The sequence below is a fragment of the Chiroxiphia lanceolata genome, chromosome 12 (genome assembly GCF_009829145.1).
Source record: "Chiroxiphia lanceolata isolate bChiLan1 chromosome 12, bChiLan1.pri, whole genome shotgun sequence".
In the NCBI taxonomy this organism is placed as follows: domain Eukaryota; kingdom Metazoa; phylum Chordata; class Aves; order Passeriformes; family Pipridae; genus Chiroxiphia; species Chiroxiphia lanceolata.
In genome coordinates this window covers 12,458,829-12,731,480 of record NC_045648.1, presented here as the reverse complement: position 1 = coordinate 12,731,480, position 272,652 = coordinate 12,458,829, and the positions used below count along the sequence as shown (strand labels likewise).

Here is a 272,652-nt window from a genome sequence, read left to right as displayed (position 1 = left end):
AGACACCAAAGAGTAGGTTTGAGACACAGTGGCCTCCTCTGAGCTGCTGTGGGAACTCAGGGAAGGTCTGTGGTTACATCTGAACAGAGCCGACCTGTGCTTAGCATCCTGCTGCACGGGGTTTTAACCATGGACAGAAACCTGAATCATCAAAAATGTTCACAGACCAGAAATACTACTGTGTACTGAAGTGTTGAAGAATTTCATATCTGTGAGTTTAATCAAATCAGCACAGCCTGGCATCGTGGACACCAAACTGTCTCAAGGTAAACTGCATTTCTCCACGGCAGCCCACGGACAGGCAGCAATGTCAGAGATTGGTGCTGCATTAACCCTGTAGACCAGGTTTCCTCTTGGGAAGTCACATCCCAGGACTCATCCAGGCCTAGGCAACAACACACCATAGGTGGGACTTGAAGGGAAAACCAAGAGATTAAAAAAAAAGCTCTTGTTGCAGAGTGAGTGATGGGGAACCCGTGTTGTTTTCCCAGCTGCACTCTGAATTGGCAGCGTGGCTGTAGCATCTTTCTTAGGCACTATTCCAGCAAAACACTTGAGTATGTGCTTAATTAAATCATGTGAGAAGTTTAAAGGGCTTGAAAGCATGCAGATAAATGCTTTGCTGGGGACTTAATATTAATGCCTCAGTTTCCCTTCTCCAACACAAAAAAGAAATATTTACTTCCCATACAGAGTGCTGACAAGCTTAATTCAATCTTATTTGTAAAGTGCCTTGAGGGCCTTAGGGAAAAGGTGTTATAAAAATCAGAATATTATTCTACACTCCCTAGCAAGACAGCACTTAGCTTTATATATTGTCCTGCTGGTGATGCATCTCCCTCTGGCTGACAGCAGGAGCAATTAATGTATATAAACCAAAAGAGGCTGTTTAGGAGGCTTGTGGTCCATGTAATCTGCTAACACCTGATGACGATTCCAAATCTGAAAAGGTGGAAAAGTCAGAGGTTTTAAGGCATTTTAGTGCAAAAACATGTGTGTGATTTCAGAGCAATGATAGGAAAAGGGTTGTTTCTCCAGTAACGTATTTTTTATTCCTCATTCTTTTTTATGGCCTTTACTGGTCACTTTTCAGTTTTTCTGGTCTTCTGTAAGTTAGCAAACTGTACTCTGACACTGCTCTCTTATTTCAGATTTTCTTCATTGGATTGGGAAGAATCTGGATCTGACTTCAGAGGCAGCCAGAGTTAACTGGAGACAAGGGAACTGCTGCTGAGGAGAGACCATCAAGCAAAGCCAGAACGGGAGAGGTTAGGGTAGGGTGGATTTTTTTTTAAACCCTCTAATTGTTATTCTGCATTTAAACATGTTGAAAGTACTGTTTGGGACAGAGTATTGCAGGCAACACACATTTTCCTTAAGGTTCAGTGATATTACTATAGCTAACCACCAATATTTCATATGTTTTTAATCTCTGCATTGAAATTTCATGCATTGAAATACAAGTATACTGCACTGTCTGCAAAAAGAGACACTCACAAACTCCCCCCCCCATAAAAACAAATGACTGAAAACATAAAGTTCTTCACAGGTAGTTGCTGTGAATCCTTGTTCCCTGCCTATATTTCTGAATGTTGTATTCTGACTACATTTAATGGTTTTTTCCTATTTCTATCTTCTTTCAAAGAAAAATGATACTTAAACTACTACAAGGGAGACATCGAGAATCATAGATCCTCCTTTGGCATTTTTTATGTTTACTGTGTGTTTAATTCGTTGTAAAATTCTTACAATGAAAATGAGTTTTAAGAAATTTCTAGAGTACATGACAAGGCAATAATACCAAGTCATGAATGAGTGATTTTTTTTTTAATTTTATTTTTTAAGTATGACCACTGACAACTTTCTCTGTTTGTGTATGTGTTTCTGCTCTGCCTTTCCACGATACAACCTCTTTATGGAAATACTATTTCCTCTTCTATGCCTTCTGCAAGTGGCACACAATGGAGTCTCATTACTCAACAGAAACTCTATGTGCCATGAAAAATAAATAATTAAACTCAAGCTATTTCACTAGGTAAATACTGCCTTTCTCACCCCTGTACATAAAGCAGCCAGTGTTCCACACCTGGCACTGATCTCTTCTGGGAGTTCAGCCTCCTCAAAGTCCTCTGGCATGAAACCACAACGTGCTGACACAGTGTGTGTCACTCCTGGGACTGTCCTGGGGCAAAGGGCAGGGAGTCAGTTGGGATGTGGGTGCCCACCACCTGCTCTGGCTGCTGGGCTGGAGACAAAGGTGGAGGAAGTTTACGACAAAACTACATGTGTGTACATGTAAATGTCCTCAGGGACCCTCCTAGAGCTGTAGCTTCTGTATGTGCTAGGCAGGTGTTCAATCATGTTTTTCCTCTAGCTCAACAACGATTGGCTTTAGGATAGCTGGCATGGTGCATGGCCTGGGAGTTTCACACAAATATTCTAGAAGGATGAAATGCTGTTAAGCTTCCACTGAAAGAGAGAAGAAATGCATTCCTGCCCACCTGGGATTCTCCAGCTCCACAGTTCTGAGGTCAATGCTGGCAGTGCTGCACTGGCAATTCCTAGCAACCGTGGGTAAGAACAGAATTTGGGGGGCCAGTGAGGACCACCACTGTCTGATCAGAGCTGATCACTCCTGCTTTTGTATTTAGATTCAGCAGCTTCTTCTCATCTGTAACTTAGTGTGTTTTCCCCTTGTTTTCTTCATCTCTGGTTTGCTCATTTTTCTCCCTCTAACTATACTACTGAAAATATATCTTCCCTAACCATGAAGAAGTGTGAGGGAATCTTAGGGTTTTTTCTTCAACATATGCTGTAGCTTCTCCACATGACGTGGCAGCTCAAGTGCTGTATTTTATAGATAAATTTCAAGTTACTGCTTTGCTAGATAACATGTATGTAAAGAACTGATTAGCACCCAAGTATTTTGGTGTTTGAGTAATGATGCAAATCAGGCCGACACCTCGATTTGGATGTAACTTCTAGATCACTCCATCAGCAGTTTCAAATGAAAGCTGATAGAGGGGCAGGGTATATGTCAATTAGGTTGTGGGGTTCTGACTTGTGTAACAAGTGCAGGCTTAATCTCTGCTAATGCCTGACAAGTGTTGTCGAGACTGTTATACAACCACCTGGAACTGCTGCCAGGTAAAGCTTTTGGGTGCCTATTGTGTAGCTGAAGTCTGTTATCAGAAGGGGAAGTCCCCCAGCACCAGATAGAGCCAGCTCCCCTCAGCACTCGAATTCGGCAGAGGCAGGTGACAACCAGTGAGTGTGTGGCACAGTGTGAGTGGTGCTGGTGTGGGTTCACAGGTGCCTTGGTAGCACCCTCTGTGCCTGAGCTACCACAGTGTCTGTGCCAGCCCAGCTCTTTCTGCCCTGCATGACTGGATGTGCTTTGGCAATGGACAGCTGTCACCAGGGCAAGTTTCCATTGCTACAGGGACCTGTGTTCCAGATTTTTAAACATAAGGGAGGTGAATCCAGAAGGCTGATAAGAAAGCAGTGATGAAGATTCAGTGCTACAGAGCCACAGAGGACACAGAGAAAAGCAACTTCATGTGGTTTATGGCAGGAAGGTACCTGCTGTAAGTTAGAGCAGCCCTAAAGATGCTGTGGTCTGTAGCAGTCTCCCAAGGCAGACCAGAGCCCAGGAGCTCTGCGAATGGATCCTCTTCCCAGAATCCCCACTCAGTCTCTTTCACAAACAACATATTTATGTATTTAGAGTGGGGCTATGTTTACAAGTCTTATGATGTTTCTTTCATTTGCCGAGGAAAATTATGAAGTGCTAAATGCGCAGAGTGCTTGACTTGGTGAAACAAAGCTGAAGAATGACTTTAAATGGACCACATATTCCCCACTGGAGCTTTGTTGCTGATAGCTGATGGCAGTTTGCTACTGGCTCTAGACAGTGGAATAAGCAGTCTCAGTGATAGCAAACAAACAAGGAAAAAACCTTCCCCTTCCTTAAAACTGGATCAAGGAAATGGACCCTTAGCATGATGGGTTGTGACTAGGGCCCTGTTTTTGAAACATGATCCATGTGTGCAAATCCCACACAGATCAGATGTCAAAACTGCAGTGTTCTTTGACATTTCAGTTGAGAAGAAGGACAAATGTGTTCTGTACTCATATTTTCTTTTTTTTTTTTTTAAGCAGAAACAATTAAATTAACTTTGAAACAAGGCTTTGATTGCTATCTCTCTGACATCAGCTTTACATTGATGTAATTCTATAGACTGGTGGGATCACTGCTGATTTGCACTGGTGTAAGCAGAACAATTGGGCTCTGTGTTTTCCAGGCAGTGAAGCTGCTTATGTTTTGTGTAAAGAAAGAAACTCAGTTAAACAACTTTAAGGGAAATAAATTAACCAAGAAATTTAGAAGAAGCCAAAAGCAATATAAGCACATATACAGCTACAATATTCCAGCTGTATTGCTACTTTGAAAAAAAATGCCTAGCCCAATTAAGAGAAGAGTGACTGCCATAAATATGTATACTTATCTCTCTAATTTTCAAGTTTTAGTTAACATGCAAAGGTGAGCAATTTAATAACTTTCTGCAATTTTGTTTATTTTTTAGTATACATACAGTACTTTATTGTCTTTGAGATCCTTGAACGAATGTAAGCTTCCCTTTCTACTCAATTAATGTTACACAACACGAGAATAAATCAACTGTAAGGATTAAAATTATAATTGATCTAGTGTGAAAGTAGCAAAGAAAGTACTATCCAACATAGCCTGAGTTGAAAACCTAGCTCCTTCTGTAGGAAGGGGAGTTGACCTTTGTGTATGGGCCAAGGATTTCACCACTGATGACATTTGGCAGGCATGGAGATAGACATATTTTATTTATTTATTTATTTATTTATTTATTACACAGTGAAGTACAATCAGGCCTTTCAGTATTCAGCTTTAATGCTAATTTATTTTTGCTGTAATTGTTATCATGCTCTCACTTTCAGAGGATGCCAAACTCCTGAAAAGAGCAATTGTTTTGATTTAGGTACAGTAAAGCTTACAAACACAATGCTTGGGGTGAGAGATATAGGCTTGGCCTGCATCAAGTGAATTTTGGTGTATGAAGAGAGTGGAGCTGGGCCCAGGATGGATATAACCAACCTTGCCAACAAGTGAGGTGAGCCACAGCATTATTCACCGTAGCCATCTGATTACAGGACAGCAGCTAATGAGTGGAATATTAGGGAACACTTTTTATCTAAAAGAAAAGAAGGAAAATAACCCCACAAAAATTTGGAACAAGTTAAACCTGAATATGGGTAAATTTCATATTTCTGTATTGAAAAAAATCAGTCCTGAGGACTATGTGCAGCCCATTACATCTAGTCTTTACTATTAACAAGTAGTATATGCCACTAAATGGCCATGAACATATTAGAAAGACTATGGCTAATAACTATGCAATTAAAATTTTCAGAACAAGGCCATGGCAGTTTTGCAATAGCTCTGGCATTTACCTATTAAGCCCCAACTCACTGACTACTTTAGTAAATGATACACAACTTCTCTTGTAAACCTGGCATGGGGTTACATTAAATATTGACCTGTATTTAACAACGTGCTACTTTCCTGCCCTACTCTCGTAAGCCTAGTAGGAGTTGTGGCCTTAATTCAGCTTGGGTGGAGCTGTAGGCTGGACTTGTTGTTCCAGCAAGGTAATTGCTTCTCTACATAAATGAATTATCCTTTTCATTTATAGGGCCCATGGAAAGTTGTGTGCAACTTCAATGAGCTCCTCAGTGTAGCTGTAGCAATTCTTTACTATGTTGTGAACATGGTCACTGTGTTGGTTTTGTCCCAGGGGCAGCAGCTGTGCTTGCAGGGTAAGCTGTACGACGAGCTGGCCCTTTGCAGGGGTGCTGGCTCTGCTCACCGCTGGTCTCTTCCACGAAATGGGTACTAACGTGATAGAAGATGAGCATTCCTGAAAATGGAGAGTCCAAAGGCCTTCCTGACAGGCTGAATGGGATGGGAAGTCTGCAGAGAGCCATGTAGAAAAACCTGGCAAACTGTGGTTGTGGTACCAGCTCCAGATGAGCAGCCAGTAGCAGTGGAGGCGCTTGAGGGCAAAGGCTGTGGACGTGAGTCCTGCTGTAGATGATGAGGGAGCTGCCCAAGCAGGAGAGGCTGGCTGGGATGTGCCACCAACTTGTTGATACAGTGCTAAACCACGACCCAGCTGCTGCAGCAGGACAGGGAAAGTAAACAGGGCTGGCGGAGGCATCAGAAGTTGAACTTTGTGAACTCCTACTAGATGGAGTTACACCAGCAATTAATTTGGTGCAATTACTGGCACAGAACTGCATTGGAAATTATTGCAAGATAGATCAAGTCATTAGCAATAGGAAAAAACAGCATTGCAAAACTCCAAACACCTCCTTCCAAGTGTTATGCACTCACTTTCCACTGAAATTAATGGAAATGACACAAACGGGGTGCCTGAATTCCTGATGAATCGCTGCATTGAGTAATTAGCTTCTGGATGTAGCTGCTCAAAAGTAAAGAGTGATGATCTAGACTGGAAACAGTTCTCATACTTCTATTTCCCCAAACCTTCTGCTGTTGGCGTCATCTTGCTGTTTCTCTTGGCAAACATACATCTCCAGCTTCTGGTCAGGGGACGTCAGGGCTTGCCGTTGCTAGAAAAACTTCAACTTTAGTATGGAAACCTATATATTTTCTGATTAATGTTTTCATCCAGCTTAGCCCTGGGTAAACATTGTGTAACATTAGCATTCATCGGTGAACTTGCACAATCCCCTTGAAAAAACATCCCCCCAAAAAATCCCCCAAACCTGCTTTCAGTCTAGAATGAATATTACAGCCACAGAAAAGATCTTCTATGTAAAAGAGAACAGTTTCCCTCTCTTTCAGAAATTAACGATCTATTCACAAGTCAATCACTTACTTTTCAGTGCATTATTGCCTGATTAGTCAAGTGCTGATGCAATTAAACTTAATGATCTTACTAAGTCTTCTTAGATTGACGTTTTAAAAGGATGGGTAGTAAGTATTTTTGTAAAGCAGAACTTTTCTTTGTTTTTATCATCATACTTCTATATTTCCATTGCCACCGGTCACCACTTCAGACGAGATCACATTATTGTCTTTGGGAGCTGGTATCTAATTGCACACCACAGATCAGCTACTTAAGAAGAATGTAAAGTTTATAAAATATCAGTTTAGGAGTTGCTCCAAATAGAGAAGAGATTAAGCAAGTGTACTTTTCCCAAGGTGAATTATAGACATGCAGGAAGGGTATAATTTCTGTCGGCAAGAAGGCCTCATTTCTAGACCTTAGTGTCTGGAAGAGCTGCAGGAGAGATTCCATCCTGACAGGCGTTAAGCTCCTGTTGCTGCTGCCAGAAGAGTAAAGAAGGTACAAGGTCTCCCATGTGACATGGGAAACTTGAGGAGCAGCACAGGACATGGACCGGGTTGCTTCCAACTAAAGGAATCTTCTGTATATAAACAAGGTTTAGTAGCAAAGTGTTGAGTCCAGGAAATTATTTCTGGTGAGGAGGATAAGCTTTCCTTTCGAGAGAAGTGCAATTACTTCTCTATTGTTCTCCTAGTTCCTTCCCAACCTAACTTGGCTGTGTCTCCAGTGAGAAAGTACTACTTGGAAAATAAAGGACTTTGCAAGAACACAGAGAGGAAAAAAAAACCAACCCAAGATGTCATTTGACTAATTTCAAAAAGTGAATTTAGGCAGCAAGAACATGATAATAGCTATATTACTTTGAAAGGGACAGTTAGTAGTGAAATTAAGCAATGGAGGATTTTGGTGGGAGCTGCATGGAAAGAAAAACCTCTGTAAGTTAGAAAACAACAGCGTCTAACAGTAGAGCCCTTGTTGGTTTACACCTTCCATGTTTGTTTACTCTCTTCAAAACATTTAGCACTATGTCCAAGATTTGTGTATTTCTTAGAAAGAAAACTAAAATGTTGCTGTTCCTTCTCTGTCACAGGTTCTGATTTTCCAGTGATGGGACAGGCTCCCTGTAGAAGTAACTCCATTGACTTAATTGACCCATTTGCACCAGGGAGAGCTGATGTAGCAAGATGAGAATTAAGCCCACAGGCCAAAATTTTCAAAAAAAAGTATCTAAAATTAGGTGCCTAATTCCATAATTGGAAACCTGAGTAGAAGCGGACTGGTTTTTAAAAACACTCTGAGCTGACAAATTCTGCTGCAGTCAGTTGGAGATGAGTCTTCCTTTGAAAATCAGGCTGTGCCTGGATGTTGTTATGGACATGTTGGACATTGTGGGTTGAAGGTTTTAATTTCCCATCCCAATGCATAACTGGATCAGCATGTACCCAGTGCACAGAGCTTTCATCATGTAGTACTCTAGAATATGAACGTGTCCCATCTTGACAGACATTCTGGTATGAATCAGTGTTTGGGGACTCAAAACAAAAAGATTAGATGAATACCCTTTCCTCTTTTTGATCCCGAGGCAAGCCACAAATGTAAAAGAGGCCTAAGAGCTGTTCCAAACGAAAGTTTTGTGGAGGAACCTCTGCTTGGGCTGGTGATGAATACAGAACAAAACCTGCTCTAAAGCACCCACCAACAAGGTCTTCCTGCCTCCAAGAACTGCCTGAAACAAAGGAAGCTGAGGAGCTCTGGAAGCACTGCTTTAATGCCACTGGTATATCTCTGCATGACATAATGAGGCATATCACCTGAAAATTCTAAGGATGGGAAATGCAGTTTCACCATCTTCTAAGTATTTTTAAATCTTACTGCATTGATGCTATTCAAATACTTAAATCAAGCTGTTTACAGGTATCTTGAAAAAGAATTATGATGAACTCTCTTCCATTCAACTAGATCCACTTATCTATATATATTGCTGAATTAAAAACCAAACTCAGAATGGCTATAACGCCTAAACCTAAACTTTTTAGAACATATTGATGTTTTAATTACATTTGATGTTAAATTCTCTCAGTTTCTGTAACAGCTTGTAGGAGTTTATTAGTTCTTGTGGACTAATAAATTCCTATAAGCACATAATTCATTTCTTTCCAAAGTGGTTACTGCTGGTGACAATTAAATGATAGTTGATTCTTCATAGGTGGTTTTTTTTAGCACACTTCAAATTTGTTCCACTGCATACTGTACCTTCCAGTCTATTTCTGATTGTCTTCATTCTTTTGCAATAATATTCTCCCAAGTGTGGTAGCTTTATATCACAGAGGTGGCAGCCATGTCAAAAGCAGTTGTGCCACATCACTTAACAGGCAGTAATTGTCTCCAGGAATCACAGGAATCTTGATCTGCTGCATCAGACATTATTTCTTTGACAGCTAAAGCTGAAAAGGCACTTGTGATGTAACCTAAAATAGACTCTGTTCCAGGTTGCAGGGGCTGTGCCAAAAGTGTAAACTGCTGAAGAAAATACAGCCATACATTTATTTTGATTTTTTTTTAAACTTCATTTCTATACGAACAAGGTTTACATGACTACACTGTGCCATGCTGCCCCAAGTGAGGATTTTTTAAAATCCAATGGCCAGTTTCAGACAAGCACGTTTCAGACATGGTCACTGTTCAGAAGGGAAATAAGGGTCTGACACATTTCAGGAAAAGGACGTAGGGTGGCCCTGTTAAAGTTTCCACCAAAAAAGAGGCTGCCACCAAAACTCATGTGCTGTATGTGCAAGAGCCACTTTGCTTGGATGCTGCAGGCTAAGCTCTCACCTGTCTAGACACTGAAGTTAATCAACCATGGGACAGAAATTGATAAGAAACCTGTTTTTGTCTCTGCTTGTGCTCCCAGAAGTGTGTGTTGGTCTAGACTTGGCAGTGGGAGGGCAGTTAAAGTTCTGTTTGTGTTTCTAAGCTAATCCTGCTTTTGTGTGATGCGTGATGCAGCTATGTGCTTTTCAGATGTTTTAAGTTGATATTAAACTTCCGAGGTCAAAAATGCATTTCAGTAGTGTCATTGTTCTAACAAGATTTCCAAGTATGTGTGAGCAAATTCCCATGGCTGAAGCCACTCATCCCATATTTTCTCTGTGTATTCATGCAGTGCTCATCATTTTTTTGGTGACTAGGAGTCCAAGGCCATTTTAAGCTATTTTACGCAAACTAAGTCCACAAATTTGTTTGGGATGTTTATGTTTATTTTGCATTTATTATTGTACATGAATTACTGTATAATTAGATATTTTTTGTAATTTAAAATTTTATATTCTGCTTTTTTTTAGGTCAGTTATATGCCTATGTGATCAAAAGAGAAACAGTCCTTCATCTGAAGTGAAGCAGAACCTGAAGGACATATCTCAGACATACCCATGGATCTCTGGTTCCAGGAATGCTCCAACTCAAGGGGGGAAGTTGAATCCAAAATTTCCTACATGGTCAGTGGAGTAGGACTGCATGCCAGGCCTGGCTTTCTCTTTTATATCCCTTAGAACTTTTTAAATGATAACTGGTTTTCAGGATGGCATCTAATTTTCTAATGGCTTAAACTCCTAAAAACTATGAGGTAATGGGAAGCTAGTTGGCTCATTAATTAAGAAAACACTATGGAAAAAGCACTTTGAGAGAGCATTTTCTTGGAAGTTGAGTCTATTTGCGTCTGGTGAGCTGTTTTTTATAAAGTGCTAAAGTGAGAATAAACCTTTTAAAACTATTAAAAAATACTACGTGAAGCATAACAGCTAAATAGCTACAGTTGTAAGCTAAACAGTAGAAAGGCAGATTTGGTTTTGGCTGTAAAACCAATATTAGAACAAAGTACAAACTAATTTGCAGTGTCTTGCAGCAACAATTAGTGTCCTAAAGGATGTGACTTTTCATTAGGATGACTAGAAGGATCTGACAGGTGGCTGAATCATGCCCACTGTAGTTACGCTGAACTCCATATGCATGCGCCCACAGTATTTATTGCTCAGTCAAATTCTTCCTTTTATAATTCTGGATTGCCACATTTGCAATTACATTGCATCCGGCAGAGAGCTCTGAGATCTGTAATTACCAAACACGTTTACAGCAGTCACACAGCAACAGAAGTGACACTCATGTACTTAGGGGTGTAAAATCAAAGCACCGCGTGTGATACCCTCCTACCTGCCTATGACTGAACTGAGAGGTGTTTACTGCACAGTTTATTCTGTGAAGCACCCTCCCAGTGTAATGATATACAACTGATAAATGAGACGGGGAAATAGGTGCAGTTCAGACAAGCCGAACGGCGTAGAATTGAGTTGTTGTGGAATTTTACAATCTTTGCAATAGCTTTCAGTGGCTGCTCAGCTAGCTGTGAGAAAGAGAGTGGCTACACAGAGCCTATATGTATCCACATCTGCAGGGACCCTGGTACACAGGGGAGGATGGGGAGTTGATTAGCCCATGCACAGGGGGCAGAAGATACATGTATTTATAAATAACCCTGTTGTAGGGAGTGAGTGCCTCCCATAGGGCTCAAGGCTATAAGATGGGGATGTTTGTAAACAACAATCACAGCGGAGGGAATTGCCAGTGTAACAACCGGAGGTGTGGCAGTGTCTGTGTCCCGACTAGGGGACCACATTAAAGCACGAGACGCCTTGATCATCTGTCTTTCTGACCGAGTCCAAATTCAAGTAACAGGGCTGGCCGCGCCACAGTCTCCAGGTGAGCCGTGAACGCTCCAGCTCTTTGGCAGTACAACTTCCAGTCTCAGGTAGTTCCTTCTGCTGTCTAGAGGTCACTGTAGCCGGCCTGTGTCTGGGCCCTTGCTGAAATAGGGATCCCCATCAGCACGGCAGCTTGCTCGTGGTGCATCAGCAGTGCTCCTGCTGCGGTGGAGGGGCGCGGGGCACCGACGGTGGGGGAGATCCGCACCCAGCAGCCCCGGCCCTGCCCTGCTTTGCCAGGCAGCCGCGCAGGCCTGACGTTTCGGTGAAACCTGAATTTCTGCCGGATTAAGGCGGTTGTGTAACTGCAGCCCAGCTGACTCCATTGTTCCTCCGCACAGTTTAGTTATTAGTGTGAAGTGAGCGCCGAGCACGGCGCTGCCGGGCAGGGCGGGCAGGGGCTGCCCCGGGGCCAGGGACGCTCACAGCCCCTCTCCCCGGTCCGGCAGCGGGTGTGAGCGGGCGGGGCACCGGCCTCCCGCGCGGGTCGGGCACTTCACACCTGGAATCGCCGATTTACACGCGCATATAAACCCCTGCGGCCATGGGCGCGGGCTCCCGCGGGCACACGGAAGGCCAGCGTGGCAGGACACACAGTGTAGCTGTGCGGGGCGGAGAGCGGGAGCCGGGCAGCGGCTGACGGCGGTGCCGGACAGGTGAGGAGCTGGGTGAGTGAGGGGCGCTCCCCTCCACGGGGCGCGACTGCCAAAGCACTTGGCGGGGGGGCGCGTTATGGGGGACGGGAGGAGGCCGTTTGGGTGAACCGACAGACCCAGCAGCGCCTTCTGAGCGCAGGGCACGGGCCGATCCCGGGCCGGGCCGAGCCGTGGCGGGGCCGCGCTCCGTTGCCGTGACAACGGCGCTGCCCGGCGGGCGCGGGGCATTGGCCGCCGTGGGCACGTGTGGCGGGCGGGGGCCGGGCGGGCCCGCCCCGGGGCGGGATGAGCGCGGCGCGGGGCGGGCGCGCAGCGGGGTCCGTGTTACCCCTTTTCGGCGGCCGGGCCGGGCGGGTGGCCTCGGTCGAGCAGCCCAGCAGCCGAGCCCAGCCCAGCCCAGCCCAGCCCAGTCCAGTCCAGTCCAGTCCAGTCCAGTCCAGTCGTGCTTTGCCCGCTGGCGGGCTGTGATGTGTGTGCCCCGCGCGGTGGGAGGCGGAGAGTGCCTGGCGGAAAGGAGGGGAGTTAGTCAGCGAAGAGGAGGAGGAGGCGGAGGCAGAGGCAGGGCCGGAGGCAGAGCCATGGAGAGCGGCTTTGGGCGGGCGGGGCGGGCTGTCTGACCGGGGCGCAGCGCGGGGGCACGGCCCGGCAGCCCGGGCGGCAGCGGCGGGGCCGGGGATGGAAGAGCCGCGCCGCCCCCCGCCAGCCCACGGCCCGTGACGGGGCGGGGGCCGCGGCCCCGACGGGGCGGGCGGGGGGCCGCTCGCTGCCTTCCTCGGGGCGGGCGGGCGGGGAGGGAGGGGACTCCGGCAGGGGCTGCCGTCGCCCGGGGCCGCGGTGACTCAGAGCCGGCGCGGCCGGGGGTGAGCCGAGGTCTGTTGTGGGATTTTTTCCCCGGCAGGTTATAAATAGCCCCGCGCGGCGCCGTGTCACGGAAGGACACCCTGGCCGGGCGCGGGCAGAGGCCGCCGGCGCGCAGCCTCCCCCGGCCGGGCGGGCCCAGCTGCCGTGGCGGGGCCGCCTCCCGCCCGCTGTCCCCCCTCCCGCAGCACAATTCACACCGCCGGCCCGGGCAGCCACAGCCCGGCCCCGCGGGGACACGGCACCCCGGCCCTGCCAGACCTCGCCGAGGCAGCAGGGAAGATGAAGCCGGAACGAGGTAAACGGCTTATCAGTATATTTCTTTTTTTGTTTGTTTTTGTCTCTAGGATTAGAAGTAGCCGGGTGTTTTGTTTCGGTGTTATCGCTCTGTTTCCTTATCCCCCTACCCTGTCGTTTTGAGGGCTGGGAAAGAATCCAGGCACTCGGGCTCAACTCGGGAAATGCCAGTGGGAGTGGGATGCGGAAGGTGCCCCTGGAAGGGGGTTACAGCCCCATGTCCTGCCTGCCCTTCGGTTTTCCATTGTCTTGGCTGGTTGGAAGGGAGACAAGCGCCGTAGCGAACTGCTTTAGCTGTGGGAATGCTGCAGTTTGTGTGTCAGACACAGCCGGCTCGTTAGCACAGACCCGCAGTGCTGAGCCGAGAGTCGGTCAAAGGCAAATCGGGCATCGACAGACAATGCCAGCAGATGTACAGAAATGTCCAAATATAGCCGAAAAACACCCTGAAAATAACCATAACTTATATCTGTCTTGTTTTATAAACTGACAGTGCTTCCCCCCCTCCCCAATTTTAATGGAGATATATCATAACAGGCATGGTGAAATATAAATTTTTCACGATCATTTGGTTACATCACATCTGGATTACTGACATCTGGTTTTACAGAAAAATAAAGTCGACAGTCTGCGTATATGTTTATAATACTTGAGCTCTTTTGCCGTATAGCAACAGCTGCTGATGCCCCTAGAGTTGGAAATATGTCATGACTTCTATTTTGATCCACAGGAACAGTGATTATTGATTCCTCTTAGTTAGAGCAAGACTGGTTTTTTAAGCAAATCTTATGAGTGCTCATCGTACTGTTAATTAAAAACAATGATCCGTCTTTCTGAAAGTTTTGATGATTCTATTGTTTACCTAGTTGCTTTCAATTTAAAACCACATTCTATTTGTGTTAGAATCAGTTTGGTGTTTTGAGAAACACTTTAATATAGCTCAGATATCTGTGTATGAAATACTAACACTTACATGACATACACATGTTAATTAGGTTTGTTAATGACATGTTTGCTAATAGCGACACCACATAAATGACCACGCTTAGGTGGATTTCTTGTCAGTATATGCTGCAAGGGTTATATGGTGTGATGATAGCACAGATAGTACAGAAATGATCATAAATTAATGGAATTTAAGTCCTAGGGATTTGAAATGGGCTTTCCTCATTGCTTTCCTTCTTGTTTCTCAACTGCTTAAACCTTCACACGATCGATTGCAGCAAGGATGGTTGTTTTTAGAACCTCTTTAGATTTTAATACTAGACCCTAAAATTTGAAAACTGTTTACTGTCAAGGTTAAATTAGATTTCAAAATAGACGGGTAAAAACCCAAGTTCAGTATTTACAGCTTTAAAACTGTCTGCTCTAGCATTCAGAACATCTCTATGACCTTTGTCTATTCCTTTCTTTAATTTTTAGGCTGAAGTTAGAACACTGAAGACATTTTTAGTTGGTGTATGATAAGTGATCAGATGCCTTTTTTTAACCAGTCTGGTGCAGAGGGAACCAAATTTGCACAGAAAGCAAGTTATTAGGTTGCCGGGGTATTTTGTTTGTGGTTTCCCCTCCTCCCCCCAGCTGGCAGTTAATAAATTGTGATTCTTATCCATTCAAAAATGTTTACTACGAGCTAGGTAAAATCCTTCAGAAGTAATGTCTTGAAATCCTTTTAAGATAATTACCAAAAATCTTGAAAGGGTATCTCCAACCATTTCAGTAGATCCCTTTAGCTTAACTGTGGGCTAATGTAACAGAGCAATCCCATGCACAAAGGGGGTTGTGAAAGTGCTGCCTAAATGCCACATGCGGCCCACAGAGGCTCTTAGGAGGCACGAATCATGGAAATGTTTACATGTGCTGATTTCTGCATAGCAGCTGTACCACAGGATACAAGCAGTCAAGTGTGCAGTCACCTGCTTCCAATCGTCGCAAATTAACAGCAAAGGACAGAGGAGAAGCAGAGCACTCAGTTTGTCACTCCTCTGCAGATCCTCAAAATCCCCAGAAGAGTGTAAATTCACAGACTAAGTGAAGCATAAAGAAACAGACTTAAAAAGACTTAGTGATGTTTTGGGGTTTGTCATTCTTATAAATAATTATATCAGAATCAATTTGGAGCAGAGGGATGCAGCTCGTGTTGTTAGAATTAAGCTCAGCCCTACACTTTAGGTTGTAATTCCCAGGCATGTTGGGAGAGGTATGGTTTAGCCTTTGTCATACCACCAATAAGATTCTTCTTATCCCCAGCAAAGATGGGTGGTTCAAGAGAAGAAAGAGGAGATCTAAATGTGCAACCACTTTTATCAGTGGGAAGTGTTATAGAATGTTTAAATTTGAGGAGGTGAGAGGGATGAGGAGAAATGAAGAAAACATGGGAATTTGGCCCTAAGGTACTTACCTGCCTTTGTAGTAAGGAAAGTTTGAAAATTGGAGATACAAACAGGCAATATGTGAGAGCAGTACGGAGGAGATGCAATGTGGAGTTCTGCATAGCAAACCTGTGGAGCAGTTTTGCAGGTGAGGAAGAGCAGGAAGTGGGGTTTGAAAGTGCAGGTAAAAATGAGGACTTATTCCTTTGGCATTCAAAGGCACGGGGCATTCCCAGGATGTATCTCATGAGCATCACTCAGATCTTACCCATCAGGTGAGGTGTGAGTATGGACAGACAGTCATGAGCACATTCCCATAACTACCTCTGTACTGTGTCTAGGGAGTGCAGTAACTAAAATGCTGCCATGCAGCTGCTTGGCTTTACCTTTCCTGTGCTGCCATTCTTAAAGCAAAGTATTGAAGCATCTTAAAATACAGTGGTCCCATTACTTCAGTTGAGGCTTCACTGGTGCCAGGGAGAAGCGTGATTTATCTCCCTTTCTTACATGCAGCGTTTTTGGAGTGACATTTCAGTTTTGGGGGGTTTTTTTGTCTTTCTGCAGTAACAACATATCAGGTTACCTGGCTTTGATCCATGGTATTGCCACGATTTAGTTTCTGCAGTACAGCTGCCTAGTCAGCTGCTTCACACTGCATATTTGGACTGCTGTTTTCTTTCTCAAGTACGGAGCTTTGCTCTTGCTTCTATTGAACTTCGTTCCGATGACTTCTGATCGCTTCACCAGTTTATTGAGTTTGGAAGACAGAACTAGACTTCGTAGCAGAGGGCTTGCAAACTCTTCCAGCTCGGCTTTGTTCATAAACTGTATAAACACACTGTTTCACCATCAGAGTTAATGAAAACATTGCATAATGTCAGGGTGATAGCTTGCTGCCAAACTCAGAAGGCTTGTTATGTACTCTTAGAGTACACTTGGTGCACAACTGGAAAAAATCTTGTGGTTTAAATGGATCTACAGTATAGTCATATTTTACTGTGGGAATGTTACAAGACATCAAAAGTCCTACTATAGTCTAAATAGCTCAAAGTTACTGCTCCTTCCTCCTCCCTCCCCCTCACTGCATGAATGATCAGTTAAAGGAGGAAGACAGGCTTGTTTGTCTTTAAATGCATTCTGGCTGGGTTTTATCACCTTATTCTAGTCTTTTCTTACTTTTTTATTACTTTGCTTTGTTTATTCCTTATTGTGTGTCCTCTGTATAGAGACTATTTTGTTTTCACTTACAATTTAAGCAAAAAGCAGTTGTCTCTTATTTTTTGAAGCATTAATTCCCTCCTTGTGATTATCCTAATTTACAGAAATGGCCTTCTGTCTACAAGAGAGGAACAATCAATCTGAAGATTGCTTCTTCTCCTTCCTTCTTTGCAAGTCAAACTCCAATATGTGCCTCTGGGTCTGTTTGTAGTAACTGGGTTAAGGGACTTTCTTCCACATTACTTGGTGATTTGGTATGGAAAAAGCTAACTCTTGTTTCAGCAAAAGTCTGTTTACTACCTCCTGTTGGAAACATAGCTGAAGGACTCCTGGGTGTATCTATGGGGAAAGGTGGAGGAAAGATTAATGGAGATGAACAGTTAATGGAATGCTTTTCTTCAGGTTCTTAGGAGGAGGGATGAGGAAGCATGAGTTTGAGGGAAAATGAGTTGAACCAATGTGTTCAGCTGGGGAGTTGGTTGTTAAGTTAGGAGATCTAGATAAGGCCCTTGTTTTTAAAAACAAGAGTTAGTTTTATGCTCTATATTAATTGTGGAAGATTTTGTGGAAAACTTTTTAGCAAAGATAATGTGCTACAGAGTATGCAGATTAGGAAGTGAAAATATATATTGAAAAAGAATGAATGTTATTTTAGTGTCCTGTATTGCACTGTGATACAGACACTTTAATTTTATAGTATCTTCTCAGTGAAATGTCACAAAGCACTTAAACTTTTCCACGGTGGAATGGTGTAGCCAGTAAACAAAGTAATAAACTGGAAATGAGCTGCTTCCTGCTTAGTGGAGTTGTCACTCCAAAAGTGTTTGGGCAATGCTTCGGGCTTGGTTGCCACAGGTAAGTGCAGGTTGGGTGCTAATGAGCTGGAGGTGACGCTGCTGCCTGGCCCGGGGGGAGCTGTGTGGGCAAACCCGCTCTGCACGTGCGGGAAGGGGCGTGAGGGGAGGGAGGCTCCCTCTGACAGGCAGGAAGGGCTGGGGGGCTCTGCTTTTCCTATGTGGATTACTTGCAAATAAACCCATCTTATTCTCCGAAAGAAAGGAAAGCTGAAACTATTTAGGATGAAAAAACCCAACCAGCCCAACCAAACGGACAGGTGGTCAGGATATCGCGCTCGGATTCCATTTTTAAGGTGTGAAGCCATCGAGCTCTAATCTTTGGAGAGAGCAGATTTGCCCTGATAACATATAATATATAGATGCAGTGTATGAGTGAACAGGAACATAAGCCTTTTTTTTTTAATTGAGGGTGGAGTCTTGATGCTTTCAATACAACTCTGTCCTTGCACCCAAGAAACAGCAATACAAACTCTTTTATTAAAGTTGTACCTCAAAAATTTCACTCAGAAAAATTCTTAGTTTTTAAGTGCTTAACTTTTAAAAAAGTTAGGCACCCCCCCCAAAAAAATATCAAAGTATATTAATTTGTAGAATGGAAAATTCCAAGTTTCAGTTTGAAACGCCTGCTTATGTTAGTTTTCTGACCTGTTCTGCAACTTGTGCCTCGCTATTGACATCAAGGCAAGACCTCCTGTTGTAGAAGTATTTCTTGGGTTGGAAGGGTGCTTTCATCGCTGTTCAACAGTGAGAGTTCTTCATGGCATACCTGTTTTTCAGAGAGGACCACACTGGTAACAACTTGGCCGTTTTCTTTTTGTTTGCCTGATGTTGTCCATACTTGCCTTCAGAGGGGCTCTTGTTGCTACAACAGACGCTACTGGAGTGGCATTTAGGTGGATATTTTGGGGCTTGTGGGTATGCCAAGCCCATAGGCCTGAGCTGTATAAACTGACCCTTCTGACCATATTCTTTACTTGCTGAAGTGAGAGACTTTGGCGTGCCAGCTCAGATCCCTGGACCGAAGTGTATTAGATTGGACTTTATTGTTAAGGGCAATGTTGCAACTATTATTGGATCTGAGGTCTACCAGCTCCTAAATGTTTTTAAAAATAAGCTAACATTTATAAATACACATTCTCATGAGACAAGAGTTTGTTGCCAAATGAAATTCTGCTTATTAAAATTAGAAATCTCCTGTGAAAACAGAGTAACTGACGAGAACAAACCAGCTATATGACATTTGTTAAAAGAACTTGCTCTGTCTGCCTCACTGTTTACAATATGTTTCCTTGTTATTTTGACAAACTTCTACTAATAGCAGCTGTTTACAGGCGGTGAAATAGCCATAGCCCTTTATCTTCTCAGCAACAAGTTGAGGATAACAGTCCAGCAGTTACTGTATTCTTTTGGTCAGTAAGGTCTTGCAGTTTAACTGTAAATATAGATGTAATTTGTATCTCCATTCTGACATGATACTTGATAAACCAAGTTTTTTAGATTTTTCACTGTCCCACATCATTGTCTTTCAAGGAGATAGTAAATTGTTCAGTCTTTGCAGGTCATTTATATTTAATGTTTAGGCAGAAGCCAGTTTTTAAGTTAAAATTGTTTTAGAAGTGCATGTACAATTGCATGGTTACCTTTGTACTACCTAGTACTGAAACTCCGTGTATAAGTAGGCAATTAAGGATGAATGCAAATACAGAAGAGTACCTCTTGGACCTGCATAGGTAGTTAGACTTTGGAAGGCTTCACTTGCATTACATATTCCTTTTTCTGACTGTAGCTACAGGCACGTGGCCATGTGAGCTATTCTTGCTCTCCATGCATAACTGTACTGGGATTGGAAGAGAGATTTTTTTTTGTAAAGGCTACTTGTAAATAGTATAGTTGAGTTGTAAATCATGAAAATTCTCCAGCTTTTCTTAACAATTCAGAATTCTTCTGACCAAATCAAATCTAACTCACTTGTATTAATACATTTTCTTCCTTGTTAAATGGGCCTAACTAGTTCTTTTGGCTAGTGATTTTTAATGCTAGCTTTGGGACCAGAGCTATTTAAAGTTGCTATCTGGGATACTATTACTACATTACCTTAACTCAAAATGCAGAGATGTAATAGGATAGTATGAGGATGTTCTTGGGGATAATTTGGAGGGGAGAGCTGAGTGTGAATCAATGGAGGCAGCTGAACACACCGGGAAGGAAGCACTCCATGACATGAAATACTAAGGATACTTTCATGTCTGTGCTGATTGTAAGAATCCTTGTAATGAATAAAGGTAAACAAAGTAGTCTTACTGAGAAATCTTCTGAACAACTTTGTTTAAGAGCACTAAGGAGAGTTTTTCTCCCCTCATATAGATTTGTTTTGGTTTGACCACTTTTCTTTTTGTGGCCAGGCATGCAATCTCTCTCTGTCCAGGTATGTGTACCCAGTAACTGTGGGGCACTTAGACTTCCCTCTTAGCAATGATCAATGCATTTCCCAAAACTGTTGCTTCTCCTAGGGAAAAAAAAAAGTTGATTTTTCTTCTGAGGTATAAAAAAAGAGAATGTATGTGAAATAAGGACTCTCTGGTTGCCTATGAACCATGTCATCTGTTTTACATTACACAAGTTAGTGATTTTTTTTTTTTTTTCCATTAAGATCCCTGGGAACCAGGTTGGTAAGTAAGTCCATTTTGGATTGTGAACTACTTTAGTCAGTCCATAAGCAGGTGACTGCTTGTGCTAGTTTAACCTCTTAAAGGTGCTTGCTATGTATGGAGGGATTCCTTTTGCCCACTGATGAGCCTTCAGGATTTCTGGGGGCATATTTCACACTTCTCTGTGCTCCAACAAATTAGGCTTCTTTCTCAGGGTGCTGTGCTAGTATCATCTTGTTGTTGGGTGTAATGGGAGAGGGAAGGGCAGAAAGAGAGAATTTTGGTAGAGTTGAAGATGGCAAGTATTATCCCGTATCCTCAGTACAGTCAGTACCTCAGTGGGAGGTGGTAGGGTGGTAGCTGGTTTCTTCTGAGGGACAAGGGAAGGAGCAGGAGAGGTGCAGGAAGAGCTGCTGTGGTCAGCACGCTCTTTTTTCAGAGCGATGGGAAGCCCTTCTCCCCTGCCAGGTATTGTTCTCCTTGATTCCCTGCCAGGGCAGCAGCCCAGAATACAAGTGAAACAAACCATGGCTCAAACTCACACGTCCAGGCGGGCCAGCAAGTTTGATAGAAGGCTTTGTTTGCAGACTTGGGGGGCAGAGAGGGTGTGTAAGAGCAATATCTGTGTAAATGTCTATGGTGACTACTTACTGAAGGCATAACTTCTCTGTTAGCAGAGAGTGAAGTTTTGGTATGTTGGGCTAATGCTTTTTTTTCCGTGCAGTTTTCTTGAAAGCCACAAGTATTGGTGCATTTCCTTCTCATGTTAGATCTTAATCTTTAAAACACAGCCCAGTAAGACTCCTATTTACTTGCTCTTTTTTCATTTGAGCTTTTAATTTTGATTAAGTAGTTGTGTCTGAGAGTAGGGGGAAGAGAATAGGTACATTAAGAAGAGAACAACTTTGGTAAATATTACAGTGATGTGGAGTTAAAGAGGAGGAGTTTTGTACTGGTAGGAACTGAACAGGGACAAAATTGTCAAGATCAGCATGGACTAGGAATGTACAGGTAGGTCAAAGAGAGGGATATCAACACGGAAGCTGCTGAAAGGTAAATCCTTTTTTCTCTGCTGTAAAATTCTTTAAAAATAGGTCTTCAGGCATATTTTCTATGCAAGTTTTCCCCACTTCAGTTGCATTTTACTGAAAAGTATGATTTTGTTTTTTTTTTTATTTTGTGGGGGAAGCAGTGTCTTCCTTTTGAAGCAGGTGCTGTTTGAATGGCCAAAGAAATTTTGTTTACTCTGGAGGAGCCATGAGAAACAAAGTATCTGGAGGGCTAGAATTGGAGGGGAGAGCTGGGTGATACTACCCTAACTGTACTAACAGCAATACTCACAGTGTAACTGCTTACACCAGGATGGCTCAGGCAAGGTGTGGAGGACCCCTTTAGGAGTCTGCACGCTGTTAAAAAGTGAAGGAATGAAACCACGTTTATGGGCGTGAAATGGGAGGAATAGTTGGTAATACTAGAAAAGTTTGAAGGCAAAGATGAATATCAAACTCCTAGAATACACACCTGCCTCACCTTACATTGAGGGGTTAAGTTCACTTAGCTTAAGACAGCAATAACTGGCTGTTATTGTACTGCTTTTGGATGTTTCCTATTATAGCCTCACTGAATTAACAAGTTTCTATGAGAAAGTGTTTTGGATCCACTAGCAGAAGAGTGAAGTGATGATGCTTGATGTGCATTGTATGTTCTTTCATCCCATCTTCATGTTGAGAATATGTAATGGCATTTTATAAATGTTTTAGGACACTTTTTATAAGCTGCTGTTATTCATTCTTGGTTTAGTTTCTACTATGAAATTTTGAGCAGCTTTATGATATGCACTGATTTTTTAAAATTTTTTGTTTGTTTTAAAATCATAGTGGAACTATTAGCATCTGATGCTTTCAGCTTCCCTAGGTGTGCTGTGTAGTTCTACTTGCTCAAGAAATCTTGAGTTTAAACATCAGTAAAAGGAAAATAGACATAAATTAAGAATGTGAGTGGTATATCTAATCATCTCTTTAATATGCAACCATCAAGAACTGACTTCAGCTTTGTTCTGAGCAGTTGAGCATCTGTGGGTCTGCAGTGGGAGAAGAGGAATAGGCTGTCTACATGAGACCTCTTGCTGGTTTTGTGTTCTGCAAATTAATAACTCAAATGTTTGTTTCATGGAAGGGATGTGTTAGTAAAAGTGTATTTTTATTTTTAGCTTGTCTCTACAACTAGGCTGTGTAAGCATAAGGTGCCTTGAAGTCACTTAGGCTTTGCTCCTTAGGGGTCACGTGTACACCTTGCTTTTCCTGCACAAGACAGGGCTGGAATCTGAAAGAGAGTGTTTTTATGAACTGGCTTGTTACTGGACATCCTGTGCTTTGGTGTGGCCCTCCAAAGGCTGAAATTGGGTGTTTTTTGTAATGTAGGCATGATGCCAATTATGTCTACTGGCAAGTGCTGCTGAATCAATGTGTAGTTCAGTTGATACCGAGATGAAACTCATTTGGCTCTGATTTCCTGCTTTGTGAGATGTGTAGGACTGCTTACTTCCAAAGTTTGTCTTGGGATAAAATCCATTGTTATGAAGATATCATCTTTTTTATTTTTAGAAGTGTTATCCTGTTTGTGGCAGAAGGTGGGTCAAAAGACAATCTGTTTATCTTAATCATTTCTCATCGTTTTGCACAGTATTAAAACTGCAAATAGTACTTTAAGTGCAGCGACTTTATGATGATGAAATCTGCAGCTTAGGATAAAGTCCTGTGTATATCTCTATGTGCTACTGTGTTCTCTTATGTTCAGTCACGTTAAGTACCTTGTGCCTCTGAAATTTGTGGAAGAGTAAGAGATCCAGCTGATAAATGAGTAGCCTGCTTCGAGATGGAGCTTTTTGGTGGAATTTCTAATATTGCACTTTCTAAATTTAGCGTTTTATTAGGCCAGATGCATTCATTTCTGGGGTGTTCTCCCACAGGCACAGAGCTCAGCTCTGTGTACCTATGGCTGATTTAGGACTTAAAAGCTGGAGTGTCAACATGCTGTCCTACTTTTACCGTATTTGAAGAATATCTGGTGTGAAAAGGATCTTTGCAGTTGCACTCCAGTAGCCCAATGTGGGGAGACTGTTCTGGAGCAGTATAGTGTGTAGGTATGCCTGTCATCTAGAGGCAGCTGCTCATCACTAAAGCATTGTTAGTTGGCCTGTAAAAACAACTGGTGGTTCCTGAATGCTGTCTCTGCTGGTCCCTGTGGGAATTGACTCGGGTGTTGTTGCTTCTGCCTCTTGTTAGCAAAACTTTGAAACATACTGTTTTTATCAGCATGGTAAATATTCCTCTTGCCCCTCCCATTCCTCCTGTAGATATTCAATAACTGTTTCATAGAAGATCGTCTGAATACTTTTCTCAAGAATCTAGGTAGTTGCTTGTATAAGAAAACTTAAAATCGCTTTTTCAGACAACTGTGTAAAGTCCGGTGTTTTTGTAGAAGTAAATGTTCCATGAAAGAAAAATACTTGGAAAGCAAACTGAGATAAAATATACAGGAAGCTTGAATGTCAGTGACTAATGAAACGGTATGTTTTGCATGTAACTTTCTGTAAGGAAGTATCTGTATCTGCGATCTCTAAATGGGCCAACTATTAAAAGGTATCCGACCTTCCTCGGATAAAATTTCTACTTAGAAATCTTGTATAGACTATGTTTTCTTGTAACCACTGCTAAATGATACTGTTGTATAAAATGTGAGTGGGGAAAAGTCATTCTGTGAAGTGGCATGTTTTCCTTGCTCTGGAATGGGTTAGTGAGTGGTACTGGATTTTGAATGTGGTTGTGAAGTCTGGTTTGATCTGGACTTCTCATAGTTTCATGGTATCTAATTATAGAACAAGAGTTTTAGTGTTGTTTTGTGATGAGGTTAGGCTTGAGAGTAAGATAGGTTTTTTTTGTGATGATTCTGTTAATATGGTGAATGTCATCTGACTCGAGTACTTGTAAATAGGTAAGAACTGGATGAAATTGTTTAATGTGGACAACATGTTTAGACTGCAACTAGAATAGTACATGCTGTTTTGAGACTGCTCTTGTGAAACAACCTCATAAATTAGTCCTCAAATTACCCATTAAAAATACTGAAGTAAGAACTACGGTAGTGCAAGGAAAGCTGGGGATGGGATCTCCTCGGCACTATGTGTGCCGCGAGGGTCAGAGGAATGAAGCAGCCGAGCCACTCCCGAGTGGGCTGAGCAGTGGAAAAAAGCGCAGTGGGAAGTTAGCTGTGGCTGGCTGGCAGGAGGGCGGGCTGCCGGCTTTTTCCACTCCAGATGTAAATATTCATCACCTCACACACACACACACAGAGCAGCTCGGGCTGGCTCCTGGGAGCGGTGCTGTGCGGGAACATTCCGTGCACGGTGCCAGGCGCACGGACCCCCGGCAGCTGCCCTGCGTGGGAGCGCTCCGGCGGTGCGGGGTGACCCGTCCCGCGGTCCCTGCGGGCCGAGCCCCCGCCGCTCACCTGCCCGGCCGTGCGGGCGGGGCCGGGCCGGGCCGAGGGGCCGGCGCTCGCCCGGCGGGGCCAATCGGCGGCCGGGCCTGTTGCTATGCGCGCCCCTACTCTGCCTCCTTTGTGGAGGATGCCGTGGGCACCCTCCCACCCGCGCCGGCGCTGCGGGGCTCGCTGCGGGAGCGCCGGGCCGCGCCGACAAGGTGTGTACGGCGGGGAGCCCCGAGGGGTCCCCGCGCAGAGGTGTCACCGACCCCGGGGCCAGGGGCTGTGCGGGGAGGGGCGGGGGGAGGCTGGAGGGCCGATGGCACCGGCCCGGACAGGCTTTCCCGAGCGTGGAACAAGTTCAAGCTGTGTGACTAAAGAGTAATCGGCAGCTGTTGGTGGTGGTTGTCTGTGGAAGGTGGTTTAAAACCCACCCTGTGCTAAAAGTTGGCCTCTCCGGTTAAGTCTGTAAACAGTTCCTTTAGAAACCCAAACCAGACATTCTCCCTTTCCTTCCGTGTACTGAGCCTGTGAAAGGCTGGATTTCTGTGAGTTGTGGGGTTTGTTTTCTTGATCTTTTTTTTTTTTTCTTTTAACCTCTTTTTAGAGAAAGGTGATGGACAGCCTAAAAATTAAATCGGTTTATTCACTACATCGTTAGGGCAAGAGTATTAAATGTCCTGGAACAGGAGGGGAGGACTTCTAAGCCCTAGAAGTGAGACGTGTAGTTAAGTGTCAGATGTGCTAACAGTTGTAGTTAGTGTAGCCATATGTAACTGTTTGACTCTTCATTGTTATGGAGAAAAAACATCACCACTCCCCCCTCCCAAAAACACCCTGAAGCTTAACTGAGTTTCTTCTGTGCCTTGTTATGTAGGTCAAGTTTCTCTCTCCTCTTTTTTATTTTTTTTTTCCTCCAACAGGAGGAAACTATTACAGTATTTTGATTTCTGCTAGAAACAATGCATGAAACATTATCAGCTCTTTGCCACTACTTGTTTGTCTCGTGGCAAATGAAGCTGATGCAAATATGTCAGCTTTGGGGGCAATAAAAATATGTATTTTTAATTAGCAGCTTACTGGTTGTTCAACTATATGGCATGTTTAAAGCTAATTAAATAGCATACTGAACTCAATGCAGAATTGAACATTATCCATTACTTCTTATGCAAACTTGTTATCTAAAAATGTGAATGTTGCTTGGAAGTACTTGCATGTATTTTCATCTCGTGTATAGACCTTGTTGATAGTTCTCTGAAAAGCACCAGAGCTCTAGTTTTAAGTGAGCCTGCTGACATGAGATGTCCACCTCCTGACACAGAAGGAGGAATGATTCCACTAGTGTACTCTTGTATTTTGTGTGGGAAAATTGGCCTTGAGTCACTGAAGCATTGCTTTATAAAGTAGTAAGGAATTTTTGAGAGGACAAAGTGAAATTTCATACTTGAATATATTAAATTTTAAATATGTGAATCTGCCACTTTGCTATGTGGAAAATTACCATGTATTAGGAAAGAGGGGGGCAAACTAAATTCTTGGCTGAAATTCTATTAGGCCTTTCAATTTTGACCCTATCTCATGTTTTCTTCTTTGGAGTACCAGAAGACTACTAAGGCTTAATAACATGACTTATAATGTGGAAACTTGTAAATAGCTGCATTGTGCTGTGTGACACAGTTAAATTCTAAAAACTATCAAAAATGTTCTTTTGTCTTATGCATTCAAAATTCCATTGTACGCTCTGGTGTCCATTTTAAAATGTGCAGTCTTTTACACAGCTTGAGAGTTGTAATGTCCCCATTTATCCTCTCAAATAAAATTTAAAAACAATTTTACAGACCCGGCCACTCTCCCAGAATTTTTTCGAATGGGAAGCATATATTGTCTCTTTTGTAACTTTTTTACTTTTGCAGGTTACTGTTTAACCGCTTAAGGGCAGGCATTGTAGGTGAAGGTTAATAGCACTGGAAAAATTACCTGAGGAGCTTCATGCTGCTCCACCGTCGGCAGTTTCACCTCTCAGAGCTCCTTGCATTTCTCATGAAGAAGTACAGCCTCTCTCCCTTGGGTCTGCTAAGCTTATGACTTTCCCTCCACCCCACCCTCTAATAGTCTGGACTACAAATACTGAAACAAACCTACTGGAGCTGGAGGTAGCCTCACTAGCTAGGAGGAGGATTTTGGGTGGTCAAACATGTTCTGACAAAGTTCCACAAGATAAATTACCCACCACTTAGATGACAATGAATGGTTGGTAACATCAAAGTTTTGGGAGATCAAGTAGCACAAAGAGAAGACGAATACAAAAGGAAACTGCAGTAGAAGAGGTCAGATGTTATGAAAATAGTTTGCTCTGGGCTTTTTGTTTTGTCTTTTTCTGTATTTCAGATAAAATAATGGAATTCTTAATCTACATTCCTCACCTGAGGACACTTCCTAACAAGTCCTGTGCTTTTTTTCCTGTATGCTTTTTTGATTACCCTGATAGTTAGTTCTGTTCTTGCAGCAGTGCTGCAGAAGTTTCCAGCTTGTAGGTGTGATTTCTAACTAACATAATGTTGTAATAAAGTTACAGAAGTATCAGCTCCTACTTAATCTGCATACTATAATGTTTAATGTGTTGTCCATTAAAATAAAACTATTGAATTCTTGAGTGTTTCTATCTCTTCTCCTTGTGAATTCTCTTTAAAAGCTTTATTATTATCACTGCATTTCCACTCTTTGGTTTGTTTCTCGTTTTCTTGTTTTTCAGTTACTCCATAGGAAAAAAAAAATTGCAGCTCAGTGGCATTAGTAGGTGCCTCGTATGTAGGTAGAAAATGTGCTTAACAGTTCGTCCCCATGACTGTATTTATCTTGGGCTTAGGTATGCCATCAGTGTTCACATAGCTTCTTGGAATTGGACCAAGTCTCTCGAGTTGACATGGTCTGATAGCCAGAAAGATGCCCTGGATATAATTCACCAAGCCTTCACAAGAGAAGTTGAGTATCTGTAATGGACAATTTCCCTGAATGTGCTGAAAGGAAAACCTTTTCAGGCACTTCTAGATTGTTCAGTTGAATCATTCTCATTGGACCCAGAAGTAATGACACTGTGTTCTTGTTCTGGGTCTCTAAACCATTGCATTATATCAGATCTATCCTATGTATGTGGTTGTGTCTATCAAATCTCTCATCTCTGTAGCCTGAGAAGGCATCTTGGCCAGTGCTGTCTCTGCACCGTGTCACGCTGCACTGAAATTGCTAGTGCATATAACAGGCTGCTGGTCTGCTTGTCATCTGAATGAAAGACCAGCCTGGAAAATCCTGTCTCGTTATTTGGATGTGTGAATTAGTCTTCTGATGCTCTGCAACTCTCTTTTCATATTCCCACATAAGTATTTTTCAAATTTTTCTTCCACTTTGTAAGTTTTGAGGATCTGAGTTTTACTGGCTGTACCTGTGAACAGAGTGCTCTTAGCATATGTCAGGGTGTTAAGTGACTGAAACAAGGACTTCCTGCTGAAGGCCTCTTGCTCCTAATAGTACCTTTTTTTTTTTTTTTGGTGAAGTAGTTTTAGGAACAGTAAAAGCAATAGTTACATCGTTACCCTTTTGTCATTGTAAGCCTCTCACTTTCTTCTGAGGGTGTGATGTGAGGAGCAACAAGACTGGCCTGCTTTCCTAGGACTAGATTCAGAAAGAGCCAGTATATTGTTTTAGGTCATGCAGATTTGAATGAAGATACTGAAGTCAAGATAAGGTAAAATATTTTTAACTCCAAAATTCTAAGCTCGGAAATGTACAACCAAGTTTTTGTTTTCTTAGTGTATACAGCTAGTAGATAAATATATTTCAGATTCCCTCAGAGGATAAAAGGCAATATTTACTTGATAGCAACACAGTTGAGTCTGCTGTTTATCCTTTGAAATAAAATTGCAAACCTGTTTTCTTTTGTCATATCAAGCAGATGGGATAAAGAAGATTGAGAGATGCTGTGGAACTTGGGAATATCATGTGTAGTGGAGTATGCTTAAATAGGAGGGATATAGCCTGTCTTGGAATTCAGCCACATCATCTACTGTCTGATGAAATTCTTTTCAAATTGATGTCTAACAATAAAGCTGCTGCTTCTGGAGGTTGGTGTCTGCCTAAGTGTATGCTTTTTCCTTGGTGAGAAAGGAGAATATTGGCCAAGTTGAAGTAATAGTGGTCATCCTACCTGAAAGATAACTGAGCCCTCAGATGAATTTCCACGTTAATTAGGAGATTTACAAAAGGGTTGAAGGTGGGGAGACTTAAATAGCAAGCACCAGTGCTAACAAGCAAGACTGTTGTTAAATAGTTAATAACAGATGGCTGAACTTCTGATGCAAATGATGAGACAGAACAAGAGAAGTTCTCTACATCCTGACCCAGGGACTCCTCACTGCTGCCATGGTAACTAACACTTTTTTCTCTTCGGTTTTAGCAAAGTTTATGAAACTGAAGATAACTTGTTGGTTTTATGACTTTAAAATAAATTTTAAAAGGCAAAGCAAACCAGCTGCTGAAGGAGAAAAAGTAAACTAAGAGAAAGTGGATATGAATTCCTAGAGGCCTTGCGTATTTTAGTTCCTATAACTTCTTTCTAAAAGATGTTTGGAGTACTGTATACTTTAAAATGCTTGGCAGTTAAAGCATTAGTTTAAATACAAAAGTTTATAGTCTGAGCAGATCTCTCTGAATCCTTTTCATTTAACTTATAACATTCATTTACCTCGAATAGCATTGCAAGGGGGAAAGAGAGGAGGAGGTAGGAAGCTCTGTGCATTTGACCTGGGTATGGTACAGAGAGGTGAGGAAGGGCCTGTAGCTGGTGGGGTGGATCTGGCTTTTCATCTGACTTGCATGTGCAGGCAGGCATTTGTCCTCCTTGTGGAAGTTAAGAAATGTCACTGTAGGACTGTAGAAGCCTGTAGCAGCGGCCACAGAGGGGCTTGAAGCTGCTGCTAGACAGGGTAGGACCTTCTCTGCCCCTTTGGCTCAGCTGTTAAAGAATGGGTGAGTATTCTGGAGATCTGTTGCTACAGCCCTGCTTTTCTGTGCCCTTTTTGCTGAGGTGCTTACCTTTGGCTGTGTGAGCAGGATGCTAGAAGGACCCCAAGTGCTCTCTTTCTTGTTTTTATAGCAAAGATACTCTTCAGGTTCTGTACCTGCTGCAGTTAAATTCAATCTGAAGTGTCAATATCTCTTTTTAGAGTAGGGCACCTGAAGGATTCTTGGTATAGACTAAACTTCATGGCACCAAAACTATGGGAGGGCAGGTTTTGATCTAGAAAGTCATGAACAAGACCCGTGTATGTTACTGAATACAGATCACTTCTCATAAAGCATAAACAGCCCTTTGTGAGTCTGTTTTATCAAAGCTGTTAAGAACTTGTAGTTTCCCCAGCTTTTGCTGTGTTTGTCAGGTGCCTCTCTGCTTGTGGTCTTGCACTACACCAGTGGCTTCTTTACAGAATTAAGGAAGTATTTCAAGATGTGTACCAAGCCACTATATTCTCAAACTGTGTTTTCCAAGTGTATCATATTGCTGTGTTAGACGGATCAAGGACTTCTTCAGCCTCCAGGTGTGTAACTCAGCCATAATGGCACTTAAAGAGAAGGGAAGCAAATTCCTGAAGATTATTATTCGTTATCTGTGATACAAATTAAGAGTCACGCTTGGGTATCATGTTTTACTGGGTATTATACAAGCATGGAACAAAAGACTGCCCTCACCTCAGACCTTATGCAAGTATCAAATGTAAAATCAATGGCTTCCAACAGAGGGCTGTGAGGAAACAAAGGGATAATACTGATGAGACAGATAAACTGTGCTCCCAGCATACAGGCTAACAAGCCTTTATCACCATAACCCAGAAGCTGGAAAGTAGAGTCATTTTAATCAAGTGTTCTTCCCCACTGCAGGACAATACAGGGGGAGTAAATGCTAGTGATTGAAGTAATCAGAGGCCAGTTTACTGCAGTAGTGAGTGGGTGACAACAGGAGTGGTGATAAGCCATGGAGGATCTTGAAAACTTGAAAAAAAAAAAAAAGAGTAAAAGAGACAAAAAAGACAACAGGAAAATAGGGTTTCCTGTTAGACACCGGCCAGACGTACCTTCCTTATGAGGCTGGATGGTTGTGAGGCCCTAACTGGTCTGTGTCTTTTTCACACTGGTTTTTGGTGACGAATTCCATGAGAAATCCTGTGGGCTCTGCTGGCACTTCCCAAGCAGGCAGATAAGGCACTGCCATCTGTTAGCCAAAGCCCGGGTGGCATTCACGTGGGCTGTGCCCGGCCCAGAGGTCCCCACTGGCAGGGCTTGTTTCCAGCTTTATCACAGCTTGGAATTTGTCTCTGAGGAAAATCTTTGGATTTCAGACAGTGTTTTTCCATAGTCAAGAGGAAAACCAACTCACGCTGAAAGCAATTCTCTAGGTGCTATTTCCTAGGGATCCAGCCCAGCAAGAAGGGTGGTAGTGAACCCAGTTTGCCTGTTTTTCTGGGGATAAAGAGGGCAGGTTGCTTGTTGTCTGGATTCCTGTGCCAGATTCTGATCCTTTCAAGATCAACCACTAATTCAGATGGTAAGAATAAAATGTTCTGTGCTAAAAATTTCTCAGATGTGTTTTTAATTAGTTCTTGAAGATAAGTGATTGCAAAAAACCAGCTGTTTACAGTAATAGCCAATGTAGTCATATACTTCTAAATGGAAATTTAAAATTTCTTTGACTGTACTCTTCTATGTTTACTGCTTTGTTATCTCTCAAGAAAAGATTGTCTTCCTCCAACAAAATTATGCATTCTTGTCACTTGTCAGTAACAACATTTATTTTCTTTATTGATTTCTAGTAGAAAATCTCTATATAATGTTTTTGGTAATGAGAGGGTTGACAAAATAAGTAGGAGTGGCATCTGTATGGATTCTGGAATGTTTGTGAGGGTCTTTTTTTTTTTTTACCTGATGCTTAACTTGAGCATTTACAATAATTTATTAAATCTATTAAACCTGACAAGTGGGCAAATCCTTAATGTTGCCTGCACTATACTAGTAGCTGATGTAGCAGATAGTGACTTTTTGGCATATCTGAGCTGAAGTCAGCTTGGAGCAATTTTCCCTGAAATAAAGTAATTCTGACGTCTTCTGATTGAAGTTTCACTGAATATTTACTTTGGACATTATTACTTTTTCTGCTGGTCCAAGATTCAGCTTTTTTTTTCTGCCCCCGATGTGTACTTTTAATTAAATATATATTTGCAAATTATCAAGGAGGAAGTAAAGTTAGGTTTTATTTGTTTATCTGTCTTTGCTTATGTGAGTTGTTTTTGTACAGATACAAAAGAGGCTGGGGAGGGCCTTGAGCTTTGACTGGGTAAAAACTGTTGTTCTTCATACGCTGCTCGTGTACTCTATTTTTAGTGCAGTGTTTTGTTTTTCCTAATAATTTATTGCCTTGTCTCTTGACTCACAGGTCACCTGATTTTAGAGCACACGAACGTAGGGGTTTGGATCCTTTACTGTTCTATGAACTGATAGTTTATCTTGAGGAGCAGGATGCTGCTGCTGCTGGTGAGATTGGGTTGGAGGTGATCGTGGAGGGGTGAGCCCTGTCCCCTTGGTTCTCTGGAAAGTATGTTCTAAGAATACGCAGTACAGGGTGTTACAAAACACACGTGCAGCCAATAAACTTGGAGGGGAGGCCGGGGATAGTGGGTGACTCGAGGTCAGCGCTGTGCAGGGAGACTTTTGCCTGCTGGCCTCACCGTGCCTGCCCTCGCTCCGTGCCAGCAGCAGCGCAGTCAGCCGTGAACTCACTTTTTCCTCTTGAAGGGAGAATTGTTTTGAACAGATACGTTGTGAATACACGTTATTATTCTTGCTCTTGTTAATTTTGGCACTTTGCACGAGTGTCTTGCATCTCGGATTGTCATGAACTTGTTTTGTTCTGTGAGGTGCCTGGTGGCTGGATGTTTCTGGTAGCCTTCAAAGCTGCAAAGCAAGCCTGGCAGGATGGTTGAATCAAGGGGAGAGGGAAAGCAGACATTTGAATTTTGTAAGCAAGCAAGTATGCTGTTTGAAATTTCAGTGTTCAAGTGGGCCCAGTTTTTAAAAAGGTGCTTTCCAAGATACATGTATGAGTTTCATTAGTCTGATTGTTTCGGGGTTTTTTAAAATCTTAAAGTAAATCTGAACTGTAATAAGATAAATGTCACTCAGCTAGATCCTGTCAATTCTTCAAATTGCATGAAAACAAAGAGGAACAAAACCTGCATGCAATACATCAAGGTATTCAGTACTTGCACAGATGAAATAGGTCTAGACATGTAAAATGACTATTTTGATGATTTAGATTGAACTAAAAGTTCATTACTGCCCAGGCAGTTTCATATTTTTTTGTTCCTGGCCCATGAGGTCTTTTCAGCCCTGTGGAAAACTGCACAGACTGTCATCTTCTATAGAATTTAAAAATAAAGCAAATTAACCTTCATTTATCTGGATCAGGGCCATTGGCTGACCTGAGTAACAGTGCTGGCATTCATTCACAGCTTTATAGTTTTTACAGGCTCCTCTAAGACAACAGAATATTTGAAATTGAGTGTCCTTGAGGGAGAGGGGTTGCTTTTTGGGTGGGTGCAGGGCTTATTGCCTCACTGGTGAGTTGCTGATAGCATCTTTTTTGCACTCTTACCAAATTTGTAATGCAAGTAACAAACCCAAAACTTTTTTAAAACATGCCATGTAGATGATGATGTAAAATTCTTGCCTGTGAAGAAGTGACATACTAATCATGCATGGGAGAGGCCTCGGTTGTTTGTCTGGGTTGTTTTTATAGCCTTTCACCAAAAATTGGATTTGGTCATAGATGTTGGGGTTCCTTTTCCAAAAACATTTAGACTTCTACCCACCCCTATCCCACAATGTTCTCTGGTTTACTGTTGTTTGGTTGGGGTTTTGTTTGGGTTTTTCATTTGTTTGTTTGTTGGGTTTTTTTGTGTATGTATGGGGTTTTTTTGTTTTGGTTTGGGTTTTTTGTGGGTTTTTTTGTAACCACAGTAAAACTGAGAAATTGCAATATCTATTAAAAATAGATACTGATAGGTATCTTTGAAGAGATTTTCAATATACAAGAGCTTCCTCAGTAGTATGGTTATCAAAAACCATTGGGCACCTGACCATAGTGGGAAGATGAGAATGTTTGGCTACTGCTTTTGAAAGTTTTTGGAGTGTGTGGAAGGCCGAGCATTTTGGCACTTATAAAACCTCACTTGCCTTGACAACAATAGTGTTGAGGGCTGAGTGCTTAGTGAAAGGTTTCCATAATGGGTGATCCAGTAAGAAAACGTGGTACTTTTTTTAGGGGGTTTCCTTGACTCCAGTGGCTGTGGCATCCCTGCTGATTCCACCCAAAAATGAGTCAGTACTCTCACATAGCGCTTTTCAAATTCTCTCTGGTTTATTTTCCAAGAAGTCCATCTATGGTCTGAAGCAGAGAGCACATGATGTAACAGTTACTTTTCTTGCAGCAGTCTTATGGAAGAAGAATTCCAGTTTGTGCCTGGTGGTTCTAAACCAGAGTGGAACCTGTGCACACACAGTGCAGTGGCCTTTCCCAGTGAGTTTTTTGTGCTCCCACTGGAGTTTTGTCAGGCCCTTAATGACTCTTCCAAAATCATTTGCTGAAAATCCTTTTGACAGCTGAAGTCTACTTCACATTCCTCCTCAGAAGTGTTATTTTATCAGTATTAATGGAAAAATAAGCACAAGAACACTTGAAAGTATATTGTCAAAGTTTCTAAGCACAATAAATATTTAAGGGGAGGAGATAAAGCATGAAATACCCCAAAGAGAAAAATTCTTGGTGTTAGTGCAGAAATTTTAGAAACCAGCATTTTTGGCCCATGTAACCCTACATCCCTATGAATGCTCTTCCCAAAGGTACTTGTGTCTGCTGTGAAAATGATAAGCTACAGAGGGGTAAACTGAGTAATACTTTAGCAAAAATCTGGTCAGCAAAAGATGAAAACATATTGTGTTTTAAGTAGAGGGCTGCTGTCATAAGCATTGAAATACCTACTGTAGGATTTTTAAATAGGTCTTTGTTGTTTTCTAGTAACATCTGAAAGCGATTTATTATCACAAATTACTGCTTTCCATCTTTAAACCAATCTTTGTGTAAAATATTACAGAAGTCTGCAAATAGTTGAATCTTTGTCAAGCTGGATTGTTAAACAAATTAAAGTGGAAACTTATGTCTGTCATCCTGAATTGTATTGTGTTTAGGGCCTCAAATAAAATTTCTGGCACACACTTTTATTTATATATTATAAAAATGCTATCGCAGCTGGAATTTAATGCAGAGCTGCCATCAACCTGTTTAATGGGAGGGATGCCTTGGCTTCCAAATAGAGTTATACTTCCTAATTCAGTGCTGCAACTGTCATATGGATGATATGCCTTCAGAAAGAGATGAGGCTTAACTAAATATCTGTGCTTTTTCAATGTAAATTCATGTTTGGTTTCCTCTGAAAAGAAAGCAGCAGCTTTGGAGCCACTGCAGTATGATATTTAGAGCAAACGTGAAGTTTAGTGGGTTGATGAAAGCCTTCAGGCTGTGTGTCTTAGCCATGTAGTTGCTGCTAAGCTTGTTCTTGAGTTAATGAGTAGCCATAGTGAAGATGGTCATCATTCTCATCTCCAAAGTTCCTTTGGCTGGGGAAACCTTTATGAAAGTCATAAGGAAGGAAAGTCAGTGAAGGAAGTATGGAAAAAACATAAACATATACATCTAGAAGATTCATATTGGAAAATCTCTATTTTAATATAAATGTTGTTAGCAGTTTTCCCAGAAAACACATTAGGAAGAAATGTTCACATATTCTGTAAGCTCAGGTGTGCTCTGTTTTCTGTTCCAGGGTGGCACCTGGCTCCTTCAGCCCCCCAAACCGAGCTTCTCGGATGTGGTTTCACACTGTGGTGCCAGTGCCTGTGAAGCTGCCCTAGGGCTGAGCTCCACCTTGCCCTTGCTCCCTCCTGTGAACTAGGGTGGGATTTAAAACAGGAGCATTTCAGTAATTTGTTTGCAATATAATTCTGCAAAATTTATATCAGCATATTTACAAGGGTGATAAATCATTGCATTGGTGGTGAGTGAAGGCTAAATATAAATCCTTTATTCCCTTCCAATTACAGCCGAGTGTCTGTTCTATACTGAGAGCCACATACTAATTCAAAAAAAGATGTTTTCTCTAATTATTTTCTTTTGGAAATTAACAGAAATACCTGAAAAATAGTTTTGAGTAGCAGAATTAGAAATCCTATTGCTTTGTTGGGATTTAATTTTTTTTTTTTTTTTGGTTCAGGTAGGTTTATCAAGTCAGGCAGTTTGTTCAAACACAGTCTAATTTAGGCAGAGGCATCAGCTAAGTAAGGGAAAATGTAAAAAGCTAGAGAAGAATGAATGCAAATTAATTGGTCTGCTCCTGATAGGCATCTTTGTTTCATTATGGTGCAACTTCAGATTTTTTTGTGTAGTCACATTTAACGTAATCACAATGTAGGAAACTGTAATATAAAGGAAAACAGAAAATTGGTTAAATAAGGGCATTAGCTGAGCCAAGTCCTCTTTGCTTTCAGGGCCTGTCCAGTTGTAGCACGTTGGTACAAATACAACCTTTAGTTTAGGGATCAGCAAAAACCAAATGTTCTGTTCCCCTAACAGAACATTTCTATTCTATATTTCTATTCTATTTAAATATTTCTGTTCTATTTAAAATGCTAAAGATTGCAGCACTGATAATCTTACAACTTTATACCAACATTTCAGCACTTATATACCCATGTCAGGATAAAGTGGGACAGCTGTATTTTAGAATATACATGTTCTCTTCTGACTTTTGGTGACCGGAGGTATGAAATAAGCCTCAGAGTTCATGTTTTCAGGTATTGCTTTCCTTGTACTAAATACAGATGTTGAAATTGTAATGATTGACCTACTTCACAATTTGTGATTCTTACATACTACTTTTCTTTGTCCAGTTAGGAGAAAATAAAACCAGTTTCCCTGATGAAAATGCAAATATTGGATTTAGAATCTGGTTTAATGCCCACAAATCAAAAGAAGCACGTTAAACTGTTGTTGCTTAGGTAAAAATAGAAAGCTACAGTTGGAAGAAGAGAAGTGACTCAGTAAGCAGTATGGTGATGGCAAAATAGGATGTCAGCCAAAACGCAGGAAGCAAGATGGGAACACCCAGATCAGTTTAACAATCTGCCTTTTACACTCTCGAGAGAGCGGTAGTTTCTGAGGTGACTGCAGGGAACTTAGGCTTGAAATGAACATAACTGGATTTAATTATTAAGCTGTTTGAACTTGGATGAGTTTTAGTAAACTGTGAATTGTACTTTTGCTTTCTCCCAGCCCATTTTTAAGACCAGTCTCTCTTTATTTACAGTAAAGCTGCCTCGAGATTAGCTCTGGATGCTGTGAGAGGCGTCCAGCAGGAACGTGCTGGATAGGAAGCGATACACACGTACCAGGGGAGTTACTGCAGCACTGCTCCCTGGAGTGCAGCTGATGGCACTGATTGATTTTTACTGCTCTGGAACTCTGGAGTAACTTCATCAGCTGCCACGTAGCTGTGTCTCGATTTTTAAAACTCCCCCCTGACTTATAAGATGGTGTGCTTTGTTTTGTTTTTCTAGTTATAAACTGGCATAACGGCACAAAAGTGGGTGAATTTCTTCCTGTTCTACATGAAACTATGTAGGTCCAGCAACTTTTTATAGCTTATACTGTTATTTTCTTTGAATAGCAGGTATGCATCTGTTCTAATACAAATTCCTATGCTGCCGTTTTCTGCCTACAGCTGAAATGCTTCAATAATCACGTAGTGGTTCAGTTTGGTACCCTGGAAAAAGTAAGGAGACAGTAACAGTAAGATGAAGTACTGTGCTACTCTCCTCATGTTTTCACAATGACTGTCCCTAAGCTCAAAGATCTTGAGCCATAGGAATATGAGACAGATGTCAATGTGGGTAAAAAAAAATATCTGTATAGGATTTTTCCTAAGTTAAGGTGAGTAACCAGTTCATTACATTTGAATTCATTGCTTGAGTTTAAGTAGCTAATAGCTTGTTTCTTGAAACAAGTAGGCCATCTCATGACTTTAACTCTTGATAGCTTAAATTAAACCTAAACTGTTAATATTGCAAAGCTTTTGAAGCGTGTGACTTCAGATATAATTATGGGTTTATAATATGCAGACACAACATGACTGCTCATTTAGAGAATCATGAATTTGGGGGATTCAAGGGCAACTTTCTTTTGAAGTGAAGCACAACATGGAATTAGTTAACCAAAGCATCCGTAGGTGTTTCTAATTCCAGAAGAGAAGCTGTTAGTCAAACGTTTACATTGTGTTTCATTTCCTTTACAGTAGTTTCTTGAATCCCTGCCTTACTCTTAAAATGTGGAACTACCTTTAACCTATTTCTTGGAATAGGAAGATACTAAAACTTGTTCAGAATTGACTGTTTTGGGAGAAGAGCTTCTGCTGTAACTTTTTCAGTGCAGAGCAGTGCCTTTGCTAGGTTGTGATGGGTTCTGGATGCTGACGGTGCAGCCCCTTTTTCTCCAGTGTACCTGACTCTCCTGCCATGGGACTCTCAGACTGAAGTGTCTCCTTATGGACTGCCTGTACTACAAGTACAAAAAATAAGATCCAAGTACCTAAGCTGTGCTTCTAGTCTCTCAAAAAGGAACCAGAGAGCAGATGTAGGCAACCGTGCCACAGAGCTCACTGGACAGCCTGGGTAGAGCAGGAGCAGGGCTTGCATCAGCTAGGAATCCCAACAGCCTACACTGCACTCCATATTTTGTTTTGCTTACTAGGTTTCAACTTCCTAAGAAGTGAAATAGAAATGTGATTACTTTGAATTGGTGGCCTTCAAAATTTATTATGGGTACCTAAAGTCTTTTAGAAAAGGTCTGGACTGTTACAGAACATATTCAAAGGAAATTATTAGTTGTTTCATGAACTCTTGAAGAAATTAACCCTCAGCTGGGGAAGGTGAGGAGTAATGGATACTTCGAGTTGAACTAATTTGCCTTTCTTTGAAGAAAGGCACTTTACAAAAATGAGCTCTTTTTCTGAGGAGAGGACGAGCTTGGTAGGCAGTTGTGGTGAGCAGTGCAGTATGAAAGGTGCTGGGACAATAAAATAAGAAAGACTGCAGTTGTATCACTGCCTGGTCATGATGGGAGGGTGGCACAGGGCAGGGGAGGCTCTGCTGGGGCCATTCAGTGCCTTGCTGTCCCCAGGCAGGACAAGGCAGCAGCTTCCAAATGTGTCTTCTGATGGCACCTGGAGCACAATGGGTTACATGATACCAAATGTCTTTGTTTCCTGCCTAAGCCTAGAGAACAGATTAAATGCTTTTCTAATACACGTATTTCAGGAAAACATTTTCTGTAATTACTACAGAAAATGCTGTAATAGGAAAGGGAAGGGAGTTGGTCTGCACTAGTGTGACCTAGTTGGGAAAGGAGTCAGCTGGGCATAAATGGATTAACTGAAGTTTTAGGAGAGTCCTTGGGTTACAGTTAAGTGGATTTGTGAATCCCTCCTACCACATAACTAACTTTAATTGATGTTTCAGGATGTGAGTCAATTTAATTTTTGTTGGGGGGAAAGGGTGGGAGTGAATTGTGAGTATTCTTTATTCCAGTGCTTATGTACCTGTGTGTAGTGGATGGGGGAGGACAGGGATTGAAGACTCTCTTTGACATCTCTGGTTAAATGGACTTCTCTGTTTGTCCAGAAGGTGTAGAAAATCAGTCTTTGTTGAGGTTGGTATGTGAAGAGGCAAAAGAAGACAAAAGGATGTGCCTTCAGGTTTCAGTTCTCCAGTGTTCTACACTTTGATCTGTGTATAGTAGCTTCAGTCTAAATTTATAGTTTCCTCCTTTTTCCTCCTAGAGTACTCTGACATCTACTGCTATCTCTTGTGACCACCTGGTCAATAAACTTTAGTTTCAATGTATTGATTAAAGGGCTATAGAGCATTATTACTTTAATTCCTATGTACTTGTGACTAGTAACTGGATTTTTTTTCTATTTTAAGGAGAATAAACCCCAGACACTGCTGGGATGCATATTTTATGCTATATACTTGTATGTTCCATTGCTAGAGATAAAGCAGAATAACTCATATTTTATAGTCAGGTTATAGGATTGAGGTTATTCTATATACAATATATGATGTGTCTTAGGGCTGATTCAGACACAAAACCAAACAGTTGCAGCACACACAGAATAAGACTTTTTTTAACTGAACACTGAGTTTGCTGTTTCTATAAATGTCTTTCCACCCTTGTCCTCAATTACATCAACTTGCATCATCTCTGTCTGTTGTATAGGAACAATTACCAGGCTTCTCAATAGTCACAAGATTTTTTATTTATGAAACCTCTTAGAAGTTGCTAAATGATGTAGAGATGTAGTGGAGTTAAAAAAAACCTATGCCACATCAAGTTTATAGGAGAATATATTTCCTCAATATCTACTGCTGTTTGTGCTTTCTTTTTTTTTTTTTTTTTTTAAAGTTTAGGTCAAATAACTGGTCTGTTACATTGCTGGCATGATTTTAAAGCACTGACCCTGTCTTTATAATACTGTTATGAAAACAGTAGCTTTCCTAGTTCAGATAAACTTGCTGTTTATCACCCTTTAAAGTGATGCAGTTTTTATTTTGAAACAATGTGGTGTTTTTGTAACTGCAGCCAATATAAATATATAAATGTCTGTCTACTTGGGTCTTCTGTCCTTAAGGCAAGAAACTGGGTGCTTCTGGAATAATAGGTCTGATACAGGAACAGAGGCAGTATTTGCAAATTGAACTTAGAAGCAAGTTTTATCTGTTTCCATAAAGTAATATTGTGTATGTAATCTGAATCTGGAGCGATGATCATTTCAGATTTATGTACTCTGCTCTATTCACTAGATCTTACTTATTTAGTATTCCCTGGAACTTGCATTTGGACATGCTTAAACTGTCTATGGCTTGTTGTACCAACTTGTGATATGTATCTGTGAAGACACTGAGCACTTCAAGTGTGCAATATAAGCTTTGGTATCAGATGGTTTTTAATGCAAAAAAAGGGGTGGTTTTTTTACCTAAATCTAACCTGCTCAGCACAAGCACTCAGGCCATAGGATTTATCTATCAATTTGTGCCAAGTCCAGAAGATTTTGATAAGATATGAATCATCTTTTTAAAAAGAGAGCTAAATAATAGAAGGTCTACTGCTTCACATAGTAAACTGCTGTTAATTAAAGGGCATGTTTATTTCACTATTATTTGCCATTTAAAATTCTTCAGTGTAAATTTTCAGGTATTACATCTTACTGTGCACATGCAGATCTTGATCGTGTTCTATGCTTTTTTCTTAAAAACTGTAGATGGTTTTACATATTTTAACTAGAAAGAACACTTCTTGCATATTTTTTTAAGGATGAATTAGCTTTGTTTAGTCTGCTAGGCATGAGACAATTCTTGTTTAATTTGAACACTTTCTAGATTTGAACACTTCCTAGATTTTATTGAACACTTTCTAGATTTTTGGAACTTCTGTGTCAGAGTAGGGAAAATACTCCAGTAGTGATCCTTCCTGCTGTGGCTTTCTTGAAATTACCATGACCTTTGGACATAAAAAGATCATCTTAGCAGCAAGATAATGCTTCAATTACTGTTTCTTTGTCTGTTGTATATCCAAATCCTTTTCAGAGTCTTCCCAAATTCCTTTTTCCTATTCTCAGGTATGACTTGCCTATTGTTCACCAGACTTTCAACTGGAAAAAAAAAAATGGCCGGTGCCTAATTTTGTAGGGGACTCATATCACTGCCTAAGTGTTGTCATCTCTGTTATTTACCATTCCTTTAATCTTTCATGCACCCTTTATTAGTCATTTTCTGCCACCCATCAGGGGAAAGGCCATTTTAACTTATGTCAGATGAATTAATGTGTTGTTCACGTGCCTTATGGGGTCCTCCAGGATAATTCATCTGTCCCTTGGCTTTTCTCCTGCCTGAGGGCAGGTGGTGTCCAGATGAATTGTCCTGGAAGCACCCTGTTCTTCAGCACCTGGCACCTTTTCATGGATGTGTGGGTGCAGATGTGGCACGTGCAGTGTGGGTCAGGAGTGCCCTACCCTTGGCTGTGTCTCGTTACAGACTGTCCCTGCCACCCAGAGCAGCTCTGCAAGTGTATTCCTGGAGAAAGGAGGGGAAAAAAAGAGTCGGTAAAGATGAGGGCTCCTGTGCAATGAACAGAGTTCCTTGGCAGTGGGCTGATTTCTCTTATTTACCTTAAGTAGATCCCTCAAAATAGGCTGTAAGCCCTGGGGTCCATGGTGTACAAGCCTGGGCTAGGTAAATATGTACATGCAAAATCTGGTTTTACACACTTTACGATTTGCATATGCAGATAATTGCACATTTAATTGGAGCTTTTGTTTCATGCATCCATTCTCGTATTGATCTCTCAAGTCTGCCTTGCAATGTTTGCCAAATGCTCTGCTGTTAGGGAACCAAGACAAAAAACACTTCTGAAAGGTATTTTGTGCATGCCAATTGAAACATGAATAGAAATTAACTCTGTCCCTGTGGCAGTTTTGTTTTGGTGGATGATATAGGACATTTAAGCTAAAGTTGTGAAGATGTCATGTGCTTTTATTCCCCTAGAGCATAAAAATAAAGGTAAAGAATTGCTGGCAGCCTTTCCTCCACCTGCTTTTCTTTGCTGCTCTTAAAATAGACTTTGAAGTTAATGTATTTTAGCTTTCTTGGAAAAGAGTTTTCTGTAACCTCTTCAGTAATTAAATAATTTTGAAGCTTGAAGTGTTTCAAAGCAGAGAGGAGAACGACATGATCTGGTTGTACTTAAATCTTCTTGAATGATGTCTGACATCCTCGTGATGAGGGAGGAGGAGGAGAAGGGTGCTCTACGAAACACCCTTCACACATAAAATGGTGCATCCTAACTGCAGGAACTGAGTGTGCCAGGGTTCTTCATGAAGAGCATTGCCAGCTGCTGTTTTGTCTACAGAGACTTGTTGAGTTTTAATTCTTTGCACAAGTTTACACTGACCATGGTACAAAACAATGAATACCCCTGTATGTTTCTTGGGAACATTTCCTGTGTGTTAATGGTAACTAAAAATGGACCTCTGAAGTAAGCCTTGCTCTCAGCAGGAGGGACTCACAATAAAAATCTTAAAGAACACTGTGTCCCACTTTTTCTCTAATAGAAGTAAATATTTCTTTTTTTTTGTTCTTAAATTTTTAATCTATTTTATTATATATTGTGCCTTCTCTTTCCATCTGTCACACGATACTAACAATGGCAATTCATACTCTCATCCCACTAGAGCCCAGGAAACCTTTTGTCTTCTAGAGAAGCTGTGGAAACACAAACGGTTGTTTCTCAGCTCTGCTGAAATGTGGTGCATTGACCAGTTACATGAAGCTTTCTTTAGAGTATTTCGAACTTTGCTTGTAGTGACAACGTTATGAGATGAAGAAAGTTGTTTTGTGGTGGTAGAGCAGGGGGTGGTGGGCTTTATGGGGAGTGAAGCCAGTCTGATAAAAAGATCCATTTCCCTCTCTTTCATTTTAAGTGTAAATTGAAACAAACTGCAGGGTCGGCCAACAGCTGAAAGCTTGTTATACAGCAGATGTCATTAATTTTTGTCTTTTTGAAATGGCAGATACTTTGGATGAATACTTTGAGTATGAAGCTGAGGAGTTCCTGGTATCCTTGGCCCTGTTGATCACGGAAGGTCGGACACCAGAGTATTCCATCAAGGGCAGGACAGAGGGCTTTCACTGCCCCCCGGCACAGTCGAGTCAGCCACCAACAACTAAGCATGAATGCAGCGACAAACTGGCCCAGGTATGGTGGGACCCATTTCAAGTGTCCCGGTGTGCATCCTTGATTAAAGTCAGCCAGAACCCCAGAGTGCACTCACAGCTAAGCATGAGCAACAACTGCTTTCTGTCAGTCCCGCATTTAAAGGAGTATGTAATTCAGTGTCCTACTAATAATAGATCTGTCCTGAAAATGAGAGATCATTAAGCCTTTTATCCTTGAACATGAAATTCTGCACGACTACCTGAACGCAGTACCTATTTGAGTCTTTATTATGCAAATGGCAAGTGCTATACTTAGCATTCTTGGTCTGGGGTTTCTTTGGAGAAAATGTAGGCTGACTTGCCTAACTTTTTGCTTTTCTAGGTGTTCTTGAAAAGTTAGTGATCCAAAAAAACACAAGCACATCAAATCTAGCCAGTTTGTTTGGGAGTAAGGTTGGAGCATCCCATCTCTCAAATAAAAGTTCTTAAGTCCTGTGGGAATTTGAGTTCCCACTTCATGCAGAAGTTAGCCTGCTCCAAGACTCAGAATTTATAAAGATACTGCCTGAGTGTGTCTATCCAAGAAGATGCCTTGTGGAGAGAAAGCTGCAAGGTAGCAAAGTGTAGTGGTTGGGGAAATGTATTTTTATGAGCTTTTTTTAATTTTCTGCAGAAGTTGCTCAAATGGCAGCCGTGAAGGATTTGTTAATTATTTTTCATTTAATAGCTCTGGCATCCTATCTCTGATTTGGTGGAGCCTGATTTACACAATTCAACCCTTACCCTTTTCTAGGACTTTGGAATATGCTTTTAAATTAGATTTAAATCTGGCTAGTATTTTTATGGCTTGTGTATGTTGACATTTTTCTTTCCCTCAGTGTCGTCAGGCCAGGCGAACCAGATCAGAGGTTATGCTACTGTGGAAGAACAATATTCCAATCATGGTAGAAGTGATGCTACTTCCAGACTGTTGCTATAGTGATGAAGGGCCCACCACCGAGGGGAATGATTTAAATGATCCTGCAATCAAACAAGATGCATTGCTCTTAGAAAGGTGGATTTTGGAGCCAGTTCCTCGACAGTAAGTTGGATATTAGGATTAGCTGATAGTTGCAAGAATCTTGTCATGTTTAAGTTTTTAAAGTAATGGGTTAGTAGTTTTGAACTGGCCCTTTGCCATGAGGACTGATGTAAGAAAACCACTGTTTACTAGTGAAATCTAAGCACTTCAGTTTTAGTCTTCCTGTGCTCAGACTTTCTGCAGTGCACATTGTGCAGTGCAGAGTATGAAAAGCTCCTAGCTGAAAACTGTCCTTTTAATACATTTAACTTTTGTTATGTTAAGCGGTGTAAATTCTAATGTGGATAAAAACAAATCAGGCTCTGAAGTCTTCCAAACTTCATTGTTTTGCTTGATTCAGCTGTGTCTCGTTTTCCGACCGAAGATCTGACAGTGTTCTAGTTCTGATAGTTCTCTGAATATTCTGACCAATGTCCACGTATTTCTCCTTAAATGTCTTAGGAGTGGAGATCGATTTATTGAGGAGAAAACCCTTTTGCTGGCAGTTCGCTCCTTTGTTTTCTTCTCTCAGCTGAGCGCGTGGCTGAGTGTTTCACATGGTGCTGTTCCCCGAAACATCCTGTACAGGTATGCCTAGAACGGAAAAAACTCATTTGTTGTTTGCAGATTGTTGCAGCTTGTCTCAAAATCATTCTTCTCTCCTGTTTTCCTGTTTGTTTTTAGAAGGTGCCATGTTGTTGGGCTGGTACTTTGGCAGCTTTATAGGATTCATAAACCTTGGAAGTACAGCAGTTGCTGATGTCTCTAGTGCTTTTTCTTGGACATATGTGTTGTGAAGTAGATAATTAAAGACTCTTCATTTAGCAATTTCTGTATTGTTTCAGGGTGAGCGCTGCAGATGTGGACTTGCAATGGACGTTCTCCCAGACACCCACTGAGCATGTCTTTCCTGTTCCTAATGTTTCTCACAACGTGGCCTTGAGAGTCAGCGTCCAGTCCTTGCCCAGACAATCGAACTACCCAGTTTTGACCTGCAGTATTCACACCAACCTCAGCTTTTATGAAAAGCGAATGCAGGAGCGCAAGTTACATCAGCACAGCGACTCCAGTGCTGCACAGCAAGGCAGTACGTCCAGTCCGCAGTGTTTCCGTGGGAAACAGACGTGGACAAGGACATCTGAAGGCCTACTTAACGGAAAAAAGATGCCTGAATTTACTACGTCTATCAGAAATTTAAAACTTTATCCATCTACCAGACTTGGATCTGACTTCGGGGCATCGCAGTCTAAAGTTCAGTGCTATAATGCTACAGCAGACAGTAAGACACAATCTCATGAAACACCGGTCAGAACTTTGAAATCCCTTTCTCTAGTTGATTCCCGTGTTTCAAATAGTCATTGCTCTCATCAGCCCACAGGAGAAACCAATCCTCTGATAGGCTCTTTGCTTCAAGAGCGACAAGAGGTCATTGCAAGGATTGCTCAGCACTTGATTCACTGTGACCCAGCTACTTCACCAGTTGTTGCTGGACGTCCGTTCAACACACATGAGAACATCTCGCCTACACCAAAGGCTTTTCGGAGTACTTATGAAGATGAGAACTTGCCAAGGAAAGGCAAGGAGACCTCCCCTGTTCCTACTGCCAACTTAGACAATGCAATACAAGAAGATGGTGGTGAAGGCAAAACTAGAGCAGTATCAGAGGTCACACTGCTCGATGCCCGTGTTCCAATGAACCACTGTGGCCGTCAGTCGGCAGGAGAGAGTAATCCCCTGATCGATTCTCTGCTCCAGGAGCGGCAGGAGGTGATAGCAAGGATTGCCCAACACTTGATTCATTGTGATCCAGCTACTTCTCATGTTGCTGGACGTCCATTCAAAGTGCACGAGGCGAGTCCAGTTACTTCAAAAATTTTCCGAAGTACATACGAGGATGAAAATTTGCTGAAGAAAGGCAAGGAGCCGTCTTCTGTTTCTTTTGCTAAATCCAATTTTTCTTTGTTAGAAGACAGCAGTAAATCAGGGACAAAGACACCTGATACTCCCATCAGTCCTTCTAGGTTTGATGGAGAATCGAAGACTTCTCTGAAACTCCAAGCAAGAAGAAAATTGGTTTTAGCAAAACCCAGTGAAGCTGTCCAAAATGCATTTCATCAGACTTCAAATAAAACTTCTCATGCATTTAGTAACATTCACACGTCATCATCATGTATTAAAGAAAATAAATCTGAATTTCCAGATAAATTGGAAACAATACATTCTGGTTATGCACAGAAAGACCAGATAACCAATAGAGTTAAACAGGGTTCAAATTCCAGCAGCATTGATGAACAGATTTGCACAAATAAACTTAAAGAAAGAACAGTTGTTTGTGAGAACAATGGCACAGACAGTTTTAACAATTTACAGATAGATAAATGCAGAATACTTGAAGGTACAAAAAAAGCAAACGTGATGCCGGTATCTGACTCTTTGCACAAAAATGATCTCAAGTGTTTAGATAAAGACTCAAAAAACCCAAATATTTATGAGCAAAATACTCAGCTTATTAGTATTGAAAATTATTTAAGTAAAGACCATGACAGTTTCAAAAACAAAACCAAACAAGATAAAACAAAAACTGCACATGATGAGAATGAAGACCCAACAGGCCTCGATTTTCAAAGCACTTCTCAGAAGAAACCTACAGAAGACAATGTAGTAAAGTGCGAGCGGCAGAAGAACCCAGACGTACAGGTAAATACATGGGGGAAGAGACTAATTCCTGTAGCTGTCAGATAGCTTTTACCCTATATCTTCTAAGGACCAATAGGAAGAGGGATTTAAGCTGATCTTGTAGGAAGCAGTATGTTACTATTGTCTTCTTGGTCTGAAGTAACTCAGGAAGAATTTCTTCACAGGAAGGGTTAAGCATTGGAATGGACTCCCCAGGCAGGTGGTGGAGTCACTGTCCCTGGAGGTGCTCAAGAAATGACCAGTGCCATGGTCTAGTTGACAAGGTGATCAGTCAGAGGTTGGACTCGATGATCTTGGAGGTCTTTTCCAACCTAAATGATTTTGTGTGATTCTGTAGCTTGGTCGGTAGTGCCTCCCATACACCTTCATAAGTGTGACATTGAGAAGAACAGGGTTTTACTCTGCTCGTGGTTGACAGTGTTACAAATGACAGTTTCCATAGGTTGTTAGGCATCCTGGTTTTTTGTAAGTACACCAGTGTCTGAGTATGGTATGTGATCTTTAGTGAGCAGTCTGTGTAGCTGTAGATTGAGTCAAGGGGAATTTATACTGAATGTTTCATAACGTGCTGGTGTGATGCAGATCCACCTGGGGCAGGAGTCTTCTCTGTTACAGCAAGCAATATCATGATGGGCCACTGAAATATCCCATTGATAACCTGAGTAAATTTGTTTTGGTGACAGAAGGCACCATCTCTAAAACACACAAATACGTGGCGGAAGCATAATTTTCGATCCCTGGATGGAACTTCAACCAGGGCTTTTCATCCCAGAACTGGGCTGCCTCTGCTTTCAAGTCCTGTAAGTTATTGTTGAAATTATCTTTTAACTGAGAAAGGGAGTATTTTGTTATTATAATGTCTGTGTATGGCATAAAATTTGACAAAATTCTCAGGTGAAGTGTGTGTCCTTACTTTGTGTCACAGTGAATAATACTCTTCTGAGTGGAAATTAACACTTAAGTGAGAGTTAACACTTAAATGAAGCTGAACAATAATTTTGGAAAAGAAAATATTAAAGAGGTAGTTGTTGAGGTCGATCAAGATTAACAAAAGATGGCATTAGAAAAATCCATAGAAAAAATGCTTTAATGCTATTTTAGAGCACAAAGAAAAGCATTTTGAATATTTGTATTTTAAGTGTAAGTTAACGTTTTGTCATTTAAGAGTTTTTGTGTGAGTTTTTAATACCTGATTGCCTATTATTCCAAAGCTTTTGTTTCTGTGAACAGTTTGTACTGTACATTTTTCAGCAACCAGAGATGTCACTGAATGACTTAGTGATACAAAGCTGCTGTGACAAGACAGACATTGGGGAACTGTTACAGTTCTTGGTGGGTTATTGGGAGTTTTAAAGAAACGGGCAATCCCAGTTAAAATTACTGAAGTAGTGACATTCTGTAATCAACACATAATATGCTTTATTCTTTAGTGCTTGTAAGGGCTGTCATATTTTCAGGGAAATTGGATGGAAATTGTTACAGCCTGTTTATTAGTAATGTTCTGTACTGTTCCAAGAGACATCAACCTCCTGAATGTCTTTATTTAGGTACTTCCTGTTAATCAGAATTTACAGTCTCATCATTCATAATTCTAGAATTTTCTTTGCTAAGTTTAAAATGTTTAGGAATTACTCTCTTCTGCTCTGTTTTTATAATTTTGTAATGTCATGAAAACTCCTGGCAAAATGTGCTTACTTGGCAAAATTGCCTGTACTGGCAGTTCAGTTTTCAAATTAGCATCTTCTTTCCTTCTTGAGGTTCCTCAAAGGAAAACACAGTCTGGGTGCTTTGATCTGGATTCATCACTGCTGCACTTGAAATGTCTGTCTGCAAGAAGGTATGTTTTATTTACCAGAAACATTAAGAATTTTGAGGGAGGCATAATGTATGTTCATACCTATATGCAACAACAAAGCACATTAGCAAAGACAAAAAATGCTGTTCAAAAGAATCCTTATTTAGACACAAGGCTTGGCAGCTGAGTTGTCTTTGGGAGTTTCCAGGTTAGCACATCTCTGGGACATGACCATGGTATGAGAGCTGCTGCCAGAATGAATTCTGTCCCGTGGAGGGGTAGATATGCTGTCATATACACTTGAATTTTCAAACAGAAAAGAAAGTAATTTTTGCTTCTTCTTGAAATCAGTGTTATTTTTGTGTTATATTTTGTTCTTAATGTTGAACATGTTAAGCATTTTGCCTTAAATAGTTCAAAAAACTAAACTTTTAAAAGGAGCCAGCCATGACACTTTATATGTTACTGCATGTAACATAAACAGTTTTTAGTATGGTAGTTTCATGTTGGAAACTTAAGGATATGAGACAAAAGTATCTGCATTCAAAAGAAAATAATCTGATAATTTGATTCCCACTAATGGAGTTAATCAACAACTTACATTTTTATTGTCCTTATTCCTTGTAATGTAAAACTAGTGAAAATATTTTTTTCAGTTAACTAGAAAATGTTTTGCTCAAGTATTAACAGGCAATGTTCAACTGTTATTTCTTTAGGACAGCATTGTGTAATACCATAAGTAAATTATTCTTTCTAGAGCTGTGTATACCCAGAAGACAAAAGCAAATGTGTTTATCCTTTATATTTGTTCTGTCTTTTTTTAATAGCCCACAACAATGTATAAACAGAGACGGTGATCCAGACAGCCATGGGAAACCATTTCTAAGTTCTAGTGCTCCACCAGTAACAAGTCTTAGCCTTCTGGGAAACTTTGAGGTATTGCATATTCTCTAGAATTTTTGTGGTATTTTTAGTATTCTTCTTTACTGCTTTTAAAAGTACATTGCTTTGAATAATTCCAGCCTTATTAGAATGTAAAAGTTCCTAACTAAATTGAATAAAATTTGTTTTAATTTCCAGCTGTAAAGGCACTTCTTTCATGCCCCAGACATCTTCTGTTTCAGAGAGTCAGATACAATGAGTTGCTTAAGCTTTTATTTCCCACTATGGTCAAGTTAGAAGATGTTCTGTTGCCTTAAATGAGATTTAATAACCTGTAATTGTTCATGTTTGTAATGTACTTACCTAGAAAAAAGGATTTACATTTTTCCGCTTAAAGTCTACTTAATGTGTCACAAAAGCTGTGTTAAATGAATGTAGTGAACAGAATGTTTTTGAAGTGTAATCTCCAGCTCTTTACTTCATGTAGCACATCAAATAACAGCAACTAACAGCTAGTGCATTAACGGGTTTTATTGTACTGTTTTGTGAAATATGGAGTTGAAGATGTTGAGGAAAGTTACAGATTCTAGTTATTTTTTTTTCTCAGTTAGTATATGTCAAAAAATGTGCATAGATCCTGATGCAGTCAAGTTCTCTGTGGGCTTTTGCACCAGTTTCAGTAGGATGAAGACAGGATTTGGGTGATGCTTTCTCTTAAACCACTATCATCATACCGAATGTTCCGCTGTTCATGATTTTTGCCTTAGTGTTGATTTTTGACAGGTCATCTTATGAAAGATCCAAATTCTTATATGGACTTGTTTCCTTGTTTGCTGCCTATTTTTGCTGTGTTTTATTTGAGGCATTCCCAAGCTAAGCTGTATGTGTTTTGTTTTTCAGGAGTCTGTCCTGAATTTTCGCTTGGACCCACTTGGCGTCGTGGAGGGTTTCACAGCAGAAGTGGGAGCAAGTGGAGTCTTTTGTCCCACACACATGACTCTGCCAGTTGAAGTGTCATTCTACAGCGTTTCAGATGACAATGCGCCCTCTCCTTACATGGTAAGTGTGTGGTTGGATTTATTTTAAATAAATTCTGATATGTGGAGGTGAAGAACAAAAGCTTGGTGAGTAGAAGGTTCAGGAAGTGAAGAATTGCAGGGACCTGGGTTATTTTCAGCTGCCTGTGATGGAGTTCTCTTATTTCTCCTTCCTTTCCCAAACTAGTACTTTTCCTCTGTTTCTCTGCCCCTCCATTCAACTGTTCTCTTCTTGGGATATTGAACGTATTTGTCTTCCTCTGCACTGCAGTGATCAACCCCCACCATCTCCATTTATCCATCTAACTTAAAATAGGCCATGAGGCAATAGGTGGACTTAATGGGATACATCTTGTTGTCCCAACAAGCAGCTGCCCTGGGCAACTAACCACTCTGCCCGAGTGGCCTAGGTGCAGCTCAAGGTACAATTGCTGAGGGAGACCTTAGACTTTGGAAAGTTATTCAGCCCTTTCTTTTAAATCAAATACTATCTGAGCTGTCATGACACATGGCACTCTCACAAGCTGCCTGGTTTGCTGATGTTTGCACCAACATGATATTTGTGTTCTCTGTCTCTGGGTGCTAATTCTGTTCCACATTTCTACAATGACAGCACGAGTTTTGCATGTCTAAAAGTGTAAAAAGCAAACAGTGCCAGCATTGAATTAGAGGCTAGATTTGTTCTGAATGCCCATTAAGGAATCTCAGTTTTACCTAGGTGACTGATCCAATTTTCAGAGGTTTTCATATCTGTATATCTGTCTAATATATGGTAAAGGGTCTGTTTAAACATGTTAAATAAAGCAATGAACATCTGATTATCCCAATATTTAGATTTTAAATTCATAGCAGTTACCATATTTATGACCTTTGGTTTTGAAAAGTATTCAGAAAATGAAATTGCTTAGAGTTTAAGTAAGGGCTTTGAATTTTGAGTTTAAACTTGTGTATGTCTTAACCACTGCAAAGAAGTATCTGTTGTTTTGCTTTCGTCTTTCTAGATTATTTCACATGATTTTCCAGGAGGTGAAGGGATTCTGATGTTCCTCAAATGGTTAAAGTAGCATTGCTTATTTTCCTAGCTGGGTTTCATTGTTCCAGGCTTTCCCACATGCTCTAAATATGCTATTATGGCTGAGTCTCCCAGGATTAATACAGCATTTGTGTAGTGCCTCCATCATCAGAAACATTGTTCCTGTTTGTATAGCTAGTTTTCTCTGCTTTGGGGTCTTTTTTTTTTGGTTGTTTGTTTGGTGGGGTTTTTTTTAAGTCCAGAGCAGTGGGGTACAACAGCGGTGCCCTGCAGGTTGATCAGACATGCTCTGGGGCAATACCTGAGGGAGGCCTCAGCAGCATCTGGGATTACAGCTGGTACAAAACCAGATGTCATTGTTCCTGAAGTTTGGATTAGAATGGAAGATTAAGTGCATCTGCTGCCTTTGAAAAGCAGAAATGAGTTCTGTGAGATTTGGAGTATTATTGGTGCGACCGTAGATGATGCAGAAACGGAAAGGAGGAGACAAATCTTTTGTTTTAACTTACCAGCTGCTTTGAAAAGAAAGCTCTGTTTCCTCATAGCTCCCTGATGTGGAGAAGATGTGGAAACTTGGATCTGGTTTCAAGAGGAGAATGTACCCGTTATTGCACAGCTTTTAATGGTCTGCCAAAGTATCTGTAAGGCCCTTACTGTTGATTTTTAACTGCATCTTAAATGCATTGTCTTCTCTATTTTTAGTTTTTATACGTTACTGATTGTATTTCAAATAAATACAATTACATGAATAGAACATTTTGATTTGTTTATCTCTCTGTGAACTAAGTGTGTGTTTTGTTTTGTTTTTCTAGGGTGTAATTACTTTAGAGTCCCTTGGTAAAAGGGGTTATCGGGTACCGCCTTCAGGAACAATACAAGTGGTACGTACTCAGCAGATAAGGGTATCTTGAAACCACTAATATCAAGAAAGTCATGCAGAGGAGATGAGGTTGTTGGAGATGAGCATGAAGCTAGCAGTGGAAATGTGCATCTCTGTAGGTACTGTAGTTATTCAAAACAGAAATCTGTGTGTGGCATAAAAAAGACTCCCAATCTTTGAACTCATCTGTGCTCTGAAGAGACTTAAAATCACTTACAGGGGATTCAGAATACTTGGAGACACTGTGGCTTTGAAGAAGTGATGGGGAAGTAATTAGGCCACAGTGCAAATCCTGAAATTCTTCTGAAGCGATTAAGATTGAATAATTGTATCTACATTTTGTAACACCACCCTTTATTTTGTTATAAAACCAGAAAGTAAATCACAGTCATTGCTTAGAATCAATGAACTGACCCGTTCTTTTAAGAACCCAATCCAAGGTAACACATTAATAATTTCAGGTTTAAGAGTGGAGCCCAGCCCTGTGCTTCCTGCAAGTGTGTTGTGTCTGGAAAACAGTGTAGACAAAAAGCTGACTGGAAAAATAAACAAAAACAGGGATGCAGATTAGCAAAGTAAGAGTAGTCATATACTAGTGTTTCATTCAGAATAGATTGTTTTTAGCATTATATTTTAAAATGGGAGTTGCAAGTAGTTGAAGTGTTGATTAACAGGAAAACTTCACAATGTTTTTCCATCGAAGATTCTGTGTGACAGGGGAACCAAGTGCATGGAGAACTACTTTGGCAGATCGAGTTTGGGTTAGGTTCGTTGGGTTTTTTTTAAAATTTATCATCTCTAATGAGTGTTATATTGAACTGTTTGTCTTTTCAGACCTTATTTAACCCTAACAAAACTGTGGTGAAGATGTTTGTGGTGATCTATGACTTGAGAGAAATGCCAGCTAATCATCAAACATTCCTACGGCAAAGAACTTTTTCTGTTCCTGTGCGACGAGAAATCAAGAGAACTGTCAATAAAGAAAATAGTCAACAGACTGAAGAAAGGCTACTACGCTACCTCATACATTTGAGGTAAGCTCCTTGGAGTTAAACAAAACAGAACAAAAAAACCCCACAACAAACCCAACACAAAACCAAACAAACAAACCCACAAAAAACAAGTACCTGCCAAAATTTAATTCATAATTCCTTTCCCAGCCAGCCCTTCTGTATACAGACTTATATGAAAAAAGAGAATGCTTTTAACTTGGTCTTTAAGCTAGACAGTAGAGGAAGAAGAGCTAATGAATAATTTGGATTCTGCTTGGTAGAAACAAAGTTAACACAAAATATAAAGCTCTCTCTTGGCATTGAAGTATTGTGTATAGCTTTGTAAAGCTTAAATCTTTTCTTAGCAAGAGAGATATTGTTCTGGCTGAATCAATGCACTTTTTTTGAGGCTAAAGGAAATAGTGAGTGTAGATGTTATATGGACAAAAGCCAAACTAAGGATCAAGGTAGAGAAAGTACCCAAAGTGCTTCACACATACCTCTTTACCAGAATAGCTTGTAACATGAAAAGCAGTCTGAGTTACTCCTAAAAATGCAGTGTTTAGTAGCAAAAATGTAAATACCTGTTTCATGATACAACACCACTGATAATGCCTTTCACTTTATAAAATATTCACTCAATCTTCCTTAAATGATTTACAAAGCACTGCCTGAAACCAGACGCTGTGCTGCTGCTCTCGGGATCTTCTGGAGACTGCAACTGGAAACAAAGGAGGGAATGATGAATTTACTCTGTCCTCCTGCAGTTTGCAGATTTTTTGCCTGCGTTTTTGTAGTAACCAAAGCCTGTACGTGCAGACCCAGTGCTTTCACTGCAGCACTTGGAAACCCAGCAGTGGTTGACATTCTTAAGTGAGCAAGCAGAACAAGATCAAATATCTTACACTTCCCTCTTCTTCAGAATTATTTCTGCTACATATTACTTTTCCTGTTTAGCAGTATTGATTTCTAACCAGCAGACTTTTCAAACTCTACTTTGTCTAGAGCAGTGATTCCAGGCCAAGCTCTCCCATGAATTGAAAGTTGACAGGCATAAAAAAAAGCGTGTTGGTTTACTGGAGTGTGAAAATAGTGTGATGATAAGGCTGTGGAACTGTGTTTTAATTATGAATTTTAGCCTGGATTGAAATTCATCCTTTCAGGTCACATTAACTTGTCATGTCTAACTTAAGCACCTTCTAAAAATTTTCTTTAGGGGTAAATTCTGAAAAAGTGTGTAGCCCCAATAGAAGGCTCTGTTCACTTGTAATATTGGTCTGCCTGTGCAGAGGAACTGGGGACAGGCACCAGCTGCAGTGGTGGGCAAAAGTCTGTGGTCAGTGGGGTCTGATGTACAGGCATAAAGAGTGGTGCACTTCTGTCCCTTTCAGTTTATACTTTAATACAGTTTGAAGGCAAGTGTGCTTTCTGCTCTGTCATCTTTTACAGCTAGAGGTCTTTTTTAAGAGCTTCCTGTTTCTGATACCTGCTGAGAGACAGAAATGTAGCCATTCTGATGCTTCTCATTTTGAATATTTGTACAATTTAGCTCAGCTTTCAGACCGCTGGTGGGAATCAGCTCATGGATTTATAATGTGTAATTGGAAATGCATCCACTTCTGACTGGGAAAAAAGCTCTCATAATTATGATGCTTATCTGCTTACTTTGGAAAGTCAGTAACTGCAGAGTATGCCACAAGTTTTTTCTTCAGCAATGAACCCAAGCAGTGGGTCCTTTCTCATAATGTAAGAATAGCAGAACTCCTTGAAATAATACAGTAGCTTATGTTGATCTGTCTTGTGGTTTATTATACTGAGCACTTACGATTTTACAAAATATTCAGTTGTCCATTTAGTAGCCTTCTTTACTAAAGATGGATTTTAATTAGGAAAGCTTTAAAAATCTTAGTAGTATATTAAAGCATTGTTTTTTAAAGCTTAATTTTTAAAAGCAGCAATGTTTCCTGAAGCCCATTTTACTGAAAACTTACACAAACCTAAAAAAATTTAATTATTAGGATTTATTTTTGATTGTTACTCAAGTTGACTTAGAACAGCCTTTCAGTTGTAGCTGCAGTAGTTATTGAACATGAGCATCTTGAGCTTACATGTTGAAATTTTGCTCGAAAAAACAAATGAAGTCACCAGCAGTGAGCTGCATTGTGGTTGCATCTGCTCGCGAGGCCTTAATCACAGTTGTCAGCACTCACATTATGAAAGCTCCTTTTCAAGTGGTAATTCAGCAAAAGTGCTTGCATAGGTCTGGAGCTTAACATTGGCGGCCAGATTTTCTACAACAGTCTTTAAAGTGTCAGATTTATTGTATATGCAGCTTCTGCATGCAGTTCTGTATGTTTGAGATCCTGTTCAATACACCATTAGACTGTACTTGTACCCACAGCTACACTATTGAAATACAAAATGTAGCTTGCACAGACAGCAGAGCTTTATTCGCTACTAAAATAAAAAATCAAGAGTTGCACCTGCAGTTTAAGTTGGTTTTTGAAGATGTTTTGGGGATAACTTTTCTGTGAAGCAATGATTTTTTGTGTTGTAATTAAACCTACTTGAGCATAAGAGCCGTGAGTTCAGCTCTGTTTGTGCCTCGTTTTTGCCTGGTGTTGTGAGGATGGCGACCATCCCTTGGTTTCTAGGTCACGTTCTGGCACCCTTGTGAAAGGCAGTTAAACAGCCAACCTGCCCACAGCTCAGCGCTTTCCAAGTCCTTAAAGCTTGGTCAACAGCCTTAGTTACTGACACATTGCCAGGAATTGCATGGAGCACAATTGTTGTTGCTTAACAGCTAAACAGGGGTTGTTACTGCAGGCTTAGTGGAGGGTAAGCTTGAAACTGGTTGTTAAAAGTAGTGATTCCTCAAGGAGTTGGGAAAGGTTTTTTTTTAAATATTTTCCTTATGCAACATATTATGCCTTTATTGGTGGAAGCTGAAGACACCTCCTATTAATGATTTACTAGTTGCTTTCGATCTTTCTGGTCTCTCACCATTTTTTCTTATTTGTATCCTTGTCCTGATGATTTTCCTTACAGATGTTATAGGCTGTGCTGTATAGTCTTTTCCACTTACAAAACGTGTCTTGCTACATATGTTTTTGTGATCATCCTCCTATATCCCATTTCTGTGACTTTATTCTCTGTGAATTTTGATGGCCTGTAAAATACATACAGGGGCTTTGTGCTTGTATTTATAATTTCTTCAGTAATATTTATCACTTTCTTTCCTCTGCCAGACTTTCTAGCTCATCTGATATTTTTGTGTTTAAGCCTTCCTATATTTATCTGCTGTTACTCTTCATGGGGCATCATCTGTCAGAGATGGCAGGTTGTGTTGGGGTTTTTTTAATTTCTTTACACAAAACTACTGGAGCTGCCACAGCTCTGGAGCCAGTCTCATGCTGGCCACTCCATCACCACTTCCCAAGGCTGTAGGTAATGGTTGTCTCTTGATTATTCCAATGTATTTGTTTTATAAAAAGCAACATTTCTAAATCCCAATTACAAACAGCAAACATGCCTAAAAGCAAAAAATTAGGTGATGGATGCAGAGATGAGAAGAATCCCCTGAACTCTGATGCTGTCTCCCACTTATCCTTCTTCAGTCTTTGTGAAATGTCACTCTCAGAAACACCACGTTACAGGGAACCATTATCCACCGAGCAAAGCGAGTCTTGCAGGATTATCACCAATAGGAAACAGCAAGCTTCACAATAATTGCTGATAATTTTTTTGAAAGATCCATGTGTAAAATGGGAATTGAGATCTATTTTATGATGGTGCTTTGATAACTAGATCTATTCTATATGAATTAATTTCAGTCATACTTTCGCTGCAATAGACTTTTCAGTAAAATTTTCCCTTTTAAAATGTCTTATGAGCTACATGCTGAATTAACTGTTTGTGGTGCTCACTTTATACCCTGTCCCTTTCACTCTTCCTTCTTGTGCTCTCCTCCAGAGTCCTCTCTTAAGATATCATCTTCTCCCCTTTGCCTACCAGGTAAAGGGCTTTCACACTGACAGCACTGAGCGAATAAATAGTGATGGATGAGAGCTCTGTGGGAGCCAGTAGGAGTGTTCTGCTGGACCCTGCTGCATTTAATGCCCTTGACAGCTGTATCTGGGAGAACAGACTTTTCCTTTGTCTGGCTGTGGGGATGACTACAGGCTATTCTGCATCACTCCTCTGAACAGAACAGTGGCACAGAACCCATTTTAACAACCTGCCTTCCTCAGATGATGAAACCTTGATGGATCTTCCACAGTTGTCTGTCTTTCTCCTACTTCTCACAATTTCAGTTGGATCATGGAGAGGTTTATTCTACAGATACTACTTTTGCTTCAATGGTATCAATAAGTAAATGCCTATTATAAATCTGTGCAGATTGTAATACATGTGGTAATACAGCATGCACTGCTCTCAGCATTTGTAATGGTATCATTTTGTCAGGACAACAGCAGTAGCTTTTCTGTTTCTGTTACAGTAGGAATACATTTCTCCCTCACCATGGCATGGTGGTAGTGGCGTAAAGTTCAGTTGCCCTAAGAAATGGTCCTTGGGCTCTCCTGCCTTTCCTGGTCAAGGGAAGGAAAGTAAGGAGTTCTGCCAGATGAAGAGTATAGAATACAGTTCTCTGAAATGCAGATCTTTTCTCGCTATATACAGTTGTTAAATCTCAGGGAAAGTGGAACTGACACATTCCTGGCAGGTTTGGAGGACCTGAATTAGGCTGTTTAGCTGCAGCATAAAAGATGAATGAGCCTAGGAATTGACCACTGTTTATGTTTGTGATTGGGCCAGTGAACTGTAGTGTCTTTGAAATAGCTCCCTATTCTGTGCAGAAAAACTTCTGTCTGCCTGCAGAGATCCCTGTACCTACTCCTTCTCAAGCTGGACTTAAATTTGGTGTGTGGTGTAAAGCAGTAGTAAACTTCTTAGTTTTACATTTATAAAGACAGCAATGAAATATGTCTATAAGCACTGAAATATATATTTGATATGTATATATTTGAACCTTCCCTTTTCTGTGTGCTTAGGATGCCCCTTTGGACATCTTCAGGAGTGCTCACAGAAGAGCATTTTTTTCTCAGATTGCTGAGAACTTTAATCATCAATGTACATAATTGCAGTGTGAACTTCACATATTCCATGGCACTTTCAAAGCTGTGCACTGCATTGGTTATTAGGAACAGAACTTTTAAATGTCAAAAGAAACAAAGTAGAATGAAACTGTTAGGTTATACTTTCTTCTTCCATTTTAACTGACTCATTTCGTTAGTTCAAATGTGTTTTGGCCTTAATGTCTTAAAGGAATGCATTTTATTCAATAATAGCTAAATATCAAATTTTGTTTTAGATAATACAGGTATTTGTATCTTTTCAGGTTCCAGAGTTCTAAATCTGGAAAGATCTACCTCCACAGAGATGTAAGGCTCCTATTCTCTCGGAAATCCATGGAAGTTGATAGCGGCGCTGCATATGAACTCAAATCTTACACTGAATCTCCAACAAATCCTCAGTTTTCACCAAGATGCTAGCAAACAATGGCAAACTAAAGTATTCATTTTACTGTTGATTACTTCTTACAAGCGAAGACTGGTAGAGACAACAGTATAAAGTTAAGTCTGTAAAGGAAGGAAAATAGCGCTCAAGAGAAAGAAGGTTCTATGTGATCCTGGACCAGTTTTTAAAAGGTTTCTGGAATGAGCTTTGTGTATTCCAAGTAGACTGGAAACATACTTAAATCTAATCTTTTTGTACTGTTTAAAACCACTTCATTGGATGTGTTGCAATAGCAAATTCCCAAGTTAGTTTAGTGTTTACACTTTTTATTTTATTTTTCAGTTATTTAATATTTAATGTTTCATTTAATACTCAAGTGATGTTTGTCTTTAGTGTTCTAATGTAGCATAAATCCTATGTAAAATCATACTATGTATTTTTGGCATTAATATTGAAATCTGAAATATATACAGATGTCTTTAATCTGTGTGCTGTTTTAAGTGATATTCATTTAAGTTATTGAAAATGGGGACAACAGGTGAATTTCCATGACATTTCATACTATGCAAGCATTTAGCTGCTTTTTTCTTTTTAATGGTATCCGTTTCCATTTTTTCTCATATACAGATTTAATAACACTTGTGACCATAGTGCAGATTGTTTATTTACTTACTCATGCATTCGGATCATTAATTCAATTCACATTTTGCTCCCTCAATTTCTTTTCTTTCCTTAAGGGCCATTTTAATTTTGCTTTCTGTTACTAGTTTTTCTCACATAAAATTCACGCCCTCCCCCATTTGATTTCTCAGATTGTGTTAAAGGATGTACTGTGCGAACAAATTAGTATTTATATCTTAAATATATGCAAGAGCTATGAAACTTGTACTTTTTGTTTTATTTTTAGATGAGAAGGATCTTCATGTAATCCTAAATATTTTTCATAGGTCAATTCCATGTAAGCCACTAGGTGGCCATAGGAAGTTTTACTAGCAATGCTACACTGGGCATATGAATATTTTCCGATACGTATGTGTATTCCTAAAAGAAAACACAGTCAGATGAACAGTTTATGCTAAGTGTTTAACTGTGTAACTGAGAGAAATAAAGTTAGAAGCATTTGATTATATTTGAGGTATATATTTAATAATGAAAATGAAGCTTTATGATGTTTGCTGAAGATCTGAGTTTCTCAACCGTCTCACCTTGATTTATGTGTTTTTCTTTGCATTGCTGTAGGTTTTTAGAGTGTGAGTAATATGAAAGGTGACCTTCATATTTGAGAGTATAACACGGTTATCTGATGAAGACTCTGGAAAAAGAATGAATGTGCATCTTGTATATTCAGCACTGCCCTTAGATGAGAGAAGTCAGTGTATCGTGAAATCTCCAGGAAGTCTGCCAGGGATCGTAAGGGAGACTGGACTTTCCAGATGATGCTTATCAACTATCTTGTTTATGCAAATGCCTGCTGCTACAAAAGGGCAAAGCTCAGATATTAGTCCGTTCCCCACTTAAACAGTATCTTCCCCTCAGGTTACACCAGGTTTTCAAAGGTTACCTATCATTTATTTCATAGAGACTTGGGGAAAACTCTACAGGAAGACATTGCTTCCAGTTTCTAATCATTTGTGTGCCCTTTAAAATTGAGAAAAGGTTTCTTTTGCTAGCAGAAGAGTCAAATACAACTCCCAGTTGTACTGTGTGCAGAACTGTGCAGAACTAGAGTCTGGACTAGTATATCAAGAATGTGTCCTAGTTCCTGTGTAGCTGCTATTGAGTCATAAGCAAACAACATATCCTCAAAGTACTTATTTGTGTCATGGTGCACAGCTGCTTGCATACTTGATGAGAAAAGGACACACTTCTCATGAAAAGTCACCATTCCCCTCTAGTAGATTAACCTTTTATTTTGCACTGACATGATGCAATGTTTGTATCTTGATAACCTTATTTAAATAGACTTCTTCAAGCCATCTCCCTTCAGAGTAATATATAAATTTGCTTTGAACAGCAAAGAAGTGTGGATTTTGAATATCTTGTTACTAAAAGTCATGTCTAGGAAATAAATTTGTATTGACTTAAATAGTCAAACTACACTTAGTCCCTATATGGATTTGGAATGAAAGTTACCTTAGATTATCTGAGAACATCTTTGATTTTACTGAGTCATTCTCCATTTACAGCTTGATCTGAGTAAACACTTTCCATTAAGGACACACCTGAAGAAAGGCTGAATGCTCATAAACTATTAACTAAATTCCACATGACCTTCTATGCACAGGCTAAGAAATGAGACTAGACTAATTTTTGAGAAGTCACAGACTCTTTACTCAGTCAAATACTACTTGACCTTTTCACTATAAGCAGAGAAAGCAATTTAGTTCTTGTATCTCCCTTCTCAGCCTTTTTTTCTTTATCTAAGACAACCCCAGCCTGTTCAGTCAGCCTTGCCTCATAGATTTCATTTTCTGCACCTCTCATCATTCTGGCTTTCTTCTTTTGGTCTGAATCAATCTTGAAGTGTCTGAGGCTGGACAGAGCACCCGAAGCAGAGCCTCTCTGTGCCAATCAGACTGGAAGAATTGGTTGGTAAGTCTTATGGATTAAATCCTCTTCATACATCCTATTGTAATGTGGGTTTTTTCAGTATCAGGAGATGTCAACTTGCATTCATCTTGTTACCCTGTATAAGAGGTGTCCTACCTGCTATTCTCCATATAGTATCTCTCCTTATGGAACTTTGTTCTCTTACTACCCAAGATTTTATATACTGAACACAGCATTGCCATTGGAACAATTGATAGTCGTTTCCAACAAAGCTTGCATCCACCACATTAAAGTTTCATCATTAAGTTTCCCTAATTTGCATGGGGAGGTGTCAGAGATTATAGTTTGTTACTAGCTACCTTGATCAGGCCAGATTGAACAAAAAGAAACATTAAACCCATTGGTTTTTATAAGGTTTGTTCAGTAATTTTCAGTAATGTTTCTGTCTTCATGATCTGCTTTAGATACACATCCTTAAAAAACTGACCTAGTTTCTGTAGGCTTTCTTGTATTTGAGGACATTGAAGAACTTGGGCTTTTCCTGAGGTTCTGAATTTACTTCCCATCCTTCCTCTGCATTGTAGAGTTTGTTCCCTTAAAGAAATAATTTCATTAAGGAACTGCTGAATCCTCAAAACTGTGTTTTCCCTCAAATTAATTTCCTAAGAGCATTGAAAGAAATTCCTGAAGTTTGCAATTCTTGTCCGCTGTCACTGCTTTGTTCTGCTTCCTTTCAAAATCTATGAACTTCATCCTTTCTATGATCATTTTTCTGTGTTGCCCTGTTTTTTACACCTTCAGACCATTTCTCCCTAGTTTTGCTAGAAGGAAATGTGGCACACCCACTACTATCATGGCTTTTTCTGTCATAAGGCAAACAACACTAGTGTATTCTATGATTTTTGCTGTGCTATCTGACCAGCAGTATCCCTTTCTGAATGAGGGATATGCACATTTCTCGGCTTCCTTGCAACTACACAATCCAGCTCTTTGAACAAATCTCTGTTGCACAAAAACCCCACTTCCAGCTACTGGTTTGTGGGGCTTTCAGCACAATTTTACTGCTTCTATTTCAATAGACTTTTCTGACTTGTCTCCTGTGGCCTTCCCGATCATAATCCCACAAAGCCTGTCCTTGCTTGTCCTTCCTGAGCTGTGCTCCAGCTGGTTCTCCACACCTGGCAGGGTCTGCAGGGGGGACTTCTGAGCCAGAGGGCATGTGGAATGTGGGGTTACACAGTGGTGGCAGAGCTGGAGGTCAACATTATGGGAAAGTGGTGAAAGATGGTAGGGAAAGACCTTTTGTATAGCAGAAGTGGGAGCATCCATGCAGTTAACTACTAAGTAGAAGCCATACCTGCCATTCACATAATCCCTGTATTTGAGATCTCCAAAGATTTATTAACAGTGGGCTGTTTAAAACCCTCCTTTATGCTCTTAAAGAGAGTCCAGGGGAGATTATTGTTCAGCCAAGAAGAAGACAGGGAAAAGTAGATAGAGAGGGGAAAAAATACTCTGTATAATGTGATACTGTGCTGTTAAGAAGTTCCAATGGACCAAGACCTCCTATCCTGCCAGCCGTGTCTGGGATTCAGGAGATCCTCGAATAATGCTGCTGAGGACTCGGCTCCTTGTGTTTTCATCACCAAAAGTAGCCATTCTAGCCAAGCAGCAAAGGTCTTTTTTCCCCTTTACCTCGATGCTGGGCCGGGGGAGGCCACAGGGGGGAAGGTGTGGGTGATGAGGTGTTGGTGAGGTGGGGCCGCTCTCTTCAGTGAGAGGACCAGAAGAAATGGCCTGAAACTGACGTTGGGGAGATTCAAATTAGATATTGTAAAGACAGAGGAGATTCAAGTCAGATATTATAACAACTTTTTTCACTGTTAGGGTGGTCAGGCATTGAACAGGCAGCCCAGGGAGGTGGTGGAGTCGCCCTCTCTGGAGGTCTGGATGTGGCGCCGGGTGATGTGGTTTAGTGTTTACAGAGGCAGTGTGGGACTGGATGATCCTAAAGGCCTCTTCCAACCTTGATGAATCTATGGTTTTATTATTCCAACAGGGGTGGGGCACCGGCGCCGTGCGGCCGAGCTTCCACCTCTGAAAGCCGCCTCACGTTGCCCGGCGGAGCCCGGCCGAGCCCGGCACCCCCAGGGCAGCAGCAGGGCGTTCCCCGCCGGAGCCCGGCCGGTGCCGACGCAGCCCTCGCTCAGTCCCTACAGGGTGCCTCGGGCGGGCCTGACCTCGAACCCGCGGCCCCGGACGTGACGCGCGGGGGCGGAGGCGGGTCCCACTCCCGCGCGCGCGGGGGCCGAGGCGGAGGAAGTGTGACCCCGCCGGCGCGCCGTCCCTCGCGCGCGCGCCGCCATCTTGTGCGGGAGGAGGAGGCGGCGGCGGCAGCAGCAGCAGCAGCAGCGCCGCGGAGGAGCCGCGGCCGCGCCTCCCGCCCGCCCCCGTCCCTCCTGCCCAGCCCCGCCGTCCCCTGCCGCGGCGCCATGTCTGCCGAGAGCCCCGAGCCCGCCTCGGCCGAGGAGCAGAAGGTGGGTGGCCGGGCCGAGGGGCACAAGGGAGCCCCGCGGGGCTCCTCCCGCCTCCATCGGCGCGCCCGGGCCTCTCCCCTCCCCTCCCCCGGCGCGGGGAGCCCCGAGGGCCGCCCCGCGTCACGGTCCGGCCGCCCCACACACCACCGGCTGCCCCGGGCCCGCCGCCGCCGCGCAGCAGGGCCCGGGCGGTCTCCCCGCGCAGTCTGGGCCCCGCCGAGGCGGGGGGGCCGCTCCTCCATGTTGGCGTTCCGGCTCGGCCCGCGGGCCTGCACGGGCCGATGGCCTTTCCCGTTCGTTCCCCGCCCCGGCCTCGCTCCCCTCGGGTGCCCCGCGGGCCGCGCCGCCCGGCGCGGTGGGTTTGGGCTCAGTCGCAGCGGCGGGAGGGAGAGCAGCGGGAATCCGGGAGCTAAACGTTTGTTTCACTTTTAGGAAACGTTTAGCTTTTAATATGAGCTATTTAAGAGGAGAAAAACCCAAAACACAACGAGCGCGGCCTGTGCTAGTTACAGCTTTTATAAAGAATGGCTGGCTGGGCTATCTTAGGGTACCCCAGTTATGTCATCTCTGTCGGTAATTATTGTATCGTTTCTTAAGTGGGATTCGGCCTTAGGGATGACTGTGCTGTGACTTTAAGAAGCCGTTTGTTTTTCAGTCTTGTCATTGCCGTGTGAGCCCAGTCGCAATCCTCACGGCTATTTCCGATCGGGAGAAGTTACGAAACACAAGTACTGCTTTGAAGGGCGCTAAAAAAAAAAAAAAAAAAAGAAGCTTAATCTACTTCAGATGTCAGGTTTTTGTTTAATAATTTACAGTTTGTAATATGAGTTAGTCGTACAGGTGGAGCTTTGGGGGTTAATCCGGAAGGATACCTTCTCAATAGGTGCAGTAATCAGAACCAGCTGCTTTGGCAGGGCTGTAATCTGCTCTTAAATAGGTGTGTTCTGCAGCGTGACTTAACGCTCATGCCAGGTAGGCTGCTGGGGGATACTGTTCCTGTTCAAAGCCTATAAAAATAAGTCCCTGGCCTATGCAGCACTCCTAGAATAGCTCTGTAATAAGAGCATAGTTAAATATGTGGTAGCAAGTTTATTGTGATGCCTTCTAGTGTGTTCTGATGAAGTCGGGTGATTGTGGCCAGTTCTGCTAGCAAAGTTTCAGGCTAAGTCTTGAAATGCAGTGTTTGGAAAAATTATATGAGAGACAGGAATTCCTTATTGGTCTGCTGATTTAGTTTTAATCTGGTAAGGTGTTCAAGAAAAATTATATAATATGAATAAAATAAAACTCTTGTGTTCTGTGAGATTATGTCCTGATGTGGCATCAGTGCCATTATGACATTGCAATATTAACTTCCACTAAAACTGTTGGTCTGGGTAGGCAGAATTAAACATTTAATGCTTACGTCTGAAATACTTACATAAACAGCCCATTTTGCAGTACTTATTTATATGTATGCTTAAAAAAGATGACACCCCTAAATGAACTTTGAGGCAGCACTTTCACGATCACAGGCTCTTTTCTAAACTTTTCTAATGTGCTGTAAGAAGCTTGTGCATGTGCTGAGTGAGAAAGGTTTTGAACTATAGAGTGATGAAAATTGGCCAAGGACCAGCGTTTCCTGTTCTCGGTGTGAAAACTCAGGACAGTGGCAGGGGGAAGTTCAGAAACAAAGAAACTTTAGGCACAGGACAATATATGCTTGGGTGACCGACTCTTTTTGCCTTAAAAGCCTGTATTTTTCAGGAAGCTGTTAAAGGTGGTGCATTTTGTTGCTGAACTGGCTTTTGCCACATCAGTTTGCTGTAGGGTTGGGCTGTTTTCCCATTTTCTGCTTTGCATGATGAGCTGTTCATACCACAGTTATAAAAGGCTGATGGCTTCTTTTTTAGCCATGCAGTTCAGTAGTCCACCAGATATGTAACTTTATGCTGCTAGTACCTCTCTAAAAGCAAAATCTATCTTTAAATGAGTTAGGTAACTACAGCCTTCCTGGTAGAGCATTTTAATGACTTCATGAGCTGTGTCAGATTCCTGTAGAGAACTAAAATTATAACTTTTGTGTGGTTGTCACTAGGAAGAAGAGCATGGTATATCTTGATTTCCGCCCACTTCCCAATCATTTGTTAGTCACTTGGTTGTTGCTTCTGTAACTCAGGGGAGAATGTTCTAAATGTAGGAGTGGCTTGGGTTAAAGTCTTTGTGGCTCAGCAACACATCTCCAGGAGTGCTCAATACCATCTAGTCCACAGAAGAATATAAGACCAGGATCTGCAGGCAGTGATCTTCCCAAGAAAACACTCCAAGGTCTCAGCAGTCTGGAGTTTAGAAGCCTTCTGAGCGGCGAATGAACACATCAAATTGCTTTCTGAATCCATCTAAATTCTTGGCACCCCCTGTATCCTTCAGCAAGGAGTTCTGCAGCTTAACTATATTTTACGTGGAGATCTGTTGTCTTAAGTATTTTTTGAACCTGCCTTCAGCTGGTCTTGTTTGACACCCCAAGTCACGGTATTGAAATTCTTTAATTCGTCTTCCATAGTTTTTTGAGCCTTAGTTGGTTTTGGTCATCAAGAGTAATAGACTGTGGTCTGTATCCTTTTGAGCTGCATTGATGCGTAACACAGTGTTTTGTGTTTGGATTGCCTGCTGTGCGATAATTTGTCAGCCCTGTGAGTTTGCATAAATGTCTCCTTTGATGATCCATGAATGCATATTTATATAAGCTATTTATTGTTGGTCTGGTGTTGTTAAAAAATATCTCTGTTTGGATTTTAGTGGCAAAATATTCCCCCTCAAATGCTTTGTTGGCTCAGCAGCAAGGACCCAGTGATTCAGCATTAGATGTTGAGTGTGTTGAGCTGAAAAGATTACTTTTGAGAAAATCCAGTCTCTGTCGGCATGTTAATGAACCACAATAGGAATAACAGCAGTTGAATGATCTATAACTCATGAAAACTGTGGTCTTGGCTAGTATGACATTATATAGTGAGAAACGGTGTAGTTTTATGTTCAGTAGAATCAGGGGAACTTTGCCCTTTATTCATATTTGTATTTTGCATTGTATTGCCCGGCTGCATTTTGATCTAATAAAAAGCACTGGTGCCTGTCATCGTAGAAGTTTCTCTTAACCTGTTATGGGAATTTCTCTCTTTCCTTGGGAGAGCTGTCGATTCAGGTTCCTGCTGTATCGTGCAGAGCTGTCCTTGAGATGTCTTGGCCTGACAGAGGAACAAGACAATGTTATATTTTAAATCTGTTGTTATAATCTTTGTTTCTGAGGCTTCTTACCAGAAAGATATTGAATATTATACAACTTGGAGCTTTTTTTAAGAGAGATAGGAGAACACCTAGGATAGGCGAGTGTGGTGGCTCCAGTTCTTTGGCAGTTCTCGCTTAAGTAGCTCCCAGCTCCTTGTGTTCCTCTGTCCTCACTGCTGCTGTGCTAACATACCTGTTTGTGTAGCTGCTTGGTGATCCAGACTGTGGAAATGGATCCAAATAAAACAGCCCAACAAGGGGAGAAGGAAAAAAAAAAGATGAATGGTTATTTTTCTGTTGAATTAGTTTCTTTAACCCATTCCTGGGGAGTACAGGCAGTCATGCTGATTGATGCAATGCAAAGGATGATGACAGACATGGAAAAGAGTGTGAAGGGTCTGCCTAAGCTGCTCTAAGTGGACATGAAACCTTAGTCACATATGAATGAGGCTCTCCTGATTTCAATGGCAATTCTTATTTCCTACCTAAAAGTCTTCTTGTGACTTCAGATTCCAACACTACAGCGGTCAGTGCAAATCATTATATATTTTCCCTGAACTAGCAGTGGTTTGCGTTAAAAAAAAAATAAATGGCCATGGCCAAATACTGGAAAGAGCAAACCAAGCATTTTGATTGAAAGATATTTTAGAAATGATCCAGTAGAATAAATCATAGTTCATACATCAAATTGCTACGTGGACAGGAACAGATGAGTGTAAAGTAGAGGTCAGTGAACAAATTGCAGTTTTGCCAAATAAGTATCTTCAAATTATTATTTTGAGCATCCATATTTTACAGTGTACTCATAAAACAGACGTTTTATTTTACACAAATGCAGTCCAACTGTCTTCATCCTCATAATTTTAGGATAATTGTAGGCATATATAGAGAAACACAGTATTGCTATTAATGTGACAGCAGGTGTGGTTTGGGGGCTTTTACAGTGGATATCAGCACAGTACAGTTAGAGCAACCACAGATCAGCGTGGCAATGAAACAGGGACATTTGGAAAAAAAAAAGTATTCACCATTTGTTCTTAGTGGAATCCTTGTTTTGGCAAAAAAAATTAGTTTTGTTTGAGGATTTTTCTTTTTCAAAATGGAACAATACAAATTTAGAATAGACTGTTTTTCTTTGAGAGGGAAATGCGCACATCTCCAGGAGGAGTATCTAAGATGGGAGGCTGAACTCCTACGGTTGCTGTCAGGATTTGAGAGATGCCTCACTTGGTAGCAGCAGTGGGCATGTGGGTGTATTACCTGCAGAGGTATTCTGCATAAATATACATTGTTGTATATTTAATTTACAGTATCTCTTGTCTTTCAGGAAATGGAGGATAAGGTGATCAGTCCAGAAAAAGCTGAAGAAGCAAAATTGAAAGCAAGATATCCTCATCTGGGCCAGAAGCCAGGAGGCTCAGACTTCTTGAGGAAGAGGCTTCAAAAAGGAGTGAGTTCTTTTTTGTCTATGGGGTGTGGACAAAAAATGCCAAGATTTATATGTCTGGTTGATTTTTTTCCTCTCCACAGGCTTTTGTGTGGTATGAGAGTCCTAAGAACTTTAAATTTTGAGAAAGCACAAGGAAGAGAAATTTGTTTCCGCAAAAGGAATGCTGAGTTGGCAGGATAGATGTTTACAGCGTCAGTGGCTCAAACACACTTGTTATAAAAAATTAAATTTAGAAGCTGTGGTGATAAACCTAATAAAAAACATTATAGCAAACACCAAGGGTTAGAACCTTATCCCTATTTTGTAGGGATTTTATCTCGCCCATTCTTGTGACCCCAAAATGTACGTTCGCTCCTTTTATCCATGTTTTTAGCACATGAAAGTTTAGCGTCTGCTCTTGGACCAGGCATCACCTGACATCAGTGGTTTGAAAATGGTGGTATAGTTCTGAATGTACACCCTGACCAAAAAATAATGAGAGAAGAATGAAGAGTGAGTTAATATTTCAGTACTCTTCCACATCTAACCAGTGTCTCTTTATTTTTTTAGTTATTCAGCTGTTTATTTTTTTAGTTTAATTATTCATAAAGTGATTATGTAATGCCTTTCAGGCATGCTAGAACTCTGTTCTTAGCATAATCCTGGTATGTCACTACTTCTGATGGTGCTTTCGTTGCTGTCACACTTGTTTTTTTTGCTATTGTCTAGGCCCTTTCAGCACACACAGTGTTTCCAAGTATAAATCCTTCTCAAACCAGCTGCTGGAGTTCAGTGCTGATCTAGTTCTATGCTATTTGGTAACATCTCCTGGCAATGTCTACTGTTGGCAGTTTTTTTGGATAATCTTTCTCCCATAAGTTGGAGCTTATGCAGCATAGTTAATGGCTGCTGGGCACGGGCAGGTGGGAGATGAGGTGACTCCCTCTGAGTTACGTGGGTCAAAGGCAGCCTAAATGACACTCCATTTGGTTCAGTGTATGTGTAGACACAGGAGGGACAGGTAAGTGTGGATTGTGGTGATAATTCAGGAAAACAGACCAGCATTCACTCACCAAGGATAGATAGCCATAAAGGAATTATGACCTCTTGCACTTGGTGCAAATGTGGGAAAAACTCTCCACCAGCAATAACAACCTGTACAAATCTTCATCTTGATTATACACTGTGGAATGTAAAGGCTGTTGCAACATGTACTTTCAAATTTGAGCAGAGGCAGATCAATGGCCATCTTAATTGGCTTTTACTACTTTGATGAAAGATGGCATAAAATTGTGGATTCCAATTTTTAATATGTCTCCTTCAGTTCCTGATGTGGTGATAATAACTTTCTTCCATTTTGTTTTCTGTTATTTCTGTTTATGGGCTCAGTGTCTTAAATGAGGAGGCATCTTTACTTGATGCAGGTCCTGGTGTCCTTCAGGCTGCCTGCATTGATGAAGTTTGAAATAGGGTGAGGGTAGTGAGTGTGCTTTCAGATAGTGTTTGTGACACAAAGACACTTGGACAGACACTGTCAGTTTGAAAGGGATGATTAAATACAGGCCATCTGTGAGAAGCTAGAATAAATCAGGAAAATACAGGAATGAGTTGAAGGAAGAGATGGACTGCTATGCTAATGCATGAAAGATGGTAGGTTTTCTCAGATATTCTTGGTAAATGTATGTGGGCAGCTGTAGCCCAAATCATCTTCAATTTGGCAACTAGGACACACTCTGCCAGTTCATATTTGCTGTCCAGAAATGTTCTGCCTTGTGTGCACACACCATTATTAGCACACTTTCTCCAGAATAATGGTAGACGAGAACAATGTTCCACCATGCTCCTGTGGAGGGATTCTGTTTGGAACTCTTACATGGACAGAAATAGATCTGTTAACAGCTGCAACACATCTAAAGATTGAGTGATTCTGTTATTACCTAATTGCTGTTTAAAAGTTTCTTTTGGTTGCTTCAGTTTTGAAGGGCAAAATGTGCAAGCCTTTTTCCAAATCAGATTGTGTTCTAACTTGAGGTGTAGGCTGCAGGTGTAGCGCTAGAACATTATTGTGTGAACAGGGATTACACCATCAAAAAGATTGAATTGGGAATAAAATTGAATTTTTGAATAAAAGTGTGTGATTCAGATGTATTACTGACTGCATGGGAGAAAGAGATTTGGTAACTTTAAGGCTCTGTCAGGGAATATTTAAAGCTACCTTTGGGAGGCCTTGCCTGAGCAACCTCCTCCCCTTTTGGTAAAGGCCTGTTAAATCAGGTGTTCACATTACTTCTGTCTAGCAACTGCTGCTACTGAACATTTTGCAGCTGGTTAATACTCCTGCAGAATAAAGAGTGTGGTAATAATATGCTGCCTGGAAGCACTTAAACATAGCAGGTAGTGATGGCTCTTCTTCAGCTGACTGAGGACTAAGCCTGTACAAAGCTGACTGGGGGTCCTTCTCTTCAGAGATGATTGTGATTGTAACCAACAGTTAGTGGTGTGAATCTTAATACTGATTCTAATTTTTTTGGCCTCATATGAAATCTGTTCCAGGTCATAGGTTACAAGTGCCTAAATGGTAGACCTCATGGTAAGATGTAAAAAAATACAATTTTCCTGCAAGATGTGTCAGTGAGCAGTTGAAGACTTGATGCAGAGCTTGGATGAAATTCTATACCTCATCTTACCATGATGTGGATAAATAAGTAATTTGGCTTTAACATCCATAGATAACTTAATATTTTGAGAAATCTGACAACTCTTAAAAGGTAATGCTGATAAAAATTTGCTGATGGATTAAGGAACACTGTTTTAGAAATTCAAACTTAATTTACTTTTGTATTAAGAAAAGCCTTGGAATGTGGGGTAAGAATTTCCTTCCTTTTCAGAAGGACTGTATTGTAGATTTTACTTTGATTTGGGAATTTTAGGGATTATAGTTTCACTGCTTTATTGTATGCAAAGAATTGGTTTTCTTGTTATCGTGCAGTTTCCTGCTACTTTGATCTTCTGATATGATAGAGCAGGCTCTGTTCTCCAGCTTTACTTCATGCACTGTTTGGTTATTCTGTGTAGCAGAACTTGTTCACTGCAACAAAATTTATAAACCCCAAGGTTTCAATTGTCAAAGACAAACTTTTGGGAAAACTAAGGCAAGAATAATGTTCATGTATGGTGTGAGTTTAATGGCATATAGAGAACCTTAACTGTATATTTACCTGATGTTAAGAGTTTAGCTGTCTGTGCTTAATAATCTTGATCATACTTTTTTTTAATTGACGTAGAGCTACTTGATGAATTGGGGAGATTTTATAATTGTTTTCAAAATTAAAACTACCTATTGAATGATGTCATTTAGTGCATACATGTCATAAGATGTCGGGATTTTAAATATATGTATGCTTTTGTCTTCTAGCAAAAATACTTCGATTCTGGTGATTACAATATGGCTAAAGCAAAGATGAAGAATAAGCAACTGCCTACTGCAGCTCCTGACAAGACAGAAGTCACTGGTGACCATATTCCTACTCCACAGGATCTTCCACAGCGGAAACCATCTCTTGTTGCTAGCAAGCTGGCTGGCTGACGAGAACAGCTGAACTGCATGATTATTCTCATTCCTGTTATTTCTCCTTAATAGTTATTTCTCACCCTCACATCACCCTTTTTCTTTCTTACACTAAGTCATGAGACTGACAGCTTTGCAGGTAGCGATAGCATGTGCTGCTATTGTAAGGGAATACTGTTAAGAGTAAAATGTAGTATTTGGACTAGTTGAGAACAATGCACTGATTAAAAAGGACAAGTTTGGTTAGAGCAATGTAATCTACTTGAAAATGTACATATTGCCCATTTCCTAGTGTAGGACTGGTTCCAGCAAGTGACATCGCAAGTTTTACAACTTCTAATGTTTCTGCTTTTGTTATTTCATCTTAATTACAGCATATTTGTATTTAATATAACCTCCAGTTGTGTTGGGTTTTTCTTCCGTGTTTGGGTTTGTTGTCTAAAATAGAGGTTTAGACCACAAGTTGCTAGATGGTAAAGCATGTACAAAAACAAAGACAGGGCTCTGATTGAATTTTGTTTCTGCTTTTGAACTTGAACGGCCTTAAACCTGTTTCAGCTTTAACAATAGAGTTTTTACTTGGGCAATATTTGCCCATTCTGGTGTAACTCTTGTGAACCTAGTGCTTATTGACAACTGCCTGTTGAAGCTGGTATTCTTTTCAGTTCTGTAGCTTAGGACACACTTTTGTTGAAGATGTGAATGAAGTGTGCATGTGCATAGACTGTTGAATTCACTCTTGTGCCATTTTTGTAAATACAATAGTTTTGCACAACCTTTTGCAAACGTCTATTAGTTTTACATTTTAAAAAGCAGATAATGTGCCAATCAAAGCACAAGTGATTCTGTATCTTTCAAAGTCTTGTCCTGAAACTAAGAGCCCAGAATCTTGCTACTGAAAGTAAAAATTGTGTACCTGAAATTTGTGAAACACGTTGACACTTGACTCAACCTTATGCTTTTGCAGTTCTAAATTTTGTTTTGCAACAATACCCAGCATTCAGATATAAATCTGGAATTTGTACCTATATTTGCAGGCAAGTGCCCTTTTTGTTCAGCAGCTGTTTAAGCTTTAAAAGCTGAAATGCTCTGTCTGATGACATGGAATATGGCTAAATGTACTGTTCTAGAGAGTTCCCTGTGTGACAGACATCACATCTAGGCTCACTGACATTTGATATGCAGTTGTGTTTGGGCTATTTTAGACTTCAGGAAGCAGAAGGGTATAATTTCTTTTTTCTTGGACTCGTGAGGAGGTAATAAACTGTCTCCTTTTCTCTTTGTTATACAGCAGCCCCTCATTGGCTTTGTGGAAACAAATACCTGGAAATAGTATTTCTATAATGACCTAGTGAGAAATAGGTAACTTTTCATATCAGAAAATAGGAATGAACTCCTGTTCAGGTTTATGATGCAGATAGTAAGTACTAGATAGACAAAATACATAGTTGATATTAGACAGGTGACTTGATGCATTTAAAAGCATGTTAGTTCAATGAAATCAGAATATTAAAAGTGCAGTATGATCCATAATGTAATTGATTTTCATGTAGGTAGTCACAGCCTTCATGTTCTTTGGGAGAACCAGAAACTCTTTAAAAAGACCGGTTTGCTGAATACCTTTTTCTTTAAATAAATAGTCCTTAAACAACCTATTAAAAATAAAGAACCAGTGTAGGTATGATAAGAGAAACACTCTTAAAGATGCATGTTTTTAGAATCTTGTACTTTGCGTTGACTTATTCAGAAAGGTCTTACAGTATAAAGGACTGCTAGTCAAAAACAATGCTGGCCCATATCTTCTGCAATGCTCTCTCTAAAGGCAAACATAAAATGGCCAAGAGAAAATGAATAGTCTTTATTTGGTCCGGTTTTGATCAGAAAATACCAGTGTCTGTGTAATGTCTTTGATTCAGAAAAGTAATTCCAGAGAATTTCAGAATTGCTAAACTGATTCTTTTCTGTATAACCCTTTCTGGTAATTACATGGGCTCTGCCAGGCCTGTCCTTATTCCTTATCCTCCACTAGTACTACAAAAAATTTGTGATTTTTAAAGAACAGGTTGAAGAAATGGACCTACTGCTTTAAGAAATCAGGCTGGAAGAATGACAGGGAAACTGGAAATATTGAAGCAAACTACTTTTTATAGATGTTTATTCTAATGTCAAAATCCCTCTTTATTTTTCTATGCATAAATGAAATTGAAAATTAATGATAGGACTGGGCCTGAAACAAATGTTGAACAACTTAAGGTGACTTGCTGTGTGTTGTCTGGTGCCACTACTCTGTAGCTCCCATAAGGTGAGTTTCCTTGATGTTTGGGAAGGTTTAAAAAGATAGCCATTTAAATTTAAACATTCCACTCACTCAGCTGTGACTCAGCTTGTCCTGCTGGTTGGACAACACAAACTCTTCGATGCTCACTCGGTGACTTGGGGTTCTTAGGATTACCACAAATTCAGCTATGAACATATTATCCATGTGTATATTTGAAGTACTGTAATACTAACTAGGTCAGTGACTGATTATGAGCCTTCACATCTGACAGACCTCAGCAGCAGGCACAGCTATTTTGATTCCATACACTGTATAAAAATTAAAGTCCAATAATCACTTAACAGTAAATCAAACATGACTGCAAATCGATGCTTACTTTCAGCTTACTCCAGCAAGATTAACTCAGCTATCCAAACTGATGTACATAATGTATTATATGAGTTTTACCATTTGATAATTGCCTTTTTCAAAGAAAACCTGTCCACACTGTAGACTGGCAGTCCCTTTCATATCTTACCTTTAAAGATAGACAGTGTTTAGTTGTTAGAGTAGTACTCATGTAGGCTTATAATAGCAGATAGCACCAACATTTTATTTGAGATAGTTAAGTGAATTAATTACAACTTCACAGATATGTCCCCAAATCTGTAACACCAAAGGCTTCCCTCTCATTGTTCTTGGTGTAGTAGGACAGTGTTTGTGTAAAGGCCACAGGAGTACATTTTGTTGGACATATTTACACCCAGTCAAGATGTTAAGGTGATAAAAATGTCAATTGTTCTTTACAAACTTACACATTGTATAGTATACAGAATAAATTGATTTACTTAGTTTTTATTGCAACGTGGAGGTTTGTCTCATCTTTACTGTGGTTTCCTAAACAATACTGGATACTTCGGTATTCTCTATGGAAAACTTCTAAATCCTAAATCTTGCTACTCTGTATCATTAAAAATATGACTGGGCTTTGATTTCTAGTATGTTAGACTACAGAATTACTTTAATGTAATCACATTTATATATATTTCAGTGCTTATTTTTCTAATAAGGCAATTAAAGCTTATTGTTTGAAAACTCCGTAACAGATGATTGTTTTGGTCCCTTGCAGTGAGTGAAGGGGATGTCTGGGAAGTAGCTTGGCATATAGAAGTTTGTACTGTTGCTATGAACAGTTGGCCTAAATATGGCAACACTTCCAGAAATCAAAATGCTGGAAAAAGTCCAACTAATTTCATAGTTATCCTGTGACTTAGGTGCTGATGTTTGTGTAGCTCCGAGACCCATGTGTTGTACTTGCACAGTGAGCTCAGTCACCGAGGTTATAGTAACACCTTCCCTGCTCTGCATACCTGCATGGCACATGATTTTTTCTCTCCCTACATATCTGTTGCATTACATTTCAGAGTTCTTCACCGTTCAACCAGTTTTCTACAGCTAAAAGCTCCAGGCCTAGTCCTTGTAGTGTGAGAATATGAGAAAGGATAGGAGAAGAATTTTAGCCTGTAAATCCCTCGGCTTTGTCTGTCTTGCCAGTGAAAGCCACATGGAGTTAAACTGATGGTCAGTGTTGAATATACAGTGCTTTTCTGAAGGAGTGGGAAGGCCCATGCACTGGCCATGCACTAAATATTATTGCTGTGCCTTCAATGATTTCCCTTTTTGTTTGGCAAAGAGAGAACTCGCCGCTCACTTGCGGAACAGTGACAACAGAATAGGAAGTCCTGTGTGAGAAGGGGATTTTTCTGCCACAGTTTAACAGACTGTGAACAGACCACAGATGTAAGAAAAGAGATAGGACAGATGCTTTGTAATTTTTTCTGAAAAAAAATTACATAAAAATTCAGTGTAAAATTCTGCATGTGGACTGTGTCAGCTGCATCAACTATACATTGTCATCTGGCATACCTGAGATATATTCTCTGAAAAAAATGCCATCTTTTGAAAAGATGTTGTGCAAGATAAGAGATTATGTCATTTAAAATCTTATCAACAAATATTTAATGCAGGAGATGCATCTTAATAATTAAGTAGTCAGTCTGGATATATTACAAACAGGTTGCTTCTTGGCAACTTTCAGTGCCCCCAATTTCTGTCCTTAATGACAGATTTGAAATCCTGGTTTATGCAAATTGTGTCAAATCATAGCATATTTTGGACTCAGATATCTATTTTTTGCTGTGGCTTATAATTACATTTGGCTCCTGAGCTCCATCTGTGAATGGCTGAGATCAGTAATCCACCACGAAGCGAACTCCTGAAATAAGAGTCTTTGAATTTAGAATAGATACCCTAAAGAAAGGGTATGAAATATTGAACATGAAGCAGCACAGTCAGAGGGGAGGTTCAGGTCCCTTCTGAGAACAAAACTTGAAATTTCAGTTTTTTGTACAAACGGATTCTGAGATTAAGGGTGTTCAGGGGACATCATTACACTCTTAAATGAACCACAAACAAGTCACTTCTTTGTTATACATGAAAGAAAGATGACCTGTAGCTTTAGTATAGATCTGTTTTGCCTTAGCATACAGATGAAGAGCAGCTATGCAAACTGCTTAGCCAAAACCTCACCCCTGACCTGGACCACAGTTCCCAGGAACCCATTCTGGGCTTCTCGTAGCACTGAATGTGCAGTTCTGCTGATGGGACCTACCCTCCTGGCATGAGACAGTAACAGCAATTGTGGTTGATAATCCTGGGCATACTGGTAGAACGCAGGAAGAGGTATTAAATTCAGCTCACAGTATTTTGAACTCTCCCAGGAGAATAAAGAATTTTTTTAATCTCTATTCTGAATTTACTGACCTTAGTTTCCTAGCTGTGAAGGCCATATATATCTGCACCTAATACAAACAGCTCTGGGTAAGGCTCCATATTTTCATCTTGGCTATTTTTCATTTGTGCTTGCTGCTTTCTCCATCTTCTTTCTTTTAGATCGCAGCAGTGTATAGCTGGATTATGGCGTTTATTTGGAGTGTTTGTTTTGGGAGTCAGAATGGTGTTGTATCTCTGGCTGTTTACTAAATTGATGAGTGGCTCATTTTCTCTGTAAACAGGTTTGTCTGTTTCTTTAATAGTCACAGTGAGTTTCAGGGGAAGTACAGATACTACCCACTCAATACACAGTTGTTTTCTGAACAGGTGAATTTTGAGAGAGGATAAATAGTCAAAAACACTTTGGTGGACAGTGTGGCAAACATACCTGTTTCAACTTGTTCTGTATTTTGGACCACTTGAACTGGTAGGATGCATTTCCAAGGTAAAAAAAGGGGGGAAAAAAAGATAGTAATAGCTTCAGTTGTGCTGTCAAAGAACTCTTGCTGTAAAAAACACTCTTTAATGATTCATAAAGCAAGGAGGTGTCATCTTGAGACCTAGCTGGAACATGGGTTATGTTTTTCCTTCCATTTTGACATGGATGTTAAAGTTTTCAAAGGTGTTTACCTCCATGTCTTGGTGAGAACTGGACTTATTGAAGGAGCTGGTTTGGGCCCAGTTCTCTTCAGTACTTTCAGTAGTGGTTTCAGTCAAGCTGAAAGAGGCTCTAAACAGTTCAAAGGATGGGATCAGAATCGGAGAGAAAAAAAATGGAAAACCTGGCACCTGAGAAATTGAAGCCAAAATACACAATGGGAGTAACTGGTAGGATGGCAGCGAGGGCACACGAGAGGCTTCAGCAGGCTGTGACACAGATGTAAATCCAGAAAGATTAGGCATCCGCACAGAAGGTTCTTCTCCCGCCTGCCTTGAGAGGAGAGGTCCCTGAGGAAAGAAGGGGCCGATCCCCGCGCCTGGTGGTGCCCGGAGTGCGGAGCCTCGAGCAGGGCACGGGCTGGGGAGCAGCGAAAATGATAAACGTCCCTGACGACGAAACAAGTGATTTGCTCCGTCTGGGAGAAAAAAAAAAAAAGAAAAGAAAAAGAAAAAGCCGTATCCTGAGGGAGAGGAGGAATACCGGTCCTGGCACAAAGTGGGGGGCGCGCAACCCCCTGGGGGTCCGGGAGCGGCAGCGCCGGCTCCCCCCGTCGGAGCGCCCTGGGCGCGGTGCCGGGGCCGCGTCCCGCCCGCCGGGGGAGGAATCGCGCTCCCGCCGCCCTCCCTCCGTCCTGCCCGTCCCTGCCCGTCCCCGCCGCCGCTCCCACAATGCACAGAGCCCTCCAGGTAGCAGCAACATGGCGCGGGCCGCCGCCTGAGCATCCTCCTCCTCCTCCTCCTCCTCCTCCTCCGCCTCCTCCCGCCCGCCTCCGCCTCCCGCCGCCGGGCTGCCGCAGAGGGGCCGCCCGCCCGCGCCCTGCGCCATGGCAGCCTCCGAGCTCTACACGAAGGTAGGGCGGCGGCGGGGCCGGGGCTGCGCGGGGGCGGCCGGACCGCGGGGCGGGGGAGGCGGGAGCGGCGCGGGCCGGGCGAGCATCCCGGGCGAGCATCCCGGCGGAGCGAAGGGGGGCCGCGGGCAGGGACCGGCGCTGCCGCCCGCGGCCCCGGCGGGAGCCAGCGGCGCTGCCCGCGGTGGGCCCGCATCCCGGCGGGCGCGGGGCCGGTCCCCGCTGTACCGGAGGGGCTCCGCGCCCCGGGCCGGGCGGGGGGCGGCGGGGCCGGCCCGAGAGGAGCGGCCGGGGCGGCTCCGGCAGCGCGGCGGGGACGCGCCCGGGGGGAAGCGCGGCGGGTCAGCACGGCCGCTCGGTTATCGCCTTCGGGAACACCTTCCCGATCCCTGAGGAAAAACGACTTCTACGACATGAGCGCTTTGATATTCAACTACCCTTTTCTGGTGACACTGCACCTTCGGATTATATTTATTCTTTTGGCAGCCGTTCAGAAGCCCTGCAGTCAGCAGTGATGCGCAGCGTGACTCTCATATGCTCTTTAATCAGACGTTTTTCTAATCTTTTTAGTCCTGTGTGTTAGTATCTCGTCAGCTCCCACCTGGAAACAGTTCCTGCCCTATGCATCTTGATGATGGGCAAAGGCTGCAAATGGAGATGTGGAAATGGTTGTTTTGTGCCCTAGCCATGCGTTATTTTCATTACTCTGCCTTGAGCTAGGGCAAAAATCTGGAAAAAACGACAGACAACAGGTTTTTAAAGGCAGGAGGGATGACTGGGGTCACCAGAACTGGGTGTACAGTATAACATGACAAACTGCAAATACTTCTTTCAAAAAGCTTGCACAGTCAAGTGTGTCATTAGGAAAGCCATGCCATCTAGATCCTTGAGCCACTTCATGAAATGCTCCCAAATTATTCCCAGTCTAGCACATTGGGTGAGGAAGGAAAGGAAACAGACTTTTTGTTTTGGCATGAATGGGTCACTTTATTGGTAGAGTCCTCCCACTCAGAAGTGGTGGGACAGCACACTGACTGTGCATCAGGACAAATCAAACCGGGCATCCCTTCAACAGGCTTGACTGTATCTGAGTAGTATATTTGTGTAAGAGAGATTGAATGGGAGGAGGTGAGGTGCATGCCAGCACCCCCTAAAGAATGCTGTTACATTAGTGGTATATGACATCTTGGTGTCTTGTGTGTCACAGAACTATCTCTTTGAACTATCATTGCCCAAAGGGATGAAAATTACCTTTCTGGTCAAGAGAGCCATGGTACTGCAGAGTTGTTTCCAAGTGTCCAATAGACCTTCTCTATGTAAGGAGTTATTTTGGAAAGGTGTTCTTATTTATCTCTCTCTGTAGATGTTCTCCTTATGGAATTGAAATCTCTCATAAAGTGTTGATCAGAATACTTTCTTTTTTCTTTTTTTTTTTTTTATTTTCCAGCCCTGTCTGACCTTGAATTCCCTTCCTTGAGTGGTTGAATTCTTTGGTCAGAAGCTGCTCCAAAAATGTGGGTGTGTTGTTGTGTTGGAACTGCATTACAGTGGAAAGCTCAAGGCCCCTTGTAGTTCCTAAGGAAGGCCTGGCTCAGAATCAGGCAGGTCAGGGTAGGAAACCTGCTGGGTGTTCAAGAGAGACTCTCTGCTGTCTTCCCTCTCTACTTTTTCCCCAAGTAATGGCAGCATGCTGTTTAAATCCCATTCAGTAACTCATCCTTGATTAGGTAACATAAATAATGGATTTAAAATCATAGCACACAAAGGTAAAGAGAGCAAACACAAAGTCAAACAGGCACTGGGATGATCTTGCAGTAGGGACTTAATGGGTGATGAAGGCCAGTGAAATTGCTTCTGTGCTTTACTCTCACACCACAGGCTGTTCTTGTCCTCTTTAGAGACATATGTAGGCACAGAAAGAGCGAATTTCACATCTTTTTTATACTGGTAGGCAGAGTCAAGATATTCATTCAGAGCAGCTGCTTAAAGTACCAAAGCTTTCAGTATTGCTGGTTGTGAGCAATGGGCCCAAACCATACAGGCTTTGAATTCCTGTGCCCAGTGATACTGCAAACATAGACTCTACTTGAGGGCAACAGCTTCAATTTTTGGGTGCAGTAGCTTAAAATTGCTCCATGGGTTATATCCCAGGTTTTCTTATTTAAAATATTATGCCTTTGAGCCTTGTTCTGTTGGATATATAGCAGTGGCAGGTGTGTGGTCTTGCTGTAAGGTAATTTCTAAAAGTTTTGGTTCTTTGACTTTTGAAACAAACTTCAAAGAATCTTGGTGTGTTTTCTGGATCATCATTGCTCTGCTGAGTGATGGTGGGGCATAGTTGGTAAGCATTTCAGTAACTGTTGACCAACACTAGATATGTACCTACTTCTGCTGACCCATAAAAATTGACAGGGACAATCTAGGCCATGTGTCAGCTTTTGTTAAGTGCAGTTTGCTTTCCTTGGAAATTAAGAACAAGTGAGAATGCTTTGCCTAGAACTGGAACTCATCTGACTTCCACACTGCTGAGAGCACCACGTTTATGTTACACGTTGTCTTTGTGAGTTTCAGGGGGGTGAAACCAAGCCCCAACACATGCTCTTGCTGCCTATACACAGAAATCAACAAAACAGATCAGACACTATGTTTGTGCCACCTCTTTTAAAGTCTTAGTGAAGAGTTGACATAATTCAGTCATTTTTGTTCTTCATTTCCATCTATTTTTCCCTGGGTTTGAGTTGTTTCTGTTTCATGCTGTGCTTTCCTAGAGCGTGCTGCTTTGCCCTCTCAGGATTTCTGTTTCCCTTTTGTATGCAGTGTGCTGATTTATTTACTTATCCATTCATTTATTTTCATTCTTGCTGCTGCCAATATGCTCCTCCCTTTCCATTATCTTGGAGATGAGGGCTAGCTAGCTCCAGCTAGATTGGTCCTAACTGAGGGCCTGATCCAATTTCAGTTAAAGTGAGTGGAAATGTTCCTTTGAACATAGAGGAATCAGTAAACAGTTTTTGCTGGACAGCATGGTCTGGGCAAGCTGAACTCAGCAGCTGACCTTGAAATGGTTCAGTTTGGGGATTTATGAGCAGTAAATTGAGTTAGGGAAGTGTCAGAGGAAACTGCATAGAACAAAAAGCTGCTTGTGCAGTCCTCAGGCCCTTTCTTGCTTTCCTGGGGCTGTTTGCAGCAGCTGCTCTGAGTGTGAAGCCAAGGGTGTTACAAGACTTGCTCTTCTTCAGTTGTGCTGGGTCCTTGCAAGCAAAAATGGCAAATGGCAGATTCTGACCAGGTTATGGCTCTTCTTGGGTATGTTTGTGGTACATGGGCAGGGAAATACAGCAAAAAAACAAGCTGAGCATAAGGGAGAAAATATAACTGTTTCAAAATTTTTGTGCCTATTATTGGGCTTTTCCTGGGATGTGAAAAAAAAGCTGCCTTAATTATATAGTCCTGTATATTGCTGTTCAAACTGTTGTCCCAGAATAGGTTCTTCCACCCAGCGTACAAGAGGCCAATCCACACACAGAGTTGAGGTATTTGGCTTATTTACAGAAAGTTGGACTGGGGGGAAATCCACCAAGGCAGCAGGATGACTACCAAAACTCTTCATTATGTATACATTTTAGCAAACAAAGGCATTAATGTTCATTGGCTGCAAGTTATCTAGTTCTCTTAATAGTTTGTATTCTATCTTCTGTTGGTTAATGAGTCTCATTTTTTGTGCTAATTAGTCATATGCTCAGTCTTTCTCTTCTTTTGGGTTGTTGGGTTTCTTGGGCCAGTGGTCTTTGAGTTGGTCATGATCTTCCCCTGCTGAAATTACATTTTACCCAGTCAGAGCTGATTCAGCACAGTCAATGAGTTGGCTTTATTAATTTCTTCCTTATCAGGGGTTCTGCCAAATGTCCTTGTGGCCTGTAAATTCTGTATTCTTTGTGTCCTCTATCAGTGGACATCCTCCTTTCTAAGCTTTGTTAGCCTCCCCCTAGGTCTGAGAACATTGAAGCTGTGTCAAGCCCTAAACCTTAATAAGGCTATTCTACCAACAAATAATTTCTAACACCTAGACATCACTTTAGAGCTTGTTAGCTGCTGTTTCGTGGATTAAATCTCCTTTCTTGTTGATTAGGCTTGAAAGTACACAAAGATCAAACATCAAAAAACATTCTTTTTTAAGAAAATGTTTACATATTCCACATTTTGCAACAAAACTGTTGCATGTGACCTAAGTGTTTTCTAAGCATTAAACAGTAACCACTTGTCTCAGCAGGTCACTGTTTTGTCCTTCCAGAACCCTGCTGCCCATCAGTGCAGAGATGGGGTTGTTTGTCTCCATGCACGACTTGGGTGTCCTGCTCTGGGTCTGAGTGGGACAGTTCAGACAGCGAAGCTGTTGCAGAAATCAGATGTGCACTGTCAAACTATTGCATCTGCACATGACAGTGAGGCTTCACAGGATACTTTATAACTGTGCCTCTGCCTCTTCTTAAAATCTGGTGCAGCAGCAGTGGAAGAGGGAATATTTCACTTGCTTCCCTGCTTCAGGGACCTGCTGTTTCACTGGAATGGCAGCCCTGCCAGTCACAGCTCACAACACTGTGCACCCACTTTATTCCTGTTGCCTTAAAACTGAAGGTGCTGAGGGTATAATTACCCAACAGTCTAACAATAGTTGGTTTAACCTAACCTTGACGTTTTTCTTTGTTTGTGTAAAAGAAATTTTCTGTAGTCAAACGTCAGCCACAGCAGCCTAAGAAATTAAAAAGCTCTTAGCTTTCTAACAGCAGTTTTGTGACATGTCAGCAGTCTATCATCTTGTTAAAATACACTTGAGCCTTGGGAAGCAGGATGAGTGATGGTTTAAGTTGGAGCCCAGTCTGCACTGGAGCTGCCCCCCTGGGTGCTGAGTGTGTCTGGAGCATGAAATGATGCCACCCTGGTGTGGGCAGGGACACACCAAGCTGTTTGTGAAAGCTTCTCACAGCCCAGAGATAGTTTTTGGGAGGGTGTATCCTGTAGTCCTAAAGAAACACTGAAAGTGTAGCATCACTGGGAGCTACTTTTGGGAAGGGGAGATCATAGCTTTATGTTTTAAAATGTTCTTATTTTTTTCCTGTAGATCTGATCTTGAAAGTTGTAGGAATTCTTTGTTACATGTAAAGAACTGTGAAGGTCCCATTTATAATAATTGGTCTTATTTGTTTAGTTCTTTGATTATCATGTTAAAACATTTACCTAATAATATTAGTGGATTACATAGGATCCCCCTCAAACTGTCATCAGCAATTCTTGCAGAATAGTAATGTCTGCACATGGAACTGTCACTGGTTATTTGCAGTCTGTTCCTACTGTAGGGATTTTATAGCATGTGCCAGATGGCTTGGGTAATGGATTACTATTATTTTTTAGATAAATAAATAATCAAAGAAAGTGCTGTCGAGCTCCTGCTATGTCAGAAAATATGTGTAATGACCACCATTATCTTTTGTTGAGCCAATGAGCTCCAGGTTGAGTTGTAAGGGATAGGCAGCCTGTGGGGCAGATTTACCTATCTTCTAGGGTCTCTTTGTAGGGCCTTTGGGAGTTTAATCCTCTCCATGTGTTCTAATAACAAAGTAATTTGTCTCTCTCTTTATGAGACTCATTGCTTAATCTCTGTAGAAAAAAAAAGCATTTTTGTTATTGAAATGGGCTCATTGAGGCAGCTGAATTGGAGGAAGTCACACAAATGTCCAGTGTCACATGGTTGCACTGTTTCTGGATGGTCTATTTTTAATAGGATTTCAAAAAAGCAAGAAGTGACAGTGAGGTTAACCACAGGTGGTGTTTCTGCTGTGCAGGAAAAGCAGTGTGCAGCTGGCAAGTCTGTTGACCTGTAGGGCCTGTGCCTGGATTAGGCTTTGCACCAGACCCCAGAGGAGCTTGGGGTGGCCTACAGGGACATTCACAGAACCTCAGAATGGGTCAGGTTGGAAGGGACCACAGTGGGTCATCCAGTCCAACCTCCCTGCTCAGGCAGAGTTGTCCTAGAGCACATGGCACAGGACTGTGTCCAGATAGTTCTTGAAACCTCTAGTGAGGGGAAACTCCACACCCTCTCTGGGCAAACTGTTCCACTTGCACAATAGAGAAGTTTTTCCTCATATTCAGATGGAACTTCCTGTGCATCATTTTCTGCCCATTGCCTTGTGTCCTAGAGATTGGCACCACCAAGAACAGCCTGGCTCCATCTTCTTGGCACAGATATGTATACACATCAATGCCTAATAATTTATTATATTCATATGTTAATTTATACACATTAATTGAATTCAGGTTTCATTCCTTGACAGCACAAAGCATACACAAAACAAGTATTTAATTGTTTGAAGTTTTGCTTGTGTTACTGGAGACTTTGACACCTGCACATATAGTGAGCATACTTACAGATGTTGCTGGTTTGAAAGGCATCTTGGCTGGAGGGAAGATGATGGATGCAGGTTTGCTTTATGCTGTCATGCAGCAAGAGCTCCTCTGATAAGAGTCAGTGATTTGTTTTATGCCTCTTGATTCAAGTCAGCTTACCTTGGTGTGCATGTAGAGACGAGCAGGGTCCTTTGCTTAGCTGTGTTTTCTTTCACAGGCTTGAAGGTGCAGAGGTTATCTCTGATCTAATTTTGTGCTCACTGTAGTGGAGCAGTGTTTACTCCTGCGTGTATTGAGCTTGACTCTGATAGTGAGTATTTGTACAGTTGGGCCCAGGGCCAAGAAAGGGCATTTGGGCAAGGCTTTTGTTCCTGATGCTTCATTAGCAAGCTACTCGAATGAGTTGAAGCAGCAGAATGCACCTTCTGCTTGTCTTCTCTGCTGCTGAAATAGCAAGGGAAGAACTTCCTACTTCCTGTCAATAATAGGAGGTTCTTGTTGCAGAAAATATGGAGTTAGGGTCAGAAATAATCCCGTGGTTCTTGGAAATTTTCATCATGTCTGTGACATTGACTTTTTCATCAAACTAAGTCTTACTCCTTATTTTCATATACCATAACCCCACTCACGATATGCCACAGCAGAAGTATGTTTTTGTTTTGGGGGTGATGCTTCTGGGAGTTTGGTTGGTTTAAATTGGTATCAAAACTTTTAAGTACGTGGAAAAGCATTAGGCATGAAAATAAACCTGTTCTCTAAAATTCATGTGAGACAGAGAAAAATTCAAGCTGTTTTGAATTCAGAGGCTCTTCATACAGTAGCTCTTTCCTTTTGTTGGCTTTACTTTTGAGCTGCATCCAGGGCAGTGAGTTGTGTGATTGGGTTGCTAAGGCCTTGTTTACCAACACTAATGGCAAGGCTTTTAGTGGCTTTCCTGGCAGAGAACAGCACTCACACGCCTGTGCCAGTGCCACCCTTTGCTTAGGACTGCATCATTTCCTCCTCCTTCTCAGGGTTGCTTGGCTTTGCTTAACTCTGGGTTTGCTTAAGCCTGATTCTGCAAAGATTTATTGTTGTCCCATGTGAGTAATCATACATTGCTTAATTTTGTGCTTTGAAATCAAGCACATAAATCTGAAAGATCAGACCTTTTGTTCTCTATTTCTTCTTATTGCAGGGAAATAATTTTGCTGTCATATGCATATGTTTGGAATAATTTGTGCAGGAAAACAAATTAAAGCATCCTAAGCATGTCTCTTGTCAAGTTCTCTGTGGATAGCTCTGTGTTCTCAGCATTGCAGTAAGTTAGGACCTGTCTACTTAAAACCCAGTTTTAATGTTTAATAGCTGTGGTGTATTTTCAGGAGGAGCTTCCCCTTTGAGGACCCCTGCTATCTCATGGTGCCCCTCATCTTTTAGCATGGTCCATTTTTTCAGTTTACTCCAGGCAGCACCCTAATGTGCAACTCCCTGTGTGAGATGGATCACCTGGGCTGCCCAGCACTGCACAAACGTGAAAAGCACCATTATCAAGCTGATGATCTTGATGGTTTTGGGGTCTTCCTGTTCCTGGCAGTCCAGATCACAGCAGGAGCAGTACAGCTGCTTGCTGCTTGCAGTTAGTTACAGTATTTAATAGTTTTGTTTCTATGTATTGGTCTGTTTATATGCAAATAAAATGTGAAGAAGAGATCAGTGCTGGCTAAACGGTTTGTATGTGGGGTTTTGTGTGTTTTGGTTCAGTTTCTCATTTGTTTTTAAAAAGAGGCTGAGTAGTTAGTGTGGTTACATTAGAGAACTGCCTTTCTTGCTGAATTCAGGGCATTAAGCAGCTGGAATGTAGGCACAGGAAACATTAGGCACTGATAATGAAATTTAAAGACTTCAGTCCTACTGGATGTCTGTGGACTGCAGATACTGACCCAGCTTTTAATGTATGTGCAAATTTTAACGTTTATTTTGAAGAAGGTCCAGATGGATTACTTATGGAAGCAGAGACCTCGTGCTTTACACCTTCTGTTCTCCTTAGTGGCATGGATTTAATTTCTTTGGCCTATTAGTCAGGAACAATAGCAAGAACTGTCACAGATCTTTCAATAGCTATGGAAGTACTCAAGGCTGGGGTAAAGCTTCTTAAAATGTTAAGGGAGAAGAAGGTACAAACCTAACATCAAAAAGCAAGTATGAATGAGAAGTCACCATGCCGATGAATGGTGTGAGGGAGCAGCATGAAGATTAAACTGGAGGAGAATCAGTCAGGAATGCAGAATGCATCTGTGTTTTTGTGTGTGTCACCTCTGTGCTGTTTGGTGAAAGTTGTGGCTATTTTCTGAACGTCTTGAAAGCTGTTACACTTCCCTCGTTGCTCCTCAGGTCTCCATTTTTGCCATGTAACCCTGCTTCAGGTGTGGCTGTAGGTAAGGCTGCCAGGGTAATTCATATAGAATAAAAGCTGCCACTGGCAATTAGTGAAAGTGGCTTGTTGAGTTTAACTCTTAGGAGATAGTGAGGATGATTGAGAGCAGACTCTTTCGGGCTACTTACTTACACTGTGGTCTGATGAGAGCCCTTCATCATTTGAAGATTAAATGTAAAGGCTAAAGCAGCATTGCTTTGAAGAGCTCTCATTCTGTGTTAACACGGGGTGAGATTTGACATGTGATTTGTTGTGTCATTTTCCAGGATTGCTGTATGGGTAGGTGTAAACTGCACATTTCTAGCTGGACAGTCCTAAATGTAGAAGAACAGAGACTTCTCAACAAAGTGACTTTCATACCCATGTGGTCTCTTTTTTGTAAATGGATATGAAAAATCATGAAGTCTCCCTCAATTACCAATGGTGTCTTTGAGTTCTTCCATTTGATTATCACAAGACAAGAGAATTTTGTGATTAGTTTGTGATTTACAGGAGGACACTCTTCCTCTTTGTAGAGACAGAGAAATAACCTAAAAATACTGTGAGTCAGTCTAACAATGAGGGAATTCATTGCCCCAACATGGCTTGTCACACGTTACTCTCTGCAGACTCCATGGGTTATTCATAAGTATCTTTAAAGCAGATGACCTCAGTTGTTTTGCTGAGGAAACCAGAGAGAGAGGTTCCCAAGCTGCCTTATGAGTTAGTATACACCAAAACAAGATATATGGAAATATATTCCATGGAGATTGAGCCTGTTTTGCCTGGAAAGGAAACACCAACTGCCTCTGAAAGTGCTGAAAATTGATGTTACAGGAGATATGGGATGGAAATAGATGTTTTAGACTATATGTATGTTAAAGTAAGTAGAATATGTTTGATTGCCTTCTTGATTTTAACATAAGCATATAGGTCTGTATAGCCAAGCATATAATTGCTTATTAGTATCATAGTATTGTAGTATAATAGTTTATTAATTAAGGTTTATAGTAAGTAGAGTTTCGACTTGTGATTTTGGAGATACATAAAGAAGAATTTTTCAAACATGCCAGACATTCATTTCATTGTTCAGGAGATTATCTCCCTTAGGAAAAAAAAAAATGACAAGAAGAGAAATATTTGCAGAAGTTGTTAGAATTTGATGTCAGAGTGCACTTCTTCCTTGTGACAGTCTTATGTATCGGAAGTGTAAAGGTGATATAAACCTTTTGCAAATAGTCAAATAGGTAACACTTGTAGAGAAGAGGAATGGAGTGGTTTCTCTAAGGCTAAACATGGTATGATTGAAAGTGTGCTTCAGCTTGTGTGAACAGCTTTAGTTTCACTTCCCTCTCCAACACAGAGGTGTTTCCCATAACTTCCCATGCTAATCAAGGTTAGCACTGCACTGATGAAATGGGCTGGTACGGGCAGGACTTGCAGCCCCACTGCTCCTCTGCCCCGTTCCACTGGGGGGACTGGTGAGGGCAGGGCTGGACATCCCACGGGAAGAAATGCAGTTGCTCTTGCTGGAGAGTTTCTGGTAACACCGTGGCTGTTAACCCCAGTTCTGCTTTCACAGCTTCCCCCAGTTCTTGTGGAGAGAGTCTCTTAGGGAGGTTTATCTCTGCTCACTGCTTTTGAGTTTGAGCTTGCCCAGGTCATTCGTACCAGGTCATTCTGGTTTCCTAGTGTGGGGACTTACTGTTAATTACTGTTAATTTCCCATGAAAAAATGGTGAAACTAAGTACAACTTCATTAGATGTGCTTCAGTGGAGTCAGGTTGCTGTTTTAATATGGCAGAAGGGTGTCTGTGGTGTGGACTGGACCATAATACAGTCTGGGTTTGCTAAGTAAAACTAATTTTCCCTGAATAACTCAAGCTAAGTCAGTTAAACTCCGTTTTAATGATGCAGCTACATCTCAGCCTGGGGCTTCTGTGTTGGTCTGTCGAAAAATACTCAGATATTTAAAACCTCAATTTGGTGTTTTACTTTAAATGTGACTTTTGGGGGGGGGGGCTAGGATTAAGTAAATGCAAGGGAGTGCTATTGGACATGAGCTCAACTTTACAGAAAAAGACTCAGAGAAGTACAGCCTTATCTGCTATCAAAGTTTGTGTTGAATATATTTCCTTTTTAACTTTCAAATTAAACCTTCACAGTTAAGTCAGCAATTGTCCATGCTCCAGATGTTTTACAGATATGAGAAAATGTAGCCTCATTTCACTTCTGTGAGCTAGGTGATCAGTTATGGCTCCACTACTTTCTCAGTAACTCGTTGTTTCAAACTCCCTTGCTGTAGCACAGCGTGGTGCAGTGCATCTGTCTGATCAATACAGCCCTTTATTTTCCCTTCCTGCCTAAGCAAGTTGTAGATACACCAGATAATCTCATGGCAGCGATGCAGATGGCTCAGTGGTGAAGCAGAGACACTGAGGCTAAAGAGAGCACTTCCTCCTTGTGTGTGTGTGAGCCCAGGATGGACTCCCAGCTGCAGCCAGAGCTATGGGCCTGTTCCACCCACGAGCAAAACCGGGGCTGTGCCCTGAAAAATATGTAAGGAACATGAGGGTCTGGACTGAATTTGTACCAGGGGTCTGGAAATAATACTTATTTCTGCATTCAGGTAATTATGCTGTGAAGTTTGTGTTATGACTTGCATCCTCTCAGTGTTTCCTCTTGTTTCAATTGCCCTTAAAAGTTTTTGTGTTCTTGAATCTTAAATTCGGGCCCCCATGAATTTAATCATGGCATTGAGTATTTTTGTGTGTGTGTGTATTCCTTAAGTATAGACTTTAAAAAAAAATTTTAAATTGGAGAATTTTCGTAATATGCTGTTGGCATTCACTGTAAGCACACAAACATGAAATCATGTATCCTTTTCCTAATAATCTTTCTTCGGTGCAATGTGTCTCATTAGCTTAATATTCAGGGGAACTGCAGTTGTTTCATTTGCCCTTAAATTTTTGTGGGCACTCTTCTACAACTCTTGTAACATGTTTTTCAGGTTGCATGAATTGTGAGTTTTAAGGAAGACTTATAATTAACTTCTTTTTGAAATCATAGCATGTAATTCGGCTTTGGCCTTCCTTTTGGTGGTATGGATCGAAATACAGTACAGCAGATGCCTCTCTCTGTGGATATGACCCCAAATGAAGTTTTACATGAGTCAGAATATTTTCCTGTCAGTGTGTCTGGGGTAGGCGTCACACTGCTGCTCGATGTTTTTGCAGATCTTATTGTGGTTATTCAGCTGGTTTGTGTCTCAAGCAGTGACCAAGACATTGGTGGTTTTGGTGTAGCTGTAATTGCCTTATTTTTCAAAGATCTTGCAGAGCTGTGTTCATTCCTTTGATAGGTCTAGAAACCAAAACTGTTTCAAACACGAAATTTTCTTCAGCGTTGATATTTCTGTGAATATGCTTTTTTAAAATCCTGTTTACTTTAAAAAAACTTTTTTTTTTGAGGAATTTACTGAATTAAATGAGAATAGCACACTGCAGGAAGTAAGACAGCAGCGCTGCTGTTTCACTGAGGGTTTATGGTGGGTTATTACACTGCAGGTTTGCTGATGACTGGTGGAATATGAGGAGTCCTGTGGGCAGATGGGGCAGGTCAGTGGTGCAGGAGCATCAGTCCTTGTCCTTGTGGTGGTGGCAGGGATATAGGGAAGGACGTGGCTGTGTTTCCCTTGTAACAGACTGGCCAGGCCACTTTGTGAAACATTTCCTTTTTCTGTAATTGGTCATACACAGCCTTGACTGAGCCCTGTCAGAAGCATCACGTAGGCAAATTCATGGTGTGCCCAGGCAGTGCTGGTGGCTTCCCACCACTGCCCAGTGGTTTCAGCAGCAGCTGTTACTGGCATCATGTGCTGAGTAAGTCACGGAGTGCAAGATGTAACCGTGGCCACTGGCTGAGGATGAGTGGCTGCTTAGGGAGGGTGGAGAAGAGCCTGTGAAAGGGGATCTGTGAAATACAACAGGAGCTAACAAGTGCTGTTCTCATATGCAGCAGCTTAGGGGGGTGAATGGGCAGTATTTTGATAGCTAAAGTATTGTCTGGGTTAATAACAGCTGATTAGAAACCACATCTGTCTCCCTCTATGTGACATTTTGAAGAGAAGGTCAAGTACAATCAACATAAACTGTAGAAAGCAATGTTTTTAAAAATGAAGTAAATTCACAACTTTTAAACAGTTCATGTTTCTTATGAAAATCGTATCAATTACAACCTTGGAATATAACTGTTCTTTGATAGATTTGATAGTTTAAAGCAAAACACTGAGTTTGTTTGGCCTGGATGTCAGGCCCAGTGTGTAGGTTTGCTGGGTGACAATTTCCTCTGAATTTCAGTGCAAAGGTTGCTAGTAGTTGTAATGTTTAAAGAAATATAAAAATATACATTTCTGTTTGCTGATCAAATTTGTCTGCATGTGTATAGATATCCTGTGTTTGGGATTTAGGTTTTTTTGCATCAATTTGAAGTAAGGTGAAGTTTCAGGTAGATGTAAGTCAATGGACATTTTTCCAGTGGCTGAAGATACAGATCTTGCTGCAGTGATTCCGTGTGGGATGCTGGTAGTTTTTGACTGTACCTTGTACATTCAAGGGATGTTTGGCAAATGACATACAAGTTGCTTTTGTTGCTGCAAGTCCCCAGGCCCTAAATACAAAGAATGCCTTATAAAAATGCTTAAAAGAAGGAAAGAAAGGAGAGGGAAAAAAAAGCTTTTGTATCTTTACGATTCAAATGTAGTGGATATTTATAGGGTAGATGAAGTGCTCAAGTACAACAGATTTTTTTTCATTGAGCTGTGATTCAAGGAGTTTCCTCGTGCGTGGTGAAGGATGCAGTGCCTTACCTGCCTAACCATGAGCACTGCGGGCGCTGTGACCCAAATTTGCAAACCCAGTGTCAGTGGTATGCAGACTCATAGTGGTGGTGTCTTAGGGGGTAGCTCGGGTCACTGCTGTCCCCTGGATGCTGTTTGGCTGGTCAGGGAATTCCCATGAGACAGAATAACACCAGGCTTTTGATCTTCCTATTAGGTGGACTAACTGTGTGAGATCGTTTTTCAGTTAAAACATTAATACAAATTGTCACTTACATTTCCCCTCCTATGTATCATGATTGAATGTCTTTTTGAATTAATGCTTTCCAAATATCAGGCCTTAAACTGTACAAAAGGTCTATAAATGGCTGTTGCTGAGCAACAAGACAGAAAATGCACTCCATGCCCAAAGAGTGCTACTGCCTTTAAGAAAATCGATAATTTCTTCTCGGATTTTTTTTCCAAAGTTAATGATTCTGTTTCCCTCGGGCCATAAGAAGAATTGAGATGGGTTGGTCAGAGGTTTTGCAGCAGCCCACTTGTCATGAAGATGCTCTGCTTTCCAGTCCTCCTTGATTACCTGGCATTTTTATGAAAGGAGAGTAAAGTCCTGTGTGTCTTTGCAGAGTGCAGCCAGCAGCAGCACTTTGTTAACAGGGGTGCAGTGTGTCCTTGGGACTGCCCATGTGTCACAGGATGGCACAAATTTTAGTGGTCTCAGCAGTGGAAGAAGCAGGACCTCCTCCCACCTCCTGTGTGAGTGATCATGATCCCTTTGTAGGAGATCCAGGTTGGTCAAGTTAAGACTTGTGTTTGACTGTTACTCACCTGGCTGTCCACTTGCTTATGTTGATACTATAAAAGCCAAACTTTGCTGTTTCAGGTGTTTCCAGGCTCAGTATTGTCATCCTTGGCAGTGGCACTGTGAACCAGGCATAGGGGAAAATATAAAGCTGAAAGGAAATTATTCTAATAGCATCAGATTGTGTGGTCAGAGCAAGCCTGTCAACTCTGACAACTTTGTACTCTGTTTTGTTGTTATGACTTACTAGCAGAGATACTTTTCTTTTTCCAGCCTAATAATGCAGCCAGCTCTCTCCAGGTGGCCACTCTGGTGGCTCTCTCCAGTTCAGTCAGCAACAGGTTCACATTGAATGATTTTGGTGAAATTTGGCTTTGACTTTGACCAGCTGTTGCTGTTCCATTGGCTCCTTCAGCTCCTGCTGCCAGAATTGATCTCTTTGATCCAGTATCTCTTTGATCCAGACATGAATGAACTGCTTTATTCCTACCCAAAACCAAGGTCATTCTTGAAAGCAAAGGGGGCAATGTCCCTTGTATTTCTTTCATGGTGAAAGACTGTGGTTATTGAGGCTGTCTGTAAATAAAAAAAGAGGTGATCTCTGCTGGAGTGAAAATTGTACAATTTCATTTGTATGGGTAGATCTCACTGAGAAACCAGGGACAATTTTCTGTGAGCTGAAATTTCCTTTTTCATTCTAGGATGTTGATAATTTCATGAACTCTTTCAGCTCTTACCCAAAGAGCAGTTAAGCTGGAAACATAGCTATATCTCCTCCTTCTGTGTCTGTGATCATGCAAGGGAAGTAGAAAACTATTTGACTGCTGAAGTGACTGCTGAGCTGCTTGCATTGCTAATTCCGTTCTGTCAGCAATGTCAATTAGTACTTCAGGAGGTTAATATCTCAGAAGAGAGGCTTTGTGAGTCATATGGTCTCATTTGATAGATAATTGTTGTAGTCTGCTGATTTCTTCATGTGATCTAAGAAGAAATCATGAGGTATGACAGAATGCTGTGTTTTCCTATTATGTTTTCCTATTATATAAAATTGTAATAATCCAGCCAATCTTCTGACCCACCATTAAAACATGAAAACTTCTGTTTCTTTTCTGTTGTCAACTCTTTTAGAGTCTTTCTGTAGATATCAATAAACCGTTGTCTTTCAGCAGCCCACTTGTCCTTCCTTGGACAAAGTATGGTGCTCCACACTTCCATGGGATTTTAGAAATATTGGGGTTTTTTACATTAATCAGATGAGGCTGGAAGAGAGTCTAGGCAGGAAACTGAGATTTGAAATAGTCCTGTCACTATGCATTTAATTATTTGTTTTCCTTCTGAATTCAAGGGCATCTCATCTGTATCTCTTAATATTTTCACTCTGACTTTTAAACGAGTTTAGGTTAAAGAATGGTCCTTTGAATGCTGGGCTGGAGATATGCCTTTGTCATAGGGTGGAAGGATGTGCTGCATGTCCTTCCCATGCCTCTTTCAGTCCTACATTTCCAATAAGGAGAGAAAGAAGTCATCAGTGGTGAGCCAGAATCACACTCACAGAGAAAGGACAACATTATTATCTGGATAGCAAAGCTAAATTTATTTGAGCCAAACCAATTCTGAAATATAAAGTGCAAGTGACACTATTGGTAAGCTTGGGCTGACATGAAAGGTAGCAATACTTATGTAAAGTTTAATTTCACTGCCTTTCCTTGAGTAAATCATACTTGTATCTCCCCTGTCAGAAGTTTTATTCAAAATTTACCTTGAACTACCATAAATAGTAATGTATTCATGGATCATAATCAGGCACGATTACACTAAAGTTCATTTGATTCTTGCTGTAACTTTTTTTGTCATTTCAGTGCTAGAATTTTAGACATTATTGTCATTTTTAGACTAGAACTTCCTTTTTAGATGGCTGATTTGTGTCAGTGTCTCTAGAAGTTTGTCTTATTTTAGTCTTATTTTAACGTTGTCATAAACATGGTTTTATATACTAGTAAATAAAGAGGGATGAATAGCAGATACCAGAGTAAGGTATTTCCTAAGAGAGAGGCCCTTGGTCCTGTTTCCACCAGTGGTGGTGCTTTGTTTTCCTCTGTAGGGTTGAATCCCACAGGCTAGGCAACAATGGGATTTTAGTGTCAACTGATTATATAAAAGATAGCATGAAAATCTGATTTTGCTAATCATTCTGCTAAATTAACGAGGTGAAAATGTTGTGAAATGACTCAGTGCTTGTAATTAGGAACATCTCTCTCTTTCCTCCCACCTGTTCTTTTTACCAGGTGTTTTCTTTGGCAGGGATTTAAGGCTAGGCACTGATGCTAGAGATGAAAAGCTGCAGCCTACTGCTCATAGGATGACTTCAATATCTGTAGGGTTATGTCATGTGGAAGGTTCAGCTGTCTGTAGTAACCCAGTTTCTATGGTGATCTGTTTTCTACTTTCTCTTTCCCTTCTCTAGACAGTAGAAAATGTACAGTTTCAGCTGAATAAATTAAAGGTGCCTATTTCGTGGTGCCACAGATCACATAGTTAGAAACTGCTACACAGCATTTGCTGCCTCAAGTTAAACAGCATTTGTGTCTTACAGGCTGCTCCTTTCTCACATCAGGAAACGTTTCTTTGTGTAGCCTAGAGGAAACCAGCCTGCTAATCTGTTTTGCTAGACAGCAATTAAATGCTTTCCTTTTTCGTGTTACATTTGCTTTGCTTTCTGTTAATTCCTTGGAAGGAATATCCCATCAGAAATATTGGGGATGGGGAAATTTCTGCTACAGCTTGGGAGTGGAACCTGGTCAAAGTGTGGTATGCATTCAGTCTTCAGCTGTGTCTGATGCTGTAGCATCTTTGTGTTAAACTAAAAAAACTTCCCTGATTTCTGGCAGGGTTTTGATTTTTAGGATTTTGTTTTATTGTGTTTTGGATTTTTTTTAGTAATAGAGAGTTCTCTGAGCGGATACATTGTGGTATGTTTGAGTGTATGGAGTTTATGAAGTATTGATTTTATGATTTGAAATTATGATACAAAATTGTGAATTGAAATTATTATTATTATATGAAATCATGAGTTTATGATTTATGAAGTTTTATAGGGAATCCTTTGTTTAAAAACCAAGCAGAAAGGAAAGAAAACATTCCTCCTGAGTACTTGAATACTGCATCTCTGTCATCAAGTGCTGGTTAATTGTTTTGGAACTGTTCTGTAGTTCCTGTGGGTTTGTACTTGCATTGCACATACACTTGTTAGCACACATCTTCGTTTCAGCTCAAACAAGGTTTCTTACCTTGTGAATTGTGGATGCAGGGCTGAAAACAACCAATCCAAGTGCCCAAATCATGGCTTCTGCTGCTGCTTTCCTCCATTGCTGTCATATACAATGCTCTGTGAATGGCAGCAGCATGTGCTGAAGAATTGTTTTGGGGTATCTTTCATTTTTCAAATAATTTGTCAATATTTTGGGGAGCGAGGAAAAGTTATGTAAATACTGAAATAGTGTGGCACTTCTGTACTGAAAACACTAACAAATAGGTATGAAACTAATAAAGCTCAAAGAAAAAAATAAGCCACACAACCACAAGTTTACTACAAGGAGAAAAGTTTCTTGTATTTGTATAAAGTAGATTCTTAGGGCTGTCATTAACACCCAGTGAAGATGATGAAGAAAGAGCAGGTGTGGGAGCGTGACATATTGTGTAATGGGAACAATGAAAGTGAATTTTTATTTACTTAGTTCATTATCTGTCTCAGTAGAGAGAATTGATATATGTGTGGCATAAGCTTCTCAGGAGTTTGAGAGCTTTCAGGATGAAGGCAGCAGCACTGCTTTAAAGGCTGCCATGTGTTAAGGGTGAAAGCAACACGTTTTGTCGTGTCCTGCCTTGCAGCAAGAAAGCAATATGGAGTTTGGCATGAAATCCTGCAGAAAATCCCTAACAGAAAAAAGCAGTTTGTAATTTTCAGTAGTGGGAAAACTGGGTTAATAAGAGGGGAAAAAAACCCCTTCAGCATTCCTTGAGGCAGAGGATGCCACACAAAAATAAGTTGTGTAAGATTAGGTGGTGAAGCTGTGTGACCAAATGCAGTTTTCTCTGCCATGAAATGCCATGCTTTGACAAATACAATGTAGTTATTTTGAAATAATTTAGTGGGTTGAGAATGTTTTGCAATGAGGTGAGAGTGACTATACCTCTAAAGCCAAGAACCTGTTTCGTTTGCAAAGGTGGTGGGTGTGGGGTGATCTCAGTGCTCTCTAGGCATTTAAGTTCAGAAGCTTTAATGCATTAAAAGTGTCACAGTCTTTTCCTTGTGTTACTCAAGAGCTGTTTTCATTTGTGTGGTTTTGCATGTACATGCAACTGTATAAGTAACTAGATGGTTTCCATACACCTTTAATTCATTCTTGAATATGAGATAACCATTATATCTTCACTCATTCAAAAATATGAATATTCTTTCTGGTTTTCAAAACAAGTCATATGTTTGTACTGGGTTACTTTTATGAATAAGGTTTCGGTGAAAATGGCCATTAATGGGAATCTTGTTTGCTGTGGTGTTTTTTCTACTGTTTGGAGGCTTTTTCAACCAAATATTTTCAGTTTTTTTCCTTTGGCATCCTGGATATAAACCATTTTAAGCTTGCTCTATTTGTAACTACAAAGAAAAGAGCTTTTAATCTCTCTGAAAACACTGATTTTTTTTCTTTGTAGATTTTCAGCATTGAATGTGTGTCTTGGAACACTTTCTGCATGGAAAATGCATTTTTCTGTCTGTGTAGGCAATAAATGAAGCCTGTGTAGCCTTTTATCAATAGAACAACTTAGATGTACTAATTAACTTTTCTTGCTTAAGGGTCTGTCTGTTAAACATGTATTTAAAAAAGAAAAAGAAAAACAGTTTTGGTGTCCTGTATATTGATGATTTAACTATAGTGCAACTCACTGATCTTTTACTGTTATTGTTGTATTGCAGTATGCCAGGGTTTGGATCCCTGATCCAGAGGAGGTCTGGAAGTCAGCAGAACTTCTCAAAGATTATAAACCTGGAGATAAAGTCCTCCAGCTTCGACTTGAAGAGGGCAAGGTAGGTCTGTGTGTTGCTCATAGGTTGATTGTTCTTGTTCTCAACCAGAGACAGATGCACCTAATGCAGGAAGCTCTACTGTCAAAATATATCTGGTTTTAGGTGTGTGCAATTAGTCTTGTCCACTCACTTCCTGTAGCCTTTTGGTGTGTTAATTTTACCATTTAGTTACAAAAATTTTGCCTTATTTTTAAAGTAGATTTAAAAATAGTTGCTTCTATCCACTGTCTCTTATGTTCAATCACATCACCTTTTTCTACTTATGCCATCAAAGCTATAACCCTGGTTTGATATTCCAGGGAGAACAGTGTTGCTAGGAGAACAGTGGTGCAGAGAAGGAACAGTGACTTTTAGGTGGAGCATAACCATCAGAAAATGAATAAAGATAAAAAGGGCAAGGATTAAGGGCATTGGAAATGATGCTGTGTTGAAAAATGGTGACATGTCTACAAGAAGCTCACATCCTTCTAGTTGGATTTTGTCATGGCAGTAGCAGGTAAATAAAGTGATTTTAGACCTAGAGACAGATGCAGTTAAAACATCTGTGTTAGAGATTAATTTATATCTGCAAAAACTGTAAGTAGCATTTTTTTCCGTTTTTGCATTCTTCACAGTGTTCTACCAATGTTCTTGTGTTGTGTTAGTGTGTATGAAGCTGGCTATAGATTGGTGGGAGTCTGCTTCCCCTGCCTGTTCTGCTCAAGAGGAGAATAACAGGGGAAAACTGGTCAGATTTATGATACGGTGTATTTTGGTTTATTTAATAAAAAGGTATGGCAGCAAAAGCATGGGGTTTGCTTAAGTAATAGTTTAGAAAGATGGCATCTCTATACAGTTGCACATTGTACGTGTAGAAAACCCTTGGAGGAAATTTTAAATGACATTTTTTGAGAAAGATCAGCTGAATCAAATCACCAGATAATTTAAATCTTGCATTGTGTTTTTGTAACTTGGGCATGTTTTGCTGGGAAGAATGGCTGGAGGGACTGCACTAGAAATGGAAATAGCAGCTCTTTCAGCAAGTGTCTCCAATTGATTTTCAGGACCTAGAATATTGCCTAGACCCGAAGACAAAGGAACTCCCTCCCTTGCGAAACCCTGACATACTTGTGGGTGAAAATGACCTCACAGCGCTCAGTTATCTCCACGAACCTGCCGTTCTACACAACCTCAAAGTTCGATTTATAGACTCTAAACTCATCTATACCTATTGTGGCAAGTACTGTCTTTTCATACCATCATCTTTACAGAGAATGCCCTACACAGGAAGAGGAGAGTAGTTTGTTGATATGTCTGCCTTTACCTTAAAATCATTTAATGATAGGGCATGTTGGGCTGTTCTTAGGAAAACCCCCATGTTTGTGGTCATGTAGGCTTGAGAGTATTAAGGTTCAGAGAAAACTGACTTCACTGTGTGTTCCTCTAGCTTCCCAAGGGACTCTGTTTGTAAAATGTATATTCAGCAATTTTAGCTTGCCAGTAGGATTCCTGTCTGGTTGGTGTTCCCCTTAGGCTTGCTTAGGTCAGCATGGGCTGGAGGAGGGGCCTCACAGGGTGCAGATACAGGATGCCTTGGTGGTTGGTGAATTTGTTGCCCAGCTATAACCTCTGTTCCTCCATCTCTGTTGGAAGATATCTGTTGGAAGGTAACAGTTCCTGAGGCAGTGCTTGTCCTATCACTGTTACAATCGATCTTGCTTTTAAAAGTACTATTTAACTCACAGTAGAGGTTACCCAAACTTGTAATTACCTGTGGTACTTTCAAATGGCCAGAATGGGGAAAAGTTGCTTTAATGATCACTTTTATCATGAGTGCAAAATTGTAACTGAGTGGTCTATTTTAAAGCTCTGTGAGGTAGTTTAGCCTCAAAATTTAGACTTGATGCTTCTGAGATTTTTTTTCTCTGTGTGCATATGTTTCTTTTAAATCTCAGTGTTCAGTCAAAACACATTGCTGGCTTTTAATATAACCTTTCAGTATACCTAAACTTTGTGATTTTTTTTAAATATGTCTCTAGCTTATCTGTATTTCTGACATCTGCTACAGCTCCACCCATGGTGATGGGTTTGGAGAGCTATGACAAGCAGCTCGTTAAACATGTTGTGATGGACAGACTGCAGGCATTAACATCCTGCCGCATTTTGCTCACTCCGGCTGTTCCTAATCTGCAGATTCTCAGCAGACTGCATCTGTTCCCAGTCCTGCTCTCAGCAGTGGCCAGATCACAGGGGACTGCATCAGACTTTGCCACCCCCTACTTGCAGCCAGACTTCACTCCTGTAGGAGTGGGAGATGACTCATACCACATCTCATCCCATCATGCAGTCAGAGCACAGAATAATTTAGGTTGGAGGAGACCTCTGGAAGTCTTCAGTGAAGCTCCCTGCTTAAAACAGGTCTGACCAGATCAGGTTGCTCAGGGCTTGGACCAGTCAAAGTATCAGAGTATTGGAGTATCATCAGTGATGCCTGGAGATACACCATAGCCTCTCTGGGCAGCCCCAGCTGAGTGTGCGTGTTGTGGTCCCAGCCCTGGGAAACCACCTCAGTTCCCCCAGTGGAGACATCATCTGTGTTTCTCTCCCTAGTGCCCCCACGGCAAAGCTCTTCTGTGAAAGGGCTTTTGTGCAACTGGAGTCTCATGGCCTGAGCTTGTAAGGGGTTTTCAGTCTCAGTTTGGTGGTCTCATGCCTGCTAAGCACCACCATGCCCCTCCCATCAGACACTCTGCCCAGGCTGTGTTCTGGCTGCTTGCAACACGCTCTGTGTTTGGCAGCATTTGAAAGGCTTTCAAAAGGAATGTGCTGTCTGCTAGTTGTGTTTCACTGTGTTTGGGAAAACGTGAAAACAGCACGTTTCATGTTTTCCCCAGTGCAGCTGTAGTGGTGTTTTTGGCTGGTTTTATCATTTCTCATGGGGCTGGAAGGCCTTTAGCTCTTCAAGATGGGTCTGCCAGAGGGCCTGGGGTGGTAGAGCTTGGTCAGCTGGTTTGCTTCCAAGCAAGACTCAAGTGATTCTGGGAGCAGCATGTGGGTTTGTCAGAAACGTGTGGATCCAGTGGGGTGGGAGTTCCTGGTGGTCAAGGAGAAGGCTGTGATGGAGGTTCAGCCCTGCTGAGGAACAGTGTGCTGTGGATTTATTCTCTTGGGATGTAGGCAGTGTATGTTATGTTATAAACTAAGGAAAATAGAGTTGGCATGCCAGCCTTTAAAAACCTGATCCTTTGGCCACAGACATCCACCTTGCAAACTTCTCCATCAGTTTCCAGCGTGAGCAGAGGTTACTTCCCCTCTGCAAAGATTATTGCCTTAGAGCTCTGCCTGCAGGAGGGACTGCATTTGCCTCCTTAATCTCACTCACACATTAGCCAGGTTAGTTTAAATACCCCGTGAAGGTGGTTTCAGCTAACACAGCTGATGTAGCCCAAAGGAAATTAAAACCACTTCAATCCACCAAGAGAATCAGGGTAACATTATTCTCAACCAGCAGAACTAGAACTGAAATGCATGGATGGATGGATGTCCAGGGCCCTAGAAATGAATTCAACCATGCTGTCTTAGTGTAATATGTCAAATGGATATTAAATTCTTCAAAATTTCACCTTGAAGTAATGCAAACTTTTAAACAGAAAACCTGATTTTGTAATTTCAAGTCAGTTTTTCACTGGCAAGTCAGAGGTGATTTATAACTTTGCTTTACTATTGGGAATATGAACTGAGGAATTAATGAAGGAGGTTGAAAAGTTACAAAGGAAAATTTGAATACTTACATGGAAAAACTGCTATAACTGTGATGAGAACTCAGTGAATACTGCTGGTTAGTTCAGATTAGTAAAAAGTACTGCCTGCTGTGCAGGAGAGTGAACTTTAATTTAAATTATTAAATTATTTATGTTTATGTCCAATATGGCCTCAGATGGGTAAGTACGTTCAAGATAAAAGAACTAGATGCACTTACTTTGGCTATATATAAGAGGAATGGCACAAAGAGTAGCCAGAGTTCAGTTTAGTGTAACTGTAGGAACAAAAACACACATAAATCTGATTTAGGAAAGGCCATATTTCTTAAAATAGCAATATGATTTAGTGGAGATAAAGAGAAGTTATATGTAAATTAATCTGGATTAAAGCCCTGTGAGACAGACTGATTTCAGATTTCTGCAGAAAGCAAATAGTTCCTAACTCACTAGTTTTGGTTATTTCCGGATGGTAGTTGCTCGTTGATTTTACAGATCGCTACTAAAGTTAAATGTTTTAATATGATGGAGACTTGTCACGGGGCTGCTTTTTTTGAATTCAAGGGTTTATTTTTGCCAGCATAGCCAAAAGCAGGAGGGAATTGTCTGAAGTCTCACACAGATTTTTTTTTTTAAGTCTCTTGGATGAGACTTGCAAGCCTGGGAGGCTCAGCTTGGTGGTGCAGCCGTACTTCGTTTTTTACTACTTGTTCACGGTTACAATGGGCAGATGTTAAACATCAACATGGAAAATATTCCTCGAGTCTTCTAGTACTGAGGTTGCTTCCCCTCCCTAACCCCCCTCTTATTTTCTGGGTCTTCATTACAGCACTAGAACTTGGCATAAATGTTTATAGAGACTTTTCACTGGAGTTCCTGAGTCATTTCAGTGAAGTCATGGCTGATGGAAAAACACAGCCTCTCCCTGCATGGGCGTGTCGAGACATTAAACTTGCCATATATATGAGGAAATGGATTGAGATCTCTCAGATCTGTTCCTGAAATATATTCTGTTGTTTATAATGTTTTTGCTATGGCTTGTACTTGATATATAAATGCATGACAGGATTTAAAAGTGGGATAATGCTCCCAGCAGCAGTGCCAGACTGTAGATGCTTTCATTTCCCTTCTCCCAGTTTTTCGATAGAAAATTTCTTAGATAAACATCACAACACTGTGATCTGCACAGAGCAGAGAGCTGAGATCTGCACTGAGGAAGCCTGTGCATGTAAGGCTGAATTTCTGAGCAAATTTAGAAGCGAGTTGAGTGCTATGGAAACGCTTCTGGTGCAGGTTCTTCGGGGATGACTTGTCCAAGGCTCATGTGTATCAGGCTTGCTGTAGTCACTGTGCAGCCATCTGCACCTGCATTGTCACTTTTAGGCACCAGAACACATATATGTAAGAAGAAATTATATTTTTAAAATGTCCACAGTTAAAACTAGAGTTTCTATTTTCCCCCCCTTATCACACTGTCAAGGTGAGGAGGAATTGCCATGTGAGGAGAGCACAGTATGTCTGGCACAGCTGGGTCTCACGTGGCAGTGATCAGTGTTTTCACCCCTACATGGAGCAAATAAGTGTTCCCTACCCATTGTAAATGCTGCAGGAGAGAGATGTGTAAGGAATCTTTGTCAGATTATCCCTGTGGGCAGAGCAGTTCTCAATTCTCATGAAAAATAAAATGTTTCCAAAAGCATTTGAGGTCTCACTTTGTGTCTAGGAAGTTTGTACAGAGTAAGACTTAAGTTTTCCTGTGTGGGGAGAGTGAAAGAATGGCATGAGTTCAGAAGTGCTGTAATGATGAATGATATTAACAAAACCAGATATGTGTTAAATTGATATGGAAAATGGAAGAAAATGGAAGGTGTAAGTAGTTACACACACAGATGTGCAAGATAAATGTTTTATGAAGCCTTCTAGAGCTGTAATTACCTAATTTCCTGACATGACTTTATCACACTCTGTTAACCCTATGAAATCCCTACTGTTTGGATTTTCTGATCCCTTTGAGCAGGAGGTTGTCCTGCCTGACTGGCAGAGATTACACCATGTCTCTACTTTGTTGCTTGTCACAAAAACTGAAGGAGTTATTCCTGGGCACAGTACGACAGCTGAAGGGTTAACACAGTCACATACCCGAACTGGCAGTCAGCAAGGTCATTATAATTCACAAATCACAGTATCAGCTGTAATTCACAGTAAAACACAGGGAAGTACAATGCACATGCACTGATTTACTGCACCAAACAGGCAGTTTCAATTTGACACATTCTCAATCTGTTTTGTGCATGCTAGCTAGAAAAGGCAGATAGAGAGAAAAAGTAAAAAGTTATCCCTGATGTGTTTACCAAAGGGGAGTGGAAGTAAACTCTTGTGACACTTTTTATACACGAAACTGTAGTCAATAAATATCTGTTGAAGTCAGTAATATCAGATCCTTATTCTTTAGTTAGTATTTTTAGAAAGGTTTGAACAATAGTTGATGTTAAAGCCATTTTTGGTTGCGTTTATTTTGAAACAACTATTAATAATTCCTTTTGTTTCCTTTCCTTTGTAGGTATCGTTTTAGTGGCCATAAATCCTTATGAACAGCTGCCCATCTATGGCGAAGATATCATCAATGCATACAGTGGCCAAAATATGGGGGATATGGATCCACATATCTTTGCAGTGGCTGAGGAAGCATACAAGCAGATGGCCAGGTTTGTACACCACAAGTCTTTTGAGTCATTGTTTTTCTGAAAGGAATAGAACAAAGTTGCTGGCCAACGGCCTTCTCTTTAATTTATAGCTTGTGAAATATTTTGCAAGATCCATCTTTTATCCAGTGCTTTAGTACATTTCACAAGAGGATAAGTTGCCTAAGTTAGTGAACAGTAAAGCATTATAAGTGCTGTGGAGATCATGGCCACTGACAGTTAACAGGAATTACCACAGATCTCGTCAGTATTTAGGGCTAAAATTAGCTTTATATGTGCTTTATATGATTGTGTTGTTTTACTTTGATTAGCAAAATGAGGAGGTACTTTTTAATCCACAGTGGATTATTAAAGAGAAAGGTGCCATATTCTTGGCTGTTTTGTATTTATATGTCATACTGACAAGAGAAAAGAAATCACTCGGCTTATGAGTGCTATTATAGGCTCCTGGTCGTGTTGGTCATGTCCCAGCTACGTAATCTGCCTGTGGCTGTTGTTGACTAGAATTAAGAGGGAGCAGAGGGACGATGGCACAGAGCGCCTGAAAACTGAGTCTCTAAGGACACTGTAACAGCTGTGCAGGAAATCCTCATTTCTTTAGATGTTGCATGAAATGAACTTGTCGCCCAAGGGCAGTGGTTATCAGAAACTTCTTCCCCTTCACCCCAAGAGCCTGCAGTTTGGGGAGCTTTTGAAATATTTCGTTTCAGGATAAAGATCTTTTGGGCTACTGTGGTATGGACTTTGGTTAACAAGATGGTCCCTGATATCCTCGCTGGATAGCTGCCAGCTATTGATACAGTTTTCCTTGTTGACAGTATAGCCTGTGATTAAATTAGTCAAGTAAAACAGAGGGAGATCTCTGGATTAATTGTGATGACCCTTAAGCTATACTGCAGGTGGGGGAGGCAAGGGGAGAATGGATTGAAAACGATAAAATCTTCCTCTTTGAAATTAGCTATCTGTTCATTTAAGAATCTGCATAAGAACTAGAATGAATAAAATACTCCCTAGGCTGTGAAGTTAATCAGGTGTATATCTGAATACAGTGATTCACAATACCCACATAATTGATAATTTCAGAAGAAAACAGTACAATACAGTACAGCATTTTATGACTATTCAAAAGAGTATTTCAAAAATACTCTTGTTGTGGTTTAACTCCAGCCAGCAACTAAGTACCAAACAGCCGCTCGCTTACTCCCTCCCTCTCGCACTGGGATGGGGAGGAGGAACTCGTGGGTTGAAATAAGAGCAGGTTAATAATTGAAATAAAGTAAAATAATATAAAATCATAACAACGGCAACAACAATAATAATGAAAAGGAGAGAGAGAAAAAGGGATAAAAACCCAAGAAAAAGAAGTGATGCACAGTAAAATTGCTCACCACCCGCTGACCGATGCCCAGCGTGTCCCCCAGCAGCCCTCAGCCATCAGCTGCTCACAGCCAACTCCCCCCAGTTTATATACTGGGCATGACCTTCCCCAGTATGGAAAATCCCTCTGGCCAGTTCGGGTCAGCTGTCCCGGGTGTCCTCCCTCTCAGCTTCCTGTGCACCTGCTCACTGGCAGAGCATGAGAATCTGACAAGTCCTGGACTTCAGGTAAGCACTGCCCAGCACCAACCAAGATATCTCTGTGTTATCAACATTATTCTTGTACTAAATCCAAAACACAGCACTGCACCAGCCACCAGGAAGAAAATTGCCTCTCTTCCAGCTGAAACCAGGACGACCCTACGTCTGCGCTGTCGAGTGGCAGAGATATTTGCTTTACTTCCTTTTTACTGAGAAAATAGACATACAATCTGGTACAGAAATACAAAGGCAGAACTGTGTGTAATGACAGGCACATCTGTATCATGGCTCTTTCATCACTGCTCTTTTATACAGGCTTGCTGCTCAAGTCCCTCTAAAAGCTCTACAAAATAATTTATTAGCCTTATTTTATGTCTGAGGCACGGTACAGGGACCAGCAGTTATATGTCAGTGAGGGATGTCATCCAAATTCCCAGAATTTTCGTTCTTAATATTAACCAGTGGATGTAAGAGGTTGAAGAGGGATCTCTCTCCACTGGCTGACTCTACCACTGTGTGGAGGGGGCTTAGCTCTCACTGGTGCTGAAATTTCAAGTTGCTGCATTGCCTGTGTTCTGTGGCCTGTTAGCTGGAGCCTGTGCCATGGAGCTGTCTGTCTGCCATCACTGGCACTCTCTGCTCTCAGGAGAAGACTTGGGGGACTGAGATTTTGGCTGGAGTTTCCACTGTGGTTTTTCCTTTTTGTTTTAACTGCCTGCTCTCCAGCTCTCACTGCACCCTCCGGCAATTCTGTCCTGAATAACAACGAATAAGATGCGGTAGAAGTTCGTTTTTGAAACAAATGATGAGAAATTATATAACCACGGAAATTATCTTAAATAATCCTTCTGCATTATTTAATTAATTCCTTTGTGTGACTACATGTTAGAAACAATTTGTTATTCTTTTATGACTGACAGTACTTTAACTTCACCAATACCTTCTACCCTCTGAACAAATCACCTGTTATTTCTGAATTATGACGTTAAAGAAAAAAAGTGTGCAGTTTTACATTTCTACAGCTGGTTATTTAAAAATGGAAATCAGATTGTCTGTGACTTTTATTAATGCTTTAATAAGTGCATTGAATATTCATATGGTAGCTACTCATACGGCATTAATCTGCATTTATGCATGAAATTGGTGAGATTTATTTTTCTCTTGTTTATAGTATTTCCTAACTCCATGTTTAAATGATCACTGGAATAGTCATGATGCTCCTATCCGTAAGGCTTCAGGGAGCTCTTCTAAATATTTACTCCTTAGGTCTTCTTGTTAATTTGTAATTTAGTGATTTAGAATTTGTTCTTTCCAGCTCCATTAATTTATCTGCTGTGCTGAGAAAGTCCTTCTGTGTGCATGGTTATAACTAAGTGATCTGTGTAGTCTTCATCTGAAGAAAATGCCCCATGGCAGCAATCAGGAAAGCTCGTGATTGCACCATAAATATTTGCATTGCATGCTCAGAAAAATACAGTGCAAAAATGTTGACCACTGGAATGCCATGGTTGGAGCACACATCTGGCATGAAAAATTATATTCAGCAACTGCTTGGGGTTAACTGCAGTGTAAAGCAGGATACCTTTGCATGTGGCATTTCTTGTGCAGTGGAAGCCAAATGATGTGGTATTTGTGGCTGTGGGGTGGTGGGCCCCTTTTAGCAGCCAGTATTGCCTCTTCCAACAGCAGTTCCATCAGCAGTTTCCAGTGGAGGGTTAGTGGAAAGGAACAAGGCTCATCTGTGACACTGTGACATAGCTGACAGTGAAATAAGTGGTTACTGTTTGCTCGGTAGCTTCTTGTCTTTTTCAGTGCAGGAAGATGTGTACAGCTCTTTTAAGACTAATCTCACTTGGAATTATTATTTCTTTTCTCCCCTGCTCTTCCTTTCTCTTCCTTCCTTCTCATCTGTGCCTTTGTACCTTTTTCCTTTTCTCTCTCCATCTCCTGTGGCTCCTCTGCACAGACTGACAGCTTTGTTTCCAACACCTTTCCTCTGCTGTGCCCAAAACAAGCAATGAACTAGTTTCACAACTGCACTTTAATTCTGTTAGACTTAGGTTTATGTGTGCTTCATACTTACCAGTAACTGTGTTGGTTTGGGTTGTATGAGCCTCCAGACCACAGGTATGAGGGTTTGGAGCAGGTCTCTTCCTCTGTTTTTTTTGGGAACCATTACAACTTCAGTAGGAATCATAACCATCAGCAGGGGTGGCTCATTTTCTTTGTAATTCAAAGAAGCCTCCATTTTTAGCTGTATGGTTTGCAGTAAGACACTGATGATTATACTCTTGAAACTGTTAAGAATTGCATGAGACCTGCATTAATGTGTGAGACTTATGATTACCAGTGTCCTAACACAATTAGGGAAAGAAGTTCAAAATCACTCTTGCACAGGATTCCTTCCCCTGCCTAGTAAGGGTATATTGCAGTAATTAAGATAATGAATTTTTTTATCAGCACTTTGTTGGTCTGATTCATTCCATCCTACTTGTGGTTGATGACGGATACAGCAGATTCAATTTAATAAATTAACTGTGAGATTTCCTTCTGATTAATTAGTAAAGTTGTCTAGCATAGTGCAAGTTGAAAGTAATGTTTGCAAACAGAATTACATACTGATGAGATCCATATAAAACTTAATGAATACCAGTGTGGAAAGCAACAGTGTTTAAAGTGTCAATTTCCAAAGTTTTGCTTTGTTCAATTTGGACAAAATATAATGATTTATTCAATGTTAGTGTGTATCTTTTCATTAAATTACCTGTAATCAGCAGGCTGCCTCTCTGTTTTGTCAGATTTTCAGCATGTGTGCCTGATGGCTTTCACCTACAGGAAGGTTTCTTTCTATCACTTTTTGTTCAAAAGAAAGCTTGGTGAGCAGTTGAGTAGGTGTTTTAAAAGCAGGTGACTTGACTGACAGTCTCCAGTTACCTTAGGCATCCCAAGATTATGTCCTCTTATAAAAATGCACATCTGATCAGCTGCTGCTTTGCTTCCCAGTGATAAATGGATACTCTGTTCTCCCCTGGCAGAAGTCAGGAAGGGGATGATTAACAGCGGAATGAGAGCCTGCTGCAGTGGGTGCTGGACAAACATACAACACCCTTCTTCCACTTTTGACCTTGACATAGGACTTCTTAAATTAAATATCTACCTTGAAAAGAAGTGGTATTTTGGGGCTTCTGACGTTAAGATTAGAATGAAAAGGGGAAAATGGTCCTTTCTGATGAGATGATTTTGGGTCTGACATTTCGTGATGTTACAGGTACAAGACAGCAGGTGGGGGAATCAACTTGATATAGCATAAGGGACCTACTTCTCTATGCAGTGATTGTTTTTAGGCAACAAAAGGGTTAAGTATGGTCCTAGCTGGAAGCTGGAGTTCATGTGAGGTGTCCTGCTGGTAGCTAAGCAATGAGCTTTCCTGAACTGTTGCAGGAGCGACCTCTGACTAATCCCTGGATAAATCAGTTGCATAGTGCTGGCTCATCTTTGTGCTCCTCTGGAGTGCAATCTGTCATGGGTTTGTAGCATGTGCTGACCTCAGTTTTCTTCATTTGTATGTGCTGGGAGATGTTACCAACAATTCATGGTCTTTTCCCCTTTTGACGTTTTTACAGTCAAGAGGTGTGTTTCCTGGGTACAATTACAGTGGCAAGTGGTGCATTTTTTTTAATTAAAAAAAAAGGTGCATCTTCTGGTCGTGAGAGTATTACAGAATGCTTTTACCAGACTCTTGTTGAAGAGGAGCAAAGATGCTTAACAACCTGAGGTGTTTTGGAGTGTCTGAGTTTGCAGCTGGAACAGACTTGTGAGAAATCAGGTTATGCGTAACAGTAATATTTCACTTTTGTTTGACACATTCCATGAGCAGATTTCAAAGTCCTCTACAGAAGAGATTAGTATCAGTATTTCCATTTTGTAAGTTGAAATGGGCATGAGGAGTGGGAAGGCAACTTTGAGTTCAGCAAGGCAGCAAAAGGAGGGCACAGAGCCCCTGAATTGAAAGTCCTGGTCCTGTGTCTGATGCCTCAATCACATCAGCTTGACAATAAGATACGTGAGAATAAAGTACATAACTGATAGTGCAACAGTTCAGTTCAATGCTTTCGATGTACAAAAATGAGCATGCTGTACTTTTCATGCCTTTCTTTCCTGCAGCATTAAGGGGTCTCTGTACCAGGTAACAACTATTGCATAATAACATTTGCTTTCACAGGAGATTTCATGTGTTCCAGACACTTTACAAGCATTCACCAAAGTCTTTGTCCTCTAGTACGGGTGTATCAATTTCTACTTGTACAGAAGACAAGTAAGGCAGAGGTGGTGTGCTATGGCTGTGCCTGGATCAGCCCACGGTTGGTCCCAGGCACTGAGCTTCCAGTCCCTGTCCTGTGCTCAGAACATCCTCTTTTCTCCAGCAGTTAAAGATGTCGGTGAGAAATGCTGCTAGTCTTAAAAGAACAAGCTGAACTGGAAATATGTTTAGAAATATGATTAAAGAACATAGTTTATTGCACTGATGCTTCATGACTATTAAAAGTGAATGATTTTACAAAGAATTAATTTACTGCTTAGTCAGGAGCAATTGTTGTGACTCAAGGTTGCAGCTGGAGAATCCTCTGAATCGTTAATGCATGGCACCTATGAAGACTGGGATGTGTCAGGCCAGAGCATGTTAGATCCAGATAGACAAAGTAAACTGATGGGTACAGGGTGTGCAGGTGCAACAGACCCAGAAGTGTGGCTGCTGTTCTGTGTGAGAAGTGACACTTGCTCCTGGGGTGAAAGCACCAGTGACTCACTTTTTCATTGCTTTTGTTTTCCCCCCATCACATCGCCACAGAACGGTTCAAAGTGCTTTAGTCTCTGATAATAATCCTGAGCACTTACATAGCACTTTGCACATTCTGGGCGTTTTACAGTTACTTTGTCAGTCCACACACCAGCCCTTTGAGGGTGGAAAAAGTATCTGTGTCAGGCCACACCTTTTGGGATGTGCCAATACAAGTGGATTTGGAGGCTTCGGCACTGGGAACGCTGTGATGACACTGCTCTGCAGGCAAGGAGGGGCTGTGCCTGCTGTTCAAAGCAGCACTGCAAGAAGGAAACTTCAAAAATTAAGGGAAAGGGTTTCCTGCAGTAGGGGTGAAGGTGGAGCGCTGGGGTGGCACTTGTCAGGGCTGCCTGACTGCAGGGAAGAACTTTTCCAGAGGAAGGTCACCTCCCAGGGAGAGGGGCTCAGCAGCAGTGGAGAGAATGGCGGGGTGTACCTGTGCAATGTGGGCTCGAGGAAGCAGTTGGAAAGTAGGAGGACAAAGGAGGGTGCTTTCCCATGTTAGGGAGGTCACCACCCAAATCCAGAAGCAGGGAATAACAGAATTTATTTAGGGCTGCAAAGAGCTGTGTTATTAAAGTAGTTTGTTCAGAAGGTTGATGAAGGACAAGATGTTGCCTCCTGCCCTCGATGTTAGAGGTGCCAAGAAGGCAGCCTGGAGCTGGCTGCTGCTGCTCTGCATCAGTCCAAGAGCATTAGAAAACTGCTGAATGAATTCTTGCTTATTTATTTATTTATTTATTTATTTATTTATTTATTGAACAGTTAAATTACTTCTGTTTGAAAAGCAAATCCTGGGTTTGTAGAGCTGCCAGGTTTTATAATGGCTTCTAACAGATGCTGCATGCCCTGGGCTGAGTTTCAAAGGCCTTTGAGCTGAAGGAGTGTGGCTGAGCATGTTTGCTGCCACACAACACCGCCCTTAGGCAAAGGTGAAGCTAAATATATTGCATTGACTCGTGTTAAACCTCCCAGCACTGGTGGGTTTTACAGCTACCTTTTATTTTAGGATTAGTGTAGAAGCACTTTTGGTCTTTTAGAAAAACGAGTAACTGTGACAGTGGGAGCATCACAGAAAAGTGGAGCAAAATGGCCCAAAGAGTGAACCTGGGACTTACCCTGGCAGGGGGCTGGGAGGAAGGGTCTTGGGGAGAGCATGGACTGGTGAGTCTGCAAAAAAAACCCCCCTTGTATCTCTCCCCAAACCACATTTTGAGCTGAAAAAAGAAGTGTGTCCTAGGAAAAAAAGTATATTTTGGTTTCAAGTTTACGATTACTGATATTTTTAGGAAGCACTCTATTTATTTCAACATTTATTGAAATCAGACCTATTTAGTGAGCCTTCAGATGAGTTGTGCAAAACCTTATTCATCTTATACCATGGATTTGTCCTTCTGGTGCTTTATTCTTTTCCCTGCATTTGTCTGCTGCATCCTCTTTCCTGCATTGGAAGATGCCAGTCCCTTGGAGACAGTGCTCCCTTTAGCCTGCTGGGCCTGGCCACTTGCAGCTGGGAAGTCCTTCCTAAATTTCTTAATGAGTTAATCAAGCTACTTTCTGTGAAACTCACAAAACATTCAATACTACAGGGAACTCTTGCCTTTGTATTGATACCTGATGAAATCTGATGGGTTTCACAAAAAGGAGTTCAAAATCTGTTCTGTGGGTAATTATTCCAAGACTGATTGAGCTGTTTGGAACATGTGCAGTATTAGATGTATTTTTCTATTCTGTGATTCTTTGATCAACAGCAGTACTTCTGAGTTATTTGAGAACATCAGTAAAGCAGTTACAATAATATTTAACACTTCCACGCTGCTTTTATTGTAAGTGGCATTGTGTAAACTTCATTTATTTTGGCTTTGTTATGAGAGCCTCATGGAGGGAAAACAGTAATTATTATACAGGTTTTTTTTAGTCATGCTCTCAGATACAAAGACGTGTGAATGTTCCAACTGTGGATACTGCAGGTTATTTTAGTCATATGCTGCCACGAACATGCAATGGGGATGCTCAGAGATTGCAAAAAATAGGATATTTACTTAGGTCAGAGTTCTGTTTGTATTGCTGGAGACATTAAATCATGTCAGATGTATGTATGTGTATCCTTGAGGGGTTTGGAAATCTACTTTATGGTGTAGAGTGTATAGCATGAAACAAAGCTTAAATTAGGTTTTTGTTGGTCCCTGGTTAATCCTATGGCTGTCAGAGCAGCTGCAGCTGATGGAAGTACAGCAAGATTTCAAACCTGACAGCATTTCAGAGTGAATCCGATCTGGCCTTCTGACCTTTCAGCAGTGTCATTAGTTTTTAAGTTATTTTCTTGGGTTGTTTATCCTGCTGCCATAATTTAGCTGTAGGATGGCAAAGCACTAAGTTCCTTTTCTGTCTTCGATGGGTATGACGCACATTGATGTTAGTGGTAATTATGTGTGTGTGCTGAGGACAGGATCTGTCCCAAATGTTCCCTGAGTCACAGGTTCCTTCCCTGGGAGTTTATGTCAGGTACTTTGATCATTCAAAATTCACTGTTTTGAAAATGTAAAGCAGTTTCAGGCTTACAAGTCCACCTTATCACCGCACAACTGCAGTAGAAGAACAGCAGTGAGATAAAGGAGACCAGACTCTCACTGCTGGATTAAGTAAAAGCTATTTATTGTGCTCTTGCATTGAAACAGTAGGAGATTTCAATGTTTGAAGATCTCAGGATCAGGCCTTCAGCAGCAGTTTGTGCTGTTTTGAGTTAAATAAAAAACGAAACTGTCATATGCAATGGGGTTGGTGCCCTTAGCCATAACCTAAACTTGTTTATTCCAAAGGAAAAGAATAAGTCAGTAGCAACTCCACAAAAAAAAAAAAAAAAAAAGGTAGTAGACTTATTTTAACCTTTTAGCACTGAGGGGGGAATATGTCCTGAAGGTGGTGGCCTTCAAATCACCTTGACAAAAAGCTTCCTTAAAAGCATCAGCACCTTGGCAGTGTCCTCAAGGTTAACGAACATAGATGATTTAGGATCAAAGGCAAAGTACTCATGTTCTTCTCATCAAATTGCCCTGTTATTTCCTCTCTTCATGATATATTGAGGATATTACACTCTGATCTTTTCTGCCAATCTCATCTGTGCTATGACATTGAGACAACTCAACTTTGATGTAGTTCATCACAGGCGAGCATTTCAAAGTCCATATCAGAATCTTTTAAAATCAGCTGTTAATGATACACTTTTTCCAGGGGGAGATGCTGGTAGCTTGGGTAGGAATGAATTGATAGGAATATTGAGATTGATATCAATAATTCCTGTGTGACTTTTTTTGTCAGTAGTTCTGTATTCCTTTCATTTGTTTTCCCAGGCTGATGTTTTTGTGGTGTGTGTGCTTATATACATTTATTTGACATTATTTACTGTGGAGTCATGAGTCTGAAAGACAAGATCAAGTGGTACATCCGATGCATGAGTCGTAGGAAGCAAAAAAAGCACAAAAACAGTCTTGTGCTTTGATGATTAAATTGAATAGCTCCAGGCTTCTTTAATCCCTTCTGAAATGCTTATTGATGGAGAGGTTTTTAACTGTTTTAGTGTTCCTGCTTCAGAGAGGAAATTTCAGTTGGTATAGAGGAAGAAGGTAAACAAAGATATCTGTAGGGATTTTTCAGTCTATATGTCTTGATTATCCTGATCTGTTTGGACAGTTTGCTGTGGAGGTAATGGCTTTGATGCAGTAAGCTGTTTTGATTTTTGTGGGAACCAGCTTAAGTGGGTGCAGTGATCTTGAATGAAAATTGTTTGAAAATTGACAACTCTGCCTTTAATGTTAGTAACTTCAATGTTTCATTTCTTGCACTGTTTTTTCTTTTTTGCCTCAATTTTTCCATTGGTCAACTGAAATCATTAAAAGCTGCCTTGGATGATGACAGCTATCAATGATCAGTCAGTGTTGTTGCAGCGCTCTGTACACATTGAAGGTGCCCAGTGACAGTCTTGCTCTTGCTTCCAGTTTATCTGACAGCTGTGACCTCATGGGAGTAGCAGTTCCTTCATCCTGAGCTCTTCTGAAAGCATCTACCATAGATTTCCATGAAATACAGAATTAAAAGTTAGTAGTAGTCAGTGCTATTAGAAGCATTGCATTAGGATATATGTACATCCTTAACAAAAGGTGTTTTTCACCTCTTGAAAGCAAGGTTGTTTTTTTAAAACCACTTGCTGGTTTCTTGTGCATCGTCATTTCATTCATAATCTGCAAAACCCTTTTCTGCGTGTAAGGTATCTCAAGTCAGTTTGCTGCACTCTGTTTTCCTCAAAGCTGAACCTCCTTTGAGCAGAAGCTGTCTTCAGTGTTAAATTTTGCAGCACTTTTTCAAAGCATGAAAAAGCCCTGCTGGTATGTAGGCTGTAATCTCAAGCTTCCAGGAGTTAGGTAAGTCTACATCTATTCTGCTTTGGCACTCTGACAGTGAATTTCCTCAGAAACATATTGCCTGCCGACAGAATTTTGTAGATAAAGCAAAATTTTCTTTAAAAATTACCAGCCTGTGCAAAAATCTGTTTCTGCATTATTTTTGTCATAGATAACAGTACTTTAAATTATCAGTTATTTATTCTGTAATGTGTTTTCATTCTTCTATTTGTCAAGAACTAGCTGTTACCCTCACATGATTCCTAGAGTAGAGGCCTGAAAGAATTTATATAGAAGGTTTCTGAACCAAGTCTCCTGCTCCTGTAAGCAATCTCAGCCTATCATTTCACATTCCAGCTTGTGAAATGTCTGGGCCTGTCGTCTTAAAATGGAAGTTTTAATGTGGTTTTGTCATTCCTTTATTCTTCTGCACTGCTCAGAAATGGCAGAAGCTGAATGTAATCGTGACCAATGCCTGAGTATAACATGTGTTTCCATGAGTGGTAAACTGCTCCCAGTCAAACTCTTTCAGTGTGCTGGGGTTAAATACCTCTTTTCAGGATAATTTGGCTTAGTATTGCTTCACTGTGATGTAGTTCTGTATAGCAGGTTCTGATTGTTAAACACTTTGGGGTGAAAGAGGACTGCTCCACCTCTCATCTCCCAGATTGCTTTTCCTCATTTCTGTTTGTAAAAGCGTAATTAAAATGTTCCCTCTACTCAGGAGTAATCTTAATTTTAAAATCATCTAATTATGTGTTTTATGCAGAGAAACAACTGCCAGGAGATGAAGTATTGCACAGATAATGGCTTGTGGCATCTGGCTGCACAGTAGTGTCACATAAAACTGCTGCCCTACTTACTTGTTTCATTGGCTGAAAGTTTTAATTATAGCTTTTTTTTCTGACTGGTGACGTTAAGTGCTCAAAATGTCAGGTCAAAGGTCAGGGGCTAATGATTTAACTAAAAATAACTCTAAAGGTGTTATTTATACCTGAGGAAGAACTCAGGGAGGATGTTACTTTTGCTTTGTAGGGATTTTTTCCTTTGTTTTGTTTGGTACTTTTTAAATTTTGTTTTGTTTTTAGTGCAGCCTGACTATGGAAATTTAATTTGGCATAAGTAGAGGCTATATTTTGGAAGGACCATTGCTTATAACAAATCATTAACAATAATTCTCCCTGCGTTTCATACATTACCCAAGGTACTTTGATTCTAGTTTACTTGTTATTTTTCTTTTAAATTTGGCGTTTTGTTTCTCTGAAGTTTAACGACATAAAAGATCCCTCTGCTGAGCTGGCACAGCTGCCTGGCAGGACCACTCCACCCTCTTTCTTGATAGACTAAGTATCTTGCTCCCTGTGGTAGGACATCTGTAAGACAAGTCTTCCCCGGGGTTGTGGCAGTAACAGCTCATCCCCTGCCGCTGTCGTGTTTGTGTTACATTGTCCTTTCTCCTTTAAGTGTCCAGTGGTCTTGGGGTGTTTTGTTGTGTTTTCCTTTCTCTCCGACAAAAAGCAGAAAGAATAATATGCTCGAGGATGGCCACTCCAGTGTGTTAAAGCAAAACAATGGACTAATGTCCTGTTGAAGACAAGAGCAGCCCTGAGCATGGATGGAGCGCTGGTGAGAGGATGCTGAGGGAGCCCTTTGTTTCTCATGATGGCTGTAGCTGCTGCAGACAGAGTCATTGCAGAAGAGACAGCAGCAATGTTTTCAGCTCACACAGAGCGAGCTGTATCTTCCCTAGGCAAATCTATGAAATGTGTATATGTACTTAGTAATATAATAATGGATCCCTTATTCCTGAGCACATGAGGATCCCTTATTCCTGAGCACATGAATGAGTGCTAAGGAGGAGAGTATATCTTCGTATCTTATGATATGGGGGAAGGAAACTCTAGCCTAATTAGCAACAGTATCCCTAAGGAGAAATTATTTCAAACTCGTTTTTTCATTAGTGTCTTTGTAAATATCGAGATCCCGAGAAGGGAGTAGGAGCTGCTAAACCAATGTGCACTTTCCATGCTCCCACACATGTCCTTGAGGGATGTGACAGTTAGGATGAGACACCTTTACTTCCATGTTTCTCTCTTGGCAACAGAGTTTGTTTTTTGTTGACAGTTTTGTCAGAAGTCTATCTTACTGAGTTTACATTCCTTGGTTTTCTGAAAGCCTTTTGTACTTGGAGAACTAAGCTAAAAATAAGCTTAACCATCAAAGGATCTATTTCATGGGACTTGAGGTTCTTGAGTATTCATATATTTAATGATATTTAATACATGAAACAAAGCTGGTGATCTGCAAATGAAAAGCTTGTTATGTTGGTATCTCCTGTGTTAGGCAACTCCTCAAATCAGACCAGAAGTTTTGTATTTTAGAATGGCATGGAATTTTTTTCTATTTGAAAGAGCATAGGAGAAATAAAAGAGAGAGTAGTGCCAGTCCTGTGAAGAAGTGGTTGGTTTTGACTCACTGCAGGAACTGTCTGCGGGAGAGGAAAATTGTTTGTTATCAGTTGTCCCAGTTAAGCCTGGATGTTGGACATTTGGTTGGACTTCTCCCACATCCTGCTGCTGCTCTGTTTGACCAGGAGGTCTCCTGACATGCAGGAGCTGCAGGCTCTCTCCTCCACACCTCTGTCTACCGTTAGTGGACTCTGGGAGGTGGAATAGGGAAGAAACAAGAATTTTTCTCCTGCATTTTCCAGCTGGAAATCTTCATTGCTACTGCAAACTATCCTGGACACACAGACCTCCCTTGGGAGCTTGCACAGAGGTGTGATGGCCCGTGTCACATGAGACCTGTGGCCAAGGCTGGCATCTCTGGTGGTTCGTTCTTTGTAACCTGGACTACACAAACCCAGTATCAAGCTGCACAGTTCTGCTTTCCCACAACTTTCCCACTGAGACAGACAGCTTGGTGTGTATGAATGTGTGAACTGTGCTGTAGTCATTCACACCTATTGCATGTGTTACATGGAAGTTGAGAATGTAAAATTAGGTTGCTTTGATCTTCTTAACACTTTGCTATTAAATTTAAAGCAGCACTTGAGCCATTTAAAATAATTTCCTTTAACCAAAACGTGGAAAATCTGCTTCAACTGATACCTTCATTCTGTTAAACGAATGCCACCTTGGCTCTCCCAGGGATGGGTGACAGAACCAGAGGCTCCTTGAGCCTGTGGCTTTGAGCAGCACAAAGTGGATGATGGAGCTGTGCTCTTATCTGAGGGCTTGGCATTGTTTTTGAAGATAGGTAGCAGCTTGAGAACAGCAACCCCGTCTGTAAATAGTTATTACCCAGAGCCTGTGCCCACGGACACTGATTGACATGAACCCAGGAGAGAGAGAGGAAGAAAGCGATGAGGAGGAGGGGCTCTCACCTCTGGGGCCATGGGCCCTGCCAAGGGACATATGCTGTGGGTGCATTATCCAGTTTCCTTTGGGGGCTAATAGAATGTAGGGATACCAACAGGCTCCATAAGCCTGACATGTCACCTGGAACACCAATTCGAGACAAAACCACCCATTCTGACTGAGGTGGACAGGCTGCCTATGCATCACTTGGAAAAGGAACATGTGTAATTTATACATGTTTGATAAATAGCTTCAACATTTCATCAGCAGCTTTTTTTTTTTTTTTTTACCATCCCAGAAATAGAAGCACAGATCTTCTGGAGGACCTTTAGAGTATACAGAACCCACAGATAGTTTCTCTGTGCAAATGTCTTTGTTCCCCCTGCATGGCATTTACTGATGGCCTCAGCAGGCATTGGCAGGTCCTGTTGTGTATGTGCTGCCTGAATATGTGTGTCCCTGAAGTGTTGCTCACAGTTCCTGTGCTGTAAGGGCAGCCTGGTCTGCAGCCTGGCTATACTCTCAACCCCAGCTTTGTAAAGATTTGGGGGAAAGTATCACTCCTCCTTTCTGCACTTTCCAGAGTGTAAGATAGAGTTAAGCTCACCCAGCTCAGAGGAGTACTTTGAAATATCTTTCATTTTAACTTAGTTTGCTTTGAAAATGTAAAATACTGTATAAAGCAAATATGGTCTTTATTTTAAAAGTTTCAGGCTCTATAAATGCTAATTTCTCTTCTTGTTTTTTTTGTAGCATGTTGTTTAGTCGTACAGTTGGAGTTTATGCCCTTTCAGTTGAGAGAAAGTTGTTTTAGTAGCAAATGGAAATTTTTTTTTTAAATGAAAATAAATTGTTTCACAACAAAGGGACTGTCTTCACTCCAAAGCTGCTATTTGTGTCCTGAACAGCCATGCTTGAATTTTTCAGATCCAGAACAATTCTGGGAAAAGCTGGTGATTAGATCAGAAGGACGAAAAGTTTCTGTGGCTGACTCTGCTGTTGATTTCTCTATCTGTAAGATGGCATTCATGATCTTTACTAATGAACACTGATAATTTAGTGGAGCACTATACCACAGACTCTGGATAGAAGTAGCTGCAGAAGCACCTAGTGAATAGTGGTAACAGGTCCTTTGTGTAGCCAGGTTCTCTAAAGCAGCTCTGCTGGCTGGCTGGGCTGTCCTGGCAGCATCCATCCTGATGGAGCATCCTGGTTGAAGGCAGTCCAGTCAGCCATTCAGGCAGCTTGGTAACTAACTGCCTTGTCTCTGCCCTGTGCATTCACCTTATTGCTGTTTTCCTAACATTTGTGGTGGAAGGGTTGTTGCGAAGCTGGGGATGCAGAAAATAAGTGTCCTTGAGAGAATAGCTGGGAATTAACATGTCTTTGTGTTTCAGAGATGAGCGAAATCAGTCAATCATTGTCAGTGGGGAATCTGGAGCTGGAAAGACTGTCTCTGCTAAGTATGCCATGAGGTACTTTGCCACGGTCAGTGGATCTGCCAGTGAAGCCAATGTTGAGGAGAAAGTCTTGGCCTCCAACCCCATCATGGAGGTAAGAGAGCTACAGCACTAAGCTCCCCACTCCAGCTGCAGTTATTATTCTGAGTCTAACATAAGCATTCAATAGAGAGAGCAATCCATACTTTTTAAAAACATATATAAACATATATTAAAACTTTATGTTTCATCCATTTACAAGGAGGTGCTTTAGGCATCATTTAGTGTAGCATTTATGAAAGACTGAGAAAAGGTGGGAGGTAATGTTTCAGTATTGTTAATGTATTTTACATAACAAAGTGATTTTTATATTAAAACTGCTTTAAATCTCTTCAGCTTTGCAACACTGGTAGTTCCAAGACTGCTGGACAAATGCAATTGCAGAAGACTGGGTTGGTGTGTAAAATTCCAAAGAGGATAAAACTTTTGGTCTTACCCACTGAATATGTCCATCACACATTGGGGGCAGGTAGATTATACTTTTAAGTGAAGAGAGTTGTTAAGTAAAGCAAATGTTAAATTTTTGGAAATAAAATTAGGGGAGAGAGACTGAGAAAACAAAGTTACATGGGATGTACACCGTTTCTTTCAGAGGAGAAAAACACATCAGAGGAAGTAATTTTGCTGTAATTACCTCAGACTAGTGTTTCAGTTCTGGAAATTTGTTTAACTAACTGTAGTCAAGTCCCAAAACCATGGGCTTGGGAGCACAGGTGCTGACAATACACTGTGAGAGGACGTGTACAGTTCCTCCTGCTTCAGGGTTCTTGTTCTCTGGGAAACTCAGGAGGTGGTGCAATTCTGATGTCATGGCCAAGCAGAAAAGATTTCTTAGCCTTATCTGAATTATTTCTTATGGTTTTACCTACATGTGTAGATTCAAGTTGTGGCTGAAGTTAAGGAACTATGTTAAGAAATGATTCACCAGAAAGTCTCGGGGGAATTTCTCAAGAGAAGTAGCACTGCCCATAGGCACACACATGCTCATGCCTATGGACAGCCTAAGAAAATGCTTAGGACCACTTGGTAGATGTTGAGCATCTCTGTGCAGTAGTGTGGAGTATTATGAGTAAATAGACTGCATGCAGTGAAATTGAAATGCAAAATGCTGCCATTGTTTTCTTTCTCAGGTATTTTAAAAAATGAACTATGTTTTATTCCTTCTTTCCCCCTGGCACGAGGAGTTCATGATAGTCAAACTATAGCTGCCCCATCACAGTTGTGTGTGTCTGTCTCAAGGTAACAGTGCCTGGTTTGTGGTGCTGTGTGGTGTTTTGAAACTTTTGTGTGATAAAACAAGCTGTGTTGTGCAGTGGCTCATCCAAATGTCCAGCTATGGGAAGAAGCCAGTGAAGCTGAACCTTGCCTGGAGCTGGACCTGCCCCCGTGGCTGGGGAGCAGCCTGTGCCCTGGGGAGCAGTGGCATTGTTGGAGGTGTGAGCTAAGCCCAGAGCACACCTTGCACTGCTCCAGTGTTTGCAGTAAGTGCAACACACCATCCAGGGCCACGCTGAGATTCGGTGTGTGGATAACAGGGGTGCTGAGGGCCCCTTCTACCTCCCCTGCCCCCCATGGTGGTGGTCCCTGGGGCCAGGCAGGTGGCCACATCCTCACCATCAGCCTGCCAAGGGCCAGCTCTGGGAAGAGGCTCTGCAGGACTGGTCTGTGGTTGGCTGTTTGCTGGGTAAAATACAAACTCCCTACAGGTTTTCCTGTGCCACTTCTTTTGTTTGGTCTCAAAACCTAAAGCAAACACCCTGCTCTCTCCTCTCTCACTCCTTGGACTCCACATCCTAGTCAGTGGCCATGAGCTCAAACACTAATGGAGTTAATTTCCCAAAGCAAGGAAGTTGAGGACTAAAAGTGAGCTTTCCATCCATACCTTTTTTCATTCACTAAAAATCAATGATGATGATTTATTTTTATTTTCTTGGGATAACAACAATTTCATGAACACAGATATATCTAAATATATATTTAAATTACTTCAGATTATTATACTTGGATGAAAGCTATCCTTTTAACTTCAAACTCTTAAACTTCAAGTAAGCTTTAGAGTGAGTGTTGTAAAATCTAGTGTTGAGACAGACTCTGATAGCATAATTAATGTTTTGAATTCTTCAGTTGATAAATAAGTCGAAACACAAATTAACATATATATTTTAGGAAGAAAATGAGTAATTCATTTTAGAAACAGGAAACTCCTCATTTGCTGAGCTGACTGTAAAATCTTAGGAGCAGGAGTTAATTTTATTTTTTAATTTCTGTTTGGACAACCTAAGCATCAGTATTTTATGAGCTACCATCATTAGTTTCAGAATTTCACATCATCTTTGCCTACTAAATACTCTGTAATGTCAAGAGGCCACTGTACATTTCTAGCAACTATTTAAGTGATTACTTTTATAGTCAGTAACTATATACATTTTTCCTATTGCAAATATAGAAATTGACAAGTCTTAAAACACATCTTTATATGTAGTTTCCTGCCTCTCATTCCTCGTTACCCTCTATAACTGTGCTAATGGTACGGCTTCGTTTGTACTCTAGTAAGCAATCTTATAATCCCAAAGGCTTTCTTAACTATTTTTATCAGTAATACCTTTCAAAGCAATAATTGGTTTCTGAAAATATTGTAATATTACATTGCTCCAACGAACAACAAAATATATCACAGGAGCAATAATTTTAAAATACAGGAATGCAGTTATAGTACGTTCAGTTTGAATGAATTCAGTATTTCTTAGAACTGCAGAGATGCAGTTTGTTCCTAGATCCTTTACAGCCCCTGTTCATCTGATGCCCACTTTGACATCTGCTCGGCTGGGTGTGTGTGCTGCTGCTGCTGTCATGGGGTTCTGACAGTCTAATCCCCACTTTCCAGGCTGTACCAGCTGGCACTGACCCATTCACTGGCCTTTTCCATGCAGATTTGGGATACTCAGCAGTGCTGCTTGCTCTCATTTGTTTTTCTCAAGTTTATTTCAGTACAGAGTTCCTGTGGATGGCTACATGAACTGGGAAACTAGGACATAGATACAACTATGGTGCACCTCAGAGTTAGGTGCTTGATAACATGCACACAGTGGCATGTGATAAAAGGCAGTATGCTCCACCTGAATTATTTCAAATGCCAGTCCTTTTGATACAGAGATATCTTCAGGAATTTTTTGGAAAGTGAATTACAATGTCATGTCTAAACCACTGAGAATAGAAAATGCTTTTCTTAGAAGTTTAGCATGTTGTGATTTGCATGCCTTGAGTTCTGATACATCAGCTGGTGCCTGTTGTGGGGTGGACCCTGACGCTGATGAGGTAAGGCAAAGGTGCACCAAGGCCATGTAGGAACGACAGTCATTGTTTGCCCTGGGAATCCCAAGACATGAACTGTAGAGGAAATGCATGAAACACTGTTTGTTGTGTATGAAGCTGCGTTGAATTAATCTGAGAAAGTTAGGCACAAAGGGCATCATTGAAGATATTTCTGGGTCAGTGACCAAACTGCAGTGGAAGGGGTTCAGTTGCAGGCAAATTACATCGGATTGTGCATGTTAATGTTTAGATTATACATAGGCACACTGTAAATATTTTTAAATTATATGTTTGTAGAAGTAGCTTGGGAATGTGGTGATTAGAGAGTAATAATAGTAACAAACTGTTAGCCAGGGAGAGCAGAGGGGCTGTGTGCTGACTGTGAGTTTATGATAGGTCAATCTACAGAGGTTGTAAGTACTATACATATATCTGTACACCTACATGTATGAATATATACAGGTGGAATAACTCTTATAGTTTTATTAGGTCCTTGGAAAAAATCTGTATGTATGTGAGCTTTCTGTTAGACTTTTTATTACCTTTAAAAGACTTTTGAGAGCATTGAAGGATATTTAGCTGGAAAATCAGATGATGTGGAAGTGAAATAATTGCTAGGAAGATCAGCTCCTGATCTTGCATTAATGAAATAACCATGTTTTGGTGTAACTTGTTGACTAGGTGGAGATTGTTTTTTAATAAATTCTTGATTATTTTTATATCAGGACTAAATTAATATTGCTAAGTGTTTATGAGTCATGTAGATGATTAAATAAATGTGATAATTTCTAAAAGGTGTCTAACCTTCACAATATTCCCTTTTTTCAGTCTATTGGAAATGCCAAAACTACAAGGAATGACAACAGCAGTCGCTTTGGGAAATACATTGAAATTGGTTTTGATAAGAGGTATCGAATCATTGGTGCTAACATGAGAACTTACCTCTTGGAAAAATCAAGAGTGGTGTTTCAGGTAATACTGATGTAATCTCTTCATTTTGTTATTTCATACTTGAACCAATCCACCATCTCCCACACTTCCTCTCCATCTTTGCCTACCTTATAGTCTAGAGCTCAGTAAAAGTGGACTTATCCTTGACTGGCTGCCTAAAGGTATAAAAATAATAATTACACTTTGTACCATGTAGGGATGTTATGTGAAGTGCTGTCATATATTTTAAAAATGAGAGATTCATTCTACATGCTTTAGCTGGAAAACAGTGGTTTTCCTTTTGTTTTTTTTTGCTTGAAGTTATGAACTTTAGGTGCCTAAGTTCAGAATTATGGTGGTGGTCATGAGTCATAACCTTCTGAGCTGTGTTTGTCCTTCATTTTAAAATTTAAGCTTTGCCTTGGCAGGGAAGATACTCCCTTTACCAGCTTACTATAAATGCTGAGGTGAATGGTATTAGTTATTTTTGGAAAATGAAAGGCTTTTAAGTATGATCATTTCACCCACCCATAGAATCCTGATCTATATTTAATAGTAATCCACAGTTCTGAAAAGTGAAATCGTACTTTTTTTTGCAAGTGAAAATGTCTGCATGCTTCCTGCTGTTGAAAATGGATTAAATTAACCAAGAAGGAAATGATGGATGCTGATTTATCTTTCCTTTTTCCATGCGGCTACTGTGCTCTTAATGTATTGCTAGAGAAAGCATTATACATAGTAATTCATCCTGCTCATGGTTGTTCCTGCCACTTGTTAAGTGGTGAAAAATAATGAATCCCTTTCTTTTTAAAGGCAGAAGAGGAGAGAAATTACCACATCTTTTACCAGCTTTGTGCCTCTGCAGCATTACCCGAGTTTAAAACTCTACGATTAGGTACGAAATTCAAGTTCATTGTGTTGTGGGATTGTAGGAACAAAGCAGCATCTCTGACCTTTTTGAGCCAAAAAGCTAAAAGAAGAATTGCTGCCTCTTAAATTCTAAACTCTTAAACCTTCAAATACTGAAATATATTGAAAATATCTAAAATGGCAGAACTCAAACTTTGTGGTTTTCTGTTAAAATAAAAGTAACAGATTTACTCTAATACACTACAGTTGTAATCACTAGGACTTACTGTGTCCTGGATTCCAGGGTAGTTTTCCAGTGGAGAGGGTGAAATTCTCTTCTCTTGGTCCTTTAAAACTTTTTTTCCATTGCTCTAGCCACTAGAGAATTTTACCCTTTCTCATATAAGCACCTGAAAAGCTTATTTTGCATGTACATACTTTCACTTGGGCTGTTACAACAATTACTTTACCCTCTCTGCTAACCTGATGATCACAAAACTAATAAGTGAAATTTTTCATTTTTCAAATCAAAATGTTAATAAAGGAAAGGATGCTCATTTGACAGGAATTGGTGCTTTGTAAAAGAAAGGCATGATGATGACCTTAAGACTGGCAATCACCTTATCATTTTAAAAACTCAGTGTAAATGTCAGTGCTTCTTGTATGTTTTTAAAAGTCAGTTTCATAGTGGGAAAACTGCACAGCCTCTCAGTGCTGGTTTCTGAAATATAGTTCTAAAATATAGTGTTTCTCTGCTCTTCTGCACCATCCTGGCACATTTAGGATTCACATCTGCTGACACAGGAAAGAAAGGAACTGATGTCATTATAACTAAAGAAACCATTTAGCAGACTTCTCTTTGAGCATTCTTGGAACCTTAGCAGATCAGAAGAAAAGGAGTCTTTTAGTGCAGCTGGAGGCATGGCCACTGAAACCATAGGAATTTACGCAGTACCCAGGAGAGCTGCTGCTCTCCCACTGGAGCCCAGTGCTGTCCAGAGTGGTATGAAGCTCTCCCTTCTCCAACCACGACTTCTCAGCCAGAAGGGATCACAGATAGTCATAAGAGTGAGCCAGAGCATAAATGAGAGAAGAGAAGAAAATGGGCAAAATATATTATACAATATCCTGATGTATTAATAGCAGAATACCTGCCGTATAATTCCAGAGTGCTGCTGCTGTCAACTCTGCACCTGCCACTTGGCTCAGACTTGGAGAATAACTGCTTCCCAAGTGATTATTCCACAGGTGTGGAAGTCTGAACCAAGGTTAGGTAGAGAATATGCTTGAGGGCCTACTGTAGGAACGAGGTAGCTTAAGAGTACCTACTTGTGCTGTTAAATCTTGAAAAAATCTTCTCCAGAATAACGTGTCTTATGAGCCAGAAGGCAAACACATACTGACACATGTCAAATCTTGGATTCTACCAAGAGCAACTTAATCATAACACAGTTTTACAGATGTGCTGTGAATTTCTGCATCAATGTGTGTACAATGTGTGGTTTTTTCTATTACAGGGAATGCAAATTACTTTCACTATACGAAGCAAGGTGGAAGCCCCGTGATTGATGGTGTTGATGATGCTAAGGAAATGGTGAACACCAGGCAGGCCTGCACTTTGCTAGGTAATTTGTAAAACACGGTCATATCCCAATTCTGATATACTAGCAAGTGTTTTCTACATTGTTTATGTATGTTTTCTTCATATTTTGTTGTATTTAAAAACAGGAGAGTTTCATAAACTTTCTGATTGAGATACTTGTCTTGCATTAAGAACGTGTTTAAATTGCAGTGGAATCATGAATCTAGTGTAGGAGGAGCAGACATTATGTGAATATAAATGGTGAATTCCCTTGGTGTAGCATATACAGTGTTGGAGGTCCCTGACAAAGCACTTTGATACAGCAAATTAAATTATTAATTTTAATGGATTTTTTTTCATCTGGTTGTAAAATGTTTTTAATAGAAGTGGAACCAATCAGTACTGTCAAATATCAAAGTCACACACAGTGGTCACTGCTTTTCTCTCCTTAATAAATTTTTTCATCAACTGCAGCTCTCTCCATTCAAAACATTTTATTCATCCCTTTTCAGGGATTAGTGATTCCTACCAGATGGGAATTTTTCGAATCCTTGCTGGCATCCTTCACTTGGGCAACGTGGAGTTTGTGTCTCGGGATTCTGACAGCTGCACTGTTCCTGTGAGTAGTAGATGAGCTGAAGGGCATGCTTTCCACTCTGCCAGTTCTGCCTTCTGCTTGTTTGCAGGAACCTCTTCTGAATAAGTGTGATAATATGAAAATGAAAGGAATCTGTTTATTTCTAATTTGTTAACATTTTCACAGTTCTCTTTGCAGATAGATTCAACTCTTCTCAGTTTAGAGGCTTTAGACAGTACTCTCTGTATTGTAACAGTGGTTATACAATTATAACTGTAATTGATCTGTCCTAGAAAAGTCTACCAGACAGGCCAGCTTTGAAGTCCTGAGCAGGTGTCTAGATCTTAATATTCCTACATAAATATCTTCCCTGTGCACAGTAAATGCTTTGCTGGATGGGGTTTTTTTGCCATTATATGCCAAAATGTCTTAAATAATTGCAAAGCAAATGCTTCACAAAGTCCTCTGATATGTATATCCATGAGCATAGGATATACAGATATGATTTGTGTGACTCATCTAAGTGTCATGGGTTTTTTTTGCCTTTGTTGAGATCAGTGACAAGAGCTACATAGTTTGATTTGAAAAACCCTCTTTCAGTGAGGGCCAAGGCTTCTTACCAAAGTCCATATTCTGAAGATGAGAAGCAAAACAGCCTTCTTTTCTTTGGATTCACAATGACCAGCTTCTTCCTTTGCATTTCTTTAAATGTCTCCTGTTGGACTTCCTCTTTCTGTTGTTTTGAATAATAGCAACACTTGTAGGGCTTTTTTCTCATGTCACTCTCAGTCCTTTTCTGAAGAATCTGCAGTGGCAGTTTCTGGAGCTGAGAATGGGTCCTTCATGGGGCCACAGGTGTGCCAGGTCTGACACCACCTGTCCATGGGATCTAATGGAAACTGCAGCAATAGTCTGGCTCTTTGGTGTGTCTTATAAAGGTTTTCACTACACAGAAAACTCATTTAATGATCACAGGTAGAAAGCTGATGAGCCTCAGGACATGATGAGCTTGCCTGTGTTGTGATGAGTATCTCCCATGCAGGAATCCCACTGAGTGAGCAAGTACAAAGCTGCAAGTTCTGTGCAACTCTATCCTGATGTGATAGTACCCAGCAGGCAGTGATGAATGTCTGCTCAATGGCATTGCTACCTGAGCCGTGTCATCCCAGAGCTCTGCGCTCTGCTGGGGATGCTCTGGTGTGGTGATGAAATAGCAGTGCTTCAGGGAGCTCAGCAAAAGGCTCTGTGTGCTGCAATGTGAATGATTCAGTTTGTTTAACGTCAGCTCGAGCAACCCTAATGTGACACTCTTTGTGCAGTGTTCATCATTATTATTATTACTTTATCATTGTCTCCTAAGCCAGTAAGACATGCTCAGCTAAGTGGATTTTGGAAGTGTAACAGCATGGCCATGGGACCTGCATGCTGTAAGGACTGGAAGAAGTCCCAGAGAAGTCAGAAGGATGTGGAAATAGTCAGATAAAGCTGATGTACCCTGGAGCTACTGGACATGTAGTAACAGTCCTTTGCAGTCTCTCCCTGTCAAGACACTGTCAGGGTGCTGTTGAGCCACTGGGTGCAAGGGAGTGTGATGAGGAAGCAGTGCTAGGGGAGTTCCTTAGGAGGAAAGACCTGTCTGTCCTCCTTGACTGCTAGTGATCAGTTCGCATGTTAGTCACAAGGTGTAGGATCTTAGCTCATCGAGCAATACATGCACTGTAGGGGTTTTTATGCAGAAATCTTATATACCCATCTCAGCGTGCAAGCCTTGCTGGTTGATTTTACCCAGTTAAACAAAGGCCAATTTTTTCACTTGTACAGTCCAGTTTGAGAGTTAGAGAACAACATTTGTGTGCTACAATCTCTTAGTGTTTGTCCAAGGAATTCATTGAGAAAAATACTGTAAGTACTGAAACAAGAACACTAAAGCCTTTCCACACTTTCTCTTCTTTCTTTGCTCATGCTGTGATGCCCCATTCCCATCACTCCTTGCCATGGATGTCTGTGGGCAGATGAGAGCACCACTCAGGAGCTACTGTCCATTTGGTCTGAGACAGCTGTAAGAATTCAAAATCTCTAGTCCATTCCTGTGAAACCAGGTGATTAATTTTTCTGAAGGTTGCAGGTTCCCTGTGTGAAGCGTTTTGGTGAACACGAGTACAGTAAAATTAAAAGCCTCTGGGGAAACTTATTTACTAACTTACTTCAGCAATGTGAATGTGCTAAGTGGGTAGGAAACTTGTTGTGTTTTGAAGGAAGAAGAGCTGAGGAAGCTGCTGCTGCTGCTTATTGTAGGATCGCTGCAGGCAGGCAGTGGTTGCATGATTGTATGCTTACTGTTGGTAATATTGTTTCAAGACCTAATGAGACTATTTTTATTAGCCCAAGCATGAACCCCTCACCATCTTCTGTGACCTCATGGGTGTGGAGTATGAGGAGATGGCCCACTGGCTTTGCCATAGGAAGCTCGCCACTGCCACTGAAACCTACATCAAGCCAATTTCTAAACTTCATGCCATCAATGCCAGAGATGCACTTGCCAAACATATCTATGCTAACCTCTTTAACTGGATTGTAGATCATGTGAACAAAGCCCTTCACGCTACTGTAAAACAGCATTCTTTCATCGGGGTGTTGGACATCTATGGGTGAGTTTTTGTCTGAGACATGACACTCTTATGTAATTATCTGACTGCAAAGCATCTTTGTCTTTATCGTATAGTGCTGCATGGATTACACAGAAACCCCCAAACCCTTAGCAGCAGCTTATTCCAGCTGAAGGAAGTAGGTGTTTAGTTTTGACATGCCATCCAAGATCTTTGTCATGACTTTGACATTTATAGTGGGATTTCAGGTTTTTACTGTGGTAGTTCACTTATGCATTGCATTGTGGAAAGTTGCAAGGGAATTGTCATCTCATGGTTCCTCCAAGATGGCACTTACAGAGAAGACAAAGATAACTAATGTGCTCTCCAGCAACATCAGTCCTTTCCCTGAGTTCCTCATCCCTGCCTAGAGAGGGAGCATCAGTGAATTGCCCATGTCATGTAATTTGCCATTTCCCTGTGTGTTTTGTTGCTTGATTGTGTTGTTTATGCCTGACATAATTCAATGAATTTAACTGGAGGGAGGGAATTTAAAATTTCTGGGTCATTTAATCTTTTTTTTTTCACTACACTAGTAATTTTGGGTATATGCATATTTTAGATTTGAAACATTCGAAATCAACAGCTTTGAACAGTTCTGTATCAACTATGCCAACGAAAAACTGCAGCAGCAGTTCAATATGGTAAGTAGGAAATGACTGGCATTTCCTCTTCCCTTTCCCTTCACCCAAGTCCATTCTGCTAATTGGGTCCCCGGTGGTTAGGATGAATTCCTTCAGTCTATTAACCAGCTGTCCTGGCTGTGGGCTTTGAGGGATGGGGAAAGATCGACTATCTCCTAGAAATAGATTTTATGACTAACTGCTGCTCTGGGACTATTTGAAATTCCGATCACAGTAACAATTATAAGACAGAAGCAGTGCTTGGCAATTAAGACCCTGAGATTGCCTGTCAGTGAGAGCACCATGTGGATGAAGTCAGAGTTAGCGGTGTCTCCATAACCTCCCAGAGCCCTTGGATGGGCAGAGCACGGCTCCACTGCTGGAGATTTGCCGCCCACGCTTCCTCCCCTGGTGTTATTTTTTGAGGCTTTTGAGCTGTATCCTGAAGTTGAATGACGTGTGGCAGAAGGCACCTCTTCCCCCTCCTCCGGAGAAATCACGATTCTCTCCTCAGCCTTAGTGACGTTTGCAATTACATATCTTACCTGCATAATGATGAGGCAAGTTATTTCTGCCAGGTCTGTTGCTAGGCTCTGCTGCAGCACCGGGATGGCTCTGAGCTCTCTCGGTGAGCGTAGCTTCATGGTAGCGTGTGCTCACAGAACTGCATCCCCTGCACCCCTGTTCATCCCAGGGGATGTGTGTCGGGGAGTAAGCAGGGTGCTGGAGCAGAGGCTGGGCTTTCTGGCCCTGATATGCCCTTTCCATGTTGATCAGGTCCAGACTGGATTCAACTCCGTGAGCAGGATGTTGTAACTCGCAAAAATCTTGGAGTTTTCTCAGCTCTACAGCAAAATCTGGTCACTGTAAGAGCTGTAAAGGTTTGCTTCTTTAGTAAAGATCACTGTCCTTGTGTTCCCTGCCCTCTCACGCCATTGCTGTAAGCACAAAGGAAGGAGCAACAGGGCTGTTGTGTTGGTGCCCTGCCAAGCTACCAAACCCAGCACTGCTGGACACAGACCTGTTGGACTGCCGTGCAAGTAGAGGGGTGGAGGTTGCTTTAAATTAAAGCCTTGTGTCTGGTGGCAGCCAGCAAACCTTCATGTACCACCTGTGGTGGCCCGAACCTGGCTGAGGACAGGCTGCCTGGGGACAGCCCAACCACCCTGCCCCTTCCTGGCACCCACAGCACACAGGGAGAATCGGGTCTGAAGGCATTTTTCACCACCTAATTGCTAGGTCCTTCACAGTGAAGAAACGGGTTTCTGGTTTTTTTCAGGTCTTGGGTTAGATGTGACTCACCAACAGAACGCTGCCATCGGCTTTCCTGTCGGGAATTAACTCGTTGTGTAACGCGGCTGTTAAGCGGCGGGGTGGGAATGGCTCCCATGGGCACGGTTAAGGAGCACTTTCCATTGCAAAGGATGGCGTTAGGCTAATGAAATACAAGGGATAAACTGCTTTGTCAGGGTGGTTTGCTGCTGCTGGCTGGCAGATGTGTGCTGGGGGGACTGTGACAGGTCTGTGAGCTGTGCGCTGTGCTCGGGGCAGCTGGGGACAGCGTGGCAGGACAGGTGACACCCAGACCCTGCTGCTCGGTGCTGGCGGTGGGGCACACTCCCAGCGTGGGCCTGCCTGGCACAGCAGCATTGAGTGTGCAGAAAATTGCAAATGGGGGATGAAACGTCGTCAGAAATAACTGGAGTCAGCAGTCTTTTTGGTTTTTTAGAGCGCTTGTGCTGTTAAAACCACAGTTTGCCTGTTTAATATCTTATTCTGTTTCTTCCTCGAGTTTTAATTCATCTCCTGTGCACATTTCATTAAAACTATGCAGGTTGTTTGTGATGTTATTTTTGAATAAATATGCAAGTACATGATTATTGATCTTTGTGCCAGATAAATCTGTCACAGAATTTTGCTTAAAGGGTTTCTTGCGCTAATACTCCTACAGTCATTCTTGCAAGTTTTTTTGCTGAAGAGTAAATTTTAATGCAATGCGTCATCTTAGAAAAAAAATCTGCAACCATTTAAGAGGAAATGGAGCTCTGTTCTTTTACAAGGAAGCACACAAGTATTTATAGTGAAATTTTACTTGAAATAGAGCAGTGTTCGTAACTTTAATAACGTAAAAGCATGGCACATCCCACTTTATAAGTCACTGTTCCTGCACTTGAAGCTTTTTCTGAGGTTTGTGTTGGTTTCTTGTAAGAAAAAAGAGCTTATGGTAATTGTGGGACAATATAGTAAAAAGATAGACCTTATTTGAAAAAAATAGACCTTATTTGCAGAGAATATGGAGTGTTTTAATTTAGTCTGTTGTTTTTAGGCCAGGAAAAAAGGTTAATTTATTTTTCACTTACTTGTTAAAGGGTTTATTCAGTTGAACTAGTGTGTCACTTGACAACCTGAATTCATGTGCCAAGAGGAATTCAATTGAGAGTTCAATGTATTTAATCTGCATTTTATTTCACAGAAAACTCTTTTCTTTTTACCCTGTAGCATGTCTTTAAGCTGGAACAAGAAGAATATATGAAGGAACAAATACCATGGACCTTGATTGATTTCTATGACAATCAGCCTTGCATCAACCTCATAGAGGCCAAAATGGGAGTTCTGGATCTGTTGGATGAGGAGTGCAAGGTGTGTGTTTAAGGGCTTTCATGGAGAAAGAGGACAGAGGAAAGAGAAAGAGGAAAGAACTGTTCTACCTCTGGGCCCTCACAGGGAAAAGTCATCTGCAGACAACCAGTCATTTTGACACTGCTGGTGAAAGGATTCGGAGAACGTACAAACAGAATTGGCAATTACAGGAGGAGAAAAAATGGGTTTAGTCACATTTTTTGCCCCCTCCCCTCCATCATGTATCTGTATCTGTTCCTGGGTCTCTGATCAACCTTTGTTTTGACTTTGGCAACTTTCTCTTTCCCAAACACAGTAAGTGTAGTCTGTGGTCCTGTCAGATTTCCCCAAGTTGCCTCTCACTTTGTGTCTCACCTTTTGCCTTTTATCTTGGTTTATGCCAAGCCGTGTACAGGGGGTGGCCCCTGGTGTCTGCTTCAGTGGAAACCCAGCTTGGGGTTCTTGTGTATCACACAAAGCATCACAAGAAATCTCTAATGGTGGTGGATGAGTTTTGCTCAGTCAGTGCCTCTGGGTTCCCGACCTTCAGGTGTGTGATGCTGGGAGTGTTGTGTCACAGCAGCTACACCTGCTGCCGAGTGTGCAAACAGGCAAGCACACAGCTGGCTACTGCTTCCTTGCTTATGGCAGTGCTGGAAAGGGAAAGAGCTGAAATTTGAAAGCAAACCACAAGTGTTGTCCCCCATCTTAGTTTCTTTTGCTGCTGAAAAGTTTTCAAGACATTTTAAATAGCTCTGTATTCTCTTTTGTAGATGCCAAAGGGCTCAGATGACTCTTGGGCCCAAAAACTATACAATACTCATTTGAATAAATGTGCCCTCTTTGAAAAACCACGCCTGTCAAATAAAGCTTTTATCATCAAGCACTTTGCTGACAAGGTAAGGACTCTTCCTCTGGTACCTCTTTCTGGCTGGAGCATGAGAGGGGATCCTGGGGCAGGCAGAGACTCTTCTACTCAGTTCTTTTAAAAAGTGTGCCTGCCTGAACACCCAGTCAGGAGGAGAAAATTGACCTGGCAGCTGTGCAGAGCCAGGAACACAAACAAGAGCTCCTGACTCCCGTCACATGCTGTAACCACTAACCATCCTTTTTCCAAACATGGAAGCTTAGTGTATTTGCAGCTCTCAGCATAATTGTATCAATTCCAGTTATGCAACAGAAATGCACATAATAGGAAATCATGTATCTTGCTCATTTTGGCCAAAGAGCAGCAACAAAACAATGCTGGTTTTGCTGCCATCTCAACGTGCAAAGAGGAAAGAGGCTAACACACCCTTTTTATCGCTGGAGCAGTACGTGCTGCTCCCACCCTCGCCTCGGGCTGCTCAGGGAACAGCTATTTCTAGGGAGCTGGCTGAGGAGTGTCTCAGTGGAGTGCATGTGTTGTTCAGCTCCCACAGTGCTCATCAAACTGAGCAACTCTTCAGGTTAAAACAAAAAATTTTAAAATCCCCATTTAATACATTTGTCCTGTTCAGCAAAGAAACTGCCTCAGAATATTGTCAGCTTTGTCAAAAAAGCTTGCAAGAAGCTCTGGGATTCTCATTAGTAGGTGTGGACATGCTGATGTGCAGAGTTGAAGGCCTTTATTTTCTTCCACTTTGTTTTTTCTGGGCTCTTGAGTTTATGCATAGAAGTGGAGTCCTGTTCTTGTTGCATCTAGCATTACCTTAATGTAAGCAGCAAGAACATCTCTGTAACTGCTTAGATTCATGAGTTCTGTTTTATTTGTTGGATGAGAGAACAAGAAGGATTTAATTAATATTTCATAATTTCTTCATTAGGCTAAACTTTGATATTTGTAAGCAAGGCTTTTCTATGCCTAGTCTGAGCAGCAAGGGCCAGTAGCTCCAAGCAGGTAGTGGCAAAGCTCTAAGCTCTGATGTGCTGTCTGTGCTAAGAATTTTATGTTTTCTGTGTACTTACGGGAATGCATACAGGCATCCTGAAGGAAAAAATCAAGCTGCAGCTGGTGGGTCAGCAGTCTCTGTGCCCTGGCGTTGTCCTCTCTGCATAAGTCAGGGATTCTGCTGCCCTCTCCTGGCACGGTCTCCCGCGCTAAGAACATGAATGGTGCCCCAGGAAGTGCTCAGAGTGGGCTTTCAGCTGCAGAGAAACCTTGGGGACGTCCTCTGCCTTCTTCCCCCTAGGAATTTTTTGAAATGTTTTCAGCTCAGGGATATAGTGTCGTTGTGCAAGCACTGATAAATAGACTTTTGACAATAGTTTTGGTTTTCTTTCATCCTTGAATTAGGACAGTGAAATAAATAGTGGGGTTTTATCAAACACTCTGGATGTTCTTTGGCCCAAGACACCCTATGGCCCTGTGATAGAGGATTGTTATGTATTATCACAACATTCAGACATTTTATTGCTTCTGGTGAAAATAGTCTTTCTGAGCACAAATGAGGCATTTCCATAATCAGCTGCAGGCAGATGTACTTACAGCATCTCAGCTAATGAGATGAGATGAGATACTTTGTTCTCACTTGCATCTGGATTTCACACAGTTCTGCAGCCCTGATAACTTCAGTGAAGAAGATGCTCAACACACATTTTGGTTCTTCACCTTTACAGTAACCATTCAGTCATGCTGCCTTACCACAAGCATCTCTCAGCAGTGAAATATATCTGGTACAATGCAATAGCAGTATTCATCTCTGTATTTTAATGTTCTACATGTTACTGGAAAGCACTCTCTTTGAGGAAGATCTATATTTAACAAAGATGCACTTGGGAACTGATATTCTCGACACCCACAAGAATTATGTTTTAAATGTGAATGTTACAGCTGGTAAATTCTATGCAAAGTATTCTTATTAAATACTTTTAACACTTGTTTTTGTAAAATGATTGCTTTCAGGTAGAATATCAATGTGAAGGCTTTTTGGAAAAGAATAAAGACACAGTTTATGAAGAACAAATTAAGGTCCTAAAATCAAGTAAGGTTAGTATAAGGATTTTTTTTCTTCCTTTTCAGTTATGAAGCCCTGACTTAAAGGTCATATAAAACTTCTTATAAACCTAGGAAATATTTCTGCCTTAGATGAACTGAAATTGAACATAGTTTGTGTTTTACTTGGCTGTCTGAATTTAAAAAGTCCTGTATCCTGATTTTGCTCCATGTGAGATCAGTCCATATTTAGCCACTAATTTCAGTGTTTAGGTGTGGGGTTTTTTTTTCGCTATGGGGTTTTTTTTGTCAGGGGATGTGGGTTTGGGGAGCGAGAATTCTTTTTCACAAAACTTCGTTATATTTTCTGTAAAGGCATCATGGACTTCTGATATACTGTAGTAGTATAAGAGTGCTTAATGGTTAAGCCCTTAATTTTGTAACCTGAAAACAGAAGCTCCTTGTTTGTGGAGAGATAAGTTCCGTTCCAGAAGCAAAAAGAGAGAGGAATAAAATATATAGACCCTAAGGACTCAAACCAGAATTTATAGAGTCTTACCTTCTTCATATCTATGGAAGAAAGATAACATCTGAATTGGAAAATACTGTGTGAAGGAATATTATAGAACAGGTCTTCAGTGGCATTGTCTGCTTTTTTTAATGGCAAAAACACTGGTTGTGCTCTTGGAAATGTAAAGGCAATTAACTTGACATTGCACTGCGATGGCTGTTGGGAATTTGCTAGCTCTAATGGCCCAGGAAGCTGGGTATCAAGGACAGGCTATTTAAAATTATGCTATTCTATCAGGAAAACCAACATTTTTCTCTCCTTTTTCTATTCTGAGCAGATAATACAAAGCTAAATCATTAAAACATGTGGTATAATGAAAAACCACAGCAGACTTTCCCCTGAGGAAAGTGTTGGAGTGATTTCAGTGAAGCCAGTTGTTGGAGGTGGGAGGGGAGGCAGGTGGCATCCTTGGGAAGCTGGCAGGGGCCAGCCACCCACGTGGCTCTGGCTGTGCCTGTGTGGCTCCAGCTGTGCAGGGTGGAAGGAGGGGGGTGCTCCAGGGGATGTCAGCCAGTGAATGAGGGACAGACAGTGGGGACAGAGCTACCATAAGAGCATGACAGTGGCTCAGACATGCTCAGTGTAGGTTGAGTCAGTTCTGTCTAAATACTAAAAAACAACATGGTTTTGTCCTTGCCAAAACCAATGTTTGAAAAAAAAAAAAAAATTCTGCTGTGAAGAAAATGGGTTTTCCAAAGAAGAATGTTCCATTTTTATTTTTCAGCAGCCCTTCTTTATTAGTAATTGTGGTGGGACTGCATTTCTGATTTTTTTTTTGTTGTTGTTGTTGATGTTTTCTGGGTTTGCTGTGCGCATCCAACAGAAGGTAATTCTAAATTGAATGCATCATCTGCCATCCTGGCCATGCCCACTCTCACATACAGCTTGGATGCTTCTTTGCTCTCCAAAGTGCATGACACACACTGCTCTTGGCAGGCACTGTAGAGTTTAACTGTTTATTTTGGCCTTCTCTGTAAGTCCACCCACAGGACCTCTTTGAACTAGTTCAGTTTCCATGCATGTATCATGAAAGCAATACAACAGTCCTGGGCTTTTATGCTTGCTACTGGAATGGTTGTTAAAATCTTCTGTTGTGGCTCTGTATTGAAAGAAATGATCTGTGAGATTGTTTGCAGCATGTCTGTTAAGTTGTCTGAAGAAATTACGGGGAAGAAATGCTTGCTTGCTTGTTTTCTGCCACGTGAATTATCTAGCCTTTGATCAGTGTTTTCCCTCTCTTTGAACACTCCTAGTGTTCTGTGAAACAAAGAAAATTGATAAGATACTAAAATCCAAAACCAAACAGGAACAGGAATGCCCCCACAGTGTGGATCATCACAGCACTTCTCTCCTGTTGCTGACCTGTGCTGCAGAGGCCAGATGTTGCTCCTTTCTTCTACTTGCAGTAACTGGGATGATGTCAATGAAAATGGTGCCTTTAATATGCACTTGCCTGCTTTTGCAGGCAGATTTTTCCAGGGTTGGATAAAGGGAATGAGACTTAGATATGGACAGCTTAGAAGACCTCATCCATCTGCAATCGAGGCACTGGGGACCCCTTTCCTACCCTCACTCCTGGTGTGTGGGAGCATCAGGAGTTTTAGAAAAAGCCTATTAAGTTCAGATAAGTTTTGGTATGGGATGAAAAGACCTGGCTCCATAGCTCAGGTGCCTGTGTATACCAACTCCATCCAGCCACGGGCAGCTGAATGAGGAGGTGGTGACCCAGTCACCCTCAGCTCTGTGTGGAGTCAGTGGAAGGAGAAGGGTAAATCACCCTCTGGAAATGTCATTCTTCCACCAGCTGCAGAGGTAGACTCAGGTGAGATAAAAGCTAAGCTGTGATGCTCCTTTTTAAGTTCAGGAATTTAGGATACCTTTGTAGCATTCTTAGTCATTCTGTTATGCTGGAGTGCTATGCTGGGTGCTCCTGGGGAATGTTTGATGCCTTCTGGTAGCCCGTCTGGCACAACCACAGGGCACAGGTACCATTTTGTTGTGCAGAATGTTTCATTGGTTACCCATGCATGCTCACCAAGTTTTGTAAGGCAAACCTGTGTTTTTTATTTTTTAGGTTTTACTTAGCCCAAGCACTTTCTAATAGTGAAAAATGAATGCTCCTATCTCTTGGGCCAAAATGCACAGATGCTAGATAAAAGATTATTCATGGACAGGTAGAGAAGTTCAGATTTTCTTACTTCTGTAATGATTCTGAAGTGCTGTAGTTGTCAGTAGAAAGACCTGGTGGTGTTATTTTTAGTTACAGGTTACTTCAAAGCAGCTGTGTTTTGTAGCCATTAGAGAAAGGGAAGTAGAAGTCTTGTGTGCTGTTTGGAAGGATATTTCAGGTTTTTCCTCCACTCCCACTTACAGGGAATAGATCTCAGTCAGATAAATTTGGTCAGTGGTTTTTTTTCGTTAATGGTTCCTCTTTTAAGTTGATTATTTCAATTTGGAGTAATAAAGCAGCAGTCATCTTTGTTGCCTGCTGCCTTATTCAGTGTCCCAGATACCTGTCAACCACAAAGGAGTCTGATGCACCAGTGGAATATGAGAGGACCCTGTTGTTTCCTTCTTAGATCAAAGCAGCCAGATATAATTGCAGTTGGTACTTATGAAGCTGCTGTCAGTATCTAACAGTTTCACATGGAAGCTCTTTCTGCTCTGTGAAAAAGCCTGAAATCAGAATTTTATCTTCAGAAGGAAACTCACTGATCAAACCCACAAAATTTTTAGTATTAAATCATGGCCCACTCACTCCACCACTAGCTCGTCTGCTTTTTTGCATTTGTCCCTTTTGGAGTTCAACAAAGATGCAGTGCTTATGAAAACTGAGCTAGATTTTAACCTTAAGCACAAACAGGTGCAATGACATGCTGGATCCTTACCCTCTGTGTATTTTTATGCTGTTATACCAGTTTAAGCTGCTACCAGAGTTATTCCAGGATGAGGAGAAGGTCCTCAGTCCCACATCAGCAACCCCTTCAGGGCGCGTGCCTCTGTCTCGAACAGCTGTCAAACCAGCCAAGGCCAGGCCAGGTCAAGCCAGCAAGGAGCATAAGAAAACTGTGGGACATCAGGTGAGTTTGAAGATGCAGCTCTGTTAAATAATCCTTCCCTCTATCTGCTGATGCCTCTCGGGATCCCTTGTGATTTTAAGAGAGATTGCGGTTTGGAAGAAAAATAATCCCTAATTACTAATACACTGTGGGGGCACAATTTCAGGTAACCCAGTTCTTATTGTGGTGCCAAACCCAAAACTGATGCTTTTCAAAACAAATGTAACATGCTGAAAGCTGAGAAGCATTGAAAATCTTATGCTGAGTCTTCTTGGTCATGTGCTACATTGTCTGACTCGAATCAAAAGTGTGGTTTGGTTCCCAATGGGCCAAACATAAAATATCCACGTATATGTGCCATAATTAAACTAAAAGTGTGCAGATCAGGTCTTTCTTCTGACGTTATCTCAAGCATGACTGGGTTTATCGAGGCTGTTCCCTGATAATTTTTTCATTTTGTCTTTCAAAAAGTTTCGGAACTCTCTTCATCTGCTGATGGAAACCCTGAATGCCACAACCCCACACTACGTGCGCTGTATTAAGCCAAACGACTTCAAGTTTCCATTCACGTAAGCTGGTTCCTGTGTGGCTCAAGTAGCCTGTGGATGGGAGGGGGTTGCCTGGGGCCCTGGAGGATCAAGGCTCTGCTAAACGCTCCTCACTCAGGAGTGAAGTGCTGTGTCTCCTTTCTCTGGCTATGGATTCACGGGGGGTGTGTGTGTACATGTATTACAGGGGATGAATAGAGGGAGAAATACTTCTGATTTTTTTTTTTTTTATGGTGATAAATGATAAAAAGATTACATCATTTTCATTGCGAGCTGTTTCAAGTGTAACTGACAGTTTGCAGTCCTTGAGCTCGTTTGATGGAATTTGTTTTTGCAGACACAAGTGTCTTTTTCCTTATCTTTGTTTTCGTATATGAGCTTGCTTAGAGCTTGTCTCAAAAGTCTGCTTAAAACCTGGGCACGCAAAGAGTCCCATGGCTGTTGGGCTGGCCAGCAGGGAGCAGGGCAGGGTGAGCTGCTTCCAGTGCCAATGGACTCGAAGAGTTCCCTGGCCAGGCTGTCCTCTGTTACTCCTGAGTTTCAGAAGTGCTACCTGGATTTGTTCACTACCCATCACAACCCCCCTCTGCTCCCCACTGTGCCACTCCTGTCCTGGCATACACATTACCGGGAGTCCTAAGTAATCCAAAACTAGTCCCACACCCACAGGCTCTTTTTATTCCTACCTAGATTTGATGAAAAACGGGCAGTGCAGCAGCTGAGAGCTTGTGGTGTCCTGGAGACCATCCGAATCAGTGCAGCTGGCTTCCCCTCCAGGTGTGTTTGCTGCTTTTTGGATTGCTTTCAGCTGCAGTTCTTTTTAAGGTAATATTCACTGCTGGGACTGACACTGTGTCTGGTTTTGGGACAGGTGGACGTACCAAGAGTTCTTCAGCCGTTACCGTGTTCTGATGAAACAGAGAGATGTACTTGGAGACCGTAAGCAGACATGCAAAAATGTCCTAGAGAAGCTGATTCAGGTACTAGACTCAGCATTGAGAGCATTTGGAATCCAAAGGAATAAAGACAGTGTGGCTTACTCTCTCATAGCCACCCTATTTTAGTACTTCTACAAAGTACTAAACCACTAATACTGGCACAGGAAGTGTAGGATTTCCCAGTGTATCACAGGAAAGAAACACAGGGATTTTAAGTGTGAGTGGGTTGAAGGTGAGCCTTACCTTGCTTAAGGGCAAGGTGCATTAACTACACCTTCAGTAAGGTATAGTTATCTGGAGATTTCCTAATGTGGATGTGTTTCTGTCTGTGTGTGTCTTTCACACTGCTCCTCTCAGCTCCTCTGCTGAAATCAAAGTTTTTCACTCCTTTGATCCTTGTAATGTCTCCCTGCTTGGCACTGTGGTTGTCCTAATACCTCAGCAGCCTCTGGCTTTGCCTCCTACCTCCAGCTGCAGCTCTACATTCCCAGTCTGTGCCATCCACACTGCTGACATTACACTTGAACTGTGTGTTTCCTGGAATTTGTTAATGAGCTATGAACAGGCTCCCGGGAGACAGTTCCAGTCACTTCTCAGGAGAAGGGGGGTTAGGAAGAGAAAGAGACAAAGCTTACTGGAGGTACAGGATATCTGTGGAAAATATAAATACTGTGCTGGCAGCTTGGGGCTTGACTTTAAGTTCTGTGGCATTGGATGGACCTAAGTAAAATCTTTTGGTTTATGTATATGTGTAGTGTTAATGTATAGTGTTAATACATAGTGTTAAGTGTATCCTAAGCTGTAGCTCTTTCACTGCTGTTCCTTTCAACTTAGCATCAAACAGCCAACAAAATTAATTTTTTTTAATGTCTTTGTATGTTCTCAGTTTTTCCCTCCAAGGAGTAATAGAGCCTGTAGAGATAAAATATTTTGTTCTTTCTGGTTTAGTTCTGAAATTCCAGATGTGTTTGAGCAGCAGTGAGAAGCTTTGTTCTGCTTTAGCCCTGATGCAATAAGCGATGTGTACATGTCTGAGGCCCCAGCTGTTTTGTTTGTACTGTGTAATGTGGTTGAAGATGGACTGTTCAGAGGGGTCAGCTACAATTTAAGCAGAAAATTGTACATGTGCATTGCCTGTATTGCTTTAATCCTCTGTGCACCTTTGTCACCTCCTGTAGCATTCCATGTTATTATCTTCATGGCGTTGTCATCTAAGCAAAAATCTCACCTTGCTCCTTTGGGCCGTGCTTGTGGCCTTATTGTATTAATTTTTTGACAGGATCATACAGACAAAATACCCTTCTCCACTATTTAATTTAAGTCTCAGTTTATCCAAAATGTTACACAGATAATTTTGCCTCTTTACTAACTTGTATTTTCATTTAGCCCTTCGTGCCTTTTTATATGCACTAACACTTACTGCTGTAACTTACCCTCTTTTTACCTCTGAAAATAGGACAAGGATAAGTACCAGTTTGGTAAGACAAAAATATTTTTCCGGGCTGGTCAAGTAGCCTATCTGGAAAAAATAAGGGCAGATAAGTTGAGAGCTGCCTGCATCCGCATCCAAAAGACGATCCGGGGCTGGCTGATGAGGAAGAAGTACATGCGCATGAGGAAGGCTGCCGTCACCATCCAGAGACACGTCCGAGGGTACCAGGCACGATGGTAAGCAGTGCTCGTGGGAAATCCCACACCAGCCTCAATTCACATCCATTTAAGTAGGGCATTTAAATTTGTTTTCTCCTTCCTGTACTGTCTGAGAGGAAATGATTTTCCATGGAAATGAAGGAAATTGAATGTAATGAGTGTGTCTGTCCTGCCTGATTTTGACCTTCCTGAGAGGACAGTAGCACCCTGGCTGTATAATGCTTAGAATAGTACATTATTATTGGGAGCAGAGAACAAGTACTAGGAGATACGTTGCAGGTGAGGTAAAGCAGGACTCTGGTCTGAGTCCTTAATGCCCAGTTTCCATGTGCCCTTCCAGTTGGGTCTGTCCTGCTGGAGAAGCCATTCCTCATCCAGGGTGCAGCTCTGAATGGAGATACATCAGTCAGTGATTTCTTTGGATTGACTTCTGAGGGATGGCCATGGATAGGCCAGAGAAAAGGGTGGAGTACAGGTGATATTGTTCAAAGACAAGACGGTGATGAAGACTGTAAGAACTGACCTTTGGAAAGACACTTATGTCAAGATGCTTTGTAATTGTCTTACACAGAGAGCCAAGAACAAGCAAACTTTTTCTACAAGTTGAGGTTAGGAGAGGAGATCTGGAAGATGACACAGTGGAAACAGCTTTAAAGGTGATGAGAAATCAAGCTGAGTTTATCTTGTCAGTTCTACAGTACAGTTCTCAGAGCAAGTGAAAATGTTTCCCAGTAAAGCCTTGCAAGGCTTCTGTTAATTTGTCATTCAGATGTATGCCACATAGTAGAATAGCAAATAAATATTCTGTATCGCTGACAGTGTTAAGAAGAAGCTGAAAATACAGGATGTAAAAAACAGTAGCATTCAAGCACTGGAACATAATTACAGGTATTATTTGCGATCTTTTTCTTGCTAAGCTATGCCAAGTTCCTGCGGAGAACACGAGCTGCCATCACTATCCAGAAGTTCCAGCGCATGTACGTGGTCCGCAAAAGATACCAGCGCATGCGAGCTACTACCATTGCTCTTCAGGCTCTCCTGAGAGGTTACATGGTCAGAAACAAGTACCAAATGGTAAGAAATTGTAAGCTCTTCTTCACTCTTCACTCTAGCTTTATTTCCTTGTACCTTCAGGGCAAAGCTGCTCTGTGGTGTCCCGCTGGGAATCTGAAACGTTTGCGTGCCTGCTGTTGTAGTGCACAAACACGATACCAGAGCATGGATTGAGGGACAGCACCTGGAAATTAGGAGGATCTGATTTTGCCATCAATTAGCCTGTCATTTTAGAGATATTTTCGTTGTCATCTACTATGGATGTACCTAGACTTTCAGTGCAGTCAGTGGAGAATCCAACAGGGATTTACAGTATTTCACACTTTTTCATTTGTTGTATAGAATGTTGAGGCACTTAAAATAAATACTGAAGATGGCCTTGCATTTATCTGCCTCCATGAGTCCAAACCATAATTGTTTACATCACTGTACCTATGTGATGTTCTCCTGTTCCTGCCAATCCCTAACTGGTAATCTGAAAAGGCTGATGGAATATACTGAAGGAGACTAATTTTAGCAAAGAATAGGAGGTTGAAACTTATGCAACTTATGGGTGGGGCTTTTTTTGTTCTAATTTTTTAATGTATTGATGTTGGGTTTGTTTCTGGGGAAAAATCAATATGACCATGTCCTAGTGATATTGATAATACTTTCCTGATTACGCTTGATAAAAAATAATTCAATAGAGAAATTAGAATTTGGTCTTCAGTGGTTACAGGGCTGGAAACAGACTTATGATTCAAAATGCAAAACGCCAACATGTATGATGGCAGTTTTGTCTACATGAATTGTTTTAACTAGGCTCAAAAGTCAGCCTATATTTCTCTGAAAAAGTAGCTGAAGGAATTCTGGTTTTTGATGAGCAGATAGATACTGAAGGCACACAACTGAAAGCCAACTGATGCTTCTGTTCTATATCTTTCTCTTTTATATTTGAAGTTTCTGTATTTTTTCATTTGTATTAAAGTTGCTTACACAGTCACATGTGAGTGTGTCTAAATTACAGAATTCTAACATACACTAACCACAAAGTTGGAAAACAAGTAATCCTTGGTAAGAATTTCTTAGTTGTAGACTCCTATGTTTGACTTCTGTTCTTTTGTGTGGGTATCTACTCACCTTTTTACTGAAATTCTTAGCATTTTCATTATTACAAACCATATTTTATGTTGTGGGATTATATAAGATGTGTTTTTAACCGTGGTCTGACAGATGTGATGAAGTGACACATGGGTCACAGCAATAGGTGACCTAAAAGCCATGGTTAGGAAAATAGGAGATGTTTCTCTGCGCCTGGTTAGTTGTATGAGTAATACACACCCCATCTGTCTTGGAGCATGGAGTTTAATAAACCTGTTATATTTCCTCTTAATAGAGATGGCAGGTTTCTGGAGGAGTCCCCGTAAGGGGTGGTCAGACTTGCCTGTCAGGAGGATCCCCCTCGAGCGGTGAATTGTTCACTGCAGTAAAACATGACAGTCTGACAAGTGCCCCTGCGGTGTGCTGTGCATGTGTGGTCTCCTCCTGAGGTGGAATTTTATTAAAGCTGAGGTACAAGGATGGTCAGAGAGAGAAGCACAGGCTCTGTGTGCCGTGGGAAGGTAAACACGGTTGTTCTGAAGTTCGTGATGATTGCAATGAGTGAAACCGAAAGGTTGCCCTGTGACAGGACACCTGGGCTGAGCAGTGACTCTGCCAGTAATGTGTGGTACACGTGTTGTTCCTTAGGATTGTGAAAGGTACCTGTTGTTGTTGTTAGAAGAGAGGGCATGTGTTGAGTCACGTGGCCAGTACAAGGAATTTAAGATGGTTGAATCATCTGTTTCACACGTCCAGGGGAGAGCTTCTTCCTGAGGCATTGTGATGTGCTTCTCTGCTTGAGAAGGAGTTTAGTTCCTCCATAGCTTTTACATAAGCTTTCCTGGGAAATACCTGGTAAATTAAGTGACTTTTCTTATCCTCTCACCCTACATTGGAGTGGCTTGTTTCCTCACTGGATTATATGAGTGCAAGAATTCACTGGCAGATGAGGACCATCCTTACGCGATGGAGGTATTTTACAGGACTTGTTGCATTCAAACTTGAGGTGAAAATGTTGTTGAAAGACAGTTGTATTCAAGTGTTCAGGCACCTGCAGGGAACCTGAAAGAGTGTTCCAGAAAACATATAAGAAGGAGGTAGGAGTGCCAGCTGCATGGCAAGCAGTCAGACAGACTTTGGCTTTTGACCTTGCTGTGCTTCTCAGAGAGCTGCTTCCTTACATTGGTGTGCTGTTTATCTGGGTGCTGGTATTTCAAGTCTTGCTTTTAATTCAGAAATAAATGCTAAGGGAGAAATTATGTATATCTTATAACCTTGCCACTTTACCAGTGAATTTTAAATTCACTGATCTGAAACTGTAACGCTTCTAGCACATTTCAGTTCATTTGCTAAGAAGTATAAAAGAAAATAAAGTTGTTGTTACCTAACTAATTTGTCTTATCAGCTTCATGGTAAATCAGTGTAAGACTTTGAGCTTTGTATGATCTTTAAACTGTCAAATCCAAGCATTAACATGAAGTCTTAAATAGTTTTGTTCTTTAAAATAAACTGTTTAATTTTCAGAAGCTTTATTAAGTGAACTCTAATGCTCTCAGAGTCCTGGAAGCCTTATGGGTACAGGCAGGCTCTCCATTCACAGCTGTGGTCTGTTAGAATTCAGATGCTCCAGACCTGGGGGATGTTTGGATTGAATTAGGTGGTGAAGGATCCAAAACCAACTAGAAGACTCTTCCTAGTGAAAGTCTCTGGCTAACACACCGATAAAGGTTGCTGGCGTTCTTGACTGTTTCATGTTAAAAATTATTTTAAAAAAATATTACTTTTTTTTTTTTAACACCTCAAAGCTATGGTTGAAATTTCTGCCATCAAATAAGTAGGAATTATTAAAATATAAATTTCTTATTAAAATAAACAGAAATTTTTTCATGCTGGCAAGTCTAAGATATGACAAAAAAGACAACAAAAATTCAAAACAAAATAAACACAAACAAACAAAACAAAAGCCCTGGACTTTACAACAGCTGCTACAATTTCTTCCAGGTTCTGCTGTGTACTGGCTGCATTGAATATCAAGTGTGGTAATTTTAAACTTTGCATTGATGAACCCCATGCAGCATATGTCAATGATTCAAAACTGTTTAAGATAAAGATGCAGTAAAAAAAAAAAAGGATTATATTTGTAATCCTGCTAACAGGTACCATGTATTTTTGTAATTAGCTGGCATCTGATGTCAACACAAAGGAATGCCTGGTGCTTCAGTGTGCCTCCAGTTCTTTCTTACCATGTTTTTCCTTCTGGTTCCCTTTCATTTTGCTCCTTGTTGTCTTCCATATTATAGTCTTCTTTTCCTCTTCCTTTTTTCTTTCAATTAATTCCATTCCGTGTTACTCTTCATCAGAATTTTCTCTTTGCAGGCTGAGGTGTCTCTATGTACATCACCTTTACACCTCTCGTCATGGTGTCTGTTGAACTGCACAGGTGTAGTTTGGTGCTCTAACACCCCTTGTCATGTGTTTTTCTTGACTGTAGATGCTTCGGGAGCACAAGACTGTTATTATTCAGAAGCATGTGAGGGGCTGGCTGGCTCGACTGCACTACTGTCGGATCTTGAAGGCCATTGTTTACTTGCAATGCTGTTACCGGCGCATGATGGCCAAGAGGGAGCTCAAGAAACTGAAGATAGAGGCCCGCTCTGTAGAACGCTACAAGAAGCTTCACATTGGCTTGGAGAACAAGATCATGCAGCTGCAGCGAAAAATTGATGAGCAGGTAAAAGCTCCCTGGCCTCAGGGAAGATGTGTCAAAATCTTGATTACCTTTCTCAGCAGCGCTGTGGGAATCCACAGAATGCAATGAATTTTCATTGTAAGGGCTCGGTTCTCTCTTCTGATAAAGAACAGTGATAGAAGAGAAGGAGAGGCCGCAGCAGAACTTTTAACAGTCAAGCATCCATTTCTGTCTCTCAGCAGCACTGAGAGAAAACATCTGCTCCTTTAACGCCAGTATTTCATTTGAAGTACGTCAGTTGCTCTGTTTAAGGGAAGGCGAGGTGATCCTGTTTGACGTGTGTGGGCTCTCCATCTGATTTTATTTTGGGATGTGCAGGCTTAGAGGCTGGACTATTCTGTCACCTCATCAAGCAATTCTGCACAAGCAGACCAAAACCTTTTTGAAATGGGGAAGCTGCTCTTTTGCTCCCCTGTCTGGGTATATTCTGTAGGGAACAAAAAGGCTCACTTAAACCAGAACCTCTCCAACAGTTGCTCTGTCTGTGTTGTGTTTTGCAAAGAACAAAGAGTACAAATCTCTGCTGGAGAAGATGAGCAACCTGGAGATCACGTACAGTACAGAGACAGAGAAGCTGCGGAATGATGTGGAAAGGCTTCGGATGAGTGAGGAGGAGGCCAAGAACGCCACCAACCGTGTCATCAGCCTTCAGGAGGAGATCGCCAAGCTCCGCAAGGAGCTGCACCAAACTCAGTCGGAGAAGAAGACCATCGAGGAATGGGCAGACAAATACAAACACGACACTGAGCAGGCACGTATGGGGTCTCAGGTGCATGGGGACATTTATAGGGGCCTGGTTTCCACTCAGGTTTTGCCCAGGCTTAGTTGCTTCAGTTGTGTGGCTGGTATTTTTACTGTGTTTTTAAGCAATGTTATACCTGTACAATCCTAAATAGGCTTGATACCTAAATGACTACAACTATGGTAGAAGAATATGCTCAATCCATATACTTTATGTAATATATGTATCTAATCTATTCAGATTTTGATATTGAAAGTATTTGCAAATCCAAATGCTTAAGCACTCTGAATTAGAGGTAGTGCATTCATAAAAAGAAATCATTTTACCTACCTAGAGAGAGTAATCACATAGGTATCAGAAATCCCATACTCAGTATTCAAAGGTACTGCCATATCCTACCTAATTTAAACAGGCAGCTTATTCAACACAGGTATGTGTGCACAGTCTAGTTCAACAGGTTTCAGCTAACCTCTTATCTTTGTTTTAACCACAAACATATCAAACACGTTGTTTCCTGGCAAGAGTACTTGCTGATAATGGTGCAAGGGTTGAATGTTGGAAGAACCAATCCATCGTTATGTGATGCTGCAGTGATATATTTCAAGATCAGATAAACATAAGGAAAAATATTAATTGATTAAGCAAAGTGAATGCATAGTAACCAAAATCAGAGACAAATTAGTAACTGGCAAACCTGGGTACTGGTAAAGTGGCACAGCTTTAGGGCAGAGGCAAGATGGTAGATTGTGATGTTAGCCAATGCAGTAGAATATACAGAACTACCAAATGTGTAACTATTTTGTGAGTATTTCTGTTTTAATGAACCAGTTACATCCTTGGGACTTTACTGAAACATATATGGCACTGTCGAGTGGTTCAAGGCAATTTTGGCATCTGATCAGAAATGGAGTGCAGAACATACAGGGGAATCTGCAGTGCGACATATTTAGGAAATGTAATCTGGGCCATGAAGATATAACTTAGTCCACCAGTTTCATTCTCTGAAGAAAAGTTTAAGTATTTGAACTGTTAAAGATGTCATTGCTATTAGAGCTATTGATGAAAGGTGAACTGCATTCTGAGTCAAATATTTTACTATCTCTCTCTAGCTGGTATCAGAGCTGAAAGAGCAGAACACATTACTGAAAACAGAAAAGGAGGACCTGAACCGCCGCATCCATGACCAGGCGAGGGAAATAACAGGTTGGCTCTGTTCTCTTCATTCAGACTTTCTGCTTCAGGTTACCGTGTTAAGCAACACTGTACTGCATAGATTGGGCTAATTTGCCTTAGTTTGCTTCCCTTTTTGGTCTAGTGGTTTCATATTTGTGTTTTAAGAACTCACATCAGAATTATTTACAACTTGAATTTCCATGAAATCCTAGGAGTTTGGGGTCTTTTTTTGAGGGGTGATCGCTCCAAAGCAATTCAGTTTTAAAAAAGGAGGCTCTGATATTTAATACAATTAACCTACTACAACTTTTCTGGATGCTGTGCCTGTAGAAGCATCCAGGAAAGCATAAACTCTAGATGTGAAGGCTGTGGTGGAGGGAGCTGTGATGAGAGGGGTCAGTGCATGTGAGGCGTAAAGCACCTCACATTTTGCTTTTGCACAGCACAGCAGTGGGCTAACGCCCCTTCTTCCTACCTCCTGGAATTACTAGAAGGTACCATCAGAATGACTAACTTGACTGAGTGAGCCCTTCTGTGGTTACCACAATAATGCCTTGGCCCTTCGTATTTTTGGCTGAATGTTCGCCTGCGGAAGCACAAACACCATCTTCAAACATCAGGCTGTTCCGCTGGTGCAGACGTGCCTGTACCTCCAGGACAGATGCACTGCATGGTGGATAGAGCTGGAATTCTCACTTTGGATTCCTGTTCTCTGTGACAGAGTCGATGGAGAGGAAGCTTGTGGAGGAGACAAAACAGCTGGAGCTGGATCTGAATGACGAGCGGTTACGGTACCAGAACCTGCTGAATGAGTTCAGCCGTTTGGAGGAGCGGTATGATGATCTCAAGGATGAAATGAACTTGATGGTGGTAAGTGGCTCAACATCTGAGAAACCAAAAGCTGTTCACAACCGTGTTTAGGCAGAATCTAGTGAGATAGGTTAGTAACTGAATCTGCTGTCAGCTGTGTGGTGGTTACCTGTACCTGAAAAGAGAGTTTGTCCTTTTAAATGCTGATTACTTAGATTAGTTCAGCCAATATTTTTAATTGTCACATGTCTGACAACACTAAATTTCTGCTGTGACTTTGCTAGTGGTATTGCTCGTGCTGCTGCCCTTATTTTGATTTGAAGTTATTTGCATGTCCTGGAGTTGTTTGTACCACCTTCATCCAGTGTTAAATTTTTAAGTAGTTCTAGGAATTTATGTGTCAGGAAGAAAAAATATTCCTCAATAGAATGTCTAGGAAGTTAGACAATTGCTGCCTGTGCTTCCTGTAAATGGAGCTTTTCTTTCCCAGGAAGTCCTGCATTGTTGCTTGATTCTGCTTTCTGCAGCAGTCCTTGATGGTGTAGTATCTGACCTGTCTCCATAGATTTGATTGTGAACTGCATCTCATAGGTTTTAGGTAGCATGAAATACCAGAATCAAAAATCTTTTCTTATACATTTTAATAGCTCTGAAATAACACCAAACATTACAAGCTAAATTAGAGGTCGTGAAGAGACAGTTACAGGGAAAACCATACAGTGGTATTGATTTGTTTCATTTGCACTTCAGAGCATCCCCAAGCCTGGACACAAAAGAACAGATTCAACTCACAGTAGCAATGAATCTGAATATACTTTTAGCTCTGAGATCACAGAAGCAGAAGACTTACCAGTGAGGATGGAGGTAATGTTAAAAATCCCCACAACTTCTTATTGAACTCATTCCTATCTCTTTTTTTTCATAAGTGTCTCTGAAAACCATATCCTTATATTGAGATATCTACTGCTTTAATCCAACTTTTTCCATTTCCTTTTAGAAAACACTCATTCCCTAGTTAGTTGTGATCCTGTGTAAAAAGGCTTTGTCCAAGTATGCTTTGAATTCTTCTTTGCATTACAGTACACACAGATTAGATACTTGGCCATCCAGTTGATTTGCATGTGAAACATTTGCTTGTCAGTGTTGGTAAGCACAATCACTTCTTCAGCACAAAGTGGGAATTTAGAAAACCATTGAGACTTTCCTGAGGAGTCTGCATACTGTATATTCAAGGATTAAAACTGGCAAGCCGTATTTTTATTAGCTACATGGAATGAGTTTCCTGTTAGGGATGAGAAACTCACGTTGGATCAGTTTTCCTCTAGTTCATATAGAGATTAATAAAACTCCCAGAATGTACTATTCCTTTGCACATGCAGTGATACAAATCCCAGGATACTGAAAAATGTGCAGAAAGATTACTCTCTTGATTCAGCTAATGAATAACATTCATGAATAATTTGTGATGCAACTCCAAGCCATTGCTTAGTCTTTCCAAGATAACTCCCCCTTTTGGCCCTTCCCAGAGCAGTGGGACTGCTAACACAGAGCCCTCAGGTTGGTGGTCTGGCTGTCCTTGGCACTTTGCAGACTCAAAGCTTTTTCTGTGCATTCTGGAGAGCTTCTTAAGTGTGAGCAAGAGCACAGCACACTCTGTTTGCCCTCTGCCTAGGATAGGGATCTCCAGAGCTGCTTTTGACAGCCTCTGTCATTGCCGCTTTTGAAAGCCTCCGCAGAAAATTATTTTCTACTCTGGATGCAAATCCCTGACGCACTGATGTTGGCACAGATCCTGTGCGGAGTCTTTCATAACGTGCCTTCCCACTTATATTTTTCACTTTGTGTAATTGTTCCAGAATGATGCTCCCTACCTTCATGGATAACCAGGAAAAGGACAGTGCGACTACATGTGGTTGCATTTCACGTATGAGCCAAACGTCATCTTTGCCTTTGGCTGATAGACTTCCTGAATTGCTGTTCTAGAGCCAGTTTTGGGTTTTAGAATATGAATGAAAAGAATGAACTCAAGAGTGTGAATGAATGCAGCGCTGTATTTGTTTAACCCCTTAACATTTCAAACTCCAGTTTGACTCTAGACCAACAATACAGATTAATTATACAAAACCACATTAAAAAATGGGGTCCACCTCCATGCAAACCAGTAAAGCCAGAAAACTCAAAGTGTGTTTTCTTTTTCTGAGCTGTTGGTGTGGTTTATGACTCTTCCCCTCAACAGTAAAAGGAGATGAAGTGGAAATGGCTGTGCTTGCTTGTCTGCTACAGTCATTAATATTAATTTCCTAGGTCCTTTTTTAGGCTTTAAAATTTTATGGTACAGTTCATAGTAAATACTTTGATCTTCTCAGTACATAAAGTACAAAAAGGCTGATGGACAATTTCTAATGCACTTTCAGAGTGCAAATGCTGGTCCTTGCCCAGAAAAACGTGAAGAAGCTAGTGGATTAGGCTCAGAACAGGCTGTATAATTACCATAATAAAAGGAAAAGGGCATAAAGTATATTTTCTGGTACCTATTTTTTTGTCACATTCCCACTAAGTTAACCTGTAAATCGCCAGAGAGATTTCTCTGTAGCTGAAGAAGTTACTACAGAAATAATTTGAAACTAAAAAAAAAAAAAAAAAAAAAAAAAGTTGTTTCCAGGTGAGTCTAACCACAGACTTTCTTTTTCTCCTTTCCCCCCTCCAAACAAGTAAGACTATAAGGTATGCTTAGTTATAGACCTCCTGTCTGCTAGATAGTCTCTAGTGCTTTCTTTTGCTAGGCTTTAGGCTTAGAAACATTTTATACTATTAGAACCTTTTTTTAAAATAGCGTTTGATAGCAGATAAAATATTTTAGATAGTCAAGTCTCAGAATAAAGCAATATTTCTGTGTTCCTATCTTTCCCCTGTCTGTTTCCCACCTTTACTCACTGTTGTGCTTCCTTTTCATGTGGAAGGGGAAAACTTCTTGACTTCCTTCTGTTCTTTCTAAAGCAGGAACCAAGTGAGAAAAAGGCACCGCTGGATATGTCTCTGTTCCTCAAACTGCAGAAGCGGGTTACAGAACTGGAGCAAGAAAAGCAATCCCTGCAGGATGAACTGGACAGAAAGGAAGAACAGGCTCTTCGTGCTAAAGCTAAGGTGGACTCCTTCTCACTGATCAAATGCTGACACCAGTGTCCCTTCATGTGAGACAGTAGCTCTGTGAATGCTGGCTGGCTTTTAGTAAATCTTCATCGTCTGCCAGTACTTGCTTTATTTAATGACAAGTTTTATACTGGTGCTTAGTTCTAGGGACTGGTTATTTAGTTTTCCAAGGTCCTTGAGATCCTCTGATTGAAGTCAACAGCAGCAAAAAGTGCTTGAGACTTTGCTTAAAAAAAAAAAAAAGGCTGTTTTTGTTAAGGAAAAGCAGTATGGAAATCTACTTAAATGTTGGGGAGAATGAGTAATTGTGCATTTTAGGCAGAATAAGAAGTGTTTCAACCAGGATGCAGAGCCAAAGCAGTGGTCTTTGACATGTTTAACAGATTATGATTTAAATTCTCCTCTGGTTTAGTCTCCATGAGTTCTTATAAAATTATGAAACCAGTTTTGCCAATTGGTTCTCACTACTTTTGTACCAGTGAATTTCTTTAGCATGCTGGGATTCATCCTGCTCTCTTTCATTACTGGTGACAGTAGTGTGATTTGTATGTGATTTTATTTATATTAACCAATTATGTGTCATAAACTCATAATTAAATGAAAAGAGACAAAGGCAATATTCAAACTAAAGCACTTAGCAGTATGAGAATGAGTGTTTTCCAGTGTTATAGGAAAATAATTTCAGCTCCCTTTCCTTTTCCTGCCTCCACTAAATCAAAGAATAGAAAGGATTGAATTTTTAGTTTTCACACTTGTTTTCTTTCATAGGAAGAAGAAAGGCCTCCGATGAGAGGTGCTGAGCTGGAGTATGAGTCGCTCAAGGTAACTCTAAAGAACAAAGTTTTCTATTATTTTCTAGTGAAACTCTTGCCACCAATTGTATGTGCCAGCATAGGTAATTACTTCAACCCTTCTGTTTCTGAGTATTAGCTGGAGAAACTAGAACAAATATTCCCCAGCAGTCATTTCATTGTAGGACTGCTCCTTTTGAGGTGTAGGATGTGTAGCTGGGGCTACAAAACAAAAAGATCCCCTAAACTAGGGGGAGTTCTCTGTTGAAACACTTAGTACAAATTGCAGGTTAATTTGAGCAAAAATATAGCAATAAATGTAGCCCTCTTTTTCAAAAATATTATTTAAATTAATGCATATCTTAGACCACTAAAACTGCAAATATTTTCTAATATCCCTGAGTGATCCAGAATCTTCTTAGTTTGATGACTACATTTGTTGTGAAATAAACTTCACAACATAAATAAAGTTCACTTTATTTCTTTTTCTTAAGGGGAGAATAAGAGGGAAAAGGGATTGGTAATTTTTTTCCCATCAAATCTGTCTGATTCATGTGTATGTGTTCTGGTTTTGCACTTCAGACAGGAGGTTATTAGCCCAGTTAGTGAAATCCTCCCAGGCACTATTGACCATAGTCAAGAGGCAGGGATACAGGAGAGATTGATTGATTTGTTGCAGTTAGTCATCATTTTTCACCATTTTTATCCATAGTTTTGTACCTGTGAGTTATAGTTATGTTGCAACGCTGCTGGGTGACAGAATTGTCCCTATTTCTTGCAGCGTCAAGAACTTGAATCTGAGAATAAAAAGCTGAAGAATGAGTTGAATGAGCTGCAGAAGGCCCTCACAGAGACACGAGCTCCAGAGGTAACTGCCCCTGGTGCCCCTGCATACAGAGTCCTCCTGGACCAGCTGACCTCAGTCAGTGAAGAGCTTGAAGTACGCAAGGAAGAAGTTCTCATCCTGAGGTCTCAGCTCGTTAGCCAGAAAGAGGCCATTCAACCCAAGGTAAATCACAGTCACAGTCAGCTTTACTGTGCAGTGAAGTTACACTGCATCACTGACTGCGTTACTTAATTTAACAGCGGGCCTGAAAGGGCAGAAGAAGATGGTGTGGCTTTGAAAGCCTTTCTAAGTTAATCTGTTGATCCACTATTAGTGCTCAAATTGTGACAGTCTGAACTGGGAGATTGGATTAGTAAACCAATTTGGGGTTTCTCTACCACCATTCATGTAAAGGTGTACAAGCTGCTGGGTACCAAAGTCTGACCAGGATCCCCCAAGACTCCTTTAGCAATGCAGAAATAATTCTCATTTGGAGCAGTATCATTTCTCTGCTATGTGTGTGGTTTGAGTGGGAAATTTAAAGGAGTTCTTAGGAGCAATTTCTTCTAAATCTGTATGAGATCAGAGATGCATGCAAATCAATAACATGTCATAAAGATGACCTATGAAGATATGTAAATTCTGTATTATTGCTTGATAGGTGCTATGTGCTTTTATTGAGACGTGTAGATTATGCCCACTGAAATGCTATCTTCTAAAAAGCTCCAATTCTGATGAGATAGTTAGGGAAGTAATAGCTTTGAAAATAAGAATCATTCAACCTGAAAATGTATCACGTAACTCAAAGAACTCGTAATTTCCATTGAACTGAGCTATCTAGTGTTTCATAACCACTGCAAGAAATGAACAGATATGTCATCTTTCCTTTGCTACTGCAAAGTTATGTCTATATTTGTCCTAAATAAATTGGAAGTCTGTGATGCATGAAGGTGCATCTTGTTTTGAATGGCTAATTATAAAGAAAAAACTCATTTTTCTGCAATATTTAGAACATTGTAAAGAAATACTTAAATAGTAAATCCTTGAATAACATATTTTTTTTCAGCAATGATGGGATACAAGTGTTGATTTTACAGCAGTTATGGGTATGAGGGAAACATGAAGGTGACCTGTGGGATGGCTTACAGCCAGTTTGCAGATAGCTTCTGCTTGTTAGGTTGAACAGCTGCAGAACAGACAGATTTTATTTTTAATGACTTGTTTTTCTTCTTTCTTGCCTACCGATTTAATTGCCAGGAGGATAAGGTACACATTTTCTTTTACAGTTATAAACCAGAACTCTTAAATGCTAAAAATCCCTCAACGATAGTTGAGCTGTGATTTCCCTGCCTCTTAAGTAAACTACATGTATTTCAAGTTCTTGCACTTTATCGCTGTTACTGAAAAACTTTTCTCATAATTCTGTGTCCCCCACATCCCTATCTTCAGGGTCCGTGCAAGGAAACAAGTTACTTCAAAACAAGCAGGTTTAATAATTTTGAACTGTTGTTTTATGGGAACCTGAACGTGAAAGGATTGATTTAGGAATTGATCTAGTCGGCTCCATCAATGCTTCTTGCTGAATATGTCTGGGGAGTAAGAACAGCACTGTGATCCAGGAATCAGACCTCTTTTAACTTGCAAAATCCATAAATTTCACAACAAGAAAAAAGTCTATGGTACAAAGAAGTACCTTTCTTTGGTATCCTCGACGTGCAACAAACATTATGGACTCACATTGTGATCTGCAGATATTGGAGAGGAATTGCTGCATGTTTGATTAGAAAATGTGGTTGAATACATAGTATGTAGGAGGATGACAAACTGAACTGCTCTAAATGAAAGATGTTCAGACTCCTAAAGCTTGATAGATTGGCTGATGAGATATAGCAGTTTTACTGTGTGGTAAATTAATAGTAGAAGAGCCACAAAGATCTTGTAATGATGTTGGGAATAACTATTTGAGGAGCTTACATATTTTATTAGTTTTGATATTAGATAGCAGAAATCATACTAGAAATGGAGATCTAGGCTCCGAAATTTATGTCCACAAAGTTGTTATTTTAAATACTTTGCAAAATTGTGCTCAGGAAAATAACATCTGCTTGGTTTGAAAGTCAAAAAGGAAGGTCAGAATTCCATCTCTTATGTTCATTAGAGTCCTGTAGTTCCACTGTAAGTATTCCACAGCGATGACTCAGATCAGACTGGCCGAGGTGACTGTAAACACCTATTAAGTATTTCAGGTTTTACTGAAGAAAAGCAGAAGTGCCATTGTAAATATTAAAACTGAAACAAAATGGTACTACAATGCTCTCTAGCTTAGGAAATCTCAAACCCTCGTAAATTATTTCCAGCTTTGACAGAGTACTTAAAATATATGAAGTGAGAAATAGACCTTATTTATGAGATTTGAAAGACTCTATGCAAGGCTGTGTTTAAGAAATATTAATAGAATTAAGCTGGCAAAATCGTTCTTCAGTTTCAGTATTAGCAGCTGTTTCTGGTAATTTGACATAAAATGAAAATTCATCATTTCTTCAAATTTATTTTGTTCCTTTTACATGCTGAACAAATGAAAAGGGATTAATGCATGTACCCACTTATTAGACAGACTGATATTTGACTCTGTTGCATGCATTTATTTTGAAAGATACACCAAATGGACATAGAAATTATGGACCAACCTTCTGCTCAGGTACCCACACTGATTTTAATGTGGCTACTCAAGGATTAGTGTTCCACGATGGTAAAGTGAAGAAAATATAGATTCAAAGAGCAGTTTTGTTGTTTTAACTTACTCTGGAAATCATCATTCTTTTTCCAGAATACAATGACAGATGCTACACTCCTCTTGGAGGATGTACAAAAGATGAAAGACAAAGGAGAAATCGCACAGGCATATATTGGACTGAAGGAAACAAACAGGTACAAGTTCTCTTTATTTAATCTGTGATCAGTTGGGGTCTGCTGTGACACTGCGTGTATCGTGTTCAGTAAGTTCTATCTGTGTATGTCTAGATACTCAGAGAACACTCACAGTTGGGGTTATAATTTGATTTGATTAGTAAAATTGTTGTATGCAATATTTGGAAATAACGGGGAAATGCAAAATCAAGCTTTCTGGATTTTCGTCTTCTTAGCCTTTAATTGCTGCATCGCCCAAACCGGGTGCCGTTCCCCAGGGTGGTTTGTTACCCTCTGTACCGCAGTGGTCACAAGAGTTTGTCACAATACATTTATTGTAACAGCACGAAATACTGTAACCAGTTGGGCTGTCACTGAGAACTGAATTTCATCATTAAGAAGAAAAACGCATGAACAGGAAAAAGTAATTTGCTAAGTTGTTTTAGAGAGTTTTTTGTTTCTCTTTTGTAGTAATTTAGTGTGTAATATCTTTAAATGTCACCTCATCACCATCACATATATCTCTTGTATTTTTTAAACACGTTTCTTGAAAGGCAATCTCCCCAGGACTATCATATGCTGAATGAGGACGGAGAACTTTGGCTGGCTTATGAAGGGTTAAAACAAGCCAACAGGTTACCAGACTTCTCAGAATGTTTTTTTTTTCTTTATTTTCATCTTCTTTTCTAGCTAACTGTGCCCCTTGCTATGGGTTTGCTTTAGCTACAGTACTTCTATTGCTTTAATGGTTAGAAAAAAATGCAACACAAACTATACAAATTAAAAGAGTTTCCTCAAACCTAGTCCCTAAACCTTTTTACTTGTCAGGTTTTAGCATTTAAAAATTAAAGATGGTGGAACAACCAATACATAATTTATAAGAATACTTGCACAAAAATAGACTGTAAAATACCAGAAGCTCCACAACTGAAAATATTTGTAGCCATGTATTATTTGTCTGCCTTTACACCAGGTTTCAAAATTGATGTTCCTTACAGATTTTCAGCCTAAAGAAGTACCGTCATTTTAGTAATTATAAAACTATTGTTTAAGCAGCTTCAGTGTACTCTTAACTTCCAAACAGAAATGGATCTTAGTCTCCTTGTTGTGACTCAAGTTCAGTAAATTAAACATTCTTCTCCCATGTCTCTCTGTGCCACATCCAAACCATAAGTCACGAAATAACCAAGAAACAGAAGTAATCTTTAGTCCCTCGAGGTGCTGCCCAGGCCTCAGTGCAGTCACTGAGATCTGCACACTGGAACGGGTGAGAGTCGCCTTGTCAGGAAACTCAGCTCTGGCTCCCTGTGCACATCTGTGCCCCGTATCCATACCCGTGTCCCAGACTTCAAAAATGGTTCCTTGTCCTGCATTGACAACTAATTCAGTAGTTCAGCACTGCCAGTGTTCTTCAGTGTATATGTTTGGTAGCAGTAACTACAGAAGGTGGTATTTTGCAATGAGTGCTACTAACTAGTCTTTCCTTTTCTTGTGCTAACAAATTCTACACCTAACATTGTTGTGTAAGCCTGTGAAGATCTAACTTGCAGCAAGTGTTCTGCAGAGCAGGATGGGAATTTGTTTGCTCTGCGCCTCTTGCTTCTTGTCCTAGCACTGTAGGGACAAGAAGCTTTATATTAAATGGCAGAGCTGTGTAGGTAAATGACTGTTTGCCCTTGCGTGCCTGATCAGTCTAGTTACTAATGAATGTTCTTGCCTTATGCATATTTAAACCCTGAAAGATTGTCTAATTGAACACTGGTAGTCACTAGTATTGTCATTTCCTGTGTGTGTATGTACAAAATGATGATTCAGAGCACTTGGACAGTGCCTTGGAAGCAGGAGTAGATCCCCCCAGCGCTGCTCAGGAGGAGGATGGTACACGTTATCCCTGTTTCACATGAGAATATTTTGAGATGTGATGTGCCCAAGGGGAAAGAGCAAGTCAGTGGTGAGGATACAGAGAGCTCCCAGATTCCAGTCCTGAGTTTGGTTCTGTTGTTGACCTTTTGTGCACTAAGGACAACCCTTTGCAAAATGTCAGCTCTAATGTAAAAATAAAGATTGTTTATGTGCATTTGCAGTTAAATGGTTTCTGCCTGAAAAAGTTAACTCTAAAAATGTTGTCCTTTGTTAATAATGCAGGGTGCTAGCTTAAGCGAACACAGTGTCATCTTCATCTTAGATTATTTGATTTGTTTAGAGAAAAAACCTCTTTAAAGCCCCTTTAAAAGCAGCGACAATCTGGGAAGAGTTAGCTTTACATTTATTGCCACAGTGGCACCATACCCAGTGTGTGTTCAATCAAGGGAAATGCAAAGCAGTGCCACAATTAGCTTCTCTCCACTTTTTGATCATGCAAACTTAATTTAATTAGAAGGCATACTGAAGGGTTTAAAGAGTACTCTGCCTTTTTCATTTTCCTTTGCAAGCCATGGCTAATTGTTCCTGAGCAGCAGCTAAAGCTTTACACTCCCTCTGAGAATTGGGGATGCAACTTTCTAAGTGTGTTCACACAAACTGTTGCTCAACCTCCTTAGGCTGCTGGAATCTCAGCTTCAGTCGCAGAAGAAGAGCCACGAGAATGAACTGGAATCGCTGCGAGGTGAGATCCAAAGTCTGAAGGAGGAAAACAATCGCCAGCAGCAGCTCCTGGCCCAGAACCTGCAGCTGCCTCCAGAGGCCCGGATTGAAGCCAGTCTGCAGCATGAGATCACCCGGCTGACTAATGAGAACTTGGTAAGACAAAAGCTGCTGCAGGAGCAGGCCAGGGGACTTACTGACCTGCCACACCTGTAGGTTCTTATCACTTTTCAGATGGCAACTTCCTGTAAAAAAAATTGCACGAGGGTTAGTGGTTTTTTTGTGTGTAAGCTAATGGGAGAGAGAGACTTGTGATTGCTCAGGACATAATAATGTTTCAGGGAATTTGTTTGAAGTTTAGAGCATGGAGAAAGCTTGTGGATCCCAGCTTTCAACCAATGAGTTTAATCATGGCTAAATGGTTGGTATCTAGCAAAGTCATAAAAGCTATTAATGCCAAGGAGTAACGTTTGGTCTGAAATATGTTAGTTTTTTATTTTGTTGGAAAATGCTGATGTAATTCTTTGACTAAGATCACTTTACTTCCCATTTCTCTCCTCCCTGCCTGAAGCTACACAGATAATCCACTGTGTTACGAGCTCCAGCTATTCAGTATATTTTGAAAAAAGTAATAACTAGAGAAAAAGAAACTTGGTTAGAAGTCACTTAGCTAATACTGGTATTCCTTGTTTACTGTCCAACATTTTTGTACGAAGGAAGAAAGGACTGGGTGAAACTCCTTGCCTTTCCCTGTGTTCATCATGCTTGGGCAACTTAACTTCTGGGGAAATTTTCCAAAGAGGCCTGTGTTAGAATATGATTGGCTTGATATTGGTAAAGGGAAACATGCTATTCACATGCAGTGACTGTCATTGCTTCCTCTAAACAAGCCAAGGCAAAGTGTTTCCTGCTTAGGTACATTACAGAAGTTATCATTGTCAGTCTCTTGTCTTAATGCCAAAGATTTTGAGGAAAGCATCAGATCATTCAGCTAATTGATACTGGAAAACTGATTGAAAGTAAATTATAAGTTTGCCTCAGCAGCAGCAATCTCCCACTGGCAAAGGTAAATGTTTCTGTCTCTGACAGCTCAATCCTGCTGCTGAGTCGTGTTACACTTTTTAGCCTTTTTTTCCCCAGAGATCTACTCATCACACTCTGTGTTCCCAAGACAAGACACAGTCATGTAATTATATCCCACAGGAGTTCTCTTTGTTTTCAAATACATCAAATGTAATTTTACTTGTTAAATATAGACTCAATTCCGTAGTGTTTCACTTCTGATGTTTGGGCATTGCAAGTCCACTCCAAGTTGGGTGTATGTTTCTGTTCCACTCCTAGCCCTGGAGTGGAAATAATTTACAGGCTTTCCAGATGTCATAGTAGAATTGTGGTGTTCACTGCAATCCCATCTTGATTAGCATAAGAAAATGTCCTGTCCTGATTCTCACAAAGGTTATATTCCAGGCTTTCACAGTGCTAGTACAGCCCATTTTTAAAAGATCTGACTGTTCTGCAACTCATCTGTATCAGCTTCTCTCTGGGAGATGCTGACATGGACACCACAACTAAGGCCCTAGACTACCTAAAAATAAGAGATTACTTGATCTTTTTTTATTCTGATTTAATCTATACAGTGCTTACTGAAGTTTCAGTGTCTCAAAGGGAGGGGGTAAAACAATCCTGTACCTGTTTTTACAGTTTTATGAGGAGTTGTATGCAGATGATCCCAAGAAGTATCAATTGTACCGGATTTCACTTTACAAGCGGATGATTGTATGTAGATCACGTGAACCCTCTTTCTCTGTTGTCTCGGTCGCTGTTTCTGAAGCACTAATTGAAAAGCAGGCTGCCTCCTTTTCTCCCTTTCAGAGGAAATCCCCCTGCAGAGAGCTTCACGATGCCAATTACTTCCCTCACTGCTTTTTTTGTTAGTCTTAGTGTCCTTTGTGTAATCTGCGTCTCTTTTTGATGCACAGTTTTGTTACTAATACAAATCTTGCACTGTGAGCAAAGCCCTTTCTTTTTGAATTCTGCTTAATACTGCCCTGAAAAAGAGGTGCATGATGCAAAAGATGCTCAATTTTCAAAACTACCCTTTGGTTCAAAACTACTCTTTGGTTTAAAACTTTGATGCATTTAAATTCAGTTCAGCAAAGGACTGATCATACAGATCCTTACCAAGGTGAATAATGCCAGCAATATAGTCATAGCCTGAGTTTGTTCTTATTTTAGTGTTTTTCAAAAATGCAAAATATGGACATTGATGACATTGGAAATAATATTTCCATAATAATTAAAGACAGCACCATATGTAAGCTTGAAAGAATATAATGTCTGAGTTTACAGATCTTAATGAAATGTGAGATCTGTTCAATTTGTTTAGAGGAACCATAGAAAGCACTTTATTCTTCTGACATACTGGTGGTTCTGAAATCGTATCCCTTCACTGATACATTTGAAACAGTCTGTTGAGCTTACATGTATTTTTTTTTATTAATTTCAAGAAAAATTGTTGTATCTGACAATAAGTGTATTGTGTTAGCAGGATTTCTGTTGTAGAATTGAATACTGCTTTGGATGTGAAGCATGGTTCATGTCAACAGGCCTAATATCTTACTATTCAAGTATATTATATTAGGTTGTAAACTCTTTAGTACATGATTAAGAGCAGTTTGTGCCTAATTCTAAGTTGTTGCCCATGTTGCACTAATTTTTTTCAATACTTTAGGGGAGATGTAGTTTCCCAGATGATGTTTTTGATGCAAGGAGTTCATGATCCCTTACATTCTTACCAGTGCCATGAAGAATCATCATGCTTATGAGATTTTTCTTTTAAGCTGCTTTCCAACACTTAACCTGAAATGGCTTTCAGGTTTTTTGAGCTTGAGGTTTTGCTTCCTTTAGAAAGACTCTCCGTTTTTTAATTACATGATTATTTTATGAATGTACTACGATAAATATGTCAGAGGATTATTCAAACATAGATTTCTGAGGAGTGCTCCCTTGAATGAAAAATAAAGGTTTATTGCAAGAGTAGGACTTTTAGGTACTATATGTTGTTCAGGTACAGAATAAAAAGTTGTAAGACGCCAGTTTCAGTGTCAGGAAATGTGATCACAGCAGGAGAAGTGGCAAAGCATCACAAGAAATGACGCACGTTTGGGTGCTTGGTTTTGGTAAGTTTGAGTGCAAATTATGGTCTTTCTGCAGATCTCTCTTATTGTCTCATAACATGGATAGGCCTAAATAAGGAGTCAGTCCTTAAGGCATGAATAAATGATGCAGAAATGATGCAGGATAGCTGTTAAATAATAAAGAAAATTATTTCCATGGGGTATTTGGAAGAGCAGGGAGGAAGCATTAGGAAGATATGTTTGCAGCAAAATGTCTTCTACTGTAAGAACTGACCTAGTTCTGAGTATCTGCAGAATTTGCCTGCCTAAGAGCTTTGCCTTTTTCTTACTGCACATAACAATAATATTTGCAGTATTTGGCTTGTGTTATAGGCAGTGTACCAGCTTGCAACCTTCGGCCAGAGGATGACACTTCTGTCAGCTTTCCTCACTGCCTCGTAATTCTAGCAGCACTGATTTTGTCTCTGTCACACATGATGGGATTTTGCTCATATTGTAATCTTTCTCTCATTTTAATTTACAGGATTTAATGGAGCAGCTGGAAAAGCAGGACAAAACTGTTCGCAAGTTAAAGAAACAGTTGAAAGTATTTGCTAAGAAGATCGGGGAACTTGAAGGTACTTTTATATTTTGAGAGAAAGAGAAGGATTTTGGTTTACTTTCTGTGATCTGATTGTCATCATATTCATCTGTTTTAGCAGTTATGAGGGCTTGAGGTCTTCAGTAGGATTAGCTCTTGTTGATTGCAGAAACAGGAGGTACACTCAGAGCTCTGTGTGTTCCTTTATGAACCTTTAAAAGATCTGTCTTGCTATGGAGCAATGAGAAAAGGAGATTGATATTTCTCTGAAGGCAAACAAATATTTAAACATAAAGGAATGTCAAAGACAGTGTCTGGTTTTGTCAAGACAAAAGCAATACTGAATATGAACTAGGCAGAAAAAAATTACCCAGTTTTCCTTTGAATGTGAGGTTTAGTTACTGAAACTAAGTTTGTTTTTTAAAAAGCCTTCCAATATTGTTTGTTTAGTGCTGTGGATAAGACCATAGTAATATTGACACATAATACAGAGTGGGAAAATGTTTCTAAAAACACAGTGTTATGTGAGTTTATTGCCTAATTAACTTAGAAAGATGTAGTAGATCTGGCTGGGATGGAGTTAGCTTTCCTCATAGCAGCCTGTATGATGCTGTGTTTTGGATTTGAGGCTACAAAAGTGTTGGGAACACACTAGTGTTTTGACAACTACTGAACAGAGCTGGCACAGTGTCAAGGTTTTCTCTTTTTTCCTGCTCTGCCCCCTCAGGAAGCTGGGGGTGGGAGGGCATATGGGCACACAGCTGGCCCAGACTGGCCAAAGGAATATTCCATATTCTGTACCTCCTAATGTCAGGAAGCAGAAGAGGGGGTTTTTGCATACAAGGTAGCTGCTGTTTGAGACTGGCTGGGCATCAGTCCCCTTGGGATGAGGGGTTGTCATGAGTAATTGCCTTTGCTTTGCTTCCCATCCCTCCCCTCCCCTTTCCTTCACTTGTTAAGCCACCTTCATTTCAACCCACAGGTTTTCTCACTCTTGCTGTTAATATTCTCTCCCTTGCCCTGCTGGAGCCAGGACGTTCCTTAGAAATGTCAGAGTAATGTCTCGTGTATGCATTGGCTGCACTGGAAAATATGATACAATTTCTTTTCATTCTCTCTCTGAAGTGGGTCAGATGGAGAACATATCACCTGGACAAATCATTGATGAGCCTATTCGTCCAGTTAACATTCCACGGAAAGAAAAGGACTTCCAAGGGATGTTAGAATATAAGAGGGAGGATGAACAAAAACTTGTCAAGAATCTTATTTTAGGTAAGCATCTTTCTCATTTGTGGCCTTCTCTGCTCCCATACACTCTGAAAAATGAATGATAAGAACACAGAATTTGCATTAGGAAATTGATAGCTTATTTTGGTTTTGACAGTGTTCAGTTTATCTGAAATTCCTAAATGTGTATTGTAATCTAGTTTTCCTTCCTGATGAATATAGTACATATTAAAGTGTCTGCATATTTTTAGCGGGCAGTTATGTTTTCTTATTCTGTTCTCACATTTTACCAAGAAAGTGGCTCTTCCTAGTTTTGCTGTGTTTTCACAGGCCATATATGTATGTGTATGTGCTATTAACTGGGGAGGTTGCAATTACCTCATAACTTAACAAAACAATGTGTGTTTGTTTTTCCCAAGAGCTGAAACCACGTGGGGTAGCTGTCAACCTGATTCCAGGACTACCAGCATATATTTTGTTCATGTGTGTTCGCCATGCAGATTACCTTAATGATGACCAAAAAGTGCGGTCATTGTTGACTTCCACTATCAATGGCATCAAAAAAGTGTTGAAGGTTAGTTAGTCTGCTTGGTTTAGAAAAAACATTAATTTAAAATTTGCTTTTGGTTTTATGTAAGAGGAATGAGGAAAAGGCTTTCAGTTAATTGGCTCTGGATTTCTGATCAATGAACTCCCACCGAAGTCACAAAAGAGTTGTCTTAAAAGGCAACAAATTACATTGCTGGAATTTTATCCATATAGTACCAGAGGTGCTTTGAATTAGTGGGAAAAGAATTACCTTCCTTTTGTTTTGAATAGTCTCCCTCCTCTGAAGCTATGCTTCTGATGTTTTGGATGTAGTCAAAGTTTGCAGAATGAGTCTTTGTTAATTTTCTCCAGAGCGCTTGATTAAATAGTTTCGTTTGCAGTTTTGGTTAACAGATTCCCTCATTTGCTTCACCTACAGATTACAATGATGATAATATGTTGCTGCCTAAAGTCTTTGCAATGAGTTGGCTAGGAGAGTTTAGGCCAGGTGTATCCTGAAGGCATTATTAAGATATAAATATGCTTTGTGCTTATATAGTTTTCTGTTTTTTAAATGAGACAGATGTGTTCAAAAGCCAAGCCTTTAATCAAACTACGTGTTTTGAAAAAATATTTCATAAACAATCCTGCAGGAGCTTAGGTATTCATAGGAATTCCTGAACATATTTAAGTGAATGGAGTGTATGCTATGGAGCTCTAGAACTACTCAGCATATTACTCAGCATATACTAGATTCTGTGTTCCTTGGTGAGAAGGGTTTGTTGTTTTGTTTTGTTTTCCATATCAGGCTGCCAAAATGGTTATGATGTAAGTGAATCAAAACTGAATTGTTCCCTGTTCATCCTGCTGCCTCTGCATCATTCCCATCCTCCCTGTTGGGGTCTTAACAGGAGTCATTGTGACACAGAATGGGTGTTTGGGGAATACAGTCATATTGCCATGTGATTTCTTCACAGAACATTTAGGATGGGTCTGTAAAACCAGAAATATCATATCTGTGGAGGAAATCATATCCTGAAAGTTCTTGAAAAATACCACAGAAAACAGGGAGGGTGTTTAATGGCATTTTGCCAAAAACCTTGTTTTTCTAATACACTACTGAAATACAGTTTTACAAAACAACACGATGAGTAGCTACAAGAAAATGTATTTTAAGTGTTTAACTGTTTACCTAGCATTTCTTTATTTTATTCCTCCTGCCAATCTTTGTTGAACTGTGTTTGTTTTTATCTTCAGAAAAGAGGAGATGACTTTGAAACAGTGTCCTTCTGGCTATCGAACACCTGCCGATTTTTGCACTGTTTGAAGCAGTATAGTGGAGAAGAGGTAAGCACTGCTCCTACTCTGGTGTGTCTTGCTCTCCAATACTTCTGTCAGCACTGCTCTTTAACAAATCCCTGTAATATCTCAAAATCTAGTCAAAGTCTTAAAATAGCTACACCTTTTTGGAACGACAACATCAGTGGAAAGCACCGGAAGATAAGATTTGAATCAGACTGAGCAGAGGAATCTGGCTGCTACTATTATGTTGTTTAGTAATGATTCACTGCACTCCCTGTGAAAAAGGCTGTATTAAGCCCTTTAACCATGGTATGGCAGACCAGTCTACATTTGGAGGCTGTGGAATGCCTAATTCCTTTTTCAAACTTAACTGGGCTTTTGGCCGTAACTGGCCAGGTGAGAATGCCCATGCTGGAGTGAGGCAGAAGGGTCTTACCCACCAGAAAGCTGGCAAGAGTTTTTTCCTGTGTCAGATACCTGAAGTTTCAAGTTAAGGAAGCAGATGCTGTGGACATCATAGTTAAAAAGCAAATCCCAGCATTAGTCTCAATCAGAAGAATTTCCAAATTAAAATTTGGGGCTGTGACTATTACTTTAAAGGTATTACTTGTAGTTGCATGAAAAAAAAATGAAAATACGGGGTTTGTGTAATATTTTTGTACTCCATTGAATCATTAATTTCTGTTATTTTATGAATTCAGGGGTTTATGAAGCATAATACACCTCGTCAAAATGAGCACTGCCTCACTAATTTTGATTTAGCTGAATACAGACAAGTGCTGAGTGACTTGGCTATTCAGATTTACCAACAACTTGTCCGAGTGTTGGAAAATATTCTGCAACCGATGATTGGTAAGGCAAAGCTGAATTCCTTAAACTTCTCAACATAGTACTAAAATGAAAATTATGATGGTGGTAATGTACTGTGTCTTGTATTTCTTCCTAACCAGTAGAATTTCTTTAATAGTTCTTGTTGTATTGTGTTCATAAATGACAAAGTCAGGTTGGATTAGAGGAAAAACTAAAACTGTGATTGGTTCTTCTGGCAGTGACAGAATAAATACCTTATACATACTTGTCATAAATCATACATTTGCAGGAAAAAGCTGTCAGGCCAATCTGATATTTATTACTCTGTCTGTTGGGAAATATACAATGGAAAAATTAGACAATTTACTTGAGAACTCATAATTGAAATTAATATGGAAAAAATATTTAGTTGTTATTATGGGCAGCAATGAGGAATGAAATAGCTAGCAGTGGTGAAGCTCACATTCAGAGATCTTTTTTCCATTTTCTGTTCAGACACTACTCTCACAGAAATTTTCATTATGGTTTCCAATCACAACATTTAGAAGGATGGAACAGCTCTTGGTTTTGCTGACTCTGCTGCTCATATGATCCTGGGAGGAAGAAAGTATTTTGCTGAGCTAGAGTTAGACATTTCTTTCAAACACACATGCCAGATTCTTTGTAAAAACCCTGTAAATTTGGATTTTGCAGAACATAGTGGGACACACAATTTCTGGAAATCATGGTAAACTGTGGCTAGCAGAAAGCCCAGCCTGCTCTTTCTGTTTTGCTCTCTTCCACAATACGCTTGAGTATCAGCAGGTTTAAGTCATTATAATAATGTTGCCACTCAAATGCAGTTTCAGGGATGCTGGAGCATGAGACCATCCAAGGTGTCTCAGGGGTGAAACCAACAGGACTGCGGAAGAGAACATCCAGCATTGCTGATGAAGGAACCTACACTTTGGACTCCATCATTCGGCAGCTGAACTCGTTCCATTCAGTGATGTGCCAGCATGGAATGGATCCAGAGCTGATCAAACAGGTTGTCAAGCAGATGTTCTACATCATTGGGGCCGTAACACTTAATAACCTTCTGCTGCGCAAGGACATGTGCTCGTGGAGCAAAGGAATGCAGATAAGGTGGGAGAGCTCGTTATACTTTTCTTGTGTGCACTGCTGGAAATTGTAGTGCACTCTTGACATGGTTGAACATCATTTTGATGGAACCGCAGATACATCTGGAATATTTATTTTTCCACACACAAACAGTTTCAGATGCTGCTAAACTGATTTTGTGGGGTTCGTTTACAAAGCTTGGTTGCCTTAGGCCGCATCTTACCTGATTTCCAAGTAAATATGGTAGAAGGAAACCAAAAGTATTTCATCCTCAAGTGGGAATCAGAACTGTAGGTGAAAGGTTGGTAATTGCTTTCTCAGTTTTTAGAGAAGAATAGCAAACATACCTGCTGCATTTTTTTGCATACTGGTGGTGCAATGGATACCTGTTCATCCACACTAGCGTGCTGCATTCTAAGATAAAGCCATCTTAATCATTTTGGCATCAGTTGTCCAATGGATTCTACTGGAATATGTCAAGAAATTTGTCCGGGGCATTTCAGTCCCTCAGGTGACTTCACAAAGCCTCACTGTACTTTAACATGAACAAAATCTCATTTGCCTTTCTTCTTGTCACATTCCTACAATTAAGAGGAACAGAAACAAATGAGAAAAGCTAGTTACTGAAAGTCTGACCATAGTTCCTAACTGTTATGAAAATCAAAATTTCCTGCCTTAATCAGATAAAAACAGTACAAAGACAAAATTAAAGGAAATTAGAAGTGTGAAGGAAAAGCATGTAAGGACAGAGAAGAAACACTGGGAAAGAGAAATTGCATATGCTTTCCATTTAGCAATAATCAAGGGTTAATGTCTTGATGCTCTTACCTCTTTGTACAGATACAATGTGAGTCAACTGGAAGAATGGCTACGTGATAAAAATTTGATGAACAGTGGGGCTAAAGAAACACTGGAACCCCTCATCCAGGCTGCACAGTTGTTGCAAGTAAAAAAGAAAACGGATGAAGATGCAGAAGCCATTTGTTCAATGTGCAATGCACTGACTACTGCCCAGGTAAGGAAACTCTCCTTGTCTGTCCTGCTGTCACTCTTGAGCAGCTCTGCTCTGTTGGTGTTGCTGTTGCCTGCCAACACTGCTGTCACACATGAATTGGAGGTTTCTTACTTGTTTTGCATTAGTACAACTGAAACAGATTACATTGGAGGGATTAAAAAGGGACCAGACCCTTTTGACATCTGATGTTCAAGATAAGTTTAGAACAAATGAGAGGAATCTCAATAGAGTGTTCAGGGTGTAGTACTATACATAATCTCTGTTTGTGAAAATCCTCTGAGAAAACTCTTCATTCAAAGACATCTCTGTAGTCCAGACAGCTCTGCCTGGGATACTAGGAAATGATCTTTCTGCCATCAGAGTTAGTGTCCAGTCAAGTTAATGGACAATTCAAACAGAGCTGTTATCTCCAAGTCTGCAAACAAAAGTGTTAAGTTACTGTACCCATTAGCCTCAGAAGGCTGAACCCAGTGTATCTCTGTAAACAGACTTCTGTTTATGAAAGAATAGATTTTGTACAAATAAGTTGCACTTTTTTTTTAAACCATGCTACATTTGCATACAGCTTGTACAGGAATAAAGGGATCCAAGCATCTTTGATGCTTACTGAACAACTCTCACCAAGAAAAGGAAGAAATTTCTCTATTTTTTTCATAATGGTGTCAGCACAAGCAGTTGCATTGATACAACTGTTTTGATTTAGTAATTCACATTACTGGAAAATCTCCTAATTTTCTACTGAATAAGAAGCTAGAATTCCATGTACTTGAAGTGTTTTAACTTTTTAACAAAGTGTTCAGAGTGTTTCAGTTTTTAAAAAAGAGAATGGTAAAAAAACAAAGAGAATTTTTAATAGGTTTTACACATTTAGCCCATATTATTATTTAAAGTCTTCGTGATGCAGTTCTTGCCTTTGGTGGTTTTAGCCCTATTTTTAGAGAAATAGCTCACTCTTGAAGAACAGTGAAGTTGTAAGACTACAGAAGGTCATAATTACAGTGTCAAAATTAGGGTGAGAAATGTTTCTGGGGAGGGGGGTGGGCTAGGAACACAATCAGTTAATTCTCATGTGATTTTTCCATCCTTTGATATTTTCCTCACATTTGTAGAAATTTAGAGTTTTTACTTCAGAAGAACACATGTTCTGAAGGAGGCAGTTGTATAACATAGCACTGAGCGGGTGATGGAATTCTGTATGAATCAATAAAGAAAAATTAACAGATACTTGTAAATAATTTTATTTTTTAAATAGCTAATTTTAAAATTATATTATTCATAACCATGGATGCATCTGTTGAGTGAGCAGTAAAATGAACCTAACAGTGGTTGTTCTTCTTCACAGATTGTAAAAGTTCTGAATTTGTATACTCCAGTTAATGAGTTTGAAGAGAGAGTCTTGGTATCATTTATACGTACAATACAGGTATGTCTCTATCTTTTCATCAAAAATCATTTGACTATGTCTGTGAAAACCTCTGATGAGCCACAATAGCTTGCATCCTGAAATACATTCAGGATTTTGAATTAAACTATGCTTTTCAGCTGTTGCTTTTTAACTATGTTGAAAAGGTGACGTCAGCCTTAAAATTTGAAGCAGTCACAAGTTACTGCCTCCAGACTTGCATGAAAATGTTAGCTTCTCTGTCATGTGTGTGAGGGTTTTGGAAGGTGAGAGGTTTTTGTGCTTATACACCTTTGTGTCTGTAAATACACATGTATGCCAACTTTTCAAGTGGTAACATTTATATATGCAAATTTACTTTAGTCAAACCTGTACCTTCAAGAGAAGTTCCAACTGCTTTGAAAACTGAGGCCTGTGTTCATACCAGAGATCTTAATGTACCCCTTCTGGTTTTATATATATTGATGAAAATGAAAAGTTTTGAAAACTCCAAAGAAAAGCAGACAGTAGAGCAAAATAAAGGAAACAAGTATGATCTTTCTGGTCTGTTAGAAGTTGAATTACATTTCCAGCAGGATAAGGGAAATTGGGAAGGTAGAACTGAGATAAAACTTTAATTCCACTTACTGAATAGACATTGTTACCAGATACTGGGCAAAATCTTCCTTTTACGGGGAACACTTTCAGATTGCATTGTAAGGGGAAGATATGCAGAACTGAAGCCAATGAAAGTAACTGCAGTTTAATGTCACAATTCTTGCAAATATGTTGGCTCAAGTTACTGTGGAGTGTGTTTGTACACACACATGTATCTGAGCAAGATGATTATTATCAATGAGTGATAATGTAATCACTTTCTTGTCTTTGCAGGTGCGTCTGCGAGACAGGAAGGACTCTCCTCAGTTGCTCATGGATGCTAAACACATCTTTCCTGTTACTTTTCCGTTTAATCCATCCTCTCTGGCATTAGAAACCATTCAGATCCCAGCCAGCTTGGGCCTGGGCTTCATATCACGTGTCTGATCCCAAGGATGTACCGTCAGTGTTAAATGGAGAACCGGTTGCCTGATATCTTTACTTGTTAAAACATAGTGAGCCACTAAAAACACATTTTCTGAACAAACAGCCTGTATAAGCCCAGATCTGTAGTTAAGGTAGCTGGAAAACTGCACAACAGCACCACAGACTGAAGGCTAAGAGAAAGATGTGCATTTGTGCTCAGTCATTGCATTTATGAGGACTTCACTGATTCATGCATTTCCAGAGTATGGAAATCGGGCTTGGACAAAAATTATGTCTTCAGCTGTCTAGAGACATTTTTAGATCTTTAGTAACGTATTTAAATAGTGTAAATTAAATTCCATATGTAATCTTCTCATAGGCAGGGACCAATAGGGACAGTCACAGTCCTGAACGTGGAAGACTTGAAAGTAAGGCATTTTGTAGTAGAATACACGGTCACTTGGGAGCCTGTTACATTTAATTTGTAAAAACTGGAATGGAAAAACACAAACTGGCAATATATAAAATTATTTCTTAAACCACTTCCTCATTTATGTCAGTTTGACATAAATTGTAGTGATAAGTCTTACAGCTCACTATATGCTATAACTTAGGTGTTCATTTGTTAGTACTGTGGTTTACCAAACATACTAAATCGCTGCTGCATATTCTTCTGTTCTTTCAAATGTGCGACAGTATCATGCTAAGCACTAAAAATAAGATGCTTTATTTTTTGTTGTCAACCTTATTTACAGTCTGTAGCAGTCTGTTATTTTAACTGGATTTTTGCACATGGTATCAAATAACACCTGTAGAGGAAAATGGTAACTAAGCACAAGTAGCACACTGGAAATTATATGTTTCATTATTTTTAAACTAGTTATTTTTGAAAGTAGTTAGCTAAAAATACAGAATCTTGAAGCAAATGATCAGAAGTCAGTAATGATTTTAGTATTTATTTAGATTATATAGTCTGTCAAATGTTGTCCTTTGTTTGTAGACCCCAGAGTTGACTGTGTGTATTTTGAGTATAATCTCTTTTTGTTTGTTGCCACTTAAATAAAAAGTCTTCTTTCACACTGGAATTTGAGAGGAAAAACTTTAATGGGAAATTTCTGCAGTAGCCCAAGGCTCTCATTCTTTGAAAGGTTGACTAACAAGAACGTTAAGTAGTTTTTGACTATGATGCTGTCATTTGACTATGATTCATGCTGATTTAATGGTCGGAAATCCAGGGTTCGTAATGAGAGACTGAGTTATTTTGGATATTGCACATCTTACTGGAAAGATTTTTCTGTCTCACACATCTTGGATCTGCTATACAGAATTCACATTTCACAATGTGCAGCAGAAACCTTGCTTAAGGATCCGGTTCTGTGGTGTTTGGCTGAAATATACATGTAAAAAAAAACCACAACCACACACATTGCTCAATTGCATTGTGCAATACTTCTAATGTATTATAATAATTATCATCTTAGCATTGACATTAATTTCTTCTAGAATATTGATAAATAATCTAGAGGTACACTGTTAGACTGTTTGGTACTAATCTGTTTGCCTGCAAATTCACAGAAAAAAAGATTTGCTGTTAAGCAGACTGAAACATTTCAGTTTTGTTTTACTTGAGAGGCAGACATACTGTTTGTATGGTTGCTAAAATCAGAAGTAAAGACAACCTAAAGTTTGTCAGTATCATTTTTAGATGCTCATGTCATCTTATTTTCAAATATGTACAGCCCATATTACATTTGATGGATCATGCCAGTACTTCCAAGAAGCTACAACCGCATTGCAAAAATGTTTTGAATGATCTTTGCTAAATGATTGAGATTGTTTTCCTCTGCATGGTATACCAAACACTCTTTTTAAAAATATTACTTGATTTCTGAAACTGCGGCTGCTGTTACGTGGCTCCAAATAAGGTGTAAGGTAGTTTTCAGACTGTTGGGGTACTGTACTTGGGAGAATGTAATAGGAAAGCCTTCTCACCCAGTAACAGGGTTAGGAAAGAAAATACAAGAGAACATGCTGACCTACAAATTTTTTTTCTCCTACTGAAAAACAAACAATTGGCATAACAGTATGTTCATACTGTAGATCAGGAAATGTATCCACTACTTAAGCGTTTTAAGTGTTTAAAATGTATGCCTAAATGTATTTTTGTTTATTTTTTAAGTTTGTTTACCTGTAAAAAGCCTTATTGTATTGTTTCCTTAAAAAAAGTAGTGGTTAGTAATTTATAGGTATTATCCTTAAACTCAGTGGTTTGACTGGTATTACTTTTATATCACATTAAAAGTATATGCTGCTTGACATGTTTTAAAGGAAAATATTTTTGAGTTGGAATAGATGTGTAGTTGGTAATTCATCTAACATTTTACACGGCAGTATTTTACATGCACTTTTCAAAAGTAAAATTTTAGTGTCAGTGTATAATATATCTTTCACCTTAGGACTAAAATCTCTTTAACCATGGAATATAATGCAGAATTATTTTAACAACTTTTTTTTTTCCTTTGAATCATTGTTATGCTCTTTTAATGTGGACATATCTTTTATATTTTAATTTATTATCTGTTGAGATGATAGATTTTATCAGATGCTGGAAAAATACTTGTCAGTGACCCCTTAGAATTATATACAGTTATTCTAGAGATTTTGCACAATAATTACCTCATTCAGTTTGGTGTATTTTTATTCCAGTGATAATTTTATTCTGATGTTTAGGATACAGTCTTCTATCCAAATTTTGAAAAATTACTTCTCACACTTCAATCTGAGATGGATCATGAAAGTGCTTAAGTCTGTTAAATGTGGTTAATCTATCACAGAAAAAAAATAAGATCAACTTCTTTGTTGAAAGTGGATTGCTAGCCGGTAACATTTGTTCCCAACTTGGAAACACCAGCATTTGCAATTTGAAAGTCTATGCGTGATTTAAACTGAACACATTTCAAATACCATACTAAAACTATGAGTAAACACTTGGATTTTTTAAGATGCTGATACTTCATGTGATAAATAAAAGCCTTTAAACTTAGGTTTTCACTCGATGCCACTACAGTACATAGGTGAAAAACAAAACATTGTCAGAATGACCTGAGCTCTGATCTGTGGTAGTGTCTGATGTTGTACTTAGTAAATGTATGCATCATAAAAACTGTAGCCTAATAGCTATCACTGGAAAATGTCCAAATAAAAGTACAACTGTACGATTTGCTTTGGAATTTTTTTGGTTGGTTGGTTGGTAGTTCCTGAGCTGTGTGTTGGTGTAGTCCCCAGACAGTCACACGGTTCCCTCTACCTCCATGGCAGGCGTGGTGCTGACTGCCAGGGGAGTTGGTTAAAATCTGAGGATGTGTAAATACACACCCAGATAGCAGCAGTGTGCCATAAACTGCTGCGCGTATTGCAAAATACTTTGTGTTCGACGTAGCTCATTTCTGTTATGATGTTTTGTCACCTAATATTTCCTGCTACTGAAATAAGATTTGTCTTTCACTAAGACATTACATTCTGTGCCATGAAAGCTCCTTTGGTGCCAGGCAAGGAGGGCTGGTGGGCCACCTGCCAAAACCTGGCTCTGTGGTTATTCAAATCTTCTTCCTCACAAAGGCTATTTCGATGCAATACCGGTTAGTGCCTTCAGCTTACTAAATGCATTCAGATTTGTTTATTTTATTCCAAGTTTGCTAAAGAAACTCCTTTTAGGAAGATAATGTTCTGTTGGTTTTCTCTGCTGGCTCCGGACTGCTCCCCTCGGGACCCTTCTGGCCGCTCCCTAAAGGTGTATTCCGGGTACCAGCTGTGCCAGTGCGGTACCTGGGACTGCCGCTCAGCTCCACCATAGGTACAGAGCAGTGAGAACCGGGCGGTGGCCGCGGGACGAGCCCGCAGGGTGAGCGGGCACTGAGGGCACTGCGGCGGGCGGGGCCGGCCGGGAGCGGGGCCGGGCCGCTCCCCACGCCCCGGGGCGGGGGCCGGGGCCGGACCGCGGCCACCTGCGGAACCTGCAGTCCCGATGGCGCTGGCCGAGCTCTACACGCAGGTGAGCGGGGCACGGGGGGCAGCGGGGCGGGTCGGCCGTGCCGAGCTCCGGCGGGAGCGGATCGAGCTCTGTCGGGACCGTGGTTTTAAAGCCCGGGGCCGTCTGTGACTGTCCGGGCTCGCTGGCTGGGACCGTCCCACAGATCCCAGGGCACCGGGGAGAAATACTCCTTTTCGAGGAAAACGCACCTTTTTCTGAGACTCTTGGCCTTCAGGAGTAGGTCTCTGCTGTGCTAGCCAGCGGTTAGGCAACTTTAAGGTTTAACAAAGCCCTTCCCCTGGGCGCTCAGTTTCGGAGCGCTGCGCTTTCTGCTGGGCAAATATTGAATGTGTGTGGCAGAACTTGGCCTTGCAACAAAGATTCTTCCTCCTTGGTGCACCTGCTGAAGTTTTTGCACAACTTTCCCCCCTTTTCCTTTGAGTCGCTGGAGTGTCGTGGCATATAATTTGTTTGCTTAGCTTTAAATAGCAAAACCAACGTGGATATGTTAGTGATTTATAAGCCCACGTCTCTTCTGTTGCAACAGCAGCTGCCGTAACAAGCTCCCATTGAGCCCGGTGCTGCAGGGCTGCTCATTCTCAGTGTTGGTGCCGCACTCGGAGCCGCTGGAAGAACAAACGGCACTTTTCACTGGAATATTTTCAGGGAGCCGAAGGGAGGAAGGAGCGCGGGTGTAACCCGACACGGGAATGAGCAAACTCCCTTCTGTTTACCTGTGAGGCAGGGTTTGGAGACAGCCAGCTTTGTAGGCTGGGTACATTTGCCAGTGGAGGCTCCTGCAACTCCAGGGGCCTTTTCTGAAGAATCAGTGCTTTTGTCACATTGTTTTCCCTCTCTTTCTCGTCCGTGCAGTTCACCTTCTTACATGGGAACACACTGTGTGCCCCTGAGGCTGTTTGGTGGTGATATTCCGACTTGCATAACAACAAATAAATAAAACAACAACCACCCAGAGGGTGGTTGGGTGCTGGAACAGTCTCCCCAGAGAAGTGGTCACAACACCAAGCCTGACAGAGTTCCAAATGTTTGGACGATTGACTGTTGGGTAGGGTCCTGCAGGGCTAAGAGTTGGACTCAGTGATCCTTGTGGGTCGTTTGCAACTCAGCATATTCTCTGATTCTGTGTAAGAATTCATTTTAACAAGCATTTTTGTACACCAGGAAGTCGACATACCATAGGAATGACACAAAAGAAAATTTATACTTAGGTACACATGGAAAACTCAAAACTAGTTTAGCCATGTTTTTCATTTGGCCATTAAATAGATATTTGTGAAGCTGGGCTTTTATCTCTTTTGGTGGGATAGACGAAAACATTGACATCATAGGGGTTTGGGGTTGTTTAGAAAATGTCCTTGTGATTTTGGATATTGCATGAAAAAATGCAATCCTGCTGAAGGCATAGGCAAAGAGGTATCATGGAAGAGGCTGAGGTTTCGGTTGATCATCACCTGATGTGCAAACCAGTTTGGCGTATGGCTGACTAGAAGGATCAGTTTCTGTCCTCAGGGATCCTGAAAACTCACCTGGAGAAGTCACTGAGCAACACAAGCTAAGTTGCAGAATGTCCCCGCAAAAGTCCCTCTTACCCTAAATTGTTTGGTGTTGATCCTTGGGAATAAGAATTAAGAAGGCTGCTGTTGTACAGTGCAGTTTGTAGGGACCTGTGTGGGCACCCACCATCATTCAGTAGGGGTTCTTGGGGCAGAGACCGTCATGTTCTGAGGATCTCCTGGGGCTTCCAAGGCTTATCCCAAATTAAGAGAGGAAAAAAGTCACTTGTGCTAAAACTAACAGTTGCGGCACCAAAATGAGAAGGTATATGAGTCCCCAAGGTATCTGTGGGTCTGCTAACACTCCATGAAATCCTTGACTAATGTAAATTTTTCAAGTAAGCAGCTGCAGCAGTTCTCATGGGTTTATTTAAACAGTTTAAACTGACCGTGAATATAGCGAGGGTAAGGGAATTAAATGAAGGGTTCTGGCTATGAAAACATAAAGATGCTGAAAAATTATACATTATGGTTGCTTGTGTAAGTAGGGATGGATGAGATGGCTTTGTCAAACCCTGTCAGGATGAGAAGGACACACTCCACATCACTGAGGTAATTCCCTGCTTACTGAGATTTGCAGCTGTGTTATGTCCTTTTAAGAAGTGCTGTTTCTGATGGCTTCTAAGGTAGAACATTTGAAGATTTTGCTTAGCATTTTACCTTCAGCAGAGGAGAACTAGATGGTTTGAACAGCATATTTACATTCAAATATCATGATAATAGCTAAGCTAACTATTATCTTGTTTTTCTGTTCTAGTACAATAGGGTTTGGATCCCTGATAATGAAGAAGTTTGGCAGTCTGCAGAAATCACAAAAAACTACAAAGCTGGAGACCGTTCTCTCCACGTGCAATTAGAAGATGGAACTGTAAGGAGAAAAGCCTGAATTATTGTGGGGTTTGCTGAAATTTATGTGGAAATACAGGACTCATCGTTATGAGATCTAAATAACATGTCCATATTTTCTTTTTTTATCATATTGAAATTTGTACAGTAAACAGCTGCTACTCAAAAATATGAGGAGTGCAATTCTACTATCTGTATAACATAAGTATATAGCACATACCTGAAAGATCACTTTTGAAACAAGCCCTGAAACTCATTTTAAGTTGAAGGAAAGCAGTTATCCTCACAGAGCTAGCTGGTACTTTTTTCTTCCCTAAAGTCGTTGCTTTATGTAAGATCTGTTAATTTTAGTATCCAAGTTCTTTACAGATTTAATATTTTGAAAACAGCATTTCTGTATTCCTGCATTCCTGTTCCATAAAGATAAGTATTAAATGAATGATTAAATGGATTTGTTGAACGAAACAGAAGTGAGTGTTAATCTTTGTGTAAAGAAAACCGAATGGTTGCAAGTAAGGATCATTATAGAGCTGCCTTGAGTTCTGACCAGGTGTTTGCTTTCATTCAGTTGCAGCTGGTCTGCTGCTTTTATCTCTACTTGAAATATGCATGTGTTTAGAGAGCTAAACGTGTTTACCATTTTTACAGATTTCGATACAAAATAATGTAAATAAAGAGAATGTAACTTTCTTTTTCATGAGCAACAAAGAGCTCCAAGTCCCCCGAGTTCAGTGGGATGTATGGAATTGATGAAATAGAAGATCAGACAATGCTCCATCAACTCTGTAACTTTGTGTAAAGGTCAAAGATGAGTTCCTGTTTATGCAAACATAATGCATTTTATGATGTTTCAAGTAGTTTTTGTTGACAGGAACTGAATTACCCTGTTGATCCAGCTGCTTTGCCACCCCTACGAAATCCTGACATACTTGTTGGTGAAAATGATCTCACTGCACTCAGTTATCTCCATGAACCAGCTGTTCTACACAATCTCAGAGTTCGTTTTGTGGAGTCCAAACTTATCTACACATATAGTGGTAAGCAAAGTAAAATGCAATATTTAAAAAAAAAATTAAAAAATATCTTGGGTTAGTTTTCAATATGGTGTGAGTAATATTTTCCTCAAGTATGTTTTAACTCATGTTAACTGGTTTTATGTATGAGCATAGACTTGTTTGTTGATCAGTATCTCCTACCTAGTTTATGAAATATTGCTGCTTTGTATCAGTTTAAGTGTTGTTGCCAAAAATGAGCATTTCATTTAACTAACCTGTGTTTTATTTTTGTTTTGCACCCTTGGTTGTAGGAATAATTTTGGTTGCAATAAACCCCTATAAAGAGTTGCCAATATATGGAGATGCTATTATCCATGCATATAGTGGGCAAAACATGGGGGACATGGATCCACATATATTTGCTGTGGCAGAAGAAGCATACAAGCAAATGGCAAGGTTCAGTATGTTGTTTAATGTACATAAATAACACTTGAAGTCTAGTGGCAGTGTTCACTGTTATTTAATTTAACTGTGTATGTGCCACTATTAAGAATACCTTTGAATAGGTGGCTTAACTAAAGGAGGACAAATTCCTTAACCAGCTGAGGAATTTCTAGAGTTCATAACTATTTTCATTCTTGATGGGGAGTAAAACACTGACTTAGCTCAGTGAATAGCAATGACACCAACCTAGAGATTACAGCTGGTGTAAGAGAAGAATAGATGAAAGATAGAACTGATATATGAGAGTTGGCCACAGCTGTGATTTCAAACATTTGTTTCAAATTTATGATTCCTACATTTATGCATGATTTTAGACATGTCTGATTTAAACTGTCTGATTATTTGGTTCTAGAAATAACAAAAATCAGTCTATTATAGTCAGTGGGGAATCAGGAGCTGGAAAGACTGTGTCTGCAAGATACACTATGAGGTACTTTGCCACTGTGAGCAAGTCAAGCAGCAATGCACATGTGGAGGATAAAGTATTGGCATCCAATCCAATAACTGAGGTAAGTTTCAGAGAGTGTCTGTCAAGCCTGTACTCATCAAGGAAAGAATTCCATGAGCTGCTGGGAATCTTTGTTTGAAGTCTTTCGAGATGTTTTATCTGCTTGAGTTAGATATCTAATTTAGAAGTTTAGCCTCTGAATATTACTGATGGACAGAGGTAGTCAGCTTCAGGAAGGTCCTGTCTGAGTTACCAGTGGCCCTTTGGAGTCACTAGTTTGTCTCCAGAGTGTTGTCTGGCCACCTATTAGATCATGAGAAAACAATATTGAACAAGTTGTTTGTTTGTTTGTTTTTATTAGTTGGAATAGAAAGCAGCTAAGGTTCCTTATAAAGGAAGAACATACTTTCTCTAGTTCTCAGTTTAGGTAACATTATACTGTTTGACTTGAGGTTTGTCTTCAGTTTTGGGCCTCAAAATTTAAGTAACACAACTCAGTGCTGAGATTGATCCCTGAGCACCTTTGATTTTAGAAACTTGCAGTTGAGTCAAGTTTTGTCAAAGTTATTCTTATGAGAGACCCAAGTAAATCAAATCATTAAAGTTTATAATTTTTGTAGGCTGTTGGCAATGCAAAAACCACACGGAATGATAATAGCAGTCGATTTGGAAAATACACTGAAATCAGTTTTGATCAGAGTTGCCAAATCATTGGAGCTAACATGAGAACATACCTGCTTGAGAAATCCAGAGTTGTCTTTCAGGTGGGTAAAATAAAGTTTAAAATAGCCATTGTCAGTATAGCTACAAAAGCACTATACTTTACTATACTTTACTGATTTCGTATAGAAAATATTATGTGAAGTTCTGAATAGTGTCTAATCAGCATTTGATTTATTTTTTAACAGGAGGTTATATTATTTGTAAGAGGAAACTATTTTACTTCGTGTTCTTCCTTCTGTTAAGTGAAGGATGCATCTCAGGGACAATTCCCTGAGATAAGTGCAAGAAGTATTTGAGAAATCTGTAACATGCTGTCACAACAGTGACACATACCAGTTGTATCTGGAAAGGAGCAGCATATGTAGGGTAGAGAGAGTCTTGGTAAAAAACTGGCTGAAAATTTATAAGGCCAGGGCTTATTGCATGTGACTCACTACAGGGTCAGGGCATAATTGTGATGATATCCTAAAGAAAGCATTTAATTTTATAAAACTGTTTTCACAAAGGTTTCTTTATTAATAGTATTGCAACTTTTTAAGTACACTGAAAAATATTTCTATATATTTGCTGCCTGAAGGATGATTTGAAAATGGAGGGGTTTCAGAGTTACCACAGGGCAGTGTTTCAGCTGACACTCCTACACAGCTGTTCCTTACAGTATTTGCCAGTTCATATTAGTAAATGGTTGTTGGAGCTGAAGAAATTATTAGAGTAACATCCTTGGGGAAAGAACTCATCATATTGGTAATGGAAATAAAGTATACTTGAATGTATCACTTCCAAAGATCATGCTGAAATCTAAGATGTGCCGTTTTAATATAGAGCAATTTCTTTGCCAGACTATGTTGCAGCAGAATTTAGCCCTCAGGCATCATTATCACTTTACAGTAGTGTTGAATATCAAATGTTTTTCTGTTTGCTTCTATGTTCTGTTGTTAATTATTTTTTTCTGTAGTGTTATTCTTTGCTTTATTTTACAGTCAGAGAATGAGAGAAACTACCATATATTTTATCAGTTGTGTGCATCTGCTATGCAGCCTGAATATAAACATCTTAAATTGGGTAAGTCTCAAGAAAATAATCTACTCATCATTTTTGCAGTGCAGTATTTTTAAGGCTGGGATTTCAAATGCTAGGATGTTAAGTGCTTCATAGCATAAATCTCACAGCCTTAAAATGGGACCTGCATTTTTAAGTCACTTAGCTATTAATCCTGTTTGTTTTGAACTTAGTAGCAAATCCTTAGTAACTCGAATAGTGCACAATCAAGTACCTAAATGCCTTTGAAAACCTTATTCTCATACTTTCTGTAGTGACAGATGCCATGACAGTTTAGGGCCTTGATTCACTTATCTACAGAGAAGCTGGGAGAAGCAGACCTTAGGTATATGTTTACTCAGTCTCCATTGTTTATTAGATGAAATATTAAGATTTCTAGGAATTACGAATACTAATTTCGGTCAACTTAACTGAGTTATGCTCATGGATTTCTCTCAGAGAAGAGAGGACCTCCAGCTCATCACTGAAATGGTATCATCTGCCATCATCTTTAATTTTTTGGTATAAAGAGTTTTAACAAATGGCTGTCCCCAGTCCCTAGTTTTTACAGGATTACAAGCTTTGCTTCTTATCTGTAGGAAGCGCAGAAGAATTTAACTACACACGGATGGGTGGCAGCACTGTAATAGAAGGAGTTGATGACAGAGCAAATATGGTGGAAACTCAGAAGACATTTGCCTTACTGGGTAAATTCTTGGGGATGTATTTTCAATAGATTTTTTTAGATTTTTCTTTTTTTATGAAATGGGCAAAAGTGGTTTGTTTCTGAACTGTCCAAAATGTTAGTAGTAATTACCAAAATAATTTCTTTCAAAGCTTATTTATTGTACTGTTGGTCTGTTTTTAAAAGTACTAGGCAGGAGCAATTAGCAATTGGTGTTAATTGTTAATGATCAGAATCACTGACGGCTGGAGTGTTCCTGGCCCTTAAGCTAACATGCTGTGACAGAAGTGGAATTGGAAGCTTCTTTGCCCCTGTATGGCTTATGTGAAAACCAAATTAGACTTGAGCTGGCACTTGGGGAGGTACAGGAATTTATGCCTAATCTTTCATCAGATCAGACAGGCAGAAAATTGGCAGAACCAAGGATTTGCATAGTACTCCTCAGAGATGCTGTACAATTCTTGGCTACACAACAAAGCAAGTAGTCCATCATTGTTCTATTTTAATTAATTGTACTGTTTCTGGGTATTTAAAATAATTGAGAATTGGTTTTTTAGGTCTGAATGGGGATTTTCAGATGGATGTTTTTAAAATGCTGGCAGCAATCCTGCACTTGGGCAACGTGGAAATAGCAGCTGCTGGAGATGAAAGATCATCCATCAGTGTAAGGAACTAGCTCATTCAGATAGCAACATTTTCTGTTATATTCTGTGCCAGAAGTCCTTTAGCAATAGTTTCTCTCATATCTGGGGCTCTGAGCAGCGTTAAATCTGGTGTACTAAACTTGATTGATTTCTCCATCTTCATCTGTACAGAGGCACAGCGAGAGTCAACACAGATGCTGTTTTGTGCCCAAGTTCAGAAAGTCTTAACAAAAGGCAAAATGTGGCTAAGAGTACCCCATATCCAATTGATCCACAGCTGTTGGAAAAGCCATTTGGGACTCTCTGCAGGATACAGGAAACAGAGCTTTGTCAGAGCTTCTCAGAATGTGTCCCAGCAAGCTGTGCAAGTCTAAAAAGCAAGAACACGTAAACACAGACTAAAGTAACTTTCTTTCAGTGTCTTAATCCAAAGCATCTCACCCAGTCCAAGTTTGTCTCTGGTGTATCAGGAGTTCTATCCAGTATTATTTGTTTCAGCTCATCTTGGTATTTTGCCAGACAAAGTAGTAAACACAGCCCCTTGTCTATCTAAAAATAAAAATCATAGTTTGATGTCAGCAGTGCAAGGATTTCACTGTCTAGACAACGCTTAATGTAATAAATGTAATCTAATAATATTTACTTATCTTTTTTAAAGATGGAAGATAAACATCTCAATATATTCTGTGAACTTCTGGATTTAAACTGTGACAAAATGTCCCGATGGTTGTGCCACCGAAAGATTATCACGACCTCAGAGACTGTAGTAAAGCCAATGACAAGAGCTCAGGCTGTTAATGCAAGGGATGCTCTGGCAAAGAAGATCTACTCTCATTTATTTGACTTTATTGTGGAAAGAATTAACCAAGCTTTGCAGTTCTCTGGCAAGCAACATACTTTTATTGGGGTTTTGGACATTTATGGGTAAGACAGTCTCTGGAAACAAATTAACTTCTAAGTTGTGCTTTTTCTTTAGGGTTGATAAGAAGCATTTTTCAATTTGTGCTGCTAATGGATTTGGAGGGGGTTGTTTTACTAAAAGGTCATGGTCATATGAGTTCTTTAGCATCCAGAGTAGTGGAAATGTTCAGCTACTATAAATATTAGTATCTTTTGTGAATGAGGTTTAAATTTAAATTTTGATATGATACTTTTAAATTTAACTCTGGATTTTTTTAGCTCTGTTATGTGTGGTAACATTAACTTCTAAAGAAGTTTTGAAATGCCTTAACATCTTCATTGGTTTTATGGCTAGTTAATTTTCTTGGAAACATTGGGATAGCTGTGAAATCTTTTAAGGATACTACCATTTGATTTTGATATCGAGGGATGTTTTCTTTTCTTACTTGAATTGTGTTTCAGATTTGAAACATTTGATGTGAACAGTTTTGAACAATTTTGTATCAATTATGCTAATGAAAAGCTACAGCAGCAATTTAACCTGGTATGTTCTTTTATTTGTTACAGTTCTTTAGCTTACTTTACTTCAATTTTTAGATTATCAGTAATGGATATTAGCAAATGCTATTTGTGCTTGAGTAATGGATATTTCTGGATAATGACTATCCAGTAATAAATAAACTTTTTTTTACATGTATGCACAAATACACATATACATATGAAAATTTCTGAGTTTATTTTCTTACAAGACAGACATGTAATATAGTCCAAAATATTTTTTCTGTCTTATGTATACAACCATGCACGTGCATACACTGTATTTATTTTCTTCCTTAATTACCGTAACCTTACATTTGCATAATTTTCACATATCCAGCATGTTTTTAAACTTGAACAAGAAGAATATATGAAGGAAGATATCCCATGGACTTTAATAGACTTCTATGACAACCAGCCTGTCATTGACCTTATTGAAGCTAAAATGGGAATTTTAGAACTTCTGGATGAAGAGTGCTTGGTAATTTAAAAGTTCTTGCATTTAGAGCTCATAGAAAAAAAAAACCTACATAGATTTTTACAAGTTGGGCTTATAATCCATCCTTTTATATGGGAAGTAGAGCATTTTCCTCATCAAAGGAACATTAAGATTTGCCCTCTGTTTGGTAATTTTAATTGTAAGCCTCTTAGTCTATTTTGCTCTTGTAGAACTAAGAACCTAAAACTAGATCCTTAGCTAGAAGACAATCCAGTAATGAGAGTTCATCACTGTGAGGGTAGTGCAGTACTAGAACAGGTTAAGCAGAGATGCAGTGGGATCTTTATCCTTTGACATTTTCTGGATTTTAGTTCAAACAGCAGTTATCCAAGCAGGAATTTGGACTACTCGGTCTCCAGGGGTCTATTCCACCAATATTTTGAAAATGAAGGTGTTACTATTTTTTTCTCTGTGTCCTCTCCTGACTGTAGAAATTCCTAATCTGTTTTTTTTCTATGTTATATGTAGTTCCTTTAGGCTTCCAAACCTATTGAAGTAGCTTTGCCAGGGGGGAACAGGTCAGGGAAAGTTAAGCCCTGTTAAAATGGCCTCTTAAAAGGTGTTTTGGTGATGCTGGCAATCTGTACCTCTTGGAATCCAAACCATGGAGTAATATGGGTAACATGTTCTGCTCACTAGCATTCTCAGGGGTCACATTGTCCCCATTTGCAGGTAGCATCCTCTCAGGACAAAATTATTTATGACTCACCAGAGAATTAACTTTAGTCAGCAAATTTGTGCATTAATACAATGCTCTTTCATAAAATGATTTGCTACAGGGAGCCACTGATTAGTTTGAAGACGGAAAAACTGATTGTTGTCAGGCCTCATAATTCACTGAAGATGTTTTATTCGGAGTATTTATTGTCAGTAAGTGTTTTTGCTGCCCTTAACAGTCCAACAAGTTTGCTAAAGAGATCACCCTTCTCATTTTTACAGTTACCTCATGGAAAAGATGAAAACTGGCTTCAAAAGCTATATAATAATTTTGTCAATAAAAATGCACTCTTTGAGAAGCCGAGGATGTCAAACACGTCTTTCATCATTCAGCACTTTGCTGATAAGGTAGAGTGTAAACAACCCAGTAATGTTTCACCATGTTTCTAGCAATAGCTCATTCAGAAAAGAAACAGAATTAGAAAATAGTAAATATTAACCACACTTGTTTGGAACTTTCATAAAATTGATCTTCAATACATAGTGCTATTTAGTTATCGGTGATAGTGTCTGTAATGTGCCATTTAAACGTAAGAACTGCTTAAGATAATGAATTTGAGAGTATAGAAATAAATCATCAAGATAAAAAGCAGAAAAAGAGTAGAGTGTATAAATAGAAAGGTTACAATTGTAGCCCATACACATTTTAATCTCAGTTATTTACATTTCAAATGTAGTATTCCTTTTTTTGATATTTTGATTTGAAACCATAGAATAATGAAGAAAGGAGGGAAGAAATTCCTAATGAAGGCAGAAGGAAATTGCAGTTGATTGTGGATTCTGACAGTTTGTCTTGCTTCTAAATTTACAATATGCATGTATGTAATCTTGAGATAATGGAACTGGGAAAAGAAGAATTTCAGCCATCATGTTTAAGACTAATAAAGAGCTCTTGGCTATTACAGCTGAGAGAGTAAAAATTATTGTTTTGCTAACAGTTTATATGTTGCTGAGAAGTTAATGATTTTGCCTGTTTGCACAGGTAGAATATAAATGTGAAGGATTTCTGGAAAAAAACAGAGATACAGTACATGAAGTATTGATTGAAATCTTGAAAGAGAGCAAGGTTTGTGAACAATCAGTAATGACTAATTTTTTGAATATCTGATTTTACTGGAATTAATTCAGATCTGGTTTTAAAATATTTGTTTTGATATAAAATTTAGTCTTAATTTTTATTAATATTATCCAAGGATATATTTTTAACATAAAAATAATATAGAAGATGAAAAAAACACAGTGTTCAACTTCTTCGTATATGTGCATTTATTTTGCCAGTTATGTTGGAGGTTTTTTTAGTATCTCCCTTGAAGGCCATTTTGTAATCCTTGTAACTGAAAAACTTTTTTTTCCTGTAGTCATTAGGTAGTTTATCATTAACAACTGCCTTTGTTTATTCTTCAAAAGAGATTAAGAGAATGCCAGGGCAAGGAAAACATCAGATGTCTTATATGTGCCTACCACTTCCCATCTGCTGGAAGGCCCTGTCCCTTTGAAGTCTACAGCCTTGAGTTAACTTAAGAAGTTAACTTCATCTGACCGAAAAACATAATCTTGAATTACATATTGTGAAAATATAACCTTAAGTGGTCTTATTTTTAACTCTGCTGTGTGTTTATGTCCGTATTTGCTCATACTGAAATAGCTTTTGCAGGCTGCCTTAACAGCTGTTGAATTTTGTCTGTGAAACATGTAAGTGCTTTGCAACAGACTCAGAATCATTCCAGCTCTTTCTTCAGTTGTTGTTTGTTTGTGGCCTAAGTACCCAGTTCCAAGTCCCGCAATACCTGGCCTAAGCACTAAGGGGTTTGAACTTTATGCTGTAGTAAATGTAGTTTTTATTTAAATGTTGCTACAGTTACACAGTATTTAACTCTGATTCTTTCACCACACTTTTAGTTTCATCTGTGTGCAAATTTTTTTCAAGACAATCCAGTGTCCATTTCACCTTTCAGTTCAACTATAAACATCAAATCTGCAAGACCTGTTCTCAAGTCACCCAACAAACAGCTCCGGACAACAGTTGGCAGTAAGGTACTACAGAAACGTGCCAGTCTGTGATGCTTGTGCTTTCAAGGAAGTGTACTGGGCAGTCTGAGAGTGTGATACTGGATCCTGTTACTGTTCATGGGGGACTGTCCAGTTTTCAGGACAGCCAGAACCATGCACAGTGCAGTGCTCCAGGACTGGGTATAAGTAAGTGTGTTTAACTTATATATAGGAGACTCCTAGGTACATCAAATTAAATTTCCTGCATTTAAGATGTAGACACTAAGAATATATATCCCAGTGTCCAGCCAAAACCTAATAAATAATTAAAAGACTAAGATCTGACTTTTTACTTAGCTGGAAATGCTTCATCAGCAAAACTGTCATGTCTGGTATTTTCTAGTTCCGGAATTCTTTGTCTTTGCTTATGGTGACACTCAATGCAACCACCCCTCATTATGTGCGGTGCATAAAGCCAAATGATGAGAAGTTGCCTTTTGAGTAAGTATGTTAGTGGTGTTGAACTGTTCTATTACCTTTAAAATTAAGAGTATTTTTCCATTTCACTGTAGCAACATGTCAGCAAGTTAAATTCTTATTGTTGAGCAACTTCCCATATGGAACATATTTCTCCTTGCAAGATAACTAAAGTAGAAAAAAAATTGTCATTTTAGAAAAATAGAATAATTCAGTAATAGTTATTGATACCTTAAAAATTCTTTATTATCCTAATATTTTTCAAGTTGTATATTAGTGTTTGTGTATTTGTCAGAACATTTTTAGGGGTAGGTTGCCCACCTTTGGTTTAAGTTGATGGATATTTTGAATGGTATGGACCAGCACCAGTTTATGTTCAAGGAGTAAAACCCATTGCCATTTTCTTTGTGAACATACCTTTTGTCCACAGAAGTACTTAAAAAACCTTTAGAAGTCAGAAAAAGTGTTAACAGTGTTGAAATAGAAATCCAGTTAGTAGAATGGTTCTAATTATTACAGCATGCCAAACCCAGCAGAAATGTGAAATATAACTCTACTTTTTTAGGTTTGATTCAAAAAGAGTTACTCAGCAGCTTCGAGCCTGTGGTGTTTTGGAAACTATTCGAATTAGTGCACAGAGCTATCCATCCAGGTAGGGGTGGCAGTGAGCCTCCTTGGGTCAAAAAATATTTAGTTGTCTGTTAAATGAAATTAATTAGTTAACTTTTAATTTTCCAGGTGGACTTACATTGAGTTTTTCAGCCGTTACAGCATTCTTATGACACAGCAGGAGCTCTCCATGAATGACAAGAAGCAGATTTGCAAGATTGTTTTGCAGCGGCTAATCCAGGTTAGTTGTGTGCACCAACCCACAGATGTACTGCAGCTTCTATTAGTAATAAAAGGTCTCTTTTGCCAAGAGTAGTATTCCTCCTCAAATATTTACATTATTACTGTTTTTCCTGATTTAGTGTGCTGTACACAGGCTTGCGAGTCAGTAACCTTGTGTTGTGACACAGTCATGATGTGGCCATAGACAGAGAATTTAAGCACTCTGTGCTTAACAAAATGGAAGATATTCTATCTATATTTATAAACCACTGAACAGTAAATGGTATACATTTGTCAAGTATTACAAGCACAAGAGGGCTTTTGATGGTGGAATGCAGCATGTTGGAGAACTGTTCTAAAAATGTTCTATTTTGCACATCGCTCCTATTTGTTAGATGAGCTGGTAGTGGTGAGGCTGGTCCCAGTCAAGCCAGCAACTCAAGTCAGCGTGTTAGGAGTGAGTTCAGACTCAGGGATGTGTAACACCAAACACAGGCACACTTGCTGCATAGCTCTGGCACAGGCCAAGGGTAAGAGCCTGAACTTAAAAGCAGCTTCACCCCTGAGTTTTTGCTCACACAGGTCACTGATTCAAGGCTGGAATTGTGCATCAAAAGGTAGTGTTGAGCCCATGGAACCTTGGGAGACTTGTAGAAGGAGGTAAAGAGGTTGTTTTCAAGGCTTTGATGATAAGTCCAAAGCCTCCCTTTAATTTTAGATCACTAGTGTGCAACTTTTGATGTAATTCTCTGGGTCTTTTCCTGCTAAGTGGATTTTCTCCCCACATACTCTTATCTACAAAGAGGACAGAGAGGATATTCTTCTTTAGCAAGATCATGTCGTTTCAGAAGAGCTTGCCTGAAGTGACAATTTATAAAAGGAAGAGAATGTCTGGGCTACAATAATAAGCAACAACTTAATATACCTACTGTTTTCTTTTTCAGGATCATAACCAGTACCAGTTTGGGAGAACAAAAATTTTTTTCAGAGCAGGACAGGTTGCTTACTTAGAAAAACTGCGATCAGATAAGCTGAGACATGCATGCATCATGATCCAAAAGAGTATTCGAGGCTGGCTGCAGAGGAAGAAATACCTTCACACAAAGCAAGCAGCTGTTACCATCCAGCAGTATTTCCGGGGGCAGCGGACAGTTCGGTACTCTTGGCTGATAAATGAATTTGCTGTTGGGGTGTGTCTGAAGGCAGATAGAAGATCAAACTAAAGCCCAGAGTGTCATTTTTATGAAAGAGCAATTCAGGCTGTATTTTCATTTCCTCTGGATTGTAATTATGGACTCGGAAATGTTCAAGTTATTCAGCTGATACAAAGAATGTACTCTTAACAGGTTTCTAATGCTGTCTGTCAGATTCCTGAGAGGCCTCTCTACCTGTAAGCTCAGTCCTTAGCTGATGATATGTGAGCCAGTTGTCAGCAAGGGGTAACTGCTGAACTTCAGAGCCAGAGAAGATATCAGGGAGAAGAAAGGAAAATCAGTTTACAGGGTCTACAAATTAGTATGCACAAATTATTGCAAGGAGTTATGCAACAAAGAAACTGCACCAGTCATTCACAAAACAGACTGAGAGAAAGATGGCTCTAGGTAGACTTGGAAATTTTCAAAAAGAAACCAGAACAACAGCAAGGTTGTGGATTACTCCCTCTCCTTCACTTTGATTGAAGAAAAAGCTGTATTTTAGATAGCAAATGCCTGTTTTCAGTATCTTTTTTTTGTTTCATTTTCAATATCCTTTTTCAATATCTTTTGTGTGTGTGTATGTTTGATTTGACTGACCAAAGGAATGAGCACGAGAAATCTAATGTGACCTAAGTAAACTTTGTTGTCTTTTGAATCAAGGCAAGCTATAACTGCAAGAAATCTGAAGCAAACGTGGGCAGCTATAACTATTCAAAAATACTGTCGGGGTTACCTGGTCCGTAGACTTTGCCAGCTCATCCATGTGGCTGCTGTAACAATACAAGCTTATACAAGAGGATTTCTAGCAAGAAAAAAATATCAGAAGGTACAGCCTATCAAAAATTTAATTTCAGTGACTAGAAACAGCTGTTGTTCTATAAGAAAAATGAAGAAAAGGACAATGATCCGCAATACTTTACCTTTTGCATGTCTGGTTCTCATATCTTCTACTCTGTTTTTATATTGTTACTATAAAAACACTGAATCACAGTAGATGCCAAGAACATTGTCTGGTTTATACTTGATGCAGATCATTTTGTGTGATTACTACAGTGGCTCAACTGTGTCTGGCAGTCTGGTAATTTCAGTATTTTGATACGTCCATGAGAAGCATCGTGCTTACCAGTGTATGTAGACTGTTGTGATTGCTGCTGATAGAGCCATAGATAATTACAGACAGATGTTAATTTTATTTTAAAGATGCGTGAAGAACAGAAGGCTGTGGTCCTTCAGAAATACGCCCGTGCTTGGCTTGCCAGGCGCAGGTTCCAGAATATTCGGCGCTTTGTGTTGAATATCCAGCTCTCATACAGAGTGCAGCAACTGCAGAAGAAGATAGAGGAACAGGTGAGAGAAACCAGTTTATGATTTCTACTGATTTCTTTATCATATCTGTTCTAGTGAAAGTGCTTATGTTGACTTAGAGGCTTATGTGAATTTAAATATCCGTATGTTACTTGAGAAGACAGGAGAATATGCAGGGGATATGGTTCCTTATAATAAACTACTAGACTTCCTACATCCAGGCTAGAAAGAATCCCCTAGGATTTCCTTATATTTGTGGGTTGGTTATGCAAATGAGAAGAATCTGCAATGAACTTTTTTTTTTTTAATTGTTTCTTAAGTAGTCCATCCAGTCTCTCATCCTAACTTACTTGTTAGGATGAAGGATGTGTGAGATACTGCTCTGGTACAACATATTTAGTAACTTTTGGGAATTCCACATTATGTTTATTTTGCAGTTTATTTTTGAGAGCCATACCAGTCAAATCATCTTTAAAATGGTAGTTTTAATCTAATTGAGGGAAACAGTCCCTGGTTGAAATAATCATGACCGGTATGGGATGGTGAGCAGAAGTAGGTCAGGTGCTCCCTTCAAAATTCTGTGGAACAGTTTCAGGTGTGCATTTTTTTGTTTCCTTTTAACCTGTCCTGCTCATTGTAGAGTAGAGAAAATCATGGTTTGCTGGAAAGATTGACCAATTTGGCTTCAGCTCATATGAATGACACGGATACAATTCAGAAACTCGAAGCAGATCTTGAAAAGTTAACTGCTCAAAAGAGAACATACGAAGAGAAAGGGAAAAAGTATAAAGAGGACAGCGAACAGGTAAATTATAATTGCCATCTGGGTGCTTTTATTTTTAAATCTTTTTTTTTCAGTTACTGGATTTATCAGATGCATGATTTGAGAGTTGCTAGGTAACTATACTTTTTTTGTGTGTATGTGGGAGGCAGCAGAGAAGGAAGGAAGTCTGTAGATGCTTGTTAAAATGTAACATCTTCTGTGACCTATTTCTTCCTCCTTTGTAATTTGTATATTATGCTTGCTTTTTGTGTGTACAGAAAATCTTAAAACTTGAGAATCGGAATAAAGAATTACAAGAACAGAAAGAGACCTTAGAAATAAAGCTCCAGGAAAAAACTGAGGAAATGAAAGGTACAGTAACTAAAGGGAGTTTCAAAGGCATTGTAGTGGGGTAAATTTGTAAAGTCAAGCTTTCAGCAAAAGTAAATTACTTTTGTATTAATAAGAACAATATAAATGCTGAATTTACATTAATTGAAATTCATGTTTAGAATGTGTAGTGCATAAATGCTTTTTATTTAATAATTAAATTAAATTTGTTCTTTCAATAGCAAAAACGGTCCTCCTCTTATGCTTCCTGTGTCATGCACATATATTCCTTCAAAGTGTAGCTTCATCCTTCGTTCCTTTAATATACTCCTTTTAGAAATCTAGCTTCAAAGGACACAGGCAGCACATGAGATCAAGTATACTTTAGAGGAATAACAATTTAGTGTTTCAGAACCTTTTCTATTCTATAGCATTCCTTATAAAGTGTACTGTGATGATTTTTGACGCTTGAGAGAGTAATTTCAGCCTCAAAATATGTTAAGGATTACTTACTTAAACAAAAATTTCTCATTGTGGTCATACTGTTTTAATAAATGTACATAATTGCATGAAAGTCTTTGAGACATTGAAATATCTTTTGACAGAGAAAATGGATGACCTCACGAAGCAACTCTTCAATGATGTACAAAAAGAAGAAAAACAGCGGATGTATGTAATCTGAATTTTATTGCTTTGAAACAGCATTCATTTTTTTCTCTTTCCCTACCTTTCTTTCTCCTGCTGTAAATGTGTTGTGTTGACATCCCTTATGAATCTATCCAGGTTCTTGGACATTAATGCTAGTCCTGAAGTACTTTATGTAGAGTTTAGGAAAGCACATGCTTGTTTGTAGGTCAGTCATATGCAGGAAATCATGATGAGACTGTTCCTGCTTTTTCAGTTTCCTGTCTTTTCATGTGTCTTTCTAAGAATTGAAAGGCAACCTTGATCTGATGGTTTCTTTAGAAATATCCTCAGAATTCGGTTAGGACTGGAAGTGCAGCTGATGGCCATGCCAGTCAGAGTTCCTGTTAAGTGAATTTTAAAGGGAAGAATTGAAATATTCAGTAAAAGGAAAGGCAGTGTTTGTAAAAGGACATTTGGTTAAAGATATAAAGGAAAGAACTTTTCCCCCTCCCTTTGGTGTTTCATTTGCAGTAGTAAAAATCCTGTTATTTTTCAATAAATGGTTGTTGCTTTGCAGCATGCTTTTCTTGAATCAAGTACTTATTTCCCAATAACTCTTTTCCAGTGTAAGACAGAGAACCTCAGGTACCAGAAAAATGCTGTTTTCTGAAGTGCAGAGTGCAATCAATCACAGTCCTGAGGTCTGGAAGCTGTCATATTCCAGCTCAATCTGATTTCAGCTGCCAATTACTTCAGACTGTACTAAAAGGACTCTTTTGCTAGTTTTTCTGCTTTGCTCATTATCTGTATTATGTTGGAAGCCACTCCAATCCATCAAGGACTAGTGGAAAATGGAAAACTGCTTGCAGTGTTTTACTGAGCAGGACACAGGGCTTTCTGTTGCTTTGTCCTTCTTCAGTGCTGACTGTGGCCATAAATATAGTGGAAAGTTACTCAGGCAGGCTAACTCACAGAGTTAGAGAATTAACCTTGAAGTGGAATAAACTCAGTTTTGCTTTTAATTCCGTCCCAACATCTGAATTACATGTAGTGAAGTCTATGGACATTCTTCTCCCATTATCATCCATTTTGTAGATTGATTCTGAGCATATAGGATGGCATTGTCAAATAATTATGGTTCATTTAAGTTTTCTTCAATGAGACATGTCCTTCAAATTAAAACTAAAACAAAGCCCACTTTTTCACTTATGAATGTAGAAAAATAAAATCACCTTTCTGTTGTGTTCTGTAGGATACTTGAGAAAAACTTCCAAAATCAGAAGCAGGACTATGAAAAGGAGATTGAATTGCTCAAGGGGGAAATTAAGATTCTGAAAGAAGAAAAAACTCAGCTGCAACATCAAATTCAGCAAGAAAGTGTCATTCAGGATGGCTTGAAAATGGAAGTAGGACAGCTTACAAAACAAGCACAGGTGAAGCATGACACATATCTCATTTTGGAGTCTTTGCTAGATAAAGCAAGTAGAGAATGTACATGTTTTATTTATAGATTATCTTCACTAATTTTTTTTATCTTCAGTGCACTTTTAGAACAAGTTGTAATTAATAAACTATATTTGATACACCACTATGTAGCATTGTGTTCATACAGTACACAATACGAGTAAGTTACTGCGGTGCATGTTTTCAAGAATAATTGTACTTGAATATTTATACATTTAAATCTGTGGATCTTTTTTCCTTCCTTTTCCTGAGAAAGTATTTGTTTCTCAGGGGATTTTTCATAAATGTAGTTTATAAACTGAATCTGAAAATAGTACTTTTGTGTAAAGTCACATTTTTTTTCTCTGAGTCAATTCCATGGCACAAACACATATTTTTTCAGTACATCACATTTTTTTTCTGCTCTGATGCCTGAGAACCAGATACTTTAAATACCACACATTTCAAGCCTTTTACTGTATTAACCTGTTCCTAATTATAACTATCCTTATGATTTAATTGTTACTCAGCCCTTGTTTTTCACTACTTGTCTCAGTCTATAATTTTTCTCTGATTCAGAAAATACCTGAGTTACAAAAGGAAATCGAGCTGCTACAGATGCAAAAATTGGATGTGGAAAAGCAGGCCCACTCACAGAAGCGAGAACTGAGGGGTAAGCTACACACCACATAATGCAGAGAACTTAACAACTATGACATGAAGACAGTTTAAATTGATTTCTTCTGTGTTAGCTTTGACAAAACTCCAGTTCTCTTTCCCATCCCATACTGATTTCATTCTATTCATATATTTACTCAACAGGTGAGTTTTACAAAGTGATCACTGAATACTGAGATCTGGCATACCCCTTTGAAAAACCTCTGATTTCAGACATTTCTCCTTTGTGTTTAAAAATCAATACTAATAATTTAAGCTTCACTTAGAATTTAAACTTTCCTTAAAGCTTAACAAATATCTTGCAGAGACCTAAGAATGTGGAAACAGTACATTATCTGGTGAAGTTTTCCTTCATCTTTAGCCTTAGGTCCAATAACGTCAAATATGCTTAAATAACTTGATGAGTTGGGTTCCCTTTGGGAAAAAGTACTTAAGAAGTACCACTGTTGTGAACTTCGTTCAATGATACCAATATCATAGAGAAAACCTGTATCTGCAGCATTTAATGTAGTAACCTAGCACTAGATGACAAATCATCTATACAGCTCTAGGAGTTGTTCAGATTCAGACTGGAAAGGTGTAACTTTGCATTGAAAGTTTGGTGTGTTTAGAAAAAAAAAAGCACTATTGGTGGTACACCAATCTAATGCACCTGCATGTCCCATAGTAAAACCACCTTCCTCATTGCATTCTTGTAGTAAATCAGATACTTAACCAAGAAACGGGAAAGAACCTCATAGATTTAGGAAGAGGTTTGTTTAATTTTTGTAATTAAGCTTAACTTGAAATGTGCAGAGAAAATAATTCATATAATAAACTTTATTAGTTTATTCATGTAATAAAATTCTTTTTTTTTTTTTTACAGAAAAGATGTCAGAAGTTACAAAACAACTTCTTGAAAGTTATGATTTTGAAGATGTGAGAAGCAGGTAATTTTGTTCTGAGGTCTCTTAAAAAAACCCTTAAGAGATGTGTTTTGTTCACATGCACACTCATGGTACTGCCTTGCATTCCAGACTCTCTACGGAGGATTTGGAACACTTAAATGAGGATGGAGAACTGTGGTTTGCTTACGAGGGCCTGAAAAAAGCTACAAGGTTAGTTCAGTTCTTCAGTGTTTTCATAACTCCAAGCTGTGATCTAGAAAATAAATTGGAAGATCAGTGAGTAACTAATTTGACAGTGCAGTACTGAACTGCTGTTTAAGAAATGAACAAACACTACATTATATGATGGGCTGAGCAGCTTAAAATCAGTTTAACAAACTTTAAGTAAGTCAGTGAGATAAGTGTGTATGTGTGAGTCAGAGAAATGTGTTTCCTCTGAGATATCATGCATAACTTTCAACTCCCTTAATGCACAGGTGAGGTAATGGAATATCTCTGTGTTAATCACAGTACTTTGTTTTCATTTCATATTAAACTTGACCCATTTCACCAAGGTCGTTCTGCATCTGCCATGTTCTTTCTCCCTTTTTTTTTTTAACAGAGTATTGGAAAGTCATTTCCAGTCTCAGAAAGAAATATATGAGAAGGAGATTGAAGGTTTGAACTTTAAAGTTGAACACCTTAGTCAAGATATTAATCATCTACAAAAATTATTCCGGGAGGAAAATGACATAAATGATGGTATTCGACTTGAAGTTAGCAGGCTGACTTCAGAAAACCTGGTAAGATCAAGGTGTAGTAATAAAAGTGTAGTAGAACAATCCAAATGTGTCTGTGGCACAGAGCACTCAAAATCTTGCAGTCATGTCCTTGAATTCTCAAGGCTCAAACAAATGGGGCCATCTAAGATTACACATCCATAAGGCTCTTTCCCTGTCTGCTTGGGGTGGTGTGTAAGGAAGCAGCCAAATTTCTTGTCCAGCTCTACAGTTTGTTGGGGCAGCCTCACAGAGATTTTTTTCCCTTTTCTTTTGCATAAACCCGATTTGAGATTTTTCTTCAGAAGCCTCTTCAAAGTTCTGAGACTCTCCCCACCAGAGGGCAGCTGAGCATAGCAAAACACACCAAACAAACTGCAGGCACGGCTGAAGAGTGTGGTAATTGGTGCTGTGCAAAACTGTCTGACACAAGGAACAGATATTATTCCAGAAAATAGCATATACCGCATAATTTTTCTGAAAAACAATTGAAGAAATATTTTCAAAACAAAGTTATGAAAATTGAAAATATAAGAAAAAGTTATTTACAATGTTATTTCTAAAAAAAAACCAAAACATTTTATGGCATATTGCGGGCTTTTTTCCACTATTAATTGAGCTGGGGAAATTAAAGCCACAGTGTAATTTCCTTTAAACTGGAACAGAACAATGGTACTACTGGGACAGTCAAACAATTTGATTAGCTCACTGTTTCATTTTTAACAGTGGCCAGCAGCAGGTGCCTCCAGCAAAGTAAAACAAGTCAGGCAAGCAGCTAGCAGTGCTCCCCCAGAGTCTCTCCTCTGGTTTTGACTATTTTCAGTTGAAGCTTCTGAAGTGTTATAGGAACTACTGCAGGCATTTGAAAAGAAGGAAGATGCTGAGATACACAAATCTCCTTTTCCTCTAAAAGGTGATCCCAGATCTTAAACAGCAAGTTTCTGAACTTGAAAATCAAAAATTAGATCTTGAAAACCGTCTTCAAGAGCAGACTGAAAAGTTGAAAGGTAAAGTACCAGTATGGTCCCTTGTCTTTCAGTTGTTTAAGAAGAACACAATGGATTCCCTGTATTTGAACTTTTAAAAGTTGAAGCAATATTCTGTGACAGCTTCATTGCCATATTACTTTTCTTCTTAGTAAAACGTAAGAGACACAATGAAAAAATATGTTGTATAGTTTATATCTCTTATTAAAGAATAAAAATATGTGCAAGCATGTGCTTTTTTTTACCTTTTTGAGGGCATTCAGTTCTATAGTTTGGATGTCTAGAAATGTATTCAATAGGGCTCTGCAGAGAATATGTGGAATGCAGTATGCCCTTTGGAAACAGTCATAAAAAGGAAAGATGATTTGGAACTTAAGGCATGCTCCATGAGATGGACTTAAGAGAGTGCTGAAGATTCAGAGTCAGAGGGAAAAGTTCTGCTAAGTTTGCTTGTTTGAAAGGTCTTCTCAGTTTAGGAAAGCACACTCTGCTGAGCATTCTGAGTCTCTCTAGCTGCAGTGTCTTCCTAGGCAACTGATTTAAAAATTTAGAAGTAGTTTTACTGCCACCTGCAAGAAATTAATAGCATGAAAATTCTTCATCCCGTGTAATTTTCTTTATGTTATGGAGTAGTCACATGTTTCTCTGCTACATTATCTGGCAGGTCATTCCATTTCATTAGATGGAACAAAATTATGAGCGTAAGAAGAGATTAACTGAAGACCAGTACAGAACAGTAAATGACTTTGATTTTGTTGTTTCTCTTTTGTTTTGGGTTTTGTTGCTATTTATTACTGAAAAAAAAAAATGAAAGAGATGTCTAATCGGCTGCATTATGAGCTAGAAGGGAATAGAACACAAAGACGGTAATTTTTATTTTATTTTTTTTAATTTAAGAAATGTAGTCACTATAAGCTGCGGTAACAGAGTCAATTGAACACCTTAAAGTATTACATTTCATGTAAGATTTACCTTACAGTGTTGTGTACAGTTAATAAGTAATGGATGAGTATGATATAACTATGCTTTAACAAAAGATTAAGAGACAAGACTTCTTATCTACCTATTTTTAGAACTAATGAGGCCCAGAACGAAGTGGAGATAAAACAAAAAGAGACTCTGAAGGGCACAACCCAAGAAATTGAGGGGCTGAGCAATGGTTTGGTGCAAGAAGAAGTCCAGGATGAAGTACAAAGCAAGATAAAACAAGTGACAACTCGATTCCATGTGGAAAACATGGTGAGGAAATGAAATTGTCATTAAGAAATTGTACCTGAAATGAAAGATAAAAAGAATGAAATAATGATTTTGTGGTATGGATAGGATGTTATCTCAATTAATTGAGGGAGAAAAAAAAAATATGAAGGTGTTTCTTCCACCAAATATAAGTAAAAGCACATCATAGCACACATATGACAATAACATAGAGCAGTAGAAAACAAATTTTTAATTGTGTTTACTCTGAACTCACTGACTTTGATTATTACAGGATCTTGAAGAAAAATTAGACATGAAAGATAGAATAATAAAAAAATTGGAGGATCAGATCAAAACTCTTACCAAAACTCTTGAAAAAGGTAAGATATTGTTATGTGATCTGTTTTTTGAATAGCTTTGCATGGTCAGTGTCTGTTTGAAGAAAAATGTATTTAAAGAGGTGGAGTTTGGGGTGGGGTTAGAAATTCAAAACCTCAGGAAAATGTGCCAGGGGAACCACCGACAGAAATTACATAGAAGTCCTTTCCTGGTTTGTTTGGGATTTTTTGTAATAGGCTAAATAATAGGCACATATGGGACCCAGACTATATGATAAATATTAAGCCAGAGGCATAAGGTTCTGTCAACAGAAGTTAACACATACCCTCACACAAACTGTCTCTGAGCCAACAAAGTTAGTTTTGCATCGGATGAGTAACTCCTCCCATTATCCTTCAGATGGCAGGTGGTTCCTGATATGAAGTTAGTTTGTACAAAGCTCTTATATACAATGTAGTTGTTTGCTGTAGAAACCTCTTAAGAATATTCCAGAGGTGCCTTAATGTAGAGATGTACTGTTGCTGTTTATTTGCCTTATTAACACAAGTAATTACACTGAATCCAGCGAAACTATTCATGAACAATATAAATACTTAACTCATAATGCTTGGAAGCATAAGCTAAGAACATTAATGTGAACAGGCCTGTACTCTGTTATAGAGAAAACTGCTTTTCCCCAATAGTTTGCTCTGATGTGACCATTAGCTCAGCCACTAACCTGGAAGTAACAGTGCTTTTGTGTTTGACAGCTGAAGCTCATGTGCCAACTTCGTCCAAAGAGTACATTGGAATGATGGAGTACAAAAAAGAGGATGAAGAAAGGATCATTCAAAATCTGATCCTTGGTATTTTATTAAAACTTGACATTTTCTAAGTTGTCAACAATATTCAGAACACTACAAAAAAACTACAAGGCCATATTTCACTTACATTCAAAGTTGCCTTTTTCCCCACTCCCTTACCACCAATACAACTTGGAGGCTCTGTATTGCTCTTTTTCTATTGCCAGACATTTCAAGTGCAGAAGTGCTTTATCTGTGTAAAAATCATTTGTCTGACTCCACATAATGCTGACTCTGTTATCTTTTTTATTATTTATTCACCTCTAAAGCTCTAAATCTCAAGAGCACACCAGGGACTTGAATTTTATGTTCTTCCTGGTCATCTATTGAGTCCATAAGTCACTGGGCTTACATCCATGAGTGATGGTTACTCTCCTGTCTGTCCTTTCCATATCATTCTCTTCACTGAAAGAACTGTACTTTCATGTTTGTCTTGTGGAAGAATTTTGTCCTTCGTCTGTGTTACTTTACCATATCAGTTTTGCTGCCAAATCAGCTTTTTGCATTACCTTACAATCAGTATTAAATTCAGCAGATTTTCGATGCACATTGGTACCATTATTAAATTAACAACATCTGCCTTTTCTTAGCAGCTACTTCAGCCTTGTGAATGTGTGTATGTGTGTATCTTCATGAACAAAGATGTGTCTTTAAGCAATGCCTAAATTTGTGGGGCCTCCAGTAGGTAGTTAAATGCAAATTGCTTTTTGAAGTTGTTCTGCCTGGCATAGCCCATGCTGGACCTCAGAATTTGCTACAGTACTCTCCTACCTCTCTGGAAAACTTAATTAATCCTATTATGTGTGCAGTATTGATACAGAAGTTTTCAGAAACCAGCAATTCATCAGTAAATCAATTATGAAGTGTCTGGTCACTGAAGAGATGAACCACATAGTGCTTCTTTTTCATAATGATACATTGAATCATTGAATTTTTATATAATAAACCCGATGACTCTCCTCTATGCAGATTTAAAGCCACGTGGAGTTGTAGTTAATATGATACCTGGCCTGCCAGCTCACATCCTATTCATGTGTGTGAGGTATGCAGATTATCTGAATGATGCTGACATGCTGAAGTCTTTCATGAATGTAACCATTGATGGTATCAAACAAGTTGTTAAGGTAGGAATTGTGTTTGGCTGTAATATATTGTACTTTTTTATTTTTAACATAAAGTATCAGATGCATTCATAGTACCTGGGGAATGCCAACACTTCCATTGCTGCTAGTCCTATAGTGGAATGATGATCATTAGTGACACTTTTTGAAGTTTGCAGTAGTATCCCTGGAAAGTCTCCAGGTAAGGTTCATCTGTGCTGAACACAGAATGCACAGAATGCATTAACATAAATTATTTTTATCTGAAGAACCTCTTGACAAAGTAATTAAAAGTATTTTTCATTTTACAATGAGCAGCTAATTAGGTGAAATGCACCTGTGCTTTCAGCACTGGTAAAAGTCAGATGGACAGAAATGAAGGTTAGTGTGTCTGGCAGCAGGCAGGTAGCAGAATTATTAGAGGTTTTTGCACTGCTCTTCTACTAGTGTAATAGTTTTTTTGATATGTCATTTGCAACATTAGGACCAAAATATTAAATATTAAAACTTGTTGCCAGCCAAAAATTAAGTTGTAAAAAATTGTTAACCTGTTGTCTCATCTGCGTAACAAATTCAGCTCTGTGAATGCTTTGTTGTGGATTTATGCCTGGAAACACCAGGCAAGCACAGACAGGAATAGACTGTGGTTTATGCAGTTGAACATGTTGTACAGAGAATGCCTACAGTTTGTTTAGAAACAAATTTATAGCACAGTTTATCCATTAGAAAAGCTTTTTTGCACATAGAATTATTTATTTGTAGTTCAGTTTCATTGATGTGTGCAGGTGTTGTTCACACTTCTTTGCAGGAAGCCCTCCAGTACACTACACTATCCACAGGAATGTGCAAAGAACTGTTTGTTCAGGCTAATTCATTTAGCCAGTCTGTCATATCAGAATACTTAAACAGTCTTTACCAAATAAAAGAGGGATCTTTGCTATATGTGTATGAGCCTGAAAACACAAATGATTTGTTCACTTAGGATGTTACAGGTGCTGTATGCTCCTTCTGCTGTAGATTGACTCTATTATGCCAGCGCTGTAATGGTCTTAAGTTTAGTTATTAAATTAACTTCATGAGACAATACCGTAATAAGATTGCTTTACTTATTTTCAGGAACATTCAGAAGACTTTGAGATGTTGTCCTTTTGGCTTTCCAATACATATTATTTCCTTAACTGTTTGAAGCAGTACAGTGGGGAAGAGGTAGGATTGATTTAATAAAAAAATTTCATTACTTTACTTTTAATAAACTTTAATTGGAATTAAAAATAGTGGTAATAGATGATTATTCACCAGCTCACCACTGTTCCATCCAGGTATTTAGATATTCAGATTGCTGTGCAGTGGTATTATATGTCTTATACAAGTAAAGAAAACAGTATAGAACTAATAGATCAAGTGAAATCAAGGAAACATCAAAGTGCTGAAGTAGGTTAAAGACATGACCTGAGAACTGCTCCTTAATTTGAACTATTTCACCTGAGTTTAATGTAGGCTGAACTTAAGATATCCAGCTATCTATCTATAATATAAAAAAAAATTTTACTATTTTATAACTGGGACCTTTCAAGCACCTACTGCTGCCAAAATAAGGCTACAGAAGAAAACCTTGGGAAAGAAACAAAACAATAAAATGTTCAGTTTTTTCCTTATTTCACTTGCTTGTTTAAGCTAAGTTTTATCCTGAGATTCAAAATTCTTTTAATTATTTTCAGTTGAAAACTCTTACTGTATTTTTTGGCTAGGTTTTATAGATTCAGGTAGGCTGAATGAAATTAGAGACAATAGAATAAAGTCCTCAGGATTAAAGGAAAGAGATGCCTCAAAGCCTCGGCATCGCAGTGTGTGCTGGGTCACCAGCAACGCTCCCTCTCGTGGTCGTACCGGGAACGGCTGCAGAGCAGCGCAGAAAACGTTTAAACTTAGTTACCGAAGTGTTTTATAATTTGATTGCAACAGTAGGCAAAGGTCTGAATCCAGAATTTTCTGTTAATATGTATTTCTAATGAATATTCAAGACTTCACACAAGTTAGGATGCCGTGTAGACTTTTGAAGTCAGAACTTTGCTAATGACAAGTCTGAAAATAATATCCTTTTGCAGCAATAAAATTTTTTTTTGAAGTCTATGCAAGTCTTTCCCTTGGCTTTAGGAACAGAGTAAACATCAGCATAAACTGGAAAATTAAGTACTGGAAGCATCCATTGAAATTACCTGTAGCTTTGACTCATTCTGAGACTGTGTTCAGCCAGAGGTGGAATGAGTTACTCTAATATATACCTTACATTGTGGGAATGATTTATAATGTTATTGTGATTTATAATGTTATTGTGATTTATAATGTGATTCTAATAATTATATTTACAACTCACTTGTAGGAATTTATGAAGTGTAACACTCCACGTCAGAATAAGAACTGTTTGAAGCATTTTGATCTCTCAGAATACAGACAAATTCTTAGTGATTTGGCCATTCGAATATACCACCAGTTCATTCTTGTCATGGAGAATAACATTCAGCCCATGATTGGTAAGACAGCACCAACCCAAACACACCTAAATGCAGCTTGTGAAGTGTAGGAATAAAGCTTATACATGGAGGCAAAGGGTGGGACAGACTTCTTTCTCCTGTCGATTTATACATATGTTCCAGCATGTGTGTTTCCACACATATAAATTCCACTGAGTGGTATATCCCCACAGGGTTTGGAAAGACTTTTTCCTCACAACACTTCCTGGTGTGGGATAATGCTTTGAATCTGAGCAACATCATACAAAAACAGAAGGCTTTTTAATAAAGTGTGCTTCAGAAGCCTTTTTCAGTATCCCATTTTTCTTTTATCATTTAACTTTTAAAATACCCTGAAAGTAGGTTTTGTTCAATAATTAATGTAACTAAAAGAATCCTTGGGAGTTTTGGTCTCATCAGTTGTTTTCTGTTGTATTTCAGTACCAGGCATGCTGGAATATGAAAGTCTTCAGGGAATTTCTGGCTTGAAACCTACAGGGTTCCGTAAACGTTCGTCTAGTATAGATGACACGGATACCTACACAATGACCTCTATCTTGCAACAGCTCAGCTATTTTTATAGCACTATGTGTCAGAATGGCTTGGACTCTGAGCTTCTAAAGCAGGCAGTGAAGCAGCTTTTCTTTCTGATTGGAGCTGTCACCCTCAATAGTCTCTTCCTCCGCAAGGACATGTGCTCATGTAGAAAAGGAATGCAGATAAGGTAAAGCCAGTAAAGTTTCAACAAGCTTGAGAATGAATTTTTAACACTTTCACGTAATATCCTTTGTCTCTAAGTCACTGGGTGTTCTGTGGCCGTTCTGATGGAAGTAGCCTATTGGCTACTTTTTATTCCTTTTGAAAAAGTAAATCTTTGCATTTTGGGCTGAGCTTTCTCAACATAACAATTATAAATTGTTCTTTCCATGGAAACACTAATGGAGGAAAAGGCAGAGAAAATTACAGTCTGAAGTTTAAAGTCAGGCATGGTTAGGATTCTTTCCATGCTAGCTCATTTGTGATGTGACCAATAGTATTTTTAATTCTTTCTTACTATAGTAAACAGGTGCAGTGTCCCCTGGCTGGCAGAGAGACAAAAGCTGACTTGCATGTTTCATGCTCTGTGACAAGAAAAGCACTGAGACAGAGCCGTTGAGGATGTAGATTGAGCATCATCTGTCTTGTTACAAGCACCAAGAAAACATGCTCCTGTTTTGCAGAAGATACAGTTCATTTATTCTCCATTAGTCAGTCTGCAGACTAATGGGAAAGAAAATCCGTAAAATCTTGTCCCAGCTGGGAAATTACTGGAAGAAAGCTGCTTTAATCTTTAGGTCATGAGTTGTAAGGCTGGCCCTGCTTTGTAACATGCAAAGATTTTCCTAATTTCCTGTACAAGCTCAGTTGTAAATTAATGTTTTCATGACATACAGTGCAATAGGCAATGCAGTATATATAACAGTAGTTTTCTGTAAACAACAGCTAATAACTCACTCTCTATTAGCCAAGCTTTTGAGAAATAAAAAACAAACAAACAAACAAACAAAAAACCAAACTAAACCAACCAAACAAACAACCTCCCCTAAAAAAAAAACACACCAATTTAAAATATACAAAGGAGTAGGAGTAAACTTACAGTTCAATAAGCTATTAGTTGTTTGGGTTTTATGATCTGCAGGTATGGTTTTTAACTTAAAATGTACTAATCTGAACACTGCATTAGAGGAGTATTTCTTCTTTTGCAGTCTTTAAAGTAACTTGCTTGTCAAGGGGAACCTGACGTTTCTGTTCTTTGCTCATGGTTTAACCCAGATGTAATATCAGCTACTTGGAAGAATGGCTTAAGGACAAGAATCTTCAAAGCAGCAATGCCAAAGAAACTTTGGAGCCACTATCTCAAGCAGCCTGGCTGCTTCAGGTTAAAAAGATCACAGATGATGATGCCAAGGAAATATGTGAGCACTGCACATCTCTCTCTACTGTGCAGGTAATGAACTATCTGTTTTCTTCTGGCAGCACTGATTGCAGAATCTTAGCCATCTAAAATAATTTGTTGCAAAAGGCTATTGGCCTTCCATTTGATAAAAATAACATTCGTCAGCATTCTGAATCATCACTTGCTCAACTGTAATTTTAACTCCTTATTTCTGATTGTTAGCATTCTAACTGTGGTGAATACTTGCCTGCTTTGTTCTATCCCACATTTTTATTCCACAATGTATCTTCTTTACTTTGCCACAGGGTTTTTTTTTATTGTTTCCCTTAATCAATTCAGCTTTTTCTACATCTCCTTGATCCTGCTGACACCTCTGGAAATGAGTCATAACAATCATCATATATGTAAACAATTCATTAGGTGACTAGTCAAAATTCTCTCTTTACTGTAAAATGTTTTACTGAAACCTTAATTAAATATCAATAAGGATGTCATAATAATGTTTTCTTCTTTTTGTGCTCTCACTTTTTCTGACATAGTAAAATAGTCTTTTGTAATTTGAACAGATAGTTAAGATCCTCAACTCATACACTCCGATAGATGACTTTGAGAAAAGAGTGACTCCATCATTTGTTCGTAAAGTCCAGGTAAGAGCTACAACTATTATTTCTCATATTCAGCTTTCAGAACACTTCACACACACAGTTTTTGATGTTAGGTAGTTGTACCCGACCTTTGCATCGTATTATTACTACATTGTTCATCTTCTAGGCATTTGGAAGTGATGCAAACAAGTCTGCTTAACATAATGTAAAAGCAAGATTTGCAATGGGAAGAAAACAATGGACTGTTTTTGCTTTGATTCTTCATACAGTATTTTCTTACCCTTTCTGTTATGATTTCAGGCTATGTTAAACAACCGTGAGGAGGTTCCACAGCTGATGCTCGATACCAAGTATCTCTTTCAAGTGACGTTTCCTTTCACCCCCTCTCCACATGCCTTGGAAATGATACAAGTCCCCAGCAGCTTCAAACTTGGCTTTCTCACAAGGGTTTAATAAAAGCAGTGAATTGATGTTTCCTCAGAGACTGTGTGAAGACATGCAGACTTTCATGGTTCATTTCACCCGCTGGTGGATAGTATGGCAGCTTGCAGTGAATTAAACTGTTAGAGACTTCTGCTTCAGTCAAGACTTAAACAGTAGGAATAATTTGGGCTTGTTATTTCCTTCTCTCTGTTCTTACTCTTTTCCCTCCATTTCAGTCCTACAGTGATGACTTTATATCATCACCTGGACACAAAGCTTACCACACAGTTTTTTAGTCCAAACCTGACAAGAAAAGCATTTATCTGAGAGGTTTGTATTGCTGCCCTGTCAGCACCAGTCAGAGGGGAAGACTGCCATGTGATAGATGTTACTGCTTTACAATTTTCCTTGTCTTTGCTTCCTGTAACAAGAGGGTTTTTTTCTTCCCAAGGTAATTCTATTCTTTGCCTTGATATACTGGATCTGTTTGAGAGTAGCTTTCATCTTCACTTCTTATATCCTTATTTCTCTCACAAAAGTAGTCTTTCACAACAGTTCCTCCAGAAGACTGTACTAGGAGGGAAGGGAAGGTCTTTCTACAGTTGTTTAAAAAAAGTCAACATGAATAGCTGCGTTGAAACTGGGGAACAGAGATCAATCCAAGAGAATTGCTGTTTACAAACCCACATTGTGTTTTCATGGGCATACTGGCTGGGCTCCCTCTGCTTTCATTGCAGCCTGGGGACTCTGCACAGATCTCTGGCCAAAGCAGGGATTCGAATGCTCTTCTTCAAGACAGGTTTCAGTTTTGTTCTCTGCAGTGACAAGTTTGGATTTAATATGAGTTATTGTAGTGGAAAAGTCAGATATAAAATTCATGTTTTGATCCAGGTTTGAGTTACAAGCTTGGTTCTCTAAAAGACAGGAGTCATCTCCTGGTTAGGTTCCATCTATAGTGCAGTGTATTTCAGAATATACACCGAGTATGCACATGTGCACATCACCTTTCTCCTTTTCTCTTTGCTGGTTTCCCTCCTCCAATCCAGAGACTGAATAGGAACAGATGCAGTTACTGTGGTCTGCTGTTACTGATAAACCAAGCCTAATTCCTTGCATTTCATCTTTATTTATTTCTTTTCAGTTGCAGGATCCTTAAAAGCAGTAGTCATCTCCTTTTTGCTTTGTTCAGCCTTCTCCCTGTAATCAGGGAGTAAAAGTAACTTTATTTAGTTCTAGACTCTGTCAGAACAACTGGGGAAACAGCATTCACCTCACCACAATGATAACTATCCTTAGAAATTCCTCAGTAAATAATGCTGGTTTTCTAAACTACTTTATTAGACATAGTTATTAAAATCAGGTACTAAAGCTTTGAAATATTTGATGGACTCTAATTAATTGAGTTAATTTAAATATTGCAGGAAAGAACAATTGATTTTATTTTTATTATTGTTATACAGTGTTAGTACTATTTGTTTAATTTCACAGAACAATCTGTAAATATAAAGAAGGAATCATTCTTGCTATTTAGTGTTCTTGGTGTTTACTATGTACAGTGTAATACTCATCATGATATCCACAGAGATATACTCAAAATATATGAATATACTCAAAATATATGAAGGAACAATTTTTTGATTCGTTCAACAACAATAAAAGCTGTACAAAAGATCACATATGTAGGTAGACTGGTATTTTAATGTGTTAAATAAAGTAGCTTTTAAATCACTTTGTAGTGCTCTGTGTGAATGAATAGCTATGTTCTCAGTATGGAGTCATTTGAAAGAAGTTACTTGGAACTTTCGGTCCTGTGCTTCCATAATACTCTAATAAAAAAGAGTATTACAAAATAATACTATAATAAAGAAATTTCTGCCCAAGTCTCTGCTGGGCTGAGGCCTATTTTTTTTCCTCCTATTGTCTGAGATCCTCTTGACTATCAAATACAAACATCTAATGGCATAATTTCAGTGACTTCCATAGAGTCTTAATAGTAGATATGACCTTCAGCATTTTTTAAATTTTTCAGACATGTTTTCATGAATTTCCCCAAAATTTTTTCAAAGAGTGCAAGAAAAGCAGAAATTTTTAGTCCTATTGATTTTAAATTTATTGTCTTAGAACAGGTAAACAGTAAAAGTATAACCAAGGAGGAATCAGCATGGACACTAATCAATTTGTTTGACTTTTAAATTTTGTTAAGAATATGAGATAAACATCAACAGTGCTATTCATCAGAATGTCAAATTGCTATTTGGAAAAATCAGTTGTCAATCACCTCCCCAGTATGTTTCCACTTTGCTGTTTCGAAATCACCCAAAAATTGCTGCTGTATGGAACAGGCAGGTAAGATCTAGTTTCTGTCCTTTATTCTATGTTAGAGGGCAGTTAAAATAAAGTCTTTATCATCAGTAATCATCAGCACGTAGCTGATCTGAGGTGATGCAACTGGAGAGGCTGAGCTTTAAATACACTTTAAGTAGACTTAGTAGGAAGGTTGTCTTTCTACATTAGCAGTAGCACAGGGCTTATTTAGTCCTCTTGAGGTTCTCCAGGTTCTTGCTGTTTGAAAAGGTGGGTAATTTTTCTTATTTATCAACAAACTTCATTGTACAGAATTTCTCTGTAAGTAACATATTTTTTAATGATTCACCATGCTACCATTTTTAGATTTCTAGTGTAACTTTAAAAACCTAATAAGGTTAAAATTGCAGGCTACAATGCAAGAAGTTTGTAATGGTTTTAGACCTTTTAGGTTTAATTATCTTTATAAAATAGTATACAAATCTGTCATTATGACAATCTCAGATATAATACTGATTTTTAATTATTAAGAAGTTTTGATGGCTTCTATTGTAGCAAAATTTTGTGATGTGTCATAATCTCATCTGAAGTAAATTAGGCAGGTAAGATTACCCTGTATGTTATTACTGGAAATTCTCACACTTTATCAAAGATTAATTCTGCCCAGAGTATTCATTCCAAGCCTAACAGATCCTTGTCAAAAGTCTCTAGAGCTAGTGATGATGTTTTGTTCAAATAAGATGGCTTCACACCAAGTATCTAAATCCCTGATTATATCACATGAGTTGCCCTCAGTGGGAACCACTAATTCTAAGAACCTTGCAATAACAGGTTATTCAGTTGTGAATGTCCAGTTTTAAGAATCTAGCAGAACTGAGCCCAGGAGCTGTAGTCACTTAAAAGCCATGAGCAATACCTGCTCCCTGAAAGGATGGCAGCTTGTGTTCTCAGGCTCACATTTGCACAAGAACACATGAAAAATTTTAGGACATATTTGCTGCTTTTCATCAAATGGAATATAAAGCTCCTGGACTGCATAGAGCTGACTGAAAGCTCCATGCAAATTTTAGATTAAAGTGCTGTAGTTCTTTTCAGGACAGATTACTTCCTGCATGTGTTGGGATGAAATTATGCATCCCCTGGAGACAGCAGCAAAACTTTTATTGACTTAAGTGTGGGCAGGATTTCTGGGTTTATTATCTCATTTTTCATGTACTCCACTGAAACACATAAGAATAAACAGCAGAATGGAGGCAGATACACAGGGTAAAGTTTGGTTTATATAATGGCCAGCCAAACAAATTCTAAAATCTGCATAGCTGATTGAATTTCTTTTGGTCCATTTAAATCTGTCTTGCAATAGTTTGTTCTGATTGTTTACCAAAAATTCATTATTTATGTATGTGTCTAAGTAATGTTAAAAGCGTCCATTTTCAGAAGTGGTGAAAGGTCCTATTTTCCCTATGAAAAATGCGCAGAGAAAAATGACACTACATTATTATTTTTGTTTGTTTCTCTGACTCTCAAGTAGTTTTTAATACTCTGTTGATGATAGTTCTTTGATCCTAGAGGTGCCTGGCTTCAGAACAAAAGGGTCTTCGTAATGACCCAGCTGTCAGTGTGCTTGAAGCATCAATTTCTGCTCAAGAAGCATATTGTTCATATTTTCTAGCTGCTGCTGCTGGAATCCTAGCTCATCTTTTCAGCTTTAAAAATACTGTATAATACTGACTATTTAATTAGGCAGGGGAAAAACAATAAGTATCAATCAGTGGAGTTTCTCAAAAGTTCAGCTGTTGTTATGCATTTCTGGTTATTGATTGCTGACAGACATTGAGTAAAAATTGAAACTACTTTCCCACATGTAGTGAATCCATGTGCACAGCACATATCATAATGGCACGTGTATATATACATATATTTTGCTTTATATTTTTCTGCGTAAAATTAGAATCTGCAGAGCATGTGACTGTTTTGTATATAGTGACAGTTCATCATGCTCAAAAGATTAGTCACAGAGAGAGATTATCCAGCCTACAGATGTCTATGTAAGCCTAGGCTGCATTAGCTAGCACAGCAGTACTGGGAAGCTTTGTGCTGGACTGGAATGCACCCTTTCCTTCTTCTCCATCTCTTTCAGCTCTCACAAACTGCAAAGATGTGTGACCAGACCTTTTTAGCAATTGTGTTTGGTCCCTGTGACAAGTGCTCCAAAGAGAAGCCCCTCAGGCCTGTTTACATCAAATCAGAACAACTCAGCTACTGCTCGCTATGTGTGGAAATGGTACGTTATTGATTCTATCAGCCAGAGTGTGGAAAGACTGCAAAAAACGGGGGTTGGTCCGTTAGGTTGGATTTTTCTGGACTGCAAATAAGCATTGCTAGGCCCACAGACTGCCAAACAAACACCTCTGCAGACACCTGGTGTTTCCATGACCCTGCAACAGAGGTGGCCCTGGGGCTCAAGGATATGTTTTATAATTTTTGATTGAAAAATCATAAAAAAAATCAAGCTTTTTCCCTTATGGTACCACGTTCCTCAGCTGTGCAAATGTTATGTGCCTGTCTAAGCTCTTCTCTGAGATGCATGTGTGCAACTCTGCTTGGCCTAAGTTCTTAAGTGTTTCCCATTTACCTTTAACAGAACTTTTAAAAAAAAGTGCTATATCATTACAATAAACTCATTCGCTAGTGACTAGGAACATGATGTTCATCTAGTCTGTCTCAGTAAAAACAAGACAGTGAAGTGCTGTCAGAATTCCTTCATGGCCCACATTTCACACTGCAACCACATTGTCTCCTATGCTGTGTGCAGTACCTGGGTGAGAGCTGGAAGTAGCTACTATTAGAATAAGGTGGGAAAAAGCTTATCCTCATTGGATAGAGGAGTGGAGTGTCTTCTGTCACCATGGGCACAGAATTTGGTAATGGGGGAGATTAGCAAACCTGCTGGCCTGACCAGCAAGTCCTGCCACATACCTGCCTGAAGAAGGAATGATATTGGAGGCTTTCTAATCTCCAGTAATTACTGGTGAGGTGATATCCCACTATCCTGGTAGGAGGCACTGTTCTAGAGAGATCACTGTGGGGTTTTTTTGGGTGAAATACACAGCTAAGGTCATGAACCTATGTGGCTATTGAAGAGCTCGTCTGCAAAACTCCTTTTGTAAACTTAAGGATTTTGTTTTCCAACTTGGCAGTATTTTATTTCATCTTCCTAAACCATTGTGCATTATCAGTTGGAGAAGACATCCATCACTGTTTCCTCCCCAGAACTGGTCTCTGCTGTGACTGAATGGAGTCCAACTGTTTGTTGCATTTGACTGTCAGATGAAATGATGTCTGCAGGAATGCTAAAAGGTTTAGCAAGCTGTGTTTACAAAACACTGTTGTACAAGCAGATGAGAGCACTGATTTGGTGGCCTAGGTGGTGCATGTGTACAATTCACTGGCTGACACAGCACATTGTCATGCCTTACCGTTGTTTAGGAGGAAATTCAGATGTAATGACTGCAAGACAAAAGACAGTCCCTTCCCGGTTTATTTGCTTCTCCTGACTTTGAAATTGCCACTTTGTTCAGGTCCTTCTTGGCCAACAGCCTTCTTGGCTATTTATCCAATACATTTTTGCATGACCTGATAAATGCATGCTGGAATTACAGGAAAGGGGCTGTTTGTTATTTATAGTCCCAGCAACTTTCTCCTTATTATTTGTATTATGGATGTTAGGCTCTTACCCACTGGAACAGCTGCTGGCTAAAAGCAGACTGAGACTTCAGGAAGAATTGCCTCAGTACCTAACAGCCTGTTAGAATTCCTATTAGCACTGCAGTAGGATCTGGTAGATCTGGCCTCAGCTTGCTTTATGTTTAGCAAAAGATTTAAAAACAAATATTCAGAGCACAGAGAGCTCTTTGCACTAGTGCTGAAATACACATGGGTAAGGAAATTATATTCTTTACTTTTTTGAATTGATTTTTTTAGAGCTTTGGCTTATATCAAAACGCACAATATATCCTTGCCACACTTGTGCAAGTGTTTGTGGATGCACGTGCATATTGTAGTGTCGAATTGGCTGATCTTCCTGCAACTTCCCAATGTGCCCATGCAACTCCTGATTACGGTCCAGCAGATGCACAGATGCATTTTCATAAGCCAGTCTTTGTGATTTCCACAAAAGCAACATATGTTGAGGGATAACAGAATTAGAAATTGCTGATTCTCAGCGTTGAGGTCATCCTGCTTCAATTGTTTTAGACAAAATAATCTTCTCCCTCTATGGTTTTGCCTGCCTTGGAGTTTGGTGCTAATCAGTAGAAACTCAATCAATGTTTGCTGGTTTAGTTTCCCCATAAAACTATTAGTAAATTAGCTTACAATTTTAAAAGAGATCAGCTGGTGAATTAGTGAGAATGAAAACTTATTTTAAAGGCCTAACTTTTGAGATAGGCAACAATTTGTGACACACTGATAGATCATTCATTTTCCCCAGTGTCCTTATTATCAGAACAGTACCAACTTTCTTCATCCATCCCATCATCCCACCACTACAATCTGATGTATTTGCCATGTGTGGCACTCATTAACCCAGTACTATGTCATCCTCTAAATTATTTCAACCCTGGTCCATTTTATTAAAAGCTCCCAACTGGCCTTACTCTAACCTGTGGTTTTTGCATGGTTAGCTAATAAGAGCACGGGTAGTTAAGCAGTAGTTGGTCAGATGAACTAAATATTTATTTTTTTAACTTTTTATTCAAACTAATGATACGTATCACACACTTCTACAACTCACTCTGTTCAGTACAGGCTTCCCTTTCACCTTATGGATCTGCTTACCCCTGTCATCTCAGGACTAGTACCATGTTATCAGCCTACATGTGTGGTTCCCAAGGACTCTCACATTCTGAGCTGTTCTTTGTAGACTTTTTAATCCCATTCCCTAAGGCAGTGAGACTGTTCACATCCGTTAAGGCAAGAAACTCTGAATTTTTCACTGTCAGGACTGTGCCAAGTATCTGACACATAGGTGTTATCTACCCCAAATTCCTGAGAGCTGATGCGTTCCTACCAAGGTAAATAAATTTCCTATGGCTTTTGTTGGATTTCACTTCTGGGCCTCTTCACACTTACCAGGTATCAGAAGTAAGGCATTTGTCATAGATTGGAATCCTTCAAAAATAAAGTTTCTTCTTCACAGTCTTCCCCTGCTAGTGCCCCAGAACACAGCTGTATTATTGAGTTTAGTATAGGTAGATTTAATTTTTCAGACATGAAGATAACACAGTACAAGAAGCTTTCTGTCACTTTCCTAAAAGACGTTTGGGATGGGTTTTTTGTTCTTTTAGTATCACTTTAAAAATATGGAATTTTTATTTCCTTGGCAATGTCTGTGCTGGAAGGCATTTCCAATGTACTGATTACTGTAGGAGGCTTTGAAGGATGTTCCTTTATTGAGCACTATGTGAATTCCATAGTTTATACCACCTACTTTTGCTTTTGTCATTCTGAATGCAACTGGATTCATCAGTTCAGGGCTGCCTGCATCACCATCAGGCTGGTGGGGTTAGGTCACACCAGTTTCTGTGGACAATGAGAAGTCTGAAAATACATCCACTGCCTTTGACTCTGCAGCAAAGCAACCCAGCTTCTGCCTGAAGATCCATTGACTAAAAGAGACCTTGGGGACATGACCAGATCAGGGCCTGAGTTCAGCTCCAGAATGATGGTGAAGAGCTCAGCAGCTCTGCCCTTGCATCCCTGTTGGACAGCAGCATTACTTCCAAGCCCAGTGTGGGAAACGACTTTTCTCCATCCAGGATGTGCCCAGAGTCCAAACAACAGCTGCAAACAGTCATTTTCTTATCTCCCTTTCCAATCTTGGCCCATCTCCAGATTGAACAATAGCCATTGGATTGTCTGCTTTCTGGCTAAAAGGAGACAATGGGAGTCAATATGCACAAAGTTACTCCTTGTAGATCAAGGACAATTCTGTAGCAAGAGGACATTTTCAAGGAACTCCCAGGGAACAAGGAGCTGCCAGGCTATGTGCCATGGCTCTTTCCCTGGAAGCACCAGCTGCTCCTTGTGCCCAGCACAAGCAGAACCCACAGAACTGTGCCCCTGGGCTCACACCAACACCAAACTGGAGGGTTCTTTATTCACCCTTTGGAATTTTGGAAACTGGTCTGTTTCAAGAGCTGGGAAGGCCACAGACCCTACTATGCTTACCTAAGAGCAGAGGAAAGAAGTAGCTTGTTCAATGAGGAGTTAAAAGAAAAAAAAGAAAAAGAAAAAAAAAGAAACCCTGATAACACTAAATTTAAAAGTGAGGAATGTGCAGCATAGTAGAGAGAAGGGTTCTTACCACTGCACTTGTACTGCTGGCACAGGAGCTGGGCCACAGACTTGAGTGGCTGAGTCTCCTACCCCTACCCATCACAGTATCAGGGAATGATGGATCTAAGCTGGCACAGGTTCTCTCTTCCCAGTCTGAGGTTTTAAAATGCCATTGGGGGGACCGATGGCTTTTTATTTTTTTTGCCTCCTTCCCCCACAGAGCGTGCAACTTGTACAAAGAAGTTTGGGTGCAAAGCAGAAACACCCTTTGGCGTGTGTTTCTGGGGAAACTAAGCCTTTAGGCTATGAAAAGGGCTTGGAATGCACAGTGGGTAAGAGCAGGGCAGGAGGTGAGGCTGGTCTTGGCTGTCGGCCGGGAGGCCAGGGGGATGGATGCTGATGCTGGAGCGGGCTGGGGATGCAGGAGATGCTGGTCCCCACGGTGTGCGTGCTCGGGGCTGGGCAGCATCCCGTCCGGCCTGGACGTCAGCGGGGAGGGGAGGGGGAGCCCGGGCCGGCTCCGGCGCCGTTGCTGAGGCAGCAGGAGCCTCGGCAGCATCCCCGAGAGCCGGGCGGGCAAACTCCTCCCTCCCGCTCTCATCCCCGCTCTCCCTGCTTCCTCCGCAAAGATGGCAACCGAGGGGCTGCGCGAGAACGAGACCTTGGCATCGCTGAAGAGCGAGGCCGAGAGCCTGAAGGGGAAGCTGGAGGAGGAGCGGGCCAAGCTGCACGACGTGGAGCGTGAGTGGGGCCGGGCGCGGGGGCCGCCGCGGGGCCGCACCGCGGGACGGGCCTGGCCGGGAGCGAGCGGGGAGCGAGCGGGGAGCGCGGCCCCAGCGCCGGGACATCGCTCCCCCCGGGCAGGGGGCAGTGGGGCCGCCCGGGGCGGGCAGGACCCCGCAGCATCCCCGGAGCACCGCGGCGGCCCGGCCCGGGCTGCGCTGCCTCCGGCGGGGGTGGGCGGCCGGGAGGGGCGGGGACCCTGAAATACCCTCGGTGCAGCCCGGGATGTGTCTGCGGACGCTCGATGTGGTGTCAGGAACAAAGATTAACCCCAGCCGCCTGGGAGTTGATAGGAATTTGCTTTGATTTCACCCAAGGTGTGGACGGGCTTAAAAAGGAGCATCGTTTCAAAACCCGGCTCCTCTGCCCCCCTTCCCCCAGGGAAACAACTTGCAGGGATGCAGTGCTGATTCAGAGGTGCGGGGTGAGTCAGTGCTGGAGCTGTCAATGCTGTAACTCACCGTTCTCAGCTGCAGCTTCAAGATCCAGGGATAATGTGACAGAAATTGTATGGACAGACCTCAACTGTGCCCTCCCACCATCACCCCCCCCTCCAAGTTCAAGAAAAATAAGCTAGCCTTACTTTATGGAGCTCCTCAAGTAGGTATTCATTCACCTGTCCAGACAGATAAAAATCCTTTCATTTTCATAATTTCATTTTTATAATTACAATGATATAATCTATTGCATGTTTTTTGGGCATTTTAGGGGGTGTTTTTAGAAAAACGTATAAATTACTTTTTTCCTCTGAAATCACACACCTTACTCTATTAGAAATATTAGTAGGTCATTAAAACTTTTTTTTCATCTGTTTTGGTGTCCTAAACATTGAAAAGGAATCTGAGCCTGTATCCGATGATTTAGTTCTTCATGTTTTCTAAGACTGAGGGACTGACAAACATTTGTAAATTTAAGGTGAGGAAGGGTTAAAATGTTTGGGTTTTTTTCTGGAGTAAATAGAGCATTTCTTGTCCAAATGAGACAATCATATGTTATATGAATGTCATATTAATTGGAATTATTAAACAAATGCAGATAGCCTCATTACAGAAACATTACCATAAATCATCATATTTCTACAGTATAATTTCTGTATCAGAACTAGCAGGGCCTCTGTTTAACACACCTCTTAAGAATATTCTTAAACCTATTTTTGCTCACACAGGGTTTTACCTGTGGTTGCAGTGATACCATAACTCTGTGTGCCATTGATAGTCATAGGATACTCATGTCTTTGTCATATGTAAAATCTGTAAACTTCCATTGGAAAGGTGTGTTTGCATAGCCATGACAGGATTTCTGAGACAGAAGTGTTATGCTGCTGTAGAGCAATGCTCCCTCATGATATTTTATATTAATTCTGTATCAGAGCTTTTTTACACTGTAGTTATTCCCAAGTACTATTTCTGCAGAGCTTGTAAGTTTCAGAATAGAGCATCTTTTCTGGGTTTTGCTTGGTTGGTTGGTTGGTTGTTTTTTTTTTCCTAATCTAAAATTGTATCTTTCACATTTTTTTGATTGTGACTTTCCCTGTGTGGTTCCCAAAACAAGCAGCTGGCTGAAATAGGATTGCCCTTATTTGTTCAACTGGTTTGGAACATCAGCTCTCAAAAATGTGGACAGAAAAAGGAAATGCCAAACATACGTTTGATTTGCAGTCTTGCAGTTTTAAGGATTCAATGTTATAGCTTAAAATTTTAGGCATAGAGAAAAGTTTGTTCTGTTTGTGCAATCCATAAATTTTTAAGGCCAGAAAGATCATTAGACCCAATTGACTTCCTGCACAGAAAAGATCAAAGACCCAATAGTACCTGCATCAAGTCCACACCTCCTGTTCAGGCCAAACAATATTTTTAAGAAAAATAGGCAGTTTTATCTGGACCTCTGTAAAACTACTCAAGCTACTTACTGGCTTTAGCTGATCTACTTGTCTGAGTGCATGATTTTCAACTATCTTGGAACGATATTGAATAATGCTTAAAAATAATTATCTGACTCTCGAACCTGTGCTGGGTGGGAGCAGGATTATTATGGCTGTGGTTGGAGATAAGTGTCCTCAGAGAATCAGTGAGGCTAAACCAGACAATTTCACAGAGTCTCAGCTGCGTTGACATAATGGAAATGCTTTGTTCATTGTCTGTGCAACATTTGTTTTTTCAGATATGTTCTGGACACAAGCATCTTTCCAGCTGCCATAATAACCTCCTGTCCTGTGTTTTCATGTCTTTTGATTGGATCATTTGGCAGGTTTCTATGGGCAATGATAGGGAGAATGTATTTTTTCCTCAGTGGGTTTATATGGTACTTTCTCAGAAATTGGCTTCTGACCTATGGACAAGTTGTCAGGAATGGTGGACAGCACCCATCCCCGGGCTCTGTGAGACTGGTTGAGCAGAGATTTCCGGTGAGAACATTATTCTGGCACAGCCTGTGGGGCTGGTGGCTTTGAAAGACAACTCTTGGAAAGGTAATCCACTAGAAATCAGTCTCTGCCTTAGGCAGAAATTGCTTCCCTGAGCCTGTGCCAGGGAATGGTCTCGAAGTTCAGGATGCCTGCTCTGTCACTGTCACAGCCCTTCCTAGCCCGTGAGCTTTCTTGCAGCCCTAGAAAAGTGATGAAGGGTGAAATGGCAATGGAGCTCCAGAGCATCACCTGACCTGGGGGATGTGTACCTCAGTCTTTAACTTGGCAGTGAAAAGCTTAAGATTTCCTGCAGCAGCTCATTAAAGCATGTGCGCTTCAGCATTAATTTGGAAAGGCTTGAGTCAGGCATTGCCCCCATTGCTAACAGCAGCTGGACCACCTTAGGTTTCAGTGTGGACAAACACACAACGCAGAGAGGTGCTGGATCCTATTAGCTCTTCTCTAGACAGTAATTTTTGTTTCTGGTGCCAGTCTCCTGCCTCAGGACCCCTACTCTGCTATGAGACGAAGTAAATCTCACCCTCCCTCATGCTCTGTGTGAAGAGCTGCTACAGGGTGCCAAGATAATCATGGCCCTCCTCAGCTCCATGCTGGATGGACATGCTGGAGCAGAGCAAATAGGTTTCCTCAGATGACACTTTGTCCCAGACACGTACAGATAACCCCAGCATGAGGCATCAGGGTTACATGAGACACCTTTTAGTTGTGTCAGCTGCATGTCTGTGGAGCTTTATGTCAAAGTCAATTGGTACAAATGGAAATGCAATTTTTTTTGTTTTATAAGAATATCAGCTGAAAGTACTGCTATTAAATGAGGTGTGAAAGAACTGATTTCTCCATCAGAGGATGCTACTCAGGAAAGCTCTCTGTTCTAAAAGAAAAAGCTGATACATCCCATGAAGTCCTTGATGTCTGTAGATACTGTTGAAAAGTTGGGTAGTGTGCTCTTATAGCAAATGCCAAGCTTCCTGCTCACTCAGAGCTGTGTCCTGGCCCTGGGGGCTCCCCGGCCACCAGAAGGGTAGTTAGTACCTGTATCACACAGTGCTGAGAGCCAACTGCAGTTGGGAGTCTCACACCCAGAACAACTGTTTTACCATTAAAACTCTGGAGATTTGATGCTTACCCCCTTCTTCTGTATGAAGGGGTAATCTGTTTTCCAGTTATACTTAGGTGTGATGGTCTGCAAGGTCTTCAGCTGCTACATCCCTGGAATTTAAGCCCTGGGTGAATTCATCCTTATCTTTATCTGGTAAAAATGTTCATATGCCGCCCACCTTGGTTTTACCACCTGCCACCTCTGAAAGAGAGTTCATTGCCTTGCACCATGGACTCGAACTTCATGGATTAATTCCTCCAGGGGCATTACTCCTAAGCACTGAGATTTGCCAGGGCAGGACTTTGATGCAGGGCTCTCTAACCACCAGCTGTTTGCAGTTCATCAGGTGGCAGAGCGTGTGGAGGCACTGGGCCAGTTTGTGATGAAGACCAGGAGGACCCTAAAGGGCCATGGAAATAAAGTTCTCTGTATGGACTGGTGCAAAGACAAGAGAAGAATTGTGAGCTCTTCCCAGGTATGCTGTTGGGCAGTATACAAATCTTCTGGCTGTGCTGTGTGCCACTCTTTGCACATCATACCTGTGAATAGTGTAAATGTTTTCAAGATACCCTGGAAGAAGTTTATTGGCAATGTATTTGTTCAGAAAGCTTAAATCTAAGCTTCTGATCATTGCTACCCCTGTTGTAGTTAATACTCTAAATTGTTCTTGTCCAGTCATACACAGAGTTTCCCCATATTCCCTACTATAATATAAAATAGAACTCATGTAAGGCCACTTTTATTTCCTCATTCTTTACAGATGAAATATGTAGTAAATTTTTCAGATTACGTGTTTAGAGAAAATAAAGGGAAGGGAAGAAATGCTGATTCTTTCAGAGATTTCTGTGCACAGAAATTTCTTCTGCAGTCTGTATGATTGATGTGACCTTGAAAGCCTCAAATATCCTGCCAAAATTACTGCATTTAGTTGGACATTTTGAGAAACAGTCCTAACACCTGCTCAAGACCAGTCTCCTAAGCTGGAGGAGGTAATGAGATAATTACTTTCTAGATCCCCTGGTTCTTCCTGAGCCCAGTATGGCAATGAGTGTGCTTGTTGCATCTCACAGCTGTTCATTGACCTACATGAAATCTGTCAGGGGTCTCACTTGAGGGATAAAAATAGGCAATCTGCATTGCAAGCCACCTTCAGTTACTATGAGTTTTTACCATTCATGGTGATCTCAGCAAAGAGAATAATTTTAAATAACTAATGTCACCTTTTTTTAAAGTAGTTGAAATGTTAGTGTGTAGATCAGAAAGCTGAACAGGCAGGTTGAAATGCATTTTTTGCTCTGTTTTAAGAACTAAATAAGTCCAGGTACAGCAGCAGTTGTTGCTCAGTAATAAACATTTAGCTTACAGGGAGGATAACAATATTATGTGCATAAGGCAAAGTAGCTGGCACAGGTGTAGCTGCTGTACCCAAAGTGATTGTGTTGCTCTCTGTAGAGGGTTCTTAGGATGGCTATTTAGCAGATTGTATCAATGGATAATAAAAGGTTATATAAGTGTAGTGAGAAGTAAAGGGAAAACCAGGAAAGGGAAGGAAAGGGAGATGAATAAACAGTGCAATGTCCATAAGTAGTCCCCATGAGTGCTGCCACCTAGTTAAGTGATTTGTGATATGGGTCACCTCTGTATTTGTAAGGTCCTGTAGTGAGCCACCGACAGGTATCACTTGGGAGAGGTGGCCAGCTTTGCAGGTGGTAGTTACAGGCTGGGAAAAACACATTGTGGCTTTAAGGAGGCAATTGAGGGCTCGCTAGTTGCAGGTTCCTGAGGGATGTTCCTGGTTGTGGTATGTGCTGCAAGTGAAAGGAATTCTCATGAACCCACTAAAAGGGAAGGGAAAAAACCAGGAAAAAAATCGGTCTTTTAAGCCAACATGAGTCGTCTTGGTGAGGAGGAGATATGCTTTTCTTGTAGTAGATACAACTGGCACTGTTGAGGAGTGTCTCCTTGATGCTTCACTGTGACCATTGTGCTGTTGTTAAGATAGCGACAAAAATTTCAGGCCATAACAGACTGGGGGATAGAAATGAGCAGCAGTGCTTTCCCCAAAGTGGGAAGCAGGCTTACAGCCATGTCTCTGTAAGGCCTCAGTTTCTCTCTCTCTGTGCTTTCCTTTAGGATGGGAAGGTGATCGTGTGGGATTCCTTCACTACCAACAAGGTAAGTGAAACTTCAGCAAAATTCAGATTTCTGTGCCCAGGGCAAATGATGGTGGAATGAGATGAAGGGCCCACAGGTGTCACAGGAGAGTGGGATGATGGGATAATATGCAGACCTCCACCAGCACCTAAAAAGAAGGAGCTGAGGGCAAGTCACCTGCCTTGACCTGTCTCTGAGCAAAGTCCCTATCAGGGCACTGAGGTTTGTCATGGTCTCCATTGTGAGACTCTGATCCAGCCTCTTCGCTGACAAGGGAGGGCTCCTCGCTTGGGCAAAGCCCAGCCAGCAAAAGAGTCCTTCCTGAGTAACCATTGTACCATATGAGCTGTGTGATCACCCGGGATCCTTCAGCTGTGGGTATTCACTGTGAAATGGTGCTGCTGCTCCTCCAAGCCCTGCCTGGCTGCCTTGTGGCAGTGTGTGCCACACAGATGAGAAAAAACTACATGCCTTTAACTCACTTTTTCATGTGCAGCAATGGGGACCTTCTACAGCCCTGAATAACCCAAATAAAACATGCTCTGTGATCAGTTTAGTGCTCACGAATAAGGTGGAAAGTGTCAGAGAAGGACTAGACATCCTCCTGCTGCTCTGCTGAGCTCTGCAGTAAGGGTTGTCCCAGCCTGACATGTGAGTTATGGCTGGGGGAAACACCTCTACAGAAATACTTACAGAAATACTGAACTTATTACTCTACACTGTTTTCCTTGCAATGATTAGAGAAACAGTGACGTCGCAGTCTAAAGAGATGCTGTGTTTCAGGAACACGCGGTGACGATGCCGTGTACCTGGGTGATGGCGTGTGCATATGCCCCATCTGGATGTGCCATTGCTTGTGGGTAAGTTCCCAGTTTCCACAGCTGCTTACACAGAGAAGTTTGATTTTTTTTTTTGTGCTGTCCTGGTGCCTTCAGAAGCTGACAGATAAAAGTTTGCGTGCTGCAATTGTGGGTGGACTACACTCAGTGTCTCTGATTCTATTCCTATAATGGCTTGTACACATTATCTCCACTGACTTCAGTGCAATAACATTTGTTGTGTAAGCATGGAAAATAATCCTCTTTCAGCATTTATATCATGGGTTAGGAATTCTGCATGCATGTTACTTCCCTGTTCCAGTGTGGTTGTCTATGTTGGATATATATTCTAAGGGAAAGAAGTTTTAATCCTGTTCTTACTTTGCACTCATTCTTCTGTGAGGTAGAGGTTCATCACTAACGATTACCAGTATGTGAATAGATCTTGCTAAGATGGGGTGGGGAGAAGAAACCCCATCCTTGATAATCTTCTACAAGTTTTTCTTGGAAGGCTCAAGTTTGACAACATTGGGTTCATGCAGGGGAAAAAACAAAGAGATGAAATGTTGGCAAAGCATCTTTTAAAAAGTGACTGGGTGGATCAGACAGACAAAGCAAGCTTGGGGCAAGAGAAAGGAACAAAGGGACACTTCACTGTGTGGCCTGAAAATCTAGAAAGCAGCAGACTGAGACAGACAGGCAGACTCCATAATCATGTGTGGAGAGCAAGTCTGGAAACTGGGTTTTTGACTAAAACTTGAAGAATGGCAAGAAAACTGTCTTCACATATGTAAGGGAGAGAGGGAATACACATATGCATTTATTGCACTACCTAATTCTATATTTCTGTTATGCTGTCAGTTAAGTGCTGTACATGTACAGAACCAGCAACTGGTGGTGTGCCAGGATCCCAGGGACCAGGGCAGGGCTGATCTACCGTGGCTCGAGGAAAGGATCAGAGCCTTTAGAAATGAGTCCTGTATCTGACACAGCTTAACTGGTAGAACTGTCCAGGAGGGAAACACCAGCTACAGATGTCAATGCTTCTGTTGCCTTTTTTCCAAACTCTTCTAAGAGGTCTGTCTTCACACTCTCCACTTGCTATACCGTCTCTTCTGTAGTTAGGTCAAATTTGTTAAGATAGATCAATAATTATGCTTAAATACTGATCTTTGCAATGACATATGTCAGCAGGAAAATGGCAGTTTGGCTGTATGTGAAACATTAACCCTGAGGTGACTGCTGTCACCTCCAAGTTTATGCTTTCGTGAGGTTTCATTCAGTGGCATTTATAAACTCGGTAAGGGTAAAAAATACTGAGGCGCAGCTGTTCAAGTTCTGTAAAGCAGCCAGCCTGGTGAGGCAGCTGGGGCTTCCCTGCACAGGGAGATCCCACACAGCACAATACAGGGAAGTCGGTACTTGTAAGGGTTTGGCAGCGCAGCACTGACAGGTGGTTTCCTTCTTATCACCACTCGCCTTTTGTCGTTGCAGTTTTAACCAGTTCTCCTCTCTCTGTTATTGCTATTATTACTCTCTTCAGTGGCCTGGACAACAAGTGTTCTGTGTACCCTCTGACATTTGAAAAAAATGAAAATATGGCTGCAAAGAAGAAATCGGTTGCAATGCACACAAACTACTTGTCTGCCTGCAGCTTCACTAACTCAGACATGCAGGTAAATGCATTCCCTTCCTGCTGCTCACCACCACCTAACATGAGCCGCAGTCGTACATGGTGCACATGATGTTCCTTGCTCCCAGAACCATATCCTGCTCCATGCAGGGGCTGCTGGAAGACCCTCGCAGGGGGCAGTGAAGGTACTGCAAAAGCTGCTGTAAGGAGATGCTCCTCACAGCCCGTGGCCAGGCTGCACCCTGCAAAGGCCTGTTGCTTCTGCAGAGGGAGCTCGCTGGTACCTGTGTGTTCTCTGCTCACCTGATCTGTGCCAGTTTGCGCTTTCAGGGGCTCAGACTATTGCAAATAGTTAAAAACACTGTTTGCTTAGGACTAGGTTGGGTACATACTATGCCAGCTGATAGAGACTGTGTTGTTTGCCTCCTTTGTCCTGGATATCCGGACAACTTTGCTTTTGCTTTCATTCTTAATATTTTTTATTTGTGCCAAGTAATACATTTGGCCCCACAGGGGCATCCCTGCTGTCTGTACGTGCAGTGGTGTGTTCCCTCGAGGGAAAGGAGTGATGCTGTCCCCATCTCGGTGGGGTGGAGCACAGAGGCCCACAGTGGGATGCAATGGCAGAGCCAGGAACTAAATGCAGATCTTCTGAGACCAGGCCACTCTATAGTGAATATCGCAAAGATCTCATTCTGCAGGAACACGGAAGATGATGAAAGGAGCCAGGATAATCCCCTTGTCCTCTCTGATTTCTGAATTTAATTAGAGCTCTGCTCAGTGCAGCTCTGCAGCAGAATGGAGCATTTTCATTGCTTTCAGTGTCAACAGAGCTGCTGGAAAGGGATTATCGTGTTCCCTTCTTCCAGATATTTGGAGCTCTTCTGAAGGAAATATCAGCTCTCAATGCTTCTATTTCAGGACATGTGAAGCCTGAGAGTATGTTGTTGTTTGTCGCTCTCTGGTTTCTGTAATGACTCTGAGGTGCTAATTTAAGTCCATTGCCATGGAAACAAGTGGTGGAGGTACCCAGTGCTCAGACTTGCTTAGCCCTGACCTTACTGTGTAGGAACCCTGCTGAATTAGAGCAGTCTAAATTAAGTGGAATGTTTTTGATGAGACATAAAACCAGTTTCCTCTTTTCTTCTCCATACCTAAATGCATTGTGCTTAAATCCTATGATAGAAAAATAGCAATTTATTTTTTCATAGTAGAAAAGAAAGGTTAGGTATTTTTTCTTCATATTAAATACAGCAAACTGCATTGATACTGAAGGTAATGTACAACTATTGTTAGATAATACACAGTGGATTAAGGTGTTTTATATTTAGTGATTCAGAGATTTTTCTGAAGTCTTTAAAAAGAAATTTTCTTATGATTGCCAGGCTTATAAATGATCATTTATGACACTGCATGTTATCATTAAAAACAAATGCAAGCAAGGGGAGTAACCAAGCTTCTATTAGGACACTAGGAGATCCTAGAGAATACCAGGTTTCTTATCTTTTTCCACTTACACAAAGGCCTCAGAATTAGAACTGTTCAGGAGTTCTGAGGGTGCACAATGCAACAAGCACATGGTGCAGGAGCTTTCCCAGCTATGTGCAGAGCAGTTCTCATCACCGGGGGAATGCAGTCCCTGTCCTGGAGCAGCTCTCACGTGAGGTGGAGGTGTCCCCCAGCCCAGTGCCTCCCTGAGCTCCCACTGCTAGGTGGTGTCAGGGCTGCTGCTCTGCCTTGACTGCTTTCTTAAACTACAGCTCTGTTTTCCCTCAAAGGAATGAAAGACTGGGTTGGAGTTTAGGGGTTGATGTGCCCATGGGCATCTGGCAGTGCAAGGGAAAGAGAGGAGATTTAGGGGTGGTTCATCATTGATTAAAGCCACTCTCAGGCTGTGTGGATGCTGAAAGAAGGGGTCCCATCCTTACTCCTCATCATGTTCCCACCTGGGCCAAGACAAGTGCTGAAGTGCAGAGCTGGGTGACCCATGCACCTTGTTCTCAGTGCCCCAAATCAGTCTTGCTTGAGAGAGCCTCCCCCACCTCAGTGAGCAGAGCCAGGGAGCCTCGCTTCCTAAATTAGGTATCTGCAGCTCTGCAGTGTGATAATGCTCCCCACGTGACAATGCTCCATGTGTATTAATAGCAACAGTTAATTGGGATCTCAAGTGTTTTGCATAGGGCAGGCAGCCATGCTCCAGTGTGGCAGGGCTGAGAAGCAGGATGATGCCTGTGGTGGTGGAGGAGGTGAAGATGGCCCCTCTCCCCTCGCCACTGTTCCCAACCCCGGTGCCTGTGCTCCCAGTGAGCAGGGGCTGTGTCCCTGCTGTCCCTTGCCCTGTGCAAGTGCTGCCTCTTGCTGCCAGGCAAGGCAGGATCCCCATCCAGCGCTGTAGGAGCCCCTAGTGCAGCAAGCCTGAGTCCAACAGCAAAGATTGTTAATTCCCTTCTGGTTTTAGATTTTCAGAGTTGGTTTGGTTTTCAATAGCAATACCCTGAAGTTGAGTCCATAACCTTTTTCTTTAAGTATTAGCTGAAGCTCTGGGTTGCCAACAGACCCTTCCCTTACACCTTTAGCTACTCCTATTCCCCTCAAGTCTTTCTTACACAGTATTGCAAGAGCTGAAAGGCTTCATTCGTCAGCCAAGTACAAATATTTCTCAGAATAGAGAAGTTCATTGATCCAGGCTCAAAAGCTGGCCAGAAAGACAAGTCAGGACTTTCTTCTGCTATCATCATCTAAGAGCATTAGCGTCTCTCTACTGCAGGATTCAGAACAGTCTGTTCTGCAGCTTTGCAGACCTCTGTTTACGGGAAGAGTTTTTGGAGCATCTGTCAAACATGTTTAGTGTTTAACCTTTATGCAACTCTGTGAATGGGTTCGTGACTGCGTGATCATTTTCTTCTTGAAGAGTATTTTGTTTTTAACTTCTGACTGCCCGCTGGGATCCCTTGAATTTCCTCACCAACCATGAGAAAAACCTGTGTACAAAACCAAGAGCCTTCCTTCATTCACCCTTGCCTCCTTCCTCACCAGTGCACAGGAACCCTGTCAACCTACAAAATTTGCAATTGCATAACAGCTTTGAGTGCCAAGGGGAAATTTTGAACAATTGAGCATCATCAGGATTTAGTCACAATAACAAGCTCTGATCACATGTGCTTTCTACAAGCGCTGTAGCAGATGGGAAGCTGTGGGCTGTGTTCGGTCAGTGTCTGTTCAAGCTCTTTCACACACAAATGGTTTTGGACAAGTGAGAGCTGATGGACTTATCAAACAACTGTCTAGACAGGTTTACAGCCCTTTCAGAAAATCCATGTCTTAAGCCAAATTAATTGGGTTTAACCTGACTATTTCAAGCAGAAAAAACCAATAAATTAGAGAGTTCAACAGGTAAACTTAGTTCCAACAATTCTTCCCTTTGCCTAGGTTGAATTCCAGCAGCCTGTATATGGATAGGGTTAAATACAGGGGCAGACAGGAATACCAGTATGGTTCTACCTTCTTTTTGGAGAATAAGGAAATGCCAGCAGGTCCTTAGTGCCATCAGTTCTGCAAACCCCACTGCACAAAAGGGGCCATTGTAGAAACATTGTGTAGGTATAATGGTGTCAATACAGCTCTCTTTTCCACTCTTAACTTCTTTCCTTAAAACTAAAAGCCGTGAAAAGTACTTAGGTTTGCAGTGGGTTTATGGCTTTGATATTTCATTAAATTAAAGCTGTCCTTTGGTGTATGTGTATGATGTCAGTTGTTTCTTTGTAACTATTGATTTTTGTATTGTGATTCTTCTCACATCCTATAGATCCTGACAGCAAGTGGAGATGGAACTTGTGCTCTATGGGATGTTGAGAGTGGGCAGCTTCTACAGAGTTTCCATGGTCATGGAGCTGATGTCCTGTGCCTGGACCTGGCCCCTTCTGAAACAGGAAATACATTTGTCTCTGGGGTAAGCAGGAGCTTCTTTTCATAATATAAAATTAAGGAATATGGAAATGAAAAGGCAGCAAAGCAGGAGGCTTCTGATCTTACTGAGTGAGTGCTGGAGTATATGTTGGATGCCCCAGTGCAATCCACTCATTGCAAGCACATTTTACAAGCTGGAGCAAATTAAACCCCTGACAGTGGGGTCAAACCCACCCAGCCAGTCTGACTGCAGTTCTGCTTACTTAGCAAGTTCCACCCCACACCAAAGCAATCCAGCTCAAGATCAAAACAACGCCTCTCCAGGGAAGGGAAAGGCTCAGAGTTAGAGCAGTGGGCTCCTGCCACAGCAGAGGTGTGAATCCCTGTGGATTGGAGCCTGGAACAGCAGAGGACTTCCCACACATTGCTCCTTTCTTGTGCCCAGCTCTCTGGAGTGAGATGGGGTGTGACAGGCATCAGGTCGTGCTCAGGGCATCAAAGTGGGGCTGCAAATGACGTGCATGTCACTGTGTCCCTCAACCACTCCCCAGAAGTCATGGGGTAGCTTGGACACTGGCTAAACCTTCGTGCATGTTGGAGCAGGGACATGAGGTGTGGCCACATCTTCAGCTGTTGCTGAGTCCTCTGTGCCTTCCAGCGGTACCAGAGGCATTTAAAGCCCCTTTATCAGTCAAAAACTGCCCGCTCCCTGTCCTGGCCCAGAGGAACACACAAGCCTCACTGGGACTGCAGGACTGGACTGGTCTGGGAAAGTACCCAGGGCATCTTCCAAGTCTTGTTGTGTTGCCTAGGGATCATTGTTCCCAGGCAGCTGAGCCATTGGCACACAGCCTGGCAGTGGGGCAGGCAAGGCATAAAGGTGAGTGAAATGAGGCTCTGCTCCTTTTCAAGGTGATCCTTGTCTTTCCCACATTAGAGACTGAGTGTGCAGGTGAGAGCTGGCAGCAGCTGAGAGATGACCTCTCTTGCTGGAGGCAGGTTGTTACCAGTAACTTTGCTGAAGGTACCTGGTTTCTGATCCCCACAAGCACTGGCCCAAGGCCGATCCTGTGCTTGATGATGGAAATGGCCCTTGTGCCAGAGGGTGCCAAACATGGATTAGGGGTGCTTGGAGTCATGGTCCCATCCCTGCACAATAAACCTGGATCTCTTCTGTTATGGCTGTTTTATCAGATTTGGCTGGCCCATCAGGAGCAGGGTCCAGCACACTGGCCCAGTTTGCCTGCTGCTAGCACAGCTGCTCTGAAGCGTGACTGAAAGCTAATTCCATCCAAGTGCATTACTTCTCTCGGGTTTTCCTGTCACCGAGTTTGCTTCCCAGAAAGGATAGATTCATTCTCCCTGGGAACAGCTCAGCTTATTATAGGGCAAAGAATCACAAGCAGCTATGGTACTGCTAAGAGAATATGTCATACTGGTGTTGATACAGCAGCTTGGGTATGTCTGTGCTTACAGGCGCTCAATTCATCAGATGCAAAACACCACTTCAGATCTGTCTTACATCGTGTCAATGCAGGTGTAGGCAGAACAGTGCAACCTGAAGGTATGGCAGCATGGAGAGACTCCCTGTATGCTGTGCCTCTTCAACACAGTAACCCTGAGCTGGAATAAGCAATGTCAGTCCATCAGCATAGAGGCTGGGTGATGTTACATTTAACAACTTTACTCAAAATTCCAGCCCTCCTGGGTGAGTTCAGGGCTGTGTCCCAGGCTGTTGTGCTCTGTGCCCTCTGAGCTCTGCTCCTTGGGCTGAGTTGGATATCACTCAGGGGGCCCATCTCTCCACAAGTGGTTGCTGGTTTCTCCTTCAAAACCTTAAGAGTCAAAGAACCAGCTTGTCAGATTGGTCTTGTCCCCAGCCTCCCAGAGAGGTCAGTAAGAACAGTGCACATGGAAGTGATATGAAAGGCTGGGCTTAGACTGTGATGGGGCTTGAGAGGGAAATATGCTCAGTCCAAAATATTCTCTATCCTGTTCGGTTTCCCTGAAACTAAACCAAAGCCCAAGTTGGTGCAAAGGAACATAAATCATGACATCATTAGTAAAAACACTGGGGTTTCATTTTGACAACGGAATTTGAATTAAAAAAAAAAAAAAAAGAGAGAAATATATGAATTGTAAAGAGACTGTTTAGTTTAATTAGCAATCATATTTAATTAAAATAAACAACATGTATGGCATGGTCTGCTGGGCGGGGTGCTCTGGCTCAGCACAAGCAGCAGCCACCTGGTCTGCCCTGTGCTTCCCACACAGCCCCTGAGAGGCCAAGCCCCCAGAGGTGAGCCTTGCCCACTGCCTGCCCCTCAGAAGGGGCAGATTTATTGAAATCTTCTGTCACTCTTAAAAGAAAAGACCGTGTTCTTCTTCCTGTCACTGTGACTGTGGCAGCAGTGCTGCTGAGAGCATGAGCCTACAGGTATGAGATGGTTCCTGCCCCAAGGACATTGCAGACAAGATGGGTGAGGCCCTTGCCCAAAGCATTCAGGGTGCTGAGCACTGAGTCTTAAATGATCTTTTCAAAGCACAGTTTGGAAGGGCAGATTAGAGCTTGATGATGAGATGAAGTGCTGCTATGCTGCTTTTCTCTCCCAGCCACACCATCAAGCCTGAGGGTGCAGAGCCCTGACAGGGGTTAACTCTGGTAGGAGGCTGGACAAGAGCCCCTCCAGATGCACCTATTTAATTTTCTGTTTCAGTGTGTGAAAAGAATTAGTTATAAAACTTTGAATGCTGGGTATTAATTTTTTATATTGGGCGTGTTAAGTGGTAAGGCAAAGAGTGAGTTATGCAGCTCTGTGGCATGGTGGGGCTGCAGACACAGGCAGGGCAGCAGCATAAACAAAGCAGGGCTGTGAGTGCTGGTCAGTGTGGGGCTGCCTTTGCAGACAACCAGTGCTATCTGCACCCCACTGTCCTGAGGCTTCAGCCTTCATGATGTCCTCTTCTTCTATCTGCAACTGCACCAGCTGGGGGTACCAGTGCAGGCAGCTCTAGGGCTGCTTTGCTGGTTAAATCCCCTCAGAGCTGTGATGTTCAGAGCCTTTAAAAGTAGCTGGGCTTGAGGACAAATGTCAGGTACATGAGGGGTGAATGTCACCATTTGCACTACTGTAGTGATTTTTGCTGTCTTTTTTTTGTCTTATTAGGGATGTGACAAGAAAGCCATGGTTTGGGACATGCGGTCTGGTCAGTGCATCCAGTCATTTGAAACCCACGATTCAGATATCAACAGTGTCAGGTCAGTTTGTTTCTGGGAGAGGACACATTTGCAATGTTGAGCAATGTTCTGGTTCTATTTTTGAAGCCTGACCTCATCCAAGTAATGTAATGTGTTCTGGTCTTCTTTTACTTGTGCACAGATATTATCCAAGTGGAGATGCCTTTGCCTCTGGTTCAGACGATGCCACGGTATGTTAATTCAGCAACCTAATTTAGGGAAATTCTGTTACTTCCCAAGTCAGATTCTCCAAGAAGATTAGGTCACAACCACAGAGGACTGTCAGTGACTAAACTGGGCCTGTGACACCATAGTTGCAGAAATAATAATTCCTTTAAGATATTAAATACTATATATGCTATAGGGAAAATCTAGTAACACTGTAGGTCACTTCTGCAAAGTAGTCTACATGAGGTACTGTCCAAATATTCATTTCAGATTTTCTATGTTTGAAGTTTCATGACCAAAAATAGTTGTCTTACCGGAAGATATTTGACTTTGTGTAACTGTTGGTCACAGCATGGGAGGAACCAGCTGAAATGCTGAAGCTTGTGTCAGGAGAAGCAGCTTGTCCCAGCAAGCAGAGGGGCTGTGGGCTCAGCACAGAGCAGGGCAGATGTGGGCAGCTGGCTCTGCAGCCCCAAGGTGGCCTTGATCACATTCATCTCCTCCCTGTCGGGCTGACTCACTGCCAACATCTTCACTGCAGTGAGTCACTGCATCCAGGACATTCTAGATCACACAGTAGTTCTTAATGGACCCTAGTTATCTATGAGCAATCTGCTAGGAGGGGCATAGAATATATTGACAGGTAAATTGGGTCAGCACAATGTAAGCAAAATTATATTTACCTGGTGCCCTCCACCCTGAGTGAGGCATATGGCTGGTGGCTCTCCGTGCAGCTGATGGGTCCCCATGGGGGACCAGGCTCTGCCCCCACCACAACCCTGCAGGGACTGAGCCGGCAGTTAAGTGTAACTTGAGAGCAGATGTTTGGGAAGCACTTGGCACATTATTTTTTCTGTTTATTCAAACATAACACTGAGTTGGGTGAGGGTGAAGACTTTAGATAAAGTACTCTGCCCTCAGAGCATGTTTTGAGTCTGCTCCAATACTAGCTAAACTCAATAGAAACATTCCTTTTATCTTCATTGGATGTGGAGACCTTCCAGGGCTCTTCTGGAGAGAGTGTACCCTGCTTTTAGGTCTTAAAAACTGCAATTGTAAATTAATATCTGTGGTGAGCCCAGCTCTCTGCACACTTGGATGTGGTACTGTAAGCTCTTGAGATGCTGAGAGTGTGATAGGGAGAAATTGTCCATCATTAAATTCTGATGAGAGCACTTTCTTTTTATGCCCAGTATCACAAGCTCTTATGCCCAGTATCACAGGCTCTTACTAGTTTATTTGATGAGGTTTTTCTTTCTTAACTATTCTTGACACCCCTGACTTAAGCAGGAGAATGGGAAATTCCACCTCTGTACTTCTGACAGAGGTTTTGGCAGTTTCCTTATACCTCATTCTTTAAATTAAGAGGTTGGTGTTTTCAGCATTACAGACCGGTATCCTTGACCTGATTTATATGCTTGGGGATTTTGAGTAACAGATAATCCTGGCTGTCTGGAGGTAAACCATAAAGGTGTGCTCACATGACAGTGCTGTCACCTGCAGTGACCCCAACTCCCCATCAGGACAGCCTGACGAAATTATTCATCAGCTTGGAGCATTGGGTGACGTGGACTTCACACACCTGGCAGCTCCCCACTGCCCTGGAATCAAAAAGCCTCTTCTTTCTGTGCAGGCTTGAATACCAGCCATTTTTCAATAGTAAACTCTTAGTATTAGCAAAGCCATCTGACCAGTATTTGCTTAAGCTTAACTTATTGAGGAGGAGTTTCAGTTGAAATAGTTTCAAAAGCGTGTTTTGATTTCAGGGCTAACAGACTGCCTTTCTGCATGGCAGTGAAGTCTGATACATGATTTCCATGTTAAACAAGTCAAAGTTTGCTGGCAAATGATAAAAACAGGAAGTATAGGTTGTTAGAGGTGATTTGGGATTTTCCATGAGAAATAAAACCAAAGATCTGTACAAAAATGCATTATTTCACTTCAGTTACTTTCCAGTAGGTTTTCCAGACAAAGAGGCCTCATAGAAGGGCAGGGACTGCTATCCTGGCTTACTCAGAGCAAGGGCTACCATCTTTTTCTTTAAGTTTCCTGTTCATGTTTTACACTATGTGTTTATAGCCTCATTAGTTCGTGGTCCGTGTTCTCAACGATGATTAGAGATTTGATCCTCTGTCTCCCAGACTCAGAGGCTGTGTCCCCATGCACCTCCCCAGTAGCAGGATGCCCTAATATGTAGGAAACCACAGAGAGGAAGCAAGAGGGTGTGGGGACTTTCAGTGGGCAGCCATGGTCCAAAGCCCACCGCACATCTCTTTAGAGCAGGACAGGCAGGAGGCTTAGAGAAGTGGTTTGAAAAAGCAAATTCTTCACAGAGTTTATACAAAACAGCCTTGTGTTGCTTAGATCCCTGTTAAAGGAGTCCCAGTAACAGCAGGCAGAAATAGCAGAAGGAAAGAAGCCAAGCAGCCACTTCCTGTGATGCCTGTTAGGCTGCACTTCCCACTCCCATTTTTTCAAAATATTTTAGCCAGTGCCTCCAGCCTTTACTGAGGCATGTTTGTTGGTTTTGTTTTAATCCTAGTGTCGTTTATATGACCTTCGTGCAGACAGAGAAGTAGCAATTTATTCCAAAGAGAGCATCATTTTTGGAGCATCCAGTGTGGACTTCTCTCTCAGTGGTGAGACTTGAACTTTGGAGGTTATCTTAGTGTTGAGATTTTGAGGGGAACTGAAAAATTTTTCAGTTTAATTTGATAAAGCATTTGTTATTAAAAGTTACCAAAAGCAATAAGTGCCAAAAGAAACATTTAATGCATGGAAGCATTTTTTTTTTCTTTTGCCTCTGTAAAAATAATTACTCTTTAAATAACCTAGCTGGCTACTGCTTCGTTGTAGTGATGAAAAGTATTTTCCTGGCCCTACTGAAGGCAGGAAATATTTTACCATTAACTACAGCTGGGCTAGAATTTCACAATAATGATGAAAAACATTTCAAAGGAAACATGAAATGCAACTAAACTATTAAGCGCGCTTACATAAATAGTTTTTAAAAGGAGAGTAAATGATTAATAGTAAAAACATGTTAAGGGGCATGAAGAAAGAGACATTACCACTTTTCACTACAGATCCTGAGCCATGAGCTCGGGTCTTCTCTCTGCTGCCCCAGCAGAAATGCAGAGCTCCCCCAGTAACCCTGGGTGGGGGATGAGTGGGTGGTGAACTGCCCTCCCTCTGAGACTGAGGGAAATGCCTCTGTCACGGTCACAAGCACCCCAGCTCGTCCCGTTAGCAATGAATCACTTACCAAATTGCCTACTAATCTTTCAACCACTTATATTTAACTTCTTGTGCAAAGACTGAGCAAAGTATTATGACCCTGCAATAGCTGTTGAAGTGCTCTTCAGTCTGTCACGATTGAGAATCATCTCCCATCTGTAATGACCGAACCGCATTCTGTGTGATTTAAGTAAAATGTGCTGTGTTTGTAACCCATTAATTTTAATTGTTTCAGCATTTAGTATGGACAGCTCAGCGGTGGGGCAGGGCTGTCCCCACAGGAGCACAGCTAGTCTGGGGGGAGCAGTGGTCAGAGGGCGGCACGGGAAAGCGGCGTTGTGTCTTTGTGTCTCACGGGGGGATGAACGTCTTGCAGAAGGCTCTTTGCTGCAGTCAAGGCACGTTGAGACCTCACTGTGTAAAATCTCATTCGCTCTGTAGGTCGCCTGCTGTTTGCAGGCTACAATGATTACACCATAAATGTCTGGGATGTGCTGAAAGGGTCCCGTGTATCCATCCTGTTTGGACACGAAAATCGCGTCAGCACCTTGCGGGTGTCTCCCGACGGGACGGCGTTCTGCTCAGGCTCCTGGGATCACACGCTCCGAGTAAGTGCCGGGAGCACCCACTTTGAGTGCTTCTTTGTTTCTTTGATGGGTTAATAGAAGGGGGTGAGGGGGAAGGGTTGTTACAGGATAAGTAACTCTAGAGGACCTAACGAGGGTAGAAAACCACGGTGTAAAGCATGCACTGGAAAGTTTAATAGAAATCCCCACAAAGTGCTAGCAGAACTGTTAAGTTTTGGACTCGTGGGTTAAAAATATCACTGCTGCTGATACTCTGTACCGCTCACCTGATTGCCTCGCCAAATTTTAATTAAACGTTTGATAGAAGAGTCACTATCACAAACGATTTTTCAACTTTCTACAGATCTGGGCTTAACCTGAGATCCTGCTTGCAGAATCAAATGAAGACTGAAACCCTGGACTACAAAAACTGCATAAAGAAGCCGTTCCTCAAAGTCAAATATTCACTACATTACAAAAGAGTGACACTGAACCAACAGCTTCAAACAACTAGGTAGAAAATATAGTCTGCTTGAACACTTAGCAAACATCAACTTGTAGTAGAACGAAATGGTTTAAATTCTGTTTTGAAACAATATTATTTTATTAGAACTAGTTTAGTTAATTCTAAAGGGACTTTTCTGCAAAGTCTCCTGTATCATAAAATTGACTATTTCAGTGCACATTGTGTATTTATTTGCATGAACTGAGTTTCTTTTTAAAGTAAAAAAAAAAAAAAAAAAAGTCCTGATTTTATCAGGATGTAGCATAAGGCTTTGGAAACATTCCGTAGTAGCATATTGAATTTTAGTGTTGAAAAGTGGAAAGAAAAACAATTCTGATACTTTATGATGGTGTTATGGATGACTGAACCTTGGTGGTATAGAGGAGCAAAGGACCTACTGTGAAGGTACTGGCTGCTGTCATAAAAATGTATTTTTTTGTACAGAAAAGAAATTCTTTCAATCCCTTTTTTTTCTACTATCTTTTTAGCTAGAAATAAGTATTTCATCTCTGTTACCTGAATATAAAGAATCTAAATATATACAAACTGATAAACGGCAAAGAGGAGGGATATAAACATGATTTACATAATCATGAGGTAATACTTAACCAGTAGTTTCTTAGAAATTTTTAATTGTATCACTTGGTGAGTGAATTTTCTTTTAATTAAAAAAATACTACATGCTAAGCACTAAGGGATGCTACATGCTAAGCATTAAGCACCATTATACCTATGGTCAAATCTTTTCCGAGTCAGTCATAGTCATTCTATGATCATGATTCTTATTTGCATTTCGAGCAGTTCATACCACTTTGGCAGGGCAATGTAGCTTAAATGTATATTAAGGCAGTATATCCCATTTTAAGGTCCTTCTGCAGTGTCAGAGCAGTGTAAGTTCATGCAAATGTGGGTCAAACCTTAAAAACCAAATCATACAGTTCTTAATTTTATCAGTCATCTCCCAGTGCCACAGACATAGTTTTGGACTTGAGAATCAATAACAGTGAGTTTTTGAAAACCTGCTGTGAGCCACAGTCCTGCCAATGTTTGATACTGTGCTGACCAGAGCACATGAGCCCATCTGATCCAGGAACTGCTGGGTTTCAGGGAAGCAGGACAGCTGGTCACATTGCTGGCAGCATCCAGCCCTCTGTGTGAGCACGGGAATGCCACACAAACTGGCAGCACCACCCCCTGCAGAGCTGATGCTGTAGAATCAAGGTTTAATCAGGTAAATATGAGAATTAATTATAGAACCATTGTGAGATTATATCTGCATTTATACATTGAAAACTATTGAGACTATAGTGTGTCAGCTCTGCTGATACCAACAGGTACTGAGTCTAACTTGAGCAGAGGCATACAGGGGGCAAAGGGCTGGAATAATGCTGGGGGCTTGCACAGTCTGGCCTTTGAAATGCAAGTGGTGAGATCCAGCTCTGAAAATATCAAATATATGATTCATATTTAGATTGAAACAAGAGAAAAGAAGCTCACTGATCACTGGAGTTCTAAGTTTGATGATAATATCCTCATTCTATTTGAAAGTGGAATTTTTTTTAGAAAAAAATCATAAGAAACAAAAGTCTCCTCACTTATGAAAACATTAGGTTCTGTGAATCCATAACCAATAAACCTAGGACACTGACATTTATCTCAGCCTTCCATCCCTAATGGAGTAGTTCAGCTGTTTTCACTTGGAAAAGTCAACTCTGATGCTTTGCAATATTTGTGGCAAACTATCCCTATAACAAACTGAATGCACTATGGAAATGTCATATAGAGCTCACTGTGCAATATTAAGTCAAAACACTGTACACATTTGATCAAAAGATTAATATTAATGTTTAGATAGTATTTATTGGCGAGATGTTTGTTTCAAACATACTACGTTGTGTTGATACTTATGAACAGCCTAAATACAATAAATTGTATTTTACATATTGAGAACATGTATGTAGTAGTTTTTCCCAGCTGTTAGGTACTTGCAATGGTAGCTATGTTTTGTTGGGTTTTTTGCTTTTTTTGACATTCACTTTTTGTACCATATAGCTCCTTAGATCATTTTTCCTGCAAAATCTAGGGCAAAGCCCAGATCTACGAGAAAATTGCTTCTGGAATGTTTTCTGGAAATACCCAAGGAGAGCCACAGCAACTGAGAGTGAGCAGTCCTTGAAAGTACCTGAAACACTGTCTGAGCTCCCCCTGCGTTCAGGACGCCAGAATTCAGGTTGTTTTCCTGCTCAGAAGGATCGCAGCTAATGTGATGTTTTCTTTCCAGATCCTTATCTGGAAAATGCAGAGTATGTGTTTGTGGGTGCATAGGATTCTCCTCGAGTTGCAGTGGGATGCCAGAGAAAGCTGGTCGCTGAAATGCTGGGGCTGTCACTGTTTGGGTGAACCAGATGTGCAGATCACCGTGAGATGCAGCAGTTCAGCTTTCTGCCTTGTTAGGAGAGAACTGTGCTGGGGCCAGCTGTCCTCTCCACCTCAGTGTAGAATTTGTGGTCAGCATGAAGGTGCTTGGTGGAAGTGCTCAGTTTAGACACTGAAAAAAAGCACCTCCTTAATTTAGGTGCATTGTTTCATTTCCTCTCCTCTGAGGGGCTGGGGAAAGTGCTGAGCCAGCTTGTTCTGAGTGACATCAGTGCTCAAACTGTGACCAGATCCAGTGAGAATGAGGCTGACATCGCATCTTGCATTGGTTCTTACACGGAAAAATCCCGTGGTTCTTTCACTTCCGGGCCACAGCCTATGGACTTGTGTATTGGGCTGCATGGTCTTGCCACCTGTGAAAAATCATCTTTTTTGTTCCTGAGATAGTGGTAAAAGCATGAAACAGGGCAGGCCTCAACTTCCCATCAGATAAATGACTCAACTTCCCATCATAAATGACAGATAAACGACAAATAGAGGAACAGGACACTGAAGTACCCATTGTATTTCTTATTTGTTAAAGACTGGCCAGGGAAGGTTTGGAAATCCCAGCACTTTGAGACCCCCCCTTAGTCTGTCAAGCTATTTATGTCAGAAACACCTCTATTCCATAATATGGAGAGAAGGAGCTATAGCTGGGGCAGTCACTATGGGACGGCTCCGTCCTGTTAAACAAAAATGCTATATAAACAGGAAGGGTGGAAGAGGATATTGCTAGAGAAAGAGCAGCCTCTCCCTCTTGCTCTCCTGCTGTGAGGAATGCAATAGGAAATTCCTGCTCCAGGATTAACAATCGTAAGGAAAAATAGTTTAAAAAGCATGTGTGTAAAGCTCCTGTGAAAAGTAAAGATATCATTCCAGCTACTGCTCTAGCACATAAACACAGATTGTATTTCCCTGCTTCAAAACAAAACAAAAGCCAAATACGGGGATGAAAAACTAAGAGCTCGCCTTAGGAGCGACTCCAATTCTTGACAGCGATCTGAGAAATTGCAACAGGATTGATTCCAACCATCTATTTTTAGATTTTCTAACAGGGATGTAAAATGGAGACAGCTGTATCTCAATATAGGTGGAATGAAGCCAAGCAGTCCTGTGCTGACATGTTGGTCACCTTGAGCTGGTTGTGGGATGAGAGGTGAGAGTGACCCGGTCCTAGGCAGCTGTGGCAATGCTTCTCCCACTGCAGGGCTGTGCAGTGACAGTGGGTCACAGCCTCACTTTGCCCCAGGCCACCATCAGAACCTCACCTGCAAACCAGCACTGGGCAGGAAGCACAGGCTGGATGTACCCTGTGCTGGATCTGCCATCAGTCTTGGGGTGGTATTTATGGGAGTCCCACCAGTCTGTGGAGCAGCTGATGGTACTCGGAGCTGGAAGGGCACAGCTGGGGTGCAGGCAAGGTGTCTCACTCAGATAGGGCCATGGTGCTGTGCAAATTACACCAATGTTGTTCTCAGCCATTTTATTTCACATCAACAGTGTGAAGGGCCCCCCCCCTTTGCCCCATGATGGGTCCTAATCCTAACTTTTTCCTATATGCCCATCAAAAGCAAACACCACTGCATTTGCTGAGTAAATAAGTGCACTCATCCCATGGTCCTGGAAAACCTGCATCTCCTTTGGTGCAAAAAATACAGGTTTGGGCAGTAACGTGAAAAAACCCTCACAAACCCCTAAACCCTAAACATATTAAAGCAAGTATTTTGATATATTAAAAATATATATTAATACAACTGATATGTATTCATTAATACATTTAATCTATATTAATACAACTGAGCGTTTCCCTCGGCTGCCCAGAGAGACCCGCAGCTCCGCTCCACAAGTGCCTCCCTGGGCCTGCGGGCGGACCCTTCTCCGCGGGGAAGGCGCTGCCCCCGCCCCGCTCGGCCCCGCCCCGGAGGCGGGGAGCGCCCGGGCTGGGCCGGGCCGGGCCGGGCGAAGGGGCCGCCCCGCCTCTTAGTCGGCGGCAGCTGCTGCTGCGGGGCCGCCGCCGTGGGCAGCCGCCATGCCGGGCTCTCTGAAGGAGGAGACGGCGCTGCTGCTGGAGGATTACTTCCAGCACCGCGGCGGCGGCGCCGCGCTGCCCCCCAGCCCCACTGCGGCCGCGCTGCGCCGGGCGGCGGCCGAGCTGGAGCGGCAGGAGCGGCCCTTCTTCCGCTCGTGCGCGCCGCTGGCGCGGGCCGAGCCGCGGGAGGCGGCCGCGCTGCTGGGGCGGGTGGCGGCGCAGCTGGAGGCCGACGGCGGCCTCAACTGGGGCCGGCTGCTGGCGCTGGTGGTGTTCGCGGGCACGCTGGCGGCCGCGCTGGCCGAGCGGGGCTGCGGCGACGGGCCGCGCTGCCTGGCCGCGCACCTGGCCGCCTACCTGGCCGAGGAGCGGGGCGAGTGGCTGGAGGCGCACGGCGGATGGGTGAGCGGGGACGGGGGCGGCCTGGGGTGGGTGCCGGGAACCCTCGCCCCCTCCCCGTTTAGCGGGGCAGGGCGGTCCCCCGGCGCCGTGCAGCGGTGCGGTACGGCCGGGGGGACGTGCCGGCGTCGCTGCCGGCGATGGGCGTGTGCGGGACCAGCGGAGCATCCCCGGGGGCCGCTGGCCGCAGCGACTCTTGGTGGCCCAGCGAGGGGCCTGGGGGTGCCCTGTTCTGCGGCTCAGCCGGATCCCTCGGGGTGCAGCCTCCTGGAACCGCAGGAGTGATGCTGCTGGCTGAGGGGGGCGAGGTTTGCCTTCCCCCTTGGGTCCGCAGCCTGCGGATGTCGGTGAGCAGGCTAGCACAGGTCCCCTCCCAGGTGTAAGCAAAAACCACCCATGTGCCTGTTCTTAAATACACCTGTGTGTGGAGGCACTCACCCGCCAGGCCTGCGGCTCTTGTTCCTGCTTGTCCCGAAGCCGGTCAGGTCAGGTCAGGCCCGGGGAAGGTGTGGACTTTCTGCCCCTCGAGATGCACACTGTAGGTACGGTTTTTAAGGAGTCCGTGCAGCTTTGCCTGCGTTTCTGCACAAAATGTCAGCTATCCCACAGAACTGTCCGCGTTTCCTATTTTCAGTCCTAGTGGAATACTTGGTGTCAGTACAAATAAGCACTAAAAATAGAAAGGAGGGGAAGCAGCCACTGGTTTCGTTGACTTTTCCAGAGACCAAAATGAACTTGGTTTTCCAGTGGTCACTGGTCCATCTGACTGCTCAGAACAGTGTGGTCGTTGGCTGCAGTGCACACTGTCACTTGGCAAAATCGCACTGCCTGTTCGCACAAATTAAAGTGTAAAGAACAAAGTTCCGGAAGAAATTAAGAATATAACTTGTTTACATAGACATCTGCGGAGCAGAGTTCAAACACGACCATCTGGAGTTGTATTGCTGCCACTTCTGATTATCACAACGATCTGGGAGAGCAGCTGCCAGCTTTGCTCTGTCATAGGTCAGCTCTGAGCAGTGTCCACCCGGCCCTTCCAAGAGAGTGTGTAATCAGTCCCATTTCCACCAAAATGGGACCAGCTTGGGCCTACTGTCTCTCTCAAGTGGAAATTTCCATATCCTGTGTTTCAGATGCTTTCTGAAACTCAAGGGGGAACAATGCTGGCAGCTTCCGTCAGAAACTTGCCTAAAAGGGCAAAAATAATGTAATGATAGGCCGAGCATCTCGATAGGAAGTTTGCAATTGTCTGTTGAGCAAATGCTTGTAGCTACTTCTTTCAGTTGCCTTGTGCAAGGGCTCTCACAAAGCGTTTTTGTGTGTACCCAAGGCAGTGGGCTTGGACTTCCATGATTAAAATAGAGGTTTCTACAGCTGACAAACCCTGTGCTGGGAGTGTGAACCAAACTGTGCCCGAAGGCTTTTTAAAAGAAATCCAGTCGATCGCGAGCCAAGCAACTCAATGTCCTTTCTCTTGCTGTTCTAGGATGGCTTCTGTCGCTTCTTCGGCAGGCACGGCTCCGAGGCGGCTGAGCAGAGCAGCACCATTGGCAATGCCATCATGGCAGCCGCAGCGGGGATTGGGATGGCAGGATTGGCTTTCCTCTTGGTGCGGTAGGCCGATGAATGGATCTTGCCACGGGAAAGTACTCTCAAAACTGACAATTTACCAGATTTCACTTTATTTTCTATAGAACAGACCCTCTAAGAAGAAGTCTATATTTTTAAACTGGCTCAGAAAACTGCCTCACCAAACCCTTGGCTATAAACTGCTTCACTCGCTACCCAGTAACAGCACAAACAGACGTGTACTAAAGCACTATTTGTGCGTGTTTAAAACCTGTTGTCTCCAAACATCCTCTGGACTTTCTTTTTGAAGGTGTAACCTAAACTATAGCATGGTTCATGTACTGTATTCTGAGTGCTTGATGTTATGCTAGGAAAACATTATGGTGGACTTGCTACTAAACCCTCTGTTCGAGATGTCTTATTTACATGGGAGCAAGTCTTCAAACCCACCTTCCATTAATACTGTAAAGTGGGCGAACAATGACTGTGATTTAACGTGGCTTATGGCTTCAAATGCTGTGCACAGCACTTGTTACCAAAAGGCAACTCATTGGTTGATTTAGAGCAATTGGTGCCTGTGATGCAAGAGGCATTAGGGCTTAATGTAACATAAGGCTTGATTTCATTACACTACAAGAAGATAAGTATTGATACAGGACAGTAATGGCTGCAGTACTGGTTCTTACTGAAAGGAAAGGAACTTAAATATTAAACCTTAATTGGTATATTGAAATCCAGTGGAGGCTGGAATTTCTCTGGATTTCCATGACAAAATGAGAATTTCCATATATCTTAATATATTTTTGAAGTATTTATCACTGTATAATACTTGTAGCCATGACATCTTTATTTTTGTTTAAAACTTAATGCTGGTTCTTGTCATTCTAGTGTGTATCAAGCGTTGTCTTGTTTGAGTAATATTTCACTCTGTTTTCAACATGCTGTGTATTTCTTTCAATGGTTGTACAAATTGCCTTATGTTTCTGGTAGCTTTTTAATAACGTTCCTGGGTTACTCATAGCGTGTACAATTTTACTATGGTGACTTCAAAGGTGAATAAATGTTAAGTATTTTTATTTTAAAAAAAATTTCTGATTATTTGATCTGATGGGTGATGGTGCTCAGACAGTGAGTGTTTTGGTGGTTACCTGGATGAATCAGTTTCGTATTCACCTTGCTGGTGCCTTGACCTGAAATGAGGAGCTGTGCAGCACCAGAGCAGTGTGATACCAGTCTTCAATGCAGTCCTGCAGTCCACACTAGGGCTAACACAGCCTAAGGGGAAAATCCAGTCCAAAAGGCCCACCTTCACTGCTGCAACTGGAAACAACCTGGTGGTTTTGTAGGCCAAAACTTTCCAAAGTTTACTAACATAGCTGAGTGCAGTCAGGCTCCTCTGAGAGCTGCTCCTGCTTGTGGAGGGTGACAGAGCTCCTTTCTTCTCTGCTGCTGCCTCTCTCTCTCACACATGCATGCTTTTTTACTGAAACTGGAATTTCTGATACATGTAATGGTGACAGCTGTGCAATAGGTGACAATTCAACCTTCTCAGATTAGTAATACTGAGCAGCTGTAATTTTTGAGGGTGTGGGACTCTTTTAAAAAGCAGTCTCATGCTCTTGTCTCCAAGTTGGTGGCTCTGATGCCTGTTAAACAGTGCAAGCCTGTTGTTCAGCCTCTCTCCCTGGCTGCCTGTGGGCCCACCACCCTGCCATTTGAGAAGGTCTGCCTCTTCGTGGGAAGAGTGGGGTGGCATGCTTCCTCTTGGGAAAGCTCAGCCTGGCAGCCAGCTCAGCATCTCTGTGGCCAGCAGTGGCCACCCTGCTTCTCCTTCTGCTGGCCACCGGGCCCTGGAGCAGGCGTGCAGCGCTGGACAGAGCAGCGTTGTGCCAGCCAGCCACAGATGTGGGGACAGGACAAAAAGGGACATTCAGGGACGGTAAGTCCCGCGGAGGCAGGAAGGAGCTGGTGGTCCTCCCCCTCACACTGCCCGCTCTGAATAAATGTCTACTTGTTCTCTGACTTCCAGTTCTCTAAAACTCCGGCCTGCCTCCTCAGCTAAAGGATTAAGAGTGTGTGGGACTGCTGTGCTCAGTTCCTCTCTCAAGTTCCCACAGGGATGATGCCTGCCTGTGGCAGTTGGATGCTCTCGGTCATTTGCCTCCAGCCATCTGGGAGGCTGCAGTGCCTGAACTTTTATCTATGGTGGAAGTGAGTGGCTGGTGCTAGGAAGTGAAGGTAGTTTCCAAAACGTGGGATGCTTAGGGGAATGTATGATGAAAAGCATGGGAAACAACAGGGCAAGGAATGCTTTAAACAGAAGTCAAATGTCTCTCCAGTACCAAGAAGAACAGAGATAAAATATATGTATCTTGATTTTCAGTGTAATCTGATCTGGTAGGCCCCACAAAAACAATAGCAGAGAGGATATTATGCTGGTTTTTACAGTGTGCTCTGGAAAAGTGAAAAAACTCCAGCCTGGAAATGTCCTTGAACAAAGTCACGTGAGCTTTTGGTGTAAACCTGACCCATTCCTAAGTGCAATGTGGAGAGCATCTGCCACTGTTTCTTGGCCTGGGAGAAGCTGGGTGTGGGCTTTCTAAGAGCTAGGAGGAAAGCTGTAAGGCTGTCAGGAGGCTGCAGTGCAGCTCAGCAGTGTAGCAGCAGTGCTGCCTGTAGCTTCCTGATGCCTGGAGCCAGGTTGGTCTCTGCTGGGAGCCTGTGCCACGGGGTGCTCTGCTCAGCCCCGCTGAGAGCAGAGGGCACAGCCCGGGCTGCTGTAATGTGTCTGCCAGACCTGTGCTCCCTTTGCTACTGCCTGCTGACGTGGGGATGTGGGATTGAAGACCAGGACTTAAATCACTGAAGCCCTATTGATTTCAGGGCAGTTTAGACTAACTTAGATTTACGTGACTCTTTTGATTTTTTAATTTTTATTTCAGTTTCAGCCTGACAGTTTGTCTCAATGAAGTCTTTTATTTCAATTCAAAATTGCTGCTTGTCCTCTTTTCTGCCTCAGAAAAAGGAAGCAAGATGCTGCTGTTCCTTTCTTTAAATGCAGAAGGAGAGTAGGTGGTGTTTCAGTACAAGGCTGTCTCTAAGCCTCGTGACATCTTTGGGCTCTCCAGTGCTGCTGTACTTCGTGGGCATGTGGTGGATGCAACAGGCTCATCCTATCTAAAGATTAGCACGTGGTAATTGCTGCAGGTTGTGCTGGGGCCCCAGCATGCCCACGCCTGCAGAATCGTGGGTTGCTTCAAGGCACTGGGTGCTGGCAGGGTCTTGTGTTTGAGGGAAAAGGAGAGGAGTGAAGATGCTGGCTGAGCTCTTCCATCCCCTGGCTGCTCATAACAGTTTTGAGTCTTTCCTGCTCTGCTGTGTACAGAGACCTTTGCAGGGCTGAGGGGCGGAGAAGGCAGCATTCCCAGCTTATAGGGGTGTTCACAATGGTCCCACTGGAGCTGTTGGTGTTATCTGCTTGTGCTGCACCTGCTGCCTACACAGTTCCCTTCTGAAGGGGCTTCCATTGTAACCAGGGCCAAGGCTGCAGTGCTGTTGCAGGAGCCCAGCTGCCTGCTCATTAAAGGAAAAAGCAATCTACTCATCAGGCTTCTTAAGGGTGCTGAACTAGCGAGTGGGTTTCTTTTTGACTTGGAAAAAATGAGATGCTGTTAGAGCTTGAAAAACGTGAGTTGCAGAATGGTGTTACAAGGCAGTTGGTGAGCTGCTTTGCTGTGGTATGCAAAAAATCTGGTCTGGCATGTCTGGCTGGAGGAATTGGTGCTGGTGCTGTATCCTGCATGCTGCCATCGTGGGAGGGTGCAGCATGGGTCTGACCTTCAGAGTGGTACCCAAGCCTGGGTAGGATGGGAGAGCCCTGTTACAAATGACTTAGTAATTGGGCAGCCAAAAAGCCCCCCAGAGAATCACTGGAAAGAAAAAAGGTCAAGTGCATGGCATTTATTCACATAATTTCACTTCTTCTGCTTATTCAGTTTAGATAATGAAAACAAACTTCTGGGTTTCACTTCCATTTCTCTGGCTGCTTTCCGTACCAGACTCGAACTGGGTTGTCTTTGCCAGGAAAAGATGCCATGTGGGGAGAGCAGGCACAGCTGGAAAATTACTTGCTTTCAGGTTTAAAAAGTGTCGGTGTGATTCCCTCTTAAATACTGCCATTATTAGGAGTGCTTTAAAATGTTACCTTCAAACTGTTAACAATTATCCTGTCACCAACTGAAGTTCTTAAATGAGAACAGGATTAAAAATATAAACATAAAATCTTGGTTTACTTGAAGTCAAATGTAGGAAGTCTAAAAGGCAACTCTGTGCTGAACTAATGGGATTGTTCTGTTGAATTTTTTCTCTGCCTGGGCTTGGTCTATTTGTTTAATTCAAATGAGAGGAGGAAGAGAGGACCTGGCTTCCCTTGTCAAGGAGGTCTCCTTTCAAACAGGTGGTGTGTTTCTGCCCAGCTGGAACTGATACTTGCCCACTGGCAATCTCATAGTCTCTGGATGTTCACCCATTTTGTGTCAGAGCTGATGGGTGTTACACATTTCTGTCAGTTAAGAATTAAACCCATTAAAATGGTTGCTTTAATTCAGTTGGGACCCCGCTGGCCATCGGGGTGATTGAATCTGTGGTGGCCTGTAGTAAGAGACACCACAGGGAATTGGAAAAGGCTATATGCAGAAAGCCACTGTAGGCACTGCAGAAATTTTGTGCTCTCTGGATTTAATCCCATTAATGATTCTTACCTGTGACTGCAATTCACTTGAGGGAGTTCCTGTGTTTGACCCAACCTGCTCTTTTGTTTGTTTCTGAACAGCTCAGCACATGGTGAGTAACAGCAGGAACCCCACACCCTGCTTAGGGTGTTTGGGTACTGGCTTTTTTTGTTCTCAAATGTGGCTTATACCCTTATAGGGTGTGTGGGGAAGGGTGTCCAGGTTCAGTCTAACCACAGGGAAGATGTCCCTGCTGCATTGTGCCTCGGGAGGACTGAACGTGGTAGCTGGAGCTCTGCCCTGGCCAGCCTGCTCTGCAGCCTGGCACCAAAGCCGGGAGTTCTTGCTGGCACTATTAATTTGCAATGCATAATAGTAAAAGGGCAAAAGCACCTGGCTTCATCAAAGTGCTGGGGAGAGAGCACTGTCTGTAGTGTGCAGAGCTAATGACTGGTTGGCTTTTTCCTTGCAGGTATTATTGTCTTTAGAACAATCCCAGACTCTTGTAATTAATTTCTAAGCATTAATTGTGAAGCTCTATGATGAGCCCATTGGGAACTCCTGAAATACAGGCAGAGCCATGTGGCTCTGGGGAGGAGTTGGTGCAAGACAGGCAGCGTTAACTCCTGTCTCTCTGGGATCTGTCAGCAAAAGCTCACTTGGTGCCTGACCTCCTGGCACACAGGCTGGACCCTCCTGCTCATCTGGCTGGACACAGCTGCATTGTGCCACCACCAGCCTGGGGCTTTCCCACCTCTCCTGAGGCAGAGGTTGTGCTCCCAAAGGTCCTGGCAGCCTGCCTGCTGGGAGCATGGCCGTGCTGAGATGCACCCAGTGCTGTCCTGCCCTGGCAGCATGGGCGTGCTGCCTCTTGGTGCCAAGCACAAGCCTGTGAAGGAGTGATCATATGGGTGCTATACTGGGTGGGTGGTGGTTAGATGACTTTCTAATGATTATAATGCATGAGCAAGAACAAATTCCACGAGTCGTGTAACCTTGTAAAACAGTAGTGGCGTGACCAGTGGCAGCTAAGAGCTGATGGTGCTTGACAGGTAAGGCAAACACTTGTTTCCTGATATCCAGCACATGGATGGTGGGTGCTTTGCTACAGACAAGTGCTTTAAATGTTGAACTTCATTATATTGGGAGTCTGAAAGTGATGGGGTTCCTTGAGCATTTCATACCCAACTGGCATGATGGCATTTTCAAGCAGAACAGGGGATGTGGTCTAACAGGTGACAGTGCTGGATTCCTGCCCAGGCTGTGCTGGATCCTCATGCAGCCCTAAGTGAGGTGGGATGGCTGGGCTGGGACAGTGTCCCTGTGATGGGAGTGTGGGGCTGTCACACAGCCACTGCCTGCTGAGGGGGAAACCTGGTGGACCTGCAGCCAGCCAAGTCAGTAAGTGGTTTGCGTCCTAAAACTCCACAGACATCCCTGAGCTTTCTGGCATGTGAGGAGTCTGTAAAACATATGCAAGGTTTTAATATTTTCCTCTTTTTCTTTTTTTTTCCCCCCAAACTCTTACATGCCCTGAAGGATATGTACCTGCAGTGCCTGGCTGGCAGTCCCAGCGTGAGCACCCCTCCTGCTCCTCAGCACAGGTCACTCACAACTGTGCCATGAAGAACCCACCGTCCCTAAGTGTTATCACTGCCAGTCCTGAAGCAGCTCTCTGCCACAGCGACATCACCTTTCCCCTGGTCTAGAAAAAAAAGAAAAAAATTAATTACTTGTAAACTCTTTTGGAAAGGGCACAAAATAGCACAAACCTAGCCTGAGTATGTTTTTAAAGAAAAATCCTCTGGGGCCTTGTGTATTGTCCTTGGTGATGTTCAGAGAACACCTGCCACTCTGAAACCCTTCCAGGTTTCCTGGTCGCTTTTTCCAAGCATAGGCCTGCTCCATGGGAGGAAGAGGTTAAGTGTGGGAGTGAGCAGGGCAAAAGATCATGTGAAACAGAAATCCCGGTGCTGTTTGTTCTGCCATCTGCTCCATACTCCATCCAGGCTGTGGGTGGTTTCCCAGAGTGCTCCTACTCCCCTTGCTGCTGCATGGCTGGCAAAGGGCTTTGAACTGCCCAAGCTGGCACCACAGACCTGGGTGGGAGCCGCATCCCCTTTCTCCTGGGGGAGTTGCCCTTTGGCAGGGAGAAGTTGGGTGCTGTGGCCTGGCCAGCAGCCGTGGGCAGTACTGATGGCCACACTGAAGCTGCTGCCAAGAGCCTACTCCAGCAGCAATCCAGAAAAGCCCAGACATCAAAGCCTTTGGCATGAACTGAGTGAGTGCGGGGGTATGGGGGTTGGCACATCTCTGCCATTCCTGCAAGGAGCTCTTGGGCAGGACAGCCTGGGACTGCTCATGGTTCCATCATTGCAGCAACGCACAAGCAGGGCAGCTCATGCCCATCACCACAGGCTGCCACCATCCCCATGAACCAGCAGCAGGGCAGGCTGAGCCCTGCACAGCTCTGTGCCACACACCATCTTGCCAGCTGTGGGACCTGGCACATGTGCCAGTGTGGGAGGATGGAGATTTGTGCCCTCTTCAAGGACAGCTGGTGAAAGAACGGTGAAATCATCTTGCTTCTTACTCCTAGAGCCCCTTTCTGCTCTGCCCCTTCCCCCAGCCCCCCTTTTCTTGCTCTCCCCACTCCCCAGCCTGGCTGTGCCCAGTGCTGGGGGCTGTGCATTCCCTGCTCCACATCCCCCTCTGCCCACCCTCCCTGCTCTGTGCTCCCTTCGGAATGTGACCTTGCTCTCCAGAATATTTACAGACAAAATATTGCTGCAAGCCTGGGGAAGGGTTTTCTGTTGTTTTTTTTTGTTGTTTCTTTTTTTTTTTTTTAAGTGACTGAATTCCACAAAACCCAAATTATTCCAAGGGGCGTGGGGTCCTGGTGGGAACGCTTTGCTGTGTTTGGGAACAGGCTACCTGCAGCCGTCTGCCCTGCCCAACACAGGGGTGCTAGAGGCTCTTGGTTTCCCCAGCTATAGGGAATGATCTGTCTCCAGTTTTCTTGGAAAAACCCACCCCCTGCTCAGGGAAGGCTGCCAGGATGGGACACCAGCATTAACAGGGCCGTGGCACACACATAACCAGGACCTGGGCTCCTTCCCAAGGTGTGTGTGAGCCAGTGTGGAGTGCTGGCTGTGGATTAGTGCAGAATCAGGGGTGCTTTGTGTGGCTCCCCGCCCTGTGCCCCTGGAGCCACTTCTCCACTTCCCCTCGCCTGGGAGCTCCTGGGTCTCCTGCTGTGCTTGCAACACAGGCTGGGTTTGCTGAGGACCTCAGACAGAGCTGTCACATCCGATCGGAAGCGGTGGTGGGCTGATTTCTCCTTTTTTGCTTTTACTGGCAGGACCAGCAGCTGCCCTTTTCCCACTGCTGACAGTTCTTCTGTTTAGCTGAACTTCTGAAAGCCTCATGGTGGTGGTTTCCCACTGAGCAGAACCCTCATGCCTTTGACCTTGCACGGCTGCCGTCCCCTTCGTGTGGCTGCTGAAGGCCATAAAGCTGTGCATTGTGCACAGTAATGTGAGTTGTTAGGTTCCAGCAGCGTTGGATGTTTTGGATGGGTCTGACGTGGTGTCCCTGGCTGGTGCTGGTTTCCTTACGTAAGCAAACATAAGCCTTCACGTGCCTGCAGCCTAGGAGTTGTCCTGAGCAAGGCTGTGTGCTCAGCTTTTATTTGGGAGTAAGCACAGCCATTGTCAACAGAGCTAAACTTGATCACAGACAGTGCCTGTTTTGCTGTGGGAAGAGTGCTTATGCCAAATCCCTTGGTCTGGCTCAGCGTGCACCGTGGCTTGATCTCTCTGCAGAGTGAGCTGGGGCAGCTGAAGGTCTGGCAGAAGCACGCTCTCCTCCCTGCTGCTGCTGGGAAATTGCTCAGCAAGTGTGGCTACAGGGGTTGACCATGAAGCAGACACTTGCAAAGCCATTCCCTGCCTGCTGCGGGGTTGGTGCCAGTTCTCTGGAATTACTCCAGCTTTCCCAGCTTGTAGAGGTAATGGTTTCATCCAGGCCCTTGCAGAAGGATTGGGTGCAGGATGCTAACTGAGCAGTAAGAGGATACTGAGGGAATGGAGGTGGCACCAGTTTCAGGAGTTTGATCAACCAAGTGTGTTCAGCTGGTGGTGGTTTGGAAGCCCAGCTTGCAGCACACTTGTCTAGCTCGTGGAGTGGTGGTAACTGCTCTGCTCCGTGTGCTGGTTTACTGAGCTACAGAGCACTCTGGGCAAGTCATAAATAGCATACTGCTTATAAACAAGGGCAAAAATCAATGGGTTTTGTTCAATGAAATTCTGAAGTTTCCCTTGTTGAGAGGCTGTGGGGAAGGCTGGGACAGGAAGACAAGTGGAAAAAGGTTTATTATTTTAGTCAAACCCTTGACTTGACTGCAGCCAGCATGTTCAGTAGTGAGGTAGAAACTCACCAGGTGAGAGACAAAAGTACCTGCTGAAATCAAGTGGCAGAGGCAGCAGGTAGAGCTAAAGAGCATCACAGGACTGTGCTCTGCCTTATTGACGCACCTGCTGTGAAAGCAGCACCTCGTTGCGAAAGCAGCCCCTTGCCTCCTGTGCCTTCAGTAGCTGGGGATTCTTCTGATGGAGCCGTAGTTTTCGGGATGTCCCAGTTACCCTCTTTTACCGCCTGGGAAAACAGGAAGGAGGGGAGCACTAGCTCTCTGCTCAGGCTGCCCATAAGAACGGGACCCAGTGTACCTGACTCTGGTCTGTGTTCAAATGTGTGCCTATAACGCTGTTCCTCACTAACGAGGTCTCTGGCAATTTGCTTACAGCCAAGAATTAATGACTCAACTGGCCTGAAGAACCAAGGGTTACCAGCCCCCTGCCATACAGGAGTGCAGAGCAGCCCCAGTGGGTTCTGTCCAAGGGAGGGGTCTGGTGGGACTGGCGATGAGCATCAGGCCAGGGGTGTCACTGTTCCCTCAGGGTAAGCCTGGGGCTTTAATGGGTGCTCACGCCCCCTTAAAATAGGAAATTGGGCATCCCGAGTTAACATCTTCTCCACCTGGGTGTCCCAAATGGTTAACAATCCCAACAGCAACGGATGGGTGGTGAGGAGATTGATTGCCTCCTGCAAGGTACATAAAGTCTCGCTCTTCTACAGAAACACAACACTTGTTCAACCAGGTAAATAACTGGTTTAAAATCCCCTCTCACGGCAGCTGACCCTACACGTGTTTATCCAAGTGACTGGAGCAGTGCCAGTCTCTCTGGTAAGTGACCTTTCCCGAATTTTTCTTTTTAAGTTGACATTTAAGAAGGGGGGGGGGAAGTCACAGCAACAAATGGTGTTTTAACAGTGATAAAGCCTTACCCGTCAACAAAGCCAGGAAAGCTGTGCTGGAGCCCGCACTGGTGGCTCTACCATCCTCACTGGAGTCCATATGGACAGTGCTGGCTCACATTTCCTGACCTGCTTGGTTCTGCATGAACCAGCATCTGCAGTGTCCGTGGGCTGCTCCTGCTGCCTGGGCTGGGCAGGGCTGGGCTGGGTGGTTCTGCAGCTCCCAGGAAAAGCTCCTGGGTGCAATCAAGTCTAAGGCAGCTGCTGGCAGCTGGAAGCACTCACGATGTTAGTTCATTACTGCAATTCAAATGAGGAAGAGTCTTAAAAGTCTGAGAAGAATCTGGGTTTGGCAGGCAGTGGAGGGCTTGGCTTATTGTGAAAATGCCTTGGATAATTTTGGTAAATGTTTTACTATCTGTTCAAGGGAAGTAAAGTTTATGCCTAGTTTTCATGTTTCTTGGTTCTCAGCTTCAGCACTGCCATGAATTGCCCCTTGCTTCTGACTGGTCTCACAGGGAGGTACTTATGCAATGAAGTCTCTATGTGTTGCAAGAGGTTTACCTCTTAGCTCAAATACCCAGTACATGAGCTGTTCTTCCAGGCTGGAAGTGCCAAGGGGATCACAGAATGCTGCTTGGCACATTTGGATTCCTCAAATCCTGCTCTCCTGACATCCTGGCTGATGCCATATCTGCAGTGTGCCACCTTCCAGCCACTCCATCTCCACTGGGCTCTGTGGGATCTCTTGGGCGTCCCTGCCTTCTCCATCTGCAAAGCATTCCACAGCCCTCCTGGCCTGCCCCTGCAGCCCTTTCTCAGGCTTTTGACTTTGGTGAGCAGGACTGAGAGCAGCAACTGGTGTTGGAGTCTCCCTGTGATCCCCCCTCTGGGTCCTCTTCATGGAGTGCTGCTAGAAATGGTTTCCACATGGACCACCCCAGGGACATCCAGCCTGGGGATGTGCCTGCACAGTCCGGTCTTGAGAAACCGCAACAAGGACTTCCCAGTGATTGTGTTTCCTGTAGCAGGAGGGGCTGGAGATCCCCAGGAGGCAGTGGCATCAGGGATCCCCCAGACCTGGGTGCTTCCCTGGTATTTCTTACAGATGACCTGATGGGAGTGGCTGCAAAAAGGCAGGAGGGAGCAAGGGGATCAGGGCTGGGGCACCACTTCGGTTGGACAGGGACATGCTGCTGGCTCAGAGTGACACACTGGGCAGCCCTGTGCCAGTGCCCTGTGGGCTGGTGTCAAGCTCTGCTTTCAGCAAACCACTGTTTTGTGACAAATTTCAGTTGAGAAACACCTAAGGGTCTCTGTCAGGACAGGCCTGATCGATGTGCCTGGCTTTGAGGCCATGCTAGCTCTTGCATTTAATCTATTTGTGCAAGAGGGAAAAACAATAACAGAGAATCTCAAAAAAGTCCAACAGCAAAGATGCTTTTAGTGAGCCGATAGCCAAGCCTTGCCTTTGCCCTTTGCCATGTCCCTGCACAGTTCTGCAGGCAGGGCACCACAGCCCCGAGGCTGCCAGTAGTGGGGGCAGCTCACAGATTGCCCTGTTAGAAGGGTCCATCTACCACAACTCTCCCCACTCCATGCTGTCCCCGGGAGGGCACTAGCCCTGAACATTAGCATGAGGTAGATGAGCTTCTTTGCTGGGCTGTCACTGAGTGAAGCTCGTGTGAGGCTCTGTGGCTGCTTAGGAGTGATGGCAACTTTGGGACCTCATGCACTAAGTTACCTTTAACCTGCCATGGCAAGAATGCCTCATTTCTCTTCTGCTCACAGCCAGCCCCAGTGCTGGCTCGCTGCAGGGTCAGTACGTGAGCCCTGGAGCAGGACAGCCTGTATTCGGAGCCTTCCTTCCCCTGTGATAACGTCAGCGCTGGAAGCAGGCAGCTATTTTGGTCCCAGGAATGCCAGCGGATGATTTCACTTTTGTTTTGTACCCGATAACCTTTCCCATCACAATGAGAGACGACGTCCATGCTCCTGTGCTTCCGTGTGTGCGAGGGGAAAGCCATTCAAGCGCCTCTGCAGGGGAAAAGAAAGAGCCAGGTTAAAAATAGCTCCTGATTGTCCGTGGAGTCTGGGCAAAGGAAGGGCAAAAGCCTCTCCTTGTTCCACTGTTCCACCGTCTGGTCCCACAGGCTGGGACTGGCTTTGCTGGCTGAGCTGGGGTACGAGGACAGTGACCGTGGGAATATTTGGTGTGCTGGCTTTTCCCATTGGCTTTATGGGGACGGGAAAGTCTGGGAAAGACTTTCTTCTCCATGCAGAGTCATCCCAATGTGAGGCTACAGGAGAGCTACAGCAACCCCCTTTGCCCCTCACCTGCCTGTCTCTGCTGCTCATACCCTTCTCTGAGTTTTTTCCCTGCTGGGTTTTGTGGCTGGATGGTTGATCAGGAGCTTGGCGAGACAAACCCACCCCGGGCCCCAGGCGAGATAAGTCTAGTCAAACCCAAATTGCTAAAGCTCAGCTCCAGTTTTTATTTCCTGTGGGGAAGGAGCTGGCTAAAGTAACGGGGTTTTTTTAAGATTTCAGCCTGTGACTTCCCACGAACTGCTGACCCATCATGTGACAGGGCCATGGTGGGGCCGCTGCTGCAAGATGCAGTATCAGTGGCTTTGCTTGTGTGGGGAATGGCCCCCAGTGCCCAGGCTCCAGCCCTCTGGGAATGGGCAACCTCCAACGTGCTGTAAGAGGGAGGGCAGTGAGCTTGTGTACCACCGGACCCTGTCCCTTATAGAGAGATGCTTCCCTCCTTCCCTGGAGCAGCTGCTCACCAATGCCTGCCCTGGCCTTCAGAGTACAGTACAGGCTGTTTTACAGGCTATCAGCCCATGGGGTGCCTACCTGGGCTCCTGTTTGACCAGTCCCTTTGCTCAGAGGGAGATGTCTGCTCAATTCCCCAGCACATGACTTACAGGGTGGCTCCAAACTGCTATTGCCCTTCCTGAGCTGGAGCCTGTTTACAAAACAGTGGCTGAGGGCTGCTATTTATCCTTACATACACATTGCATTCAGATTTGCTAAACAGGCAAAGCCAAAATGAAAGTCATCTGGGTTTTCTTTAATTAGAATAAAATCCTGATGAATCATGAGGTTCTGTACCTCAAGGATGCACCAGGAATTTGGCGGCAGACAGCAAGGTACAGCAGTCTGTGGAGTCTGCTCACTGCCTTGACATCTGCTGGAAAGACTTGTTTTTCCCTCCCGAGTCACATGCTAACTTGTGATCTGATCATGAGATACAAAGGATAACCTTCCAATATTTACTCTTCTCATCTGCAATTTTAAAGGGCAGAGGAAAAAAGCAAAAAGCAGCATAAGGGAGAAAAAAACCCAAGCCCTCTTGCCTGTTTTGGTTAGCACTGCTCTAGGTGCTGTGCTTGCTGTTGGGACATGACAGGAGACTGGCTCCAGTGGGATGGGCTCTGTGTGTGCCCATTGCAGCCGTGACAGAGAGTGTCAGCATCTGCTGCTGGTGTGTTCAGCCAGGTGGGAGTCCTCCCCTCCAGTGCCACCTGTGTGCTGGCAGAGGTGGGCAGGGGCTGCCTGTCCCAGGGTGACCTACGCTGGCACAGGCAGGAGAAGCTTGTCCTCCCCCATGGCTGCCCAGCAGTGGCCCTGTGCCATCCTTCAGCATTCAACTTGCACGTTTGATTATAAATGTTGAAGTAACGTTTTTTATAACAATATCCCAATGTAATCAGCCAGGCAGGTGGAGTTATTTGTACGTGCTCTAGTCCAAAGGTTTATAGTAAGCCCAGCTGCAAGATTAAACTGGAATCACCCTTGAGTAAAATCCCCCATATAATCTTTGGGGAATTTTTGCTCGTGCAGCTTGGTTGTGTTTACTTCTGTGAGCTGATGCCTATCAAGCAGCAGAAAACCCCAGAAACCCATGAACGTGCTGCCATGGGGGATGCTGGGACATGAGTATTCAGGGTGCTGAAGGCTTTGGCATGAGAGGAGCTCTTACTGCAGGGAGAGCAGGACAAAGCAGGTGGGGCAGGGCTGTTTGCCTGCTGAGCCAGAGAGGTGTGTGCCATTGACTACCAAATATGAATGGGGAGGTCACTGCCCACGAGTTGCATACATGCAGCAAACCTGAATTGCATGTACGGTGGGATTGCCCCGGGAACGGCAGGCTGAGATCAGCAGTCTGTGTCTGCCTTCCCCGAACTATGGAAGGGGAGATGCTCTGGGCAAAGCCAAAGGGGATGTGCTTGTGTGTGACACATGGTGTGTCAGCCTGACACAGGGTGAGAAACCCCACCATAGCTGCCCTGGAAATCAGTAACTGCGAGGGGGAACACGAAGGGGTGGATGTCACTGGGGGGAGGCAGCCAGTACAGAACGAGTTACAAAAGTGCTGCCTGCGGGGGCAGCGCCCGGCAACATCCTGGCCACCGCTATTCCATTGTGAGAGGGCTGAGTCCGAGGTGTCAGGTGGGGAGGGAGGTGGGGCAGAGGGGCAGAGTGGGAAGATACCCCACCTAACAGGGAGGGTGCCTGCTGGATGCCTTTGATGTTGTGAAGGGCTGTTTGTGCCGGACAAGTAGATTACAGTGTTCTGGAGAGGATGGCTGAATGGTGGACTGGCACTGAGAGGTGGATGAAATCCAGCCTGCAAGCCTCAGCTGGCCCCTGTGCCTTTGCCAGGACCACAGCATTCATGAGAGAGGCTTTGGATAGCTGGGACCTGATATGTTCCCTGGGCTGAAAGCTGAAGAAACTGTGAATTGGACATGATTTTAAATTAAAACCAAGACAATCTGTGATAAATGGCTGTCTCCAGAAGGCATAATTATTACTGATTTCAGGCTTTAAGAAGTCTTGAAGCTGTTTAGGTCCGAGCTGTGCACCTCCTGCTATTACATGCTATTCACGTTGCAGTGTCCTAACCCGTCCTCCCACCTCCCCACTTAGTGCAAAGGCCCATTTTATTTTTCTGAAAAGTAAACCACTCTCTTTCCTTAGGCAAATATTTCTGTGGCTTCTGCTGCGGCATTAACCAGAGATCGTTAGGAGTGCTGTGACAGGCTGATGAGGGTTTGGTGTGCAATCATCAGTGGTCCATGTGGGACAGTGGCATATCTGCCTCTGGCATGTGGCATTTGGAAGGCATTTGGGTTTTGTGGACCTGGCTGACCTGTCACTGTGCCCCAGAGGCATCTCTGAGCACTGTGGTTTCCTGGTTCATTGGCCTTTTGTGCCTGCCTCTAAGAAAATTAGAGCAGGCCTGACCCAGAAAACTGGATGCAGAAGTGATCAATAGTGATGGTAATTGGTCAGCAGCACTGCCTGGCTCTTGGTGTCTTGGTCCCAAAAGAAATAAATGCATTCAGAAACATGCAGGTGGTCCAGCTCCTGTGGCTGGGCATCGGCTGAAGGGGCTTCACCCTGTGGTCCAAGGGCAACAGAAGGCTCAGTTTACCATGCCCCAGGGAATGACTTTGGTCCTTCTGGTCCCCCTTTACTGGTGATGATGGGTCTCCAGTGCGTTGTGCTTTGTGAGGTGTTTGTTCTGCAGCAGCAGAGCACAGAAGGCTCAGATGAAGGATGGGAACAAGGCAGGTGCCATGGGAGGGGGACACGGCAGCTCTGGGTGTGATCCCGCCACGTGTGAGTGCCTCGGGAAGGAGACGCCTCTGCTCATCCCTGAGTGCGATGTAGACACTTGCTCCTGGACAAGAAAGCAGTCCCTGTTTTTAAGGAAATAAACAAATCCCAAAGAACATCCTTTTGGAGCAGCCCCCCCCCGCCTGCTCTGTCCTTAGAGGACAACGAGTGCTTTGTAACTGGCCAGGGCTCTCAGGAACCAAAACAACCACGGTATGAGCTCAGCGGCTGTAAATCAGCAGCTCCACCGGGCACTGGTGCTGGGTAAATTTAGTGCCAATTGCTTTGATCTCACATGCTTTTATTTCGTACCCTCTACAGAGATAGACACAAGGTCAGACTAATGGCTGGTACATGGAAAACGTATGTGGCCTTTATTGATTTTGGAGTGATTAATGGGTCAAAGGGAAGCACGGTGATTCATGCACATGAATGGTGCCTGGGAATGAGCAACACCGATCAGGGTGGCCTTTTAGTTCCAGAATTTAGCCTGTGTCCAGCTGCTTGGGGGTACCAGTGCCACTCTCACGGACGTCCTTGCACTGGGCAAACACCTGTTTGTACACAGTGAGCTCTCATGCCCGTGCCTCAGTTCTCTTTGCCTTGCTTTTGCTGTCCCTTTTGAAAAGGGATCAAAAATAACCAAACCTAAACTCTCATTGTAGCCTTGTTGACAAAGCCTCTTGAAGCTTTCCTGCTGCTATCCCATGTGGCCTGAGAGGACAGGCCTGGGAGAGGTATGGTCCAGTCTCGTCAGGCAGCAGAGTACCCACAGGAGGCATCCTCCAGCTTCAGCCCTTTGGTTACCAGCATGTGATTGCTCAGTGAAGGAGCTTAAAAGATGCCTGCTATGATTAACCTTGCAGGTGATGCTTTTTGAGATCCTTTTCCACTCCCTTAAACATATAGGACCTCCCAGAGGCTGCCGAGCTGTGACAGGGTGGATGCCCTCCCTCCACAGCCTCCATCCCAGTGCACCCTGTGGATTGGGTCCATAACCCCTGGTTAACTCTGTGCCACAGATTCAGCTGGAAACTGATGCAAGGGGAAGTCATCCTAACTTTGAAGGGGAAGATCAGGCCCAGTTTGAAGGGTCTGGGCAGTGGTTATGCAACTTTCCTATTTGGTATTTGAGGAAACGTTCCCCTCCTGGCTGTTCCAGCCTTGTGACCATGACTAAAGCTGTCTTATTGCTACAAGGTTCATTCTGCTGGGCTCACAGCTTTCACACTGGCTGTCTTGTTGAGCAAGTCAGAGACCTGCTTCATTTCTTAGGGCCCGAGGACTTGCTACAGTTTGGGTTTCACTTGTTGCCATCACTGCTGCTTATTTTTTTCCTCTCTTGCAGTTGCCAATGTCTTTCCCTTGTTAAAGGCAGAGACATGCTCTCCTGGGCAGTGCCAGCAAGGAGGGGATGCTTTGCTGTTAAGAGCAACTGCCCAGTGATGTTGGTCACCTGGGGCCACTCATCCATCACACCCCCTGAGGTGGTGAGTGCTGGCAGTGTTATCGGGGTGCATGTGGCCAGGGAAGGAGGGCCGCAGATGGAAGGTGGGAACACTGGTATGGGTAGGGGAGTTCCTTTGGCTTTGTTCCATGTGGATGGATTCAGGGGGAGGAATTTCAGAGTTGGTGGTGACACCTGTGTGTGTGTGTATGGCAGAGGCTGGCTAGCTCATCTCCCAGCCACGTGGCCAAGTGAGTCAGCAAAGAGTGACATATGGTGGTGCTGGGGAAGCCTGGGAAGTCATGTGGTGACACAAACATGAGCACAGGTACAGGATGAGTCCAGGCTGTGTGAATGCCAGTGTACACAAACACTTTCAGTCCCATGGAAGGGGTATAAGGCCATCTGCAGCTCTCTCAGAGGTGCTGGCTCCCAGCCTGGCTGTGGTGGGAGCTATAAAGATTCTGTGGATGTGCTGAGGAGAGGAGGGAGCTGTGTACCTTGAACTAAGCCCATGTCCTCCTGCTCCCCCAGCCTGATCTCCACAGCCCTACTCCAGCCCCACTGTGCTGTGGCAGTGATGTCCCAGCATGCTGATGCACACTGCACCAAGGGAAGGGCACGAAAAAATGTTCCCAGTGGCACAACCAGGTGAAAATGCCCACCCTATGAGCGCCTGAGGTGCAGCGCTCACACTCTTGCCCTTTGCTTTGTCCCACTGTTAGCGCAGATGCAAACCGGCCCCACATGCCCAGCACTGGCTCTGGGTGTCTCCATTACCATTCAGGAGTGGCCACAGGCTGTCAGCTCCCTCCACGGGAAACTCTGGGGGCATGGGGTGTTGGATCCAGTGCTGTCCTACCAATCCTGGCACAACAGGAGAGGGCGGGAAGCATCACAGGGAAGCACACAGAGGGACACTGTGTGCTCCAAAATTAGCTGCCAGCTCAGGTTGGTTTTCCTGTTTACTCCTTAAATGGAAAATAGGAAGGGAGTGAAAAACCTCATCCCCTTGGCTATAAAAAGGTCTTGTTGTGTGGGCACAGAAATTTTACCTTCTTTTCATTTTTCGCCTTCGTGGCGCCAGGTGTGTAGTGTGGGCTGTAGTATCAGTAAAGCAAATAAAACAGGATGCTGGGAATAGCAGCTCCTCTGCAGGAGATGTTTCGTCTTGGGCAGACAACTGAGTTCATTCAGTGATCTGCTGGTGAACTGCTGTATCAGGGTTCTGCAAAGCAGGAGGGTCACAGAGGGTCAATGCAGGGTTTGTGTTGGTTGTGCTGGGAACAGACAACCCCCCCAGGTACACCTGGCACTCTCAGCTGATGGCTGCTCACATCTCAAAGAGCAGAGCAAAAGGTGACGAAAACACATCATCCCTACAGCATTTCATGGGCAGGTTGCCATAAAAGGGTTGGCTGGTGGGCTTGGCAGGAGTGAGAGGTCGGAGCAGATAAGATATTGCCATGCCGGGGAAACTGGCTGGCTGTGTTTTGGGTTTACAGTGAGTTATTGGGATCCTAAACCCTGTGATCCCAGAGATGTTGCTACACCTTGTTTGCCGCAGATTGTTTGTCCAAGAAGATACCAAGAGATGAACTCTTTCCTCCCTTCCTAATTGTCCATAATCTTATCTGAAGCCTCCAAAGTGTCCTAGAGACTCCTCAAGGAGATAACATGGAGATAACTACTAAAGAAAAAGAAGTCCAAGAGCATTTATTTATGAGGTTTGAGCCTTAAGAATAGTACAAGTTTCTTGCCCATGTTTAGTCACCCTTGTTTGTCACAAAGAGAAGGAAAGGACGCCCAGATCTGCCCATGTCTTGCTTAGGCTGTGGCTGAGCTTTCTTACCTCTTTGCTCCTCTGGGATAACTGAGTCTGAAAACTGCTTTAGCTAATTACTAGAAGAAAGTACTGCATAAGAGCTGCAGGCTATAGGGTATAAGGCCATCTGCAGCCTGTGGCTCAGCTGTCCCGCTGCGTAGGCCAGGGGGGTTTGACTGTGCCCCACCAAAGGATGTTTTTGGTGTATGTGTTCTGGGCCTGTGGATCCCCTTCAGGCAAGGGGCTTGCTCATAGATCTGGTGGTGTTTCCAAGGTACATCTTACTTTGCATTGTTTGTGGCTTCTCACTTGCAAGAGGAGCCCCTAACTATCTCACCACGGACATTGAAAAGTATGTGCAACTGTAGAAAGGATCTCCCAAACATAGTATTTCCTCTAAAATTCAGCTCAGTGTCTGTATGTCTGACTGGTCTTGCCATAAAAGATTTTACAGACTCTGCAGCTCTTTTTCTGGGTCTATTTCTCTTGGTGCCCATTTGAAGCAGCTGTGTTACGATGTTGCCTCCACAGCACGCCCAGTGTGTCCAGTTCTGAAGCCAGGACCTGGATTCTGTGTTAATTTTGGTGGTTTCATTCAGTTCATTGATGTGAAATTTCAAAGAGACAAGAAAAAAATTCCTGTCTGACAAAGTGTCTCCTTGGTGCTATTTCATGGCTTAGAATTGGTTTTCAGAGCTGTGAGTTGGCCAGGTTTGCCACTGTTATTATGTGCTCTGACCTTTTGCATTATTCTGGTTCTCAGTCAAAATGCAATACCAAGTAAGAGCTGTACCAAACGTGAGCATCCTGTATCAGCACCACAGCAAGTTTCTGTGACCAGATCTGTTTTCTGCAAACCTTTCTCGATTAGCAGAATAAACTTTTTAAGGGAGGGGACCTGATTTAATCAACTGGGTCACGGTGACTTGCCTCTAGCATTGTCCTGTTTACTCTTTCAAAATACTGGCATCTCACTTTTCTCTTGGCTGAGTCCCTCAGCAGCTGGAGCAAGGGCAGGACACACATCCACTCGCCATGCCAGTGTGGGTGTCCTCAGTTAGTCCAGGTGCAATGTGTGTTTTAGAAATGAAGAAAGGGCATGTGAAGGATACTTCAATGTCAGTTTCTCCCAAGCAGAGCAAACTAATGGGACAAATGAGCAGTTCGCTACTCCTCTGTAGTGATTTCATTAATACACACCAGCTCACAGTCAGTAAGGACGTGCTGTCAGAGCAAATTGATTTTTTTCTATTGTTTTGCTCACCCACTGTAAGGCTCTAGGCACTGCTCGTGGGTCTCACCTCCAGCTCTTGACTGTGTGCTTTGCTTCACAGTGCTCAGCCCCACACACTTCTGAGTTTCCTTGCTGGTCTGGCTGCAGGGCTGTACCCACAGCTGAGCTGCAGCCATGACCCCAAAGGACTGAGGATGCTTGCTACAGGTCACCCCACAGCAGTGCTGCTGAACGCCGGGAGCAGGTCCCAGAGGAAGCTCAGCAGCTGGAGGAGGTGGTCAAGGGCTGGTGTGGGTGGCAGGGCTTGTCTTGTGCCCCAGGAGCACAGGGACAGGCATGGGGCTGACTCTTACAAACCCCATATCCCATGGTCTGTGTGCAAAGACTGCCCCAGTTCACCCAAGGGTTACCACACAGTTTTGTCATGCTTGCAAAATGCTGTTACCACAAATTGCAGAAACCAACCTCATCCTCATCTGATCAGAGTGAAACCAGCACAGCTCTGTGCAATGTCTCCAGCGTGTCCTGTCCGCTGCGTGCTCCTGTGGGCATACAGCTACTACTCAGAGGTGCTTTCATTTGCTGCATTGGGACTTCTTTTTTCCACTGCAGACTCCTTGGACTGTGAAAGCAGCTAGTGACCACTGCAGCCACGGTGCTTGCTGCCACAGCTGCTGGCCATGGCGCTGCCTTTTGCTGAGGGCTGATGTGACCTTTTCGTGCACAGATGGCTGCAGTAAAGCTGAGGATGTCAGGGAGTCTGTGTTGGGCTGCTCCTGAGAGGAGAGTCCAGGCTGCCACCAGTGTCCTGCTGAGCAGAGGCATGGCTGGGGCTGGCTGTGAAGCCCACCCCAGCTCCTCCACTCCCTGTCCCATTGGGTGGGCAGCACTCCCTCAGGTCACCTTGTCCTGTTGGGTGAAGCGAGTGGGGCACCCACTATCTTCTCACTGCCAGCGCTTGTGTTTCACCCTGATAGCTCCTTCCATCCCAATAGCTCCTTGTGTCCTGATAGCTCCTTCTGACCCAGTCCTTGTCTCCACAATGGGACGACCATGTGGATGAACGAGTGGGACCCAGCAGGCAGGCAGTCTGGAAGACTCTGGGTATATTCCCAGGAGCAAATATATTTAATAATTACTACAAGATTTGCAGGCTATTTAACCTGTGAGGAGGACAGAAGCCAGAGGCACAGCACAACTTATCAGCACCATTCCCCATAACAGACCACTTCTGTATGTCGCTGGGCGGTGCTGAGGCTGGGGTGGAGGATGGCAAATGCAAAATATTGGGGAGCACTGCCAGTTTCCTTCACGAGAGCTTGCTAGGTGGGTTTGGCTGTAAGTGAGCCAAGCTGGAGCTCAGCTCCTTCCAGAGCCTACTGGTGTAATGAACTGCAGCCCTCCGTGCTCTGCCTATGCCCACAGTGTGCAGCAGGGGCAGAGTTACCCCAGTCAGTCCCACCACAGCAGTGTCAGGGTGTCTGTCTCAATGGGCCAGCACAGGGCCACCAGCTGGGGGCACACAGGGCCACAGCTCCCTGCCTTAGAACACCCTGTCATACGCTGGGATCATACGCTGCATCTTGTGCCAGTAATCAAGTGACTCCGAAAATCAGGGCAGGAAAGCTCCTTGGCAATGCCAAAAGCAAAACATAAGGAAATAAATTCTCCTCCCCTTACTCTGTAGAAGTTCAGTATTGGTGCAGATGATCTAACATTTTTTTGAAGTGCTAAAAGCTGACTAAGCTGTGTTTTATATTGGGGATGGGGATCTCCTGTTTCTAAAATAGATATTTCACAGGGGAGTCTTCAGCCTTTCCAGATGAGATAACAGCAGAAACCTGCTATTGTTGGAGGCTGGCTGTAGCAAATGCAATTGTTAAAGGCCAGTCTTGATGTGCTGCTGTGCTTTCTACTTAGAAGTATGTGTTTTATTATGATGGGTGAGAAGAAGCTGAACTTTGAAAGTTTACCTTGTTCTAGCAAGAGGCCTCCAGGAGGATGTCCAGCTATACTCCAGCCCCAGTAGTGTCCCCCTCCCAGATTCTCAGTTTTGCACCTTTTCCTTTTTTGCAGGCTAAAAGATCTTATCCACTTGCAGGTAGGTAGTTTTGGTGCCTTGCCTGGGTGCCTTTGGCACTATTTAGACAGACACAACAGGTTGACATTCCTGCTTTGTCCCACAGGATGGAGCCCGACCAGGTTTGCAGGCTGCAGCAGAAGCTTTCTGGGGTGCTCGGCTTGTCAAAGCCTGGCTTCACCCCCCTGCCTGAGCCAGGCTTTGCAGCGACTGGGGTGTCCCAGCCTCTTCACTAGGGGTGTGGGGACACACCACACAGGGCAGGGGCAAACTAGCACTGCCCTGACACAGTGTTTCTAAATGAGCACTGGGCTAATCATCGCAGCTCATATTTCCATTCCCACCTGTCACCTATGTCAGCTCACTTCCCGGGAACACCAGAGGGTAACTAAATGAGGAGAGCCCTTTGGTATTACACGGCAGCTGGAGCAGCAGCTGAGGGCGTTAAAAGGCTTCAAACACCTCCACTCTCGCCGGAGCTGCCCTGCGGGGGTGGGACACGGCCCTTCGGGCTCCTCAGCAGCACGGCTTCCTGCGGGCTGCATCCCTGCCTCCCTCCATCCTTGCCTCCCTCCCTCCTACCCCCTTCCGCGGCGCATCTCCCCGGGCCGGTCGGGGCTGTTGCGGGGCGCCGGCACCCCGCGGTGGTTGCAGGGTGCACAGCGGCTGGGGGCGAGCGGGAGCCGCTGCCAGCCTGCCTTTGCCGGGGAGCTGGAATAAACAGCGCCAGCTGTGTGTAGAAACAATTTATATACACACGCACACAGAATGCATATAGGTAAACACGTATCTTTACTTGTGTATATGTACACACATAAAGATGTGTGTGTGTTTCTATAAATTTTTATGATGTGTGTATAAACATATATATATATATAGGTATATGTGTGTATATAAACGTGTATGTATAGAAATTCTCTACATGCATATACGCATATATAAATGCATATATAGGCGTGCATACACACACACACACGTGTATATGTACATAAATTATACACATGCATGCATTCGCACGCATGAACACATGCACACATACACACATTTATGCGCACATACGTGTCCCCCCGGCCGGGCCCATCCCGCTGCCGGCCGGCGGGTGACGCTGTTGGCCGCACGATCCCCGCTGCGGTGACGGGATGGGAACGGTGCCGGGTCAAGCACGGCTTTGGAAAGATTGATAATGAAAAATATTACCCCGGTAATCTCTAAGTATGTAATGGAGAAACGGGAATAAAAATTCCTCCCGGAGAACGACGCGGTTTTCAGACGTGTCTGTGGTACAGAAATGAGTTTTCACCCGTCTTTCATCCCACTCGAATTGCTCTGCTTATGTTTTCATACCAGGTAATATCCTAATAGCTTGTAAAATTGAAGTTACTTGGGGAATGTTTGCTGTGCCTGGAAGGAGTGAGAGGCAAAAGAATCAGAATTAAAGCAGTGGCTGTCCTGGCTGGAACTGAGACCGACGCACCACAGGCTGGCAGCAGGCAGTCACTGCAGTGACCCTGCAAGTCACTATTCTTCATTTTTACCAAAGACTTTACTAGAAAATTACTTTTTTCTTGTGCATTTTCTCTGTCACAGGTGGCTGTGGGCACGGCCACGCAGCCCAGGTGGGGCTGGCAAAGCTGCCTCTGGCTTGTCCCCTCCCAGGCTCAGGTTCTGGGCTGACTGAGGCAGGACACCCTCCAGCTGCACAATGTGATGTTTAGGTGGGTTTGGGTGAGTAGCTGCAGGATGGTGAAAGTAATGCTTTGCAGAAAAATTGTAATGAATGACTGGGTTTCATCTCATTTAAACTGAAACAAACTGAAAAAACTCCAACCCCATATAGCAGAATGCAGCAGCCATGGGGTTTTATGCTGACTGTTGATTTTTGCAGCACGAGCATGGACAGAGAAATGGGGGGAAAGCTGCTTGAGCTCCCTGAAGCAGCTCAGGAGGCTGTCATGCGTGTGCAGGGCCATGGCATCACCTCCATCAGTGAAATCCCACCAAATGTAAACCCTCCCAGTCATCCCAGCTAACACTCTCCTCCTGAGAAAGGGCTAATCTTTACATGCCTCAGCCTTTCCCGACACATCCTGGTTCACAAGTTCAGCACTTCAAAGTTACATGTGATCATTAACCCTGAAAGACTGGAGATTACTGAAGCGTTTAAACTGCATGTTTGAGAGGGCTGAGAGGCACAAAGCTCAGGCACAAATCTGTGCCCAAATCCCAAGACAATCTTCCCAAGGCAGACAGAGGATTTCAGTTCAGCTGTGCGATGACTGTGCATTGGGTAGGTTTGTGTCTTCTTTCCTTTTTAAAGCTGCTTTCATGCAACCAATGTTTCAAAAATGGTCATGGATTTTGGGTGCTTCTGGCCATGTGGTCTGTGGTGAGAATGGCTGGGCTTACAGCTCCCATGCACTTCAGCCAGAGAGGTGAAAGAGTCCAAGTAAAAGCCCTGCAAGCCGCTGTTCTTCATTTTTGCCAAAGACTTTACTAGAAAATTACTCTTTTCTTGTGCATTTTCTCTGTCACTTTTATTTCTGATAAGACAGGTACAGAAGAAAGTGCTGTTTGTGACCATGTTATACCCAAAAACAGCAGCAGGAGAAGCTCCATCTACTGTGCAGCTAGTTTTCATTTTTTTATTTCCTCCTCAGAACCAGAGGACAACATAGGTTGGAAGATGCCTCCAGAGCCCACCTGGTGGGCTGTTGCTCAATCTGGGTCCAGCTCCATTGGGCTTCTCAACAGCAGTGAATCCCTTGATCCTGAGCAATATGATCAACAGCATTGTGATAGCCTTTTAGGAGGGATCTGAACAGAGCACTGAGAAGCAAAGACATTGGTATTCTTGATGAGATTTAATCTTAATGCAGCTCATTAGCTTTTAGGGTGGAAGTCCTGAACCCAGTGGTGCCAAAGGATTAATTTAAACCTAAATTCCATAGGTATAGCCTGAAAAGCAGGAGTTGAAGGTCACATAGTGAAAGAGGCCCATGAGGCCCTGTCTGTAAAGACTGGTGCTCCTGTGAGTGGAGGTCCAGCCCCAGGTGCCCCCAGGGCAAAGCTAGTGAAGGGCTGAGTGTTTTGAGCCCTGCTGATGCTGATGTTCCTGGGAGTCAGCGAGGGATCTGTTCCAGGCAAAATGGAGCACTCATCTCATCCTTCAGGAGAAACTGACAAAGCACCCAGAGTCAAGCGCAAACTGAGGTTGCTGCTGGTTTTACTTTTCACCTGTTTGTATTGCTGCTACCTGGCAAACTGGGATCCGTGGGTAAGGCTGGAGTCCTGCAGCACAGGTGCTGTGTCAGGGCAGGCTGGGATTGCTACCTACCAATGAGAAGGGGAGCTGGGTGGCTCAAGGGCAAGCAGTGCTGTTTGGTGAGCGAGAGACTGCCTCATTTGCAGATCAAGGCACTGTCTCCTGCATGCTTTGCTCCAAAACTGGGGGTGCCAGGACTTGTTCCCAGCCTGGCCGGTGCCTGGATGGCAGCGGGCTGCCCGCCAGCCTGCAGAGCACGGGAGCGTGGTGGCCATGGCCAACCTCTCACCACACCAGGCACAGAACACGAGGGCGTAGCTCCGTTTCACCTTTTGTCTTTCATCTCCTAAAATTGTCCCACATTGCCTGAGCAGGTTGGCATCTTTTCAGCACTGAAAACCAGATGTTGCCAACTTTCCAGTGGCTGTGCTTGGTGCTTTATGCTGTTACTTTAGCAGAAGTATGCACGTCATGCCTCTTGCAAAAACAGATAGGATTTACTCCCTAAACAAGAGTCAACTCTGTTTTCAGCTGCCTTCATCTCTGCAGATATGTCTGTCTTGCTCAGAAATGTCGCCATCAGCTTTCCATGAGCATGGATTCAGCAGCACCCTCCATTGCAACGCACAGTCCTCTCCCAGCCACTTGCTACTTGGCCACCAAGGAGCTACTCATTTTGTGCCTGCGAAAGTACTCATCTGAATACTTTTGCCAATAAAATGACTTACTTTTTCTATCTGTAGTTTTAGACATTAAACCAAAAGTTTAGTCAATAGCTCTGTGCTTTCTATCATCTGGCCACAAGGATGTATATAAAATTAAATAAAAACATATATAAAACAACAAAAATATACATATATGTGTATATATGTATATATATATATATACATATATATGACCATACATATATGTGTATATATGTATATATATATACACATAATGAACACGCATATATGTATACATTATATATTTATGTATATCTTTTTACATGCATACACATACATGTGTATATAAGCATTGTCTATTTATATGTACACACACATATACCTATACACATGTAATGTGTCTATGTACATCTAGGTTCTGTTGTGGGTGGAGAGACCAGCACCAACAAGTTAACTTGTGGGAAGGTAAAAGGAATGTGGGAAGTGTGGTGAGCATTTGATGATTTCATGCCATGCAAAAGACCTTCACTAGAAAAGGAAACTGGTACCTGGGGGGCCTTCCTTATGTACAGTGAGGTTTAGAGGAGGATGGAGGTCCCTGCCTTTGTGTGCACTGCAGGGGTGTGATCCTCCTCCTGGCACCAGACAAGGCATCAGTGGGGAGGAGGAGAGGGCTCACACAGTGGCCAAGTGAAGGCCTCTGGCAGAGTCTCTGAGATGTCCAAAGAAACGGTGCTCACCTGCTGTGCCAAGTCCTGCCAGGATCTGCTCCTTAAGTTGCCTGAAGTTGTGATGAACGAGGCTGATGGTCTTACATACATCGTCATGGTAACTGCCCTGTCACCCAGCTTCAAGCCAGGAAAAATAAGCAATGTTCTTCCAGCAGTTTTATTAGCTTTTTTTTTCCATACTTACTGGTAAAATAAAGTGGCACATTAGTCATCTCAGAAATAGAGCAAAACAGTGTGAGGGCAAGGAGTGGGTTTTTAGTGACAGCTAGTTTTTGTGGACCAGTTGCTGTAACCAAAATTTAGTTTCCTTAATGAATTGTAAACACAAATCCCAGTAGGGAAAGTTGCAAGCACGACACTTCAGGCTGTCTTTTTACCTTATTTTAAAAGCCTCAGAGAAAAGTGACAGCAAGAGAAACCAGACATGTACTGCCGTGTACTGGGGCACTGAACAGTCAGATCTGTAGAGTGGGAAACACACTGAATTCCCTTGACTGGGCAGGACAAACACTGCCACTATCACCTCGTGGTGCTCCACAGAACGTCACCCA

General features: G+C 41.7%; 6 protein-coding genes across 21 annotated transcripts; all 6 read left to right on the top strand.

Moving 5' to 3' along the window:
- The first annotated feature begins 13,145 nt into the window (after positions 1–13,145).
- Positions 13,146–61,950, top strand: FAM214A (family with sequence similarity 214 member A). The gene is made up of 12 exons (XM_032699836.1): positions 13,146–13,474; positions 43,827–44,011; positions 44,850–45,052; positions 45,494–45,619; positions 45,877–47,728; positions 48,412–48,528; positions 49,486–49,565; positions 50,351–50,459; positions 51,306–51,464; positions 53,288–53,356; positions 54,190–54,389; positions 59,746–61,950. The coding sequence occupies exons 1-12, from the start codon at positions 13,459–13,461 to the stop codon at positions 59,897–59,899; spliced, it is 3,270 nt and encodes a 1,089-aa protein (XP_032555727.1). The 5' UTR covers positions 13,146–13,458; the 3' UTR covers positions 59,900–61,950.
- Positions 61,951–64,770: 2,820 nt separating this feature from the next.
- On the top strand, positions 64,771–76,564 carry ARPP19 (cAMP regulated phosphoprotein 19). 2 transcript variants are annotated; one of them, XM_032699892.1, is made up of 3 exons: positions 64,771–64,951; positions 69,540–69,662; positions 73,057–76,564. In XM_032699892.1, exons 1-3 carry the CDS (start codon positions 64,907–64,909, stop codon positions 73,225–73,227), a joined length of 339 nt encoding a protein of 112 aa, XP_032555783.1. In that variant the 5' UTR covers positions 64,771–64,906; the 3' UTR covers positions 73,228–76,564. The 2 variants fall into 2 exon arrangements, with proteins under 2 accessions (XP_032555783.1, XP_032555784.1); XM_032699893.1 differs by lacking the exon at positions 64,771–64,951 and adding an exon at positions 67,117–67,462.
- Positions 76,565–79,661: 3,097 nt separating this feature from the next.
- On the top strand, positions 79,662–177,440 carry MYO5A (myosin VA). 14 transcript variants are annotated; one of them, XM_032700060.1, is made up of 43 exons: positions 79,663–79,809; positions 99,218–99,328; positions 100,372–100,543; positions 105,626–105,770; positions 121,339–121,495; positions 125,581–125,724; positions 126,496–126,577; positions 128,049–128,156; positions 128,626–128,732; positions 131,073–131,338; positions 131,898–131,979; positions 134,458–134,598; positions 135,351–135,476; positions 137,462–137,545; positions 138,886–138,888; positions 140,981–141,142; positions 141,593–141,690; positions 142,360–142,446; positions 142,541–142,649; positions 144,064–144,275; positions 145,175–145,331; positions 148,882–149,121; positions 149,642–149,890; positions 150,991–151,084; positions 151,776–151,924; positions 152,615–152,728; positions 154,865–155,008; positions 155,783–155,836; positions 156,587–156,814; positions 157,889–157,897; positions 159,459–159,559; positions 160,093–160,173; positions 162,079–162,277; positions 163,823–163,897; positions 165,782–165,875; positions 166,964–167,110; positions 167,485–167,639; positions 168,851–168,940; positions 169,597–169,747; positions 170,548–170,830; positions 171,647–171,821; positions 173,164–173,244; positions 174,094–177,440. In XM_032700060.1, the coding sequence occupies exons 1-43, from the start codon at positions 79,783–79,785 to the stop codon at positions 174,244–174,246; spliced, it is 5,646 nt and encodes a 1,881-aa protein (XP_032555951.1). In that variant the 5' UTR covers positions 79,663–79,782; the 3' UTR covers positions 174,247–177,440. The 14 variants fall into 14 exon arrangements, with proteins under 14 accessions (XP_032555953.1, XP_032555951.1, XP_032555950.1 ...); XM_032700059.1 differs by having other exon boundaries at positions 154,862–155,008; XM_032700062.1 differs by lacking the exon at positions 157,889–157,897 and having other exon boundaries at positions 79,662–79,809; positions 154,862–155,008.
- A 776-nt stretch (positions 177,441–178,216) lies between these two features.
- MYO5C (myosin VC) lies at positions 178,217–210,151 on the top strand. The gene is made up of 41 exons (XM_032700213.1): positions 178,217–178,276; positions 180,587–180,697; positions 181,547–181,712; positions 181,982–182,126; positions 182,527–182,683; positions 183,243–183,386; positions 184,326–184,407; positions 184,983–185,090; positions 185,626–185,732; positions 186,371–186,636; positions 187,075–187,156; positions 187,490–187,630; positions 188,588–188,713; positions 189,348–189,431; positions 190,265–190,399; positions 190,758–190,855; positions 191,397–191,483; positions 191,570–191,681; positions 192,607–192,818; positions 193,519–193,684; positions 194,059–194,205; positions 194,804–194,968; positions 195,205–195,298; positions 195,862–195,925; positions 197,136–197,316; positions 197,906–197,999; positions 198,870–198,933; positions 199,021–199,101; positions 199,493–199,673; positions 200,563–200,656; positions 201,450–201,501; positions 201,709–201,874; positions 202,125–202,212; positions 202,921–203,016; positions 203,983–204,137; positions 205,230–205,319; positions 206,494–206,644; positions 207,065–207,347; positions 208,436–208,610; positions 209,126–209,206; positions 209,465–210,151. The coding sequence occupies exons 1-41, from the start codon at positions 178,250–178,252 to the stop codon at positions 209,615–209,617; spliced, it is 5,211 nt and encodes a 1,736-aa protein (XP_032556104.1). The 5' UTR covers positions 178,217–178,249; the 3' UTR covers positions 209,618–210,151.
- Positions 210,152–214,049: 3,898 nt separating this feature from the next.
- GNB5 (G protein subunit beta 5) lies at positions 214,050–240,714 on the top strand. 2 transcript variants are annotated; one of them, XM_032700211.1, is made up of 12 exons: positions 214,050–214,175; positions 218,860–218,971; positions 222,876–223,012; positions 224,671–224,712; positions 225,475–225,551; positions 227,053–227,185; positions 230,948–231,091; positions 234,216–234,307; positions 234,429–234,477; positions 236,997–237,093; positions 238,133–238,299; positions 238,622–240,714. In XM_032700211.1, the coding sequence occupies exons 1-12, from the start codon at positions 214,050–214,052 to the stop codon at positions 238,631–238,633; spliced, it is 1,188 nt and encodes a 395-aa protein (XP_032556102.1). In that variant the 3' UTR covers positions 238,634–240,714. The 2 variants fall into 2 exon arrangements, with proteins under 2 accessions (XP_032556102.1, XP_032556103.1); XM_032700212.1 differs by lacking the exon at positions 214,050–214,175 and adding an exon at positions 218,549–218,562 and having other exon boundaries at positions 238,622–238,979.
- A 2,408-nt stretch (positions 240,715–243,122) lies between these two features.
- BCL2L10 (BCL2 like 10) lies at positions 243,123–246,265 on the top strand. The gene is made up of 2 exons (XM_032700613.1): positions 243,123–243,611; positions 245,095–246,265. Exons 1-2 carry the CDS (start codon positions 243,210–243,212, stop codon positions 245,224–245,226), a joined length of 534 nt encoding a protein of 177 aa, XP_032556504.1. The 5' UTR covers positions 243,123–243,209; the 3' UTR covers positions 245,227–246,265.
- Positions 246,266–272,652: the final 26,387 nt, after the last annotated feature.

Bases quoted from the DNA above. Each gene is read 5' to 3' on its own strand.
- FAM214A (XM_032699836.1), top strand. The intron at 45,620-45,876 runs GTATGCCTAGAA...GTATTGTTTCAG, and splicing joins CCCCGAAACATCCTGTACAG to GGTGAGCGCTGCAGATGTGG. The intron at 51,465-53,287 runs GTAAGTGTGTGG...TTGTTTTTCTAG, and splicing joins ATGCGCCCTCTCCTTACATG to GGTGTAATTACTTTAGAGTC.
- BCL2L10 (XM_032700613.1), top strand. From the start codon at position 243,210: ATGCCGGGCTCTCTGAAGGAGGAGACGGCGCTGCTGCTGGAGGATTAC. The intron at 243,612-245,094 runs GTGAGCGGGGAC...TTGCTGTTCTAG, and splicing joins TGGAGGCGCACGGCGGATGG to GATGGCTTCTGTCGCTTCTT.
- GNB5 (XM_032700211.1), top strand. From the start codon at position 214,050: ATGTGTGACCAGACCTTTTTAGCAATTGTGTTTGGTCCCTGTGACAAG. The intron at 224,713-225,474 runs GTAAGTGAAACT...GCTGTGTTTCAG, and splicing joins ATTCCTTCACTACCAACAAG to GAACACGCGGTGACGATGCC. The intron at 234,308-234,428 runs GTCAGTTTGTTT...ACTTGTGCACAG, and splicing joins TCAGATATCAACAGTGTCAG to ATATTATCCAAGTGGAGATG.
- MYO5C (XM_032700213.1), top strand. From the start codon at position 178,250: ATGGCGCTGGCCGAGCTCTACACGCAG. The intron at 184,408-184,982 runs GTAAGTCTCAAG...TCTTATCTGTAG, and splicing joins ATATAAACATCTTAAATTGG to GAAGCGCAGAAGAATTTAAC. The intron at 187,157-187,489 runs GTATGTTCTTTT...TCACATATCCAG, and splicing joins TACAGCAGCAATTTAACCTG to CATGTTTTTAAACTTGAACA.
- MYO5A (XM_032700059.1), top strand. From the start codon at position 79,783: ATGGCAGCCTCCGAGCTCTACACGAAG. The intron at 99,329-100,371 runs GTAGGTCTGTGT...ATTGATTTTCAG, and splicing joins TTCGACTTGAAGAGGGCAAG to GACCTAGAATATTGCCTAGA. The intron at 152,729-154,861 runs GTAATGTTAAAA...TTCTTTCTAAAG, and splicing joins ACTTACCAGTGAGGATGGAG to CAGGAACCAAGTGAGAAAAA.
- ARPP19 (XM_032699892.1), top strand. From the start codon at position 64,907: ATGTCTGCCGAGAGCCCCGAGCCCGCCTCGGCCGAGGAGCAGAAG. The intron at 64,952-69,539 runs GTGGGTGGCCGG...CTTGTCTTTCAG, and splicing joins CCTCGGCCGAGGAGCAGAAG to GAAATGGAGGATAAGGTGAT. The intron at 69,663-73,056 runs GTGAGTTCTTTT...TTTGTCTTCTAG, and splicing joins GGAAGAGGCTTCAAAAAGGA to CAAAAATACTTCGATTCTGG.